At 37.7% G+C, this 288,358-nt stretch overlaps 1 protein-coding gene across 2 annotated transcripts; it reads right to left on the bottom strand.

Moving 5' to 3' along the window:
* Positions 1-55,150: 55,150 nt before the first annotated feature.
* TRHDE (thyrotropin releasing hormone degrading enzyme) lies at positions 55,151-268,293 on the bottom strand. Of its 2 annotated transcripts, XM_021528977.3 has the most exons (19): positions 267,094-268,292; positions 261,377-261,650; positions 229,992-230,118; positions 187,654-187,808; positions 181,622-181,735; positions 170,952-171,089; positions 153,249-153,314; positions 132,448-132,513; positions 129,863-130,050; positions 109,992-110,080; positions 101,056-101,189; positions 100,908-100,963; positions 85,321-85,468; positions 83,117-83,214; positions 82,578-82,685; positions 71,260-71,427; positions 70,594-70,734; positions 64,791-64,872; positions 55,151-62,956 (listed from the first exon to the last, which is right to left on the bottom strand). In XM_021528977.3, exons 1-19 carry the CDS (start codon positions 267,906-267,908, stop codon positions 62,813-62,815), a joined length of 3,111 nt encoding a protein of 1,036 aa, XP_021384652.2. In that variant the 5' UTR covers positions 267,909-268,292; the 3' UTR covers positions 55,151-62,812. The 2 variants fall into 2 exon arrangements, with proteins under 2 accessions (XP_021384652.2, XP_021384654.2); XM_021528979.3 differs by lacking the exon at positions 70,594-70,734 and having other exon boundaries at positions 267,094-268,293.
* Positions 268,294-288,358: the final 20,065 nt, after the last annotated feature.

The raw sequence follows: 288,358 nt of genomic DNA, 5'->3' as shown, positions 1-288,358 counted from the left end.
AATTTTCTATATAATTGTTCAACCAGATCTGTGTGTCCTTGCTCTCAGAGAAAAAATATACATTACAGAAAAGTGTTATAACTTATTCAGTCCATATTCAGTCTTTTCATTGAGAATTTGAGTCACAACTTAGTTGTATTCACTAATTTGAGATTGGTAGGTCCTGTAGTATGTGACAGTAATTTAGGTGTTCTCCCCTTCTGATTTTAAATACATTTAACTGGAAAAAAAATCTTATCTCTTTCATCTCTTATTAAATGTGAGAAATCTGAGATGTTTTTGATCTTCCCAGTAAATATAACTCAGTTTTGGTGAAATGCCAAAGCAGTATTGTTTTAACATTTGCTATGACACCTTAAGTATTCACAGCATTTTACAGAGAGTAAAGAAACAGTACCAAATGATTGAAGCCAAGGAATGTTGTTCCATGGATGTTCTCCCATGTGAATAGCCATTAGAGGGGGGCAAATCAACCTCAAAGATGAACAGAATGATAATCACACAAAGTAAAGTTACCTGAGAAGCCCTAAATTTTTTTGTATTATATTCTGTAAGTTTTCTGGCCTGGGATAGAATTCCCTCATGTGTACAGCAGACAGGGGAGAGGACACCTGGCATCTCCTTTGGTCTGATGAATCAAAGAAAGAAATACATGCTGAAAAATTTTCTCAGGATGTTCAAACTTCCCACATCACATGCAACTGGCAGCAAGTCTGAGACAAGTACCAGGGGATCCCTCTGGCATGTCCAATCCTGAAGGTTGGGCCCATGTGAATAATATACTGCATTTTGCCCTGCTTCTTGTGCCAGGCACAAACTGGCCAGCAAAGTATCATTCACCTCTGGGAGGGTCCTGGCCCTCTTATGGGGCCGTGTACATCCGGAAAACAGACATGCTGCCAGGCACACTGTGGCTGCCTGCAGCCTTGGGACTCAGTGCCTTCTTTTCACCAGGTGATCAAAAACCCCACTGTGAGAGCCCAAACCCCAAGCTTTATTTAGGGGAAAATGTTATGGAGTTTGGGTGAGAACAATCAGAAGTTGCTCCTACTATGCCAATCCCCATGACACTGTTAGAACTTGCTATGACCATAGCTCCCTTCTGTCCTTTATCACTTATTCATATCACTTTGTTCTGTGGCATCAGAGCAAATTTCTGTGCAAGACAGTGTCTCAAGAGACAGAGAAACCAGTCTGCATTAGAGGTCTTCATTTGCAATTTGCAGATGGAAAAACATAGGGCCAAAGTCTTCATGAAGGGAAACTATTACTCCCATGTAAAGAAAAATTTCTGTGAAAGAGACATCCCAGCACCCAAGAGTGCAGCTGGTGTGGGGGTTCTGGCAGTGCAGCTCCACCTGCGGCTGCACCATTGAGTCTGGGCCAGTATCAGCAATGGGCAGCTTGTGGCTACATCTTGTCCAGAGAAAGGCAAATTACATCTGGAAAGTGATGGGAAAGCTTATGTATGAAGCAAGGAGGAAAAAAAAAAAGAAACAGAGAGTGAAGGGAGCTTGAAGGAGGCTGCTGCAGCATGTTCACAAAGATTGGGCAGAGTGTAACATCCCTTTGCACAAAGAACCCAAGTCACTGCTACAGCTAAATTACATTTTAACTCTTACCTTCTTCCCCATTACTTTCCAGCAGACAGCAGTGTACTATAAATACCTAATTGTGTATGTAAGTAATAATAATCTATCTGTAGGGCATTTCCTGAGGATTAATGGCCAGCTGGAATGAAACTGATGGCCTGAGGTGAAACCAGAGGCTATTAAAAACACTTGATCATTTAGCCACTTGAATGCTGTTTAGCATAATGTGGCCAGGGGTAGGACACATTATCAGATGCTTTGCTCTGTGCCAGAGAAAAGAGAGTTGGATATGGTACTATGAAGAAATGCTACTTCCTCTCCCACAGCAGCCCTGAAACTGTGACAGAGTAGAATAAAGATCTACTGAAAATGCCCTGTGCTATACTCATTATTGCTGTAATAAAACTCAAGTGCTGGGTAGGGGAATACCTACAGTGGGGCACAGTTACACTGCAGTAAATAGGGTATAACACTGTTAAGACAACACAGTTTCACCACTCTGAGACGAGATTCACCCATTATTGATTTGCTTGGGGAAGTTCTATTTTCATAATTTGCACTATGTGTGCCTAGATGTCACAGTTATGAGTCCTGCTGTCCCAGGATGTGAACATAGAATAAAAGCCTGGTTCTTGGCCCAGAGGGCTTACAGTACAGTTTTAACAATCATTTGCTGAACATCTCCAAATAATTAATTCACTGTAATCTATATCAGCTGTGTCAGTTTACCTGAATAATATCTTACAGAACTCTGCCTAGCTGATAATCATCATTACCTTTTAGAGTAAAGTGCAACCAGCAGTAACTTTGCTTCATGGAGCTTTGAATAGCTGGAATGTTAAAGAGCTTATTAAAAACAAATTGCCAACAGAAAATTATATTCCACACTATAACTTCTGTTAGAAAAAAACCCACTATGAAATAGAAATGCATAAAAAAAGGAAGATTTACTTTCCAAACGCCTAAGTTTAAGTGGGAAAAAAGGCCATATAATTAAACTTTCAATGCCTCTGGTGGAATATTTAGCTCTGAAGTTAGCACACGAGACAACAAGCTAAATTCTGATCCCAGCTGGTGTCATTTCAAATTCTGAGCATCTCCACTGAACTCAGTGTAATCACTCTGGATTTGCACAGGTGATAATTGGGTCATAATCTGGTCCCTATATACATGGGTTTCCTACAACACATTTCAGAAAACTTAAAAAAGCTTTTTCAGATTAAGATTAAAGTCCCTGGGATATCTCTATTTCATATGTCAAAGCCCAAATTGTTTCTAGGCTCAGAAGTTATCTGGCATAAATTCAGCCTCGGAGCAATGTCTACAGCCACATTATTAAACTTTGTAAATTATGGGGATGCTAAGGGTGGATAGTGGTTTTTCCATTACAAGAAAAGAGAAAGGAAACTGCAAGGTTTGCTACAGAATGATTTTAAACATTTTTCAAAATGACCCTGCTTTAAACTCTTTACTTTTTAAATTCCACTGAATTTAACACCTTCATGCCAAAGGCATTCTTGCACACAAAAAATAATAATCATGTTTGAATCTGCTATATTGGAGCCTTTGTAGAATTATTATCAATTTTAGGATCAGCTCTGCCATAACAACTTAATTCTATGTTTATACAGCCATAAGTAGAGTTCCTGTTGTTCACTGTGGTGTACCTATGGATCTTAGCTCCTTGGATTTCAGCTAATGAAGCTCATAATTGTAAGGATCTCACAGTGCAAGTATGTTTGTAGCCATATACAGCCCAGGCCTAAAGCTGTATGAAAAGGCCAAAATGAAAGACGTTTATGATTCCTCTGTGCTTTTCCTGCGAAGAGTCCTATTGGGTCACTCTATCCACATCCACACCCTGGACCTGTCCCCTGGGACATGACAAAATTGGGATCATCTCACTGCCTTCCCAAAATGAATGGTGCTCTCTCGCCCAGAAATTTTCAAGGTGCTTTAATTCTCCAAACTCCTTCAAAGTTTCTGCTTAGGTCAGAACCCTCTGCGGCCAAGCAGGGTCTCTATGCTTTGTCCTGACTATAAGCAGTGCCTGATCTGTCACCAGAAAACCATCCATTTCCTCAGTGTGGGAACTGTGAACATCCCTGCCACTGTTCTTTGTTTCAGGGATTTTTACCTCTTTGGGGACACATGATAAAGTAAGGGAATTATTCAGTTTATTTTATTTTAAGAAGATCTTTATCATCTCCTCAGAATAGCATTATAATTTGAGGTGAGCAGCTGCAGCTGAGACCTACATTTTGGCTCTCTGATCTGGAATCTACATACTGGAGAAACTGCTACAGGTTTTAGCTCCAGTTTCTCCTAGTGATTTTATCCTACAATATTTCACAGTTATTGTTAAAACTTACAAAATGCATTGAATTGCACTGCAACAGAATTGAAATAATTAGTAGACTAGAAAATGAAAGGTAGCTATGACCCAAAAACAAGATAAATATTGTGTGGCTTCATTTTGCCATTATGTTTTATGTTTGGGGGGGTCTTTTTCTTTCAAATTTCCCTAGTGAACCTGCACCAACTGTCTGCATACTACAGAGATTCAAAGAAAATAGCCATTTCTCTAGTGTATATACTGACTTGATATTGTATTTTAAATCTGGTCAGCAGGGGAAATGGTAATTGAAACCACTATAAATTATTTGTTCTGGTGTTAGGCAGTACAGAGGAAAATTGTTCTTGGATATAACAGAATGCAGAACAACTCCTGAAAAAAAGGTACAGGTATGTGTATTAAGTCATCTCTCTCTCTTTTCAGGAGAGCTATTAATTACCAAAGAAAATTTACATTTTTAATCAGTTCTCAGTTCTATATTGTGCTTCACCAGCCATCATAGATATGCCACAGATACTTTCACATATGCTTACTTACAGAGAAGTCCCAAGTAGCTTTAGTGGGACCATTCCAGGAACAATGGAATGGAATGGTTCCTTTTCTTCTGCAGAGGAACATACAGGAGTGTGTCAGAGCTTGCCAGATTGGACCCACATTTATGGTTAGCGCTTTGGATTCTCTAAAGCAGAGCAGAAAGGTTCAACCTACCTCTCCTTGCCTAGGAAAGTCCTGATCACAAAAGAAAGATTCGGACATGGGGAACTGAAATGGTGTTTCCATTATTGTCTTCAATAAGACAAAACACCATACCCTCCCTCTCCCCAAAATTCTCAAAAAAAAAACTCCTGGAGAATAATTTTTGTTAATGTTCTTACCCACCACACAAGGTTTGGGCTCTGTGGTTGCCATCTGCCCCTCTGCCCCATTCCCACCTGGAAAAAGTTTGCAGCTGTTCACCATCTTCTGCATAGCAGATACTGAAACTCCAGTCTCAGAAAACTGTCCTGTGATTTCCTTCAATAAAACACAGTAAAAATGCAAGATTAATTCATACACAGAAGTAAGCTACCTGTATAAATTACTTTGATTCATCAAAATAAGGCTGGCAGAGAACTGCTAAAATTGACCTCCTCAAACCATCAATTAAAGTTTTATTTTGTGTGCAAACACGCTTATTAAAGTATTATGCAAACTACACACATTTTACTGATTATCGTGATAGATTACATTACAAATTGTTAGGCTAAAATACCCAACATAGACTCAAAGAGTGTATTAGTTAATCATATTGCTTAAATTGTAGAGATTAATCTCCTACCATGGTTTTATTTGGAAGTGTAAGACTGAATTTCCATATCAAAACTTTAGATTTCCTAAGTAAAATAATTATCTGTGAAATGTGGAGGACAATTACATCCCTTCCTTCTCCTCTCCTTTTTGTGTCTGAACAAAAAACAAACAAAATAAGTTAAATATTGCAGTGCTCTGGCAGAAATTGGTAGATTTTCATGAGAAATACATAGCATGAAAAGACAAAGAGCAGGTTAAGACAAAAGCTTTAATCACATGAGATTTGAAATGGTACACTACACATCAATGAGAAATTTTTACATATGTATGGCTAAGGAATTTTAATAATAGAGAAGAGGGAATAATTGAAATAAGTGAAAATAAGGAAATATATTAAATAGTGAGAAAAAAGAAAGAGAAGTATTTTTTAAATAATTATTTTACCCATTTACCTTTTACTTGACTTTATAAAATGATCCTACTGCCTCCTATCCAGGGTGGTGGACCCAGACTAATTTTGGTTTTGGTTTCCTTTTCTGGGATGGTACAGATTGCTCCTCCAGATGAGGAGGACCACAGAGGAGCATGGGGTTATCACTTATTTCCTGTCACTCTCACAAACTATCCCCAAAACTAGGTGTCTGTTGGTGGTGCTACATGGATGTGCATCTCCTCATTGGGCGGGAGATTTTAAGAACATTCTTGTTTTAGGGCATCCTCAGCTGGTTCTCCAGTGTTGCACCATTTGGGATGCACAGGAGGAAACAGGTCCAGGTGAGCAGCTCTTACTCAAGGCAGCCAGAGAGACACAGTCCTCTCTTGGGGCTCTCTTCATGCAGGATGAGACCTCAAATTTGTAAAATCCAAATTAAAATTGACCACATATTCAGTTGTATGATCTTGAAACAAAAGTAGAGAGAATATGCATAGGCTGTGCAAAATTCACACATTTGCATTTGGCTGGGTAACATCCACAGGGGTCTTGGATCTGGCAGAGAACTGTGAATGGTATTTTCTTGGCTTGCGGCAATCTCTCTGCCTAATGTTTTGTGATATTTCCTCTGAAATACTAACAATTAATACCCAGTATCTTTTTATTTTTCCTAGCACTCCTGAATCTGTGAAATAAATGAAACATGAGCCATGAATACTATCAAGAGACACATGTTGTTTGTGGGTTTTGTTAGCACTCTCATCCCTTACTACAATTTAACACAGCTAATGGTCTCAGATTGTGTTTCTTAGGACAGCAACTATTACACTAGAGAGTGCAAGCACAGTCCTGATAACCTTCCTTCTTTCTTTGAAACAGATCCCTCAAAGGCAATGTGGAAGGCTTTTTGTGTCCATTCCTTCAGTCTAAACTGTGTCTCCTTTATCAAATATCCCTTCCTTTTACAACCACTATTTTCAAGAATAGTAGTGGTTTTAAAAGCTGACGGATTCATTTGTTAGTTTTTTAAGCTAAGTTTTTCATTTGTGTTTTTAAGCTATTTCTAATAGATCATATTTGCTTTCTTGCATTGAAATAAAAGGTAAGGAGATTGAGAGATGTAATTCTGAAGCTCAGAAGTATAAATCAGTAATTAAAGCACATTAGTTTTAAAATAGGGTAAAGTAAAAGAAATAATATGCAGAAGACATTTTTTTTTTCTAGAAAGAGTCATCAAACAAAGCAGTAGGCTTGCAGAAAAGAAAACATGCTTGATCCAACTTTCTTCTGAGGACAAAAATATGCTACAGATTTTTAGAGCTGCTTTTAGAGGTTTTTTTGCTAGTCATTGTATTTAATTTCCTGTTAATTAAAAATTGTATCATATATTGAATTTATACTAGTAGCACATGGAGCAATAATAAAATGTAATTCAATTTCATCAAGGAAATAAATGAGAACTTGTAGTCTGGATCATATCATGACTTCCAAAATCTGTTTTATATAGATTAAGGGAGGCATTGTTGTTGACTTGGGTTTTAGAACAGGTGGAGTGTTTTGACTTTTTTCTTTTCAGAAAGGCTGATTTTGCATTTAAATGGAAACCACTTCAAACTACCAAGCATTTCAGTGCAAACTGCATTGTCTTCTGTAAAGCATTTTATGCCTTATATTTTGAAAAACTCTATTTGAAAGGTCTACTCCCAGGTACTGCTCCTAAAGCCAGAAAGAAACTGATGTGATACACAAAGGGATGGATTCCTGAGAGAAATCCCATTCTTAGCTGATTGCTTGTTTAATTTGCTCACCTGCAGCTAAACTTATTCTAAACACACACTAACCAGGGTAAGTTTAAGTTAGGTCTATCCTAAATGCTGAATATCTAGTTTAGCAGAGTTCTCTGCTCAAACTAATGTGCTCTGTCATGGATTTATGGCCTCAGCAGAAAATGACAGCAAGGTCTGTGGGCTTCTTGTGGTAGATGAATGATGTTACTGAAATTCAGTAATCTATTAGAAAAACGATATAGCAATATTCATATTGCTATTAAACCCTCAGCCCTTCGTCAATCTGGTATTTTAGTTTTAAAAATGTCTAATGAAGGAAAAGATTAGGGAAGCAGTGAATCATTACCCCTGCTCAGCTGGATAGGGCCTCAGAAAAGGAAGCATCCTTGGCTGTACTTTACTAAAGCAAGAGCAAAACAACTTTAAATCTTTCTAAAGCTATTTAAAATACATGTGGGTTGGTACTTCTATAATATTTATTATTTAGATTTAGCACTGCAGTAGCACCTAATGATATTAAAGGTCAGAATCTCAAAGTGCTCTGCATTATAACAAATACACCATAGGAGACAGTCCTTTTCTTGAATGGCAGTCTTGGTAGTGACATAAAAAAGAAAAAAAAAGAAAAAAAAAAAAAAAAGTAAACAGATAAAAAGATAAAAATATATAGGAGAGACTTATCCATGCCCACAGAAGTTAGGAAGTCTGTAGCAGAACCAAGAGACTTTGCAGCCCAGCTGTTGATCTTGTACCTTCTTGAAACATTATTTTTATGTTCTTTAGAATGTTCTATATTTCTTGAAGGTTTAAAGAAAAGGTCTTGCCTGTAGGAGTATTAAAGACAACAGTCTCACTGTACACATGGCTTCATCAGCTCCTACTGTTTCCATGGACACACTAGTTAACATTTGACATTTTTTGACAGTGTCTTATTACAAGGTTATTTCAAAGAAAACTGGAAAGGTGACAGGAGAGGAAAGTTGGTACTAGAGAAATACAGGTTCTGTGAAATGCAGTGGAGACTAGTGATTTATATGGGGTATTTACATACACAAGGAAAAGATAAAATTTCTTTTATACATTCTAAATATTTTCAGAATTTACCTTTCATGTTTATTGTATTCTGCCAAAGTATTTGATACAAGTGTTTGAGCTCTCAATTAGCTGTGTAAAATGAGATATTATCTTGTAATCTCATTTTTAATCTCTTTTGATTCTGTAATTTGCAAAGGAAAAGGAATTAGTACCTGAAGTAAGCTCCTGGCAGTGGCTGCAGCCTTTTATGGCCCATGTTCACAGCTATACCCAGCCTCTGATATCTTCACTGTCATCATTTTCAGCATCAAAGGGACAGTTAGCTCAGTTCTGCTCTGTTCAAAGAATCCCAGCAAATTCATTAAATTATATATACATGTACCTGACAGTTTGTTTCAGACGTCTTACTTTAAAACCCAGTGGAAAGTATCTTACTTTGATATAAATAGCACTTAACGTGCTCCAAAAAAACTAAATGCATATATTTTTATAAAGTTGTTTTTTGCATCTCAGAATGAAATGTGCTGTCATTCCCAAAATTGAGAAAAAATTGAAACTTTCACATAACTTTTCAAAATAAATAAAACCTCACTAACAACTTTTTTGTTCCTATAGAGCAAGAGATGATTTATGAGGCCTTCAGACAAGAGCCTTCTAGGGAGGCCTCAGAGCAGCCTTTGAGAACCTACAGGAGAGGTGGACAGGGACTTTTTTACAAGGACACGCAGTGACAGGACAAGAGGGAATGGCTGTCAACTGAAAGATTAGGGTTGGATATAGGAAAAACTCTTTCCTGTGAAGGAAGTGAAACACTGCAACAGGCTGCCCATAGAAGTTGTGGGTGCCCCATCCCTGGCACGGTTCAAGGGCAGGTTGGATGAGACACTGAGCAACCTGGTCTAGTGGAAGGTATCACTGCTCAGGACAGGAGGATTGAAATTAGATGATCTTTATGGTCCCTTCCAACCCAAACCATTCTAAGATTCTGTGGTATGGAACTAAGACACACAGCTCATTGCTCTATTTTGAAGAGCCCCTGGGGGTAAAAGAAAAGTGAAAATAAATAGTCTCCACAGTCACAAATAAATGGAGATCATCTGCTGAAAACAAAACAATACCAGGAGCTGCTCATGAACCATTAATATGAACACACTAAAGTGAAAATCTCAGTCTTACTGAGCCCTGATTACCTCAAGTCTCATATGGCTATAGGCTTTGAAATAAAATCTTCACTTGAGATGCAAACATCAAATATGGAGTTTTTCACAAATTATCACTATGGATCTGGGCATCTCTGCTTAGTTATTCTGATGATGTATCTTTTCATTAAATCACAGATTTTTCTGGCTGCTGTAAGCATCCATATCTGATTTAAACTTTGGGGAAAAAAGGTAGCAATTTTTTATTAAATAGTGTAACAAATATTTCAGATGTTATTGCCTCACTTCTGCAAAGAAATAGTTTATGTCCACTTCTTGTACTGGCATTGTAAAATTCTATATTTTGCTACCTAGATTAAAATAAAAAATGACACATCAGAATGATTAATGTCGTAGATAAAAATAGTTTTCATCAAGAAAAAATTTGTACGTAGGGGTTAGTACCTAAAATAATTGTATTTCTATTATAAGATTGTATTTATATTATAAGATCAAAAATGGAAATTATTGGTATGTTTACAGGGCAATAATATCACAACAAGGACAGATGGACAATTTTACTTGTTTAATTATTTTTGTCAGAGCTTTTTCCTTCCTTCAGCCACCTACACTCCCTGTTGCTATTTCTTGCCTGTGATATTCTCTTTTCATGGCTGTATGAGGAAATCCTGTCATCTATCCAGTCTAACAGAGGCCAGTTTTAGTAGAGGTTAAAAAATCTGGAGTTAGAAAAAAAGGAAACAAAAGAACAATGGTTATGATTTGAATAAATGTCAGAACCAGGACAGTTCAAAAATGTAACAAGACTATGATTTTTTTGCTGGAGTTACACCCCATTCAGGAGCAAAAGTAAAAAGTATGGTAGAAACCCACTGATATATGGAGAAAAGGCCCTGGGAAGAAATGACAGGGGCTTTTTATGTTACAAAGACAGATGGCAGGAGTGCAGTTGGTACTACCTGATTGTTTGACAACTGGTTTTCTAAATACTTGAAAATTCACATTATAGTTTACATTATTTTCAGAAATGCTGTGATTTGAAAGACTCCAGGAGGGTTAGTGGTCTAAGCAAAAGGTCTTAAGTAGTTGACTTCCAAGGCAGAATACAAAAAATTTACCTATTCCCTACCTCCAAATAGTAATGTATATCTCATATTTTATTGTTCTGCTCCTTCATCCTCCTAGTTCTTCTTCACCCATTTTGGCCACATCAAGATCTGTTCTAGCTCAGTTGGCAAGAGCATGGTGCTAATAATGCCAAGGTTGTGGTTTGTTTCCCATATGGGTCATTTGCTTAAGAGCTGATCTTGATGCTCTATGTGGGTCCCTTCCAGCTCAGAATATTCTGTGATGTTTCTGTGCTTCTAGTGAGCAACTGGCCAGGACACAGCCTGTTATTGCCTTGCAATATCATTTTGCTGTTAAAGACCCTTCTTGCCACAGCTTTCACAAGTCTTTCCTGAAAGCAGTGCTTTCCCAGACAAGAGACATTAGTGGCCCCAAACCCCAGTAAGGAGTTTGGATGAGATCCTCCTGTTCTAGGAAAAATGAGTTATCAGCATGTTACTGGTTATGTCACTTGCAGTCAGGGCCCAGGAGAATGTTCTGGACCAATTTTCTTAGTCAGTGTCTGAAAAGCCTGAGAAAAAATAGAAGCTGTTGACATTGAGCAATGAGATAAGAGAGTCCCAAACAGCTTTCACAGGCTCTGCTCTTCCCCCCAGGACATCTTCTCACTGATGACATTTTTTGCAAAAATAAGGAATTGTGACAACATGGAAACTTCATTGCACATGTTAAAATAATCAGTGAATTATACAATTTATGTAAAATAGACATTTAAAAATGTCTATTTATGTAGTGAATATAATTTTTTAATACTCCAACAGCATAGCAATGCACCTCTCTACTTAACAGAAATCAGAAAGTATAGAGCAATGGTGCAACCTTGTACCATATCCAAGAATTGTTTCATGTTACCCTTTTGAATGAAAATATCAAGCAGCATTTGAAAAACTGGGAGATCATGTCCTCATCAAGCAGCACAGAGCAATGGGGGACACCTCACTTGTATGCTGCTGCTGCAGCCACTTTGGCCATATGCAGTATAAGTAGAAATTGTCTCTCTACTCTATGGGTTCCTTTGGAATAGTTCATTTTGACTGCCCTGCTGACCCCCTCAGCTGTTTCTCCACAGGTGAAGTGAGCTGTTTGCTCCTCTCCTTGAACACTTCAGGATGGAAACTTGTTTCTCTGTTGTTTTGTGAGCAGTAGTGAATTCTCACAAGCAATTTGGTCATCAGCCAGGGGAACAGAGAGATGGTAAAGGTATTTCCAAGACTGTTGCCCAACTGTATGTGCTTGTACTCAGAGACTTGCTCTAGGTCTCTGAAGTCCTGAAATAGCACTCTAAGTACTGAGCTGTTTACTTTCTCCTCAACCTTACCTCTGATTCAACACAGTTATAGAGTAATGGACTTCCCAGCCATTTAGGGATATGGGAATGATGATCTGGAGCAAGCAGATTGCCAAGAAGCCAGTGGCAGTGCCAGTGGCAAGGAAACACAGGTCTCAGCTTGGTCAGGAATCTCAGCTATTGAGACAAAGAAGACTTGGTGGTGAAATGAGAGACACTGAGTCAATGAAGGCAAACAAAGTCACACTAGGTCAGTCACAGCTTCAGCCTCCTCCTTCCTCACAAGCACACGTGGTTTGGACATCTATATAGCTCTCTAGTTAACATAACAGTGGTTTATTGGAATAGAGTTTACAGGAAACTGAAATATGCCTTAATGGCTGGTTTTGTGTGCTCTACAAACTTTGGATAATTAGGATTTCCTAAGAAAGCAAGGCAGTAGGATAATTGCATGACTCTTAATGGAACATTTGCCAAGAAGAATTGACCTTGACTTTTTTCTGGAAATGAATTTTCAGTACAGTTTGAAAGTGAAACCAAGTCTATTTCTGTTGACTATGAATATTTCTCAACACTGATTTCAGAATATGAAAAAAAGCTGTATTTCTTCTCCTACAAATCACAAACACAGAAGATTAAAAAATAAAATCTGAAACAAGAAACAGTCTGAACAAAGAAATAGGTTTCCTTTTTAGTAAATAAGATAGTTTATGGATTTATGCTCCTTTTTATTATTGAAATCCATTAGTAGTAAGAATATTATAATTTAACACTGTTGTTTTAGAATAACATTAAAAACTGTTCTTCAAAAAAGACCTTTTCTTTCCTGTTGTACTACTGCCTACAACTGCATTCATTGTTATTGCACATAATTAATATTGACCAGTTAAGCAAAAGATTTATTGCATGATAAATTAACATCCTTACCACAGTAAAAGTATTTTGCCTATGTCCAAGATACCTGAATTAATACCTGTCCTTTGATAAACATTTTTAAAATTTATTGTACCTGTTGCTTACAGATCAATAAACATTTCATGAATTTATATGATTGCTGATTTTGACAGATACAATTTGAACCACTGTGATAAATATGAAAAATAGTCACCATAAAAAAAAATTAAAATGTAATGAAAGGCAGACAGATTTGTAATAAAGGAAGAATAGTAAATGCCAGAAGCATATTCCTATTAGATGCAAAAATAGTGTCATATAAAAGAGACAAAGGTAAATGCTTTACCATTACTGTAATTTCAATTCAGAAAACGAAATGAAATTGCTAACAGTAGCTACTGCTGGAAAGTAGAAGATAGTTAGTTAATTAATTTAAGCTGGGTAACAGTAACCTTAGAAGTTTACCTGGGGTCCAGTCTTGCTCCCGCTGAAGTGACAGCAAGATCAAGCTTTAACACAGTTCTTGATATCAGTATCCTGATATGTTTGCTGAGTTCTAAGAAAGAAAACTATTAAAGTTATTGGAAATTTTAACCTTCTCCAAAGCCTGTGTTCATATCTAACCTGAACATGCAGGTACTATTTGCATTACTGCATTGTTAATTACAACTATGTAAAAAACATTTCCATCAAAACTGTTTATATTTATTATAAACAGTATTTTGGACTAATTGAATTTCATCTAATGGCTTTGTTTCCATGGAAATGCATCATTTAAAAAAAAAAAAATTCTAAAAGCAAAAAAGCTCTCTCAGACATCCCTCTGTGTCCCGTTTCTCCACAAGCCACACAATTCTCATCAGTCTGAATGCAGTTCACCAGCAAAAGACTGTGATGCTCATGGGGAGCAGAAGCCAGAGCCCAGCCTGAGGGGGTTATGGGCTGAGCCATTTCACCAGTAATTCCCAGGAGACAGTGTGGTTAATTTCACAGACAATTTTCCAGATTTTAATTGTTGGTGTTGTTGCCATAAAATATTTTTAAAGATGAGATCTAAAAAAATGAATAGTCCCAGTAAAAGGAAATATTGTTTAAGGGTCATACACCCAACAGATGCTAGGTAGACCACATTCTCTTTTATCTCTGCATCAGCTGCCTCATGCTCACAGAAAAGTGATCCATTTCCAACCCACGAGAAATGTGATGGCCATATTCATAGCAGAAAGGCATTCATTGTTCTGAAGATAGCTCCACAGAAATGTATTAATCAACATTCCTACAGAGCGTCCCATCACCAAAAGCAAGCAACAATATGTATACAAAACAGGAAAAGATTTAGCAATACTTTATTCCTCTTTGCAGAAACATTTCCTCTGTCAAAAGATAGTTGTAGTACTGAATATTAGTACTGCAGTAGATCATTGGGGATATGGAATATCTTAGGCTGGTAATTTTTTGTGGGTTTGGGGCAAAGTATTTTGAATTTCTAGAAGTTCATTAATTCATTACAGAGAGGAAGTTCGGAAGCACAAGTTTAGGTGAGTCTATGGCTAGTCACAGAAATTTTCATAAAGGTAGAAGGAAGCTTCTTTTGAAATCTCTTCCAAAAGCCATAGGTCAGTATTATTTCAAAAATGTTGAGGTTTCATTAATTTGTGATAGCTCAGCTTTGGTCATACTTGAAAAGGGGAGATAAACGTTTAAGGAAAAATGCTTCAGATGCACTTTACAGAGTACTGCTACTTGAGCAAAATTCATTAAAAAATAAAATTATTTTAAAAAATATGTGACACCAACCAAAACTCAAGGAGTCCATCCTCCCTGGCATGTTTGGAGAGAAAGAAGAATTATAATGAATGCTGCAAAGATTTTTGCCTGTGCCAGAATGAAGTACAGGAATACACTTTGTGCACCTGAACTTCCTTCATTTCCCCTTTGAGACTACAAACTGTTACTCTGAATGCCTTTATTGCTCAAGCTATCAAGTCAGAGATCAAGTCCTTGGCTGTTTAGTACTTCACAAGTCAAAAGCACTGTGATCAGGTGAATGTCCAGCTTTAAATACTAAGATTATCACAAAACAGGCTAGGGTCAAAGATGTACTTTCAGTGTTACTGAAAAATTACTAAAGTATATAAACCAAATGGAAATGGAAAGTTTTATGTATATGGACATACAGTCCAATAAGCCAGTGACAACACTGATTTCACAATTTTCACATTATATTCCTCAAAAATTTTTATTAATTCTCTTTAAATCTTGCCTCATCTTTACATGCTACAGAATTTAAAATAAATATCAGATGATTTTGCAATAAATGTTAAAGGATGATGAAAATAATGCACTTGCTAACCAGAAAATAAGTGTGTCACTATGGTAGAAATTATCAACTTTCCACAAGCTGCAGAAGATTTGTTATTTTACTGAAGAATATCTCAAAAAAGAGACACACTTGCAATAGAAATTCTAATCAAGAGTGCCCATTAAACAGAATTGAGCATATCCAAAACACTGAACACTAAAAATAGTGTTATTATAAAATAGTGATTTTATAAATTCACTTATCACAAATTCTGATAAAGCATCTCCCAGGGAAGTAGCTAGTCATTCCAAAAGCTATATAAAACAGCAGTAGTCTGAGAGAAGAAAACAATGAATAAGCTTATGAAATGACAAGCAGCATGTCACTTGCCAGCATTTGCTTGTTCACAGCATGTATATCACAAGAGTACAGCACTTACGTGTAAAAGCACAGTAGGAACTATATTACAAATTAATTTACAAATCTATATTACCAAACCCAAAAATATAGTCTACACAAATGTTGTTCACAAAGTAGTGATACCTGTATATTTTGACAAGGTTTCCCTTTTCATCAAGATTTGAAAGTGGTTAACTTCCCTTCGAAAACTGGAAGTTATTCTCACCTTCCACCAGGAAATAAATCATACTGATTCTTCAAACCAGGATAGAAATACTTCATATAATTGTCCCTCTTGGAGTCTTGGCAGTGGATGCAATAGCACTGCAAGCGCTAATAATGGATTTCCAACCAGAAGTCCTTTACTTATTTTTGGAAACCTCTCACAAATTATTGTGCTAATCCTTGCATTCTCTGAATCAGATTTAAAGTTCACTACTGGATTTCTTAAAAGAAAACAACTGTAGATAAATATAAATAAGAGTCATGCTACCCACTGCAGAGAAACCTGCTTAACACAGGAAATACTTTTTTTGTACATATCGAGATTGTGCATGGACACATTTTACTTCTTGATAAAATATCAAAATTATATTCAGATGAAAAAACTATGTTGTAACTCATATGACATTCACATTTTTGGACAAGACTCTCATGTCATCTGAGCATCTCAAATACACCATTTCCTTCCTTCTTCATGTAGAATAGAGATGCATGAAATGAGACTCTGACTTAAATTTATTCTGTTTCTTTGCTTGTTTATTATGGCCAGACAGAAGTATCTCATTGGGTCACATGAACTCCACAAACTATTCTGCAGTTTGTTTGGGTTTTTTTTTGGCAGCAGAAATGCAGGAAACAGTTCCAAAAATCATGTACAGAAAGGACTAGATAAAGCACTGATTTCTTCTGTTGCTGTTGATGGCAAATCGACTGTTTCAAATATGAAAGAAACTATTATACAAAAATCAAATGAAAAGGAAATGAGAAAATATAAAGAGTGAAGTTTGATGAAAATACAGATACTGTAGTAAAAGGGTTGAAAGAAAGTATGATTTTGCAATTACATACGATTACCTGTGCCTATATACATTAAATTACAAAGTTGCTATTTTCTTACTGTTATAAATCAGAAAGGACTTATTTATTAGGAATTTCAATTATGCCTTTACACACCTTTAGTCACACATAGATTGTATATTTCTGCTGTACAGCTTTTTGTGATAGATTTTCCATATGAAATAGTCTATTGGTTATGAACTTAATGGAAAATAAAATATCAATGCCTCATGAATGTATTCATTCTGCCTTGTAATTGGTATTTACAAGCTAGTGATCATTCTCTTACAGACAGAAGAAATATAATGGCAAACATTAGACGTGACACAATTTCTATGCACCTCCTTTTACCACTATTCTTCTCTAGTTCAGAATTTAACAGTTTGAGCAGGGTAGTAGACGTTTCAAGTTGTTTTGCCTTACATTTTTTTCATGGCCCTTTATTGTTCAGTCACAAATTACTTTTTAAACTTTTTTTCCCATGCTTAAGCAAATATTAACTTGTCAGCTTGTACCTAAATTTCACCAAGATTTTGCTACTGTGCTTGACTTTAAACCACTTTGATGATTAAAATGTGTGTCCCCTGGAAATGAATATTACAAATACAGAGTAATGTATTCAGACAGTGAATAATGAATAGCTAATAAATGCTATTAAACTGGAAGGATATCAAAAAGACAGTTTAGGTGTCATTAAAATATCACACTCTCTATTCTTCCTCTGAGCATCCTATAGCAAACAGCACAATTTGGTAATGTCATCTTTAGATGTAAAGAGATGCTGCTATTAGATTCATCTCTTTGAGAAAATATTGAAATCCTAATGAATGCTAAATGTTTCTTTGAGTGGTACAGTAATAATCAAGTGTATTTGTTATGAAAATTAATTATTCTCTGCACAGATCTCTATGCAGAGAATTCTCTGATTCGTAAATGACCATTTATTTTATATCTACATATTTCTATATTCCAGAAACCTAAACATTTTTAAGACTGAAACTAAGATATGTTCCCTAGAACCTCAGGCCTGAGAGGATGCAATTACACAGCCTTCCCCTGCCTGGGAAGAACACCACTTCTGAAAAAAGTCAGAATCTAGATCCCTTCTATTGGGGTGCTTCATCCCACTTATATTTGCCCACATAACTGCAACATTTGGCACAGTAAAAATTTATGGTTTCTGTGCTTAACAGAGAACCTCAAGAGCACATTTTGTAACACAGGGAAGGACACAACTCAAAAAGCAGTTTTATGCTACACAAAGGGTTTTTCACCTTGTTAGAAACTGCACTGTATTCACCTCATGGTTCTAGCACTAAGTATTCATCTCTACCAATATTTCTTAAAAGGTATCTTTCAAGCTACTAAAAATAAAAATCATTTTTATAAAGAAAACAGCAATTAACAGATGACATATTGATTTATACTGGCACCAAGAAAGAGTATTTCGATCATCTACTGCAATACAGGGGAATCTGGGCTAAAGTCCCTCCATAGCCTGATGGGAGATAAATCTATACCCTCAAAAGATTTCATAATTGGTAGAATATCAGTTATTCTGGGTGAGGTACCACCAGAGATGATCGTTTTGGCATAGTGAACAAAAAGATTTATTCAGTCAGACGCACACAGAAATAGAATTTTAGAGATGTCCCAAAAACTTCATCCATTTTACAACACTGGGCTGGATCACTCTCAAGAAGAGATGGCTGAGAAGGGACCTCATCAATGTCTACCAGTATCTGAAGGCAGGGTGTAAAGAGGAGGGAACCAGATTCTTTTCAGTGCTGCCCAGCAGTAGGAGAGGCAATGGGGCAGAAACTGATGCACAGGAAGTTCCACCTGAATATGAAGAAGACCATCTTTACTGTGTGAGTGACTAAACACCAGTACAATGCCATAGCTCTGGAACTTCTTTGTCAACTGATATTTGAAATTAAACATATCACCAGAAATATTACTAAAACTAACAATTACCACTATCAACTTGTCTTGTATTTTAGCTATGATCTTCAAAAAATCTTATTAATAATTAATACCACAAACAAAATAACTGTAATAATATTTATACATATTTATACTTAATAGCTTTGGATCACATATTATCATAGCAAAGCTGTGGAATGTTATAAAAATCTAGTTAAAATTGAATAAAAGGAGTACTGTATAAAAGTTCAGACTGAGGTTATATTTTTCATCTCATCACTTCACAGATGTCACCAGTAACCAGAATGCATTTCAGTAGATGTACCAAAATGAACTGTTTGGTTTGGACAAAGCATCTGTTTGTGAAGCACTGTAATTAGGAATGCTGCTCAAAACAAGCATCTGAGAGATGGTGTTATCTCCATCTCCAGCTGCAGTGTAAAAGATTGATACAAAACAGTTGTGCAAATTAAAGATCACTAAATAACTGCTACTCTGCATTCTCCAGAGAGCACTGAAGATCCACTTGAGCAAGATTTGGACTAGGATCAGATCCTAGAAATATAGAGGCAATAGTTTGGTAGGTGAGTAGCATCTAAAACCTGTGGAACACACAGTGAAAGTACATTGCCATGGTGTTCCATGATGATCCATGGGAATCTCCATGCTACCAGAGATAGAAAGGACAAGTATTGGTCTGTTTAATCTAACAACAGTGTCTATAGGGTAGAAGACCATGAAATAGTGGTCTGAGCATAGGTCTGAACATAAGTCTATGCGTGAAGTTGAATTGGATCTCAGCTATGGTCATATTTAATTTTCTTTCCCCCAAGGACAGCACTATGCACATCTCCCTTTATATTTGCCATAATCATTGAATTAAACTGGGCCATATGAAGAAGAGGCAAAACCTGGGAAACTTCTCTCTATGAAGCTAGTATATTTTAAAAAATCATCTAGGAATTCTACTTTTGTAGGAGTGGAAACCTTGAAAATTATCTCAGAGACAAAGGCCACCACAGCCTGTTGCATCTCATGTAGTTTCCAACGCTAGAAAAATCCCACCATTGCTAAGTCTCCTGACAGCTGACAGCCTGCCCATTTAGTTTGAGACAGCTTTTCTGTGGTTTCTTACACTCACTTCTGACCCATCTGGATTTCTGAAGGATGAAATAAAAACTCCTGACCAACTCTGCCAGAGTTTTCAAACCTCAAGGAAGCATTTCTCTGTCTGAAGTCTCCTTCAAGTCACTGTGGAGCTTCCTCAGGAACAAAGTCCACCATTCTTTCTCATTTGCCAATTCTCAAAAGACCATAACCCAAGGAAGAAAATAGGAAACTCTTCTAAAATTCATCAGCAATTGCCATTCAAAAATAGAAATTGTCCAGACTAATAAGTTCCAAAAACTTTCCAGTGAACTGGCAAGGTTTGAGCATGTATGAAAATTTTGGTGTTTGCAACTTTAAAGTTTTCAGTGATCTGTCTCAAGAAATATTAGTTGGGTATATGAATAATTTAAGTCTGAACTTCAAAGCTTCTGTATCTGCAGAAACTACTCAGGAGAGAAGTACTTATGAGACATTTAAATTATTCCTACAGTACAAATGGATAAAATGAAAACAAGGGAAAAAGGTAAAGTAGAGGAAAAAGGGAATAGGATGGATAATAGAAGAAATTAATTATAATATGATTATGGAAGGGATATTATTATTTCTGATTATCATATAGCATGTTATAAATAAATAGTGCATTACATAAATATCTGAATTGATACACTAATATACCACTGGGATAACTTCCCCTCCTGAATATATTTATGTAAGAATGTTTTACTCTGACCTTGTTGTCATTACCTAGTTCCCCAAAACACCACTCTAGATGCATGTGGTAACTTGACATCATTCCAGTCTTCACCATGTCTGAAAAAAGGATTGCACTCATTCTCTTAGTGTGTTAGACCTATAAAGAGCATCACTAGTACAAAGTACAACAAAACAAGTACAGGCAACTTCTCTTTGACTAAAGAGTACAGATGTGCTTGATATGGTTCTGTGCAATATGGAGCTGCAAATATTCAGTTCTTTCACATAGAATCTGATCTGCTGCTCAAAGGTGGCTAACAAAGTAAAAAGTGTTGCAGGTTAACCACATGCAAAATAAAGGTTAAAATAGTGGGATTTTCTGCTCTCTGACTATAATTGTAGCGAGCAGAAATGAGAGCTGAGCAAACAGTGTACAAAATAAAACAAGTTTTTTCAACTTTGTTCAAGCTAGCTCACACTAAACATTTTGCATAAGATAAAATCTCTTCTGTCAAAAACATAAAAAGAACAAAAACCAGAGTGGTATGAAAGTCACACAATGAAGGAAAATGGTGTAAAGGGAAATCCATTTTCACTCCTATGACCATTGTAAGATAGACATCTGGTGACCAATAATTACCTGGGAAGAGCTGATGGACTGAATATGTGTCCTGAATATGCAACACAGTGATTCAGTCAGGCAAAGAAAATTATTTTTTTTTTCCAAAGGTGATATAGGCTGCTCAGACTAGTGAATAAAACTGTATTTTCTTTATGTTGCACTTAGAAAAATTTCTTCAGGGAAATGTATGAGCTCTAATATTGTTGCAACTGTTGTTGCAAGAGCTTACACAATAGCAATAATCTTTTGTTTTTTGCACAGCATCACTCCTTCTTTTTTCTTTTCTAGATGGCATTGCAGAGCATTTGACAGAATCACAGAATCACTGAATAAGCTGAGTTGGAAGGATCTCACAAGTCCAACTTCTGGTCCTGCACAGCACCATTCCCAAGAATCACACCATGTGCTCAAGAGCATTGTTCTAACAGTTCTTCAGCTCTGTCGGCTTGATGCTGTGACCACTGCCCTGGGGAGCCTGGTCCAGTGCCCAACTTCCCTGTGGGTGAAGACCTCTTACAATAGCCAACCTAAATCTCCGCTGACACAACTTCAGGCCATTCCCTCAGGTCCTATCACTGTCACCACAGAGAAGAGATCAGTGGCTGCCTCTCCTTTTCCCCTCATGAGGAAGTTGCAGATGGCAATGAGGTCTCCCCTCAGTCTCCTCCAGGCTGAACAGACCAAATGACCTTAGCCACTCCTCATACAGCTTCCCCTAGAGACTCTTCACCATCTTTGTTGCCCTCCTTTGGATGATCTCTAATAACTTGTCTTTTCTTATATTGCAGTGACCAAAACTGCACACAATCAATTCCTTTAGTCCAAAGAGAAAAGATTTCAAGAACCTTTCTTCATCTTCTTCTGCACCATGAGACATAAGCATTCCCAAACCCAGCTGCATGACCATGAGAGATAAAAGAAGGAGATCTCTACCTCACACCTTTAAGATATAGGCTATTGGACATAGTGAAATCCTCCTCTGTTCCTTCTCACACCATTTATAGAGAGAAGTATATAGAAGAAATATCAGTAATCAGTAGAGTTGATTGGAAGGTGTACTTTCAGAGAGCAAAGATTTTTTTTATTATTATTTCAGTAGTTTTTTGCTTTACATCATAATTCACACGTCCATTGCTACAAAACAAAGAGATTTATGAACCTCAGAACATCTGAAACAGCACATTCATTTAGGGTGGGAAAAAATTGAAGCTGATACACTATGTTATACTGTCCAGAATAAGAATATAAACCCTGCTTTCATACATCACAGTGGAAGCTGTGGCCATCAGCCCATTAAAAAAAAAAAAAAAAAAAAAAAAAAGGGTGGGGGTTGCTTAGCATGAAAGTCTCAGCCACAGAAAAGATTTTTTTTTTTAACTTAAGTGTCAGTCCATGCTGCTGGGAGCTTAGGTTTCTATGGGCACTGCATTTGATCCTCAGTCAGCTCTAGTGCACCTATAATCATTCTGTTCTGGTACAATAACTTGCAGAGGATTATTAAAGCACTGAGACAGTGCTTTATACAGTTGTGTTTGAAAGCAAAAAAAAAAAAATGTTATTGCCAGTATAGTTTATTTTATTGGGAAAAAATATATAAATTACAGCACAACACCTCCCTTTCCTGGCACAGGCTGTCTACACAGAAAAAGCATTTGCTACTAGAACTGCATCAGTTTAGGTACATCAACTAACCTGTTGTAATATATAAAATGTCTGAGACAGACATAATCACTCTGAAAGCCATTTCTGGTGCAAAGGTGGCCTTCATGTCCTCAACCTCAAATACATTCCTAATTTAATTGCAATTCAGTAGCTATGAAGTAATATATGGCAACACCACAGCAGGCAAAATATGTTGAAAAAAAAGCAGTAATGGTTACCAAAAAAACCTAGTACAGGTGAACAAAGTGAACAGTCAAGAAGAAATGCATCATTTTTTTACTGTCAATACTTGCAGTTGCATTGCTGGCCTTTGCACATGATTTGGCCTTTGGAGTCTTTCAGTAAGAAAGCAGGTGGAAATAAAAAAAAAAACCCCAAAAACTAAAAAAAGTAATTGTGAATGGAACAACTGTACTGTTTTGTACTATACAGTGGGAGAAAGTGTCTTTCCAAGTTCTGTGTGAGCCATTCAAAGTAAGGAAACTATAAATGCAATAAATGCATAATAATTATGTATGAATAAATAAATTAGATGTTGGAAAAGAAATTTTCTCTTTAAGTAATGTAGTTGCTTGGGGTTTTTTTTTTTTTTTTTAATTACATTAGTTCTAGCCAGGAATCATATTTAAGAATTGTTAATGAAAGTGCTGCATTATATCTGAACCATAAAAAATCAATGTCCGTAGAAATAACTGTGAGGAGACACATGACGCTACACAAAAGACCAGCTCTGGCATCAGGATTTTTACAGTTATTAGAGTGCATAATTTTCCTCCATAAAAAGTCATGATTAACAACTACATAAGCATGGTTTTCAGAGGAAAGGAAGAGTGCTCTCCTCAGTCTGTCAGACTGCCCAGGTATAAATCAAAAGCAACAACAACATTTGCTGCTGCAGCAAGAAGAACACAAATCTATATTGATTGATAATGAAATATTTATTTTGATTTCTAAAGAAAAAATGGAGTAGCAAAATGGTGGTGTTTTCAGTGTTTTAAATTAAAGCTGTAGCTTCTTGTGCAAAAAATTAACAACTTCTTTTTAAAAGTTTTTTTTCTCCCTGCTTTGAAAGAAGGTCAGAGCTTGTCTCCAAGAAGGCTGAGAATGCTGGTCTTCATAATTCTGTCCCTCCACCTTAAGCTGTTCTACTTGAAAGCCTCAACAGAGATGACCACGAGCTTACACTGATATATCTTCATGCACAGCATTTTTTAGAAAAGGGAGATGCCTTGCTTCTTTTACCTCATGAAACTACATCTGATCTTTCTACAGAAGGTCACATAAATACCAAAATGACAACTGAGATTTGAAATCACAAGAAAAGTAACCTTCTTCTACCCCTAGTTTTTCTGCCAAAAATTTTACAAGTGACATAAAAACTTATAATGCATTTTCTAATAGATTGTTTTCCAGGGATTCAGGATTGGTTTTGTTTTCTTCTAAAAATAATTCAAACAGATTTGAATGGACATTGGGAGGTCAGCTAATGCTGACAGTTGCTCAAAGGTCCAGCTTTCATTAGGCTTACATCCTGTAGTAGTCACTCAACAAGAGGAAAAGAAAAAAAATAAGTTTGAAATATGATGTGTTACAATAAAAGAAACCTTACAAGTAGAAGAATTTATGGGGAAAACTACAGAGATAGTCCCCAGATGTAAATAAAGAGATTATAAACAGCTATAAAATACACATATTAACAAGTTATGAACTGTATTTTAATGAGGACATTCTTCTAAAGCATAATGAAAGATATGTCCAAAGATGTGGCACAGTATTTCTAAGACTTAAAAGGGTCTTTGAGCAGAAAAAAAGGAGTATACACAGGCTCATCATTCAGCAGCTGGTAAGCAGGTACTGGCACATTACAGTCACATAATAAGCTTGCAACATGTTGTTGCACCTCTAAAGCTTAGGTTTGTTATCTTATTTAAGATAATAGGAAGGTTGGGTTGTTGTCTTGTAAAGAAGGGAGCAGAGCACTTATTACATTCTTCTAAATACAATTTTTTTTTACTGTCCATTAAGTTATTACATTTTGTTCATTTTAAACAATTCACAACAAACAGTGCTCTATGAGGCATTAGACAATTGAAACCTCCAGTGGCTGCTAAAACCAGCAATTGTAACAAATGTATCAGAGCTATGGCTATGCTAGAAATGTGAGAAATCTTGCAAGATCTACTAAATATTAAGATCCTTTTTTTTTTTTCCTAAGAGATTTTATTCATGATCAAAGCAGAATATAAACTTACAAAGCAAGGGAAGGCTGATATTAGAATAGTGTATATGTGTCTGGTAAGTGCTTTTGTTGAAAGATACTAAAAGATGTGGAAAAAGATGTGAAAAAATGCTTAGGACTAAAGGGTTGATCTCAGGTCTGGAATAAAAATACCTTGCTCTGACATATTTAGACCATACAATTTGTTGAGTCTGTCAATAGAAATGGGAGCTGGAATTTGATTATAGCATGCTTTGACAGGAGGAAAATAAGTACAAACACCTTTATAATCTGCAGAAAATACACCAAGAAACAGAATTTGGGACTGAAGATAAACAAATTAACATCTAGAAATCCAACATGTATTTTTAAATTTGCCTTCCAAAATAAAGGAATTGTACTGTGTCTGTCTTTCTCTCTTTCTACCTGTTTGTGCTTGAGTCTCTTGATAAATTGCCACCACATTTAGAACATAAGAAGATTCATTATATCAGAAATACTGCCTTAAAAATTATTAAGTCTCTTCAAGATGCAGGAAAATAAGCAACTAGAAGAGGAAGACTCTATGGATTCTCTCCAAGATGAGAAAGACATGCACTCAGTTCCCATCAGACTTTATTGAAACTCCACTGGAAGAGCTGCTATCCATGCCCTAAATTTAAGGAAAATTTTCCATTACAGCTAATATGCTACTAAACACCCAAGAATCTGAATTAGAGACATAAATCCACAGGAACACAAGATGCTTCTACTACTTGCAGAGCTAAACCAGCCAAAAATTAGGATGGTTAAACTCTAGAGAAAAATAAGAAGGTAAGAAATGCACCCTCCTTAATTTATTGAAATTTCCTGTAGGGTTTTTATGCACCCATAGTAAGAGCTTTTCTCCTGGACAGTTTCACATCCACACTGAATGGAATATCAAAGGATAGAGGAATGAGAGGGAAAAAAAGGATCACAACTGAAGAGTATATTAGACAAGGCACTACCTGTGGTTCTCTGAAAGGGGTTGGGGAAAAACCTAGGACAATGGATTATTGCCCAAATCAGTGAGATGTTCAGTCATGCACACCCCAAGACTGTGGTTGAGCTATGGCTCAGATACTACCCTCAGTTCTTTAGCATCATCATAGTCCTAGATTTTATAGAGGTCCCTTATGCATTGTTTTTAGGATGAACTGTGAGGTGAATTGATCTTAAATATCTAGAGTAGATAATGGACTTCATAACAAACACTCACTTATACTAATAGCAATGAGGTTTCATTCCTGCTGATCTGGAAAACCAATATTTTCTTTGCAGCCCACTTTATCTTTCAGTGTGGTTCACTGTGTCGTGACAGTTTCAGGGTCACTCACTGTCAAATAATAAGGAAATGTTACTTTTGGAAAACTGCACAATATTAGTAGTAAAAAAGCTGAGCTGTTATGGGGGAAAAAATTGACTTTTTAAAGCCTAAAGTGTTCCCTGGTTTGAAGTATAGACTATCTAGCATTCATGTGTGGTGATTGTCTTTGCCAAAGTCCTATGTTAACAAGCTTCTCTCACAAAACCAGTAGACTACCAAATACTAGTTCTAAGTTTTCCACACACCCTGATATATGTGAAGTAAAGAGAACAAACAGAATATTCATTTGATGCATCGTAGGGCTTGAAAGGGAGCACAGCAGAGAAAAACCAAAGAAACGCGAAGCTACAAATGTGAATTCTTGTATTGTTGGTCCGGGACACTAAAAGTGCCTTCAAACAGAATGGATTCCATCCAACGGCTGGAACACATGATACAGGGTTCTCAGTTAGCTGGTTAAGCTATTTTAACAATAGTGATTGCTGAATGATGAAGATTGCCATTACAACTGTAAATTGTAAAACTATACAGAGAAGAAAAAATTAAAAGTTCTAGTTAGCCACTTCTTTTTTTTTTTTTTTTCCTAAGTGTCACTTTTCCCCAGGTGTTAGCCCAAATTAACCCACTTGGTCCACTGCAATGCATTTTTCAAAATCTCAGCTGATTTCAAAATGTCAGCACAGAGAGGACTCTGTTCCTAAGGACGACCAACAAAAACTACTGCTGGGATTTCCAGTCACTAAAAACAGCCAGAAGACACTTGGCAAAGCTTTAAATTATTGACTGAAAAGAGATCAGAAACAATTGTGCAGGACTCAGCAGGGGTTGGTTAGAAGTATCTGATGAGCATTAGATGGGTTAGATCAGGTCCAGTTTGCTCTTATAGTGTAATCAAAATCCTACATCAAAGTTTTGTCACAGCTCTTACACGAATGACAGCAACAATCTATTTCCACACAGATTTCTGGCAAGGTTGCAGCCAAATTACCAGAGTATTTGAGGCTTGCTTCCTTCTTTGATTGGGAGGCAGCAGTTTTCTTCACAGACTGCTGATTTCTCTGCAACAGTAGCTCCATTAATACCTGTCTCTGGTTAAAAGGTTGCACCCACCCCAGCCAAGAGTAAAATCAAATAGGAAAGGGAATAATGCTGAAGATCCATCCGCATGAATATTCCTCTAAATATATACTTTTTTTTTACATTAACAAGGAAAGAGAACAGCAGAATGAATTGTTTTCTTGCTATCAGTTTGCCCTAATACAAACCAAGTGGTAATGGAAGAAATATCGTATTAGCTACCCAAGTATGCAATCAACCTAGTATGGTCACTCATGTCCTGAAAAAACACAGTGCACAAATGCTAACATAACTGCTTGAGAACTGACAGTATCTCATGTGTACAGATGGGTAGTAATGTGAAGAACAGCATGCTCAGAAATTTATTCAATATTCTTCTTGTCCCCATTCTTTTGAACACTGGGTTCACAGATGTTTATGACCCTCTCAAAGCAACACACACAAATATGCACAGCAGAAGCTTTGGTTGCAAGATTTTCAAAGAAATGAGAGTCCTAATGTATGGCAACGTGCATCAGGCCTTACAGCTTTCTGAGGCTTACAACTTTCTGAGCTTAAATGTAAGACACAATTACAGAAAAAGAGAAGGAGAAAAAAAAAACTCAGGTAGGGAAATTAGGATACTGTGAGTCTTATTTCCTGAATATAAATATATTCTCTAAAATCACTTTCTTATTTTTTTTTTCCTTGTATATTATCTCCAGTGACATAAATGAAGTAAGACTAAATTTATGCCAGAAGGCATATGGCTTTAACATTGAATTGGAAGCTATTGGAGAATTTATTTTATTATGTTTTAATGGGAGCAATTTTCTCAGAAGGCAATTTATGAATTGATATTGGAATCTATTTGTGGATTTGGGAATCACTCAGTGAGGTAACAGAAAGAGCTCCCTATTCTTGGTAATAAGGTAAAACTATTATTGACAAAAGATACTAAATGTCAGCGTTCCCTTCAAAGCATCTTCTCTCTTTCACACAGAAATTGCCAGCTGTCTTTTTGGTTGTTCCTCTCCAGAGTTCTTCAAAATGCAGAGCCAAAATAGGTAGAGAAAGGACACGTCTGAATTCATACAAAACTGCTACCACCTGGTTTCCATAGAACTTTTCCAGTGAAGTTTATTGTACTGTCCATTCCAGATATGACTAAAAGCAAAGACCTTGGGGACTTTGATTCTGCAAGTGGCTTGAAAGTTCTTGGAGACTAGGCTGGTCACGCAAAACAGCTCCAGATTGATCCCCTCTTCTTTTGGGATTATATAAACAGCAATAAAGAATGCTTGGCTGACACTATGTGAAAATCCCGTAATTTCATTATAGAAATTTATACTATGTTTACAGCCAATGGAAAAGTGTCTAAGACAATGAAGAATCAGGGTTATTACATTTGCTAATGTCCGTTAAAGAGTTATGATGATGTCTGGGGCTTGGTTTGTGAAAGATTTCTGGGTTTTTTTACATTGTGCTGACATTCATTATCACCATTGACCTATAATTTTAGTAGAGTTTTGTAAATTTTTCAAAATAACATTTCTATTACTGCTACTTATTTTTGAGGTTTTCACAGAAAGAGATGGGTTTTTGCAAAAATATTTTGCATTATCCCTTTATGTGAAAATATTCTCAGACATTATCCTTTTAGTAATTTTCTATTAATCCATGTAGTCACATTAGAATGCTTTATAGACAAGTCTTGCTTGGTTAGTTATATTGCGGCAAACTGTCTTACCTATGTGATTAAAAAATAAATATTAAGCCACCTTAGTCCCAAGACATTGTTACTACATTATTAATGGTTCTTGTTTGCCTGACCTTATAAAAAGATAGTTGATTTTGTTGTTCCAAATAAGTATAAATAATTCAAGAAGGTGTTTTTATAAGCAGGTTATTACCTATAAGGATGTAGCTTTTAAGATAGCCTTTAGTATAAAATATGTATAACTGCCACATATATTATTAACAGATATCCAAAATTGTTAGCACACTACCTTATTACAAGAAAAATAAATGAGAATTCTGGTATGAAATACTGCATCAGAAGAGATGGGTGAAAGTAGACAGGTTTTTTTCTTAAATGCATCTGCTTTCTATTCATGTGAAATGAAACAAACATCATTGTAAGAGCTTCACGGTGTTTTGTCTCATTTTTATAAGTTTAGAGATAGCAGGAGAAAATAAGAACTTGTCTCACAGAAAAAGGAACATAAAATCATGTCTCACTGGCAGGGAAAATAAGCATATTTGCCATTGAGAGGACAATCTGCTATTTGATTCCTTCAATGCAGTTCATATTATGATGGTCAAAATGTCAGGATTAATTAGACCAGAGAGTAGTGTAAATGCCAAAAGAAGAAGTTGCCGTACATCTGTTCTAATTTATCTCATGGATGTTCCTTCAGTGAGTTAGGGAAAAGTGTGGCTTGGGCCATCTGTGACCCAGTTTGAGAGCAGGATGGCCTGTTGCCTTGCGGGTGCTGGGACAGGAGTTGTGACAGAAAGGTCAAAGACTGGTCTGAAGAGCACTGGGGAATTTCTGCTTGTTCATGAACCTGTGACTGGAGAGAAATGAGAGACTCTCAGATGACCCAAGTGACCTTAAAAGGGAAAATAAAAGCTGGATCTTCTCAGGCAATTGTCTCTAGGTTAATTTTCAGCCTGCTAGCAAAGGAAGAGATATACTGATAAGAGCCCATTTATTGATGCAGAAATAGTGCCAGGAAGAAAGCCAGTCAGGAGCCCTATGGGAAGAGACAGAAGTACCCTCTTGCAACATCTTTAACCAGGACTTAAGACACCAAATAGTAAAGATGGAAAGATGAACAAATTACTTTGTTTAAAGATTCAGTAAAAGCTTTATATTGACCTGTACTTTCAGTATAAATTTTATAAACATGAGATGGAGATGCTTCACAACATGATAAAACAAACAATGAACAAAAGCTCTGTGTGTTTGATTGTCTGTCTGTGAATTTGAAAGAAAAGAACAGACAATGATTTAGACAAGATTCCACATTTGGATTTCTACTGTTGGGTCATGGAGAACTTGGGGAATGATGTAAAAAATGGTAAAATCATAGTCACCCTGAATATATTTATTACACACAGCTGCCTTATAAAACCAGTGCCAAAAATTCAATTAAATTGGGCCAGTATGAATCTTTTCTTTTAATCTTGTGAAGATTAATAAAAATACTGAGAGTCCACACAGAAGAGGACTGGAAACAAAGTATGTGAGAGCTGAGAAATTGCTATGTAAACATACAACTGGAGAAGAGTTTGTAATAAGCAATAAAGGCCATCAAAAATTCAGTGCAACTTTCTGTTGAATAAGCTAATGGGTCATATCCTGGGGCTTTAGTTTTTCTCCAGGGGCTAGGAGAGACTTTAGAGAGGTGTAATTAAAAATCATGCTTCTAAAGGGATTAGCTGAAGAGAAACAGAGGGTACAAGGATGGAAATGAATTAACTAATAGTGCTGTAATTCCAATAGGAGAAAACAAGGAACTCTGTTTTATTAAAAAAAACCAACAACAACAACAAAAGCCAATTCAAAAAAAAAAAAAAAAGGAAAAGAAAAGAGAAGGGGACAGTTTTTAATAAGGTATCTACATGAAAGGGTATAACTACAAAGGAACAAGATTTTAAAAAGTCATGAATGTGAATAAAAATGGGGAAGAGCAGAAGTTATATGAAGCAGCGGGAAATTTAAGGATGAGCATTGTGAGAAAGTGTCCCCCAAGTGGAGCCTGTGAAAGTGAAAAACAGCCTTTTCAGGAACTGCTGAACCATATGTCTGTAAAAGGCTCCAAAGAAAGCATTAAAAAGACAGTTTGATGGAGCTAACAAGCTTTCATTACAGGTAGCTAAGCTAAATAATACATAACCAGAGGTCATTTCCACCACTATACTCTACTAATTTTCTATAGCACTTCACTTAATTGAACTAATGAAAAGTTGGAACTTTCATTCAGAAGCACATTGAAACAGATAGACTTAAAATTGTTCCAGGAAGCTTCTGCTTGACTATTAATTTGCTTTACTGGTTTTACTGAGCAAAAGGATTACCAAAAGATCCTACTCAAGGAGAAAAATGGGAATAATCTCTTGGATCTTGTCACAGACTCTGAGGTAGAAAATAATCCCAACCTTTTTTCATTAAGGTCTGCAATTCCCTTGAACCCCAGCAGCTCTGAATAACTATGTCTGCTATGCATCAATAGCTATAATGAAGAGCAATTGATAGAAAGCAGAGATTTAGTAACAACTCAGCAATTAAATTGCACAGCTAGTCTTTCTTCTACTGTTCCCTGGTGCATACAATTCTGTCCATTAATCTGCATGTTGATTATAGCCCCTCTGTGATATTGATCTGTGTTTCACGGTCCTGTGTTTGCAAGAACATGTAGTTGTGATGGGCAGATACAGTACTGCATACACATTGCATTATTGCTGAAATACTTAAGGCAAGAAAAAGAAATAAAAACTAATCGCCCTTGAACTGATTCAAGCTCCTGTACATTTGCTATGACAATATTTTCTTCCCTCCAGTTGCTATTATAAGAAAGAAAAATTAAACTAATTTATACAAAAGAAAAGAGGACAACACAAATCAATCCTTTAAAAGCCATTTGACTCAAGCAATCTCAAAAACAGTATTCTACAATTTTTCAACCAATTTTATGCCTTTACAACAACTTATTCCCCTAGAAGTGTTTGTGTGGACAAGTACAAGGAGGGTAATATTTGCCATTTTATTTACTAGTGAAGGCATTTTTCTTCTTTTGCATCCCAGTACCATATTCTGAATCTTCTGCATTTTAATTCAGATTTACTCTAATGTAACAACTATTACAAAATAAACTTATTTTTTGTTTATTTAAACAACACACATTCAGAAAAAATAGTTTATTCATTCATGCTTGAACTGGGCAATAATCCTAACAGCTCTCTTCTCTGGACATCTACACCAACAGATACAAGACTAGAGGGAATAGCCCCTAGCAAGAGGAGTCCCTCACATCACACATGGGAGATGATCCAGAGTGATGTAGAGGGAGGAAGTGAAGGATAGACACTTTAAAGTGATTAAGAAGGTAATACAGAAGATAAGCAGGAAAGAGAAAGCTGAATCTTAATATCAAGGCTGCCTGGAAAAAGAAAGCTGTAACGTAACAGCATATAATAGCAAAAGAAAAGCAGAGCTGACATAGTCAATGTGTGCATCTCAGGAGCCCAATTCTGTCCCTTTGAGAGATGGCTCACTGTGTCAGCAAGTCTCCTCTGGTGAAGCAGAGGAAATACACCTTGACCATTTTTCTTCCAGATTTCTCTTGTGATGAAAAGGGAATCACTGCAAAGAAAGAAAAGGTGCTGAAAGGAGAACAGAAGGAAGAAAAATGAGGGAAAATAAGAAAACAACTGATGGAGAAAAGAAGGAATATGTGAAAGAAATAGAAATAAACACAAAAAACAATGGAGGGAAAGTAACAACCAGAAGAAGAAAAGGTTTTCTGCAATATCTGTCTGTAAGAATGAAAAGCAAACCAGGTGCAGTATTGAAACCAGTATGATGGTAGTTTGATAGACTGCCGCGCTCCCGCCCCAGACCCTCGATCTCTCTAGCCCCGGCTAGCTCTCCTTGGGGCGAGAGTGGGCAGTGGAGGCACCCCCCGCTGCTCCTTGATAGGGTTTGGAGGGTGCCTTTGTGGGTTCACGGGAAGGCGCTGGCAAGCCTCGTCAGTTGTAAGGAAAGGCGGATCCAGTTGGGGGCTGAATCTTCTTTATTGAGGGCCAACGGGGCCAACCGCACAGAAGTGGTGCCAGCCAACTGGAACCCTGGGCTGGGCTTAACATGAACCTTTTATGGGTTGTGGGCGGGGTGGATCATGAGGGGAGAACCAATGGGGGACAGGGAAGGGAGTGGCTCTGGGATGGGGTGATCCGGCCTGGTCCAACGGGGAAGGGGCATGGGAGTGGCCCCAGGCCCTCGTCCAATCACCCGGTGCCCTGAGGAGAAGTTTCTGGATAGAGGGGAAGGAACACCGAGTGACGGACAAGGCCCCTGGGAGGGGATAGGGGAGTGACTCAGCACTTTCCAGGTTGATGGATGGGTACTGGAAAGGCGGGAAGGGAGGACCAGGCGGGAAAACAGAACAAAAGGATGCACCAACTGGGTAATAGGGGGAAACAGGGATAAACCATTAGGGAGGTACAAATATATAAAAACCGTACATAAAATATGAAAACACACCACCACATCTCCCCCTTTTTTGTTTAAAAAGAAAGGAACGGGAGGAGAGTAAAAATAAGTCTTTTAACTGGGGGTTTCACAGTTCGTGGTCTCGTCTTCGAACCATACGTTTTCCCTGTTGGAGGGATTTTCCACCACCACAATAGACATCCCTATAGGATGTCTATCTATAGTAGGATACTAGCCTAGTTCTGAAACATTCATGCATTTACATCCAGGGGAATTTTTCTGTCCCTTTAAACATTTTTTCTGCCAGAAATAATAAAGAAATTAAGAAATCTTTTGTTTTATTTTTTTTTCAAATTTCTAATAATACTGGTACAGTCAATAACCACTGTTACAATAGAGATGTGAAAATTTAGCATTTGGCTTCTTGGTTTTAGTGACTTTGTGCAGAGATTCGTACAAGGCTGTCATATGTGAGTGACCTATGAATATAGTTCACTTACTATGAGATACTTACATGAATCTCTTTCAGGATAACTCTTTGCAAAGATTATTCAATATCTTCTTTTGGTGCTATTCCATTTCATATGGATTTAAATTATTTAAAATATGCACTAGGTCAAGAACTATGTGAAAGCTCTGTCTCACTTGCAATGAAACTAATAGCTGAGGTGGCTTAAGACCATCTTAATCACTAGTTAACTCAAAATTTCGCTGGAGATTACAAATCAGGCTTGATTAAACTGAACCCATACCTTGGCAACTGGAGTTCATAGCTTGATATCTTAATACCAGCAGACTTTTGCAGAGAGATAGAACAGGCAACAGTGGACAGCAGCTTCCTAAACTGCCAGAGCTGGATCTACCAGAAATTTTCTGACTATTAATTTTTGACCCAATAGTAATGGTACCCACCCGAGAAGGTCAATCTCAAATTGTATCACCTGCAGAGTTAAGCAGAACAGATATTTACCCCTTGCCTTGCTCAGAGAAGTGTCCTGTGTTTGACAATATCCAGTTCTGGTTTCCACTAGCACTTCCTGGGGATTATTGAAAATTTTCCCTAAAAAAAAGCAGTTTGTTGAAATAAATCAAAATCCATGCTGTATTTACACTTTGGTGAAGCAATGCGTCTTGTTTTCTGTTGTCTGCCCAGCTCCCAAAACACAGAGACACCTCGAGCACAACAACAGACAGCTCTAAATGAGCTGGAGATTCTCTCTGACAATATTTTTGTTATCAAATGTCTGGCAGTTCTTATTTTTCATTCACTGACTGCTTGATTCATTGCCAGTGGTTCTCTGCCAGTGGAAACATCCACTCCAGTGGATTGCTAACAGCACTTTGGCTTTAAACTCCAGCCAGATTCCACGGAGCTTAGCCGGTAGAAGTTGCCTGGAAAATGCACAGGGTCTAAGGCCAGCACATCGCCTGGGTTCAGCAAGGGTCGTGGCTGGTAGCACCATAGAGCAGGACCATGCAGGGGCTCTCTGTTCCCAGGAGCTGCCAGGGTGTCCCCTCATCAATAATGAGCTTTTTTAATTTAAACCTAGTTTTAGCTGCCACCCATTAATTGAATTTTTCTCTTTTTCAAGATATGGTAGGGTATTTCCACGCCCGAGTTTTCTGCTTCTATTCTGCCTTTGGTTTTGCCAGTCCTTTCCTCCTGCTAATTTTCCTGTCTTATTTCACATCTTCAGGACATTTTCATCAGAGATCATTTCTCCCTGATGTTTTATATTCAGGCATTCTCATTTGTTGGCCTAATATTTGTTTTATGAGTCTCCACTTGATTTATGATTTCTTTTCTATTGCCTACATTTTTTGTTCTGTTATTGCCTTTTCCATCAGCCTGACCTTACTCTTTGTGCTGCTGATCTCAGCCTCTAGAACAACATTTCCTCTTGACTTTCATCCTAAATTACCTCTTTCATGTGAAGCTCATTCAAATGTCATTTGGAATTCAGATTTCCTAAGCTTGATATTGCAAGCCCCAGAGTAGTTCTTGGGAAAAGGAAGGCCACCCGAGTTTGATTAAAGCCGAAGGGGTTGGACAAGCATGCTACAAGTTGTCTGTTCCTGCCTGGATCAGCCTGGCTCTCCCAGCTCAGCAGAAGTGCCATGCCATTTTAGTGCTGCTGGCAAGCCTCTGACTCCACGTCCAGTGGCAAACTGCAGGGTAAGGCACCACCAGTGTCAGGATGGTTGGCAGAGCTGGGCATGCTGTACTCGAGAACATGGCATCTTTCACCTTGGCTGTCTCCTCATTCCTGACAGATGCAGCTTCCACTTCCCCACATTTAATCTTAGCTGCGCTCTATTTTCTGTATTTGCTCATACAGCCTCTCCATGAGGATGCTCATCCTTTTATTTATTATTTTAAATCTTTTTCAAAAAGCCCAGCCAGCCTTAGGCCTGGAAAGTTGATTCACCATCTGTTCAGGGTGAAAAACATCAGGGTAAATAAAACTTGGATAAGGAGGCTCACAGTAAACAGACCAAATCTTTCTAAAATGTTGGAGGTAATAATGCATCTTAGTCATCCAGTTTTCTTGTATCGAACATAGCCATTTGCTTGAAGTTCTAGACAGTCCTTAATTTTTGAACCCTTTCTTCCCTTTCAGCTTAGACTACAATAGACATGAGTTAGACTGAGAGACTTGAGGAGGGAGGAAGGAGAGTTAACAAGTTGAAGGCATGAGCTTTACATAAAAGCTAGTGTTATATATTTTTCCACATCAAAACACAAAGAATGGGCACTGAAATAACCTAAATTTTTTTTTTTTTTTTTTTTACAAATAGGTGCCTTAGGGCTTGTGGATTTTAGTCTCGGATGAGTGCTGCATATGGGTTGCCTCGTCTCAGAAAATCTGATGCTTTTAATGCTTGCACATGTGAAGGGCTAATTTTTTATACATTTTTCTGGGGTACAGAACTGCCTGGAGTTTTGAAACAAGACCTTAATTTGCAGACTAAAAAAAAACCAAACCTCAATTTACCCGGAACAGCCTTTCACTTGTTTCCATTTTAAGGGGTTTTAGCCCAGAATTTTGAGGATTAAGTTCATCCCTTAATTATTGCAAGTGACCAGGCATTTATCTTCCAGTCTCTAACATATTGAAAATTATGCAATTTACTTGAGAATTTTAAAAAAGAAATCAATATGTTCCCAAGATAAACATACTGTCCCCTTCCTCACACTGGGGAAGCCAGTCAAGGGAAGTTAATTGCCTAGACCCGTCAGTGCAGAGAACAGCATTAATAAATGGGGTGTACTGGCTTGTATAAAGGACAGATGTGAGTTTTCTGCTCCACTGTACGATGAATTAATTCTCCCTATTTTCTACTTTTTCTCAATTTATACATTGCAGTGACCACTGAAGAGGTATGTTTACAGTCATTCTCCCAAAGTGCTGCCAGACCCAAATCCTTCAGGACACATCCTGCTTGTGCTGCCTGGCCCCGTCCCTATTCTTCAGACCTCATTCCCAGGTCAGATCAGTCTGAACAAATACTCAGGTATGAAATATAAGTGACATCCAATCTGAAGATGGAAATAACTGAGCTGTCTGTAATCTACAGACATATTCTCTGTCTCCCCTTCTCTCCCCTCTGTATTATTATTTATCCCTGGGGGCTACAATTTCCAACTTATGTTGCCACCCCTATCAAAAATCTTGCTGCAGAGGAAAAGGTAGGATGCAGAAAAAAATCCAAATGAGGTTTGGCAAGTCAGTTGGTGCTTCAGGCAAGAGCAGCTTGGCAAAGGGACTGCATCACCGTCAGCTGTGCTCTCATCAAACACAGAGCTGTTCAGGACTCCTGGCTTTCCACTTGGCTAAGGAAGGGCCAAACAGCACTCATGGCTCTCTGGCTCCCTGGCTTCTGCCCACCAGAGCTTGTGCTGCCACTTACATGGTTGAAAGAGTAGGGCAATTGAGCTAGCCCAGGGGGAGGATGCAGGCATGCCTAACAGAGCTGCAAGGTTACTGTGGCTGAAAGAACAAGAGCTGGAATGGCAAGGCCAGGGATAGCCCCAGCTTCCTAAACCCCTTCAGACAGCTCTCATCCTTGTAGATGCACTGCAGGCCAATAAAGCTGCACAGAATTGGGGACAGGAAAGGTGTTTACTCAGAACACACTGGTTATTGGTGAAAATTTCCTACATGGATTTTGTTGTCAAAGGAGAACAAAGAGGAAATGTCATCATATGGACAGGGGAGGTTCTGAGCACCCTGAAGGAGCTGCTGTGCCATGGCTGTACTGTGAAGAACTTCTATCCCCAAAGCCAAAGTGATTATCAAATCCATTACCATTTTAGGGCCCAAATTTCCTCTTTTAGAAGTCTTTCATAATTTTAAGAGGCATGCCTATGAAATATTACTCTCTCCCAGCTTGGGTCACTAATCAGTGCTTCATAGCTTCCATATCAAAGCAGTCAGGCACTATTTCAAAATACATTGTTTCAATAAAATATACTTTTATCAGAAAAAAAGAATTTGTCTAAAATTATATGGACCTTTCAATCTGATATGCAGAGGATTTTTGGAAGCATGGGAGTTTTGTAAGTACAAATTACGTATCATTAAAGTCATACATATGTATATGCACAGAGTCCATAATATTTTTAAAAACTCACTTTTTAAACATGTCCTTTTAAAGTTTCTGCTCACTCAGGACAATGTGTACCGTTCAGCTGATAATTTCACTTTGGTTTATTTGTTATTTTGCTCCAATCTATTGCTCCTCAATGGCCACGGTATGTCTGTGTGATCCTGCTATATATCTGCAGGTTAGATAAGTTGTATAGTATATGTCTTAAGGCATTCATACTACAGCACTCTTCCAAGTTCATACAGAATCTAATCTAAAGTCCAGTAAAATTAGTGGGACTTTTGGCAATTACTTCAGTGAGGTCAGGAACAGGCAGTAAGTACAAAGACTCTTTAAAAGATATATTTGCAAAGAAATTGCTGAAGACATCCATCATACTGTTTCAAGACAAGGCAGTGAAAAGATGCAAAATCTGTATGTCTGATGACACAGTTAAGGAAAAAACAAAAACCAAATAACAGAAAGAAACAGGCTATCTAGATTCCTTTTAATATGAAAACTTTTATTCAAGAGTGCTACTCTATCTAAAGCTATACTGAATCCATAAAATAGAAACTGTAGTATGCATAATATTTTCATTAAAAATTAAAGACTATGTCAAATACATTTGGAAAGCTTTTAAAAATTACATTGGACTTTCCCGTCATGTCTACCTTGTCTAATACAACATGTATCATTTCATTAAAATTAAGCACATAGCCCTCCTCTCCCTGCTTTATCTCCTCCTCTTTGTTCCTACCAGTGTAGCACCACTCATGCTAAGATTTTCTGATCTAAGAGGACTCAAATTCAAACCTCCTTAGGGTAACAAATTAAAGAGCTGCAGTTGTAATTTCTCATTCTACAGGGGAAATAGGATCACATCTCAAAGAGCATCCTTCTTAGCCTCTCATTAACAAGCAAAGAAATACTTACTCAGACTAATACAATTACAGACATTATCTAATCTGTATTATTGTCTTTCCCTTTCAGACCTCCTTTGGGAAAGTCACTGTCTTATTCTATATATTTTTATATCCTGAGGTTTTTTTTTCTATTTAAAATGAGATTGAGATTGAGTTCATCTTCCACATGAATGCTTTATTTACAGTGTTTGCTCTCTTAGGAAATGATATTAAATTTAAGCTCTGTAGCTGATTAGCCCTTATACACTGTAGAGTATTGCTTGATGTACCCACATGCACACTTATACACAAGGAGATTTTGGCTTTGCTACATATTGGTAGAAAAGAAGTAAATATTGACATTCTAGTAATTTCCCAAAGTCTCCAGTGAAAACTGGCAAACCGTTGTGGCTTGCACTGTACAGAAAGGAAAAATTAATTGCATCATACAGAAGAAAAACAACAGTTATCCCCCATGCCTTGGCAATATGTGTGCTATAACTAAGCAAATACATCACTGGGATTTTTCATGTTTAATAGAGCAACTGCATCTCATACTCCTAGAATGCATAAAATTATTATGCTGTATTTAAAAATAAATTTAAAAAAACATAACAAGCAAATGAACAAACAAACTCAACCCCCACAAATAACCAAAAAATTCAAAGACCTAAAAAAATCCCAAACCAAAACCACCCAAAACCTAGAAAGAACCTCTTTCCAAAACCTGCAGTTTTTTTTCTGTATTATGTCAGTCTTTTCCAGTGTAAATGCATGGAGTCTGTATAACATGATTTTGCATAATTATAATGCTGTACAAAAGACCATACCTTCTTGTTGTGCCCTCCTGCATAAAATCAAAGCACAAATTCATCCCATGTATCTTACTTTGATTATATAATTTGTCATTACAGCTGTAATTCTGTTGTCCTTCTAAGCAACCACTACAACTGTTATCATAATTATCAGCTTTTTTGTGCAGTCTTCTCCTTGCCAAAAGTTATAGAACTGGCAGATAGATAATTTACCTCCCCGGCTCCTTCCCAGCCCCCTGATCGTGCACAAACTGTGTCTTGGGTCACTCTTTCTTAGAAGTGAAGTGACTCAGGAACAGGAGCGAGGTGGGGATATAGCCTGCAGTTCATCAGCAGGATCAGCCATCTTTGGCTACCTCAGCCCTCAAAACCATCTCAAAACGCCTTGCATGCCCTCAAACTCCTCCTGCATCTCCCTGCCATGCCCTAGGGCCCATAGTACACTAATGGGAGCATGCCAGAAAAGAAAATGAGAGCGGCCTGACAGGCTGGGACAAAATCCTTGCATTTTTCCATATGCTTTCCTTCAACAGAATTCAATGAACAAAGAAAGCAAGCAGTTATTTCCAGGAGTCATAAGCATGCTACCCAGAGCCCAAAGGAGACATGAAGCCAGTTGATAGAACAATGAGAATGAATATAAAAGTAAGTGTGATTTGGCAGCTAGGCACCATTTCCTGGTGCAGATGCTTTTACCAGTGTGGGCACAGCCTAGAGAGAGAAGGTAGCCATAATCCATCATCTAAGATGTGAAGGTTTCCTGGAAACCAGGTTGAACTGTTGACTGTGTTATCTCCCACAATGGCATTTTAAAACAACCACAGACATGGCACATGTGAAGAACTGTGCAGATTTTCTGCAAGGCCCTCAAACACCAGCAGCTTCAGAAACTGAGTCGTCACCCTCAGAGGTAAAATCTTTGGGAAAATTAAGAGCAGTCATGGAAAAGTCACTTTTGACCTTGATATAATTTATTTCCTCCTGAATTCTTTATGAGAATGCACCAAAAGGGCTCAGGGCCTCTTCTCCTCTATGCCTTAGTCCAGGGAGGATTGTTCCTGGAGGTGAATGAGGACACTTTCTGACCCAGAAATAGTGAAGGAGCACATCCAGAATGAATTGTGGGGGTAATTCCTGAGTGTGTGTGTATATTGCTTGAAGATTCAGAACAATCTGATTCCTAATCATATAAAAATAAAGACAAACACTACTTTTGTTACTACTTGAGAGGACCAGCAGATAAAAAATAGTCATTGACATTTTGCATGTCTCATTTCAAGTGGGCTTAACTGTGGGAAAATGGATCATGGGGTTTAATTTTAAAACCGTGAATAATAAAACAATATTGCAGTAGTTTGAACATAAATGCAATTTTTCTGCCCTCTATAATCTTTCCATACTGGTTTAATATCACCCAATGTCAAAAGATGATGTATAAATAAATGGTGACACAGACATAAAACTCATGGAGTCCATTACATTTACACCAAGTAATGCCTATGTAAGACATATTTATGATTCATCAAGGTAAAATCCAATAATATTATGAACTCTTAGGATACCTTTATTGATATATATGATATATAGGAATTGATATTCATCTCCCCTCATATACCTCATATACACATATTCATCTGTTCTGTGCCTTCGTGATTATCTAGTCTTTTCATACAGGCAAGACATATAAGCACACATGACCACTTGACCTAATTTAGATATCCACATTACAATCAGATGAACAACACTGTATTTTTCTCCTTTAACGATAAAAAGCCTGGATGACTAATTCAAATATATATTTTTTACTGTCCCTCTTTGCATAGTATTAAACTCTAAGTGGGCTAAGCAACTTCACAATGCACAGTTACAACAAAAAATCAAAGTTAGATATTAAACTTCCTCTCTATATAAAATCGAAACAAGTTTTAAGACTACTTTTATTATCATCAGTTTTAGGGGGGTTTATGTGATTACTTATCCTATATAGATTAAGATTCTTATATTTAAAAATAACTTTTAATTTGTGTTATTCTTGTTTTTGTAACTATGAATAAGATCAGTGACAGAATGGTTTTGTGCTCTAATATAATTCTAATATGTTGTGCCTTTTATGGCTTTAATTTTTCAAAGCAGTTGTATATGCAAGCAACCTATGATGGGAGCCCTTTCGAGAGAATTTCCCATCATTTGCCTGAACTTTTTGCTCTTTGATTCATATGAGGGATTCATATGGGAAAACTTTCCCTGGATTCCTTCTGAAGGAAATTGAGCCCAAAGATGCACTTCAGCATCTAACAGGTATTTATTCCATGGGAGCAGACCCGAGTTACTCAGAAACAAATTTCCTGCTGCATAGGTCCAGTCTCGGTATAGAGCTGCTGCTCCTAACACATACCCACACCCACAACTTCTCAGCCTCAGCCAGTGACTCATTGTGTCACATTTTAACACTCTATACCTCATGTGATGTAATTCTGAACCAAATCATTGTTCTCCCTTGTATATGTCCCCATGATGAACAACTCTTTGGCACTTCAGCCTGAAGAGACAGCACTTCAGCTTTGCTTTACTATTTTCTAAAATGTAGAATGGACAAAATTAAAGGATAGCGATCCTTTTATGAACCAAGAGGCCAGAATTCAACCTTCATTTTCCTTTGGTTCAAGTATTTTTTCACACTTGTATGCCAAAAATAACTCATTTTGTTAACATGATGATAAATATTTGTAATGCATTCACACTTCTACCTGAACTTCTGAAACACTTTGCTTCTTCTTGCTCTTTTATCCTACCAGTAGTGGAATATATTGTCACTGCTGCTGACCGCATTTGTATTCTCTCCTGTCAGGACTCAGATCACTCAAAATGTGGCACACTGCAGCACAAATTCTGTCTCTCCTTAAAGAATTTGATCCCTGAAATCTAATTCTGCCAGCTGACACCCTTTTTTTCCTATGTTATGCATTTTTAATGTGATAGAAAAAATGTGCAGTGCTGTATTTTGACAATATGGAGGTACATTTATCCCACAGGTGCCTTCCTTTGGCACTTTAGGTTGTAATTTATCTCATTTAATTTCTTCTGCACCATGTGATGGAGAATGTGAAATTTGATTTTTGAGGTTCAGCATGGTAGCATTTTGTTGCAGACAAGCTTGACAAAGACTGTGCTATTACTTTTAGCTTAATTAGACTATTAAAGTGATTCATATACATTATTTCAATTACTCATTATTTTGCCTCACTGTTTTCTTTGATTGATTAAATGCCTAGTATTCAAAAATGTTACATTTTAGGCCTACCACTTATTTTGACTATAGTTAATTGTTAGGACTGATCATTTCATAAATATTGATTGAGCAAGCTGCTCAGAATTCAGAAGTTAGATGGTAGTAGTTTTGTATAACTTTGCTTCCAGAGAATAAAGATAAAATTGCAATTAATTGCATTGGGAAAGAAACAGGACAAGCCTAACAACTTATTTTGAATATCATTATGGTTTTCCCCAACAAAAGGCAAATAGAGCACTCCCTTGGAAAACTGCTCTGTTAAGTCGCATTATATGGACAAAGAAGGAAGAGAGAATACATTGAGAATCCTGTGGAAAGAACTCTGAAGGTTCTGCTTCTGGAGTCCCTGCAATGTATGATAAAAAATGTGTCCAGAGGTTCTGTGAAATCAAATTGTTTAATTACACTAATAATAGGAAGTAAGAGTATAATACTGAAGTGCTGCAAGGCTCAAGATTTCTTTTCATAAAAGTCCTTCTCTAGGGAAGAAGAATATAATTAAAACCTTAGTTTTTACAGAAAGTATGCAGATCTGAAGAAACATGGGAGTTGGAAGGAAAGTCATTATTCTTGATCAAAGTTATTTGATAGAAAATGACAGTCTTCCTTTGCTAAATGTGCCTGCTTCCGATGTGAGAAAAATGACTATATTACTTTTTACTACGCCATCTTGGCTTAAAAGACAATTGCTTGTCTGTATTGCTTGTGATTAAATATTCTAAAATATTACTCCTGGAGGCGGACAATATTCTTTGGTGAATAGGTTCTGTCTGGTAATGCCAATCACTGGGAACATTTTAATGACTGCAGTCATAATATCATCCTTACCTGAAGAGGCAATAAGTCACCAGCTACGATGACATCTACTGTCCTTTGGGAAGTTTGGACTGCAACACATGGCCTTCACCAGGTGTTTGCTGATGTTGGCTATAAATAGCCAATGGGCTCACTCGGTATTTCAAAAAGAAAATGTGACCTAGGGCTTTTCTGCACTTCACAAAAGGTGAATGAATGTCCTTGAAGACTAGCCCCAAGAACATATCTTTGAATTTACCCTGAAGCAGAAGTGGCATTAATTGAAATGATAATATTTGCATGTGAGTCCTCAAGGAGAGTAATTTTAGCCATGAGTCTTCCCCGGAGGCTCTGGAACAAGAAGGATTCAACTAAGAACTTGAAAACTACTATAATATGAAGCTAGACTAGATTATTCTAGAAATATGAGCTAAAGATTGCAAACATCACTTGAAGAACTGCCTGTGAGCAGTCTGAAGACTCTTGGTTCTGAGGCAGTAGGCAGAAAAGTATCCACTTATTTGTTCTGTTATGAAAGTGACATAGTTAGCTTAAAGCTATCCATAATAACACTTGTGTAGCTACAGTGTAAGCATACACTTTGATAGGAAGCCAGAAAGAGTTTTTAAATGAGGGAATTATCATAATTTTGATAGTGCTTTGAAGTGTTTCTCTGATCAGGCGGCACTGCTCTTCCCATGAGATCAGTAACCACAGAAATTACTGGTGCTTTGTCAAGACACTCTGGCTTGAAAAAGAGAACCACAACTCTGGAAGAGAAGAGGTGCTCGGCCATTGGATTTCTTTGTCTCCATCTTTCCCAAGAGAAAGTATATACAGATTTTATAGGTATGTCCCAAAATTATACTGGTTTCTCTCTCAGATTGCTGTAGAGACCAATTAACTCCTGCGAATCACCAGTGCCAAAAATTGTTTAACAGATGAAAGTGCTATTAGCTAAGGTGAACCAGAAAAAAAAAAGGTTAACTGCTATTTCTACTGCAGAAATATACCTCTGCCACCTTTTTTATTGAATTATTTGGCAAATTGTAGGGGTGTCCAGCCCTAAGGCTGGGAAGCCAGTGTGCAGACAGAGCCAATAGCAAGCCCCACTTCCCACAGCACCGTGTGCCAATGAAAGATATCAGCTCATCTGTCTGCACGTGCAGCCAAAGGCTCACCAGTCACCAGAAGGAACTGATGGCAGGTACTGCTGGTAGGAAGGAGAGAGAAAGAGCCTTGAGAATTACAGCACTAAAGCAGCTGCTTTTTATTTCCATCTTCTCTCACCTGCCTGGTTGGCACCCTGTGCCTGTCTGAGGATACCAGGCATGAGCTCCCCCATATCACAGCCCACCTGCAGCTAAAACTTCTTTTTTCAGGCCTCTGCCAGCAGATGGAAACTGCAGTGGCAGCACTTTTTCCCTGCTTTGACTCTTACCAGAGACATTGCTCAGTGTCCTTCCCATCTTCCTTGTAAGGCACAATGAAAATCCCTCACATTAGAAGGTACCTGGGAAGGTCAACCATTCAAGTCAATTAAACTGTGCCACAGTCAGCACAGCCACACATAGACCTTGTATGTTCCTCTTGTTGCTAGAGTTACATTCTCCAAGGCTAATACCTCTGCTAGTGATCAAGCACGTTAATTATCTTCATTTCCTCCAGTGATTTCTATTACCCATTCTCAAAAAATATGTTACCTTTGGTTCAAACTCTGGATAGAGTGTTTTAGATCACAGACCTTTTACAACAATATTTTGAAACATTAATGCTAAATACTGAATTATTACAAAAAATAAATATAGGGAATATAATTACAAACACAGTCAGGATGTTATTGAGTTCACTCACCACACACCTGTCAGCCCCAACTCCATCATGTGTAAGAAATCTCCAGGGTAGCAGCTATTCATCCAGCCATCAATTTTCACACCTTCTCTTAGCTTTCAAGTTAGAAATAGCAGCATTAGCATCAACTGATAAAGACATTGTGATGGTGATGGATGGAGTTCCAGAAACTTACACTGGGAATTTGATATTTACCTAAATTAAATAAAGATGTTGTATTCAGCCTGGTGGAGCCAATGGCTTGATTTCTCTCACCAATCCCACTGAACTATGCAGCCATTTATCAGAAGATATGGTACTTGAAGTAGTAAGGCATCTTGGTAGTCTTCAATGAGTACAGTTTGTAAATTTTTGTGGAGGTCCTGTTACTGCAGCCAGGAATGTCCACAAAAAAGTCTGTACAAAGCTGGTAGGGAGAAATATAATTTTATTCAACCTACTGATGGATTTGGAAAAAGTATCTAGGATTTCTGGCACAAAATCCTTTCTTTAGCTTTGAAACAGAACAATTAGAGGGAAGTTTAAATTGCTGCTTAACTTAACTGTGCCAGTCAGTGAGACTGGGAAAATAGAGCAGTTTGTACCTGTGGGAGAGAAAGCAGTACCAGCCCTTTGAACACTGCAGTCCTTACACTGACAAACTGATTACAGAGGAGTGATAAAAAAAACAAAACAGGCAGAGTCAGGGTGTGAGCTGGACTGGAGTACCACAGTACTGCACTGTGTCAACAAATGTGCCTCAGAAATCTGGGGATCCAATGAAATGCTTCAAGGACCAGCCATGTACCTGTAGGACTGAGTGCATCCTTTTGGAGAACACTTTCCATGGACATAAAGAGGTTGGGGAGGTGTTAACCTTCTGTTTCAAGGTCAGTATCAGTGACAGCTGGATAGCAACCACATCAGTGACAGCCTTAGCAAGACACAAGGAAATCTCAGCAGATAGGAGTGGGGAATGGCTATTAAGAGTGGCACTTAGCAAATCATCCTGCCCATCAAAGCATGTTAAAACAATAAAATTTTGAATTCAGAAACTAACTTCTACCAAAGACTCTCTGAACTTTTTCCCACCTTTCAACACTCAGATCTCCCAATATCCCTTGTGAGTAAAGTACTGTTATGCAACAGCCAAATGACTTGCATTCTGCTGGGATTAAATTATTTGCCTAAAGACAAAGAGCAAATCAGTGGGTTTGATTTATAGCTCTGCTCTGGCCTGACTGCAAAGGAAGACTTTTCTGGATTTGCATAGAGTCTCACTGAAGATTCCAGCCCCACTAGAGAAAGAATCTGTACAGGATTAGAATCCAGCAAAGTTTCAGTACTCAATTTAGGAGGAAGTGGTCATCATTTTTCTTGCCTACAATTCTGTTTATGGAGTAAAGCCTGCAATGTCTTTGCATTATGCATTTGACAGGAAAATGAAAAGAATATAATAAGAATACTAAAATGTGATAATGTATGTTTATATGCGTTGCCACTCTTCTTAAAATTGTATTTGAGCAATCTAGTTCTAATATTTCTTTTTTCTATAGAACTCTTTGCTAGCTAATTTTGCAAGTGTGTCTGATCAGGCTAATTTAATTAATCATTTTTATTTGACTCATTAATCTCTGTGTCGCCTTTGAAAGATAATCTGCATTTAATGGCCATGTTATGTAACATGCAGCAAATCAGGAATATCTTGCACACTTTCAGAGGGCAATACAGTAGTGTGTCACCAGATTTATCTATGCATCACAATCTCATTTTTAAGATGCTCAAAGTGCTAGCTACAATCCATTTCCAGTGGCAGATGTCAATCTACACACCTTTTAGCTAGCAAGTGAAGGTGGTTGATGTTTTTCAAACATCTTTTAGAGACACAAACTGACAGCAGATGGGGAAATTTAAAGATGTGACTGGGCAGTAAATCTGACCCACTATTGATTTTGATTCACCTCTTGTAATGCTTTTTAGACAGGAGAGGCAATAGCAGGTAGACCACTCATCTGGATCTGGCATTCCTTTTTTTACCTTTGACCCTTTATTCTTCCTGAAATATTCACCCCATCCATTCTACAAAATTTGTGACAGCTAAGCTATGGGCACTTCTCCCTTGCCTTTCTTATTGCCTCTACAGGTCCATGTTATCATAGTGGATGTAAGGATCCAAACAGCAAACACATAAATGATCAACATACTTCAAGGTAACACTGCAAATGCTCTTCCTACAGCTATTAAATTCTTCTCGTCTTCAGATATAATTATAGAAATGTCCTCCACTTTACTGCATTTAGGTTACTTATAGGCTGTTTAAGTGATTGGTCTTTCATTTAAAATTTTCTAAATTTTCTTATACTTATGGATAAATACACATTTTATTTTCATGATCTCTTTGCCAAGGACTGAATTTCATTAACAAGTTGAGACATGTAATTGGAGGAATCAATTACCATCTCTTTAAATCTTGTTTTATTTCTCATCCTCAATTCATTCCCATTTCTTAAATTCTTTCTGAGAAATAAAAACTATATCCAATTGTAGTCAAACTAAAATTGGTAGACAAAGATTCATTGCTCAGTGAAAATATGCTTTATAGTGTGCTCCCATAATGGTACTTGCTCATTTTGCTACTACAACTCATTGCAAACTTGCACTTGCTTTGCTCTGACAGTTCCTCTAGACTATGTTGCTCTGACACTATTTAGGTTTCTCCCTTCTACTGAGTAACTAAGTAACTGAGGTTGTGAATGACTTTTCCCAGGAGAATTAGCCTAAAATTAGAGCTGAATCTTATCTCCTGTACATTATACAGTTCTTTACTTAGGGTGCCATAAATTTTCCCCATTCTCACAGTTGTTAACAAGTCCCCCACACTGTACATTTCAATAAAAGGCTGCTTTTCTCCTTCCTTTCTGAGAAATCATAAACAAGATATTAAAATTTGAGCAAATCAAGATAACCTCTAGATATTTCACCCAAATCTTACAGATTGCCAGTCCTTCTTATTTTTTGTTAACAATTTTTCAGACAACTTCACTCTATGTGAACAAGTTTGTTTCCTTGTCAATTTGAATTAATTTGGACAGCTGCTGTCAAATGCTTTATGAAAATCTAAATAACTGATAGCTAGTGGTCTGAATTCATCCAATAATCTTGCAACTTTATCAAAAAAAGAACAATCATTCGGTTCATCATCTAAGATCTTCACTTGGTAAATTCACACTACTTAATGCTATTGCTTTCATTATCCTCTCCAACTCCAGAAATGTTTTTTTTCCCAAACTGTTTTGATTTAACAACTTATATTAACAATGATCAATATTAGAGTTATTAAAGGGCAACAGTCTGGCTGCTTCAGTATACATAATTGTTGTGTATTGCCACCCCCAATTTTCTGAAGCCCAGTAGTAGGTAATAATCGTTCCATTTCTGTTCTTTATCTTGTCTACCATGTTTCAATGGTTTGAAATATGTGTAGAAACTGCAGCCTGAAGTTACTTTTTTCTTGGTCAAAGGCAAAAATTTATCTTTATACATAATTTCCAGATTATTAACACTGCACTGATCCACTTCCATACTTCTCTTTCAATACTGTTCTTCACTCAGTAGTCAGCTGTCAGGTGCCCTTTTCCTGTATCAGATTAAAGTTGCATGCTAATCCATTTAAGCCAAATGACTTTATTCACAATCATGAGTATTTCTTTTATTTGTTTTATACTCCTACAATCTTTTTTATTTCTTTCTTTTTTCTTTTTTTCCCTACAGTTACCTTTTTCATAACTTACTGCCATGTGGCTGCACTATAAAGAAATCACTGTATTTGCCACTACATAGTGCTTAAATACTACCTATTTCTCTTTTTATGACACAATACATTACAAACTGAAAAGACAACACAATATAAAGGATTTTCTCTATCAAACAACATCTTCCCTACCATGGCATCAAAGACACATGAAAAAATTATATTATTCATGGATGAAGCAAACCAGAGCCTTGATCAGTGACTACATCTGCTCTCTGCCCTTGGAGCACTCCTGGCATTTCACAAATCTGTTCTTGAGTAATATCATCAGTAAACGGGCAAATCCTAAATACATACTAATCAAGTGAGCAAAAGAGAGTATCTCACATAATAAAAAAGGGTTAAAAATATCTAGATTTAAATCATATTAAAACAAAGAATCAATTTTTCTACTCTGCAACAATTATCTACTTCAGAGGATTGTCATCTGTCAGAACAGACAGTGTCTATCTTCAAACATATTTTGATTGGAATTTATTGCTTGCTGTCTAACACAAGTGACAGAGCTCTATGAAAAAAATTCAAAAGTCCTGCTGAGGCTCCCTTAGCTTGATGGTTCACTTTTTTGCATTCAGATCCTGACCAACCCCCTGCGCTGGTTTTCAATTATTTATTTAATTAACAGTAAATGCCATTAAGTTTTTCCCACAAGCTCATCTTTCACTTCAGGTTATGCCTTAACATTTCCTTATGTACATTATCCTACTACCAAGATTTATTATATTCAGCATTTCTATCCATGTTACTGCATTAGTTGCATATTTTATGATGAAATTGGTTGTTTTTTTCACCATGTTGACTTAAGGGATCCTCAACAACAAGTTCGGATGCAGGCTGGTCTATCTAGCAGACAACTAAACTTAGCAAGTCTGACACACACTGTAGGAATCAGGCTCTTTGGAAGTAGTAGATTGCACTGCATTGTCTCAGCTGTTCAAATCTCTCTATCTCTGCCAACATAGGACTGGATAGTACATTAATTGAATCATTACTTCGAGGACACATAGAAGTCCCAACTGTGCTGTGCTTCCAGACCACTGGATATGAGTCTTCTGCCACCAACTCTGATACGAATCAGAAGTTGATAGCACAATGCAGAGGAAGTGAATATACGGACTTATTAGGAAGACAAACTCAATCTTGCCCAATTGAAAATGAGTGAGCTCTGTTTAGTTGAGCTTATCCCCTTGTCTGTACATACCTACACTTAGTTTGCTCAGGTTTGTAGAGCAAATTAACATGATGCATTTCCTTTAATCCCTTTGTTTTAGCAAATTTCATTGCTTACACCAATTTCTGAAATGTAGCTTCTGTAGAATTCTGTCCTTTTATAAGCCTAGACAAATTATTTAAACCGTTAGCAAGTATTTAGCACCATTTTATACCCAATTACAAAGTACAATTGCTGAACATAAGTGAAATGCTTTTAAAGTTGCAACTGCATTTGCACACATAATTTTAAAAATATGAGTTTCATTTTCCCACTTACTATGTGTGTAATTTTGATTACTTAGCCTCCATAGAAATTCCACCCAGCTATATCAACTAAATATTTACCCATGCTAATTTATTGTGCACACAAAAATAGCAAAATGCAAACTCCATCCATGTCTTTGAAGTTTTTATAGAACACAAGGTCACAGAAGAATGAATTATGTACAGATAGATGCAGAGAGCTTTTATGAACCATGATCCCTATATTTTGTCATTAGTTTTTTATTAATCTATTTTTCCCAGGTTGAACTAGGAGTTACTGAAAAATATGTTCTACAATTAGGAGATTGAAAAAAAATTAAAAAAAAAAAACTTCAAAAAAAAATTCCTAAGTCAACCATTTATCTCCCACTGAATTGTGTAAAATAAACCTAGTTCAAGCAACAGCTCTCCCATAGCAGTTAATGTAATAATATGGTACAAGCACTCTGTGACTGTCAACCAGCATTTCTCTTAAGCAGAAATAACATCTTACAGCTGATGGTAACTGCAGGAGGAATATTTTAAAGTGTGTGTTTCATTAAACTTATGCAGCGAAAATATTCAGCTCTCTCCTATCATGGTCATTCCATGATAGATTATCATGGAGATTATCATTAATTGGACCTGTTGATGTGAAATAACCCTCTGTAGGTAACTTTTAGTCTTTTTACTCAGAATTAAGTTTTAAGTGCCTTCTCTGTAAGCTTTTCTCAGAATCACAGTCCCCATTCCTTCTTTTTTGTCTTGGCTTTTTGTTTTTACTCACTTGTTTGTTTTTGTTTTTTTGTTGTTTTTTTTTTTGTTCTCATTTTCAGCTGGGATCTTCCTCTGCTTGTCCTTTATACCTGCACAGATCTTCAGAAAACAATCAAGACAGAACCCCTCCTCAAACTGCCTCTGCTCTCTATGCTAACACGGTCTCCTTTGGAGGAACACATCTGTCTTTGGGGTTACTTACCTGCTAGGTTTAATCTATTTTTGATATTAACCACCTAAAACCTTATAGGCATTTCAAATAGACAGAACTGCTCTGATTTCCACTTATATACATATATGGAAATATATGCTGATTTTTGTCTAAGACTTCTATTATTATATCATTACTATAACCTCCATAGAAATGTATTTGAAACATATCAATTAGCCAAGTAGATGAGTGGGATGAGGAAAAGATACGCTACATCCATGACTGTACAACAGAAACAATCTACATTTTTGGCATTAACTGTAAAGAGTTAATGGATCTAAAAGCGCATCTCTGAAAATGGTAAATTTCTTAAAATCATTATTTCATCTTTTTAAGGGTCAGATTCACATTTGTGCTTGTGCCTATTGCAACCTTTTGACAGTTTTATTGTTGAAAAATTCAAGGTACATCTTATAATTGTACCAGGAACATGCATTTATCATTGGCAACAGCTCTGTGCCACATGAAATGAATTACTGTAATAGACATGTCATGTAATAACATCTTATTATCCTCTCCCTCTTTCTCCTCACCTTCTGCAATGAGCAGGTCAAAAATGATGGTAAGTAGAACAGACAAAATGACTCCTGAAAAAGTTCAGTAAGTAAAATGATGCCTGCTAAAAATAATGCTCTAGCAGTACAATGAGTAATTAACTTCAGGTTCAATACACTACATAATGAAAATGGTCTTGAGCTCTAATGCTGCTGCTTGGCCCTAGCAGCGCAGCAGGGAGTTAAGCACTTAAGTGGACTGGGGAATGAAGGTTAGCACCATGGAAGACCAAGGCCCCTTAGATCCTTCTGCCCTGGTTTCTTCACTGCAGCCCTCTTATTACTGCTAAAAGGCAAGGTGATACAAAGGCAAAATGTTACAAAACTCACCTGGGCCCTCCCTGCTGCTCCTACAGTTGCTGTGGCCTGAGAAGCAGAGCAACAGAACCATGCCAGCCAGGGCAGGAGGTGACACATGGAACGTGTGCCGTGAGGATCCAGTCTCACCATGACCCTGCTGATGCACTTCTCACTGAGCCTTACACCATTAATTCAGATTCTAATGAGTTAGCTTTGGACAAATTGACACACAGAGTATGGGCTAATCTGCTGCTTCAGTAGGGAGGAATTTCTTTAGTTTGGCATCCGCACCATGACACAACCAACCACTGGTAGGGTGCAGCATGTCTTCTTTTAACCTTTCAGGAATTTTTTTTACTTTAATTAGATTTTGGCCACAGTAAAAAATTGTGGCTGCTAACTCAAAGACTAAGCTTCAGCATAACAAAGCTTTAATTTCCCAACACTCTCATTAATTCATATATTTTCAGCCTTACCTTCATTCACTTTCCTCACAAATATCTTTGTACTCATTTTTCCATCCCATCTGTAAGACAGCCTCAGTCATGTCATTCTCAATACTCTTCCCCTAATATGGGGTTTATGTGCTCAATTCTCAGAAAAGATGGGACTGTCATCAGCTCACTGAATTGCTTCTTTCCACTTTCCTAGCAATATGCAGCAGAGTGCCTCTGACAGCACTGCGACTCTGAGTGGTGGCTTCCACACTGAAGGTGTTGCTTAAAGGAACTAGATATATTTTTGATACAAATAGGAGGAAGTAGCAAATTAGTCAGCAAAAGCTGATTTTCTGTTATTAAGATAGCAAATACTGCTAAGTCAATTTACAAGCCAAAGGCTCTAGGCTTCTTTTCCTCCTACACTCTGCAGCTGAGGAGCTTTCAAAGAAAATGGGTCCCTTTAAAGTTCTGCTTTTACTGAAGACACTGAGCTGAGAGCAAATAAACAGCTCTTCATTTGGTCTTGTATGAAAATGTTCAACTTGAAAGCAGCTCAGCCAGACTGAAGTGCTGCTGATTGCAGTGGCCACACTGGGGAAGAAACAAGCATGGTCTCTCTGATGTTTGATTAGGAGATGTGCTGCCAGTGGGATTTCACAGGGAAGTGCCATTTCTCTCTCCTCATATCCTTCCAGGGATGCTTCCAAGGTGGTCATGCCCTTTTTCTCAGCTTATTCAACAGTCATGGAGAGAGACATGTAGCAGAAAAGGAAGGGGCAAGGACCTTTCTTCGGGCAGTACATCCTAGCCTCTCATATTTCATCTTGCATTCCACTATCTCCTCTTAATGTGAAAGCTCCCTGTTGGCCCCCAAGCCAACTCCTTAGGCCCACTAACTCCTGATCCAGACCTTAACACAGGGAAAAAAAGGGGTACGAAAGTTCTATTTACATACTCTGCTGGCATAATGCATATTGGATGTTTGAAATTCTAGCCCCGGTATAATGCAGTGAAGTGTTTAAAGGAGGGATACTATAAACATACTAATTTAGGCCTCAGATCTTGCTTACCTCAGTTCCCAGCATCAATGCTGCCTATTGTGCTTTGCAAAATCAAACCTTAAAGACTCCCTTCATCTTTTCAGCAGACTAAGATGTGCAATACAGAAAAAAACATCTTTATTGCTAAAGAAAAAAAGGCATTTTGGCATTGAAAGCTGAATTTTGAAAAATACAGGGCTGGCTTTTACTCCCAGTAATGTCAATGTCAAAGCTCCAATTGACTTCAGTGGGAACATGATTATATCCAATGGGAAAATAATTGCACATATTTCACATCTCATTGTTACTGAAAACTGTTCTTCAAAAAAGGAAAATAATAGCCTGGATTCAAGGACTCTATTAAAAAGTCATTTGAACTGCATTCTAGTTGAAATCACTTTTACCAATGAAAAGATCTTTCTGTTTATTCAAAATTTACATAATTAGAAAAGCACAAGAGACTTTGCTCTTTTCTCCAGTCTTAGTCCTGTCAGTCTTGAAGTGCTTAAGAGTATCTCCAAGCTCAGATTTTGTATTTTTCTTTGCTTCTCTGCTTTATACTAGTCCCAGAATTTTAATATGTTTTGAGAAATTATTCACGTCAAAAAATACCTTCTCTTGCGTGGTTTTCATTGTACAACATCAGCATCTCTACTTAGTTATTAAACTGTTATCTCAATGAAATGGGAACACAATCAAAAGGTTGGGAATTATTTATCTTAGCTATGTCTCCAGGTCAGAAAATTAAGACAGTGATGAATTACACATTACTATACAAAATTTTATTATCAGACACAAAATTCAAATTTGTTTTGCTTAAAATACAGAAGATCAAGCTTCTCTTAAAAAGAAATTCCATTTAGTCAGTCCTTAGAGTGGAATAAAAATTTTATGTTGAACACACAGCAGTCCCATATTTATGTAATCATTGTTAAAGGCATGTAACAAAAAACACACTGCCCTCAGAAATGAATATATTTTATTTGGCTAATAGTTTCAATTTCTGATTAGTACTATAATCACTAATTAGCATTGTAAGAACATTTCTACTTTCATTCAAAAAGCCTAGAATGCTCCAATAAATGAAAAGCTTTGTTCAGTGTGGCCTTTTAGATATACTGAGAATCAGTAAATATCTCCCTTCTATATGCAAAATATATCCTTTTCTGTGAAAAAAGAAAGAGGAGAGGAGAGAGAGTAGTTGGCTCTATATAAAGCTGTGATTTTAAATTCAGCAAAAACATATCACCATATACTGCACCTGAAACCTGTGCAGAAACAGGTTTCAACCTAAATAATTCCAGAAATACTAGTTTAGTCATATGCAGGAGCTTACAGTGAATATACATTAATTTGAAGTGCTTGATTAATCCCACAGACATCAGTGGGACTGCCTACAGATTTACATATATATATATATATACACACACACACATATATATATATATATATATATATATACATATATATGTATGTATGTATGTATGGTGGAATCTTGGTCAACACAGCCTCACATCCTGCCTTACATCCAACTGTTTTGTTGAGTTGAAACTGTTTGAGGAAGATATATAAATACAAATAACCAACAAATAATTTTTCAAAGCAAAATGTCCAGAACTAAAATCTATACACGTGTGTACACGTGGCACATAGAAAGAAAAATGTGGTATTATGCAATCATCTGTATTTTCTCTGAATGAAAATGGAATTCTGATCTGGCAAAAAGACATTTATGTGAAAACACAAGTGAACTGTATCTAAACATGATAAAAACATGAATTCCAAAGAGTAAAGATTTGAGAACTGATGGAAAAAAATGTTCTTCTAATTACAGTATTCAGAATTAATCTGAGGTTGAGACAAAATTAACAGAGGGACTCATTCATTATAACCAGCATTAACAGCTACAGGATGACTTCTTTCTTCTTAAGGAGTCAAAAGATCTTAGATGTGGAGTCTTTTGGAAAAATAATGAAATTTATCATAAATCCTTTCTTTTCAATAATATGATTAATTTATGTCATTGATGTGTGTGTAGTTAGTTTTCAGAGAACTAGTTTGTATTTATCCTCTGCAAAAAACAGCAACTGAACACCTTTCAGTAAAACATCAGACAGGGAGATACAATCTCTGTTTCTATAAGGCTGTATGTTTCACCCACACCAAAGCCTATTGTCTCTCAAATGTAACAACATAGCAAAATTACATTTACATATATAATAAAGATGTATTTATACAGGGTAATTATACAGTAATTACAATGATTTTTCCATTAGAAATGGTCCGTTTGTTTTTTCTTCACTAAGTCCACCTCTGCTGAAATCTTCTGCTTGCAGGAAAAAGAAAGGGTGATAACCACACTCTTCACAGTACAGTATTCTACAGATCTCCAAAAATATTATAAAGCTTTATCATATTGGAACCAATCACAAAATATTATTCTAATGAAAAGCCAAAGGAAAATGAAAAACATTTGTCATCCAATATGTGCTACTGAAATCTAGATACAAATACATGAAACATCCTGCACAGCAGCCGAGCTACCACCTCCAGGGCTGTTTTGGGAGCAGTGGGGAAGATCCTCAGCTGGAATTCACATCCATCACTTTCAACGGATCTACCTCACTGGGCACCAACAGCGGCTCTGCAGCCACACACGCTCCACCAGTTTGGCTGCAGATTATTTTGAAATCACAGAAACCAACATATTAAGTGGAGTGAAACGTATCACAAAGAACTGAGACTGCATCTTGGCTGCTGGCCTGGTCCATCGTACCACAGCTATCCTGACCAAGTAAATCCAAGTGATGCTGTCCAGAAAACACTGGGACACTCTGGCAAGAGCCTCCTGGCTCATGACTGCCTGCTGCAGTCTGCTCTTACAAAGCTGCTCTCCTGTGATCTCTACCTGCACTGCTTTGATGTTCTTAGGCAATGGTACACATGAAATAAGCAAAGCATTCTGAAATTCTAAAATTCTGTTTGGCAAGATCATACTTATTTCACTAGTTACAGATCAGTCAAATATAAATACCTTTTCTTCTGAAAAATTACATCTGGTCTGACTCACAGCGCTTTTCATTTGCATGATTCTCCTTAAACACATCTCAATGAAACTGGCTCCACATGTCTTTTAAATTCCAGCCTCAACTGTGTTACCATATTCTGCAATCAAGCCCAGAATCCCCCTCCACTGTCAGCATGGACACAAGACAGAGCTAAGTTTAACCAGATTCTTCAAAATATACTTGATTTTAAAATTCTGCCCAATGAGGGCATGTGGCCTTACTTTGGTGAAAAATCCTTTCTTCTCTTCCTGTCCACTGAAAACAAAATTACTCATGTCAGTATGGACTACTTTCTCGAGTCAGAATGGTTTCACTGAGTTTCAGAACTGCAATTAAGACTGGCAGAACCCTGCAGAATCGTATGAGAAAAAAATGGCCAATTTTTTTACATTTTTGTATGTAAAAAGGGTGCTGTACAGTCACTGGTGCCATACATGTTTACACAGGCATCTGATTAGTGGTTTTTTTTGTTTTGTTTTTGTTTGGTTTTTGGGTTTTTTTTTTTTAATGGTATGAGTACAGTTACTACTATTGCTAGAATTATTACCACAAATAATTAGTAGCACATCCTTCCAACCCACCTGTTAGAAAAAAGCCCAAGAAATTCCTGTTACACTTTCAAATATTAACAGAAACACCATAAAGAAAAAGAGTTCCTATTCATACTAGATAATAAAATATTTGACTGGTCAAAAATACTCCTGAAGAAGGGACACTATAATATTCTAGACCTTTACAAACATTTTGGTCAGTGAGTTTCAGCTGGGATGGCCAGAGCTCAGTGCTTATGTTTTTTCTGAGCAGCTCATGTTCATTAGCTGGACCTTTGCTTTCTGCTAGCACAAGGCAAAGACATTCATCTCTGAAGATCACCCACAACCCATACTCAGCCAAGAGACCTTCTGTCTGTTCCATACAGCTGAAAGAAAGCTGGATGGAGCCTTTCTGCATTTCTGTGGTTCCCAGCTGCTTCCTAAACCAGGTGGTCTGGCAGGAGTGGCAGGTGATATAGCCAGCAGTTTTCTGACTGTTCCATCCATAGTTGGGCAAACACACTCTCTTCAGGCTGCTTCACAGCTGGATGGTCCTTTTACTCCTTCATGCCCACACTCACACTGTGGCTATATATCCTGCTTAGGGCAGGCAGCCTGATAAGGTGAGTACTCACAGCAAGAGTGAGTATAAGCTGATTATATACATTAGCAATTTTCAAACCCACATCCATTTTTCTCAAAGAGAAAGTTGCACATTTTCCTCAAAGTCTATTTTTGGTATCATTTATGATCATGTGGAAAACCAAAACCTTATTATGCAAGTATCTAAATAAAGGCATCCTCCCCTGCAAATATTAGCTTTGCTTTATTCTATCCAAATTAGATTTTTATGGGAAAAGTATCCCTGTGGAGGATTTTACACACACACACACACACACACACACTTTTCATTTTTTATTACTTACTACTAAAGACTTAATTGCACGGTTTGGGATTTTTGCTGTGAAAGCACCCTTCTGCATCAGGGTGTATTTCCTTTGGCACTCTAAAGATCAGTGCAACATCTACAACAGACCAAAAACAACACAAATTCACCTTCAGTTTCCAATGTAATATCAGAAATTTTGCTATATTTACTGAAAAGATAATCAAAGGTCACAAATTTAGAAGCACTTGAGAACACATTAGGTTTTTTTTTTATCATAATTAATGTCCAAGTACTCCCAGTAATAGCAGAAATGACATGTCATTTCAGAAGAATGTTTTCACAGAGTTCTGCCCTTGTCACAATTAGTAGCTACTACCATTTTAACAGCTATTAGCAGTGGATACATGAATAATTCTACCAGCCACAAAGTAATAGGCCAAATATTTGTAGTGGACAATTTTATAAAAATGCAATAGGTATTTCGTTATGCTGGTATAGAATCACGTCTATTCATATGTCTTCCTATATGATTTGGGAAACCATATCAATTAATAACTATAAAGGATCCTGAGTCATACAAAGGCTGATTAGAGATTCTACCCTCATCAAGTCTCTATAAAATGACACACATGTCCACGTCCACATAGCACTCACATTTTGCACAATCTCATCTCACTGGAAAGGACAAAGTCAAACACTGGATTAGAAAATGCTGAAAAGTATGGAGTATTTGGCTTCCTAATCACAATCCAAATCATAAAAATAAGGACCACCTTTAGACATGGACAAGGGAAGAAAAGGACTGATAAAAGAGAATCAATGTGATGAATAGATTTTTCTAAGCAAATTGTATTAGAACTTTCCATGAGGAATCTAGAACTTTCCATGAGGAACCAACTATTCTTTAACACCCAGCTGTCTGAAATTTCTTTTAAAAAGGTTTCTAAAGACATGTAATAAAATGCAGGATGTTTGAATGCAGAAAACAGTTATGGGTTTTTTTTAGATTTAATCTATTTAAATATAATCCTGATTCAGTGTGAAACAGCAAAATACAAAGCATAAAAATAAAATAATAGAAAATTATAATGGAAAGGCCAGTTCAACCTTAGAGCAATAATACTAACATCATTAGAATACAACAATTATAAGCAACACATCAAGAGGTATGTATAATGTATATACTTAGGACTTGATATCTGTGGTGGACCAGTTGCTCAAGGCCACTAAAATATCGATTTACATCCAACACCAGCTAAATGTTTAAGAACTTCAATCAAAATGAGCAAGAGTGGGAATTTCTGTGCAGAACACACAGGCTGTAATGAACTTTTGACTTTGGAATATCCTGTTATCAGTGGGAAGACCAGAAACTTTTATGTGCAACTTGGTTCAATCTGTGGTTCTGGAAAAGAAAAGTCATCAAAGACAATACTGACTAAAATTGCAAAGGTACAGACCATTTCACACTCTGCTGTGCTCTCTGAAATCCTCCAAGCAATTCGTATTTGAGGGCTGTACACTCTTTGGATATCACAATTTTGGCCTTCATTAAAGGGTAGAGGTTATATTAAATAGTATTTGGCTTGCATTTTTATTATAAAAAAAAAGTCTGCATGTGATTTTTCTCAGTAAAAATTAAAAATGTAATGCTACATACTCACATTAAGGTTGAGTTTGGTCAACCGCATAAAATAATACTTTTCACTTTTAAATGCCTTTCAGAAGAAGATATTCCAGTGCTTTGCTAACATTAGTCAAGCCTCACAACACCCCTGTGAGGTAGGTAAAATACAAAGGAGGAGGAGGATTTCACTCAGCTTTGACATGATAATATCTCTGGGCAGCAGGTTCACTAGCACTGCAACATAGCACAAAGGTTCAGGGCTTACTATAAGGCAAAGAGTTAACAGTACAAGAGCACAAAATTCCCTCTTCTTCTGGTTACTTGTTAGTCAAGCTAATGTGCTACACAGCATGGAACAGCTGAACAAATGCCCTCACAAGGATTTCATGCACCCAATCCACAAACAAGAGCCTCCGAAAGTAAAGGGCACACAATGACAGGTGCAAGATCAGTACAACAGCTTAGTTATAGGAGGGGTCTGCTAGTTTTTGAGAAGCAGAATACCTTGGGAATGAGAGCCCAAAAAACAATACTGTCTCCACATAACTCTGCAAGTATCTGAAAATGGTTGGGTTTGGTTCTTTTCACACTAATATTTCAATTTACAATTATACTGGGGATAAGCACTGCAAGTGTAAAGCATTTTGATTATTTTCCATGCCTTGTGAGGTAACAACCAGACAGAATGGCTGCTCCGTGCATTGGTGGGCCATGTGTTCCCAATGTACACACCCATGATGTGGTCAGATGGCTGGGATAGGTTGGGACAGGACAAAGAAACACTGCCCCATATCTACATTCTACCTCTGAAGCCGCTGCAATCTGACTCCTGAAAACTGTATTCTTGTAGTTTTTTCCTTCACAGTGTAGACATGAGAGAGTATTTGCCCCCCACCAGTTATATCCTCAGCATTTAGCTCCAGAGTGCAGATAGTTACTATACAATTCCACTGTGTCACTGATCTTTCAGATTAAGGATTGAGAAGAAACAAGCATGATTAAGAAAAATGTCATTCATGAACAACAGTCTATGTGATGTACAAGGGAACAGAAAGAAAATCATGTTCTTAGTATTAGTCAAATAAACACAAATAAATACATGTACAACCCCTCACTTTCTCCATATTTCACTTTTCAGTGATGGCATAAATAGTACATTTCATATTTGCAAAAATATTGCCCATATAGAGACTCTGACCTGCCTATCATAATAAATCACTACAGAGACTGGTCTACCACATGCAAGACAACCCTCTTGGGTAATTTTAAGTCTTTGCATGAAAGATATTCTCCCTTTTTCCTAATTTTCATTTGAAAATTTTCATTTCCTAATTTTAATTTGAAATTTTCATTTTCATACATTTATTTATAATAATTGTGCACTATGGGCTAAAAAACTTACTACTGCACAGGCTGGATGACCTGGGTGATCCATTGTGAGTTTCAGTGCCTTGTAAAGTAGCTGAGAAGAGCTGGTTCATGGATTCTGTGTTATCAATGCAAAAGTCCTGCCCCAGCACATGTTCACAGTTGAAACTACACTGTTTCACTGATCAGCAGTGAACAAATGTATAGGATTATAATGTAAAGATGATATTCTTCTCATTTTCTCTCTCTATCCCTGCTCCTGGCCCTTTTGTCTTTCTCCTCTCTCACTATTCTGCTTATTTAAATAAAGGAATATGGAGACTGCAGATACAACTGGTAACTCAAAAAATGAACTGGCATCTTTGTAATCATTAAAAGACAATCTGAATGGTAGACAAACTGGCAGCAAGTGGGAAAATTGATTTTACATCTCATACCACCCCAAGCTGGAAGCCTTCTGCATTTCTTTTTCCTTGCTTTCCTTTAGTTCATTGAAACAGTGATTGTCGTAGAGTCTTTGTGCTTTGTATAATGCCCAACTTTGATGTAACTGGAACTCACATACAAAATGTGGCTGTTATACATAAGCATGCTAAAATACAGGCAGAGACAGTACAAGCATGCACAAAATAGTCTTTGAAGGATTTTTTGTTTGGTTTTTTCCCGACATTTACATGCACCACTTAATATCATGTTTGGTTGTGTACATTGAGGACTGGGTTTCACAAGCATTCATGATCTTCTCTTCTGAAAATCTTCTTGACAATTTCAGAAGATTTCAGTGTAAAAAAAAAATCCACAATGAAAAAAACAATAAACCAAAAACCTTATTCCTGCAAGCTGATATTGTCTTCATGATTTTCATGTTGAACACTTTTAAAATGTTCCTCTTCCTCTTGCAGTGAGTCATGTTAAATGATTAACTAAAAAGACAGGATTACTGTGTCAAGGATTTTCTTAGCCACTGGAACAGTTCTTCCTTATAAAGCCTTTGCCACCGCACATTGGCTTCCACTGTTTCCACAGCACGAGAGAAAGAGACAGCAGCTCCCCCTTCGTAACTCTTTATGAAGTTCTTTAGCTGGAAATACAAGTTAACAGGTTAAATTTGCAGTAACTAAAAAAGCAAGTGTTTCCAGTGCACACAAATAAGTCAGCTGTTTAGGACAAGCTTCCACCATCAATGTAGAAGTAAATGCAGTATGAGGTAGAGAGATTTAATAGGAAATATATTAAGACAGCAAACTGTCAATTAGATGTGATGCAATTGCTTCACATTGCACTAGAAGATATTGATATGTCAGTGCTGGATCAGGTTAATATAATTACCTCCTTCCCTCCTGCAGCTCAACTGCTGCACTGTGTGGACGGCTGCTTTAAACTTTTATTTGTACCTAAGAAACCAAACCAGGAGCAGTGGAATGGCTTCTAATTAAAGTTTATATGCAAATACCAGCAGAAGGCAGTCCTGATGCCCTTTGGTTTTATCAAGCTTGAAAACACATTAATTTTATTTTGATATGCATATCCCTTTTGGTTATATAATACAGGTCAGTTGCTGAAAAAAGGAAGGGATGGTTACAGTCAGAAGAGAATGGCAAAATAGCAAGTGGGCATACATTTGACAATCTTTGAATGCCTGAAACATACTCCTTCCCTTATGAGAAAACTTTGCTCATTTTTTCTGCAGACTGAAAAGGCTTTTGCCCTGTTCTTGTGTACACTCAAAAGCACCTGGATTGTTGTAATCAATGGCACTGGCAGGTTTTCAATTATTGTTGTTATTTTCAAGTGAAAATTGTAAGGCTTATCTGCATCATAGTTTGCAGACTTGTACAAAATTAAGATGGTTTTAGTAACACTTATCAATAACTAGTTATTTTTTTTCCCCGGTGACACCAAATTCACCTCAGTTTGTAAATTCTGACTTCCAGCAATATCTCTCTTCCTGGGCTCAAAACTGAAAAGGTGGATTCTGCAACTGTCTCATTCCCATCACAGTTAAAAGCATGAAAGGGACCTGGAAACTATCAAAATCAGATTTTACCTGAACTCTGTACTTTTTATACCAAAATGTTAACAATACCAGTTTCTTTCATGGAAGTATAACCAGGCAGCTTACCAATCCTATCATGAAAGTGGAAACTAGAAGTACAGAAGGCTTCCTTGTGCAGGGCAGATACTCAAATCAAATCAACAGTGTCATTCCCACCTGAGGGAAGGAAACTACCTGTGTCTCCTCCCTAAGCTACTGAGGTCACTAGATTGAATGCAGACAAATGGCTGGATGCAAAACATCAGAGCACAGTCAGAGTTCAAGTAACGGTGGTTGTGCAGCATAAGAATGACTGTATCCATTTGGAGCAGCATTGAGTAGGTGTAGCACAGGGTGTAGCACAACTGCACAACTACCTCAGTCAGAACAGAGATGTTACGTTAAAATGAGAAAATTTGGCCATCTGAATAAGAAGTACAAATTACTGTGGCGTCATTTGGCCAGCAGATTTTCTCACATGGAAAATACTGTGAGAAAAACACAGAACACATTGGCAGCTTCTACTTTCAACATTGAGGTTTTCAAGGACTGCCCTCTGCAGCATAAGCTAATGAAGATAGAAACATCTCATCTTCACTTTCTCAACCAAGTCAAGAGAAAAAGACAAACCTTCATAGCCAGCCCAGCACAAAGAACTGCCTGCACAGTCCCCCTCCTGACACCACCTTTACACACTTATGTGATTTTGTGATCTGCTCCTCATCCTTGTGCAACCCAACACACTTGGTTCTGCACAGGCAGCTGGGCCTTCAAATGCAGCAGAGAGAACAGTTTCTGGACAACCATATCATTGTTTCTGCCCCGATCCCTGCTTGCAATGAACACAGCCTCACATGACAGAAGTAATTTATAAAATTACCTCTCTTAGTTCTCCTTCAGTATTGAGGAATTCTGTTACTCCACTAACAAGCTTTGAATTCATAAATAATGCTTCTCCATACCTGCAAGGGCAAAAAAGAAGATGCACAGAGAGTTACTACAAGAGCCAGATCAATTGAAAATTAGAAAGTAATCTTCTGTAATCAAGGGAGAAGGCATAGGACTGATTTTGGGGAATCAAAGGGACTCGGTACTGGTATTTTAGACTAAAATCCTAGACTGAGACCTTCTTCTAGGCTGAAATGTTTGTAATTGTCAGATGCTATTTAGCAGAATGGGTATAACTACAGGCACAGATGAGTGCCCAAGAGGAGGAGAGGACCAAACCACCTCCCACTTAATGGAATAGAGGAGTCTGAGGCAGGAGTGCATGGCAGTCTACAACTTCCTCATGAGGCATGAGGGGAAGAGACACTGATCTCATCTCTGTGGCGCCCAGTGACAGGACCTGAGGGAATGGCCTGAAGCTGTGTCAGGGGAGGTTTAGGCTGGATATCAGGAAAAGGTTCTTCACCCAGAAGAACCTTTCTGGTTCTGGTTGGTTCTTTCTGTTCTGGTTGGGCACTAGAACAGGCTCCCCAGGGAAGTGCTCACAGTACCAAACCTGTCTGAGTTGAAGTAGTGTTTGGGCAATGCTCTTGGGCACAGTGTTACTCATGGGAATGGTCCTGTGCAGGGCCAGGAGCTGGATTCAATGATCCTTGTGGATCCCTTCCAACTCAGTTTGTTCTGTGATTCTGTGAAATAAAGCTCAAAATATAGGTCCAATGAAAGAGCAGAGCAGCAACTATGGAAAATTATTCTGAGGAACACTTCAAGCTGCACCATTAAATCAGACTTTTTGATGTGCTGCAGCCTTCTCTGTATTTAGTATTCATCCATCTCATCTACATTACAAATAGCCTCTCAAAAACGGAACAGAATAAATTTTTTTTGTTCCAGTACCTGATAATTAAAATAAATAATGCTGATAGGAATAATACTACTAAAATAATCTCCTGGGCCACAACGCAGCATTTCAAAGAACCAACCTGGAACGAAAATTTGAAAGCCTGGGCAAGGAATATTTAAAGGATATGCAGAAGCAATCAGGAATGACATTTGGCAGGCAGTTGCTTTGAAATGGTTGTTCAAATCCTCCTGTTCACTTGTTTTTCCACAAGTTTTTTTCAATCCTCAAATGAAGCATTGTATCACTACTGACCACATCCTCAAGTTTTACATTTCATGTTGGAATAGTTTGTGGGGTTTGTTGTTTTGGGGCTTGGGGTTTTTTCAGTCTCCAGCATGAAGAGTATAATTCCATTGGAAATCAGAAGTCAAGTTAGATGTCATTCAGCATACTGAAAGGCACTTGACAAACAGTTACCCTTAACTATAGCTGCACATATGTCCAAAGAAGTATCTAGCTTATCTAAACACTGGTTTTAAGGTAGGAAATCCAGATTTCCTGTCAGACAAATCTTCTATCATGTGTAAGTAGTAGCAATAGACTTTACTGAAATTATGTGCATCTGGGGGAACAATTGAATTCATCGTCCACTTTTACAGACTGATTTATAGAAAGAGTTCAAAATTCAAAGTGAAATGAACCTGCACAGTCAGAGCTTTCTGTTCTGCTTCCATTAATCCCAAACTGATTACCCTTAAATGCTCAGGTACTCTAAGCCACAGTTCTTTCAAAGGGGAGAAAGAAAGAGGAGAGCCAAAGCAATAGGTATAGAAAGATGGGGAGGGAAGAGAACTAAGATCTCTTTGACAAAATTGTCTTTTTGGGAATGTTTATACTATATTGCTTTTTATCTTAAGCTCTTGTTAGGAGAAACACTCTTAGAGGTGTCAAAAATCCTATTCCCTGACCAGTAATAAATGAATTATTAATGGATATTTCAGCAAGTACATCTCTTTTCCCAAAATTTCAGTCACACTGGCATATACAGACATCCAGAGGCAAACTATGGGAAGCAGGAATTTCATGGTACTCTAAGTACATTTAGGCTTTCTAACAAAGCCCTTTATTATTACAGTCTCAGACATAATTGACTGTTTGGAAAACTGGAAACTCCTCTTGATGGGGTATTTTGACAAGGTTACCAATCTACTTTAGACAAGCAACTTCATAAAAACAGCTGCAGGAATTTTATTTTTCTTACAGTCCACTGTAGCCACCACAGTGCAAACAAGAAGTAACAGAATTCCTTCCACTAAAAATGCTACCTTCTGGCACACCTGTGCTGATTATTGCCCATTATTTATACTTGGTAAGAAGTCAGCCATTTACAGCAATTTCTACAGAAGCCATGCTGATAAAAAAGCTAGAAAAGTCACCTTCCAAAGCAGTATTTTGCAGGTGAGAAACATAAGAATAAATAGGAAAAGTGTTTGGTCTTACAAGTGTCAGAACTTCAGAGAAACATTCTGGAGACACAGACTCTCCACTGCACCTTTCTTTCTGTGGATGTAAACCCTCAGGTGCCCCACGTTTATACAGGCTTTGCACTTGTGCAATCTCTAAAGGCAGCATAGTCCATTTACTCTGGACAGATATAAATGCCTTCCCAAATACTGTCAAGTTCCCGAATGCTGACAAATGATTCAGCACTTGAGAATGAAGAAATTCCTATAGGCATCTGATATATTAAATTTTCACACACTGACACGTGCTCACAGGATGAAAATGCTTTAGGAGACAAGGTAGTGCATGCTCAGGTAACATGAAGTCAAGCGCAGTATTTTCAGTTCTCTTTCTCAGAGTTGTAGGAGTCTTAGTCCCACAGATTTCTTCCTAAGACTTGTTAGGAACCTCAATTTTTAAGTCAGCTGTGTAAATTATATGAGTGACTTTGAAGACGTTTTACATCATTAATATGTTCTGGACAATGTGAATACAAGCATACTGTAAAAATATGAAGGATTGAAAATATTTTGTGGCAATTCTAACTCCGTGACGTGCTATGTTTAAAAGGGGAAATAGAGTTGTAATTTAATCCCTCTCAGCTATTTCACTTTACTATCTGAAATATCAACACTTTTTATACTAAATTAAATGGAAAATACCACTGAGATGTCACCTTATTAAATTAATGTTTCATACAAAGTATTTTAATTTGGAATCGACTTAAATAATAAATTAGAATTGTAGGAAAATTATGCCTTGGGACAAAGTCTACTTGTATCATAGAATCCTAGAATGGTTGGGGTTGGAAATACCATGCAGTTCCAATCCTCCTGCTATGGGCAGAGACACTTTTCACTAGACCAGGTTGCCTGAAGTTCTATCCAACAATACCTCACCACCCTCACAGTAAAGGAATTCTTCCTGCTATTTAATCTAAACCTGCCCTCCTTCCGTTTGTAGCTTTTACCCCCCTGCCTTATCACCACATGCCTCTGTAAAAAGTCCCTCTTCAGCTTTCCTGTAAGGACCCTTTAGGTACTGGAAGATACTTCATAAATCAGACACTCCAGGCATTATAACATCTTTGTGACTGTCCTTGATACTTGCTACAAGAAGTGCATGTTCTTCTTGAACCATAATTCTACAACAAAGCTTATATTTTTAAAATGCAGTAATGTGGTGAACTCAAGTCAGAAACCTAATCATAGAATCACAGAATATTACTAGATTAGAATGAACCTTAAAGATCATCCAGTCCCAACCCCCACTCCTCCATGTGCAGGGACACCTCCTGCTAGACCAGGCTGCTCAAGGCCTTATCCAACCTGGCTTTGAACCCTGCCAAGGGATGGGCCTCCCTGGACAATCAGTTCCGCTGTCTCACCACCCTCACAGTAAAAATTTTTTTACTAATATTTAACTTATTTCTTCTGTTTGTACCCATTCCTTCCTGTCCTATCACTACAGTTCTGATGAAGACTCTCCCCCGGCTTAGCGGTAGGTGTCCTTCAGATACTGGAATTTTGATATCCATGCAACCTTCTCTTCTCTGGACTGAACAGCCCCAAGTTCTTCAGCCTGTCTTTGTAGGAGAGGTGCTCTTTTTGGTGGCTCTGACTTGTGTTTGGAGATCAAACTGAATGAAGGTAACACAAAGGGAGTGTCAAGCAAAAAGACAAATTCTCTGATGTTTTCATTTAAAAAAGGACAATAATAGGTCTTTGATAAGGACTTGATGATTGTTATGAATTCAGATTACATAGTGATGCATCCCAAGCAAGTGAAATAAGTACAATTCAAATTCTAGGTGAAGTTAAGCTATTTTAAATTATAACACCCAAAAGATTTGGCATGTGGCATAGTTTGTTAAATATTTTCTATTTTTCTACACTGCTTAACATTGTTCAAATCTAAAATCACAGGTGTTAGCCAGGTTGTCAGATAAATATACTTACTAAGGCAGGACACAACTACAGCATATGTGTTTGTAGCAATACATATTGTGATGGCTTTATGCCTAAACTCTGGATAAATCCCTGGAGGAACCTGAAAAATTATTTGCTACCTGAACTGGGTCATGTAATAGTAATACATCTGCCATCCAGTTTCTGTCTACAAGTCCAGTTCCTGGAATAATCACACCAAAAGCAGAGAATTCTTAATTTTTAAACTCTTAAGCACTCTTAGAGCTTTTCTGGAAATAGCTTTCAAGAACTGTGCTCCTGCAATATAAATTTCCACAACCAATTCCAGCTCAAACCTATTTTCCCATATGAACTTCTTCTAAAATCCCACTATACTACTAAGTATTATCCAAAACAGCATGAACAATTTTCTGAATTTTTAGGAAAACTAAACTCAGTGTCTGAGTTTCTTTAACTCTTACTCAGATGCTGTGAAACCTTTAGAAGTTTGCACCTGTATTCATTGGGCACTGGGATTTAGTTGCTTAAATACTGCACCTTAAATATACAATTTCAAATATTCTGTGGTACGATAGTTATCTCCTCACAAGTCCAGAATTGAACAGATCTGCAATGCCTTTCCTGCCAACACCAAAAGTTGGACCTGGCATGGGATGCCTTAAAATCTTGGACACCTGCCTTAGAGAATCCAAATCTCATCCAAGTTGTGGTCCTTTTTAATTTGTCAGTATCAGATGAGCTGCTGTGAAATCTTTCAGGCCCTCAGGCTGTCCTTAAAGAACTACATACATTTGTCATTCATTGAATTAATATCAAAATCTTAATCAAAAAGGATTTTAAAATGTTGACTGGGCTTCAGAGTAGGAGCATTTAGCACTTGTTCAAAGAGAAAGAGAAGTAGGTGTAAGGAGCAACTTTGTCTCCTTTCTGTTCATCTATTTTTAATTCAAAATGTTGCTCCTCTATTACTTAAAACTCACCCGAAACATGGAGTGGAAAGAAAGGGGATGAAACTTTATTAACATCCTTTTGAAAATGGAAATGTTTCAAAATGTGCATTTTTTTCACAGCTGAAATAATATTTTTGAAAAGTGTGTTTTTTCTATCTGACTTTAAATAAAAAAAAATTCCTTTGGGAACTGCTGTTTTTTCTCTGTGTAAAAATAGGACTGCAGCACTTGACATAAGGATAAAATTCATTATCATAAGCACAGACAAAATACACCAATATATATACAGATGATTGCTAAGAGACAAATGTCTCTATGCATTTGTGTGATAATCCATGAATAAATGCATTTATGACTCATATGTAGATGTTTCATATTTAGAGACATCTCTATGGATTAAGAGAGAATGGATTAGATTCAAGAACTTATACAGATACACACCTATACAATACTTACACCAATTATATCAATATTAGAAAATGCAAATAAATTAAGAATTTTTATCTTTACCTAGCATTCAGTATTTTCCATTTTTCTCTGAAAAACTTCCAAGCAAGATCCCTTCCATGTGGATTTCGAGCTACATGGATTATCACATCAATTGCATCCTGGTCCAGGACAACTTCGGAGTTGAGAGACAAATTCAAAAGTCTAGTGGGAGAAACAAGAACATTTAGTTTCACAAACACATTGTCTAATGTCAGTCCATCGGGAAACTCTTGGGAAAAAAAGATCATTGCTGAATTGTTTAAGTTTCCACCTGAGTTCATTGGTTTATTTCTATGATTCTAAAGATTGGGCACATTTATGAATCAAAAAAATCTCAATGTAAAAAGATTTCAATAAAAGCTGAGTGCAACTTTACATGTGCACTTTTGCGAAATCTGTAAGATCAGATTGGTCAAGAAATTGTATATAAAGGGCATGATAACAAAAAATACCAATAATTATTATAGGATTTTAAACATTTCCAATGAACAAAGGAAAATTTGGAACTGAAAAGATAATATGTGTCAATTTTCAGATGCATTAATGCAGAAGTGTAAGATGGTTTAAACAGACAGTAAACCTGTATTGGAAAAGCAAATTTCTTTCCTTTAGATTAATGCTCAAATGATGATCCATAACTATTGAAGCAATTATTAGTAACAGATTCAAATATAGAGTATTTTTTACCTGTTGAGCAAGTTTCTGTCATCACTGCAAGTTAAGGCTTCTAATAGGATTTTCTTCTCAGACACTGCTGTGGTAGAATGAAATTTCATCCAAATGAACTCCCATACATCTTCATCCATCAGTGAAACTCCTGTACAGTAGACAATGTCTCTCACATTGAGAGGGATTCTACAAGAGAAATCAGTATTAGCATTTGGTAAAGAAGCAGCCTCCTACTGGATACAAAGGAGGACCATTTCTATGATTTCAAAATTATTGCCCAACAGTAATGTTTTGGGTTTTTTTTCTCTAATTACATTTGCTTCTCTTTACAGTCACCATTTTCCAGGATATCCTAATGGGCTTTCTAAAGGGTAGCACACGCTTGCCATTTTCTTCGTAACACCATCACTTTGTCTGAAGACCATAAAATATGGTCATGTAGCTCATCAACTCACAATGTGCCACGCAACCTACAGGTAGCATAAGCTCTCCAAATTAGTACAGGATCTTATCACTTTTGCTGGGCTCTGTGCCAAATCTGCTCTTCTTGTCCTTTGCACTGTTTTACAACAGGACCTGAGCAGCCAGAAACTCCTTGCTTGTGCTGGAAAGTGCTTCACCTTCATATAGTAACATACAGGTAAGAAAGGATGTGCTGTGAAAATGATACTTAAACATAATATAGTCAGAAGTGAAGAAAACAGAAAGATCTGGGGGGTTTTTTCAGCATATAATACCAGTACAAAAACAGCTGTGCCATAAAGAACTGTAATTACTGCTAAATTAATATCAACTCAAACTACAGTTAAACTACCGAATTCAGACCTAGTGTATATATAGTATGTGCATATGTACAGTGCTCTTCTAAAAAGGTCCCAGCTGGGCTTTCAATTTTCTGCCTTGCTTATCTTTCCTATACAAGCATAGAAGCTGAAACATTTGTACCATTGTCCCATTAATTCAGGTAGGAAGTGTGGGCTGCAAGGACTGTCACCCTGTGTTTGGCTAGCACAGACACAGCAGCAGATGTACCTAGAAGTGGATGTCTAACTCCAGAACAGACAGCACTCCTCACTTTCAAAACTTACAGCAAAACATATCAATTCAATGAGCTTTCCCAGCTAGCCATTTTTTACATTCCAGGGGCCAACACCAGCAATTTTAGCAGCAATGGAGTCAGTAAGCACAGGATCATTTGCATCTCTGGGAAGGAAGGAGACCTTAAGACCAATGATGGAGCTGATCCCATGACCATAGCCTAGATGTCACCATTTTCCTTGCTAAGAAAACTCTACTGCCACCAAATCAGTAGTAGTATACTTGCAATGCTGCAGAAGATCTAATCAAAATCATCTAATAAACTGCTCCAGGGAAAGTTTTAGGTTTGTACCTATAAACTAAGTAATTAGGACAATGTGAAAAAAATCAGCCTCTACAAACCATGACATCAAGCACAAATACTGCTTTTAAAAGGCCTACCTTCAGAAACTACAAAATGTACAGCTATGAAACACAAACTGCTCCTGTGAGAGGCTTGTAATCAGCACTGTAGACAAGGAGGTTCCTCTTGTGGAAATGAAAATTACTTATGAAAATATCCCCAAAGAAATTTCTCCTTAACTACTGCCCCTACAGAAAGTCTTCTGATTTTTTTCCATTTGTGGGGATTTTTGTTTTTTCACTCATCCAGTCATTTTAGGCATGTATTCTATCATCTAAATATCTGAAATCTCTCCAGTCTACAGTTTTTTTAATATTATAGGTTCCTGGAAAATTGCAGTTCCAAGGCACTAGATCAGCATGTGGATGTTTACCCCTTGTATTAACTGAATCAAGTGGATAAAATTACCATTATTTTGGTACTGCTTGGGTTGTAACACTGCAGAACACGTCCTGTAGTTAGTGAAACCTCATCTGTGTATTCAAGGCTGCTCTCATTTTTAAAGAGCTAGTATGATTGATGGATACTTCAGAAGAATAAAAATAAACGTTTAAGAGCATCACTTTAAATGGCTTTAATTTGAATACTGATCCAATTTATTAAACTTTATTTTTCTTGCATTAGAGATATGATGGTGAGAATGGAATATGTAGCTAGTTGAGCTTGTTTAAAAGTTAAACACTTTGGGAGAAAAAGTTAAAAATTAAACAGTTAGGAAAAAAATTAATTAAAATCGTGCTGTGCCTTTACAGGGATTTCTTTTTTTTCAAGAATGAATTATAAAGCTCTACAATGAGCTAAGAATAATGTTCTAAGTCATAATTAATTGGTACATATTTGCTCCTATTTAAAGTATGTTCTAACAATTGAAGATACACTTGTAAAATTGGACCATAATTATTTATCTTCTGGGGAAATTGTGTTCTAATTTTTTAAAATGTAAATGCACACACTTTAGACAGTTCTTTGATTAAGTAACAAGTTTCAACACCATCTAGGGTTCTATTTGACTAAGAAAATTAATCAGGAACATTATTCTTATTTTTGCAACAATTTAACATTTAACTTAAGCCTATTTTTCTTGATGACTATATTTATAATCTTGTTTAATAGGTTACGAGGCTCAGATAAGACACAAGAATGAAGTATTAGTACTTTGTTGGCAGATCTGTAATACAGATTCTATTATATAGAAGAGCACCATACAGTTTATTTTTTAAAGCCTCAATCCCAAATCTCATACTCGCATTCTTTATTACAAACTCCAGGAGTCATGCTGCTGGCATTGTGCAGAAGGAGGAGGGGATGATCCTCTGCCATAGCACATACCCTGTCTAAAGAGAGAGGGCAGAACTTCCCCTCGAAAACTGAGGTACAGAGCTGTGATGGGCTCAACATTCAGGCACCTGTCCCACCTCGAATTCAGGGGACATTATCTGAGGATGTGGCTACTCAAGGTGTCTGGGACAAAGCTGTGCACAGTCCCTGTCCTGTGCTCCCAAGTTTCAGGTATCACATGGGTCTGACAGAGGCAGGCAGGGTGCCTGTCCCTCAAGTGATGGTTACTGCTATTGCTCCTTCTCATTCCTACTGGAGATCGCTCACAAGTGAACATGCAACCAGCATAGTCAAGTTCTTCAATACTGATTTTAATAACTGAGTGATGAGTTAAGTACTTCCTCGTGGCACCAATCCCTGAGTAGATATTCCTCTGTCCATTCTGGACAGTTTTTGCAACAAAAATACGGGCATTTCTGATCAATTGTTTTGCAAAGTTGTGGAGAGATCATCCCTGAATGAGGATTTCAAATTAATTACTGCTAATCCATAATCACTACATATAGGATCATTTTAATGTGGTGACACAAATTCAGAACACAAAACCACTGCCTGAACCAGCTGCCCCATAGTGCCCAGTTTTACCTTTTACAAGATAAAGTCCTCTCTCTATTTAGACCCAGATGGTCTTTCAGAGTGCTAAGTCCTTGATTAACTCATGCACTCAACAGTGTTTACTTCCTCCTTAAGCTTTATTGACTTGAGTGAAAGATTCTACTCAAATGTTGTAACAACCTATTAATTAGTTAATCACTTCAGCAACATTGGCTCACATTAGCTGGCAAAGCTCCAGAAACTTTTCAAAATGCATGAATAGCTATGCCTGATTTTTTTCAGTAATTAAAGCTTCTAGGGGTTTCGAACACAGAAGGATTTCACTTTATTTTTTTACATTTATCAGACACTCGTGTGTGAAAAAAATTAAAATAACTCTCATTTTTTCATGTTTGCTGCTAACAATTTCCAAAAATAGCTGCTAGGCATCAATCCCTTCAAAGAATCCAGTGCCTCTTCCAAGAAACTAACAAAAGTAATTAACCTGTTGGCCATGTTCTCACAAATACTTATGTAGGCGGTTAAACTTAAGTACATTTCTAAGTTGTTGCAAGACAATAGCACCACTGTGTCCATGTGAAACACAGAAATAAAATTATCTACCACAAGTAATTAGATAGAGAAATAATGGAGGGAAAAAAGGAAAGAAAAAAGGCTTGTTTGGGAAAACTTTTGATTTTCTATCACCTAAGCCAGACTTTATTGAAATAACTTCAATTAATGACTGGTAATTTACTACTCCCTCAGATCTATGGAGAGTTTTGTTTATAGACATGCAACAGACTGCTGCAATTGTTTTTTTGGTGGTATTTCGACTGAGTTGTTAAAGCTACAGCCAAGTAAGCACACTGCCCATTCAGGCAAGTGGATGGACATGAATCTGTTATTCCTTGTAGAGGAAACAAAAAATCTGCATGAACAAGTGTGGAGGTTCAAGACTCATAAATTTGGCTTGTTGGTTATCACTGTCCTTCAAATTATGTGATGGAAGACATTTACTTCATTATTTACACATTTCTTAAGAATTAACCAATGTTTCTAACCATCACAGCAGTGGGACAAAAGTGAAATGGCAAACAGAAGCCACTGAAAAAGCCCATATCTACATTATTATACTTTAAAGATTAGATGAGATTCTTTAGTATTAATGTGCTGAGAGGTTAAGATCCTGATTTCATTACTTAGTAACCAAAATTGATTTATTTATAATGCAAACAACACACAGATATGTTCTCACTTGAAACCCACAGACAGAACAGTAAAGTTAATCTTCTATTCTCTTTTGAGAGATCTCTGATATGTAGCAGGCACCTTGCACCCCACAAGAGCTTATCTGTTGCTGGTTAACCAGTCAGACAACTGAAACAGGAACAGCTGTCTTGTAGTGATTTCCTCTGGCACCACAGGGTTAACATAGGTCTGGCATCTCCCAACTGCCAATAAACATCTTAATGTTGAGGTAAGACCTCTAAGTTGGATTTCTCACTGACAGACACCTCACTTTACAAACTATAAAAACTACACCAAACTCTCACGAAGCAGAAATCCTCTACACATTCCATGGAAATGTGTGGAGATTTCCCATGAGTAGAGATGCTTGCTTCCTGGTTACTCCCACTGAGATTGAGTGAAGGAATCTGTGTACATTGTCATCATTTCAATGGTAAGTTACATTTGACTCCTAATCAATACTGTATCTTTTGCTACCTTTAATATAGGTACCTTGATGTCATGCACTGGCTTATGTCATGCTGTAACCTACTAGTAATTCCTTTTAGTTTTATACTACATAGTAAGTAACTCTGATTAAGATATTTTGTCTTTTAGTTCCTGTCTGTTTAATACATAATTCATTTTATTAAAATATATATGATCTGCCATCCTTAGTACTTGCTGGCCAGAATAATTTCTTAAATTGAAACTGTTCCCAAAATCTGAGGCTAAGACAGGACTTGTCTGAAACTCCCACTGGTCCTGTGATATGGCCCCACCTCAGCACTCCAAGATTTCTCAGAACAATCTAGATTATTAGACCAGAACAGTTTTAAAATGTCTGTATTTGCATTCAGAATTGTCCATCAGTCTTTTCACCTCATTCACAAGCACAGACAAATGCAAACTTCATTAACCCATGGTTACAGAATGGATGCTGGCTTAGCCTAATTCAGTGCAACAGCCTGCACTCCTCACTGCAAACATCATCAAAACTGATCAGAGTGATTGTGACAGAAGCTTAATAGAACAAATAGTAAAAAATGCACTGAAGCTAAAATCACCCCAAAGTGATGACATCAGAATCAGTGAAATGTATTTACCCTGTTTTCTAGGGGTGTTAAGGCAATTAATTAAGGTACTTTTTTTTTCTATGGAAGTGATAGCAATAAATAACAATGGTTACATTTCTAAAGAAGTTAAAAATCAGAGCAAAGGGAAGTGGCTATGACTAGCTGGGGCCTTCCAACAGGTCCAGTAAGATCTCACAGAACATGAGCACATAACTGTGTCTGATGCAATACTATCATTTCTCACTGTTCAGTGTTGCATGTCATTAGAAGAACAGTGTCACCACAGCTCTACTAACAGAATCAGAACTCCTTTTTCTGCTGAAGGCAAAATCAGCTATCTCAAATCAAAGCAGCTTTCTCACATGTTTACATCATCCTGTTTAACTTTGCCCCAAGCAAGCATACACCCACAGTCAACTTTGCCAGCAGAAATGTGTATGTGGCAACCTGTAGCTGATACATGGTAAGAGTGGCTGAAGATAACTGTGCCTGCCTCCACAGAGATGTTTGCACAAACATGCTCATGTCTGTGGATAAGTTATACTTCAAGCCACCATGGTGTGTATTTGAATATTACCCCCTCTTATTGCCTGTCAGGAGTTTACATATTGCAGCTCTCCATGCATTCTTTCCTGAACTTCAGAAATACATGTTTACTCAACCTATCCAAGGCAAGAAGTCTGAAAATGCTAATCCTCTTAGAAACATGTTTTTCTTTCAGAATAGGTGCAGTGAAGGTTAAAGGGGTTAACAAGGCTGATTATTAAGCTCAGGCAGGCATTGAATGGTAATTTTGTTAATTTTTTAGGCTGAACCACAATGCTGCTATATCTAAAGAGTGTGAATAATGTATTTCTTCACACATGAAAGCTCCATGGGGATGAGCTCAGTTAAATGAAGGTAGAAGCAAACATCTCTATTTTCAGCCAAGAGTAGCTTCTTTTGTACAACATTCTGCTGTTGACTGAATCCCAGTAACTTTACATTCCCAAACTACAAGGGAAATTTCAACATGGTTGTACATTTTCTACTCTGTATTCTTCTGAACATCAACACTAAAGTTTCAAGTTTCCATTGTTCCAGTACAGGAGCAGCATATATCCCAATTCAAGAGAGTGAAAATTATTATTTTAATATCACCATCAAGTCAGAAGTAAGTACAGCCCTTCCAAGCAATCAGCCATTAAAAAAAAAAAAATTACATTACTTAAATTCATTGATTACAACACTGCAAGGTGTACTTTGACAAGGTCTAACCTCAGATCTTCAGTAGAAAGAAATAATGACTGTTTTTAACAACTGCAAGGATTAAAATAAAGGATTAAAATATACCAATTCCTAAACCAGCAAAACAAGATGTCTCCTTACTATCTCATCTGCTTCTGATGCTATGTGTTTGGTTTGCTCCTTCTACAAATACATTTCTTTCTCAGTTGTTTCTTTTTTTTTTCCATTCCATTTTGCCCTGAAAAAGTGGTCATGAGCAATACCACCTAAAACCCCTTGCACACTAAATATTTCTGGTATTTCAGGTACTGAAGCCCTTTTTTCCTCAGATGAATGTTCTCTCATATTTAGACTGGAGAACTGTATAATTTCTCTTGCTAATGAAATACATTTCAGAGGCTGAGCTGAAGCTAGAGGAGAACAGTGTGTTGCAGCATCTTAATAATGTTCCGAACACCTCACAGACAGGTCATCAGGCTTGCTTTCTGCATTGGCAGATACAGGGTTGAGGTACTAAACCGAAGCACAGCAAACTGCTGGAATCTCAGCACTACTGTTTGGAATGGTTTTGAAACTGTGCTGGAATAGAAAAGGAGCAGTCACTTTCCTGCTTTAGTGACAATATTGAAAGGCGTCTTTTGCAAGGACCCCATACTCTACGATTGCCATTTATGTATTCATTTGATATAGGCATCCTTCTTACTACTTGGGTAGAACTGGATCCTAAGAGGACTCACTCACACTTTAGAATCTCATGTTAAGAGGCTCTGAGGCTCTTCACAGCACAGTGGCTGCCACCAGCTGCATTTTTAGAGGCCCCTAAATCCCCCTTAGGAAGCATAACTCTGAGCGTCTGATTGTGCCCTATGAGCCAGGCATCCAAAAATGAAGAAATACCTAAGGCACTTTAGAAATTCGAGTCTTCACAGCCTCTCAACTGACTTCCACTTTCATGCATAGAGGCTAGAGCTGTAGATCACATATAAATGGGGTTTTATCACTAATTCCAGAAGAAAATCTGCAGTACTATAGGTGGAAGTCTAAGGGCTTTTTCAAACAGTACTGAAAATACAAGAGGACCTCTGGTCTTGTGCCAAGAATGACCATTATTTTACTTGGTGAACAGTGGCAAATTATTTGCACAGTAAAGAGTATGTAATTACAAAATGCAAACAGTATCTGATATCACAATCACTTTCTTATTGTAAAGAGTAGATGGTAATTAATTTCTGGACCTACCAGATTAAATATAATTACTAAAAACCACAGCAATTGTAAGCATATGCCAGTAAAGCAGAGATAGATGTTACTGTACTACCTGACACTTAATCCAAAACTAAGTATTACAAGTAAAACAGAAAAAACATCTCAAAGGAACATCTAAAAAGTCATAGATTAATAATGTAGCTAAAAAAGTTACGGATGTTAGCATTTCTTCATTATTATTAAAAGCATATTCTCTGTTACAGTTATTTAAACTTTAACGGCAGTAACTGCCAGGGAATCAAAAACCTCCCTTATATGATTTACTGACTGCGCATTTATGTGGTATTTAATATCACATTTTAATTTAGTATTGACTTAATTTTCACTTGATTAAAATCTTGAGACACAAACCTAATTCCATTGTCTCTACCGCTTTGAAAAATTTGTGTCATCTTCCAGAATAAACTTTCTGGGGGGTGATGGGCAGTAATGTTGCAAATTTACCTTTGTTTTTACTGTCACAGTGACACTCAAATTACATCTATATATAAAATATCTCTGAGTTCTCTCGAACTTTGTTTTTGTGCTCTGGCTATGCAAACCCACCAAAACCAGACTTTTTGCAATCATTAGTCAATTACATGGTTCTGTTGCAGAAGAGGGAGTGGCAAACCCAAGAACATTTACAGTATTTGCTGATAAGGAATGAAATAGGCAAGGATACATAAGAGTTTATGAATCTGTCACCAACTGTTCTCACCAGTTGTCAGAGAAGTCTGGAGAAAGAGGAGCAGCATGAGTTCCTCTTCTTTGTGAGGAAACAAGCTCTGAGGGAATCTTACAGGTTCTGAGGGGGCTGTTTGCAGCAAATTCACAAACAGCTGTAAAGGCCATCAAACTGAGCAAAACACTTGATTGATGACAAAGAATACAAACTGGTACCTCTTAGATGTGCTCTCTGCATGTATCTCGTACTTATCTGCTTGCCCTTTGCACTTGAGCTAGTTATTGCCTTGGAAGTGCTAAAAGAGGCAGAAGCATGACTCAAACACCATGCTAATTAAATTCTGCTCGTGGGATCATCAGTTTCTCAGTAAAAAAGCAGGGAAAAGAGCCCTTGTTATACTTTCAGGTTTCAGTCTGAGTTAGCTTAAACTGAGTAAAGGTGCTCTGATTCAACAGGATCTGAACATTCCTGAGAGAACACTGACATAGCCTACGAATGCTGTTATTGTAAAACACAAGCTGATTTTATGTTTACTGAGCTGCTATTAATAGTAGTCTTTGTAATGTTGTTTCAATGTAAGTAGATAGGAAACGAGTTTTGCTCATATATTAGTTGCATTCTGTTCTGAGAAAACTGGGAAATTCTGAAGTGCAGGACAGAACAAATCCTACAACCTTAAAAAACAAATAAGTGTGTCTCTATCTTCTTTGCCAGTTGTGCCCCTATTTATCAGCTGACTGTCAATCTCTATTGTGTAATTACATTATTTGCTGCAGCCATTTTTCAAAACTGTGCAGCTTCTTTGAGAAACACATTGCTTTAACTTAGTAGCTATTCTCCTCTGCCCTGCTGTGGCGCTTTTATCATAATACTCATCATATGCTGGCGACCACAATCTTCTGCTACCAAAAATGGTCCCATTGAAATGCTAAGATGAATCTTCAGACAGCTCCTTAAATATATTCCTTTTCTCTCTTCCTACTGTTAGTAAAGCAATAAGCTTGTGTTTTGTTATGTTTTTCTCTTCTTTCTTAATCTTATTGGAAAGACACAGGCAGGTAGCTTTGCAGGGTGACAGCTTTTTTAACAGTGAATAATCTACTGCTGTGCATGCTAATAGATAATGCTAGGTTTGATTAACTAATTTTGCAAATGGATATCTAAGCAAATTACTTTTTCAGACTATTTCCAATGATTCTTTCTCTTTAATTGCCTCTTTAAATAGCTTCATACTGATTGTTGCTGCTTATGATAAGAATTCATATAAAACCCTGGGGTATATAATTCATGGCAAATATGTCTGGTGTCACCCTATACAAGAAAACCCTCCAGCTCACACACATCTTACTTAAAGGTACATAGTGATAGTTTCAAGCTTTTTTTTTTTTTTTTTTTTTTTCCCCAGAAGTTTTGAAGTCATATAGGAATGTAATTTCCCTTCATGGCTGGTTTTAAAAGACACTTGGATACTTACGTAACTGGGTATGCCTGTAAAGGATTTTTAAAGATTACAAAGACTAAACACAGATAAACTAAATGCAAACAAACACTGATAAGTCCAAAAGATCTCTGAAAAATTCTGCTTACTTGTATGGCTAGAAAGATCTGATCCTTTTGCTAAGCTAACACAAGACTGTGACTAAAAATGTTAGACTTTTTCTCTTATCTTTTTCTTTTGTATTTGAAAGTAAAATATTCTCTTTTAAACCAAAATATCGTGCCATGCACAAATGTATACAGTGCAAATATTTCACATAATCAGAAAATCCACTATTCTTTCTAAAGAAGTTGTGGTCTTAACCTATACTCTGCACTGATCTCATAGAACACTACATACTTATGTATTTGAAATTTCAGTTATTCCATATTTCTTAGAAAGATATGTTGCTTTAAAATATAAAATTCATACACAATCCATTGCCCATGTTCCTTTGCCTCACCTGAAGAAACCTGTGTCTTGACAGCCTAACTTACATACTTGCTGTCAAACCACTACGGCGCTGCTTATGCTCAAGGCATCAGCTCTAATATTATCTGCTCTCTGAAACTTTACACAAGCTTTTCCATGTATTCCTGAATCACATTAATTTTCAAGTCTTCACCCTTAAGTACCTTGTAATATTTCCGTCCAACACATCTCCTTCCTTACTTCTCAGTCTTTCTGTCTCTAACCCCTATCACTTCTTTAAATGTTTAGCACCTTCTGCTCTCTTACCTCAACACAGGTTTCATGTTTGTCTGACAACATGGTGTTCACTCATCTTTCTTCCTTTAAATCCATCCTTAAAACCCGCCTTTTCATCGTCTAGCATAGAATTATCCAACAGCAATTTACCAGGAATGGAAAGAATCTCCTCCTCCCACTCATATATGCAAAGTGAAATAATTCATTCTGAAACTCCACAGACATTTTTAAATGACAGCCAGCAAACTTCTGCTTTCTTCTGTAAAAAAATCTTTGCAATAGAGGGCACAGCAGACACGGCAGGCAGGAAAGGAAGAGCTGTACTGCCTTTCAGTAGGAAAAATGTGAAATACACATTTCAGCTCCACTTACCGGTTCCTATTGCTAGAAATCCAGTCAGAGATTAACGTTGCAGCCTGTTGGTGACAGTGTTTGTTCCCGAAGCTGCAGGCCAACATGATGACTTCCCGACGCAACTCTCTGTCCAAATTAAAGAAAGCAATAAGGTGCTTTAACAAATGTGTTTGAATGTTTACAAAAAAATACTTCTTACAACAGTTACAGCAACCACTAGTTGGGCAACATATCAAAGACAATCTGGCTTTACAAATCTCAGTGTCAGTTTAATGCTTGCAACAACTAAAGAAAGGATATGGATCAAAACCAGCCCCCATTTACACTTAGGCTCTCTTCCTGACCTCTGTGGTTACATGAGTACAAGTTCTTAGAAATCCACTGTAATCTCACAGCATGTTTCAGCTTTCCCTGAAACTGAGAATGGAAAAAAACAGTAGGGTGACAGAGCTAAGGAATTATGACTGATTTAAGCTAAGCATGACTAAATTTTTGGAGGGTGCATTTCTATAATTATATTTCACAAATAATCAATAAAAAAGTAAATATAACAGTACTCATGTTGGTATGATGCTTGAACAAGTGATTTGTTTAAATTGTTTGTTGGCCATCCAAGCTTCAGATACATTGATGCCACTTGTCTTAAAATATACTCCTGAGGAGAAAAAGAAAAGTATATTTAATGTTAAAAATAATTTGACTTGAAATTGAAATACTGCTGGCTAGTGAGGTTTTGTCTCTCTTTGTACCCTCAAATAATGTCCAATTCCAAAGATACAGCAAAGCTACTTGTCCACTTATAATCTTCCTTCACTGCTATAGTAAGAAGCAATCTCTAGACAAGCTACTTGATTAGATGCCTAGTATAAGACAATTGATTGTTATAAAATATATTAAGTTCAAAAGTCTATTACATGCTACTTTGGACTCACAATGCACAGCTGAAAAAATTACAAGACTGCCAATACCTTAATTTCTACTTTGTGGCCAATCTTAACTACTCTCTGCATACTCACTTTTAAAAGAACACTGTTTTAATATCCATAGCCATGGCCAAAACATTATTTGGGTACAGTCAATTGACTTCAGAATACATAAGAATGTGGCTGCAAATAAGCTTTGTACACTTAATGACACTATGCTTTAAGTTGAGGCTCCCGGTGTGCTCAAGGAAAAAAACAAGCACAAGATATATTTTAGCAACTTCTACTTTTTACGGGGACGACATATTTATATATTCTGACCAGTTTTGAAGAAAACCACTGTCTTTGCATTCAGTGTAATCTTTTTGCAGTGGAATTTACCAATTTGAAAAAGAGAACTGAGATATACAGAACTGCGTAAGAGAGCATCTATTTTATTATTACAGATGCACAGGCATGTATATATGTCAACACAAAAGAAGATTCATACTGCAGCTTTCTCTAGCAGATATGTATTTTGTGACTAAAAAGACTTTTTATTTTCTCTGCTATCACCTCGGCTTTCAAAACTCCCATTAGTAGTGATAAAACATAAGCCAGCTGTGAATTTTACTGGTTTTATTTATTAAAATTGTGTTTTCTTTATACAACCATGTTTAAAAGTGAAATAGCAATGGCAGTCACCTAAGAATTTTTCTTTACAATTAACAACAGACTAAATATGCAAATTATTTCAACGGCATTTTACATTATGGCTCTGGTTTACATGTAGGCCTTAGTATATGTTCTACAAAAATAATTTTCCGTGTCATCAGGTAACTCTGTGTATGTATGGGATGTGTATGTGTGTGTGTGTGTGTCTGTGTGTGTGTGTGTTTATCTACATATCTACATATGTATTAATTTCTACATATATACATATAATCACCTTTACTTTCTCCTCTCTGAGCATGGTGTCTATGGTCACATACACACAAACAGATACACATTTAAGAAGAAAAAAGCATTCTTAGGCATTTCAGGCTTTAAAAATCTCCTTCATTTGAAGACTTTACAACATTACATAAAGTTACCATATGCTGGCTGTTGAAAATATGTAGACTACATAAAATTCATAGTGAATAAAAACCCCAAGAGTTCGTAATTGTCACTGGCTGCAGTCAAATCCCGTATACTTCATAAACCATGCTTCAGTGTAGCTACAGATAAATGTTAAAATATTTGCCATGTCTATCTTAATTATCTACTGTGAGCTATTACTGCTGTCCCTTTGGACACAATTATGAATGGGCTTTTGACTCAACAGTGATCTAATTCTTGTTAATTAAGGTAACTGCATTGAATTCACCACGGATTTTGGGATGAAATAATGACTACAAATCTTTGCTTCAGTTGCATGTATTCTGTTCAGCTGTGCCTATATTTGCTGTTCTTGCTGATCTTGGGCATCCACCTAAATATCACCATGGGGCTCCTCAAAAGAGAAAATATGGCAATAGAATACTTTTAAGTGAAATAATTTATTTGTCATAACATTTTACATGAGGGATACTTACCTTTCCTTCTTCTAGTCAGATATGCCTCAAACAACAGTTATCACTGTTCAATTGCAAATGAACCAAAGCTTGATAATTGCTATGTTTAAATAAAGAGTAATTAGAGAGAAAGTTAATATCCCTAGGTCATTAACAGGATCTGCCTGGGGAACAGTTCAAATCTTGGCAATAATATGAGAGAGTAAGAGGCGAAAGGAAGAAAGGCAGGAAGGACAGACAGAGTAAGTGGAAGAAAGACAGGAAGAACTAGAGGAAGAAAGAGAGGAAGACTGTATCTCTTACATTGAAGATATTGTAGTTTTCTGTACGGTCCAGCAATTTATCTAGAGGATAAAGAGCTCGGCTGGCAGCATGCCAAGGCAGAAAATCTTTTTCCTCTGAAAGGTACCTCATAATCTCCAAAGGAATATTTTGAGGCAAATAACCAGCTCTGCAGAATAAAAAAAGTTAGTATTAAATTGGTTTTCAGAAGATATTCACAATGGGACAAAAACAACTTCTTTTTTCCCAAATGAAATTAAAATGCAGAAAAAACATAATAAACTCGTCACACTTTAATGACATAAAAATCAACCTTATTAAAAAACCAGCAACTTGCAGTCTCTCCCAACACACAGAAGCATACTGACTTGATCAAGTAAGGCATGAACACACATGAAAGAAAATCAGACAAGCTATCCCTACTTTGAATGGATTCCTGTGGCTATGAAAGACATGAATGAATAAGTAACTGCCTTTAAGGAAAAAAAAATTCAAAAATATCCAAAACAAAAGGAAGGTGCTGCTTTGTTGATTTGTAAGATAGAAACCTGCCTGCATAAAATCAGCAACGAAAGGCATTTTGCTTGAGAAAACATTTCTACTGACCATCAACAATTGAAAATAACTAGTGCTGAAGAAAAAAGCTTTAGTTCTGCAGTTATTCTCCTTGCTCCTTTAGAACTTCCTTGTCTTCTATCCACCTTAAGTCACTTTGGAAGGACTTATCCAGTGACATCACTTTGGTTCAGGATGTTCCATCACTTTGCACATAAATTACATATTTTTTTTCAGGTGTTTATTATTTAACCAGCTAAAATTTTGTCCCATATTTTGCAATCATAAAAGACATCCCCCTGCATGAGAAAGAGTGTAGGGAGGGGTACAGGAAAGGTTCTGAAATAACAGCATTACATGTAAAACGCAATACAGATACAAGCATTTGAAAGTTACTTTAAAATCCAAATACAGAAAATGCCTAGCTTTAGCTTTTGCTCTCACTTTCTTTTTCAGAACAGCACTTTTTTCTTAACTATCCAGAGTACAGAAACAAAATGCAACCCTGTGGGTGTGAGCTTTCCAGAAACAAATTGTCTACTCTTCCCCTGATGCAGGTGTTTAAATCCAAAAGGACTTAACTATCTGCCTAGAGAGGAGATACTGATTCTCTTTTCATTAAATAATTAAAATCAGCAAGATACATTCTACAAAGTTCTATTTAATAGGTTACAGAATGATATAGCTTCATAGACTAGTTTTTCTCCTTCATTGTACATGTTCCTCTAATTTCCATCAATGTGGAAGAAATGCAAACGTATAGCAAACAAAATTACGCATATTAGTACAGAAATTAACCATTGCATACATGTTAATACAAATTTTTATCTCTGCTGTAATAACATGTAAAAGCTGCCTCTCTGCTTGAAATAGTTTGTATCCTTGCAACATGCACCACATCTTGCAGGCCTTCATTTTTTGCACTCTCTGTTTCAAGAATTACACTCTGTTCCCTTCATGTTCTCAGGAAAGAAGTGAGTTCATGTAACAGATTTCAAAAGTATCTATCCCACCCTCCAGTCTGCTTCATGTCATTTTTGTCTGCATTTTATCAGCTCTGTTTTCAACTCTGCCTCCAGCACATACTCAAGCACGAAAAACAAAATCACTTGGGAAGCCCACTGTGCCAACTGAGGAACTGAGCAGACATGAAATGAAAGTGGTAAAGCATTTAGAGTAGGCTGTGGACAAAGTCCAGTGCATCTGAAGACAGAAGACTACTCCATTTTATAGGTGTTGTAGCAGCAGAGTATCATTAAGATGAGTTCTATGTCTTAATACTTTGTAAAGATTTCTAAACATAATTACTGGAGCCAGAAGCATGCTGGACTGACTGCAGCTAAAAATATTGGCGATATTGTTAGCAAAGAGGTACACTAAGGTTGCATATACATCATTATTTTCTAACAGAATTTGTAATTATTTTTACTTATAATTTGATTGACATGAAAAAGTGTGGAGTGAAAACAAGAGGAATAGCTCTAGGAAACTGCTGCTTAAGGAATAAACATATTAATGTTTATTATAACTGCACTAATGAACATTTAAATTTATTTTGAAATTAAATCTACTTATACTGAGTGCAGAAAGGAAATCAACAGTGTGAAACAAACAGATTATTTCTTTTTAAGCTTAATTTCTCCATAAAGACATATAAGTGAACACAGAGATTGAAGTCTTATTCCTGAGTTCAGAGCTTCCTGATGAGTTTCAAAATCATGATTCTTGGATGATGATACTCACTAATCCTCTTCACAACAGCTGTTACTCTCATCACTCACTTCTTCTAACTTCCAAATTTATGAGACTATTAAATTATGCCTGTCTGACCCCCTGACTCTCCCTTTTTCTACTGTTTCCCTAAGAGTATTATGCAATTTACATGAACAGACTGTGGCAAAGTTAGATTTTTTCCTGTTTACTCCTGACCCTCCTTTCCTTTCTGGGTATGGCCCTAGAAGAACTTATGCCCAGTGTCATCAGAATCACCCCCTCAACCACACATCAACCAATTGATTCCAAGAGAAGGGATGGGGATGAAGGGAGATTCTTGGGAGGGATGAAGGGAGATGAAGGATTCTTGGGCATGAAGGAAGATTCTTGTCATTACTATATAAATGACTACAAATTAATCACTTCAGATAATGGTTTAGAGGAAAAGTGGTTATGGCTGCTAAAACTGATGTTAAACTCTTCTGTCAGCACATGCTGAGCAGTCCAGATGCTAAGATGAACCGCTGAGAGAACTTAAGCAGAGACATATCTCCAATCTTCTTACAGTGGCATTTAAGACAGCAACTTTCCTGAAGAAAATGTAAGTGCTTCAGGAACATTATCTTGGCAGAATGTTCTTCATATTTTACATTATTCTACTTCATGGATGCCCACAGAAAACTATGATAGCCCTGCTCTTTTACCCTAATCACTAAGCCATGTTTATGAACTTTTTACTCCAAATACACTGCACTCCTAGATTATTTGGCATTAAATAGCTTCCTTTTGTCAAGACGTAGTAAGTACATTTATTGTTTGCATAAAAAGTGGCATATAATGCATATGTTATAAATTATTAACTATATACTACAGTTTTAATACCTTGAGGAGTATTTTCATTCAGAAAAAAAAAAAAAAAAAGAAAAAACAGAGAGGAAATATTTAGTAAGAGTAAAGCCAAACACTAAGTCTGCTAATCTTTATATTCGTGATTCAGAAAATAGGATCTAAGGAGAAACTCTCACCCTAAGCCATAAAAGAGATAAACCATAAACCATAAAATGTAGAAGAAGTCCTAAAATCCAGATCACAAATCTAGGACCTGTGTGAAGTGTCCTAGGAGGTAGCATGACTACCATGACAACCAGGTCAGCAGAAGAAAGAACCTTGATAAAGCAGTGTGACAGTGTGATGAACTATTCTCTAATATTCTGCATCTTCACAAAGCACAACAACTGGTTTCTTAACTTTTGTATTTTAGTACAGTCACACTCTTAGTTTACACTAAAATCTTGTCCAGTGCTAAGAGTGACTTCAAGACACTTCTTTCCCAGGGAATACTGCATTCAGCAAGTTGCACTGGGCTCACTTGAACAGTGGCAAACCAGACAAAGGGTGCTGGCATGATTCTAGGATTCTCCTACACTAGCCTGGAACAACTAGGTTCAAAGATGGTTATATAGGACCTAGTCAACAAAAGCATTTAGGGAGTAGGACAATAACCCAAATGAGGAAAAAAAGCAGAACAGAGAATGAGTCTGTTCTGAGTATCTCTGTGAACTCTGTTGGAAAAACACAGATCTGTGGAAATGTTGAACAGAAGTGTTTCACAATCATTATAACAGTAACAAGAAAACTAAAACTAGCAACCTTCCCATCAAAAGCAAAATAGTAAAATGATTTCCTTGTCATATAATTGACTAGAAATATTCACTCAATGGTACTACAGAGTGTAAGTTCAGTAGATACTCTACACATTGACTTATTACTCTCTATTGTAAGCTTGACTTATTCCTCTCTATTTCTAGAAAGTCACTGGAAGGTCAGTGACAGAAATCCTTATTTTTCTTGTGTCTTTTTACCATCAATCATATTGCTATTCTTAAGTCCAGCAAAATTACTATCAGATATTGCCTGTCAAAGTCAAAATGCATAAGAGACAGGGCTAAGAGACAAAGTTCTTTTCTAGCCTAGCCATCTTGGAAGAAAATTGAAATATTGTGTGTCATTAGGGGAAGAACTGATTATGAGCTATACTGAAACTAGGTAACAAGCATAAACACCACAGAAATACTGTGATGTGTGATCTTATGTCTAGTCTGAAACAGGTAGTTTTTTCTAGGTATATCTCCAGTAGCCACCTGGGAATCTTAGCAAGCATATATCTCTTCCTTAAAAAATTACATAGAGGAACCTAGGATAGTTCTGCAAGTATTGCAAGAGAAAAATTAGTGAAATTAAACAGTGATGATACATAAACAGTGGCTGAAAGCATACTGATGTTCAGGTAAAACATTTCTCAAGGGCGAGGTTAAAAAGTTTACAAAACTTCATCTATAGAATCTGGAATTAAAAGAGTCTTAAGAACTCATCTCCCTACCCAAAGCAGATTCATACCAGTGTCATTCCTGACAAAAGTTTCTTTTGTTTATATAGGCCTCTACCAATGGATATCCTAGGAATACTACTATTTCAGCACTGCTCTGCCAAGAGGAGATAAGAATATCATAGCTCTGATCTTTTGCCCTGCAAATATTCATAGAAGAGTACCAAAAGATCCATTTCATGTTATATATAAAATGTTCTGTTGTTTACATATCTTCAGTATAAACTATGAAAAGCAGACATCCCCCTTTATAGTGCTTCAGATTAAAGAGTTTTGATCTGACATCACGGGTAATACAGAAAGCAGCCTAGACATAAAACAGCCTCTACAAGCCCTCTCTTAGCCAACTTTCCCCACACTGAGTAATTTGAAACACATGACTACAAAAGCAAAATCTGATCAAAAAGATCACATTTGAGATGCTTCATTGCTTTATCAATTTTTACATAACTGTCCTAACCCATCAGTTTACCACGTCAATCATTTTGTAGCCACCACTATACATGAGACCATGTGTTAGAAACACAGCACCACTTGAGTTTTGTCTTACTGTCTATGTTCCCGATTTCACAGTTGCCTGCCAAACTGAAGGGGAGAACAGGATAACAGGAATATGGACTAGCAAAAAGATTTGGTTTAGTTATTAGACAAATTACCTCTAGACAAACATCCTGGTTCAGCAGGTTTTTCATGTCAAAGGAGACTGCTGACAAACTGTATTGAAAATGTGATCTATCATTTTTATGAAAGGACAGAGGTGGAAAAAGATTTTCCAGAAGTGATATATAAGTATTATGTGGTTTATGATATCCTATCACATAATATCATAAGCACCAATGCTTAGCAAGGTACTGTCCTGCTTACACTGGAGAAGTTGTATAGTAGCCATTGCTACAGAGGAAAGAGGCAATGAACAGAAAAAAAAAGTACTGAACAAAGTAATGAAATTTCTCTCAAAAAGAATTCCCAATAAATATCTCATGGCAATAGAAAATAATCTTTAAATTACATGAGGTTTTAATGAGTCAGATAAAAGCAGAAGATCTAGATTATATTTTGAAACATCAGTGTGTTTCAACTGCATTCTGACCTTGATTTGTTCTTTACAATGAGCCACTGAACTTATGGACAGATCCCAGCACATTCATTTTCCCCTTAGGGACAAAGTACCAAATGGTAGTGTAATTGCCAAGGGAAAATTATTACTCTGTTCTGAATTATTTCTATCATAAATCCAGCAGCAGTCAAACAGACTCAGTCACAAAAACGACAGGGTTGCCACACAGTGATGAGAGTCCCACATACAAGGGCACCATAAATCCTTTAGTCCCACCACCCAACAAAGACATTATAAGTCATGTGTTTAAATCAAAATTAGAAAATCCAAGCTGGCAGCAAACTGGTCTACATTATGAAACAATGGAAATGAGGTGATTTACTTGCTGCTGGTTTAAAACTCACCCTGCCTTGTCTGTTTCTTAGAAATGTGTAAAACATGAATAGCTTTTTGTCTGGGTAATTTTGAAGAGGTAAAACACAGCTCTTCAGAACACAGATGTGCAACTCAGTTCTGTTTCTGTGCATGTGCAATATATGAATAATTAGACTATACTCATTAACTCCTAGAGATGGTTTAAAGTAAGTTCGGATTCTTAACAGTTGATTCATTCTTTTACCTTAACAGTCAAGTGTGTGGGTTAGAATAACTCACAGAGAAACCTGGCACCAATGAACATCCATGTATAACTGCATCTGCCTTTTTCATTTTTCCAGGACCTATCAAGGACTGATGTCTCTACCAATGTATTCAGGATATTCTTTCCCACAATTCTTTAACAGCAATTCCTTGATAGCTGAGTAAAGACATGTATGTTGAACCTTGACATGTCAAAAAAGCTTTGGGCAAGGCAACCCATGGAACTGGGAAATTAACTCTTGTAGTCACAGATTTCCCCTTCAGCTCCTGCAGGGCTAGAAATCAACGATTAAATACTTAGGATGACTGGCACCCATGTTTAACCACAGAAGCTGCAGAAAGAATGTTTTATTATAGAAAACTAATGGATAATCTGTAAAAAGGCCCTGTGATCTCCAGTATCATACTTCCCTCCCAGGATTGAGCTGACTTTATATAAGGACCATGTAAAGACTTTATTTTTCTAAGATGCTGAAGTGACTTGATGGAGCCATTATGATCTGTACCAGCTATGTACCACCACATAAACAGGAGAGGAATGCGTATCTGCTCTTTGATGAATACAACAAGTTTTGGCTTATATGATCATTTTTAAAACTACATTTAATTAGAATTCAATCTCTCCAACATTAAAAGATTCAGAGAGGAAGACAGTTTGAAGTGAAGCCTGCTTCTTATTATGTTTTCTCACATGCAAAATATTTAAGGACTCTTCAAGTGACATTCAACTCCACACAAGTGCATTTGAAGCATCCTACAAAGAATAGCTCAAATTCAATGCAATTATCGGGGTATTATGTGGCTTAAATTATCTTCCACAGTTTTAGAGTTGCCACATAAGCAAAGACTAATATAAATTTGAATTACTCACCTCTGTTGAAAACAGAAGAAAATCTCAAATCTAAACCCCTCTATGCTTGAAAAAAATACTCCTTCAAACTGTATGTTCACAATCTTTCCTTTCCTCTTCTTCCCCATATGAAAGAAAAATGAATTAAAAAGGAGTAATACAAGAAGAAAAGGAATAATCTTACTGCTAAAAATTAAGGCTATGCAGTAAGGTATGTCATGTTTTCCATCATCATGAAGCTATGATTTTTGAGAAGTATGTAATTCACAGAGTTAAATTAAATAAAGAAATTTGAATGTATTTCAGGGGCTAATAGACATCAATTTCAGATGACTCAATTATTGTGTTATTTTTTTTCTTGGTGATTTTTGTTGGGAAGGGTAGAATGAAACAGCTCTTCTATTCATTAAGTTGTCAACAGGTGATGGTATCTATGAAAGCATGTTTGAGCAGAATCAAAATTGAGTTATTTTATTATTATGCACAATACTTTTTCATCACTCCCTGTTTGCCTGGTCTAATGTTTATAATTTGCATATCAGTCACTCAAGTGAAATATGTGTTTAAAGCTAGAAACTTCATATGGATAGCAAATTTTGATCTTCAGAACACACATATACAATCCAAATTCTGTTTGCCAGAATATCTACAGAATTGGATATTCCTTTTCTAAAGGCAATTCCCAATAAACATATTTATAATAAAAGATTCTCTGACATTCTCTTAAACCCTCACTTATCCTCTTATCTCCACTTTGCAGAGAGGAAGAAGACACAAACAATTTAAGTTATTTTACTAAGATCACCTAGGAAGACTATAGCAGAAACAGCATCCCAGGTTTCTTCAGTCCCTGTGCCTTAGTCATAACACATTCCTTCCTGTCATTTATTCCTTGATTTCTGGGTAGAGGAAAACACACTTCTATCCAGACAGGAAGGAGCTAATCTATTACAACATTTCAGCAGACAGAGCATACATGGACAAAGACCAGACCTCCTCTAGACAACAATCCTGGTCAACAGCAATCAGATAAGCTCAAAAGATAGGATCATTTCTGTGAAGCAATGGTGCAGTCAGGTCAAAACAGCAGACAAAGCAGTGACTAGCCTGTGACAGCAGACTTCCTTCTTTATGCTAGTGAGGCATCAGTCTTGTCTTTTATAACTAGAAAAGTTGGTTTATGCCTTCATTCTTGTACCCTTTGCTGATGCTAGGAAAGTCCAGGTGATAAGATCAGCACCTCCAGCTTTTCAAAATGCCTTGTTTTTGCTACCTTAACCAATATAGCAGAAGGATCTTTTGCTCTCCACATTAGTTCTGTCAGACCCACAGAAAGGAAGGTACTCGATTTCAAAAAAGCTGCTTGTTTCAAGAGGATAGTTGAGGGAGGTAGAGACTAGGGCTGATCAGGCAGTAGTGGGGGACACAAAGGGCTATGTAAATTATATGAAGTCCCAGAGAATGAATGTATGCTTGAATACTTCCCCCCACCCCCCCAACATATATTCCTCAAGCCAAGCCATATTTGTAGCTCTGTTTCCAGTACTTGAAGTTGCAAAGAAGCCTTCAGCAAGCTCCACTCATTAACTCCTCCTCTTGTTTAACCTCAGACTCCAATGCTTTTTGAAGCATAATTCAGATTTGGTTCAATTCATACTCCCCAAACAAATTTCAGAGACTCCTCCCTTCCCCTCTCATTACACAGCAACCCCTGGCAGCTGCACTGCAACAAGGATACATCCATACCAAGCTGACTCCAGAAACCAGCTTGAACTCTGAGACTAAGACTATGTGGTAAAAAGAGAATAAGTTAACAACCATTAGCTAAAAATAAGTCTGTCACTCCCTTGAAACAAGAGTCAAGTCTTCCTTACAGTTTATTCTGGGTTTGGCTAAGAGTTAATAGAGTTAATGTAGTTTACTGGATAAAAGAATTACTGCTATAATTAGTCGGAAGTACCAGAAATAATTTAGGAAAATTTTGCTGGGATATGACTAGACCAAAAACTTCCCTCTGCACTAAACACTTTGCAGGGATCTACAGGGTTGGTTTATAGTACATGCTGAAGAATCTTCAACTTCTTCTCTGACTCTCGGCAAGTATTTCTATCTTTCAAGACACTTTCACAGCACCAACACTTTCCTGGAATGTGCTGTACAATTTGCTTTACTGACTTTAGCTACATAACAGGATCAGATGCACAAATGACACACACTACAAAAGCAGAATTGGCTTTTAGTGTGCTCAGCTGCAGGAATTGCTTTGATTCCTCTTGTTATGAACACAGGCAAATGTTAGCTGAAATATGTATCTCCACATAAAGCAGATATCAGTGCTGTGATATGTCACAGAACATTAGGACTGACATGCAGCATATGGAATGAATTATGGCTACCTTAAAATAATTGAAACTTTCTATTTTCTCTAAAAAAGGCACATTTACTTTGGCCCACTGAGAGAGTATTTATGTCAAAAGAAACCAAACAACTTCTGTTGGAAACCATATCTAAATCAATTGCTAGTGAACCATCACCAAAATTTGCCTGACAGTGAATGGGAGTTACTGTGGCATCTGCTGAAATAATTCAGATGAGGCCTCATTTATTAAAACAGTAAATCTATATCACTATTAATCAAGTGTGATACAAAGTATTGATCTAATACTCCCTTAGCTGGTACTCAGAGGCACTAATTAAGGGAGCTGTAGAACACATCTCATTTTCCTCTGAGATGAATTATTAGAAAATGCAATCAGGAGTAAAGACGAAGGCTAGAGAAGAACTGCAGTTTACTGATTTAAATGGATCCTATATGACTGTTTCTGAATAGCCCAACAAAACAAAGCTAACAACCCTGAATGTGGCTGTTGAAATTTTGAAGCATTTTGAAGTACATTAATTTTGTCACCCACTTATTATCCAGACTGAGAATTTCACAAGGAACCCTCAAATGCCTTGACTTCTCCCAACATTACACTGAACAGGACTTGAAGTAGCACAAACAAATGTAATATGGAACCAATTAGCCCATATATGCTGGAAGACTTCAAATGCTACAAGGAATGAAATCTTAATTTCTCTGAAGGAAAACAGTAGTGAAGATCATTTCAATTCCATAGTTTAGTTTTGCAATGCATGCATTTCCACCAGACATTTCAAGAAAATATTTTTCCAATAATTCTGGATTTTATATGGAAATATAAATATATAGTCTATAAATATATAGTCTTAGTTACAGGTTAACTCTCTGTTTCCAGAAATAAGAACAACTAATGATTATGTGGGTTGGTGCTTTCTCAGGTAGCTGAACGGGTAATTTTTTTTTCTCCTCAGTGTCAAGACTCCACAGTCAGGAATTAATTTTTCAAGAAACAATACAATAGGGGGTTCTAAAGACATGATTTTCAAGATCCAAAAGTCTATTCTTGATTAAGCACGACTTACTTTTTAAATTATTTTCTCTATAAAAATTTGGTAAGAAACTGATCTGGAGTCTTCATTAGCTTACTTCAGTATTTTACTTCTGGAATCAATCTTGGAGTCAAATGCATCAGCTGTTAAAGATAAATTTGTGTCAAGGGAAATTTGGATTTATATATTTAAAAGCAGGTTGGTACTGCCTTTTCCCTTGCCCTCAGACTTGGGTTTTATAGAGCCATCAGAACTCACAGCTTGGAAAGAAACAAGCCACAAAGAATTGTTTAATAGCAGGAAAACAATCCTCATAATTCATCATTTATCCCTCTGCACCAGGACCCTGGTTTTGGTCTGCTGTAGGAAATTCTGACAGAAAGGAACACATATGAAGGTCATCTACAGCATGGAAGTCACTTAGTTCACAGAAAATTTTGAAGGTCCATTTTTTTCTTGTTGCTCATTTCTGATACAGCTCTCCATATTTGTGAAGCCTACAGGGGCAAGCTTTGAAGAGACTATAGCTCACTCTGTCCCTAATTTGTGCATGGGAATGGACAGCACTCCAACACAGTCATCCATCCTTGGAGCCTAAGAACAATTACCAACGACACCGCTTCATGCTTTCTCATTCAGTGCTTACAGAACTGGAAACAACAACAGCTATTTTAGATGACAGTAAAAGAGATATTCACAGTCACATCTGATTCAACACTGATTAACATTAAACATAAACCAGACCTATTTCTTTAACATAATACTAGATCAAGTCAACCAGTTTATAGAGGGAAATCTTTTATGAAGATTTAGAGCCCATCAAGGAAGAACCAAGGGTGACACAACACTCCTAACATTAAGTGAGTAATTTATCTTATGTGGTTAAGTGGTTTTGAGAGGTCAGGTGCATGTTTCTCTCCATTAATTGTCAGTGCACTACAAGGTGAGAATGTCAGATTACAGGTCTACCTTTGGGATGCCTAAAGTAAATTGGAAGGCATCCAACTTCACATACTCACTAACTGACCTCTTATCCTAAGGAAAGAGAAAGATGTGAGAAGCTGACAACGTTATTCACACTCTTATTAAACTGTGCAACCTTTGTTAATTATTGTGACACTTGCTTATTGCAGCTACCTGATCTGCCCCCTGCACTGTTTAAGCTTAGATGAGAACCACAGTTCTGTTTGCCTTCTCGTAGCTTCTGGGCTCTCTCAGTCAATGTTTATTGGTACCATTTACTAGAATCAGTATATTTTTAAATTCTACTGAAACCTCATACAAAGAATCTTCAAGAAGAAAGGAAGAGGGAGTGTCAAGGTGCTATTCTTGCTGAAGAACATGGGACAAGAATTGCCATGAGCTATGTTCGGGTATGTGGATACACTACAGCCAAGAATCACGCTTAAAATCTGAAAAACAAACAGGTTGTAACTTTCTTTTGTTGTTATTATTCCTCTCAACTCTCCTTGAAGAATCCTATATAAACCAAAATACAGCAAGAATGAAGATGGAATGTATTTCCATATAAAATGGACAAAAAATGCAATTAAATGCTATAGTGTTTAAAATATTCCTTGGTAGTATAAATTCATTTATGTTGTTTATTTTCAAGAAATCTCTATGCTGGACAGTAGAAGGATACTCACTTCAGAGGAATGAAATCAACCTTTAAAAAAATGAAATGTGCCATTCCAGAAGAATTTATATGAGCACTGTCTTTCATTTTTCTCCAGCTCTAAATATTATTAAATTTTACTAAAGAGAAGAGCTGCACTTGCTCCACAAACAAAATCAATTAGCAGTATAATGACACAGAAGTAATCATATTAGGACAGACAATATTATAATAGCGGAAAAATTGAGTCAAAACCTTTTGGTATTATCTGTATCAAGTTCAAGAGCACACTAGGAAGTCCTTCAGAAGCTTTTAAGAAGGACAGGGTATTTTGAAGAAATACAGTCTCCACAGTATGGTAAAATAACCTGTTTACATTAGAAGTCATTTATGAAAGGACCAGCATGAATTTAAGAAATTATGTTTTATTTTGCATTATTTTGGCATTAAGAATAATATCTAGAGATTAAAGTATGTATTCTACAGTTCTTTTCCCTCTCTCAAAACATGCATGTTTATAGCTGTAGAGAAGAAGATAACACACCATTGCAACTAGGAACCAAAACTGAGACTGAATTACTTTTAAAAACAGCCAGTCTTCTCAGAAATCAGATCTGAACTACCAAGTACTACTTCTATCTGGTCAATAAGGTTACTGACCTTCTCTCATGTCACAGAGACAAGTGTACGTGTTTAATCTCCCCATCATGTAATGTCATACAGACAGGGAGAAATGCTCACTGTGCATCGGACACAACACTGAAGCAGCACAGCACCCATGAGGCACATGACTTCCAACTATGGTACTGCTCCAAAATAAAGTGGGGCAACTTTCTGCTCTGCACCCTGCAGCCAAGGGAGGAAAAGTCTTTTAGGCTGATGGTGGCATTTTGAACAGTGACTTTTTCAGGAAATTGAAAGACTCTGTGTTATTCTGATAACCCTCAGAGCTTGTTTTAGGAACACTGCCGTGTCACATCAAAGCAGCAGACACGGCAGGAGAAAAGCTGCACCACATTTCAGCATAAGGGTTCAATTCCCACTGCCTGTTCCCAGCAAGAGCTTTTCCAACTGTGTTCTTATTTCAAGAAGTTCTGAAGCCAGCCCTCAACACACTGCTAAGGATCTCTAAATGCCTCCCTAGTCCTATTCATCATAAAGGAACGTAGCAAGTATTAGGCCAAATCCTGACTTTTTTTTTTTGTCTGGGAGAAGGAGAATGAAAATAAAAAAATACCAAGCTTTTCCTAAAACTTACCATATTGTCAGCCAGCCAATCATAATAACTTCAGCATCACCATAATTGTTTGTTTGGTTTTTTTTAATAGGAAGATGATAGATTAATAACATAATAAAGAACAACAAGAAATATACTCTACATGGCAAGTTTAGCCAGGTCCACATATCTTAATGCTACTCTTGAACTACAGACCATAAATCTACTGTTTGCAAAGAGATCCTTCCTCCAATGAGACTGGCTTGTAAGGCACACAGTCAAGGTAACACTATTGACAGGACTCTGGAAACAGGAGTCTAGCTACATATACCTATTGGAAGAATATTGCCTCTTAAGTGATATCCATGTATGCACATGTGTCTAGACACACATTTAGAGGTCCACCACTTTTTTCCACAATGCATGAAGACCAAATGCAGCAGCAGTCTGCTGCAGACCTGCATTAGCAAGACAAAGGCACGTTTTTATAATGTGAAATCTTGTGAAAGACTTTACAAGGCTGTAGTGTAGCTACCTCTGAAAAAGATGCCAGCTCTAGTATTCCCACATATCCCAAAAAAAGTACTTCAGAAAATTAGTGGGGAATGCATTGCTCATCTAATCTTTTGAGTGGTTTTTAGGTAGACAAAACTTGGCCAGACAATTCTTTTCTCTATGAACAAGACATCCTAGAGCACTGGCTCAGTATTCACCCAGGAGAAAAACACTAACCTACAAAAACTGGCTTAAGAAACAGCTTTTTTCAGCATCTAGACTTTCAGGGAAGTCTAGACACATCTGACTGCATTCAGTGTATGGAAAAAGAAGGTGATATACTGGCTCTGTGTAACTGCACGCTACTTCTCTGAGGTGTCAAAATCAAATAAAATTAGAACACATTATGACTTTACCATCTGGTAGCTCTTCTAAAAGTCTAGATATTACAGAAAAATCTGCAGTATTCTTCTAGTCATAGAGTAGACAAATCATGATCTACTGAACTCTGATGTAATGACCTATTTCTAACTTTTATTGTTACCAATGGGAAGATGCCACAAAGCAAGAATGAAGGGCAGCACCAAAAGTAAATGGATACATCTATCCCCATGATACCTCCTTCCCTACTACATCTCTGGACTTAAGTAAGGGCTAATCACTACTTTATGTCAGCAGCAGGAACAGAGTGGTAGAGCACACAACTGTGTTTTACTGCAGCAATGCTAGAACATCACTGAGCTGTGACACTGTGACTGAAGCCCAAACACCTCCAGTGACCATTTGTAGTAAAATATTAAGACAGTAGTTTTGGAAATTCTTTTCATGCTATCTTTGACATGACAGTGCAAGTAAAATCACATTATTTGCAATTTTTGTAATTAAATCTGTAATTATGCAATCAAAACGCTATTCTAATGCTGTGTTCCCAGGTACCTCAAAATCAAAAAGCTACAAATGTTCCACTATTTTCCTCTCATTTTACGCTTTCACTATCAACATATTGGATTTCAAAATGGGGACCAATCCATTGCCTCCATTTTTAAAGAAGGCACTACCTAACCAGCACTGTATGTGTTAATTATTAACTCTCATCATAATAAAACACAAAATGTTGCATAAATTCCAGAAATGCTCAATGGAACTGCTTTTCCATTATATTTGAAAAGCATCTCAGAGGGAAAGAAGAGTCTCTTCTAGCAGATTATAAGAAAAGAAAGATACTAGAAAATGATATAACAGTACAAGCTAGAGCAAAAAAATTACTGAAGCTTGAAGGTGCCTTCCATCTCGAATTAAATACAGTACAAGGATCAGTGGTAAAAGAAAGGAGAGGTGGGACAACTGGGAGAAATGGAAGAAAAAACCCTCAGTCATTAGAGAAAGAGGAAAGAGATTATTTATCTGCAAAGTGTTAAATTGAACTTGCTGCAAAATTGATCAAATCTCTTCAGACTCAGAAATACCCTACAGCAATTATTGATCAAGAGTAGTGAACGTGCTACAGACCATTTTTATGTGCTATACAAAAAAAAAAGAGCAGGGGAGGGAAACTAAAGTGTGTCTAAAACACACTTAACTTTGAAACACACTCAGCTGCTGAGTTAATGGTTGCATGAGTTATTGCAGCAATGTGTATGAGGACAGATGATCTTCAGGAAAACATACCTGGCTAGATTGAATGCATCATCAATCAAGCCTGCTCGATTACTGACAGAGATAACCTGTGAGGGGCAAGCACAAAAATTGAACCATTTAAGGTGATGAAATAGTGAATCTATGAAGGCAGATTTTAGGGATGAGAAGAGGATCTTACCTCATGGTTCCTTGTTAGCTGATTAATTAGCAGCCTCCAATTCCTAATATCATAATTAACTCTGAAGTAGCCAGTCTGGTTGATGTTCCCCAGCAACCAATTTGCCTCTTCCAAAGCAGGAATTCTGTGGTGTTCTGGAAACAAAAAAGAAGGGAAGGGTCCTGGCTTTAAACTTAAATATTCTAAAAGTGCATCTGTTACATTTTCTCCTTCTTTAAATATACGTGAAAGCAGTAAAATTAATTCAACGTCTAACAAAAATACTGTGTTTGATTAATAATTTCCTTCATCTGTTCTGATGTAGAGATGTCAACTGACATTCCCATGGGGACCTTTTACCCACAAAGAACTTCAAGTGTGCTTTTTCTTTCCTGGAAAGTATTATTTGTATGAGAGGTACCCACTTTAAGACTGGTGCCCTTACTCTGGCCATGCCTAAGCAGTTTTCTACAATTGTAACTCAAAAAATTCAATGAATGTGCTATAGAGAGAAGAGTAAACCTGTGATTAAAAAAATTGATTCTTAAGTGTTTCTGCATGTATTTAAGTTTTTACATTGGATTTTAAATTAAAGTACTTCCAGTTGAGCAGCTTCTACCTACTAAGCACTGAGAGCTTCCTCTTTAGAGCTAGACCAATTAACCTTTTATCACCTAACCTGTTCTTCATCTTTCCCCTTGTTTTAAGTAATCACTTTAGGCCTGAAAGCCTAAATTTATTACAGTTTTTGTGCAGTCAGGCACTCCACAACTATTTGCAGGAATAAGGATTTCAAAATTTCAACTACAGAAATTCCCTGAACTCACAACATACACTTCTTTTTTATCACAGCACAAAGCATCAGGCTTCAACACCCTGAAGAAGTCTTCAATCTAGTAAACTATTTTGATAAAACTAACCATGAATGAGAACTCACTAAAAATTCAGAAACATTTTTTTCAGCTAATAAAATTAACTTGAACTAATGAAATTAACTTGAACACTGTTGAAGGAATAGTCTTGTCATTATTTTAAAAAATACATAGAATTTGTTATAAATGAAATTTCATTACAGAATTTTTTGATGTGCTTAAACTCCCTGAAAGTAACAAATGGGACAAAAGTTAGCAGTATAGTCTTTCCAATTCACTCATGCTATCTAGTACATAGACTTACTAAAGAAGTTTATTTGTTTTAATCCTTCTTATAAAAAAGTAATTTCTGAGGAAATTATAATTAACTAGGGCTACAGATAAAAGTTGTGCTTGTCCCTTGCCTAACAGCAAGCCCACAAATAACTACTACTTTAAAGTGCAATAAGTACAAAGATCAGCAAGACCCGAATGTTAAAAACACATAATTATATGTTTAAATTCATGGTTCTGCATTATGAACATTGATTCAGCTAAAAAACTGCAGGATTAAAACAGATAGTCCTCTTTTCTCTTAGGTAATTCTGAAACCATTAAAATCTCTGAAGAAAAACAATTATTAAAAATATTAAGCCCAGAATAATTCAGCTATTGCCACTTCAATTCGATTGTTATTGAACACTTCCCAGGTGTTCGTACTTCAAAGCAGCTAAGATGCTTTTGCCACACACTCTGATTTGGAACAAGGCTGTAAGACTTCTATGTCCTTTCTTCTACAAGAGGCTGTACAGATCAGTCCTAAGCAAACTCTCTTAGACTTGCTTCTCTGTTTAAATCCTTTTTTCAATGAATCCAAGTCAGATCCAGCCTGTTGCTCCATTCTATTTAGAGAAGACTTGAATCCTGTTGCTTTGTAACCTTATACCACCTTAATACAGTACAGCTTTCTGTCCATGCTCTTTGGTTGCAAACTAGCCTTTAAATGCCACCAGTCCTGAAAACAGCTACTTGTAGCTGGTTAATCTTTGCACCTCTACAATGCTCCCTAAAAGCATACCAAATAAGCACACATTAAAGAATATCTGAGTAAATAAATACATTAAACAGAAATTTTCAAAATCATATATAATTAGAAAATACCTACACCTTTTCTCCTTTGGGCATTTATATTATATTTTCACCTCCAAAGTAAGGAAATTACTTATGCTTCAACAGAGCATTAAATGATACTTCCCAGTCAAATATGACAAGTACAGAATAAGCTATTTCACATCTAACAGCTGTGCAACACCCCCAATATGTATCGCTAAAAAGGAGAGTGTCTTTCCAAATCACGATGGCATTATTGCTGTTTTGATCAGTTTAAATGCAACCATAATCTCCTGCTATTATTTTTCAATAAGACCACTCCTGGTCTTATATTGACCTTCTCCTGAAATAAAGGACAGAAATCTTTCACACCTTCCCAACTTATATAAAGAGATGGCTGTTTTACAGGACTGTCTGATACATGTGCTTCATATAGTTCTATATGATTTAGTAGAATTTAGTATTTGTGTCTGTCAGTTCTCATGCTTTCCTTTAAAAGAAATTCTTTCTTTTGGCAATTACAGGCACTAAACATTTCTATACCTGGGTAATGTTTCCACTTATCACAAACACATTTATACTTTTCCTGCTAAAAGTATTATAGTTAGAAAAAAAGTAGTAACTCAGCGTTAAGCCCTACAGTAAACCATTCATGACTTTCTAAACAACAACAAAGATTTAATTTGGAATGAAATCCATCTTTGAAAGTTTTAGTTCATCTTTAAAAAGTCAATATAAAATATATATATCCTGTTGTATTTGAGATTAAAGGGAATTTTCATCAGAGTGTTTTTCCATGGTCATGATTTGTCTGGATGCCTCAGAAAATAACACTGCTCTAAAACTTCTAGTTTTGCCGCACACATGTAGGAAATATTTAGGAGGAAACATTTAAATTTTATGACATTTATTTTGAAGTAAAAAAATCAACTATGGTCTCATTTTCCTCCCCAGTTTGTCTGCTCTCAAAGTGTGAGATAGTTCCTACAGCTGGTGCACATGGCATGAAGTTCTGAGCTCTCCCAACAAATTCAATTCTATCAAAACCAGCATGTGAGGTGGGTGTGGGAGAAGGGCACCCTTCTGCAAGAGAGTACTGCCAAAAGTATTGACTAAACACAGTCTCAGTATCATTTCAAGTCTTTAGACTCCCAGTTGTTATTTTAACTCTTTACTTTATACAACCTCTAAATTATTGGTTTAAGGTAGTAGAATCCCTGCTGGGGGAACTGACTCCATTTTACTGTAAAAACAACTGCACAAGTGTAGCACAATTTCTTGACAACAACAGCAAGCAAAATTTTTCTGACAAAAAAGTGTTCCATAAGGAATTTCACAATAATTTATACTGGCTTTACTAAATCCTGCAAATCTTCTTGCATGAAGTTTTCACACAGGGAGAAGGCTAACCAGAAGAAAAAGTTCTGTCTATCTCATCTGCTATGTTGACATAGCTCCATGATGAAAGAAAATATTTTGGTATAGAGATTAGCACCTTAAACGGAGCACATCAAGGAATCTGATCATGTTCCATCTCACAAAACGCTTTCTTCAAATTACCCTTCCATCCATTAATGTTCCTTTATGATGGAACTCCTAATGACTAAGGTTATACACAATGTAAGCAGCAGTCTTCTGCTAGGATCTTCAGCTCTTAGAATAAGGGGAATGATTCTGACTCATTTTTTCAAAATTACACAGGATTCCAAGTCCTGTATCCCTGGCCCTCACTGCAGCTGGCTGAGGCTCAAAGCAGGACCTGTATATTGATCTTTTTCCACAGTGCTTCCCTTCTTCCTTCTTTTGAAAGATAAAAGAGTGAAGTCTGGAAGCAACACAGGTAAAGCTCAGCAGCTGAGTTTCAGAAAAGAAAATAAAGGGTATTTTTCTAAAGCTGCAACTAATGCTCTGCTCCCCAGCAGGCAGCCAGCAAACCCCAGCTCAGAAGCATCCGTCTTCTACAAAACACTTCCTGGAGGAGAATCTGACTGTTGAGTGGCTTAAAGTAGAGATTATCTAGGAGGAGGCGGCAAAGTAAATTGAGACTTGCTGTTGGAAGGGAATTGCCCTGTTGAACTTTCTTTCCCCCATCTCACGGCAATCCTAAGGAGATATTAGGAGCAATATGAACAGCAGTCACTTTAACTGAGGAAGGAAGCTCTGTCAAAGGATTATGTCCTTGGAACATAAGCAGTCAATGAACAGGAGGTGGAGATGGAACAGGCAGGGACTAAAGCTGTGTCAGCCAATTCAGCAGCACTCACTGAGTTGCACGGAGATATTTCCTACTTGGAGACTGAGCACCAGAAAAATTATTCCCAGGGCAAGTATGCCTTTTTCCAAAGCCCTGCTCAACTACTGGAAATGGATGGTAGATAAACCTCCTCACTTGAGGTTAAGGTCAGTTCTAGATTTGCAGAAACATGCAGAGGTAAGCCAGTGCTTCCACATCTAGTACACCTTCATCAGAAATCACCAACACATTCCCACAAACAGCACTGTTTAGCAGTCATAGGGATAGAATGGGTTCAAAGCTGATCCCTGGCTTCCTACTCACTACTGATTTTGGGCTGATCCCAAAACACTATGGATATATGTTCACAGATAACTACAGCAACCACAAAAAAGGTAACTTATCTAGGAGAAACAGAAACAAGCCCTGGAATATGACAGAGCAGAAGCTTATAACATCAATGATTTCCACAGTGGCAGCAAAATTTATCATTCACAGACCTGCAAGACTGAGGCACAGAGAGCAGTGCAGCCATCTTAGCATGATGTTTGTGACCTCAGCATGGATAGGAAGGTCTAGCACAAGATGTTTCCTTTGTGACTGGTTTACAGTCATTTGAAGCAGAACAGCCTCATCCATGGCCATGGGGACTGAACAGGGAAAAGGGTGGTGACCTTTGTGCAGCACTCTGAGAGCAAATGAGACAGCTCCAATTTCACACACCAGACAACCTGAACCCAGTAAAAGGACCATCATCTGATGGCTGGTATATGAACAGATGAGTAGAAATATGGTTACATAAATGCTATGGTTCATTGAGCAAGGAGAAGAAAGACTGGCAGAAGCATTTGCAAAATGAAAAGCTTTCAAAACTATGCCTACATACCTTCCAAAAATAGGTGGGAAGAGCTATAATAAATTTGAAATTTTAAATATTTTAAATATCTTGGATATTATGCACCTTGTCAAACAAGTTTCCAAGGCCTGGCACGGTCCTCCCTACAGGATTTCCTGCAAAGGACAAGGAACTACAACTCAAAAAGACACTGCATAGCTGTAATTTCCAGTGTGTTCCTTCACTTCAGTGCTGTGAAGAATGGACAGATCTAGCGCTGTTGACAGCAACTGTGGTGAGATGCAGTTTTCTGAACTGGTCCTGCTCAGCATATTGAACAATCAGTGATCTGCATGCTCACTACCTCTGGCATGTAGCCAGAGACAGACAAGATAAGGACAGAGCAGCAACTCAATCATCCTAAATGTCGCTCTCACAGAGCTGGAGAGGAGCCTCATATACTTTGTTCATGAAAATACCAACTGGTATCCTACAACACCTTGATGAGGTCACAGACATGGTAGCAGAGAGGATGCAAAACCATTCTTGCTGAGCTAGGACAAGGCACAGGGTTAACTCCTGATGGATATTGTTATTTGAAATACTACCAGGAAAAGAAGGAACATGTTTTGATGTATTTCTATATGTAGCTCTTTCAAAACCGCTGTGGTTTCATTTCTATCTCTATTTCAGATAACCCACAGACAAGGTTAATTTTATTGGAAGATTTAAGTGATATGCCAAGATATAACAGTGGGAGTCATCAACTTGAACCCTTTTCCCTATTGGCAGCTGAAATTGGGGGTGTGATCAGTAATAATGACTATGTTGGGTTTGCATTGCCAGGTTTGGTAGCAGAAGGGAGGCCAGAGAAATGGCTTCTATGAGAAGCTGCCAGAAGCTTTTCCCACATCCAGCACAGCCAATACCAGCTGGGTCCAAGACAGATATGCCGCTGGCCAAGGCTGGGCCAACTGGAATTGGTAGTAATGTCTCTATGATATAACATATTTAATAAGAAGAAGGACAAAAGAAGTTACTACTCATATGTAATTGTGCCCAGAGAAGAGCACGGTGAGAACATGTGAGAGAAACAACCCTGCAGACACTAAGGTCAGTGGAGAAGGAGGGACAAGAGATGATCCAGACACCAGAGCTGGGATTCCTCTGCAGCCCATGGTGCAGACCATGGTGAGGCAGTTGTACCCCTGCAGCCCATGGGGATGCACAGGGATGCAGAGATCCACCTGCAATCTTTGGAGGAGACCCACACCAGAACAGGTGGATGCCTGAGAGGAGGCTGTGACTTTGAGGGAGAGACCCCATGTTAGAGCTGGGGAAAGACTCCTCTGCCTGAGCAGTCGGAGAAAAAATGTGTGATGAACTGGCCACAAGCCCCATTCCCTTCTCCATGCACAGCTGTGGGAGAGGAGGCAGAGCTAGCAAACAGGGAGGGGTGGGGAGAGGGGGAGGCATTTTAAGGTCTGTTTTTACTTCTCATTATACTGCTCCCATTTCGAGTCTGTTTTGCTGAGACAGTACTTGTTGAGGGATCTCTAACTAAGACCTTATCTGAGATCCGTGAACACTTTGTTATATTCTCTCTCCCCTGTCCAGTTTCAGAGAGTGAGTTTGAAGGGTGCCTGGTGTCCATGCATATCTGCATTTAACTACACACACTTAAAGAACAATGCGACCACTTCTAATCTTCCAAATATTCTCTGCAGCAGTTTGTTTTACCTCCAGCTTGCAGACTTTCTCCCAGACTACCTAGTGGGACAATACTGAAACTGTCCTCTGTACAACAGAAAGTCTTCAAGATTCTTCCAGTCCACAAGAATCAAACCTGGAAATTGTCCTTTGGAATCTCAGAATTCCTCCCTCATCTCCATGAAACAAACATACCAACTGCAGAAAAATTCCCAGGAATATCACAAAATCATGTATACCAGCCTTAATACGTAGCAGCATGTACAATCAATCATACATTGAGTATACATTCAGGCATGTTCTTACTGACATTTCTAAGTTGAGGAATTCTACATCTGAGCTAGACCACAATAAGCAGAAGCAAGAGGACATTGTAGTCATAAGTTTACAGTCTCATTTTCAATGAGGCACAGCACGTGAATGAATGGGTGAAAGTAATGAGGAAGAGCAAGGATAATGACAACAGAGCACAGTGTCATTGATTTGCTACACAGGAGACTGATGACTCGGAAAGGTTTCTCTTTAATTTCTATATAGTAGCCAGCCCAAAATAATTGCTCACACTGGCCATCATTAATTTGTTGATTTCTTGAAGGCATTCCAACAGAAGCAGTAGATCTTAAAAGAGTGGGTAGCAGTTTTATGGACTTGTTCCTCCACAGCACTCTGTCAGTAAAAGGCAATGAGGAAGCATCTATGTAGGTAATAGTAATACACTGAATTTTGAAGGAGGGAGTGAAGGGAGGGAGGCATGCATGTGCAACCTAATGAGATGGGATGACCAACTTGCTCTGAAGTTAGTGAGAACCTTTCTAATAACTTCAGTGAGAGTTCAATTAAGCCCTAAAGGACAAAAGTAGAACAGGTCGTTAAGGCAGATTCTGAAAGTGCAAACTGGACTTGAAGTATTATGGCAGTGTTACTGTTAAAAAGAATGGCCAAAATATTAAGTTTCTGAAAAGTGAGGCAGACCCTGTATGCTTTGATGAGAGTATGTTTCCCAGGTATGAAAATTGCTCTGTTTGCAAGCACAACAAGATAGATTATTCTATCATAGGAGCAGCATAAAACATGTTACTTTCTCATAGGTTGAAAATGATCTGGGTAAAGAAACACATACCTTTTATCACTAGAAAGCGGGGGTACTCAGATTTCTACTGACCATACACCATTCATTTCCAGTCCTTCTGGCTGCTAAGCTCTATGCAACTAATATATTTTAATAACTTAGAAAAGAGAAAAAACATCTCACACAGGTTTGACTCTCCTCTCTCCTGTTAATTTTCTATTAGAGGGAAATCTCTATACCTTTCTAATTATACAAGAATATACTAATTATACAAGAATAGTACATGTGTACTTTCTAATTATACAAGAAGAATATATGTGGACTCCCTCTACAGTCCACATGTCAAGGGGATGCATGCAACCTTCTTTTCCCTTCTATATAAAAAATCCCATTCAAGTCCCCACATGTCTTCCTTCACTCTCTTTAATTCTAGTCCAAAACTTTCAGACATGAGATGTAGCATGAAGTGCTAAGGAAATAGATAAATATTTCATAAATTTCTTTGGTGGGCTTCCTTTCTTAGTTGATAAAAAACCACTAGCATCTAGCACTCACTCTCCTCCAGACAGTAACTAATACTGTTATGATCATGAAGGTACTGAGGAGGAAGAAAATACACAGTAAGCAGAACAGTGCACTTTTGAGGTCCAGCATATGCTTATCTAATAGAGAGAACAAATACTTTTTATAGATCAGTAAGAACAATTTTAATGACAGCAACAATTTCTTAGGACTGTTGAGACTATGGATTGAGTTAAAAATGCTAGAATTCTAAATGTACTAAATCATACTCATCATATCCGCTTCATTATACAACATTACAGTTAACTTTCACCCATCAATAAATTGAATTGCATTCATCAGTGACTTGATATGTTGCCAAATATAAAATATTTAGCACTTTACATTTCTTTGTAACAGCTTTACATTTTACTATCTAAATTCTGCAATATTATAAATCTAGACTGTTGCTCATCCTTCATTCCTCCTCCCTCCCTTCCCAGCTCTGCTGTTTCTGCAATTCATTTTAAGCAGTTAAAACTGGGTGCAGAGCAACTAAACAATTATCAATGATCAATTCCAAAGATACATTTGAAGAAAACACAAGTATGCTTTATGAGATTCCGCTGGGAGGAAAGTTTATTTTACCTGATTTGTTAGACACCCATATAATTGCCTCTGATGAGATGTGGCTCGTATTTCCTACTGCAATTGTTAATGGAATCTGCCACAAGTAGCTGCAAGACAAAGGAGGGGGAATCTAAGAACAAAAATACTGAACTGATTCTTCTCACAGCAATCAGGGATCATGTCAAAGAAATCAAAACATAATCTCAGTAGCAGTATAAAGATCTCTGGATTCTAACCAGTGACTTTGCTTTTGAAATGTATTTGCATTAGCAATAAAACAAAGAAAAATAATTTATAAAAAAAACCCAACCTAAATTATATTTCCCATTTTTTCACACACTGTCATCATATGAGGACTTTTTAACAAAGCTTTTCCTAGTATAAGAAAATGCTTTACAAAAGAGGAAATAATGATTACTCATAAAAAGAAGAACACTTTTTTACATTTACTTAGAAAAAACCTCCACATAAGACATGCTTTGATTTATAGGGACTTCAAAGTTTAAAAATACCATACTCTTCTAGCAACTTTTATAAAGCTACAATGGGCTTTCACTGCTGCTGGTTTATAAAACCAAAATGAATGGGACAGATCTCCACTTCTTGGCACCATTTATGGCCACCTATGCATATGCAAACTGGACAAAACATACTATATGTGGGTTTGGTGATACACTGGTATAATCAGACCCCATTTTCCCTACAGGGTATTAAAAATTGTTTCTCATTTGAAGTAAATGTTACAAATAACATCTTTATCTGAATAAACAGAAATTGACTGTATGAAGAAAATATTTTTAGGAATAGATGGAAAGGATTATTTCCTTCATGTCTTCAGCATCATCTCTACTTCTTAACTCTCAAAAGTATCATTTCACCAGTCACTGAAAAAGTAGACATTTCCCTCACAGGCCTGCCAAATCATTTCATAAATCAGTAAAGGAGAAGAACTCAGTAATGGTACAGGTGGTCCCTTTGCCTTAGGTGCCTTACAGATGGCGCTTGGTAGGTGGTCAATGGGAGTATGTTAAGCAAGGCATCATGGCAAGAGACTGGCCCCAACTCAGATATCACCGTATAGCACCACTTTGATACCAAGAATATAATTCTAGACTGATTGCATTAATATGGTGCAAAGAGAGTGCGAGCCAGTTGTCTCCTGCTAGTACACAGCATTGCAAAACTAGTCCACTGTACTGAAATAAAAATGAGGTTTGTTTCTTTCCATTTACCCAGAAGCCTGCTACATTTAACCACAAATACCACCCAAATGTTCCACGGCCACAGTCAACATGGGCTGGCTTCCAAGGGTTGCCTTGCTGGAATGACTTAGAGGCTGGGGGAGGGACAGAGCCCTGCCCTGCCACCACACATGGCTCACAGCTCCCCACTCATTTGCAAAGAGCGCCCAGGACACACAGGAATATGCACTGCTTGGAACAGAATAGTGTGCAGGGAAACACTTGTCCATACAGCAGTGATTCAGCTAAGATGGGGAGATACTTGGATAACCATACAGCTGAAAGAGCTATGAGTGATATTAGAAATGAAACATGGCATTTACTGCCATATTAAAGAAGAAAAAAGGTTCCATGAGATTTGAGATTCTCTGAATGTTAGTACCATGACACACTAGGAAAATAATTAGCTCTACTCCTGCACTGAAGATAAGCTCCACATAAGCACATACTCTGGCAGACACTTTTTGGATAATTAAGCTGTGTCATTTGAAGATTCTCTTGGCTTTATCAATCTGCCCACTTCTTGTGCTGGACATTATCACACTACACAGCACAGCCAGTAGAAAAAGATGTCCATTGGTGCATTAGCTTCACCAGTTCCCACTCTGGTGTCTTCACACAATGTTACCTTCATTTTTGGCTTAATTAATATTCTGGACTGTGAACTGGAGTAATGAGATGCCGAATGTACTGTGTCCTGCTGCTTTAGCTACAGCAGCAATAACTCCTGGGTTCAACAGGTGAGGGCAGTCAGGAAATGTTGTAAAGTGATGCACTGAACTATATTCACTACTGTCCTAAATAGCTTATACCTTACTAGACATACACCAGTGTTTTAGGGTCTGTCCATAAAAACCTCCTAGTAAATCCATCACCTTTAGAAACATACTCAGTTCTAAATACTCGTCTCTCCAGAATGAAAAATATCCTAGCAAACTATGATTGAGAAAAATAAAGCAAAATTTAGCATGGAGTTTCTACACTATTCAAAAGAACAGGAACATTGGTATGTGAAAAATAATTAAAACTGCATTTGCATGGAATTTTTATGGCACCTCAACTCCTACTGAAAAAGCTAAACTGCAAAATAAAAGATACTGTGAGCTGCCTATATAACTGATCTAAGCACATATATACACACCCACAAATATTCATGGATGAACATATTCATAGACACCTGTTATTTCCAGAAGGGACTTCACAGAACGGTATTCTGTACATTGTAATATCTACACAGAGAAGAATTTTATACTTTCTTATAATATTTTATATTGCCTTCAATTGAGGTAAATACTGTTGAAGTAAAGACAGATCCTTCTCTGAAAGGTGATTTGCAGAACAGGTGTCACAAAATCTACCCACCAGAAAACATGTGGGATTTAGTTGGGGATATTAGTACTGGTAAATTAATCTTCTATCTACCCAATATAAGAGACCTCCTGACATTCTTGGTGCTTTCCAGAACCTCCAAATCTCAGCCTCTTGGTTAGTGGTTTCCCAGAGGAAACACAGGTGTCCTTGTAGCAGACATCTAGAAAAAGCACTTTTCCTACTTAACCGCTGCTGATGAACTCTGATTATTTGTTTTCTCCTTCCATTCCTCTTTATTCTCAGAGAAACTTCTGCTGCTGTTGCAGAAGAAGCTGTAGCTAACTTCTGTGTATGTGAGGGAGATGCATCTGGCTCACCTTCCAAAAAGACATCTTCCATTCATTGTCTCTGAATGATCTGTATGGACTGTGTTCTCCAGGTGTGACTAGAAAGAAGCAAACTTTTCTTGTATTTTTCTTCAGGAGTCTTCTACTTTATAGAGCAAAGAGGGAAAAGGGGACTCTCCTGCTTGCTTCCTGCTTTGTCTGAGAGTAGTGCAGACCCTTTACTTATTCTTTATATGTTGAGAGCACCACCAGCACGCGCTCAGTATGTATTGAATTAGGGAAAAATTCCACCTGGCAACCTGCTGCCTGCTGTGACAAACCAGTTCCAGTGACAATAAGAATCTAGCCTTGAGGGCCCAGTTATCAGGGCAGCAAGACTTGAAACAACCCATTTAGTCCTCTTACTGTCACAGTTAGGTCTGCAGGACTCAGATGCCTGTACAGATAGCCCACTCAGTCCCTGGGTGAAATGGTGTTAATGAACTGTGTGTTCAGTCTGCCTGAGATGCTGCTCAACTGCAGAGGTGATCCACATAATGTCCCTCCACAATAAAACCTCATCACTTTGACAGGGAGTTAAAGCTAATCTCTTATTGTGGAAAAACTAAGGGCTATTTCAGGAATTTTAAAAAACCCATCTCTGAAGCTGAGGAGGAGAGACACCAAAAACTAGAACAGACATGTTAACATGAACTGTGCTGAACATAACATTGCTCAATCTTCAAGAAATGTAAGGAAAGGGGAACCTTGTTGAAAGGTAGTAAAAATAAACCTTTTTTTGCTGATCTACAAGTGAGAAACTGCTCACGTGAAATAGTTAAACTCAGGTTGACAGGATAATACACAAGGGAATGCATTGGTGCATTTTTTTGTAGCACTGTATCAATGCATAATACTGAAGCATATTCATTCAGCTTGAAGATTAATCAGAAAGACTTGCTTCACAATGTATCAGAATTTTGCATCAGCCAAGGTACATACAATACTAGAAGGTAGCTAATGTAATACTAGAAGCAAACTAATTATGCTCTGTGTGGATTATATAGATTTTTTTTTTCGAGCATTACATAATGACTAGGTAGGCAGTATTAGTATACTTTATCTCACTTGAAAAATTATCATATTTGTGATAATTACTTGGCTACGACTTGATTTTCAGCAAAAAAGAGCTGGGATCCCTTTGTGGGCAAATCCTGAGACCATAAAACATTAAACAAACATGATGTCTCACACTATTACCCCTGATGAATAGTAATATTGTAGTAACATTGGGTTTTCAGTGTCTTCTTTGCAAAGAGCTATGCAAAGCCAGAAAAAGGACAGCACTTATTTCCTCTGCTTACAAAATAAAGATCTCAGGTATTTAAAATAAAATATATTAAAAAAAATGGTAATGTTCCTGGCATTTCAGATTTTGCACACCTTTTCAACTATATTTTTTCATATTAATGAAATGTGAAATGTTTTTGCTGGGATGTAAATCCATATATTTTAAAGATTCATCTTCCCAATAACCATAATGTACCAAGCTTCCACACACTGCTGGCAGTGAATACCACATTCTTCCAGTAGCATTCCTCCATTCTCCCCTGGATTCAAAACTAAGCAAAGAAATTGATCTATTCCTAGTCATTACTCACAGAACAATGAAGGTATCTGCTCAATATTCAGAGGCTTATTATCCTGCATTATAAGGAGTATACAAGCAATGTGACTGCTTCACATAAAGTGACAGAACATCTGTAACTAAAGTACCACTGTAGAATTCAGCTTACATACATTTGAATGGCCAGGAAAGCAAACAACCACACTCCTCTTTTATTCTGCTTTTACAGACCTCTGGGTTAAAGATTTCTAATCTATCCTGCTGTTCTTTACGCAGAAACTGTACTTAATCCTTCTTATTGTCCACCTCTGTATTTTTTCTACCTACTATTTCAAGATAGAAAACCAAACCTTGCTTCAGTGCTTTGAAGACATATCTACCAGGGATTAAAAGTGTCATAATTATTTTCTCTTCTACACTCTTTATACTTTTTTAAATGCTTCTTTTCTACTAATCTCTACTGTCCTATTTACTTGCTTGACTGTGTCTGGACAGTGAGCTGATGTTTACAGAACATTACCTACCACAGGTCCAAGATCTCTTTCCTGAGAGAAAATAGTTTCTTCAGAACCCACCACTGAGTATCTGAGTTAGAACTGCTTTCCCCACATGTTTCACATCATTATCAACATTAAGATCCATCTGACTTTTTATTACCATGTCAACTAGCACTAAGGAATACTTCTGTCATTTTGGTAAGTAACACTTGTTTTTATTATACTCACAAAACTTCTATTACCAGAAAACTTGAGAAACCTAACTCTTCCACACCCTTTAACACATGGCTGAATAAGAAAAAATTCAGTGCAGGTTTCTCAATAATTTCATGGGTTAGACCATCATTCAATCATCTAATTTTTCACTTTTTCCTTGTATTTCTAAACAGTTCTACTCTCTCATCCTGCTACAGATTAATTTCTTTATGAATATTTTAAGAAGTAAGCCGGACCTCAAAAACCACATAAAAGCCCAGTTAAATTACAAGAAGCTACATACATCTAGATTCAGAAGACATCTATTAATAGTCTTTGATTATACGCTTAGCCAGGAAATCAAAGGAGGAGAACTATGGCAAGGCAGAAGAATAGAACAATGTACAGATTTAAGGAAAAAAATTACTTATTTTTAGTACATCTAACAACAGAAGAATGAGGGACAAAATTAAAAAGCTTTGCACAAAAGCAAATTAAGTGATTTGGCTTTTAGCAGGATATAATAAGGATAATTAATTTAAAGTGTAGTGACAATCATAAACTTGAATCACAGAATGATTTAGGTGGGAAGAGACTTTAGGAGATAAAGCCTTCTGCTCTAATGTGGTCAGAGCTCAGGAAAACAGGTTTCACTGTAGGTAGAACATGGTATCAGAGGAGGATATACAGGCTGTACATTTAGTGGCATCACACAAAATCAATCAAGTCAATTGAGGCAAATGATTTGCCATCTGCTTTTTTTCCTAATCTTTCCCACTGCAAAGCTGCTACAGAATTACTTTCAGGAAAGCTTAACACCAAAAGCTGTATGTATTTTCAAATACCTCAATAGGCTGAGAAATGAAATTATGAGTTATCTTGAGCTAGAAGAACAGCAGTCATGTTCCCATCAGCTGGCACTGGTGAAATCCCAACCATCACTCTTCCATGAATCAATTTCTCGGGGATAAATTCAGTTATTCAAGGTGATGGCAAATGATAGGGTAGGGTATTTGACACCTCTGCTATGGTCTGTAAGACAACAAGGATGCTCTCACCGGTGTAGTGGCAGCACAAGGCAAAGTAAGATACCTAATGGCACCTTGAATGGCACCAGTCACAAGCAACTAAATGGGCCTTTCCATCCACTCAGTGTTGACAAAGAGACATTCCATAATTAAATGTGAGTTTCCCTATGAAACTTTTTCATTTCTAAGTGAAAAAGACAAATTCTCAAAACCAAGCTGCTTGTAAGAAAAGGAAGGCTTCAGCACAGATTTTCAAACACAGTATTTTAAAAAAGCACTGTTGCAACATTTTATAGCTACTGTTTTAAGTAGGAACTTTCAGTTTGCTGATTCAAAAAATTGCAGGGAGAAGCTGAAATTACTGAAACCAAAATGTAAGGTAGTGAAATTAAAGAATTGAAATTAATGTTCTAAACCAATTTTTCCCCAATTTTTGCTTTGATTTTTGTCCTGATTCAGTGCAGGTAAATGTTTTGAAATGTTGAAAATTTCTGTGGGATGGGAATCCATTTCTTGTTCATTGGTAACACTTACTAGTCTTCGTTAAGTATTTTGAGAACATAACAATCTAAGACCTCATATCACTGACGGATATGATTAAAGCTATTTAACAGAGATAAAGTGAAGCATAAAAATAGTTTAGGAGTAAAAACTATAAAAAAAGAAAATCCAAGAGAAAACTGACTGGGTTAAGATACCTAGCTCCTTAATTTAACCACCAGAACTTAATACCCAAAATGCCAACTCTGTCTCTTCAGTTAAAGATAACAACCCGGTACATCCAGAGTGGCTGAAGATGAGAAACAGGAAGCAAGGGAAACAGGGAGCAAGGACTCCTTGGCATTAGTTTCCTGTTCTCCACTCTCTCCAGATGGAAATCCAGAAGTCTCGTACATAAACACATATGCTCAGCTGAGCAGCACTGAGTCTGAGAAGGGAACACTTTCCCAGTGTGGCCCTTGCAAACACTGGTGATTCCCTGAACAGGTTAGGATGCTGATGTTAGTATTTCTTATGAAGGGATTATATTGCTATGAGACATCTGTATGAATTCATGTGCTTGGATTTCAGACACAAAAAAACCCCCACAAAAGCAAAGTAATGAGAAAATCTGACCTTTTGAAAGCAAGTAAATCTTACAGAACAAAAACTATGATTTAAAGGTTTGTATTTTTACTTCAGTTAAATACCTGGTTGATCTCCAGAGATGCATACAAATAGTGGTGAGTAAAAGAAGCATTTAGATGGATGGCTGCATATGTTTCTGGCTAATGACCTTAATGCTTATTACAAGTTAAAAGGCACAGAAAGTTGATAACGAACTAAATAAAGGATTGTGTGATATTTGGATATTAAATCAGTACAGAAGGCAGACAGCAGAGATCTCTCACATTTCTTGCCAAGACAAGTACTGCTTCTATTAGCAAGATTAGCAAGGTTTGGGCTACTACTTCATAATAGCTGGTATGGGGCTATTTTTTTGATTGTTGCTGAAAACAGTTTTGATAACAAAGGCATGTTTTAGCTATTTCTGAGCAGTAATTACACAGCACCAAGGTCTTTCCTGTCTCTCACCTCACCCTACCAGCAAGAAGGCTTGGAGTGCATAAGAAGCTGGTAAGAGGCACAGCCAAGACAACAGACCCCAAGTGACCCAAGGAATGGTCCATATTGTGTAACTTCATGCTCAGTATATAAAACTGGGGGAAGAAGGAGGAAGAGGGGATGTCACAGTATTTGTCTTCCCAAGTAACTGTCACGCATGGTGCAGCCTGGCTTTCCTGGGAATTAATTGCTGAAAACCACCCTGCCCATGGAAAGCGGTAACTAAAATCCTTGTTTTGCTTTGTGCACACAGCTTTTGCTTTCCCTTTTAAGCTGATTTTGTCTCAAACAATGAGTTTTCTCACTTCTCCAATTCTCTCCCCCATCCCAACATGGGGAGTGAGCAAGTGGTTGCGTAGGGCTTAGACACTGAGGTTGAACCACAACACAAGCCAAATGAAAGCCTTTGTTTTCACTGAATTTTGAATGTTAAAATAGTGAAAGTTCAAAGATGAATTGTTAACAGAAAACCTTAAAGGGTATTCAACTAATCTATAAAATCAGAAGTCTTGTCACAGTGGTACCTGGAATTGTTTAATCATAGGCTGAAAGCACAAGCACACGTGCACAGTAAGGTGGTCAGCGGAAAATGTGTGAAAGCTGTTGAACAGAAAAGCTTCAGAGCTTCCTACTACAGAAAAAGATTATACAAGAAGCAGAACTCAGCCGGATACAATTTTGTAAGCCACACTTTCCTGAAAGATTGTGTTGGGAAAGATAATTTAAAAGTATCATAGACATTTTCCCAGGTTATTAGATAGTATAGTATCTCATTCAGTAAGGAGTAATTCAGGTTCCAGGGGAAGCTCATGTGAGTATCACAGGAAATCACACATTTTTATTAAGTCAATTCTACAAGAGTGTTAGTTCTGTTTAATGGATAAGGAGTTGACAATATATTCATGTTGTGAGTATCATTCTCAAAAGACCAAAGAACAGAGAGATTTCATTTGATTTAAAACATGCCAGGAAAGTGATTGTAGGCTGTGCCCAGAGGCATAACACAACAGAAGAAGATGTAATTCCCTCTTTCACAATTATTACACTTCCTACACTGAGACGGGGTGTCAAGGGATTCCTTATACCTTGTGAGCATGGAAGATGGCAGATAGGAAGATTTCACTCATTTTATAGCAAAGACAAACAGAAATAATAAGTGGATAAGAAAGAACAATTTGAAATAACTGAGATCACCCGAACACAGTTTGAGATATCCACTGGTCATCTGCATATGCCTAGTGTGACCTTAATTCCTGAGTTCTAAGCGAGAACAAGGAGTTTAATACAAGGAACAGTGAGAAATACATGAAAAACATTGGTAAAGGCAACTGACTAAGCTGACTACAAGGGGGACGAAAAAGCAGACAACACCAGACTTTTTCATCAAGGAACAAGTTGCAGTCAGCTAACTTGAAACCAGAAAGGACATTACTTTAGTTATATAAACAGGAGAAGGCCTCCTGATGTCTGAAACGAACAGGACTTTCACAAATCCTGTACATAGACAATTTCTGACTGCAACACTGTATGCAGTATAGAGATGAAATAGCAGGGCACAGTAAGTGTAACACACACCACATTAATTGTAGGATCCACAGTTTGCTGGGTTTAAGAAAAATGAGGAAAGGAAATGGAGCTGATATCAGGATTCTGGGGTTACAGAGGTTCTGCCTTCACCCAAGACTAACAGACTGGTCAACAATAAAAAGGTCAGCTAAGGCAAAAAAAAAAAAAAAAAAATTAGTAACAATGACTACATGAGTAACCGGAAAAAGACTGGAAGAAAAAGAAAAAGGTTAATGCTTATTCTAAGATTATTCTACACTATACTGGGCAGGAGTTTCATGCTCCTTTACAAAGTTTTGGTGGACTTTGATGGACTCTGAATTAAAGACACTGTTCCAGCATCGTCTTCAAGGAGCTCAAAAATTATTGGTCTTCTTGTTACCATCTAAGCCAAACACTGTCAAAACCTAACTGTGCTTTTTGTATCAGTTCTTCTCTTCTTTCTCCCTAATGCCCCAACTTTGGAGGTGATTAAATTTTTCAGTCAGACCAACCTACCATCCAGAACAACCCAACAGGATCAGGTCGTGATAGGTGCTGGCAGGCAGATAATGGCTTCACCACCTGGTGGCTCTGAATGGGCTTCACAAATAAGATTTTGAAGAGTATTTCAAGTTTTTAATATAAGTGAACTTAGAAGATGTCTCATGGATGAACAGAAATCAATTTGTAGAGCAGTCTTGCCTCTTAACTACTAAGATTTGTCTACTTTGTGGCTCTGATTGGATGGGCACTTGAATACAGCTAATATATATTTTAGAGGGAAGCAAAACTGGGATTTGGAAGGTATTTGGAATTGTGAACCCATTATAATTTTGAACACAAATTATACTTAGATGCACACATGAAGGAGACTATGAATAATATTTGTAGTTTAGAGAAATAGTTAAAATTGCATGAGAGTGATTAGAAAGATTATATTCTAGTCTCGAAAGAGGCTAGCATATCTAGGATGACTGCCTTCTGATTTTACGCTTCTTTATTTGCAGGTCTGCCTCATTACAGTTGCTAATTTTATATATTTGTCTATTATATATTCTTTCATATAGAAACATATCAAAAAAGACAATCATATTAGTATACTCTAAAGGAAAGGTTGACAGCTGCTTCTAAGAGCAACTAATTAGACAAAGGATCATGGATTGTTTGGGTTTTTTTCTGTAGAAGGACCTAAATACAAATATATATAGCGAGAGAAAATATGTTCAATGCCACTACAGGATTGCTGGATTGTATTTTAGAGAAATGAATTTTAGAAGCATGTATTTGAAAACAATAATTGACACTATAATTCATCTGTAGTCATAACAGTTATTAACATGTTTAATAGCAATGTATTAAAGATGCAAATTTTGTGGCTTTCCTTTGCCATAGTCCTAACTCCTTCTGGATTTTGCAAGAGTCTTTAGAATAATTTTTGGCAGTAAGTAAATTACAGAGCAGGAAAAGGGCAAAAATTTACATTTTCCAGGAGTCTTAATCAAAATATAATGCCCTTACCGATGCAATGACAACACAAAGTTCCAGACATAAAAAAAAGATTCATTGCTGTAGCAGCAGCCCTAGCATGAAAGAGCCCCTGTGTGGCTCTGCACTGTGGGTCTGCCTTAAGATGACAGCCTGCATATTCTGTTAGAAAACAGGTGTATGTCTTTGGCCATCCTGTCTAAACTTCATTACCCTTTTCTTTTTAAGGGTAGACACAAGGTAATTTAAATGAGTGAATTTGAATTAAATTACCAAATTTGAGGAAAAGAAAAAAAAGAATTGTCTGATAACAACATAACATAACTAATATAATTATCTGATTACTAAACCTTCTATAAAATTTTGTGTAATATTAGCTAAATATTTAATCCAAAAATAAATTATAAATGAGGCGGTTATGAATGTTATGAAACTATCTAAAACTGACTCATTTCAGTGCCAGTACTAGCAGCATGCCTTACTGAATTTAGAAAAATGATGTGAGCAAAGAACCAATACTACAAATTCTTTGTCAGTACATGCTGGCTCCTCCCTGCCCAACAGTACCTTTTACACTAAAAGGCTTCATTTTCAACTTTGGGTGCTGAATCAAAGGTTCTTAATCTCTCCAACATCCTCTTGTTCTGCCTTGAATCAGTGCAAAACACCCTTGCACAATTGCACACAAGGTGCTGATCATGCAAACCCCATGTCTGTGTAGTCTTTCACCCATAAGCATAACCCCTTGACTAGAGATTTCTCTGAGCAGAGCACAAGGATGTGTTATGGACTGAGAAGGATTCACAGGAATAAGAGAGTAGCACTTCAGCTATGTTTACAATCCTCCAGAATGTTCTGAAAGACTTAGTACCAAGTATTTTTCAGCATATTCCAGTGCTCAGTTCTGATTATCCCTTTGAATAATGTGAATTTAAGCAAGATTAAAATATAATTCCTATGATGGCTTCTCTTTCCTCAGTAAAATTCCTAAGAGTCCCCCACCAAAGTATCTCCTCCGTAATTGAGTGTAAAGGGATAAGAAAAGGAAGCCATGATCAGCAACTTTAAAAAGCAGGAGGAAGAAGACAAAAAATGGAGCATGTTAGACATTTTATCCTCTGACCTACAAAGGGGAACTCACACCTTGTATTCTTCCAAAGTCAACAAAATATGACATTTATCCACCCTCATCTCTCGTATAAAACTTGTCTCCGCAAATGTTTGAGCCTTCACCAGTCTGGTCTTTCCCTCACTAAAGCCCTCACTTTAAACCCCTTTTCCATTTCCCTGGTACTCCATACTTGCCTATTCCAGCTACAAAACTTTAATGCTCCAACTGTGGCTCACTCTTGCACCCTGCCATGCCACGTTGCCTCTTCTATCCCCTGCATATTAAGCAGTTCACTACAAGTACTGTTGTCCTTATTCTCCTCTTCATCTCCCAAAGCCTTCACTCTATACTAAAACACAGCACTGCTCTCAAGTACATGCTCCTTTCCTCAGCATGAAATTCATTTAATTAATGTGAGTCAATTAACTAGATTGGGCATCTAGCAATTCCTGAGAGTTAATGTTAGCAAATAAGATGAGGAAAGGGGTACATTCTGCAGTGACAATAAAATACAAAAGCAGCTTTTCTCTGTCAGCCTAACTTCTGTCAGGATACAAGTGCTGCCACCACACAGGAAGCAATGACACAATACACTAATTTTGTCTCCTTTAGCATTCTGCAAATTCTAACACTGGAAGTTGACTATATACTGCACACCAGAGTGTCTTGGAAGTTTCCCAGTGAGAAGAGCTTCTTGCAAATAGAAGCTGTGAAATGGTTTTGGAAATGAGGTGTTAAATTATAATTGGCATTTCTGCTGTCTTTGATAGCAGCATAATTTTGTTGGCGACACTACCACAGGTATGTACTGGAAGAGATTTTAAGAGTATTTCATATTCAGATTTTTTTTTAAATGCAACAGTCAGAAAAGTCTCTAAAAATGAAAAAGTAGAACAAAACACCAGGATGTCCTAGTGGCTTTTACAGAAAAGAAAAAACCCTATTGCAACAGGGAGCGCACAGCACCAGGACTGGACTAGTAAACACAGCACAGGCACTGTTCCATCATGTGCAAGCTTGCTCCAGGTCACTCACAAAGGCAGCCCCTCTGCCTGTTCCTGTGGAGAAGCAGCACTCAGCACAACACTGTCCTCTCTCAGGCTGCTGGGGTTAAGGACTGTCCTTACGCATGTCAAAGGACAAGATCTATTGGTGTCACAGAGCTGGCCTCTACTCCAGTGTGCATTTCAAGAGAGGGAACACCCCACACTTTCCCACTCTTCTGCAAGAACAAGTATTCTCAAGTACCTGCTTGACCACCTAAAAAAAAATGGATAAATCGATATCTGCCAGGGTTCACACACAGTTTTGTGATCCACTGAGGACTCTTGATTTTTTCATCCCATTCCTGTTAATTCCATTTCCACTGTGACTAATACACTGGAACCTTTCTTTCCTGGAGCCTGTTCCCTTTATCATTATTACAGCAGATATAGAGACATTTAGGTCACTCCAGATGAACTAGGGGTACCACATTCACTCCCTAAGTAACAACACAACAGCTGTTTCTCACAGAAACACTGATACAGGCACGTTTCAGGTATAGTAAAGATGAAAGACATAACAAGAAAACACTCAAAGGACCTGAGAAAATGGAAGGTGAGAGGATATTTCTCAGAGACAGGGAGGTAAATGAGCACTTTGCTTTCTATTTATATTTTGTTAGCCCTCTTTTCTCAGTTTATGGAACAATATTTGTCCATATTATGATCCTTTTTTTATTACACAATTAATACTACATATGCTACATTAATCTGCAATTGCTCTAAGAACACAGCAAAGATACTAATCAGCACTGTGCTCTCTTGTGCTCCTAACATTCTGGTTTGTCTTTATAAACAGCTCCTTGGCTGGTAAGTGGACATCATTGCTCAAGTCATAATGCTATACAACTATGTAAGAAGACACATGGCAATATCCAAAAACAGCAATGCTTTTACTATGCAAATCATTACCAGTAAAGGGACAAGCACAGCCCTTTTTCTGCAAAACCTGAATAAATAAAGGAGCTTTGTCTATGAAATTCAGAAAAGACTTGAAGGGAAATAAATTCTGCAGCTCATTCATCTTGGATTGTCTCCTGAGCAGCTCTGCAGCCCACTCTAAAGCTTTTCAGCTGTGGTAATTACTACAGGGTGTTAGACCCATGAGTCTGTACAGCTCTGGTTTTGCTGGCCATGTCCATGGCTTGCACTGTTCAACTGAATTTCCCCCAGTTCAGCTAACACAGAGAAAAACACCCAGGATTACACTACAGCAAGTATGCATATCCTGTCCATATCCCAATCTGTTCATCTTCCTGTTTTTCTCTTTCCTCACACCTAGCTGTGTTCAGTGCCTAGCAGTACTGACGTTTTCCCCCCTCGCACAGCCCCCTTAATTATCAGGCTAGCTCAGAGGTCCAAGGCTGTGAGGGGAGGAATATCAGGAGATGGCAAAGATTTCCAGAAGAGGCTCTTACCCCGATATATGTTGGTTCAGCTTTCTTTATTCTGTGGTGTCCATGTGGAGAGCAGGCCAAAAGAGAGTGAACAGGAAATGTCAGGGGTCTATATAGACTTTGGACAGGGAGGGCTTCCCTGGTCTCCGCCAACCCCGTTGGGGCAGGAAGGAGGGGTCCAGGGTTATCTTGATCAGAGACACAGGATCCCGGGGAAGGGGGCACAGAGTGCCCATGAGCTCACTGTAACACAGGACATTCCCCTTTAGGACAGTGTCATGAACAATCAAAGATTAGCTATGGAAACTGCATGCATGATAAGAACACATGTAAATTAATATAATTCCAGCAACATTATCTTACTTATTTTGATAACATTGGAAAGGCTACTTCTCCACTTTTACAGAGACAAGCTCTGTTTATTTTTAGAGGGCAAAACACACCCACAACCAGAAAGCTTTGGTCTGCTCTTCAATATGGTATATAAAAGGTTTATGGATTTCATCAAAACTGGTTAGTTTGTTGTCTAGACCACAGATTATTTTTCATAAGTTTTTTGTCATATCTGTGAGCTGTTTTGCAATGATGGATGAGACTATTGCCTCAAAATCATGATTTTCTGTAAGCAGGGACGCCCACTGAACCCTGTCAGATGGAATATCACCTTCTCCCCTGGAGCCTTATAAACTAAGGGCATAATCTATTCTCACAGGGGTATACAGGAGTCCAGGACCAAACTACACTTAACTGAAGGGCTGTTATACAGGAATAAAATATGAATTATACAGTTATAATAGGAATTTTAAATTTTTGCTTGCATAAGCTGAAATTGCTACTGAAACATTACACCAACGAGAGGTTTTGGCACTCAAATCAAAGTCGGTGATTTTGGCCCTTCTAAAGAATGATGTTCCTAGAAACAGTGTCTGTTAGGTTTAATTTCTCATAATATAAGAACTATGGATCATGTGTAGGCATAAGTGTCAAGTAAAATCTATGTTCAGTTTACAAAGAAGTGAAATTGTGTCCCTTCCACAATTTCAGTCCAAGAGCTTAGAGCTTAGCAGCCATACAGTCAATTGTATGCACAGAAATAAATCACAGTTTGCATATGTACAGCTCTTGAAACACATTTTTCTTTGGGTATAATGACAAGGAGCCCAAATATGCAGGAGATTGGAATACGTGTAATAATTCTCTTCTGTAGAAGGATTAAAAACACTTATAGTAATGGACTAGGCATCAACTACTGCCAAAGGTATCAACAATTTTCCTGTTTATCATTCATCACTTAGAAAAATCTGCTTGCTGCTTCTGTCTTCCTCTACATGATTTCAGAGTTAAAAATTAAATATGAAGCTTCACATTTCATTTTTAACAGTTAATTGCTGCATAAATACACAGCATAAAGCAAAGCACAGACATTTTATAAAACCAGAATGGTTCCCAAATATTCAGTTGCCTCTTTATTTACATTTCTTTTGCAGTAGATATATTTGAAAGATCTACTTTGAAGTGACTCTTTCTACAGTAAGGCAAAGTTAAATTTGCCTAGACAGCATCTGAACTAAAAATTTAAACTCATCATTTTGAAAGCAATAGAATTGACATTTATTGCTGTGCCATACCAAACTACAGCCCCACCTCAGGATAACAAAAGACTACACAGTAGATGGATGCTTTAAGAGCCTTCCCTGGAGCCCTCCAGTGCGTACTGTGATGTCTGTTTAGATGATAAACTCCAAGAAATGCCTGGACCTGAACATTTTTCTGTATTTTGTGCAGATCTACTTCTTATGGTGTTTAGAATGATCATCACGATTAATCCATAGATAAACTGTCCTAAGGAAGCCAATGTTACCTTCCCTGCAAGAGCACGGCCTCAGATGTGGCATAAATACCATTTGCTCTCAGTTATTTACAGTGCCTATTATGGCTCCCCAGGGAGACATGAGTCCAATGCCTAAATTCATGGGTCATGCAGGGGAGGTAAGCACCAACTTTATTAGACTCTGAATTAGGCCACTGATTCGTAACACCCACAAAGCCTTCATGCTGATTATATACATATATATACACACACATATATATATATTTATAATCAGCAGACATCAGTAAACCCTTGCCAACCTCCTGACCAAAGCCACACACAGAAAAAGCCAGAACACTGCACTGCACAACAGTGCTACCACTCCCCTTGGTCAATCTGTAGAAAAACTGTGTCATGTCATACACTTCAGCTCTTTCAATATAAAAAACCAAGGTAGAGTAATGCACCTCAAATTATCAAATGACCATACACTAATGTGATTTTCCCTGTCTACTGCCTTCACAATAACTGAAGTAATAGTCACTTCAGCAGTGGAAAAAAAAAACAAGAAATAAAAAAGCCAAATAACTGAAAAATATCTAAGTCACTACCAACTAAAAGATTAAATTTATTCTCAGTATCTCAACCTTGTTTTTTAGTTAATTTGATGGAATGAAAGGACATTATTGACACATGGCCATTGTGCATACCCAGTCACATGTGCCTGTGGGCAGTGCATGAATGAACAGTGTTATAACAATCAGACACCAATTTATAAGTAAGCCATGGGGCTTTAATGAAAGTTGATGGATGATTTTTGAAAGGTGAATGGCATAGGTGAGTTTCCCCTTTTGCTAAATGTATATGGTTTCCATTCTTTGGTATTTATACTTATGTAACATGACTTTCAAATAACTTCAACTGGGAAGTGGCAGTTAGCTCTGTCTGCTAACTGGTTGAAGAAAACAACCCATCTGTAAAGCCTTCCTTGAGCAAGGTGTTTCTTTTCTGTTTTGTGCTTAAAAGGAAATGGAAGCATAGAAAAAAAAAATAATCCAAAAGGGGGAAGAGACCTGCCAAAGGAGATACCTATGTGTATTGTATTGCCTGTTAGGATACTAAATTCCTGGCAGGGCTCACATGAATATCTTTCCCTGTGCTCTCTCTAGTACTAAATCTTATTTCCAATGTTTAGAAGCAAGAATCGTAATAAAATCTGTGGACAAAATTTCCTAAGAAACCCAGCAGAATCTGCCCTGGTGGTATTGCCCTACATTCCACATATGGCAACATACACTTTGAATTACAAATTAATGTCATGTATGCAAATAAAACTAAGTCTAATTCTCACCTGTACTGGGTTTGCATGGCAAGGTTTTGGTGTGTTACAGAGGTGACTTCTGTGAGAAGCTAACAGCAGCTTCCCCCATGTACAGCAAAGCCAATGCCAGCCCCAGGAAGACCCACTGCTAACCAAGGCCAAGCCCCATCAGTCATTGTGGTAGCACTTCTGAGGTAACGTGGGGGAAAAACTGCTGGGAAAGAGCGGTTGGAAAAAGGAGAACATGTGAGAGAAACAGCCCTGCAGACACCAAGGTCAGGGCAGAAAAGAGCAGGAGGAAGTGCTCCAGGCCCTGGAGCAGAGATTCCCCTGCAGCCCGTGGTAAGGCAGGATGTGACCCTGCAGTCCATGGAGGCCCATGGAGGAACAGAGATCCACCTGCAGCCTGTGGAGGACCCCACATGGAAGCAACCTATTCCTGAAGGACTAAACCCTGAGGAAGAGACCCACACTGGAGTAGTTTGTGAAGAACTGCAGCCAGTGGGAAAGACTCATGATGCAGCAGTTTGTGGAGGACTGTCTCCTGTTGGAGGGACCCCACGCTGTAGCAAAAGCCCTCCACCTGAGGAGGAAAGAATGGCAGAGACATGATGAACTGACCACAGACTCCAATTTTGTTCCCCTGCACTGCTGGGGGGAACAAGGTAGAGAAAATCAGGAAGTCTGGAAAGAAGGAGAGGTACAGGGAAAGTGTTTTAAGATTTTTATTTATGTAGTACCTTTCTTTGATTTGATTGGTAGTAATTTCCCTCCCCCTACCCCCTCCAAGCTGAATCTGTTTTTCCTACAATGGTACCTGGTGAGTGATCTCTCCCTGTCCTTATCTCAACTCAAGAGTCTTTCATCATATTTTCTCTCCCCAGCTCAGCTGAGGCAGACACTGACAGAGCAGCTTTGGTGGGCACCTGGCATCCAGCCAGGGTCAACCCACCAGATCACCCTGGTACCAGTTACACACACTTCTTTACTCATACATTACAGTAACAGTTACTTCAATCAATATTGAATACCTAGTAAATCTATTTTTTAAGTCTCTACAATACATAGAAGGCTTAACATATCTGTTTTAGTAAATAAAAAAAAAATAATTGCTGTTCTGAGTAGTAAAATCTACTCACATTACATTACACATATATAAACTTGCACAAAAGAAATTTTCAAGATAAGAAGAGAGAATTTCTCTCCTGCTGCACTGAGCTGTAAGTCATGAACACTTCCAATAGTCCACATTCAGTTGTTTAATCTCTTTTTCACAACGGAACTAATTTCAGCCCAGAATTTAGACAGATGCTTAATACCCTGTTAGGTTGTTCCAGTATGGCCACAAAAACAACTATTTACTCTATGTCATCTTTGAGTTCCATAGTATTAATGTTCTTAAAAAAGATAATGAACTTCTAAACACTTTCCAGTAAATGTTACTACCATGTTAGGCCTTCATCAACAGGAATATTCTACAAGCTTCAATATGTCAATCAAAGTTTTGTATTAAATTTTACTTTTAAACAATCTAAATCTACTGGACAAACACAGAATATTCCAGGTTAATAGTGTGCCCTCTTTCCCACCGAGCATGAACAAGTCAACACAGAAACTTCAAAGGACATCTTGAAATTCTCTAGCATCAGGTACCAACAGCTATTCTTGCCCTTAAAATACGAGGCCAAAACTGCCTGAAACAATAAGGATTCCCCAGGATCAGACAGGAATGTCAGCTTTTCTTTGGGATGAAAGAAGCATGTAGAGTCATCTGGGAAGAGGGACAAAACAATCTAATAAATGGAAAAGCAGTAGAGACAGAGATATTGATTTCAGCTAGTGTAACAGTTCCTATAGACCAGTTCAGCTGCCTCCAAAAATGAAAGAGGTGGAACCTCCTGCCTTCTACAGAGGTCCAATTCAGCTCCTGACTCCTTCCCAAGAAAAGCAAGGTCTGTAGTTGACATATATTTACATCTGCCTACTCAGTGTATGAGTGTCGAGAGGTCCACTCCAAAGAATTTCTTAAGAACTATCAGACCTTCTAATCACATTCCCAATTACTTATGGAGTGTGACAAAATCAAAAGAAAAGGGGAGGAAACAAATGAGTGATGCAAGACACTGCTACAGAGAATTGTCAGGATGCAATTGGGCATTTTTTCCCCAGTTCTTTTAATTAGTTTCAACTTTACTACAGTTCAAATTGAAGTATCACCACACACTATTGATCCCAAGTAAAGCTCAGATTTCTAAAAAAAACATTTCCACAAAGATACATATATAAAGCACTTACTTAAACAACTACAACATCTTGAAAGATAGTAATTGAGAAATACAAGTACCTGTTGTCCCCATGGGCAGGATCCTTGGATTTAGTATCACTATCATAAACAAAACGCTCCTGGGAGATTACTATGATGTTGTCTGTAGTTTCATTTCCCGAGATAGTGATAACAGGGTAACCCATCTGTAGTGTCCACTGATCCATTACCTCTTGGATATTTACAGATTTTCCAACCCTTTTTAAAGCCTTGGGGGAAAAAAAAGAAAAGTTTCAATACCCTGAAGCAGTATCAACATGTACAACCTCTTTTTTTTTGTCCCTAGTATCGTAACTATTTTTGGAGGATAAAATAACCACAAATGTATGTAGATACACACACACACACACACACACACCAAACACACACACACTACATAATTGAACTTAAGGCTCTGTATCTTAAAAATAAATGTTGAGTAATCTTTAAAGAGAGGAAAGTGACAGTCAGAAAGCCACATCATTCAAGTACTTCTGCTGAAACAGAACAAATAACCTGCTTTACAGGATTTTAACAAGAGCCACAGAAATACTGGGTATCTATTTTTAACCAGCTAAGGTTAAAAAAGACAGTGTCAGTTTATCTAGCAACCTGCAATAAGGCATATTTGAAAGGCCTTAATTTCCAAAAATACAGGGCTTATCTGTTCTGAAAATCAAAATGACTAATTATTTGAAAATATTGTCCCTTACGTCCAAAGTGAGGCTATGTATACCTAGATATCCCCCTGCTGCTTCATAAACCGCACCTGTTAGAACACATGGAGGATTAATGTGTTCACATTTGATTCTATATGTCAATAAAAATGCTGTTTTACAAGTGGATTTTCATCTGAAACACAAAGAGATACCATAGCACTGTGGGAGATGAGACTGCATATGAGGGGAAAGAGGCATCATTTGTTCTTCAGCGACAGACATGCCCCTAGCTGTTGAACAGTCCAAGATCACAGAGTGAGCAACCTCTGATGAATACAAGTAGAAGATGTCTTCAGAACTGAAGCTGCAGTTGCACTGCCTTAGGAACAAAGGGGCTGGCAACAAATGCATTTACAACTGAAGCAAACAGAATTATTAGCTGCAACAGTAGATATGAGCATACAGTATAGCTATAGTGGTTATGAACCAGAATACAGTCTCATTTTTGTTCCACTTTATTAGCTGCAGATTCTGCTGTTCTTTCAGGACAACATTCATTCCTCCAACCTCCCATCACCCAGAACTGTCCCAGAGCCTTTAACAGAGGAAGGAAAGAAAGAGTCTTGCAGTGACATTCAGCTACAGATTAAGACACAGATTTAAAAGCCTGACTGTATGTTACTTGTCTCAACTCTCATTAGCAGTCAGTACAGACATACGACTTGGTTCAATTGCCCACATGGAGGTGAATAATGTCATTTGACCTTTACCTGCCACTCCAGAAGAGCAGAGATTTCCCAATATATCTTATGCTAAATTGGTTAGACACACCTGAATGTCTTAAACATCCTACTGCACCTAATGTGGCATTAGTTGCCTATATCTGAACAACCATCTCCAGTCTCTAGTCAAGTCCGTGGTTCAGGCTTATTATAAAATAATCATGTAGTGGCTAGCCAATTGCATTACTCTCTATGCTCTGCTGACTATATCAACTATATTTCTGGGACTCCAGTTGTTCCTATTCACTAGTATCTAATGACATATCCTAAAATATTCAACATAGTTTTTCAGAACCAGTGTATCTACAACAGATGTGCTTCTCATGTGGCAGCTGAAAACTAGGTAGGATAAATTAAGGTAAAAGCTGTTAGAAGTCTGTGAATCATCAACTGAAGACTCAGTGAGAAGAAGAGAATATTGGACACCTAGTTTACCTGTATATACCTGCTTGTTTAATGTCCTGACTTCCAATAAATCCTGGTTTTGATGTCAATAGTTATAACTAGAGTGTCATGTTTTCTATGGCTTGAATAGGTACCTGTGCCAAAACTCTCTGCCTGTACTCCACATTGCCCTCCACTCAGTCTATTTCTGGGGAAGACTCAGATAGCTCAGACTAGTTCCACAGGGGAGAAATTATGGGACACTTTGCTCATTTTACAAAAATTATAGCCATTGTGGAGCCCCAGACCAGGTTCTAGAACTCAAGCCAAGCCTGGATATGTAAGTCTCTACAGCATGCCAAATATTACAGTAAATAGTTCTCTGTTTACATGATACTTTGAAGCTTTAGTATTTTTGCCCTTCACAAAAATCTTAACTCCATACAAAATCACAAACTCACATGATGGAAATGCCAAAGCTTGGCACTATTCTAGCTTATGGTCTCAGTGTGCTGCCACTGAAGTCACTGACAAATTCCAAGGAGTATCTTTTACTGCACACCAGTGACATAGCACATGCAGGGAAATATATTCTAACATAACGAAGTATGGAAATGCTGTAGAACTCATATTTTTAATGCTGCCACTAGGTTAACTCAAATGGAATTTCTTTGCATGAATTTTTATCTTTGCTCTGTGGCTTGAAGATCTCAGTATGCACTATTCACTTCTTATCTCACCAAGAAAAACACCATAGCAAATTCCTAGTTCTTCCTCAGTGCAATAAATTAAAGCATTTTACCTTTGACAACGTGTTCCAGAGATCATTTCTGGCGGCATTGCCATACTTGTGAATGGTTAAATAGTCCTACAGAAATAAAATAAAAATAAAAATCAGTATTACAATACATAGGCCAAACAACTAGAGCTGTGCATCACTGCTATTAGGAGTTAAATTACAGCAATGTTTGCATTTGTTAGAAATCTAGAAATATACAGTATGTTAATCCTAAGGGAATAAATAAACAGTTTAAGCTACTTTGCAATGCAAAAATTGTTGCTAAAAATTTAATTTACAACATTAAATGCTCTTCCTTTTCTGTGTAAGTCATTCTATAAGCTAAATGCCTTTTACATATATATATATATATATATATATATATATATATATATATATATTTAGAATACTAATCTTGGGAAAGGTTCCTAGGTACTTCTCAGCAATGAAAGGAGAAGCTGCTGAAACACAGTTCCAGTTGCTATTTTTCCAGGTCATTCTGCTTTGTCTAGTGTCAAAAATCTGTGCACTTGGATGACAGTTGGATTCATTACATTAGATTTAACTGAGCAATAGTCCATCTGAACTCCAAACTCTTATCTAGGGAAATCCCGGCCCTTCAGTGTCAAAATACATCATCCTGGCAATGAGGGTTGCAACAGGTTATCACAAAGGCTTTCCACAACAGGGAGCAGTGGAGGACACATGATGCTTGTGCACAGGAACCTACACGTTTTCAAGCCACCTGTGACACTTAACCAGTCTGAGGAGGTTGTAAACCGAGTGCTTTCACTTATTCTGCCACAGTTTCAATAACTGACCATCCATTCTTCTCCCATAACAACCACAAAGATAATTCCCAATAAGCTTCCATCATATTACAATAACTTCCAAAATTAATAGTTTAAGCATATTACCAGCTTGGGTCTAGGTCTTTCAAGCATAAAATACTTCCTTTTTAAAATGACTTCTGGAGAGGCAATACTGTTGTCTCCTGCTATCCCATGTCCCTTGACAACAGCTCACTCAGTTACAGAAGTGAAATTCAGCAGTGATTACTTGAATAACATACATTTCAAGAATTTGATTGGGAGAATTAAGAGAAAAACACAGATCAGAGGTTGTACATCAACTGTTTCTCCTACAACTGAATTTCTACCATCTTTACACAATGGTAGAAGACAAACCCTAATTTACTGCACAATGATAAAACTAGGACAAATTTGCTGACTGTGCTGTGTTTTGTGTGAAGTAAGATACTTTGGGAATAATTAGTATTTGGAAAGCAGATTTTCTGATACACAAATTGTAGCACCTGTGACAGATACAGCATTTGTCAGCCAGCTTATAGTGAAACAAACAACAACTCCCATTTAATCACAGACTAGGAAGGCTAAATGAGAACACTGACTCTTTAAATGCAGTGCTGAGTCTTAGCAATGTCATGAGACTAACTCAGAAAAAAGACAATGTTATACAGGCTGCCCCTATAGTACTCTGTGCTTCCCTTTTGTCTAAAAATACAGAATCATTTAAGGCACAGTGAAACATTCAATAGTTTCCAAAGCTAAAGAAGCTGAATTGCAAATTAGAAAGCTAAAATGGGAATAAACAAAAGTGGAACAAGGTAAATAAATAACAAAATATATATGATCCACATTTTAAGCAATACTAGAAAATGCTACATATATTGGTCTGTCTGAGAGATGCTGTTAGAAACATTACAGAGCAAAAAAAAAAAAAATGGGTGGGACACTTGAGGACTTCATCCAGGCAATAACCCTGTTTACCAATCTACCATTAGACATTATATTTGACTTTTACATTTTGTTCAGAAAGACTGAAAAGAAATTAAATGCTTCTGCCTTTTTCTTTTGGGTTTGGTTTTGATTTTTTTTTCCTCCCAATACATGGATTGGGAAGTTTAAATGTGGTTTGTCACTCAGTTAAAAATGTATTACCCTCCAATCTAACATGTTTATCTCACAAAGAAAAACAAAAGGAATCCTAACCTCTACTATGAAATAAGAATATACAATAAGAAACACAACGTCTTGGTATGATCCTTGTACCATACAGCCTAATCATCAATTTTGTCATTATTTCCTGAAAGTTGCATCAAGAGCATAAACGCAACATAAAACTAGGAGTGTTATCAAATGCATGCACAAAAAGCAGTCCTGAGTGACAGCTTGTATCAACACAGCCTTTCAGTGGGAAACCGACATTGGAATCTCAAATCTGAGTGTGCTTTCCAGAAGCAGAAAAGCAAAAGGCTTCTGAACTATATCAAATATCCTCTTATTCCTATTCTCATATATTTTTTTTTCAACAATAATCAGTATAGACACCTGGAAATTACAAAACTAGAAAAACATATAGTGGTACCTCCCACAACTGCTCTTCCATCATCCAGCACTTCAAGGCACCAGGAATACTAAGCAGATTAGTATCCTTGCATTTAATAGTTATCTTCTGTGAATTTGGCTGGTTACTTTCTGAACACATCAGCATTTGCAACACCTTATGAAAAGCATTTCTCACTTCAGTGATTTGTTGTGTGATACCTGTTCCAAATGCCTGCGGGTCTGCTGGTTTCATCTGCTGCTTCCCACTTCTAGCATTAGAAGACACAGTGCATTACTGTTCCCCACTTCACTCTCCCCAAGCCACTCATGTTTTTACAGATCTTTATGGGAATGTGTACAGCTTTTATATTGAGAACTCCAACAAATCCAACCACTCCCAGCTCTGCTGAAAAGTTATACTGCCACACCAGCTTCTGACTCCAAAGGTAGTTTGGATAGTTTCTGACCCTGCCTGAATTTTCATTCACCAGATGAGCCTCACTTCCTCTTCCATTGACAGGCATTCAGCTTAAAAAGGAAAAGACATATCAACATCAAATACATATAAGGAAATAGTAAAATAGGATCCAAAGACCTATACATACCATACTTGTCTATTCTAAAGATGGAACAAGCAGGAATATAATCCATTTTTCCTCCTGTGATTCATATCTAAGTCCTAAGCAGCTTGCAGAGGGCCAGAATACATGCCCGCATTCACTGTAATTCTCCAGGGCTGGAGTACTAGCTGCCCCATTGCCTGTACATTCAGTAGCAAAACCATAGCAAACAGAACAGAGATGCAAGCCACAGAACAGAAAAGGAGGATGACACTGAAAAAACAGCTGTCTGAATCTAAGCTGTGCTCAGCACAGCTCCAAAGGAGGAAAAATGACTTAAAGCCACTTATTCATAAACACATATGTCCAAAACCATCTGGCTGCAAGGCTGCTTCCCATCATAAACTTGCAAGTCTATCACTGACAAAAGCTGTTCCATTGACAGGAGTATGCTGGAGCATGAAGTTATGCATTAGCCACGTTCTTGTCAGCTATAGCCCTACAGTGTATGTGAGCACAGAAGATGGCATGAAAATCTCTTTAACAACTCAAGACCCAAGAGTGCTCTTCTACAAATCTTCCATTCTCCTTCACTGTAATGCAGCCTCTAAAGTTTTTCACTGTCATGGAGAAAGTAGGAAGAGTTTGCGGACCCTAAGGCACTGTCACAGAACATGAAAATTAATCAAAAATACACAACCAAAAGTAATCATTTGGGTTTACATTTTCAGCACGCATCCTCTTGTAATATAATTCCTAATGTTTTCACATTAAACCATGAAGCCACTATTTGCCAAAAAGAATAATGGAATGTGATCCATTCACCTCTATCAATAAAAAAATTAATCAGACAATGCAGTTTTCTAACATGTTTTACAAAGTCTTAACATTAAGTAAATAAATAAATTAACAACTAAATATCCTGACTCTGTGATACCATGAAAACTACGTCCATTTATTGCACTACCAAAACATAAGAGCCTTCCAAAAATCTCAACAGATTTAGACTATAGTATAATGTGTTACCAGACAGTAATCTTAATCCCCCCCCAAAAAATAATTAAAAGGCTCAGTGCTTTTGAAATTATTTCTTGCAAACTGGAGAAGATAGCTTGAACAGTAGTAGGAACAGTGAAAAATGTTAAAAGATTTTGAAAGATGTCTTCAGTAATGCTGTACTGATTAAGCTTTCAGACTTTTTATTGTAATAGATATTTGTAAGAAAATGAGATTATTTAAAAGGGAAAAGCATTTCATTTCTTTGCAATATTGCCTATTTACTAGGCCTCTTGGTTACAAAATAAATGAGTGACCCCACTATCCAAACATGATAATGCTCACAATTAACAAAAGGTAGAGACTGATAAATACCAAAAAGTTAATACTAAAAAGTTAAGCAAGTGTAAACGAGAAGTAAGTCTCCAAACATGTGCCTTACTTTCAGGGGAGATTGTACATCTATAAACAGAAACCGAAATATCAAATCTAGGACTAAACTCCTTTCTCAGTTAATCTGTATGAAGTTGATTGCTCAGCTGAAGGAACAGCTCCAGACTTACATGAGTGATGATGAGATCTGAAACATATTGAGATTGAGTAACTTCATTTTTTTCCTAAAGATAACTGGAAAATTCCACTATACGAGGGAGGAAAAAGTAGAAAACTATTTTAATCTCCAATTCTTGTGGCTATGTTTCTCCTTTCTCAAGGCTCAGGTAAAGCAGACCTGCCTCTACCTCCCTTTTTTCTATTTCATTCCTACTCCATAGTGCACATCCTCCTCCCTTTGCCCTACAATATGTTCTTCTTCAATGGTTTTATACCTGAGTGCTGTTTATCACTGAAGATTTAATGCTACAAATAAATGCATTTAGTTCAGGTAGAAATCAGGCTCTAAGGCTCCAGGTATCAAATAGAGTGTGTTTGCTTTCCTAAAAATTTATATATCTAATCTTAAGCCAACAGACACCATCTGACAGATGCTGACTCTGACTATAACATGCCCCTTTTTCCTCCCTTCCTTCATACTGCTAACATCAAATCTGCTGTCACATATTATCTTAACATTGTCTAACATTCAAATAAAAAAGCTTGGGCAAGGGTCAGAGGATAGTGCACATGTTCACAAAGGTGACCAACAAAAAAAAGGGAGTAAGAAACAGCAGTAAAGGACTACCAAAAAGCTACAAAATTCTAAATATTCTCATAAGAAAGGAAGACTACTGGATAGAAAAGCTAAAATAGCCAACAGATTTGCAGTATTTTTCAGCTTTACAACAGACTAATCCTGAAGAAACAGCCATAAGGAAGGGAAGTGACCACCCTCCCAGCTGGGCAATCAGCCAAGCAACAAAGGATTAGGTAAATTCACATTACTGGTCATGGTCAACACTGTGTAAGGCAAATTAGTTGGGGGTTAACTCTGTTTGTATCAAGAATTAATTTGTACCAGTGAGTCAAGACGCAGAACCACCTCCAAACTGAAAGAACAGCTGTTACCAGACCAGTTGTCAAAGCACTACTGCAATGCCAGCTAAGAAAAAAACTGGAAAACAAGTTTTTCCTGGACAAGTAAGCCAAACAACTGCTTTACTTTCTACATAATTTTACTAGAAGAGCCCAAAACTGCTTTTAGGCAGTCTAGTAAGAAACTGCCAACATACAGAATATACTAGAGTCATAGAATATATTTTTATCACAGTTTCTACCAGAGGATCAAAAATTTTGATATTCTTCCTAGACTTTAATCTATTACTACATTAAAATGTTCTTCCTACAAAAAATAAAGTTACTCAAAAGTCAAGAATTTAACTAACTAAAAAATCATTTAAACTTAAAATACCAAAAAGCCAGCATCAAAAATATATTGAAATAGCAAACACATAAGGAGTACAAGGTAAAGCCTGCAGATAGCAAGCCTGACTATGTAGATAGTCCTTACCTAGTATTAAAATTATCACATCTGTTACAGTCACAGCATCAAATGCTTTCCTGTATCTGCCTTGAGCTACAGTTTGATGACATCTTGGTGGTACAACCAGACCAAGCAGGTCCCACAATCTTTGCTGGTTCTTGATGACTCTGTTTGTGATGCTACTTTGCAGACTAGACCTCTGAAATGGCCTGTATAGGAGAGAATCTAATATTCCCCACTAAGGACACCCTTCCTTCCTTGATCAAGTTTACCAAGGAGGCTCCAAACTCTTCCACTGCTATAAACAAAGTGGTGCTGGGTGGTCATGAGTGGAGGAGAACAAGCAGCCGGAAATAGCATTGAGGAAAACAGTACAGTGGTTTCCTAAGCCACTGTCCTGTCCAAGTATGTGCCAAGTATTATGAAGGAGACTGAACAGAAACATACACAGTGGTGATTTCAGAACACAGTTAAGAGAAAAATTATCAGTGCATCACATTTAAGGGGAAAAAAATTTCATTTTGAAGTGCATTTCTCTAAAAGCAATGTTCAAATGTTCTTTTCAAATGTTTAAATAACAGTTGGTAGTGTCATTTCTCATCAAGCTAATTTTTACAGTGAATTAGTTAAGCTTCATTAGAAATTATGTGCGGACACTGCAATCAAAACTGAAGTCAACTAAATTCAGAACCTTCAAATAATAATAAAAACACTACACTACCATAAATCAAAGAAAGGAAATAACATTTAACTTCAGTTTTTAAAGTGTCCACATGGTGCTACTATGAGGTTTAACTAATCCAATTATAATTCCCACCTTCTGCAGCTTTGAATGAACTTTTGTGTTACCTTGTTTAAAACATCTACTTACCAAGAGCTTCTTAGCTAGCTTCTAGTTCAAACTCACAAATAGGTAAAAAAAGCCCAAAGGTTTGCAACATACTTCAAAACTATCATACAAAAATTCACTTCAGCTGCGTTTTGTCTTCTCTTTGGGTTACTATTTCAGTGAACACATAAAATCCAAGGGAAGAAACTTGGTGGAATCCTATCACTGTACACCAGCTGAAATTCCAGCCCTTAATTTCTGAAAGGTGCATTTAGACTTTTTTCATGTACAAAAGTGATATAACGCTGACAAACCAGCAGCAACTGGAAAATATCCAGTCAACATGTAATATCTACAATTAAATCATTACATCTAAACAGCAAGCTATAGCTAGTAATCAGAAAGAGTGAAACTGGAACCACACATGGAAATAAATCTTAATTTTCTCTGGAGCCAATGATGCTGAATAGGCCACATAATTATAGTATTTTACTTTGTCCTTTTTCCTTTGTAATTCATGATACTCCCATTGATGCTAATAATAATCAGATCAGCAGAACTGACATTTCTGGCATTTTAAAGGCCAATGGGAGTTTTAGCATTGATTTTGTGGGAGAAAAATTAGGGCAATGTTGAGAGTATCTCATCAATGGTATTAGAAGTATAACATTCATTTAGAGGATCCAGACAGGACCTGTGCCTTGTCATATGCAAGATGACATATAGGGGAAACCAGTAAAAGAAAGCAGGCAAGAGCCATCACTAAGTCAATGGGATTGCTTTCTTTGCTCTACCCACTACTTGTTGATAAGAAACCAGTACTGTAAATTAGAAATAAGCCAACTAAAATCAACATGGCCCTTTGTTTTCATTCCAACACAAAGAAAAAGAAGAAAAACTTCAAGGGACTGTAATTCAATTTTTCAATTAATAATCTTCTGTAGTACAACTCTGTGAACTCAGTGTAAATGAAGCATCTAAAACCAATTACAAATCTGTATTCTGACAAATTTCCAGCTACTTTAAAATATATCCTCCTTTGCTGAGAATCCTTGTTAAAATATCAGAAATACTAAATTGAGAGGTTTATTTTCCTTGTAAAATTCAACTTCACCTTTTAGCTATTAATATGAAGAGGAGGGCAGTTCCATTTTGAAAGACAGCAGCAGGAGTTGCAGTGTGGTGGCAAAGCAGTTTGTAAGTGATATCTAAAGGGAACAGTAAGAAGAATTGCAAAGTTACTGCATGGCAGAGTCTGATGGTATCTGCTGTGCAGTGAGAAACTAGCTAGTATATGAAGCTTGGCTTTAAAGAAAAATGCATTTGATGTATTATTTGGTTGAGGTACTAAAATACTGAGCTAAGGACAAATCCTAAAGAAATAAAGCACTCTCTGAAATTGAACTGCATATATTTGACTGAATTTGTACATTTATTTAATGCTGTCTTGTCTGGTTGTATAACACACTTTAACCTAAAACCACACATTGCTCCAAAAATATATTTTTAGTGCACACAAAAAAAAAATGCAAAGTTTTCCAGAGATATTTAGATGGCACCTGCTCATTCCTTTGCATTAACTTGAATTATGCCCAAGAATTGCTAACCAGGCAAAAAATCTCAGCTGTACTTTTCTTTAACAATTTTCTCTCTATAAACACCAGACTGTGAAAGAAATTATTGCTACTTATTATGAAACAGTGTCCACAAACCAATCAAGAAAACTTACTTCAAGCATGTCACCATGTCTAGATCATAAGGACCTGCAACACTTGTACATTAACAGTGAATAACAGATAGAGAAGCAATGAGCAAATGTTTCTCATTGTGCAAAACACTTTTATACAATTTGGTCCCCAGAGCTGCAACTTTTTTTTTCCAAAATGAAGACACCTTAAAAATCATTAGCCCTTACATCTGATGATATGTGTGTCAACATAGCTACAGTAACTTAGCTTTAAATGCATCTGGGGAAAGGAAAAGGAAGAAGGGGAAGAGGAAAAGGGAGGAGGAAGAGAAGAAAGAGATGATAAAGGAGAGGAGAAAGTTTTTACAACAGCATGTTTTGTCCAGCATGGATTCAGGATATCTTTTTTTCTGAATGTCCTCCACTAGACTGAAGTAGATTGATCTATTTATTCCATTTCCAATATATACAATGTGTTAACTAGGAGTTCAGTCCTGCAGTATTTGTTCTGAAAATATCTCCACTGACTTCTAAAGAGCTAATGGAAATTCTGATTGCATAAGAGCATCAAAATCACGCACAAAATGTTTCCCTTCCAGTGCCCTGTAAAATCCACTGAGCTGCCTCGTGGCAACAGAGGTAAAGTTGGCACCGAGCTGCTATCAGGAAAACAGTGTAATTCTATTCCAAAAGAAAACATTTTTGCAAATAGCTGCTGAGCCTGGTGACATTATCTGGAAATTCATACCTATCACTCTTTCTCTTAATAATTCCTATAATAAAAATGGAGGAGAAAACAGTCATAACTGAGTTTCATAGGCAACAAAAAGAAGCTCACTGAAGGCATGCCAAGTGAATGCAGTGAAGGCATGCAGTATCTGTAACATGACTGACTCTAACATTGCCAAAAAGGGCAATTCTGTTCTGAGAAAACAAACTTTGTTTATACACAGTGTGTATACTAATTGTTTTTGTAAAAAGCTTTAGCAGCAGAGAAAAGTAACATTTTATCCTAGCTGAAGAACACTGTGACTTCCTCCTAATGATGGCAATACCATCCATAACCTTACTCTGAACCCAGGCACTGGGTACAATGCTGGCTTTTGAGGTTCAGCAGCAGCTACCCTCACCACATTTTATGTTCCTTGCTGCCACCTCCGATGTGGGCAAAGTGTAACTGAACTGAAATCCTGCCTTAAAAGAGTTCATCCACTGAATTATTGTCCAAAATTTTAGTCAACACCAGAAAGCACTGAAAAATATCACATTTTACTTTTTTTTTTACTAGTGTGTCCTTTCCTCTGCTGTCCCCATGCACTGGAGCACAGCTCTAAAGGTCAGAGGAAAACTATCTTGTTTCAGGAAAATGCTTTTTCGTAGCACTGATCACTTTTAGATAACCCAGCAGCAACAGAGACCCTCTCTGTCCCTGCAGGGACAGCTCAGGGCTGCTCAAGCTCAGAAGGAGACTCAGGCCCTGAAGCAGAAAGCAAAGAGCCCCTGTCTCCCTTCTCCTGGCAACCCCCAACAACTGGGGAAGAGAACTGTCTGATCCAAATGCTCCAGGAACACAAAGCAGAGAAGGAAGATGGAAAGGAGTTTATATAACCAAACAGGAATGTTCTGCTAATGCACCATTTCAGGAAGAAGCTCCCTTTGCAGAACACCAATGTTATATGGGGCAAAACCACCAGCATACATGACGTGCGGCTGCTAAAATTATGGGTGCACTATGTTCAGGCTTGACAATGTTCTGCTTTCAAAAAGGTAATAGTTAAACTGCAGAATTGTAGCTAAACCAAATACCCTCACTCTGTGGATCAGTTGTTGCACACCAGGAGACAGCACTGTGGTCTCATTTGTAGCAGAGGTGGACTCTGCGACTGAACCTGATGTGACATCTGTTCTGAATACCTGAAGTGGTTCAAAATGGTAAACATTTTAACAGAGTATCTTCTTGGGTTTCAAAACAGATATCCAAATTTCATGGCTCTTTTTAATTTTACTCACATTGGTCCAATTTCCCTTCAGATGTACAGGCACTCCATTCTCATTAATTTCTTCAAAGAAATATTAGTTGAATGATCATCATTTTCTGGAGGCCCACCTTGGTGTCTTCACAGGCTGAGCAGCACACAGCTGATGATACCAGTGGAAGCTGTGCTTTGAACACAAAAACTCTTCTGATCCATAAGTGCCAAGACACATGAGAGTTTTGCATACTTCACACCTACATAAATTTTAATTTCAATTTCTCTGTGCCTAGATCTCCACCCAAGCACCATGCCATTCTTTCGTATGAGGATTCTGTCCTCTGCATTAACTGTTGGTGATGCACTCTGATACCACACTGGATGACATTTAAGAAAATTGACTGTAGCAATTAGGAACTAGGCTACAAAGCAAATGGAAAGTATATGATATTGAACAGAAGAACAATTCAGTTAGCATGGTACACCTTGTGAACTGAATCAGACATTGTCCTATGCAGAAAACATTGGGTACTTGCATAATTAAAAAATCTGGTAAAGGTGAACACACAGAAAATAAAAAAGAATGGAAAAATAAAACTAACTTTAGCATTTCTCAAAAATTTTATATTTAAATTATGCAAATTCAAACACAATTTTCCTTTAAGCATTAGCATTTTGCTACACACAGTATACTCGATATTCTTGGAGTTAGAAGAATTTCCATTTTTGCAGTGATACCCAAGTCTGGCCCTTACTATCCTATAAGTCTTTAACATTTTCAAAGGAAAAAAATTGTGACATGACAACTTATACAAGTTATGCAAGAAACTGACCTACTCTCTTTTACTGACATGTGTAAGTCAAGGCAGAAAAAGCTGTAGGAATTCAGTCCATAATGCTGAATTCCTTTAACAAATGTAAACTAAAGTCTAGAGTGATGTAAATTAGAAGCAAAAGAAATGCTGAGGGTGGAAAAAAGGTTAAAGATGCTAACAATCTTGTATGATATGCACTGTAGAAAGCAGTGATGTCAGCTCCTATGAGATTTCCTATGATTTCTGAAGTCCTCCCTCAAGTTCCCCGGTTGACAATTCTCAGATAAAGGGATTGGTAGCAACTACCTCAGACAGTTAATTGCCAGAACATTCATGATGACATTTTGATGTTCACCAAGGTCATACACTCTTCTAAAGCAGAAGAGGTGGGTGCAAAATCAGCTGAAAAGTACTTTACTCAACACCTAGTAAATGCACCAGCTGCAAAACCAGAGGTACTGTAGATATAAAGATGCTTCTCCTGAGTGGCAAAAGTTACATCCTTTGACTGAACAAAAGAAGACTCCAGGTAGTTCCATGTTCATTGCTGATGTGAAGGCAGTATCACAGTTTACTGCTTCACTGACCTTGATCCTAAGATGCCTGATTTTTTTTTTTGTCTTTGCAGATTTTTTATGTTTTTACAGAAAATTCTTGAAAAGAAGTCTCTAATGATGTCTCATTAAAGATGGCAAACAACTAACTGTTATGAACTTGTAATAAAGAGATAATAAATAGGTATTAAATGGGTACGCTATTTAATACACTGTGTAAAAAATAGATAATCATATATTACCACGGAAATAGATGAAAATATTTCATGCATTACTATTTCATGCACATTTTAGGTGTCTAAAAAGCAGGAAAAAGCAGTGCGGATGAAAGTAAATTTAAATAGCCAGCAATATGACACTAGGAAGTGACTGAAATCTGAACCTTGCTGTATTTAATAGCCTGAACACTACACTTCCCCAGACAGCTCCAGTGAAAGGCAAATTTGTTTCAATACAGTGGCCATTCTACAGCACCAAAAGAGACAGTATCTATCCAAAGCACTGTATGAAAATTCTTCCAAATGTATAGTGTAAAGCCTAAAAAGTAGTTAATTTATCACAGAAGCAGAGATTCCTATGGTAACTAATTCAAACTGCTGATGATGCACTAAATCAGAGTGAGTGATGAACACATACACAGCAGCAAGTGAAGTTCAAAAGGATACAGATCTATGTGATCAATGAGCTGTCACACAGCAAATGAAATGCAGTGTTGACAAACGTACAGTAATAGAGATGAGGCTCCAAAATAATCAAACCAAATATAAGAAAATAAACCAGTGCAGAAATATCTCATTACAACACTGGAGGTGCTTTTTAAAACACATCTACCAGACATTCAAATCACTGGTACTTCCCTCTCTATTTAATTTGAAAAAAATAGAAACCAAGCACTGATTACTTGAAGAGATGCATTGTCATAATGCAGTAAAATCTTCCCAAAAATGCAATACAGTGACACCAGACATGTAAGAAGCCATCTATTTCAAGCACAGAGTTGGAACAACAGCCTACAGAAGAAAATTTCACACAGACCTAGTATCTTATTGCACATTACCACCCTGAGTGATGACTGAATGATAAGGCCAACCTCTATCAACCTGTGCAGTTCAAAAACATAATTAGAGGAAGTGGTGCTGACCAAGCCTCTTCATATTCTAACAACCTTCTTACCTGATTAATAGCTTTTTGACTGCAGAGCAACACCATTTTGTAAGAAGAGTACTGGCATTCAGTGATGTGCACTTCTTGAATTTTCCTGGAGTATAAGAAACTGCACATCATGAAAGGTGCCAGAATTTTTGAAAGACAGAAATCACCTGCTGTGAGAAGGAAGGGTTTATTAGACATTTTATACAAAAATAATAGCTGTAACCTTCTCATATGCAAGTGTTAACAGCTGTGGCTACTACTGTCATTATTCAATTATTCATTACAGCCAATAGAACTACATTCTCTTTTGCTTTTGTCTATGGAGTGCTACAGTGAGAATGTTCTGTCTGTAACTAAATCTCCTGTTTTAAATGCCATATAATTCAAGACATCATATCTTTGAAGGGCTTTTCAAAAATCCTACCTTCACTAGTCTCTTGGATGCAGCTTTATTGTGAAACTGCCACACTACAATCAAATGCTCTTTCAAGTATATTTACCATCATAGGAACAGGTGAGTTATTCTTGACAGATATGAATCTCTACAAAGACATCTGCGCTGTAAAAATGAGCACTTCTACCAGAATTTTACTTCCTTGCAGATTCCTTAACAGAACAGTTTGCTGAACTGTTACAGATCACATGAACATTTGTATATTTCCTTCAGATCATATTTATTGGTAAAAAATATCCACCAAAGAGCCTCATTCTCCTCCACCAACTTTTTTCTTCTTTTTAATACAACTGCTTGTTTTATTTGACAAGTAAGGGATTTTTCACTCCCAACCTGTTTCCACCTGCTCTTAAAAAAGTCCACATGCCAAGTGAGTAAAAAAAACAAGCAACTAACAAATAAGGTAGCAATCCTATATTCTTGTTATTCTAAACCTTATTTTTTTCTCTCCTTAACCCAAATTTAAGTTACACCTTACCTGTTGTAGTGTCTCCTATATTAAAGCTCTAATTCTTTAACCTTTTCATAAGATAATCATGCCTTGATTTGGATGAAACCACAAACAATACAAATACAAATAAAGAACTACTCATTTTTGTTTATGCTATTTTAACAAGAATTCAGAATTACTCTTTTATCCTCTGTTAAACGCAGAATCACAGAACTACAGAATCACAGAATAATGAGATTGGAAGAGACCTCTAAGATCATCAAGTCCAACCTATGCCCTAACACCTCAACTAGACTGTAGCACCAAGTGCCATGTCTAGTCTTTTTTTAAACACAGAAGATGGTGATTCTACCACCTCTCTGGGAAGACAATTCCAGTACTTTATTATTCTTTTGGTGAAATTTTTTTTCCTAATATCCAACCTATGCCTTCCCTGACATATCTTGAGACTGTGTCCTCTTGTTCTGCCAGTTGCTGCCCGGTGGAAGAGATCGACCCCCACCTGTCTACAACCTCCCTTCAGGAAGTTGTAGAGAGCAATAAGATTTCCTCTAAGCCTCCTCTCCTCCAGGCTAAACAACCCCAGCTCCTTCAAATGTTCCTCACAGGGCTTGTGTTCCAAGCCCCTCACCAGCCTCGTTGCCCTCCTCTGGATGCGTTCAAGCATCTCAATGTCCTTCCTGAACTGAGGGGCCCAGAACTGGACACAGTACTCAAGGTGAGGTCTCACCAGCGCCGAGTATAGGGGAAGAATGACCTCCCTGCTCCTGCTGGTCACACAATTCCTAATGCAGGCCAGGGTGCCATTTGCCTTCTTGGCCACAAGGCACACTGCTGGCTCATATCCAACTGGCTGTCAACCAGCACCCCCAGGTCCCTTTCTGTCTGGACACTGTCCAGCCATACTGTCCCCAACCTGTAACACTGTAGGGGATTTTTTTGTCCAAAATGCAGAACTCGGCACTTAGACTTATTAAACTTCATGCTGTTGGACTCTGCCCATCCGCCCAACCAATCTAAGTCTCTCTGCAGAGCCGTCCTACCTTCCAACAGATCAACACAAGCTCCCAGCTTAGTATCGTCTGCAAATTTACTAATGAAGGACTTGATGCACCAATCCATGTCATCTATAAAAATATTAAATAGAACTGGTCCCAGCACAGACCCCTGAGGGACACCACTGGTGGCTGGCCCCAGCTGGATGCAGCACCATTCACCAGCACTCTCTGGGCCCGGCCATCCAGCCAGTTCCTAACCCAGCAAGGAGTGCTCCTGTCCAGCCATGGGCTGCCAGCTTCTCCAGGAGTGTGCTGTGGGAGACAGTGTCAAAACCCTGCTGAAGTCTAAATAGACAACATCCACAGCCTTTCCTGCATCTACCAGATGAGTCACCTGGTCCTACAAGGAGACCAGATTGGTCAGATATAACCTACCCTTCATAAACCCATGCTGGCTGGGTCTGATACTCTGGCCATTCTGTAAGTGCTGTGTGATAGCACTCAGTATGAGCTGTTCTATTATCTTACCTGATACTGAAGTCAGGCTAACTGGCCTGTAATTACCAGGATCCTCCTTCCCACCTCTTTTACAAATGGGTGTCACATTGGCCAGTTTCCAATCGTCTGGAACCTCACCAGTGAGCCAGGGCTCTTGATAAATGATGGAGAGCAGCTTCACAAGCTCATCTGGCATCTCCCTCATCACCCTAGGGTGGATCCCATCTGGTCCCATTGATTTATAAATATCCAAGTGCCCCAGGAGTTCTCTGACTGCCTCTTCTTGGATAACAAGAGGACCATTCTGTTCCCTGGCACCACCTATCAACCCCTGAGGACAGTTGTCTTGAAGGCAAAAGAATGAGGCAAAGAAGGCATTAAGCATTTCTGCCTTCTCCTCATCTTTAGTTATTAGGTTGCCTGCCTCATTCAATAAGGAACAGAGGTCGGTTATACCCTTCCTTTTACAATGAATATATTTGTAAAAACTTTTTTTTTATTATTTTTAACAGAAGATGCCAGGTTAAGTTCAAACTGAGCTTTGGCATCCGTAATTTTTTTTCTACATGCCTTAGCAGCTCCCTTAAATGCTTCCTGAGATATCAGTACCTCCTTCAAAAGCTGATATATCTTTTTTTTATTTCTAAGTTCCTTCAAAACCTCATTTCTCATCCAGACTGGACATTTGGCTCATTGACTCACCTTTTGGCACACAGGGACAGCCTGCTCTTGCTCCCTCAAGATCTCTGCTTTGAAGCACACCCATCTCTCCTGGACTCCTTTGTTTTCAAGGGCTGTTACCCAAGGGACTCTCTGAATAAGTCTCTTAAATAGGCCAAAGTCTGTCGTCTGGAAGTCCAATGTAGAGTTCTTATTTATATTCCTCCTTATTTCACCAATTATCCAGAATTCTATAATTTCATGATCACTGTGCCCCAAGCAGCCTCCATTCTCCACATCACCCACCAGTCCATCTCTATTTGTGAACAACAAGCCTAACATAGTCCCTCCCCTGGTGGGCTTGCCCACCAGTTGTGACAAAAAGTTATCCTCCAAACACTCTAAAAACTTTCTAGATTGCTGTTTTTCTGTTGTATTAAGTTCCCAGCAGATGTCTGGTAGGTTGAATTCGCCTACAAGAACAAGGGCTGATGATCCTGAAACACTGTTCAGTTGCTTATAGAATAAGTTGTCCACCTCTTCATCCTGCTTGGGTGGTTGATGGCAGACTACCAGTGGGCTGTCAGCCTTGTTGGCCTTCCCCTTAATTCTTACCCATAGGGACTCAACTTCATCATTAGTTTCAATACCTATGACATCCAAAACCCCCCTAATAGAAAGGGCCACCTGTCCTGGGTTGTAAGATAAGCCTGTATTCTATTTGCCATCTGTTGGAGGTTGGGGCAGGTTTGTTATCTCTCCCAAAGACAATGGTTTGCCCCGTAGAGGTAATGGTTTGTTTATGCACCATTGACTGACTCACTGCAGGGCTGGTAAATGTAACACCATCCCATTGTGAGATGTTCCACCCAGAGGGGGAAGCCAAGCACTCTTTTATGGTATAAAGTGGTACCTTTTTGGGAACAGAGCAGCTCTCTCTTTGGGGGATTGCCAGAGAAGCAGCTCCTTCGGCGGGACTCGCAGAGAAGCGGCCGGAGCGCGCTGAGGCGACGGCGGCGGAGCTCGGAGGCAACCCCGGCGCAGAGGAAGACCGGCCCCACTGCCACCAGATCTTCAGAGAAAACTATACCTTCTAAAGATCACCACTGCAGCTGCAATTCATCAGCCACTGCAAGAGGAGCAGCTGTGATTCCAACTGGACTGCTACCAACACCCCGACTCCTCAGGGTGTCAAGTTGTGGACTTTATCACTAGTTTTTGTTTGTACCAATTGCATTTGCCTTTTTAAATTGTTATCTAGTTTTCTCCTAGTAAAGAATTGTTACTCCCATTCCCATATCTTTGCCTGAGAGCCTTTTAATTTAAAAATCCTGGTAATTCAGAGGGAGGGGGGTTTACCTTCTCCATTGCACAGGAGGCTTTGCCCTCTTTCACAGACTCCTGTCTTGTCAAACCAAGACACCACCCCTCCACCTCTTCTCCCCTTTTTTGTCTCTTATGAAGAGCTTGTAGCCATCCAGTGTACATAAGGGCATAGCTAATAGACTAAAAAAATTGAAATAATATTGAAAGTATAATAGAGTGGAGAGGTAATAATACACAAGGTTCCTGGAGTGTGTAGAAGTTAACTTCTAGACACAGCTAGTGACAAGACAAGAAAAAAGATGCCCTGCAGAAGCTCTTGTTTGTGAACAAAGATTGGTGGGTGATATGATGATTGGAAGGTATCAGCTCAGCAATTATGAAATTATATTATTGGAGAAGTCGGGAGAGGGGTCAGCAGAACTGCTACCACGGCCTGTTTATGACACTCACTGAGAGAACCCCTTGGGCTTTTGCCTGAAGAGCAAAGAAGTCCAGGATGGCTGAAAAGATTTAAGAAATCCTAAAGGTGCTGGAGCTGACTATCCCCACTTGCTGAAAGACAAGCCAGTAGGGAAGACCACCAGCCTGGCTGCACAGAGAGATTTGTCTGGAGCTCAGATAATAAAAAAAAATAAGTTTATGAACTCTGGAAGAAAGGGCAAGCAACTCAGGAGGACTAGGCATTGTGAGGTTATGCAGGCAGAAAACTTTAGTCAAAGCCAAAACAGAACTTTATCTAGACACTGCTGTAAAACACATTAAAAATGTTTCTATAAATATATTAGCAACAAAAGGAGGGCTGAGAATCTCCATTCTTGGCTGAATATGGTGACATATTCATGGTGACAAAGAATGAGGAAAAGGCTGAGGTACTTAATGCCTTCTTAGTCTTTCGTAGTAAGATCAGTTGTTCTTTGGGTACCCAGCCCCCTCAGCAGGACCACAGAGACAGAGAGCAGAACTGAAGCACCAAACATCTGAGGGAAAATGGTCAGCAGTTTTCTACCCCACTTAGATACACAGAAGTCTATCAGAAGGGACAGGATCCATCCAAGGGTTCTGAGGCAGCTGGCAGCAGTGCTCACCAAGTCACTTTCCATCACTTACCAGTAGTTGTGGCTCACTGGGTAAGTCCTAGACAACGAGAGGTTAGCAGTGTGACACCCATTTACAAAAAGGGCTGGAAGGATGATCTGAGGAATGGCAGGCCTATCAGCCTGACCTCAGTGCTAGGGAAGATCATGGAGCAGATTGTCTTGGGTGCCATCACACAGCAGATGCAAGACAACCAGGGCATCAGGCCCAGCAAGCATCCTGTAAGAAAGGTCCTGTTTGACCAACCTGACCCCTTTCTGTGACCTGCTTTGTGGATGAGGGAAAGGCTGCGGATTTTGACCACCTAAACTTACTAAAGCCTTTGACACCATTTCCCACAGCATTCTCCTGGAAAAATTGGCTGTTACTCAGCAAGCCATTAGAATAACACAGGAGGAATGAACCATCAAGTGCATTTTCAGAATATTTGTTATTTGAAGAGATTTATAAATACTAGTAATATTCAATTTTGCTATTCTACAGAGAATATTAGAATTCAACGTTAAAACAGGATTCAAGGCAACATAATTCAAAAAACCAAGTGATGGTACCAAGCTAAAGAGCTAAAATGCCTAAAGGAGTGCATGACAGAAAGGGTAAATTAGTCCTCCATTTTCCATCATTAGCAAAGCTATAGCCCCTCAAATGTACAGTGCAGGAAGAGTATTTTGTTAGACTGGCAAAATACAAAAAATTAAATGATATTTCCAACTGTATAATTTGTAGTTTATGAAAAACTATGATCTCTATGTTTTATTTTGTTCAGCTTGAAAACATACACATGGAGAATCTCTATCTGGATTTCAAACTGGTTTTAGTTAGAATCATCATCTGCCTATTGAACTGATGCCAAGACTTGTACTAGTCAGATTTTCACAGCTAGACTTTTCATAGACTTTCATTAGCAAACAGAATGGTTTCTATTTAGAGCCAAACCAGTGAAAAGCAGAAATAATAGGAAACCATTCAAATCAAAAACTGAAGCTCCATTACAACTTTATGGTAATTATGATTAATCCCTGCATAGCTATTCTTTGATCTGAGCTTTTTTCTGTCTATTTCAAGACAACTTGCACACAGTTATTTCTCAGGCAAATGTACAAGAAAACAGAAAAACAGGGTTTAAGATGTACACACTAAAACTTTTCCTTTCTAAAACCCTGAGTGACATACTCCACTGGGAAAAAGTGCTCCTGAATTCCTCTATGAATGGATCTGTCCAAACAGAAGTTTCTGGCTAGAATATGAAGTTTGCTGGACTAAGGACAGAAGTCTTACAGTCTTAAATGAAATGATGGTTTTACCTTTAACATACACAAGATTTTATGAAGGAAACTTCTGATTTAAAGAGTTCTCATCTGGATGAGAAATTTGTCAAATTGATCTGACCTGGTGTTACAACTAAGCAAATGATTAATCTGGTCCCATGAGTAAATTATGCTACAAACCCTGATTGTACTGTAAATTCTCCAAAAACATGCATTTCCTCAGCAAGTTTCCTTTCATTGCCTCTGCATGGAAAATACCTCTCTGACATGACCAATGCATTCATTTAATTTTTGGTTTATATTTTATCTTCCAATTTATTCTGGTTAGAGGTAGAATTATTCTGTTAAAAAATGACCTGATCCTAGACATAGTTTATTTAAATTTGAAAATGAAAAGCTTACTAAGAACAGATAAGATTGATTACTCCTTCCAACTTAGCATAATTGTATTTCAGGTGAACATCAATTTACTTTAAAGGACACTTCTAAGTAGCAGGCTGTATCATACATAATTCATCAATCACAGCTGCCTGTAACATGATTTACTAAAGCAGATTTCAATGAAATAGAGGGAATTGCATTGTTTTTTATGCTTTGGCTTGTTTGTTTTTAAATAGTTTACAAAACACTCATTTGTGTTGAATTATTGCTGAAAGAAGTTCATCCTTGGTAATCAGCATGTTGAATTTCTTTCTCTTTTTATAGAAATGTTACCTCTTTAAATTTCTTTTAAAAGACAGAGTGAGTTTTCAAAACATTGTTAAGGCAGAGAGCACTCCATGCTTATTAAAGGTAAAAATAAAGCTCAAGGATTTTGCTACAGAGGAAGGGATGGCAAAAGTATTTATCTGAAAGGCATTATTCATTTTAGAGCTGTTTATTTTCCAGCTGGCTTATATTGTTATTGTTTGTTAGACTAGCAGTCAAACGCAGGTGAAGAGAAGTAGCAACTTCCTCAGCTAGTCCTTCACATAGTTGTCACATGGATAAAGTGACTTTTATGTGGCACACTACACAAAACTGTATGCCAGTTGAAGCACAATCACTTCATACATCAAGAAATATAAGTGAAACTGCATCTTCAATCAAATTGAACTTCAGGGACATGGTGGTGCCTCAGAAAGTCCTAAAGTAAAGAAACATTTCCAGAAACTGATGGAAATACAGCTTCAAAAGAAAAAAGAGAGCAAGAGAAACTACTAGAAATACACATCTACACAAAGATGGAAGTGCCTTTACTTACTTGTAAGCCCATTTGAAACACAGAGTGACCCATAAAGCTAGCCAACATTCGAATCAGAGCTGCACCCTATGGGAAATAATAGAGAAACAAAGTTACTAGTTTTGAATGCCAATATAACAAAATGCATACACTCAGAAGAAGACATTTCCATCCAACACTAATATGCCAGAAACTTGCAACTTATACAATCTTTTTTTGTGCTAGAATGAAAGTGAGAGAGAAGATAATACAAATGCTTACCAGGAAAAGTGAGAAGGCAAAGTGATAGTGTTAGTAAGTGATATTAGATACTAATATCCTGCCCCATATAGTGAATAAGGCGCAGGTCAAACAACACACTCTCTCCACATCTGGAGCACATGTGTCAATTCCACAGGTGACTGACCCCAACCCTTCTATGCACTCAACAGAAATGCCCAGTTTTAAATGAGAGCAAAGAAATAGTGTAAACTGCAAATTCTACCTCAGTGATTATTCATAATACTTTTATGTCCATTACACTACAGGATTCAGTGATACTACTTCCTTTTGGAACAGCCTTCGAGATCTGGTGACTAAAAGTGAATAATTTCCATTAGAATTTTGTAAGATGTGTATATATTATAGTTGACTTATTAATAGTCAGGTTATTTCCCAGACTATCATGCAAAGAGGTATGTACTTATATAGCACTTTTTCTCTACTTATAGAAGTTCTTAGCCTCTTCCCCTTCAGGTAAAGCATAGAGATCCAAAAGACAAGGGATTCTAAATACCAGTACTTACTGCTAGAAACAGACAGATACTTGCAAGAGCAGCTTTTTTTGAAGCATCCTTTTTGTGTTTTCTCACACAGTCTCAGAAACACTGTTGTTGTGTATTTTCCCTTTGCACAAGTGCTCTATTTCAAGCAGAAATAATTTTGCAGATCTGATGTTATAATTTTGCAGACCATTTAGCTATAATATCCCACTTTACAATATAATTTCAAGACAACCAGTCTTCCGATCCCAATATTTAAATGTTATACTTAGTACTGATCACCATACAAGAGGAAGGACACTTGTGATTGCAAATCCATGAATTAAAGACTTTAAGAAAACATGATCCTAGAACTCAACCACCTCATCTAGAGATGGAGGTCCAGGAATCAGGTTAACACTCAATCAGACAATAATAAAAAAAAAGCAACATTATAGGTTCAAAAATTTTCAGATTCTAAAGCAAAAAGGACTTTTGAAACATTTATTCTGCATTAATTTAGCAATTTAGGCAAAAATCCCTATGGTTTATCTTTCTATTTTTTTTTAAAATTCAAGATCAGAATAATGTTTCAGAGTACTACATAATGTGTCACAACTAATATTCACTCTCACAGTGAAACTATGCACCTTTTTACTAATTGGAAGATACCTAGTTTCACTTGAATTTACCTAGTTTGAGCTTTCAAAACAAGACTTTATGTCTTTTTCTGCTAAATTAAAATTCAATCTAGTTTAAATTAAAAATCAGGCTAGTTTAACTGTTGTCCATTTTTAGATCATTTTACCCATGTTCCACTGATTTTTTTTATACAGTGACTATTTTTAAGTACTGAATGGATCTGTAATAAACAACACTTGAAATAATGACATAAATCAAAAGTATTTGTAAATTAGTAAATTGTAAGGAAACACAAGTCCTCACTATAGGCAGCAAAACCAAATATTATATAGGTTGCAGAGTAACTAAGCTCCTTTTAAGAACTCAATAGTGAATAAACAAAAACATTATTTTTGCATTATTAATACTAAGATATATTGTTATGGTGGTATATAATCTTACTGGAAGACAAATCATGTCTGGAACACATAGCAGAATAGGAAGTAACACCTTTCAAAACAGATTATTACCTGAGCAGACTATACCATAGGTCAGGAAACATTATTGCCCTTGTACAACTAGAGAAACAGATTGAGTAAAGTTCTCAGAGACATTTAGGCAGACAAACAACACATAAATCTGTTTAAGTAGATACACAGAAGATTTTTTTTTTTAAATCTCATAAATAAGTAAATCCTACTTATTCTGTAAGCAACTTGGTCAAGGCAATCCAAAACATCTGTAGCAGAAACAAAAAATGCATAAAATATATCAGTCAAAATCCTCAACAAGAAGACATTTTTATATTCCTCACACATCCCTTTTCCTACTCACTATTAAGTATTCCAGAATGCTCTGGTTTCTTTCTCACAGTTTACACTTCACATAATAACAAAAGACATATATATATAAGCACCTTGTCTCTACTGACTTCTGTAAAAAGTAAACAAGCTAATAGTTCCATATAATCTTGCCCATAGAGTCTTTTTTTCTATCCAGAGACTAAGAACTATCATATACATGTAAAGAATTATAGAATTCCCCTCATAGGTAACATTTAGACATGTTGGATGGACTATGGCTGGCCATTGTACAGCAAACAAAATAAAACAGCAAGGAAAGACTGAAGGGCGAGTCAAGGTACAAAGGCAGGACTATTCTCTCAGATCTCTTTTCACAGCTACTTTAGAAGTACTTTCTACCAATTAATTACCTTCAGGAAACTCAGAAACCCTACTTACAGCTTGCAGAACAATAGGTTTGTCACAGCTCCACCATCTTCCCTGCTCAGGGAAAGCAAATGCTTTCTTTACGTGTTTCTGGAAGGGAATGGATTCAAACAAGCAAGAGAACCTTAAGAGGGGGAAAAGTGTCTTTGAGAGATGGGAGAAGAAATAGGAGCAAATGAAGCCCTTGGTGTGGAGGGAAAAGAAATGGGAGGAAACCATTCGTTTCACTTTTCCTGAACTTTTGAGAGTAGGCAGAACAGAGAACAATGATACATTCATAAGAAGCCCAGAAGCTCTTAACACGTTCAGAGTTCTGGAAAGCAGAGCAGGATAAGGCAGCAAACACTGGCACTCTGACTAGAGAGGAAGCAAAACAGGTTTGCAGGCAGAAGGATAAAAAGCAAGAGGTATAGAGAGTAACTGGCATTAAGAAGAGCAGCTTTCTGAAAGAAGCTTGGAAGGTGACCCTAAACAGAGGGTTGTGGGAGGTGCAGAAAGTATGTGCAGTAAGTTCAGTTATAGGAAAAACAGAATACATAGCTTTTGGGATCATCTGAATGGGCCAGTGTGCTGCCATTCCCACTGCCTATCTGCTTAGCCAGCAGCAAACCAGATGGAATCCAAAGGACTTACGATGCCATACCTTTCAAAAGCTTCTTGATCTAGACCTAAACCTACAGAAAAATCCCAACAAATCTTTCCTGGTGCAGGAGATGCCCTTTAGAACCTATCAGCATCATTCCCTGAACATGCTGACATGCAAGGAGCCTGCTCAGCACTTCACTCTCAGAGCCACTTCTGTTCCGGCAACCTTTGTCCAACAGAGGAACAACACAGGATGTCTTGAAAAGTGAATTTGCCTCTCCTGCTGGGCAGAATGACTGTTTATTGATGATTAAAGTGCTTTCCTCCAGGCAGTGGATGACTCAGTACCTTGTCAAAAGGTAAAGCACATTGGTTTAAGAGGTCAGGTGGAAAGCAATTCTTTCCTATTCAAAAAACATACCTAGTTCCTGTCAAAATCTGACTCGCCTTAAACCACTGTACCCTATCTTAATTTTTCTAACCAGATAAATACTCTAGGTATTCATTCAATGATTAACGACCCTACCTGCATCTGGTGAAGCACTGTTCATTAGCAGATCTCACAAGTCCTCACTAAGATTAATGCCAATATTCTGCAAATTAAAAGGCAACTGTGGCACACCCTAATGAAATCACTTGCCAAAGATCACCCAGATCCTCGTATAACCTGTATGCTTCTTGTATAACCTATATGCTCCTCATATAATCTATGATACTGTTGAAGTTTTCTCAGCCTCAGCATTGATATTCCACTGCTATTGGAAAGGAAAGTAGAATATGTTGGCTACTTCATGGAAATTAGGTGCATACAGCTCTTTTTTGCAAAGTGGTCTTGGGAAAAGGCTCACTCATGGACAGTTAGCCAACACTGCCTGAAGGGATGGAACTTTATGCACTTTCTTCCCCTGAAGAAACCTGCATACTCACAACATGGTAAAGACAATCCATAACCAAACGTGGGAGTAGAATTCCTTTGCAAACTGAGCATGTCTTTGAAATCTACAAAATGCAGAGTGAAGCTGTCATGGTTTGACACAGAACAAGAATTTTTTTGGAAGGAAGAGGTCAATCCAGTCAGCAGTCAGGTTTGGATACTGACACTTGGGGTGACCAATTGAAGATGGACACATCTCTGAGAACACAGAGGGGTTAAATACAGAATTCCCAGGAGAACTCGCTCTCTTTGGTTCCAGTCATCGGAGGGTGCAGACCTCCCCTACCCAGCCATGAGCTGGGTGGGGAGGGGAAAAGCCATGTAGCCTGGGAAGGTAGGCCAGGGGGTGAAGGGTCTGGAACTGAGCTGGGCCAGCTCCTGTGGACGGAAGGGTGGAGAACGTCTGAGATGTCTTTGTTTCACCCCCACCCCGAACCTAGAGGGAAAAGAGATAGAGAGCCTGCAGACACCTGGAAGTTTGATGGCAGAGGAGAAGGAGGAGGCGGGGGGGGGGGGAGATGCCCAGCGTGGGAGACAGCACAACATTCTGGGCTGAGATTTCAGCCATCCAAGGAGACCAGGACTTTTAACCCTTTCCTGTGAAATGAAGGCTTTGTGAAATATTACTCCTCCTCAGTTTGAAGGAAAGAGACACAGTCTGGGACCTCAGATGTTAGGGAAAGAAGGTTGGGGGAGATGATGGAGTGGCTTTTGGCTGGACTCTTCTTGTTAGCCATAGACTGAACCAATCCTTCCTCCAAGAGAGACTGCATTTTAGGGGGATGCAATGGTGAGCCAAGAGACTCCTTCAGCAACTACCAGTTCAGGAATGAACAGAGAAAAGCTGAGAAGGGTGTGATGATGCCCTCCGTCTTCAGAGAAGAAGAGAAGGTGATCTCTGTTCTTGGACCCTCGGCCCCAGGGAAATGGGGGGGACTGTAGTCCCAAAATGAGACACTGGACTGTTGTTCCTGTTGGTCCTTGGCAAAGCATCCTTAAAGGAGCCCTATAAGCAGTCTCTGTCCATGCACGGTGGTGAGAGCACTGTGACATGGAGAGGAGAGTGTCACACTGGCTTGGTGTGTTTGGGCGGTGCCATGTGTGACATGGAAACACAAGAGGTGGCAGCTGTGCTTCCTGGGGATCTGTGGTGCAAGGGAGACTCCTCTCTCCCCTGATAGACTCAGTATTGATTATGTGGAAGGGTGAAGACTTGATTAAGGGTCCAAATGTGTCTTGCTGTGATTTATTTGAGTTGGGTCATGGGAGGAGGAATGTTTTGAAAGGTTTTAATTTTGAATTTAGTGTGTGTTTTTTTCCTCTTCCTTTTTTCTTTTATAGTAGCAGTAGTAGTAGTAGTGTAAAAAAGTTTTTCCCTTGTTATTAAGTTTGGCCACTTTGCTCTGTTCTCAATCGCGTTTCACAGCATTCAACTGATAGGTTGCATTTTCATGGGGGCGCTGGCATGGTGCTAAGGTATTCGATCTAATTCTCTCCATGAAGTCTCTCCATGCCAATATAAAATAATGTGATTGCATCCTTGATCCCAGATTAGTTTTAAGTAATTTTTCAGAGCACACTCCTACATCTTGATCCTCTTACATCATTACAGATCAAAATTACTGTAAGTCAATTTAATTTTATGTCTTACTGAATATCTCAATTTTATTATACTTGAAATTCCTTAATTAATTGTTTCACTTGCAACTTGCATCTTGTAAATTTTTTTTAATACAAAAGATAGTACCAAATGGAACTTTATTTAACAGGAAACAAACTGAGTCTTATGTGTGAGCCCACAAAAACATGGTGACTACTACTACACAGTACTGCAACAGAGCCACACAGGAAGTGATACACTTGATTCAATGCAGGTATCTACATATCTATGCATGTAGCACCTATGATTGTAATCACTTCAGTTGTTTAGACTTCCCTTAAACACATTTGGCTTTACAAATCACCTCTGGATGCACTTTATCTAATCTTAAACCTTAGATCAGGGGAGTTGTACTCTAAAAGTACCCATCTCTTGTAATTCACTCCAAAGGCAGGCTTGAGTGACTGGCTCATATGTATACATCTGTGCTGCAGACATCTAAAGTGCAGTGAGATTAATTCAACTGCACTGTCCAAAAAGGCCATACAGAAATTGATTCCCCATTCTGGGGAAACTCCTGAATTGTGGAGGTACAAAACTGGTGTGATCCTTTTGTATATATAGTCAAATAACAAAAATCATATCTCACTTTATTCTACACACCATACTTTTATATAAGATTAGCAAGGGTAGGTATTCAACAGAAGGTCGTGGAGAGAGGGCAGATTGCTAGCTGAAGGTAGATGCTCTATACTGAACAGAAAGCCAAGAAGAGTACTTGAAATAAAGAACTGGTGAAGCAGTTCCAGGGAAGGGAACAATATAAAAATCAGCGAACCAGCACATAAGGTTATGCAGAAGCCAAGAGGCAGGAACAGGAGGCCATATGTGAAGAGATACAAATAAACTAGAAACTCTTTCAGCATTATTCTTTGAAGAACCAAAAATTATGTCATTATTCTAAAAGGTTCCCTTGAGAGAAAAATGTCAGCAGCACAAAACAGAAACCGTGAACTACAACTGATTTACTTTGTAAGGGCAAAATAATAGATTGTTCTGTAAATGCATTAGAGTGGGGGAAGGAAAAGAGCTCATAATAGACTGACCTGGAAAACACACAACTCTTCCATCCTATTTCCTACAAAATTTTTCATTTTTTCCTGCAATATCAGCTTCTTTTTCTTTTTAGTTGTGCTTTTGTGTGCTTCACTGTTTTTGTTTTAACCATAGGATCGAGATTCATCTGACTACAAATACCTACATTGTAGCTAAGTGATGCTTACACAGTTGTACACAGCTGAGGCAGCTGCCTAGACCTCCTTTAAAGGCAAAGGAGAGAGAAGCAAGTACTTCAGCTCATCCTGATTAATCCAAAGACATGCATCTAAAATAGGACAGATGAATTTCACCCTTAAGATGCCTGTTTATCTTCACTGATGATACAGGGAGATGGAGGGCTACTCAGTTGCAGGTATCTACATGGTGACCATCTCAAGTGAGACGGCATCAATCTCTCTGAAGATATTTTACCCTGTAAATTACTAAACAACATTAAAAACTATGAAAAGTTAACAGAGGGAAAACACCTCATGGAGTTTGCAAAGGCAAATACAGCATCTTGCAGGCTTACCTATCAATTGATCTCAAGTAACATCAATCATAGTAATTACACAGACCTCAATTTATCTCTTCTTCACTGAATGTACACCTTGCCACCTTTCTTTAGGAATTAAAGCTGTTCGATTTAGTTCATAAAAATACTTTTGTGACATGAAAGCTAAAATCAGGAAGGATCCTGGAAAGAAAAACATCTCCATAGTATACAAGGTGTAAGCAGGGAGTGAGATGCTGAAGAGACGAACAGTGGACTACCAGAAAAAATTACATAACTGAGGTTCTAAAACAGAAATTTAATATATCCATTTTCTACAAAATCTCCACATATCCATTTTGCTTCTTCTGCTCATTAAATAAACAAAACCAAAACAAACACTATATACAAGTGATTTATTAACTTTGTTCTATTATGCAGTAATCAGTTCAAAATCAGTCTTGATTAATATGTAATAACACATAAACTGAATTTTTCAAATTCAGTGGGACACAAACAGAAGGCCTACAGTTATTTTTCTATGTGCTGATAAACCTGCAACTCAGGATCAAGGTTACCTTCTCTCTAGCTATGAGAAATGTGAATTACTCTATCTTCTGCCTCAATTATACTAAATTTTATTCATCTTGTTAGAGCTATTGTTATCAATAGTAAGTTCTTATAATCAGCTTCCTTTTCAATGATTAAAACAAGACTCAGACCACACACAGGCACACACAAAGGCATCAATCTTTCATAAAGACCTCCTGAGTTAAGATGAGAATCAATATACAAAATTTCATGGCTACTAGTATATACCTGATGTATACTCGTTTTGGTGGTTCTTAATTAATCAGCTACAGTACACACATACTAAATATTTTTCTCCTTAAATTATTTAGTCTGAGCTATAGGTGGCATGCCTTGTCAAAAACTTTTTTAAAATCCATTGTCTTCTTATTCTCCCCTCAAGAACTCCAGCTGGGCAGTAAGAACGAATTCCCCTTTGCAGCAGTGATGACCAATCAAGATCAATATATTAATCCATATGCTTACTTATCTTAGTCTTTATACCCCATAGAGTCCCCATCTCACTGGAGAAGGAAGACAAACTCACCAGCCTAGATCTCTCAAGCAATTCTCTGGCACAGCTACTATTTGTTAGGATGGTCTACATCCCACTGCCAGAAGTTCTGCAGCTCCATATCTGGTTACCCTTATAAGGAGCAAGTGGATGCCACTCAGATCTGCAGACTTTCCAACAAGTAACAGTTCTTTTAGCTAGTGTTTCCCACACACCTCTGCAAATTGATGGTTTCTGCAACCTGTTACAAAGAATAAACTGAGCATGGAAATTAACCCATTCTTCAGCAGGAATGTCCAATACAAAACAATTCATTGCACTCCCCTGGTAGATCCTTAAAAATCTCAGTCCCAATTTTATACTTTGATCATGATTTGGTCCCTCACTACGTAAGTCAGAGCCATATCTGTTGCATACAGTCAAGTCAGGCCTATACTATTAGCTCACCAGAATCATCTCAGAACATAGAAGAACTTCCAATTTTTGACTAATATGTTTTAAGTACTGGTTGAAACGTATCATTTCTTCATGAAACATACAAAAAAGATATTCTTTTAGAACTGCAAATGTAATAAAAACAGCATACAGGTTGTGTTTTTTCTTTGAAATATTGAACATATTTTTAGAGTTCTCTGCCAAATAGAAGCCTAAGGATATCCACAATCAAATGGGCTTTTAAGTGAGTGAGTATCATTTCATTTCAGCTTAAATTTCTTGAATTCATATATTATTCTTTAGTTCTCAAAAACTTGGGTAATTTTGAGTCTAAGTTAATTTCAAATATTAGAAGAGCATGTTGCCAAGCATTTATATGAAGAATACACATTTGCACTTTAATTTTGTAATGTGAACACTAGCCAACAAGTAATATCCAAGTCACGTTTTTCAAAACAATCATTCTTTGTTGGTACTAAGCAACCACAGCTGGATACCCCATGAAATTTAGCTTATTGGGAAAAAACACAGCATGAATTAAAGCAAAAGAATAATGTACATCAAACACGTAGCAAAAATGTGACATTTAAAAAATAATTACATAAAATTTTTTAAAACCCCCAAAATTAAATATGCTGCATCTTAGAGATATTTAACAGAAAAGAAGTATGTTTTGACTAAGTCACATCTGCAGAATTTGCTCAAATGTAGACAGATGTATGTAAATGTATGTATTCATCTACGTATGCAAATGAATTATTTAAAAACTTGGTTAACTGATGAAAGTAGTGTAACGTGTTACACTACATGCAGCGCACTGAATTTACTGAATTCTCCTGTATGAACAACTGAACACTGGGTAACCACTTTCAAACACAGGTATTGCACTTCAGCTGCGTTTCCTTAAGCAAACATATTCACTATATGCTCTCCTTTTTTTTTCATTTTACCACAAAGGGAGAAGTTCAGCCATTCCTCAGCTCTCTCTCAGATGGTTATGCTGAAATGTATTTTACTTTCCTACCTTTATCATCTGAACAGTCTTTTATCTTATGTGGCTTTATCCTGACAATTATGGAACAAGGGTGTCCTATTCATGACATCAGTTACAACATGATCCTGTTGCAGGCTCCAGAGAGACCTCTGCTAAAGCTCTTCTATCAAGCTGTAACAGCAGAGATAATTGCAAAGGCTTCTCTGGAATTCTTCAGCTGTCTGTATCAAAACTATCTCATCTCTGAGAACTGCATAAGTACCCACTGAGAAATTCTTTTCACGGAATTAATTAGATTGTATCATGAGTCACCAACACTAAATTCCTCTTTCATTTTCAGAAACTGAGCACTGTAATACAACAGCATAGCTATTTTCTGTATTCTCCAATGGCACCTCCAAATATTACAAGAAAAAAAATGAAGCTTAATGCAAGTGAATTTGATATGTGCAAATGCTTCCTTATTTGATTAGGGTAACAGAACATACTTGTTTAAATGAGTAAACATGTGCCTATGATTTCCTCCCTGTGACAGAAATGTACAATGTTTAAATTAATTCCTAGAGGTTTTGTCTCTGGATAACCTACATAAAAGCCAAGGGAAGAACTACAGAAGGAGATAGGTACATGCAGATCATGCAGCATACTAGTACCCAATGTCACAATATGAAACTATCCTGAGGGTCTTTGCCCAGGCAATCATTCAGTGATGCACTGAAGTACCTTAAGCACACAAGCAACACAAATAAATTCCACATTTGTACACACATAAGGTTTAACATCTATGTACTTGGCTGATTGTGGCTCTCACTGGTTTCCCCGCACTTGGTAACAATTGTTAAAAATTAAGGGACTATATTTGTTAAAAGAAGCCCAAACAAAACCAACCCTGCTTGATTTTAATGATACGGATTAGAAAAAAAAAACCAAAACAGTCCTTTAATCAATCTTCTTTACTTTTCAAAGCAACAGAATTTCCAACTGATATTTGCTAATCAGGCAGTGCACACTCACAAATTAATATGCTATTAATACTCAGCAGTTAAACCAGGATATGTGTTAATTTAAAAAATTAACTTACATGGTTTGTAAAACCATGTAAACCTCATGGTTTAAAACTTCATTAACAGCATGGGTAAACCAGTCTTTTCCAAATCAGCTAATATACCTACAAACTTGTAATGTATTTATTAAATCCACAAAGATGCATAAAGGCACCTTACATTGTTTTTACAGAATGAAAGGCCATTTATCTGATACCAAAACATCACTGAAAAAGCAACATTATATTCAAGGAGAGCTTTTCACTTGGAAATCATAATAATTTTCTATTCTGACAAACACAGATGTTCTAAGGCTGGATAATACCAAGATGGTCAGATAGCAAGATGGCTTTGGCAAAATACTTGTCTTAGTCATAAATTCCATTGCAAATTTTAGGAACATGACACAAAGAAGAAAATTCAGGGGTATATGACCATAACTAATCATACTCTTCAGCTGGATATTGTCACATCATTTTCCCTGAATAATAGAATATTATACATTGCCCAGATAAAATGCTATGACTCAACTTACAACAGGAGTTTTACTTGGCCTCACCACCAAAACCCCTCTTATATGCTCTGACACCAGTGACAAGGACAAAGGAACATTACACTTTTTTATTAACTGCCTTTATATGATATGAAATCTTCAAGAAAAATTAATATTCTTTTTTAGGTCACTAAATACCACATAAAAATCTCAATCCATTAGCCTAAGACTGATTGGCAACTATCTATAACTAAACCTGTCATTATAATTCCTCTTTTTTAATACCTCCTTTAAGCATCCTAAGTTTCCAGTACTTAAACATACCTTTAAAAATAACACCAACAACAACAAAACAGTGTGCCAGAGTTTTTTCCAGAGAGTCACCTTTTGAATAGAAATCTTACAGGATCATACTCTGATCAAAACATTGATTATATTCTTATGTCAAGTTTTTTGTTCCTTTTACTCTATTTCACTAAATCAAATTTATTTTTTATTTCTAATTCTTACAACTTCTTCCAAGTTACTTTAACACTTGTAACTGTCACTCTTCTGGTTATTGATCTAAACCAGGATGTGTATCAGCAAAATCAGCCCTTGCCTGTACAATGGCATTCTTTTTTTTTTTTTTTTTTGGACTCCTTCAGGGAAAAATAAAGAAAATACCTGTAACTTTCTGCTTTGCCCTTTGCTGAAAATGATCATTCCAAAACAAAAACAGAGGCAGAAAAGACAAATGCATGTCAAGCGCAAGTACCTCCATGTACACCTGTTGTTATGAACACTCTGTTTTAAGCCATGAAAATATCAGAGACACAGATGCACTACTTTGTTCCTTCTAATGGCTTCCTTTTGGGGAAGGAAGGATGGTAGGACATGGTGTCTAGACCCACTGGTGCCATTTCTGTTTCGATCATCTCCTCTAGCACTTGGGAGCTGCCATTTGCCACTGCTTTTCCATGGGAAACAGGCAGAAGGCTTGCACCACAACAGGCTGTGTCCTCCCGATAACTCTACTTCGATGGAGCGGTATAGTCTAATGAACTCTTATTTACAATAAAATGCTTTTATTAATATTTGAGCTCCATCATTATTATTTCCAATCAAATCCATATGCAATTGTCCCTGGCATGTGGAACACATAACACTCCTGAAGCACTGTCCATGTGTAGCTGCTTATATACCACACACTGTAGTTTCCACGTTTCTGCTTCAGAAAATAATAACTAGCATACACTCACCAGTGTAAAAGGGTTAAAGACTATTTGCTCCTGCTTGAGTCAGGATGGTAGGAAGATGATTTCAGTATTTTAAGTATCTTGAAGCACCTGTCTAGCTTTAGGCATTGGCACCCACCGGCTGAACTGGGACAGCCAGTTAGGAGTCTTTTTTTACTTTAGGAGCCTTTTTGCCTACATACTCTGAGGCACTCTTGGAGCTGCTCTGAACTTAAACCACTTGGTATCACTGACTGCGTTTCAATGACTTTCATACGGGAAGCAGTAACAACCTACAGCCTTTTTATCTCAACAGAAAGACATTATTTTCATTACAAGATACCTCCTCTGTTACAATGCATTAGGAACAAATGGCTCCTGAAAGCACCTCCTGCAATCTGGGCACTGACCTGTTGCATTCACAAGTCATGGAAGAAAAATCAGCATCACACAAATGTGCACCCTTTGGACTTAATGGCATCCACAGACAACAGCACAGCTAAATTAGGGAAAACAAAAAGCTCTCCCTTTATACCATGGCAAGTGAATGGATTCCAAAGCCATCTCTATTCTATTGTAAGACTTTCAACTAGTCTGATACCACCTTATGTTATCAATTCAACTAAAAGAAAAATCAAAAATAAAACCTATTGTACAATTTTAAAGTATTTATCTAGCATTTCTTTCATTGTTAATGAGTTACTCTCACTCTTTTGTCACTTCATAGATGCACATCATCACAATTTCATTGCACTCATGAACTGGCTTTTTTATAAACTACTATTCCTGAATAGAATATGGAGTGGTGCTTTGGGGTTTTTGTTTTGTTTTGGTTTTGTTATTTCAGTGTGAATGTGCTTCCTAGTGCCTGAGGAACAGAAGTAAAAACAATGAAATTTTTAGAGAGGCTTTCCAGTGACTGCATTAGCCCTCCTGTTCTCCACATACTTGCAGAACATGCTACATCGTAAATTTTCAAAGAGAATTACACTCCAAAAGGGTGAGTGAACCACTGCTTTCAATTTCTTAAATTCTCCTTTGCCAGAATGCAGGGAAGCTGTGCGTTTTTCTTTGTGTAAAGCTTTAGTTGAACAGAGCTCCTAATGCAGAATGTTGCTTTTGAGGGGAAGCAGGAAGCATGGTTTCCCTTTATTACTACCAGAAATAAATCTTCCTTCCATCACTTGACACTGAAAGAAGAAAAAGGAAATTTTAAAGATATGGCATAGAGTTAAAAAGGAAAAGGAAGTTATACATACAAGGGTTTAGGAAATAATTGTTTGCACTACAAAGTCAGGGTCAGTAACTGATCTCACTGCTGAGGTTAATTTAGCTTACACGGAAGGAATAAAAAGAATATTCTTCCCTATTCCAGTCATCCTCTTCCTTGTTTTGATTTGTTTGTCACTTACCAAGGCATATTCTTCTGGGAGTACTTTTATAGCTACACTCCATCATAATGGTCTTGCCTGCACTGATTGCTGCCAGAATCTCCAGCCAGCACACTTCAAAGCACGAAGCAGGCTGACTGAACTGACTTCAGATATCTGGCTCTCTAGATGTCCTTTCATCCCTTCTCTTATCTGGCTGTGGCTGCCCATCTAGGGCTATGACTCCTTTAGTTCTGTCTGAGATGGCTCTCCCTCAGGCTGCTCTGGGTCTGGCTGTTGCCTTTGAGATGCAGCTGCCTTGTTTCTCCATTTTATTAGAGTCCGTTGTTCCATGCTGATTGCTGCTCCTCATGTTATTCTTGCTGCACTCTCTCCTCCTCTGATGCTGAAGCTCTCCAGGGCTATGATTCCTGCTGTCAGTTATTTCTGGTGTGGAAAGGCTGTCACGCTTTTTGCTTTGATTTAACAATTCTCAGTTCTACTCTTGTGTTCAACAGGCTATATTTTCTACTGCACTTGGGATATAACCACTTTTCCCGTCATCGTGGGAGGACACTATCTCACTTCCAGCTGCACCAGGAAGACATATGCACTCTCTGATGCAACTTGAGAGCCTTGAATCATCTATCAGTACTGTTTATTAATGAACTATCACGACTTCTCATTTTTCTCTACTTATTTGTGGCCCTAGTAGTGGATGACATGCTTCTATCTGAAGAAGGACTAGCATGACGCTTCTCAAAGAGGCAAACTTTACCCTCAACCGTTTAAGTGGAAAAACATTGTGTGCTGCCAGGCTATAGTGTCTGTTTCACTCTGCTAGTGAGATTACCTGAATGCCATGAGGTTTATGTCATGGATTTCTTCACATATGCAATCCCCAAGGATGAGAAAGTGGAAACGAAAAAATATATTCAACTCTGAGGCAACTAAATAGCACATTTTCAATGGTAATTTCTGAAGTGTGTAGAAAAAGGCACATCTTTAGAATGACAGCTGAGTGTCTAGCAGAGATGGGTACTTTAATGGTCTGATTTATACCATACTGATGACAGTAAAGACAATGAAAAAACAAGGACATTCCATGACTGTCATTTCACTGAACAAAACTTATATCAGAGAAAGTTGCATCATTTCAATATAATGTAGAAAATTGTGAAGAGAGAACAGAGATCACATAGGCAATCCAAGCACTCAGGAAGCACAAGATGGAAAGTTTAAAAAAAGTTAAAAGACAATGAAAAAAAAAATCAAACATGTAGGGGACAGATACTGCACATAATGGTAAACTGTTTAAAAAATATTGTATTTAAGACAGTAAAAAAGTCCTCACTGATGATACTGACCCAAAGTTTAGTAGGTTCAGGAGAAAAAAAATTCTCACAGCTTAATGTTTTACAGCAATTTAAAGAGTCACTCAACCAAAGACAACCAAAAAGTCATCCCAGAAACACCAGTAATAACTTCCTTCCACCAAGGCTCATTGTGTGTCAAGGGCTTTGTAGCACCTGAAAATATTTGAGCCCACACCTGACCAGGTGAAATCCTTCAGTGTAATTTTACAGCTTGTATTTTACTATTCACCACAGTATTTATACTAGGAGACACTGGAGAGCTAGAGGAATAGGCTCTATTCTGGATATCTAATAAATAAACTTATTTCCATAGCTGATTTTCAATGTAAGCAATGCATGCATATATGCAACATTTTCTAGGAAAGAAACTATGTAAGAGATGTTAAATTTGCTCTGATTTATCCTCAGAAGGAACAGGGTCAGGTGTTTCAACGAAGGTACTGAAAAGAACAGCTACAAAGTAAGTAAGGAAAGTGTATTCCTATTAAACAATAGGCTTGTATGCTGTTAATTAAACTTTTATGATTCCTATTATATAATTAAGCTTGTATCTTGAACCAAAAGGACAAACAGCTACAGAGAATAGCAAACAGACAAATTACCAGACTGGAAAAAAAAGACTTCATAGGTGAAAGAGCGGTTATTTTAATTTCCCCACCTATGAAGGTGTGTAAGGAAATTCTGGCATTGCCATTCCCTAAGGCAGTTTGCTTGACCTGGTAACTGGGCTCAAAATTTACTAGATCATGCCCTGATATGAACACATCCAATGTCACCTAAGACTCAGAAGTATTGGCCACCAGAGCAGCTAAGTGGAGAGATGCTGCTGTATCCACTGGGCATGGCCACTGTTATACTGAAAAAGGAATATTTACAGAGACAGATACAAGTCAAAGTTTGTACTGTAATCTCCACAAAAAACCAGACTGATTCCTATTAGCCTGCGTAAAATAACTATCACTATACAGATGTGTCCTATGATCCTATTTGTCATTTCAATGTAAATGAAAATTACTTGATGGTTGCAGTGTTCATAAAATTGTCATGTACTACAGATACAGATAGTACTATTACTGTATAAATTTAAAACAAAATAATTAGATTAAAATATGAAGATACTCATGTGAGATAAGCCTCTGAACCTACCACGGTCTAGATATCACCAGAAAGCATATGATTGAAAGATTTAAACAATGGGAATATTCTGTATGCTAAAAGCTGCTGGCTGTTATAGCTTAATTGATCTAGAGCAGTATTTTCCAAGATAGCTAAGGGATTTGAAAATGTTACTTGGGCTCTTGAACAACTCAGCATTTTAAAATCTTGTCCTAAGCATTTTTTTTTTTATATTCCATCATAGGTACCTATTACATGGTCACATACACACACACTCTCATTTGCGCATCCTTACAGGCATAGGATCCTTTCATGAAAGACGACCAAGGTGAAGTTATTGCAGTCTAGAAATAGCTTATGACTACGAGAGAGGATAACACCTCTTTTCCATCCCAGAATGATCACTGGATAAACAAGAGGTTCAGTCACCAAGTCAGTTCTATGCTGCCTTGGTAGTCTGATGTTAGGCAGAAAATGATGCAGAAGAAAAGATCATTAGACACAAAGGCCACAGTCAAAAGATTCTTGTGACTGAATCATCATCAGAAACCTCCTGTACAGGAAGGCTGCAGGCAGCAGCCACTGTGTCACACACCAAACACATTTGGCCGTGATACACAGTTTTATATATCATAGCCTGTAGCAGAGAATAGGCAATGTGGTATGATGGGAAACACCAGCTTTCAAGGCCATGTGCTAACAGCAAGCCCAGTCATGTTACAGAGCAGGGGAAACCCTCTCATTCCTGCACAGAAGCTGTTGAATTGAGAAACTGGCCAAAAGACTTTTGAATAATGAAATGCAATTTAAAATTGACTGAATTTAATACATATTCCTTCACCACACCAGAAGGCAGTTTCTCCACTCCTAGTGTTCAGCAATGTCTTCAGAGTTTTCACTAGCTGACAGTAAACTCTCAGGCATACAAAAACTTTACATTTAAATTTAGCCCTTGGTAAGTTTTCTAGAGAATTTCAGTAACAACAAAAACTACATATCCTTTTGCTTTTTAAAGCATCTAACACAACGCAGACCCTGTCACAAACTAAATAGTAATAAAAAGCCCTAAATCTTCTTAGTGGATTCTGACAGCCTCCCAAGTTTATTTATAACATTTACTAACACTTGATATGTTGAATGTAATTGGGTTTAATCACTGTAGAATATTCCATATGCATTCCACACAGATTAATTTCCCATACATAGTTTAACAATGGTATTTCTTTTACAGATGGAACATGACCTTCTTATAGCTAGTCACATCTGTATCATATAGGTAAGCTTAGTTAGTCTCACCTTTTTATAGGCAATCCAGTCAAACACCCTGTCGATGTCTGAGGCTTGCTGCACTTCCTGGGATACTGGATGTGAACTGGCCAACCCATCTAGCAACATCACTTCATGTAGGACATCTGTCAGAAATCTCTGCTTCTCCTGAAATGCAGTATATGCAGTAGTATCACAGACAAATACATATTTGCAGAAATACAGAAGTTATGTACAATCACCAGAGACAGTTGGCTACTATTACAGTTGACTAAAATCAGACCTTCTGCTTTGAATGTAAACCACTGTGACCTCCTACAATCCCAAACAGGTTATTAGGAATAGACTCAGACTTGAGATCCTTTGCTGCAATGAAACTTGACTGAAATTAAAGAACATTAAATTAATCAAAATGCATCCATATGTCCAGACTGGAATTCTGATTATGACTATTCATACACACTTACAATAGGAGAGGCAAACTGGCAAAATCTTTGATCAAAAAAATAGATGTCCTCAAGATCATGACATATGCAGGTACAAAAATTTTTGACAAAGATGGGTAAATACAATTACGACTTTTTATTTAGTGATGTTTAAGTTACTTGGCTCTTAGTGACAAGTTCACTTAGCAGATCAGTGTGGGACAGGACAATGAAGAGAGCTCACAGCAGTGTCACAGCAGATGCTTGCACGGTCTCCTGTAACTCTAGCATAGAAATCCCTCCTCAAGAGCTTGAGCCATTTACAGACTTTGTAACATCCATCTGAAGAAAACCATTACCATCTCTCTTCCCAAGTGGGAAAAAAGCTGCATGTAGTTAAATTACATAGTCAAAGTCACAGCTATGTCAGAGGAAGGTACAAATCCAAACAATATGCAACACAAGCATGTGTTTGAATACCTTCTATAAATATGGATAGCAGAGGTATTTCAGAACTGATGCCTATTTACTCTGGCAGCAACACTAATAAAATGTTAATATATGCTCTATGCATTATACTGCACTCATTTGTACAGTACAACTAGATGGGGGTTTTTCAGCTGAGAAATGACATGCCCTTAAAACTCCTCATATTGCATTCATGTATATGTCTTTTATCCAAAACATTTTGTCAGGAAAGAAGAGCTTTATTTACTTGCTTTTTCAAGTCACAAATAAATGCAAAGAGTAAATTAAAAATTACATAAGAATTAAACAAGCTTTTTCACCTGAAATGACATCTCTCAAACTTTATCTAAATTATAACAATTCCTGAATCAATGTCAACCTAGTGCCACAGCATAAAGAAACTCTGGGGAATGCTACAATTTTTTCAAAAATCAACTTGATGTTGTTAGGTAAAACACACAATTATGTAACAAATTCTATGTTTAATTTCTTGGGTGGCAAGGTTTAGGTACCAATGTGTTACTTTAAATTATTTTTATAAGACAGCCAAAAAGCTCTTACAATGCTGATCTACCTAGAAATAAACCTTTATGTTAAAATTCATTAGAGCACAAGAAATGTACCTTGAGCTGACTGCATATCTAGGCAATTAAAAACACAGGGTGCAGGAAAGCCAATTACCTACACACTCTTAGTGTTCTCATCTGGCTGCATGAAGTAAGGTTTGTAAAACAAAAAGTAATGTCTTTTTCATATCATTATTAATTTTCTCAGGCATAAGCAGTTAGTAACTGCCCTTTTTTAATGGGAAAAAGGTGTAGAGAAACAATTATAATGACAGTCCTACTCAGGGGGAAACTGCTGAGGTGTAAAAATTGTAATATTGTGGTTACACTTCAGTCACATTTTTTATCTGTCAGTAACAAAGCCCCACTTTCATCAAATGTATGATATGTAACACATACAGGTGTGAACACACAGACCTGTCTCCAAATTCAGGTTTGGATCCCAAAGGACAAACAGTTGTGTGAGTGGATTGTTATTGTTTGGAATTAACTCATTAACTCATGATAAACACAAATCACTACCTTAAATACAGAACCAGAGTCAAGAAAATCAGGACATGGCAAACATTAAGTGAAGCTGCAAGAAGAAAACTAAGATACATAAAAAAACAGGCTACATTTAGGTTTTCTGTTGGTTTATTTGGTTATGTCCTGAAGGACTGAAGTCTTCCTTTACCATAGCTGAAATTTAGGGTGGACTGTCACACTTGGACACAAAAGGAATAGCTAGTATGCCTCCAAAAATGTAAACTTACAGTTTAGTCAGAATTAAGAAGGCTTTTGACCTATAAAGCTAAATTTCTTTAACTAAAAGGATTTCCATAACATTCCCAGCCTTTCCCTTTAGTATAAAGCCCCTGAGAGCAGACTGGAGAAGCAGACTCAAATATAACCCCATGGGAGGCACAGATAGACTGCTGGTTGACAAGAAGCCAACTTCTTGAAGAGGCAACAAGAAGTGGAAGTGCAGAAAGAAACTAAAACTGCCTTAATTATGTTGACGGAACACTACCTCAGTTCTTGAAGTCCTAGAATCACATTAAGGGGAAAAGGTCAATAGGTGTGGCCTAACTGCTTATACTGACAGAAGAAGGGCTTTCTATTCCCTAGTTATTTTACCCTGTGCATACAGTGGAATTGATCTGTTTTAACTGACACTACAGAAGTAAAGAAACACTCATGACAGAAATTGTAAAGGAAATCAATTTTAATGAGACCAGCAAGCCAGCAACATGATAGGTGTCAGGTTTGCAGCTACACATTGAAACAATGACAAAATGCTGTTAAAGATGACCTGTTCCTGAGGGAGTTCAACTGCAAGAAAAAAGGCAAAGACTGTGATCCACCTGTGAGGAAAAGAGGGCTTCAGGTGAGTCCTGCAGCCTTGCTTGGAAAGTGTCAGTAGCCACATGCAAGTGCAACGCTAACACAGGGCCAGGGCTCTGAGCAGGAAGGGTATCACAGCAGCAGAAGGCGAGTCTGAAATAAGGATAGAGCTGTTTCCACACAAATTTGTGCCTCACTTTAAAGACAAAGAGGAAGCTCCTCTACTCCCTGTCTTCCTACTGTGCACTTGGAATCCCAACTCTCCATCTCTTTTCCTCAGAGCTTTCCTTGAACTGTGTATAGTCAAATTCTGAGACACCAGATCTGTGTTAAAAATAAAACACACAACAATTTTATCTGGTTGCTCTCATTCTTTAGAATGTTTCCAGGTGCAGGGACTGAAGCGCTGTTGTCAGATGAAAACATCTTTAAAATATCTACATTTTCTGATTACTCCAAAACATCTGTGGTCTCTAGATTCAAGTTATTTGTCTCTTCATGGGAATTATTTCTTTCAGTCTTCATCAGTAAGGCCTTCTCTGCTTTGCACAAGATTTTCCTGAAAGACTTGTCCTTTTTCTGTGCTGTCTCCTCCTTAGCCAACACTCAAATTCATCTCATTCTTGGGATAAAGAGAAATAGTGGCCACTCTTCATGTATAAATCTCCTGTATCTTCAAGAAGCATTTACCTTCAAGAAAAATGTATTGTGTATAACAGGATAACAATGTAATGGAGAGAGGTTGCTGATGGTGATTTTAAAATATCACATGGACGTATAATGTAAGAGTAAAAGCATGACAATAATGTAATACTTAAAGACAGTCACATAAAAATAATTTCTAAAAATTAATATGAAATGCCAGGGAAAAGATCTAAAATATAAAAAAAAAAGGAATTAAACAAGCACCACATTGAAAGCTCAAACTGATAATTAGTACGCAAAAGAGATCAAAGGCCTCAGTATTAAAGACATTGCCTTTGTTCTGGGACAGCCATTTGAACACTTTATGGACTGCGAAATCTACATGAATAAAGCTTAACATTGGTGTGCAAATCTGCAAATGACTTTCCTGACAAATTTTCTGAAAATATCATCTCTACAAGCGCTTTAGTAGCCATCAAGAATACAAAGAAGATAAGTAATCTTTCATGCCTAAGAGAACAAGAATTTGCAAGACAAAATATTTGGGTCTAAAGGGAAAGTGCACCCTTGGGAAAAAGAAATAGGAGCAAATTTTTAAAGCAACCAAAGAACACCAGCATATAAACTACCAGCAGTTGAGTTCTAACAAAATATATTACAGGATGAAGCTTAAACAAACCAGAGGAATATAATCTATGAGGAAATCTAGAGTTTGGTAAACCAGGTAAGATCCACTGAGAGCCAAAATCAAGTTCTTTTTGTCTACATGCTTACAACTCCTAAACTGTCATAGCACAGGAAGTCTTCTGAATACTTGCAAACGACAGCAATGTTTCTTTCTTGCTTTCCAATAGTAATATTTTATAAATATCTTGAGCAATTTAGAAACTGCTTTTCTTTTTTTAGGTTATATCTCTCATGTGTGCTTCAATTATGTGTATAATTTGCTCAAGGAGGCTTGCAACACATTCTACATTGATCAGCTGTGAACATGTCACAGTTCCATATCTACCTTCATAACCCTCTTTTCTGCATTTTCTGTCAAAGATCTTGCAAAATTCATTGAGAAATTTTCACACTGACTGACAACAAGGCAAATTTCATTCTCCAAGATCATGTTTTGCCACCACCTTTGAGACAAAAGTTTTTGCAAAGTTTCTATCTCATCTTTACTGAAGATGCAGCATCTACTGATTCAAAATTACATGAAATTCAGACAGCTGAGTGAAGTTTTTTTTCTGAAACTAAAGCTTCATCTAAACCCTGAACTCAGAAAGTTTGAACTCACATTATTCCAAAGCTCTCATCATAATGTCATTTAAACTGCTGTCTCAAGATGAGCAGAAAATGACACAAAGCTAGAAGAGACTGACATTGTCCAAACCCATACTTAATCTCTTGAATAAATGTTTCATCTAAATGCTGATCTTCACTTATGTCTGATCTCTAACTGTTAAGAGTTAACTACTTAAAGAATTATATTAATCTACTTGGTCAGAGTATTTAAAAACTGCAAACCTGTCTTTAGGAAGAAAACATGGAAATGGAAATTCTTTTCTTAGTTATAAGCAAAATTTAGTGTAAGGATTTCTTACCTGGCATACTTAAAAAGGGCTAGTAATTAGGAACAGAAGATCTTGCACCTTTCCTTCACAATATCTTTTTTCCTACTAAAGTCAATTATACATGAGATTCTAGTTAATTTTACACTGAAAGCTTCCTCCATAGTCAAGTTAAAACAAAAAAAAATCATACAAGGATTGACTTCACTGAGCAGTTACTGGAGGAAAAACACTCCATGTGGTATTAATTAAAGGCTTACTTTACACCATCATGGGGAGTGTTTAACCAAAGAAAGAAAAGATGAAAGTAGTTTTAAAAAATGAGAGGCTGAATCTCTCTCACTTAATGCTGAGCCAGCCTGATATTTATGCTGGGTTAGAAGGATCAAGCAGGCTATAGCTCAGGTCTGAAATGCCAAAATAATAATGAAATAAATCAAAAAGGTCCATATCTTAAGTCTATTTCAAAACTTATAATGATTTTCTAGGTTTTCTGTGAGTCAAACAATGCCTTAGAAATCTTTACTGACAGAGGCAAACATTAGGAGGCATGTGAGACAAAGGACATTAAAGATATGTGTGTGTCTAGTACCTGAATTCACTCATAATTCCAACCAAGTCAATGAGAAAGATGGGCAACTATGATCATTTACCTATTTCTTATTTATTATGATATACACGATCCGCAACCTCATTATTATTTTCAACTGTCTGTAGTAATAGCGGGATTGTCCAGACTGTGCAACCTAATAGTGTAAAGAAAGCACAACTCACTTTAGGAGCTCCTGTACCTTCCTTACAGGTACAAAGTTTTTAATTTAGTAAGAAAAAATAATTTAAGAATTCATTTTTAAGAAAAATTCTGACTGATATGACCATCCTTAATTATAAAAGTAGTAAGCAAATAATAAAGTAGGAAATCCTACCCCAAGGCATTAATGGATCAGGAGGACACAGGATTCAAAGCTACTGCAGATGTGCTACACCTTGACTTAGCCAGTAAAGTTGTCAGCAAAGCTAACTTTTAAATAATAAAGAAAAGGGAGAAGGCAGCTGGGGTCTGTGAAATGCTTTCTCAGCACCAAGCCAGGTACTGACTGCTAAAGTATTTGATGGTCATTTGATGGATTTAAGGGCAAATTACATGCCAGTAATTCCTCCTGTCGTAGTCCTCAAAATCTACCCCAATGCGAGAGACATTCAAGGACAAACATGATGGCTTCTTCTACCAGAAAATAAGGAGGGAAAAGATCAGCCAATAAATTCCTGGATCTGCAAGCCTCAGCTGAATTCTTTCCTTTACAAAGCCACATGAAAAGGACTTCAGGATATGAGAGAAACAAGCCAAGAGGAAGATGAAAAATACAGCTGGAAACAGGCCACTGAAAGGAAGAAGGTGAGCATGGTAGAGGAGAAAAGACAGAGCTCTGAAGCAGAAATTACCAGCATGGGGCTTTTCACTGTAATTTTCTCTGATTCTAAAACCAGCAAAGGCCCTTTCCACAGAGGTGAGATTACCTTGTATTGGTCATAATATCTTACAGCTCACATCCAGCTGCAGTTGCTTTTTGATGGCATGGAGAGACAACCATATGGGAAGACTCTAATACAGAAATCTCACCTTCTTCTAAGTTATGAAATAGCAACAGCCAAGGAATTCACATGGAGATGACTATTCTGAGCACACATGATCAAGCAAAATTCTCTGATCTCAGTGGAACACTTTGCAAAGACAGCTTTCCTTTTAAAATCATCCTGACAGCACAGAAACAACTGTTCAAACTTCCCAGACCCTTAATAATGAGATCTAGCAGTAAGAATTTGAGGCATTTCAGAATAAGAATTTGAAAAAACTCTTAATTTGTGGGACAGGCAAGGCAAGAGGCTAAAATGGGAAAAACGGTGAATTCCTTCCCATGGCAGATGTCTAATTCCTGTATAGCAGAGAGAGGTTTCTTGCAAAATTAAACCTTCACAAGGTAAAAAGTTCATTTGTTTAGCTAAAGGAAGGAAATGAGAAATTCTAGTTTTAATATGAAGCAATTTAGCTTTGAAAAATGATATTAAGACAGTGGGGTAACCATTAAGGATCTCAGCACAGAAAATTCATCTTCCTGTTTTAAAACCATCAAAATTTCATTCCCTTCCTTGGGAAAGTTCTGATGTATTTTACATTAATTGCAATGGATAATGGACACCTCCATCAGAATGCCTGTTCATTCTCTTATTCATCCAAAATTTTAATCACAGAATAATCTGAGGTGGAAGGGACCCACAAGGATCAATGAGCCCAAGTACTGGCTCTGGACAGGACCATCACTAAGAATCACACCGTGTGCCCAAGAGCACTGTCCAAACACTTCTTCAACTCAGACGGGGTAGGTGCTGTGACCACTTCCCTGGACAGCCTGTTCCAGTGCCCAACCACCCTCTGGGTGAAGAACCTTTTCCTAATACCTAGCCTCAACCTCCCCTGGCACAACTTCAGTGCCTGCCCCTCCTCTCCCACTCATGAGGAAGTTGTAGATCGCCATAAGGTCCCCCCTTAGTCTGCTCTCTTCCAGGCTGAACAGACCAAATGACCTTGGGTAGAGGATCCAGGACATAAGGATAGCACGGCTTTAATAAGGACTGGATTTCCTTTCTCATTAAGATTATGCAAGTATGATGAAGCATGGCAGTAAACACCATCTAGACAACACATTCCAAACATGTTGGAATACTCAGTGAAGTGTAGCAGCTCCATGGTAGTTGGCATTGTTATCCATTCATCTTTCCTGCTGTAAAAGTGTCTATGAGACAATTAAAGAAAAACTGATAAAATTAAAAATGGCAGGGGGAAGAAATATTTAAGAAAGCTAAAGAATCTAGAGAAGAAGGAAACGCCAAGAAATCGGTTTTGGACAAAAATCACGGATCCCTGTTTTGTGCAGAACTTGGTGCTTTTGGTTTAAGTAATATTGCTGTGAACATGCCTAACAGACAGCTCTTCTCAAGAGTCTCAGATTCAGCCATACCAAGACTGTGAATGCCAGATAAGATGGACACGAAAAATGCTCAGCTCTGCTAAAAGAGAAGCAGCTTCAGAGAGTCGTATTAAAACTCTAGTGGTTTATAAGCCTAAATGGTGAAAGCTTATGTGCCTGTAACCTATAAATATCCAACAACTTAGAGAGGAACCTGTGGATAAATCCCATTTTTTCAGATGTACCCATTGCCCAAGTTGCATTTCCAGACAAAGGTCCTTTTTCTGGAATGGACTACTAGTCTTCTGTTTCTACATTTATCCAAAAAAGAATGTGACAAAAAGTCTTTAGTAAGCTAAAAATAAGCTGATTTTGACATTTTAATCCATGGGCATCTTGAGCAAACCTTCAAGGCTAACATTTCATAACTACGAGAGAAAGAAATTAGCTATCTAACTTTCCCAATTCTTTGGAAATAAAGAAGATTTTAGTTTATCGCTATTTTCCTGATACAAAAAGCTGTGGTAACATACACCATACTTTTATTTATCATTCATAGGTATGAATTACTACTGACAAAACACCAACCAGAATGCTGGAATATTGCACTGTTTGGCCATCATGACAGAAAATAAGGTTTGTAGTTCTTGTTTTTGCAACTTGTAGTTCATCCTTCTCTTCTGAAAAACATTAAGTTTCTTGGAACAGTTTCTCTTTTTATACATGAACACCTTAAATTTTTAAAGTTCACAAATGTCAGTCAGTATGTTTAAACAACAAATGCATTTTATAACAATAACAAAATTTTCAGCAAGCCAAATTTCAGTAACTGTAACTTTTGCTTCCTCTTCCTACAATCTATGCAATCAACATGCTGAAATATGACAGTATTGATTCCTACTCTAGTAGTTTGCAAAAGAATGAATTGTGTTTAACTCATTATGAGTTTCCTCTCATTTTGTCATCATTTTAATATGTCAATATGATAATTTTTATATCAAAGGCCAAAAATAGCCAAACCCTTACGAACCATTTATGCCTCTCTCTTTTTTTTTAATTTAAGGAAAAACTTGACAGATTAATAATTTTTCAGGCACAGCAATATTACTGTAGTTAATTCTAATTTATTCAGCACATTTCTGATTTCCCAGTTTAACTGCCATCCCTTATTCAATCCACTCTTCTTGCTTGTATTCTGCTAAGATGCCAAGATTTCACATGATGGGCATGCTATTTGCATAACAGTGAGCATTATATTAATTCCACAGAAATTTCAAGCAAATATACTACATTCCAAATGACTTCTTAAGCATAGTTATTCTGAATTTGTTAGAACGATTATGTGAAGAACAAATGACTGATTTGAAGATAAAATTCAGTGTATAAATGTTGTCATCTGTGACACTTCACTATGCTAAAATCACAAAGGCTTGCCAGATTTCATTGCATTCATAATTAGAATCATTACATTGTAATTCAGGTTGTGTTCTTTATAAAGATTAATAGAATGAGTTTTAATATAGCCAAACCCAGGGAAACCCAACAAGCCTACCTATGCAAGACAGTTGTCAGTTCAAATAAAGGTTTGTTTTCCTTTTCATAATGCAATTATAAACCAAAATTGACACCTGAAAGAAAAAATTAAAATACTACAAAGAATTCAAATTTCACAATAGGCATAACTATCTCAAGAGTAACCTGTACACAACTATTTTTTTTTAGATTCGTTTTAACTCATAATTATAGCATCTTCATTTTGTGGCACCAAAAGTTAATGGGGTAAGGATACTCAAGAAAGCACACAGAAATGGAAAAAAAAAATCAGACATTAGTTTTTAAGAGTTTAAGTAAAACATCCACACCTCAATGAATCTCTGTCAGACAATCATGATCTATAATAAATATCTGCCACATAATTAAACATATATAAGCACAAAAGGTTAGCAAACATAAGCATGCCTCCAAAGGACAATAAAATCTCTACAGGAACCTTCAATATGGTCTCCATATATGATTTCCTTGTACTGAGGTCTCATTGCTCTTATTTTTCTTATAATACAGCTAGACTACAGCAATTCATATAAATTGGGATCTCTCTAGGTACAATATTATATAACAGAAGGACTCCAAAATAATGTCCCGGCATGGAATTCACCGTTCCCTCAGAGAGCTCCAGTATTTGCACACTGGTTGAAAAAGCATGTCCCACTGTGTATGGCTAGAAACCATACCAAAACATAAAATCTCAAATTATGTAACCCGTTAATTTAGCATTTACTCTGGATATCCAAACAATACTAGGAAGATAAAAAGAGTATATTTAGGGAGAGAAGAATAGAATACTGTAAGAAAAAATAAGTTCGCTTTCATATAATGTTTCAGCCAAACATTTCTTTCCAATTTATCTTATGGATAAAATTCAATGTTCTCAATGCTTTAAAAAATACTCCATGTTAGCTCATAACTTCAATCCAAAATATTTCTAAGCAGAGAGACAGTAGCTATTTTAATGCCGGGTTACGATAGACATGACATTATTTCTTTTGCAATAAATTGAAGATTACACTTTTGCAATGCTGTCAAATTATTTCACACCTAGCGATTTTGCTTCATTCAACATCTGATACTTGCATGCATCATTTGGTATTTTTCAGCAGTTCTTGTTTATAACAGAAGCAGGAGTCTAACAGCAGAGCAACTTTTCTGTGCAGTCTCCACATTAACAAAATATAACTGACTTACCATGTTCCACCCTGGGTAGAGGTAGTCTGTCCCAACAAACTCAAAATAGTGAGCAAAACCTTCTTTCAACCACACATCCTCCCACCAAACTGGAGTCACAAGGTCACCAAACCACTAGAAAAACAAAAAGTTCACACGTAACAACTTTAACAACCATTAGGAAACCATGTTTGTTCACCTAGACAAACACATTCTCCACACATATTAATAAAACAGTAGTATTTACCATGCACTGAAATTCACTAACTTTCACTATTTTTCACTATTCTTCCTGTGCTAATTAATTCAATATTAAAGAATGTACAAGTCAATGAAGAAAAACTTTAGAAAAGAACAAGCAGGGCAAAAGAAGCATTGAGGACAGTATTCACAGTGTCAACTTTAGTTTTCTAAAGTAGATGCTCACCTAACAGACAGTTTAACAGACTAACATACACACGGGACAGAAAAACACTTCTAACTCAAGAAATCTGATCCATTACATGGAAATTTCATGATGTATAGTGTGAATATTGAAAAATGTATATGAGAATAGAACACACCCTCCACCCCAGATCTAAATTTTAGCGTTTTTTTCTCCCCACTCTCTGCCCACTAACACCTACAATACTCCTTGGCAGGTTTCTTAAAGAAAGCAGCTTTACACAACAATGCCAGTTCTCTGTGGGTAGGACTCAGAAGCCTAAAAGCAGATAGTTGATGCCATTTAGAGAAGATATTAGGGTATGTGAGATACCCACAAAGGCCTAGGAAATTTCATACATGACTTAAAGGACATGTGCAGCTTTTGCAAACAGCAACAAGAAGCAGAGGTATCTGAAACAGCACAGCCCACCTGTGTATATTGAAAGGAACCCTACTTGAGCTGCCTGCCTTTCCCATTTCCTCCAGATGATTCTTCAACATCCCCACTGACTTCAGTCTAATTTAGCAAGGACAGAAATCTCAAGGATAACTACAGTCCATAAACTCCACAAGTAAATAAAGATCCTCAGCTGAAAAGAGGAGAATGGTTTGAGCTGAGGGCAAAGCAAGAACACAACCATTGCATACTGTGTTCACAGACCTCAACAAACACAAATCTCTCAGTACAGGACATTGAGGTGTCAGAGAAATTTTACACAGTTCCATATCTACCTTCATAACCCTCTTTTCTGCATTTTCTGTCAAAGATCTTGCAAAATTTATTGAGAAATTTTCACACTGACTGACTGATCACTGGAAGACTGATGAGGACTAGAATTCATAGGAAACCAGATATCATATATTCATCTGCTGATGGATGACCTCATTTAAATGATTATTTAAATTATTTAAGTGTTTGTAATGTGTAACCTGAATAATGTTACATCAGTGGTAAGAATAGAAACATTGACAGTACTTTGAAAACCTATTTCATACTCTCTGTAGCCTCTCAAACAAATACCAAAATTTTAAACAAAACTTTAAATACTGCCATTTTTCTCTTAATATTTATAAAAATTAGTTACAGCCAACAAAGATTATTTTTCACTTTCATGTGTAAGCAAGCTCTAAAAATACAGAGAGGGAGCAGCAATTAAGTATTCTGAGACAAAGACTCAGGTTAGAGCAGAGGAACTGATGCTGAACTGTAATGAGAGTAAGGAATGAATGAAAGCAGCTTGGCCCATCAGCAGTTTCATTTCATGACAGCTGGCTGGTTTGAAGGCTTTGTCTGGGACCTGAATGAAAGATGTCACTTGTGTGCATGTCTTTGCGGAGTGAGAATGGTACCACAGAAGGATCAACGCTGCAGTGAGGATCCACAGTGATGTGAACACTAGAGCTTTAAAGAACAGACTAGCAAGCAAAGACCAGACTAGCTGGAAGATTACCAGAAAGCCACATAAGTTTCAGCAAACAGAATTCAAATTTAAAAAATTAAGAAAAACAACATCACTGTCAATCACCTTAAGAATTTAAAAAAAAAAGATGAGGTTGCTAGAAGTCATATTCATATACTATGTGAAGCTAAACTTAATGCACACTCAGGATGCATAATACAGCTGAAGGATATCAATAAATTAATTCTCTACAAGGCCACTAAACATAGATCCTGATCTTAAGAACATTTAACTGAAAAGACAAAGAAATATAGTCATATAGCTTATGCATTTTCAGAATTTAAAACAATAAAATTAATGTAACTTTCATACACCAAGAAGTATGGAAGTTAAATTCATACTAGAGTAGTTGCTTTAATGATTTCTAATGACTAAACATAAGAGCAGAGTTTTTTTCTGAATTTCAGGAGTACTACTGAACAAATATGAAATCGGTGGGAAAATTGTCCTTTTGAACTATGACTAGCCAGAGAGATTTTAAAAAATAAAGGTTGTAAAGTTCATAATACCTTGTCCCGTAATTTGAATTAATAACATTAACTTATGGTGCTACAAAAGAGAATTTCTTCAACTCCTTTGTGAGTTTTCTGGGTTCATTCATTAATGATACAATTAAAACAATTTGTTTAATTATCCACCTAAAGGAAGAAATGTTTTAAAGGCATTAAAACAGTATGTGATATCAATATGACAATGTAGGGAATTTGCTTAACTACTTTTAAACAGTTCCAGAGAGAGTTATGGATGTCAGAGACAGAGAAGTACCCAGAGGCTGTAAGCAAGAAAGCCAAATTTTTCAGCAGAAAGGTGCTATTATCTTCCTAGGTGTTACATGTCTCGAAGGAAAACTGTAATTAAAGCATTTAATTTCTTTAAGTAATTATTTATTTATTTGTGTATTTGACTATAGGCTCTGTCTGCCTGGAGTGAAGATCATGACTTCATTTTGAAATGTATTGATCACATAAATTTCTCCCTCAGGTATAATGTTCAACTTGATATGCAAAAAGTACTTAATTTACAGATACGCTGAAAGGACACTCTTTTCTACTTTTTTTTTTTTTTACAGATTATTAAAAAATTATTTAGAAGTTTTTAATTTTCTTTCTGTTTTCATGCTTCTGTAACTCAATCTGTCACACCAAGTTTTGTGCTCAGCTGGGAAAACTATCACAAAAAATCATGATGCATAAATCAAATTATTCTTTCTTCAAAGGCTATAGGTGGAACTGATATATGATATGCAAATAAAACTGCTTACTACCTTAAAATAATTATTTTAATAAATTATGGTAATTATTTCAAGCTATCAAATTAAGGTGGTAGAAATACATATATTTTGACAAACTCATGTTTTCGAGCTCGGAGGACAAGCTTTTATGTATATGACCAATTTTTTTTTAAATTAAATAAACAAAATATTCTGAAAGAACACTGAAGCTGAAATATCAAAAAACAGCACCCTACAAAATTACTGAACCAGAACTATTAAAGTAACTTTCAGGCATTTCTCCCAAAAAGTGTACCTAAAATACCTGGTCAAACATGAAAAGTCAGCTGTGAAGAAATGGGACATGAAATCCTTTCTTACATGCTTTTTACTTGTATTTTAGCAACCACTGAATTTGTCCTTTTGCAGTGCTGTGTCTCATTTTCTATCTGTCCTGAGCACTGTGCTTCAAGCATTAATACAGAGCAGGTTTGATAATTACAATTTTAAAAAAATCAAATCTAAAGGCAACAATCTACATTTTTAATATTAATTGGATTTCTCTAATCTTGGAAACATTAGCAAAGAAAATGCTGTGTTACTCTAAGTAACAGGGTTCTCATAAGGATCAACTGATCTACATGGCCAGATATGTTCCATAAAATTTTAAATCATGGGTTTCAAGTCAGGGAAACTGGACAATGACACAATTCTTAAAAAAAAAAAAATCCATACATATTTTAGAAGAGTTTCATTTCCCCTTCCCTGAAATCTAAAAAAAAAAAAAAATCAATAAATAAAAAATAAAACTGGCAATGTGGATTCCAGTTTTGCTCGCACCAGAGAGAATTTGGTTAATTATTGGTTATCCTATGTGTAAAAATAAGTGAAGGGGAAGAATATTCATGTGTCACCACAGGCTAACAAGTGATATGATGCACAGCAAAAGACAATAAAAAATGCAGTGAATAACAATCAAACAGCAGCAGCAGGAGATCCTGGACCCAACTTGGTCTCAATTCAGTACATTTTCAGCTAAGACAGTATTGTTTTGAGTTCCTTGAGGGGCTTCTGAGTAAGGTAAAATAAAGATAGGAAAAAGGGCTAAATAAAGACAATGCGATGGAGGTGTTAGACAGTGGTTTTTATGCTATATTTTTTGAGTGTTTTTCCCTTTAAGCTTTACTTGCATGTGAATAATCCATATTCTGTGTGACTCAATTCTGCATCCAAAAACTAGAAAAAATACTTCTTTGACTTCAATTTTTTCAATCTTCTCAGCTATCCAGTGAGTAGCTGAGCAAATACCTAATCTGCATGGCACTGAAACAGAAACAGCAGCAACAGGAATAGAAGAAACTATTTTAATTAAGCAAACAGCACTGTAAATAATATCAACATGGACATCAAGTAAACCTCCTCCTCTGCCATTTTAAGGTAATAAATGCATATCATATGATCATATTATGACCATATTTCTACCTTAAAATAAATTCTGCTAAAGCTTTTGCCCACTTCATGATCCTCTAAAATTCCCAGAACAACATAAAAAGGCTTCAGTATCTATAAGAATCAAATAAACAAACTTGGCCAGTTACTGATGTGATAATTGCCCATATCTGAAGTACAAATTGCTCTGGAAGAAGAGGAAATTATCAAAGCAGTGAAAAGAATAACTGGAAGTAATGAAACTTCTTTAGAAAAACCAAGACTTAGGCTGAACTTAGGGAAAATTTACTTACTATCAGATTTAATCAAAAGCTTTTAAGGGAAGCTATATATCCCTGTAATCAGGAGCACAGAACCTGGCACTACAAACACATCACGTGGAAAAATCTAATACTCACAGGAACTGGGACTTGATGACCTAATGAATGATGATTCCTAAGGCACTGTAAGTTTTCTAGCTGAACTGTGTATTACTCTATCGTACTGCACAGTAAGAGCTTATAGCAAAATCAGATGATAGCATCAAGATCAAACCAGCAGTAACTTTCAATAAAAATTTCATGTTTTAGTTGAGGACTTCATATTCATTGACCAATTTAATGTGAAATACAAACATGAACCAAACATTATTTTCAGGTTCATCTCCCGAAACACCATTTCAATGGCTTCCTTTTACATGGTACTTTTTATTTGCAGAAAGTGTTAAGAATTTGCATTGCCTTTAAAGAATACTGTATAAATTCACAGATGTAAGCCATGGTGATTACACAGTAGGATTTCATTCATTTTAACCTGAAGGCTATGATTATGCCTCTTATGAGTGTAAGAAAGCGTTTCCTGCCCCTGCAGCAAATTTCTTCAATAACATTTGCATTCAATTCAGTATTACTAACACTTGTAATGTGTTTAGCTTGAGATAAGAAGATGGGAAAAATGTAAAATAAATTGTAATATCGGTTTATTATTTTAAGTTTTCTTATTGACACAATGGTTTCTGTACACATAAAGACTCACTTATCCACTGTTAGTGAATAGAGAGGTATTCACTGTTAGTGAATACCAAACTGGAAAAAAAACTGGGAAGAAAATGGAGATTATATTATATATATATATATATATATATACACAACAGAAGACAAAGACTACTACCAAATTGACTTCAGCCAAAAAATTTTTAGACATGACCATAAAACTTAGCATGAATCTGCTATCAACATGTATATTCTACATACCACTAACAAATACACTGACACACGAACACACAGAATATACTGCTACAGAAGACAGGGAAGCTGCTCATTGCTACCAATTTTCTCTTCTATCCCCATTTTGAGTCTTCACAATTTCTGCATTGGGGGGGATGTGTCTTACAGACCTCCATGTTATATGGATTTCAGTTACAATAGAAATCACAACCATCTACATGTAAAATACAAATTCATTTTCAGTTCTGAAAAGGAGCGCATGGTTTCTGACATTAAGATCAAATACATGAACACCTTTAATACCTGATGACATAGCTCATGTACAATGACCATGGTGACATCCAGTAGGTATAAAATAGAAGAAATGCTTGGATCTAGCAATATCCTTTGCTCCACGAAAACACTCAGTCCCCAGTTTTCCATAGCAGCATATGGATGCTTAGGCACAGCCAACAGATCTAGAAATAGAAAAAATATATGTTAACTCCTTGTGGGAGTTACCATGCTGAAGAGCTATTTTAAGAAGGACCATAAATCATCACTGAAAGTATTTTCAATACATGGGGAAAAAAAAGCTCTCTAGTAATATTTCACAGGAAATATTAATAAAATATTCATTTTTATCTTATACTCACAATTTCTTTTATCTGGTCACAAATTATTGCCATTTTATTGATGCAATACAGTACTTAGTAATTCTAATGAAGCTTTTTATACAGAATCCAGCTTATTTACAACACCTTGTTGATTTACTTCTGGGTTTGATTCTGCTTCACATGTTTATTATAGCATATCAGCACAGCAACACAGACTCTCACTGTAAGTATTTTTTATCTTTTTATTAAAGCAACTCCTTTATGAACATCTTACACATCTAACTGTATGTAATGACTGACATTTAGGGGTGCACTGAAGAAATGTTTCATAACATCAAGAAAAATGGCAAACTGTTCAGAATCCCCAGCTCTTACTAAACAAGGCATCTTCCAGAGTGCAGTGTTGCTAGCCCACATCCTTAGGGAGCAAGACTGCTGACAGCCACCTCTCAGCCCTGCCAGCTGGAACAATGGAACCATATGCAACTTAAGGAACTTTATTTCAGTTTTGTATTTATTAAGTGAGAAAATATTAGGAACAAGATGGGACAGTCCTTCGTCACGTGAAAAAAAAGTACCGGGGAATCTCTCCCTGTGCCATGAGGTTGAACTACAATACTACAATACATGTCTTAGAAAAATATTACTGCAGAAGATGGAAAAGGAACTAAGTTGACTACAAGTCTGGAAAGAAATCTAAATTTACAGTAAATTTCCATAGGTTCAATATAGGTTCGTAAATTAACCAATACACAATTCTGCTTCATGGCAAAAATATCTGAACAAGCCCAGAAATAACTTGGTTTGTCTATCTGAAGCTCAGTATAACCCATGTACAAATCAGACAGATTTTGGAAGCTACAATGTGACATCAGCATGGTGCTCCCTCCAGCCAAACTAATTAGCCTGACTTCTCAATTAATTAACCTGGCTGCCACACTCCTCTCTCATTTGCCTCTACTACTTCTGCTTCCAAAGCTAGTTCATGGGCAGTTATCACAAGTCTGTCTAGGTGGTCCTTCACTGGGTGACTTCCTAACATGAAGAGAAATTCTGACCTAATTATTCTAAATAATACTATAAATTGTATTACAGCACAGACACCTCCCCTAGGTTTGTCTGGTTTGGCTTGCCAATATGTGCACTGGAATTGGCTTGGAGAACATACAGACTGCACGAGCCCTACTCCAAGATTCAAAGGAAGTTGCCACTGAAATACTAGAAAATGAGAATTTGGGTATATTCTAGCATTCCTAAAAAGGGCCTGCTTCAAGAAGCATAAAAATACCAGCCTCCTAGTGAATTCAAGGCAAGTCTAGCAGCTACTTTCCAACACATGCAGAAAATATCCAAATCACAGCAACACACTTCAGATGCTAAAGAATAAATATTTTATAGAAAAGCAAACATTGAAATACGAGCCTAATTAATGAAAATAAAGAAAAATCCAAAACATGGTGTTTAAAATTAGGCATATGAGTAAATTTAAAACTACACGCTTTCCTTTTCTTCTTTGGTTGAGGCTTGAACTGTACAATTTTTTTAGAATGACTGCAATTTTTTTATAAATGACATGCAAAATGAAAAGCCCCTGTCTCCTATACAAAGAAGGAATAGGGGTGGAAAAAAAGACACAAACATTACCAGGTGGCATCACTGAAGTTAATGGCAAGTTTTCATTAACATTAAACAGGGGGTCTCTCCCATTCTCAACTCTGTAAAGAAAGCCATAACTTCTCTTACACAAATTAAACTTTCCTCCAAAAGGTGTTATCAGAAGATGAGTACTGTTCTTATTTACCCCAATTAAGTTTCCAGCACTTCCCTTCAAACACAGAACAGAACAAGCACAAAAGTGCTTGGTCCTATTTTTCTTTTTCTTTTTTTATTTTTTATTTTTCAAGCCAGGTTCCATTTTTCATTTAATGTCTTTATTCTCCTTTGGGTTAATTTGTAACTACTGTAAATATTTGTTCATTTGGTCTTTCTTTCCAGTCAAAATGGCTAGATTTTGTCAGTGTCATCCAGTAATAAACTGGAATAACTCTTGTGGAACTGGGAAACAAGGGTGAGGTCTCACACTAAACACATTTATAGGCTAATTACAGACTGTCTTTCACTCTTTGTGTCGTTGTTATTGCTTTTCTGGTTTGGAGTGATACTTTACAGCACTGACATCCCAACAAAACCTTCCAATCTGATGGACAGATAACTGCCTTGCAGGAAGGCAGCCACAGAGGGCTATTTTAAATCACTTTCATCCAACACAGCCCCATTTCTCTGCAAGCCTGAAAAGTCCTTTCACGCACCGGCTACTGCTGAAAGGGCTTTTCTGAAGAGAGAAAACAAAACATATCAGATAACCCTGTCAGTTTCCAGAATGGTAATCCCTGCAGGTGACATGAGCATACCAATAATGTTGAGTGAATATGAGCACACTACCATTTCCTAGTACAGAGACTGATACGCTACACTTTAACGCCAAAGAGACTTTCTTAATCTCCACTGACTGACAGAATGGTCTCTGAAAATACTCACCAACACAATTGGGTTTTTTGGGGGTTTTTTTGCTTCTTATTGTCCACATCTAAATTCTGAATATCCAAGTCTCAATCTTAATTTTTCACTGGCTGGTCTTTGATAGTTCCAAAAATTTCTACTACCTTTAAATAAAATTCCAAACACGTCTAGTTTTGTGGTAAAAGACACAATAATCTATATCTTTCTCTGGGGAGTAATAAACGCTTGATTTCAGAGGAACAATGTGTGATGTTCAAGTCTCAACATGAGAATTTGTATTTCCCTGTTTATCGCACCATTAGAGCCCTGACCAAGGTATCCTGTGATCTTGGAAGTGACATCTGTTAAGGTTTTAGTGTCATTTTTAAGGAGTAAGGTACAAAGGGAGGAGTGATAATGCACATTTTGATGGAAATATCATTCACACGTATTACTGCATGAAAGTGTTCTGCACTAACTGCAAAATGGGAACTACTGCATATCTAACAGCTTGTGTACACGCTGCATCCAGTCACTCTGCACACTATTTAATTAAATTCTTTGTAAAGCACTTGTGAATGTTTGATTATGTAGATATTGCTGGGGAAATAGAAATGTGTGTTATTGAGAGAATAATATCCTCATGCGTCATAAAACTGTTTCTTGAGATTTCCTGATACAGCAGTGCAGAGTCCCATATAGTGCTGGAATAATAAAGGGTTTCTACCTCCTGGCCTTCACAGAGACTAAATTCATGACCAACAAGTAAAAATCATACATCTAAAATAAAATTACAAGGCAAAAATGTGTGGAGCTTCACACTAACATGCTATACTGGTACAATTATTTGAATACAGGGACAGCATTTGGATTAGATGAATAGATTCAATAGATTTTTTAAAAATCTATTTCTGTGTGACTTTCATGAAAAAGAAATTAAGTTACAAAAATTGTACATAGCTCAACAGCTTGTTTTATTTTCAAACATTTAATTAAGGCATCATAACTATGTGAGCTTACATCAAAATATAATCCTCTGACATTATCAGCAAGTTATCATCATACTGCAAAATAGAAATTAGCAATTTCATAGCTAAGTTGGCATTTTTTTCCACAAAGAAAATACACATATGATTTTTTTTTTAATCTATGAACTTAGTATCTGTGCTATTTGCATAAATGATACTGTTTTTCAATCTTTGCCACTTAGTCATGGTATCTTCTAGGTTCTGATAAAAACCATTATATTCCCCAAAGCACAAACTGGGAACATCACTTTTACTTTAAACGACAGTAAGGTTAGAACAGAAAAGGATTAAATGCAAAAAGATCCAGCTCTCTCATGCAGAATACCATGAATCTGTGGGGTCTTTTCCCCCATTTACCATCCTACTCTCTTGAAAACATCAAAGTATCTTCTTCATCACAGTGATTCTACTACATTTAACCACCTCCATTTGAAGCTGGACAAGGATATTGCACACATGCACACATCCTCACTATAAATATGAGTGTGTGAATAAACACCAACATCCACATTTACTAACAATATGCACTGCAATCTTATTTGTTTTACCTGTTGGTGGCAATGAAACCAAGAGCTAGATACTCCAGAACATATTACAGTATTACATTTCTAATACTCGTGGTGGAAGTTAAAAAGCACTGAGAGGGGGGGAAAAAATATAGATGTATGAATTATTTCTGCACATTTTCTGTTAGCATACAGGAGAAGTCTCCCAAATAAATATCTGAGACCCCTGAAACACTGCAAGTTGTAAATGAAAACAGAGTAAGAGACAAGAATTTTCTGTCAAGCATCTTTACACATACATTTTCCTTAATAAATCCAGGAGGCGTGGAGGGATCAACTGTTCATTCCATGAACTCCATGCTTTTTCCTTATAATCCCTATTTTTATTACAAAATATGACACTACAAAAATAATTTGAATTTATCTATGTGCCTCTCACAATGTTATTTTTATTCATTTCTTCAGAAACTTTCTTAAGGATATTAGTGCACGTATCTTGCTTCCAGGGTTTCCACTTTTTTGACAACAAATTCAACACGAGGAAGCACGGACTAATATCAGTTTATTTAAGTCATGCCATAAGTATGTTTTTTGTCCTTTCCTAGTACTGCATAATGCAATCAATAGCTTTATTAAATCTCTCTAAAGGTCTTGTGCAATTTCCTAAATGAATGCTACTGTACCAATAGGACAAAAAAAAAAAAATGTTTACCAGAAGGGTGTATATTTCTGCCACTCAGATTCTTTAATCAAAGTAATTTGTTTTACTAAGTAGGAGATGCTTTTCTGTAGCACAATACCATTTCATGATTTATACAGATTTTAAGGAACAAGCCAAATACAAAAAATGGCAGATCTCATTAAAAAACATGAAGTCAAACAGTAGTTATTGTAAGAAATATTCAAATTTTCTACTGATAAAGAACTACTGATAATGGTAATAATAAGAAATACCTGAATTAGCTGCTGATTTTTTTTTTTTTTTTTTGCACTATTTGATTAGTATATGTCAAAGAAGTTTGTTCTGGAAAGCCAAGTGACTTTATATACTTTCATCCCCTTAAAATGATAAGGGAGTGAGGGAGGAGGCAAGCAGGGGACCGACACAATGGGATGACACACCAAAAAACCCAAATATCCCAGGGCTGGTAAAAGCTTTCTCAAGCCAATGTTTACCTTGAGACACTTTGAAACACCCTATCTTCAGAAAATACTAAGTGCATGTTTCCTGAAAACAAAATCAATTCAGTATTTCACTTTTTGGCAGTTGTCTAAATACCCTAAATTAGCTGTCTTTAAACTGAATAGTATTGTTATATCTTGTCTCAGTACATGTGAAGTATTCAAACGCACAGAAGCACAAATAATGTCGATGACACCCCCACACCTCCCCACCCCCCCCACCCCCCCCCCAGGAAATCTTCAATGAATGTTTCTGTTCAGCCAAATGCTTATTCTGGCACCCATCCGTCTTCAGCTCCAGGACTACACCACCACTACCCTGCTGTAAGCTTGACACTTAACAACCCACACGGACACTGGCCTGCAGAGTTAATGCAAAGGTCTAAAACTGCTTGCTGTTATTCTGGTCAAATCAAATGGCTTGTTGCAGACCCTGAGGAGAAATCACTACCACACAGCAGTTTATTGCTGGTTTTTTTATTGCTTCTTATTGCTGTACAAAGCATTACCTAACATTAACTGACAAACAATAGATGGATTCTCAGAGTATTTGATACGTATAGCAGATTTTTAATGCAATGTGAATATTAAAGGATCCAAGAGGGAAAAAAATGTGGGAGAGAAAGCTAGGGAGGGTAAGGAGAGAGAACACGCAGAAACATAGAAAGAAAAACTGATATGTTTTCAAGCAACTGAGCCTTGACACCAGGTGATAGCTAGTTTACAGTTTAAGAAAATAAAATAGAAATCTGTTGATTTTATTTGACATGCATATTATTAAATTTCTTTCCATTTTGATACCCCCAGTCCATAGATCATTGCTTTGTTATTTCAAAGTATATCAAATGATTCAATGTTAAAATGAAAAATGAATGCAATCGCCCATTGAGGATGAACTGTGCATCATCTAGGTTGTATCGATCTGCACAGGAGCAATGCCTTTGTTTTAAAATAATACCTGGACAGATCATTATGAACTTCTGCTCAGTATTAAACAAGGAAAAAAAAAATCTTTCACAAAATTTATTTATAAATATAAACTTCTTTCCTAGTTTCAGCCTTATGTGGGAATTCAAACAGGGAGCTGTATGGCTCAAACCAGGACACAGACTGAAATGAGTTAAGGTTTCTGTTACTCCAGGTAACAGGGATAGTACTGCATATGCATCCTCTACAGGATACAAACAATAGACAGACAGAGAAAATACATTCCAACTCTCAACACCAAAATATCCAGAGAGAGGAAAAAACAAGAAATACTTTTGTTGCATTCATAAATACTGCTTCTAACATAAATACTAAGAGCACTGACATGATGGAAAATTGCCAACAGCCATTTTCCTACCACCAAAGTTAATAGAGCATGAGGATTCTATGGTTGAAAACAACACGACACTGATTACTGAGCACTATCAGTATGAATGCTGCTGCAAAGAAAATGATCAAGTGCCACTGCCATATTCCTTCTCTTTGCTGCAAGATCAAGGTGCAGGTACACAGAAAACTCCAGAACTCAATTCTACTTAAGAGTAGTAATGAGATTTTTTTTTTTCATCTGGCACACATTAAACTGATTTGCACCACAGTAATAAAGAGATGAATGTCTGCATAAGTACAACACTCTAATACAAAGATTTACCTCTTTTATGTTTGCTTTAAAGTGAGATCACATTCACAGGTGATGGGCACAGTTTAACAGGGAAAGTAGAAATAGGAATTTTGCAGACAGGCAGTCATTTAGCATTAGCAGTATCTTATATTTCACCTGGAAATAAAATTACAATGTACCTAATCATATTCACTACATCAAGGCAATGTTTTTGTGAGGACTGTATCTATTTATCTTCTGTTGCAGAGTAAAATGAAGAAATGCAAATGGACTGTACTGGATAGCGCCTGAGATACCGCTTTTAGATCTTTCTGTGTATCCTAAGTCCTAGAATAGAGTTTATCTTACATTCTAATGGAAATCCTTTCAATATAGTAGATCAGGATAAAACTTTACTATCTTAACAGTAAAAATAGTAATCTGTTCATCACTTTGTTTATTAAATTATTTTAATAAAAGAATTAGTATCTTTCTATGACATATCACAAAAAAAACCCATCATCTTGAATTTTAAATAAACACAAGTAACAGAGGACTCAGTTTGTCCTCATGCAAGTCCAAATTCTCTCCCTTTCCACTCATACCTAAGGATATAACCAAATAAACTAAGCTTTGTCACAGAATCCGTATTCACAAAAGGTTCAAATTATACCCCAATGCATCGGAATAGGGAAGTCCAAGGTGAACTTCTTGATGCATTTAGATTTCCTAGAGAGATTTAACTAAGTGAAGATACTACTTCACTCTGTTATCGATCAGCATGGGCACAGCCTGCCAACCATGTGCTGTGCAGCTACTCATGACAGGTGAAAAATTCACAGTTAAAAAGCAGGTATGCAAGACTGTGACAGAAAAAAATAATGCCTCTGCACAGTTACCCTGTATTTCCCACAGTAAAATGCAGCACCAAGATCTGAACCACCAAGAAGCTTCACTTTCCTGCTGCATAAGAGCTGAGTGTTTGGCTTCACCCCGTACAAACACTGTTATGCAGAGGCAGGCAGTAACATGTCTCCATATAAAGCATCCAGGCCCAGACTTAACCTCACATGGTTATCTGAGGTGGGGGAGGGAGTAACTAAAAGAAGTCAAAGAAATTAGCAAGATGGAAAAGCAGAATAGCTGAAACCTTTACCACATCTGAAAATCTCTCTGAGCATGAAAAACAATGAGAAGAGATGAAAATGGTGCTTCGTTCTGCACCTGGAAGCAACTGATACTAGTGACAAGAAAGAGAGCAATTAGAAAGTAGCCTTATTTCTTACAGTTGTGGTTCCAGACATACTGCAAGTGTTTAATAGTTTCAATTAACTCAGAGAGTAGAACGCAAACATGAAAATCTGTCACAAAAACAGAATACTGCAAACTGGAAAAATAAAATACCCTAGAAAGACATATTTGTTATCTGAAGTTACAAAACAATAGCGACACACTAAAGAGAGGCTGGTGACCAATACCAGATGAAATGTACTATTTAAGTTTGGCAAGGAGCTAACCAGAGCTGACAGCAAAAAAGACTGGGACAGACCTGGGACAAGTATTTCAGGAACAGACTTCTGACTTCCTCAGAAAAAAAAAGGAAAAGCAGAGCCTGGCAAACAACAGGAGCCATCTAGTCCAGAACAAAGTTTACAGAGATCAGTCAGATCCAATAATCCAATATCCCACCAGAAAATAAATGCAAGACAGAAAATCATCCAGAGCTCAGAGAACATGTGGAGCCGCACACACAGAGACAGTCTGGACAAGCAACAGTCCTCATCAGAGTGGGATATTCTGAAAAAGTGATGATGGATTACAGCTCTCTATTCCAGCAACAGAGTGACTATACTGACAAGGTGGATGATGACAGCAACACTTACTGCTATTAGTATTTCCTTTGTACTTTTATGATACACAAATGCCCTAGAGTATGGTATTGATATACTTTTACATTAACTATGCCTTGTTTGTTCCCTTAAATCACATTTAAGCCAAATTCAGGTAAAAAATCAGTCATACATTTTATCAGTAACTTTCAAAACTGACAACACTGCTGAATGCTTACAAAAGTCACCACCAAACAGACAAAATCTATGTTTAATGTAGTTACACTGATCTGTACCTACATCGATATTGAGTTGGCACTAACAAGGAGGTAATCACAGCTCAGGTCTGTGTGCACACCTTATGTTTCACATTTTCCCTATCATCAAAAATTTTTTCACAAGTTCTGGTCTGAGAATTCATCTGCAAGAGATGAACATCTCACTGAATACTTTCAGGTGCACTCCTCCATTCCCTCTGAGATCTTCATATTCCTTCGTCAGTTAAATCACAACAGGCTTTGAAATGTTCCTGGGATCTAAATTGATTTACATCTTTCATCCTGACTCCTTCTGTTTCCTCTATTTTTGAGACACAGTCTGTCCATTTTTTAATAGTGCTTGTTCACTTCCTTAGATATGCAAATATATGTTTATTAGACTGAAAAACATCTTCCCTGCTAAACTGGCTGGTAAGCAGCTTCTTACTTCAGTGGGGGATAACAACATTTTCCTCTCACTTTAGTAATTCATTTGCATTTTTTCAGTGTCTAATGTGACCTCCACCAGAGTTTACATTCTCTACCAGTCTTTACTTGCATTATTCAAAGATCTAAATAAATACAATGTGTACAGCACATTGCTGACTGAGACCAATAATCCCAACACACTAGCGACAAACCACAATGGGATAACAGTAGGCTTGCAGCAACTGAATCCCACTGCAGCCTCGCTGTTCTCAAAGTTACAGCAGAGTAAGACAACTGCAGAATATAACAAAGAAAATATAAAGTAGCTACATCTTCCCTTGCTTTTGCACAAGGAAGAATCTTTAGAATTTGAACTTTTTTTATTGCCTACAAAAGGAAGTAATTTGAGAGGCCATTGATATCAAATATTCCTGTGTTAGATGAATGTGTAAAATTCAGGCAGGTGCCATTTGAAAAGGTTATGCATTCATCTTATGATGGCAGAGATAGGGTATCAAGTTTTACAGAGTAACATTTCCTATGGGAAAAGGTAGGAAGAGAGGACAACAAGAGGTGTTCAAAAACTTTGGAAAGCCAGGAAAAGGCCAAGCTAAAACCAAATACACACACACAATGAAAGCATAACAGACATACACTGGAAGTATTGTAGTGGAAGTACAGAAAGCTGTTAGCGCATTGAGATGTGCAGGCAGAGTACAACAACAGCATTATCATCATGTCTAGTCAATAGAAGAGATACTGCGCTTCCTTGAAATAATGGATTATGTGACCAAATTTGTGACAGATGCAGGGGGTTTCTAATCAGCAATTACTGTAATCATTACTGAGAAATCCTGTTTACAGACATCACAGAAGTCTGAAAAAGCAACAAGAACTGAGATAAAGAGATCTCCCTGTAATCCCACAGCCAATTCAGAAAGAGGATGACAGAAACCAAAAAGCTAAATTCTTGAAGTACCTTTAACATGACATCAGGGCAGTCCTCTAATAGATTCACACAATAGTTGGGACTGGAAGGAACCTCCAGAGGCTATCTTGTCCAACTCCCCTGTTCAAGGAGGGCCATCAAGAGCCAGGTGCTTAAGTTTATATCTAGATGGTTTTTGAGTATTTCTAAGGATTGAGACACCACAATCTCTGTGCTCCCTGGGGTTTTGCAGATTATCTTTCCAAGTTTAGTAGTCTGTTATTCTTTAAGACTTCATCAAACAGTTTGAATATTACCTTAAATTTAAATTAGCAAAATAGAACAAAAATCAATCAGGCCTCCACAAATCTAGTACAATTTACCATCTTCATTCAAAAGAGAGTATTTTATGCTAAACTCTGATTAAAAATGTTTTAAGTACTACATTTTGTACACTTTTACTAATTTAACTCCCATAAAATATTTTTCTGTTAGTGTCATTGTTTTACTTAGAATACTATTCTGGTGTAAACAGAGAACTCTTGTCATGGCCAAAGGAAATAACTGTTTTCAGTACTCAACAGACAGAAAAATTGCAGACAAAGACGTATATCTACTTTTTCTCCACATATTTTGCATTTCACAAATTGCAAGGTGATGACCGAAGCTAAGACGGTAGCTTGGAAAAACAGAATACTATATTAAGCTATGAAAGATGGGATTACTTCTGAAAAAAATGAAGATACAATGCCAAAGGAACTGAAAGATCCTGTCTCAGAGTACCAGGAAACACAGGGGGAAAAGCTGAAAAATATCACCAGAAGTCTTGAGAGATAAAGTTGAAATTGATGAAAAACACAAACTGAGAAACAAGACAAAGAAATGAAAAGTTTGCCTGAGACAGACAGTAAGTAAGGACTGAGAAGGTAAGGAAATGTTCTCACAGGGACTATGAATAAAAACAGGAGAAACATTCTGAGGGGATAAAGAGGGACCAAGTGAACACACATTGCTAGGACACATTTGCAATTCCTCAGGCTTGGTCCAGTAAGGTTTTGTGTATCTTCAATGCATAGAACAAGAAGAAACAGAAAAGATGTGGAAAAGCCCATCCACTGCTCAGGTAACAACTGAATAAGCTAAAGGCTGATGAGGTGTTAAAATAACTCAATTCAGCAATTATTCAGTTGTTAGAGATGTTAACGCTCTAGATGTTCATGTACTCTGCCTTTTATAAATTTAAGTAGCCAGAATGGCTGCAGAGAAATCCTCAAGAATTCTGGAAATTAATAACACCTTGGGACAACTATAGCTTGAAAATCACTGAAGGGCAGGACTAACCTGATCTCCTTTGACAAGATGACCTACATAGTGGATGCAGGAAAGATGTCCGTATTTTCTACATGGACATCAGTAAAGCCTTTGACTACACTCCCCACAGCATTCAGCTGGACCAGTTGACTGCTCATGGCTTGGATGGATGTGCTGTTCACTGGGTTAAAAAGTGGCTGGATGGGCAAGCTCAGAGAGTGGTGGTGAATGGAGATACACTCAGCCAATGGTCAGTCACCAGTGGTGCTTCACAGCACTCAGTACTTGGGCCAGTTCTGTTTAGTATCTTCACTGACAACCTAGACAAGGGGATCTTGTGCACCCTCAGTAAGTTCGCAGACAACACCAAATTGGGTGGGAGTGTTGATCTGCAGGAGGGCGGGAAGGTTCTGCAGAGGGATCTGGACAGGCTGGATCAATGGGCTATGGCCATCTATCTGAGATTCAACAAGGACAAATGCCATGCCAGACACCTGGGTCACAATAACCTCATGCAATGCTACAGGCTGGGAGCAGAGTGGCTGGAAACAGGATCTGGGGGTGCTGATTGACAGCAGCTGAACATGAGCCAGTGTGTGCCTGGGTGACCAAGAAGGCCAATGGGATCCTGGCCTGTACCAGCAATAGTGAGGAGGTCAGCAGGACCATAGCAGCGACTGTGCCCTTGTACTTGGGACTGGTGGGGCTGCACCTCAAGTTGTGTGTTCCAGTTTCGGGTTCATCACGACAAAAAGGACACTGAGGTGCTGAAGTGTGTCTAGAGAAGGGCAACAGAGCTGAAGAAGGGTCTGAAGCACAAGTCTGATGAGAGGCAGCTGAGGGAGCTGAGATTGTTTACTCTGAAGAAAAGGAGGCTCAGAAGAAACCTCACTCCTCTCTCCAACTACCTGGAAGGAGTTTGTAACCAGATGGGGATTGGTCTCTTCTCCAATATAACATGCAACAGAACAAAAGGAAATTGTCTTGAGTTGCAATAGGGCAAGTTTAGATTGGGTATTAGGAAAAAATTCTTCTCTGAAAGTGCAATCAGGCATTGAAACAGGTTGCCCAGGGAAATGATGGTATTATCAACCACAGAAGTGCTCAAAGAACTATGGATGTGACGCCTGGGGACACAGTTTAGTGGTGAACATAGCAGTGACAGTTTAAGAGTTGGATTTGATGATCTTAAAGGTCTCCTCCAACCTCAACAATTCTATGATTCTATGAAACAGCTTTACATGGTGCATTTGTAGTTGAGAGCAAACTATAAACACAAAATGCAGTGACAGGGACAATTGAATGACCACATGAGTATCAAAGATGTTGAAGGAAAAGCAGCAGTTAAACTGAACAAGTAAAAGAAGCCATAAAAAGAAGTTTGAATAAAGTGAACACAAAGCAGACAGAAATTCAGTTCAATCAATTGTATCTGTCAGGTACAGAAGCCAAGAACCTTCCTGATCAGCCCCTGGCAACAAGACAGATACCAAAACAGATGTAGCACGTTCTTCTCCTGAAATAGCACTATTTGTCTAAGTACAATCTTGTTTATGCCCCATGTTATACCATGACATTACAAAGTCATGGAGATAGATGTCTGCTCTCAGCACTACTAGCCCACTGAATACATAAACTTTTCCAATTATAAAGAAATCAGAATTGTTTCCCTGAGTAGAATTCCATTCTCTGCATCACAGATTTAAACATTAAAGTTATATTAAAGTTATATTAAAGAACCATAACAAAGTTAGGTTCACAAACCTCATCGAAACTTGATAACCGATGAATAATTTACATTAAGATAATACAGGTCTCATTTTAAAATGTTTCTATTATGACTTTTCTCTGTTAGAATCATAATTTTCCCAAACCATCTTATTTCATTATTATTTACAGAAAAAACAACTTCTGATCATTCCTCTTAAAAGTAAAAATCCAATTAAAGATTTTGCTGCATCAGTAATGTTTGATATAGACCATGACTGAGTATGCAGGCTTTTCTCTTCAGAAAATGTAAGAATAACTTGCACAAAACAAGTACCGTAATGTCTACTAGAAGAAAGAGAATAAATTGCTAGATCTTCAGTATAATGAAAGTCACAAAAAAATGCGTAGTATGGAATGAGAATTTAATAGTCCCTGAATTTAGGAAGTCTTTTTGTTCTGACTCCTATCCACACAGAGTACACGGCTAATTCAATGTGGACCATAGAAGCATTCTTAAAGATGTTAGTAATAGTATGCAGAGGACCACTGCAGTTCTGTAGTGAACCTAGTAAGCCAGGACACCAAGTCATCAAATCATCTGCACTGGAAGTATGTGAAATTTACACAGAAAACTTTGAACCAAGTTCTCCTTCAAACTGAAGACATGATCTTTTCCACCTAAAAGGCTATAAAACAGCCTGAATGAAACAGTGTTTACAAGTGGCTCCTGGTCCCTTTTCAACACTGGAACAATATAAATCAGATGCTAGTTCAAATATAAAACAGATTCTAAAGAACTAAGGACTTGCTTAGAGCAAATATTAAGTATGTGAAAGATCAAAGTCCAGCACTCTACTGGCATCTGAGAATGCAAATAAGAAATGCAGATGAGGCTGAAGAAAAACAAAGGAGAACTGAGGCATTCTTTCTTGATGCAAGCATTAAAAATCTGCCAGCTTAAATTAAACAGTAACAATTATATCAGTGGAGGAATCCTCTCCTTATCTCATGATGGAAGGCACATTACAGGTATTTCTATAAAAGGCTAATTTGGTTTGCTTTTTTGTGCCAGTATTTTGATACTTCTCAAGTATCTTTTGCTCCTTAAGCAAGTTTTGTTCTCTCTCTTTTAGTAAACATTGATTTTTTTTCTCCCCGGTCAGCATTTCAAATAGAGCTAAAACAAGCAAAGGTGGTTTTGTTTAACACCTTCAAAGGTGCTGAACCTCCTCTGGCTAGGTGGAATAAAAATCCACAGCTGTAACTAGTTCTTTATGGATATTCCAATCTAAATTTCTTCTTTACAGCTTCAAAAACTGTTTAAAGTAAGTACAGTACACTGTTCTTCAAAGACAACAGGAATGGTACTATATTTTGCATTACCATACATAATTTCAGTACATTCCTTGCTGTCTGTGCTGACTGTCAGCTTGATGTCAGCTTGAAGATATGGCAGTGATGACCAAAGACCATCATCTACAGAGACAAATTAAAGGAGCTTCAAGAATACCAGCTATCCTGCCAGAAAAAAAAAAAAAAAAAAAAAAAAAAAAAAAAAAAAAAAAGAAACACATATTTATTTAAAAGCACTTTTGTCTCTTGCCACAGCTATATGCTACACAAGGAACTGCTATTTCAGAGTAAAAGATTACAAGTAAAGATTCAGTGTTGCTGTGACAATGCAAATTTCAGTGAATGGGGGGTACTATGCTTGACAAAGTGATGAGGTACAAGATTATTACCTTTCAAACTTCAGTACTTGAAGTAACCAGTGGTAAAATTTAGAAGTACCAGACAAAAGATGAAAAATCCCAACCATCACTTTAGGATGTAGAAGAGCACATCCTTCCATTTGGTATTTATCATTCTAGATACTCAGCTTTTTCCACAGACATTCTCTCATCATTTTATATTAAGTATTTTTTATAAAATACTAAACTATTTTATTTATTTTCATAATAAAAAATAAACTATTTTTGTAATAAAATAGCTTCAATTGAAAACAAATGTCCAAACACAATGAATTAATTATATGCAATACCGAGAAATGCATAATTATTGAACTATAATCTAGCAACTAACAAAGACAAGGAACACTGATAACAAAAGTTATCACAGAATTCTACTACTTAGTCTATAGGGTATCAGTCCTTCTGCCATTAGCAAAGTGTCATTCCTAGAGATTTCAGCTCTTGAAGCGTTTTTCTATAGTCAGAGAATTGACTTGCATCAGCATGCAATCTGATTCACAAAAGTACTGCTGAAATCACAGCTAAGAGAGCATGTCTCCAGGCACATGAATTCCAGTAATGACTTGGCCTGGTGAAAATCCAGGCATTCTGACCTCCACATAACTCTCACTGTCAATTCAGCATACCTCTTCTGGGTCATTATATTTGTTAATTTATCTCCTCTTCTAGTACTGTAATGATGTCTCCCTCCCTCTTGATCAAAACTCCTTATCTTCTTTCTGACTATATTAGATTACTGCCTTTCACATCCTTAGGTTCATTTGCAATTTTCTGTGTTTGGATGCTGGAAAGGAGTAAAGAAAAACTGAAGAGAGAACTGAATCTCGGGTGACCCCCAAGAAAGAAAAGAATTCTTTGGGTGCATGTAATCGAAGACCAGAAAGAATCTCTTCATCAGCCTTTCTTATGCAGAATCAGAAATTCTATCTTTTTGACACCCTGTTAGTGCTTCACGTTGACATGCCAGAAACTTCCCCCTGCGTCACAGTGGTACAAGTCCATACTTGCACTGGTCTAGTTTGTGCAGTGATACATGATCAGATTACCAAGCTCATATAGGAAATTCTGTTTAACATATTCCCAAGTACAATGAAAATTTAGATCTCTAGGTCTCCCCTGTTTTATTTCCAACTTTTGAGACTTTTAAGTTTTGTACTAAAGGTTTTAAGGATGCTGCAAGCAGTTGGGAAGTATTTTGTGGCTTCTTCTGAACTACTACTACTACTACTAATGCCACTATTAAGTAGGCATCATCAATTGAAGATTATCAGATTTTTTTTTTTAATTGTTTTCTTGCAGGTCTGGTAACTTTCTATCCCTCCTTCCCACCACCACAGTATATCAGAAAACTGTACCTATATATATACATATATACCTCTGTGATCAGATCTGAGGTTGAGTGTAACACACTGATGTGGACATAAACTTGTAATAACCTGGTACTTCCTAGACTTCATACTCATGTCCACATTGTTTCCAGCATGCTACTGACTGAATCTGCAGAAGTCTGTTACTTTGGCTGAAGCAGGATCACTGATCCTCTTGCTTGCAACAGAGAATGTCTAGAAGAGCGGATCTGCTGCAATGTGTTTTTTCTTGACTATGTCAAGGTTCTGTATAGGTATATGAACAAAGATAGTGCTGGTAAAGCAGTAAAATGCTCAGGAAAAACACCATCTTAGAGCATACCTGAAGAAGCATTCTTCTGCACAGTTCCAGACCACATCTATCTTCCCTTGCCACTTGATGCAAAGCTGTGTCTGCCAGCCCAAATAGGAAATATGTTAGAGGTGATTGAACAGCTCACCCAAATATGCTGAACTGGCACACACTGTCAGTTCATTGCAATTTTGCACCAATAAATCAAGAGTTAAAAGGCATATAATACAAGGTGACTTGAAGTGGTTGTCATTAATTATGCTCTATCGTTTGCTTAGTAACCACCACAACAGTCTTCAATAAAACTAATCCTAATTACAGTCTGACAAGTTTCCCAAATTATGCTTATGATTTATTTTAGCATGACAGTTTTGGAAACTGCAAGAGCAGTTCATTTCCTTTTTATTTCACAAGTAAATCCAGCAACCACAGTCAGAGATAAACAAATATGCAAAAAGTGACATTTCAACATCCAGGAAGCAGCAAAGTCAGTGACAGAAGCAGCTAGTGTACCCTGAAAATACTAAAAATTGAACTTTAAGTAATCACTAAGTTTCAGAAACTGATAAAAAGATGGTAACTTCCATCCAAACCCTTATTGGAGCAAAGTAATCGAAAATTCTCTCCTGCACTTCACTAAAGAGTCTTAAAAAGTATTTTCTTCTATCTATTTCAAACCAATGTCCTACCACTTTCAAGGAGGCATCAGAGGTAGTAGTGTCCCTTGCAGGACTTGATGAACTACAGTTCTGCATGAATTCATTTACAGTTTTATCCTTCTCTTTAATAAACTCTCTGTGAAAAAACCCTTAATAATGCCTTTTGTACTCTCAAAGTCAAACTGTTTTGGATAAAAATAGAGGAGACTAGAAGGAAGGGAGAAAGAGAGAATTATTTTTATTTTAAATTCCACTTCTCAGAGTAATTCTCACCCAAATAATTTCAATGTTGTGAAATAAACTTTTCTTTGTTGTTAGCCTCCTTTTCTTCTGAAAACAAGGAAATAAAAAAGCATGTTACTGTTTTTGCCCACTTTACAAAGAAAGTTCAGGATGAAATGTTACAAATGGGGAAAAAAATCAGCCTTCACTACTGAAACATACAGCCAAATTTGGAGAGCTGTGTTTACGTAACATAGCTTTATAAACTTTTAAAGGTAGCCTACCAGCTAGTTTTCAATGCTCCTATAATCAGAACAGGAACTTTCACTTTGGCAACAATGGCAGTTAGAATGAAATAAAACCTTTAAATTCACGTGTTACAGGAAGAATTTCATAATCACACTTCAAAATCATGAGTATTCAGCTGACAAAGGAAGTGTCATATCTCCCATACTCTCAAGTCACTCATACCTGGCACTGTTCCCAGGAAAGGCAGAATCTTTGAACTGGCCATACCTGTTCCACCTCAGCTTTGGTGGAAAATGGGTTAGTTAACAAAAAATGAAAGATCAAATATTTTCTCTGCCTTCAGTATGAAGTGTACATGTACCAGCCTTTTCTATACATTTTTGCCTTTAGCTGACATTAGTCCTAGAGTGGTATATACTGGAAAAAAATACATAGCAGTGGTTGTATAACTTTAACCCTAAAACTGATTTCAGAGAGCTACCAGCCTCAAAGAACACTAATGCTCTTTTTGCCTTGCTTGCAAGACCAGGCTTTTTTTCTCAGAAACTCACTCATACCAATGCAAAGACTCCAAGTGCTGCATGCTCTGTCTGCATTGATCCTTGGCTATACCTGGGACACTGCAGATAATGCCAATTACAGGGGTCTCGGACGCTGACAGCATTTATAGAGGAGTCTCTGCTTGATCTCGCTCCCAGCACAAGGAGGCTGGCACACCTCACGATCCAGAGTGAAGCAACAGATGGGAAGGAGGGGAGAAGAAAGAGAATCAAAGCTGTTTCATGCTTTTTGCTCAGAGGTTGCCAAAACAGGCACTAACAGCAAGTAGCCATAGGGAACCCAGGCAATCTTAAATTCTAATTTCTCAGCAGGTGCAAAGCAAGGAGATAACATTTTAAAACAACCCCCTAGTAAACCCTATATTTTTCCCTCTATCCTTTCCTTTTTTATTTCTTTTCTCTTAAACAGTCTCATCCTCTAACAAATAAAATTGCCAGTGGCTTTCAACTTACAGAAACAACCTGGAGGCAACTCATAAGTACTTTGCCAACAATTCTAATCCATAAGCCAAAGAAAATATACTTCCATTTACAGTTAAAAAATAGAAAATAGTTCTTTTTTCTGCAAAACAGGCCTAAGAAATGTAATCTGATACAACTGGGTCCCCAATTGTGGCATTCCACAGAGTTCTCCCTCTGTTCCAGCACTGCAGATCTGTCTTTCTCTGTCTTGCTCTGCTACACATTCACACTTCTATTATATTACACTCATTCTTGTATGTATCTCACAGAAATCACATAGAATGACTCTCTATGCTCTTGTGTGCAGACATTCACTTAACACACATTACCAACCACATGGCAAAGACCTTCCCTCATTATCAATGGAGGACACTTCTCCAAATCAATGAATCAAAAACTATTAAATGCCATTGAAGTGGAGAAGTAGCTTCTTTTTGTGCTCTTGAATTTGGAAGCAGGATATTTAGTTAATACTCCAGTACTCTATTTTTAAGGAGCATTACAAGCAATAGGAAGCATATTAAAGTGAACTAGTTATTTTTAAATCAGCCCTAAATTGAGTTCAAGTGAAGCAAACATACTCATGTCCTAAACACAAACAGCAGCCTGCAGTTTAAAAATAAAGTATGATAATTTGAAGAGAAGAAAGAACTTTGAACTTCAACCAGCTTTAGATGTTTCTACCACACTGTATTATTTAATTAGTATACCAGTAGTTCTGCCAACTAAGAACTGTTATTTTCGCCCTATCTCCTTCTCCTACCCCTGACCAAAAATTATTCCAAATAACAAGATATTTTTTCTCCTATGACCCAGATCTGTAATTGCAATGCTTCACTTTTCAGTCTCTTTCACTTCCACATCTTCTGCCAGAAAAACTCTTATTTGTATGCATCAATCCAGGCAGGAAGAAATTTAGTATCTTCACCTATCTTACTGGCATAGCCTGCTTTGGTAGTGCTAATGTGAGAGGTGACAACCAAACAGTGCCTGGACAGACAACAAGTGAACTTTTCAACAAGTTATCTTCTACAAGGCATGAGACTCATTCCACTGAAGACTAAATTATTCCATATTCATAGCCTGACACTGCTTGAAGCACATTAGTCTCTTCTTTTATAGAGAGGTACACAGAGGGTATGTGCGACCCACACAAAAGGCAACATCGTCTTTTTACTGAGAGCTACTATGGTGGTAACAAGTCTCTTTCGGATGATAATAATTTTGAGATTAACTGATCTTAATCCTGTCTGGAAGGGTACATTGATAGCCTAAAAAATATCTTAAGCTGACTTTGCACCCAGAATTAGAAAATACAATCTCTTATACCCTTCAGAAACCATGTAGCTTTTGCATCTTACTTAACCCAAATGCTTTAGGAAGTAGCACTACTGAGAATGAAGAGCTATAAAAAGCCTACAGCACAACCTGATCCTTTTTCTCATTTGTTAGCCTCTCTCTCCTTTCTGCCCTTCCATCCCTGTCAATCAGCAGGTATATTATGTGTTAGAGCAAGAGGGTTTACATATCTCAAAAAGTCTCAGATAATCTACTGTAAATGAATGGTTTTATTCATCTGACTCTTCCTTTCCACAAGACCTGCAAGGTTCTGTCCTTGACGAGAAATGGAAACACCGGCTTTTACAAATTAATCTGCCTCCCCAGAAACAGTGTAGTTTTTCTAAGATCCAGCTCTAGGAAAGAACTGTCTGTAGTAAAGCTAGCCACGGCCCCTTATCAATACATGAAACAGAAGGAAACTGAATGGATTTAGGAAAGATGTAGAAGTGACAGCTTGAAAAAGAGAACTAATAGCCATAGGATAGTATGGCCACAAAATAGAAACAACAAAAATGATCCAGTTACTGTTACTTCTGGATCTCAGTAGTGGCAGCTAACATAAGGGCCAAACCCAAAGCATCCAGACTTTCCATTCTTCATGTTTTGTGAGGTAGCTAGAGGTCCTAAGAGGAAACAAGGTACCATGCCATGCCTAAATTTTCAGACTTTCCCTTGATTACAATGAGCCCTTTTTCTCTGACTTGCTTCTCCTTTCTGCTCCAGGCCTGACAAAAGGTATAAATGTTTTCTTTCAAAGCAATGAACTACACATAAAATCTAGATTCAGTCTTTCTTACTTGCACACTTTCCTTACTGCATATTCTTTATAGACCAATGAAATCCATCAAGAAGGACACAGCTATTTGTTAAACGACAGCTCACTCCTTCCTTTACCAAGTCAGGATACATTTCCTGTGGAAGAAACAAGAAACTGTATATTTAATGCTCTGTATGGAAGGCTTTAAAATCAATGTTTTCATTTACTTCAAAAAAGTAGTGTAAAATGAAGCATTTGGCCACAACATTCAGACTTCACAGACTTCACAGACTTCACTTCTTTCAAGAAATTCTGAATCCAGAACATTTTCTGGTAGGAATATTGGAATCAAAAGACTCTAGACATATTTAAACTAGAGTTTGATGAGTTGCTGATATAGCTGGTTGTCAAACACAGAAGTAGGACTGGGTGCAACAACTCAGGAAGTCCCTTTCCAGACTGTGTCCCCAACTACATGATGCATTCTCTTAACTTGGCTCTAACAAACCCCACATTTTCTCCTGCGTCCCACCACAAGACATTTTTACTACTGTGAAAATATTTATAGTAAGTGTGCAAGTTATCTTTCTGGGGCTGTTGTCCAACAGCATTTTAGAAGAAATCTCAGACTGGGGAAAGAAAAACGCAATTAGTGGCACTCAGAGATATGTAACTATTTTTGTTTGCCTGTGTTTCTTTCTTGGTCACTTATTTGCAGGATGCCATTACTACTTGTGTGCCAAGCAAGAGTTAACTGAAGACATTTTTAGCCCTTTCAGAAACCTGCCACCAAAAGAACAGTTCTGTATGTTTCTTTTAATGTACAGTACAAAAAGTAACAGCTTTGATTCTGAAGAGTTTGATCCACAAAACAACCAGCATACATATACCACATGTACGCTATGGAAGAACACATGAAAAGCAGAGAGAAACATGACTAAAACATGTTTCTATCACTTGACATATCCCACAATGAAGATGGAGAAAAAGTAAGTCCCCTCATCCCTGAGAGAGAGCTTGGGATGCTTATGCAAGCACCTCAGAAGTGAAATATCAATAGCCAAAGTAAACTCTACTTTTGTCTTTTTTTCAATTCTTGTCTTTGCTGTCTTCCAAAAGAACACTACACTGAAGGAAACATACTCTTTGGTGTTCAGAGTGAAGTGTTAGCTAGGAGGAAGAACTCACTCACTCAGCACTTCCTCAGATAACACAGCATTTGACCAAGAATCTCCTTCTAGAAATGCTGATTCACTAATAAGTGGGATAACTGAGCAATAACAGCAGTGATGTACACATGTAATTGGCTTTGTCTTCCACAGTTCAAGAAACAAAAAAGGCTACCAAATAATCATGCTGCTGTAGTGTCATTTTTGTCCTCATTTCCTCAGATCAGCCTGTAGCCAGAACATGCAGATGATGCCATGGAAGAAAAAGTAGTGATGCCACGAAAGAAAATGAAGTGATGCCTATCTATCTAAATGAAACCAAGGGAAGGAAGCTTTGCTGACAGTCTCCTGCAGTAACCCAGGTGTAAAGTTCAGCCCCTTGCCTTGAAGCAGTGAGTAGAGTCTTGTCCATTAGCAACACAGCAACTTGACTGGGGCACACGATCAGCAAAAGATTTATTTGTATTTACTTTAGGCCATGCAGAAATCTGCAAACTTCTTCTCCAGTCCAGAAGGGAATACAAATTCACAGCTACCAATCTACAAGCTTATATCTGGAGTAGATTTTTAGTGAACAGGGATTCAGTGAAATTTGAAAAAGCTTTCTGACATGTGCCATATGGTCTCCTCACATTTCAAATTCTGTCTTTAATAACATTTGAAGCAAAATACTAGTCACTCTCTCAGTAGCCCATCAGGCAACACATTTTTGCAATGCTGCAAGCCTGTCTAAAACACAAAGGTGAAATAAACCTCCTTCAAATGAACAACATCACTGGTTTAGGAAGCCCATCCACCAGACCATCCCATCAGAGTGGGGATCTACTTTCAGAAAAAGACATATATTCATTCTGCTGTTGCACAGAGACTCTGCTGTCTTGAGAATCTTATCCCATGTTTTTGACAGAGGAGGAAACAATCTGCATAAAGAGACAGCTTCTTTCTAGGGATTTACGCCATGTTTTCTTGCAATGAAGATTGTTTCTAGCCATAAAAGAAAGCAACAAAGGTCAGGGAACATTCTTTGGTCCAAAGCCTAGAATTAAGACATGGATTAGAGCTTGTGAAGAAATTGTGAGTTTATAATATCACTTGATAAAAGCACAATATAGCTCTTTACATAGGGATGAGGGGCAAGAAATTGGCTTGCTGTTTCTTTCAGCTCAAAGCTTTGAATTGATATCTGTGGAAGCCATTCCAGGTTTCTCCCTTTGGCTCCTCTGGGCATGGAATTATGCTTCAAATAACCTGTATAGCTAAAGCTCCAATTATTTTGCTGTATCTGAAGATTATCCCTTGGGCTTTTCTCTGTGATTATTTCCTCCAGATGCTTTTATTCTATTTTAGAAATCGTTTAACAAATAATGTAAATTGTCCACAACATGATAGAAAAGACAATTTGCTTTGTCAGCCAGTAAAAAATCAATGCAAATGATTCTGTCTCTTTTTACATCATTTATTTGGCTTACAATATCTTAAGATGTCAGTGTACAGGGTCCCCTATACTAGTTCTTCAAGGGACTACAGCCCTTTTCTTCTCAACAATCTTTTTCACTGCTATCTTGTCAACATCAGCTTGACAAAAGATCTCAGAGAAAGAGAGGAAACAGAAACAGAAGTAGAGCAATCCTTACCTGATTTACACAATAACAATCTGCCCCAAAACCTCTCCAGCTACTTTAACATGATCCCAGCGACACTGAAAACCAGTGACTCTATTCAGCCTCATTTGCAAAGGCAAAAATAAATTTTTAGCTACTCAAATAACTTATGAAAACTAAAGAAAAACATTTGAAAGTTAATAAAATATCAGCTTGTTGGCAGAAAGCAAAAGAAAACAAACCAATCACAGGAAAAATCTGACTCTTAGAATAAGGTCTGAAAAAGAACCACACAATGATTATAAGACTGGTTTAGAGAAATGCTGACTTCTGTCCACTGCTTTTGCATTTTGAAAAAGTGATTCTGGGCACTCCTTCATGAGATATTCCCTCATATTAATATACAAGATACTGGGAGGGGTAGGTATTAACTATTAGATGTAAAGTGTCTTCTCCTTTCACGTACCTTTTAAAAACTGAATGTTTATCTTTTTAAAAGATCCCAGTGTCCAGATAAAATCTTCCTAGCAGCTTATTTTTACCTGAGTCATTCCAACAAGCTGACTGACAGCAATATTTCACAACCATTTTAATGGCCCTTGTGTGGAGAAAGTGCGAACAAGCCAGATCAGGCAGAGCTGCTTCATAATCCAGACTTTTCTGGCAGTTGTCAATGTATGTTATAATTACACCCCAAAATAAAGTCTGAGAGGACCCAACAAGGAAGACTTTCCAGTTTCGCGGACATAAGAGACATGGATTCAAAAGCACAAGTGAAGAATTCTTCTGGAAAGCAAACTGATTTTTTCTTTAATTTGAATTTACATTTGAGTAACCTCAGATTTGGTCCCTAAGGCAGTAATTTCAAGGAAACGCAAATAACAATGAAAAGGCTTACTGCTCTGTTACTCTTGCTACTGATATTGTTATTTCCAGGATGGGAAAATCCTGTTGCAGAGTGTTGTACAGAGCCATACTACACTGAAGTGCTGTCCAAACGAGACAGAGATTCTTCAAGCAGATGATGGGTAAGAAGGTGACCCCAAGCAGTTGTACCATGTGCCAGCACGAACGTTAGTACTCCTGAAAATCTAGCAGTATCATATATAAATTAGAAGAACACCTTTTTATGAACTGTACACACACTTTAATATAATTTGCAGTTTACTTGTCATGCAGACAATGCAGGAAATCAGCTACAAATTCAAGAGGAAAGGATTACTCACAACTGAAAATGTAGGACTGAAAATCTGTAGAAAAAATTCCATCAAACCCAAATGAAAGCAAACGTTGTCTGAAGCACCTTCCATTAACTGAAATATTCCACAAAATTCATATTTCCTAGTGAAGGAATTTGAAAAATGGTTTCTTCTGCAACCAGTACCAGGAAAAAGGTGTCTGACAATTTGTTCTAAGTTCTGGTCATATTTTTGCAATGAAAGCTTATTGTAGCCAATTTAAAAAAAAAATTACTTACCACCTGAGGTTTTCCCCATTCTTATGAATTATAAACCTCAGCACAGTCAATGCTGAAAAGGTCAGTTTACATGTTGGTTCAAAAGTAAAGTCTCTTGCAAGTAAAAATATGTATTGCATCTAGTTCAACTTTTTCTTCATTTTTATTTTATTATATGAATCTTCAAAATTTCTTCTGTAAGCACATTAATATTGACATCTGTTAACTACCAAACATTCCATACATTTACTACCACTACAGATACTACTGTTAGCATCCCCCCCATTACTGAAAAGTTCAAGGCAATGAGGTCCTTAAAAATGTTAGGTTTGAGTCAGCAAAAAATAATCATGTACTTAAATTCAAAAACAACTTGTTAAAATAGGTCCTGGATTGAAATCTCCATTGACAAATTATTCATTTGAATCTATAGGGCTGCAAAACTCTTCTTCTTCTATTATGTCCTTACCAAAAAATAGCTATTTTCTATGTCCAGTTAACAGGCCTAAAACACTGGATACATTTTAAAAACACCTTTTTACCAAAAATGTCTACTGCTATTTGAAAAACAAAAATCATTAGCATTATTTTTAACCACAAAATATAATAATCTTTTTTCTAATTATTGTTCAATGGGAACATCTTTAGCATGTTTGGATATCACGCTACTCTCTAATGTTGCCTATTCCAGAAAATCCCTTTAGCAACACTGTTAAATCTTTTTATAAATCTAATTTTCAAGCCCTTATAAAACCTGCAACCTCGTAGCCATTGCACTTCATAATGTCAAATATTTCTGGTCAGAAAGATATTCTTCCAGCCTTATCCATCACCAAATGAAAATATATATAGCATGTAATTTATTCTGACATTTATAGTACAACATAAGACTTTCATTTCATACTCTATGCTATATATATTCAAGACAACATACAGAAATTCTGGGCATCTGACAGTAATATTTCATTGAAGAAAAAGTAAGACTACAAATTAGATCTTATCTGAACTACAGAATTTAGGTTGGATAATGAGTGATGACAGATTTTACAGCACTTCAATGTTGACTTAATTACCTCACTCATTATTCCAAAGTGGTTTTGGCTTAATGGGGTTTTAGTTGGGGTAGAATCACTGACACACAAACACAATTTACACTGGAGAAATTTCACCAAATGTAACTATCCATATTTACACTACACCAAATGGGCAACTATTTTAATGCATCGACACAGTGAAGGATTTCTTTGGGTTTATTTCATCCTATTTCAAAAGAAGACTTGACTTGGTCAGAAGCAGAACATCAACTGAATTAAAAGACTGTGTTCCCAATGAGAGAGCCTCCATACAAACTCTGGTAATGCCTAGCCATGTTTGATTGATGATAGCTGATGGGATTACAGCCTAGCTGAGGCAGCCCACAATACACAAATGTGCTATTAGTAGCATCGTACATTAATCAATAGTGATGAGTATAAAAATAAAGTACTCTGATCTCAATATGTTTTACTTAGTCTTTATATGCAGTAATGGGAAACTTAAGAACAAACCTATGTGTACTGATCATACACTATACCTAAATTGTATATCCAAATCTCCTGTTTTAAAAAGCTTTTTGTCTACATAAATTCAGCCTATAAAAGCTCCCCAATCTCATCTTCTAAAACAGTACTATATTTTTGCTTTGGACAGTAAACAAGAAAGGAAAAGAAATTAACATTTGTTAATTACATCAACATCTAAAAGAAACATAAAGGAAAACAATAAAATCTGATCCAATTGAATAAAATGTCTTGACTAAAATCATTCTAAATCAGATTGATGATAAACTCAAGGCCTAAATGAGGCATCACCTTTTAAGATCAAGCATACAGAACATTATCTTTATAACCGAAATCATCTTCTTATATTTATTTTGGTGCCATCCCGTTTAGAACATAAATTAAGTATGCAGACTGAGTAGCAAGGACAAGCAGTTGAAAGCCCACATGTAAAGTCAGGCAGTTCAGATTGATTCTTAAATCTGCAACTCATCCAAGCTTCTGGCAGCTCTCCAACCATATACTGAATTTCTAGTCTAACAACACCTGGGATTCCCCATCTCAGTGCTCATCACAATGTATAAAAACATGAAAGGAAGATGTCAAGCAAAGATTGCTGTAATAGAGTTTAAAGATGGAAAGATGGGTTCAGTGTTAGAACAGCTCCAGTGGACATAAAAATAACGTCAAGAGCAGAGAAGGTAAACAAAAGGTTATTTATATGCTGTTAAATACTACAACTATACTGCCTTCACAATCATGTTGGCAGGGATGTAGAAGTTAACACAGTAATGTAGAGAAGCTAGTATGCACATATTCAACTGTCCAGTCCACCTAACAAACCAAACTTTCTAGATAAAGTCCAGGTAAATCCATAATCCCAAATATCATAATGTGTGACTTCAGGTGAGATAAATAAAAGAAGGAAAAAATCCTTTTTTCATCTCTATTTTAACTGCTATATAAAAAATTATTTTTAAAGAATACAAATATTGCTATGCTGCTAAAGCCCATTACAATTTCATTACATTTTGAGCACATGTAATTTTTAAACCTGAAGTAAATCTCAGATGGTAGTTTTAAATAATCAGTACAGGATCAGCTTCAACTTCATGCTAACTGAGTCTGGAAAACACAGTACACTACAGAGAAGTGTAACGTACATATGAGAAAACAGTTTGACTCAGATGCCATTGCCATCCTAAAATGGCACACACAGGAAGACCAGAAAAGAATAACTAAAGCAATTAGCACTATAATAATGATACTCAGCACTCAGTCTATACAGTCAATCCTCCACAAGACAGCAAAAATGAGAAAATATTATTGTTAGACTTTGAAGTAAAACTCTGTGATCAGCATGAAGAAAAGTGTAAGCCAAGGGTCTAATATTTGTTATAAAATCCAATGTGTGCATCTGCTGTTCCATTTTTCACTAAATCTGCTAAAACAAGAAAGAAAGAATCTTACAGGTGCAATTTTGTAATCTGGATTATACCAAAAATGCAACCTATTCATGCTGAAATGAATGCAACACAGTCTATGCTTTTAAGAATGTGCCTCTATAGAACTGTATATGAGATGAATGCACTCATGCAATTTCTCCATAAGTGCATGAGACACAGAGCTACTGACAAAAAAGTCATAAACATGTATTGAGGGAACAACACCAACACATGAAAATTTACTACCTTTCTACAACACATCTTTCACTAGCAAGCTTAGTTTAAGGAAGAACAATGTGCTAGAGTATTAGGATAAAGGAAATATGTCTTACTGAAGAAACCCCATCCACATGTGGGCATTTATCTAAATCCAGTTCTATATAGATCTGCATCCCAAATGAGGTTTTAGCAACTTGAAGAAAGGCATTATCCCTTGTAGGTGATGACAGATAGATAGAGACATTCAAAAAAGCTTTTAAAGACACCCGAGTGGTTCCACATTTTAATACCATGAACCAATAGCAACATTATCAGGAATTTTCCATCTTCACACAAAGATGGAATAACACTGTGCCACCTGGACTTGTTCATAATCCCTAGGTCAAAATGCCTTGACCCTGGATGTGCAGTGAAGGCAAATTCCCAGCTGGGAGTCTTAAAATGAGTTTCAGTGAATCTCAGCAGTCTATCAGATCAACGAATATGCTGTCAAAAGACTGGTTCTGCATGGAATTACCTTCCAAAATATAAAACAGCTTGCTTGTCAAGTCAAAAGTCTTGATCAGAAGAGAGATATTCATATTATCTCTAGTCTTATTACCTCTCTAATATGAATATTATAAATATTTCTATTTATAATACTCCTCCTAAATATGAATATTGAAGGAAAACAATTTTACAGCTTCTCTGTCAACTTTTACTTATAGACCACTTGAATAACGGAAATAAGCTGCTAGTGGTAGAGTATAAGACAGTTCTTTCTCTCTAGGTGACACCTTTATTGTGCTGACAGCAATTAGGGGCTTTCTGATGCTGAGGTCTCTGATTTTGATAACACACACAACATACACTAGAATGTTACAAGCTACTTTGGAATTACACTTATCTTTACACTGCTGTACCACTTGTGACTATAGTCTTCCAGGGTTATAGTTTCATGCATACTGGCAGCAGACCTGACTTAAGAAGTTCTGGATAGCTCAGCCAGCAGTAGTTTCTCAGCACTGCAGCTGAACTGTGGGACCAGCCTGAAAACCAGTTCTCTGGAAAGAGCTGGTTAAAAAAAAACCTCCAAAAAAATAAAAGGGAAGAAAACTACTTTACACCACTGAACTTAATGTCTTATAAAACTGCATGTAGGACAGTCTGCTTGCCTAACACTTCTTGAGCCTGATGAAAAAGAACTGCAGTGATGATTTCTAAGTGGAGAAGGCAACTGGAAAAAGGTCAGGAGACTTCTGAAATGAAGGACAACTAGTCCATAACCAGTGAGCAGGACCCATCTTCTCCATTGAACCCACAAGATAAAAGCCTGAAAACTGCCACAATGTCAAGCCCAAGCAGCAGCCAAGCACCACAGAGTAGCTTACTCCCCCACCAGTGGTATCAGGGAGAAAATCAGAAAAATAAAAGTTGGAAAACTTATGTGTTGAGATAAAGACACTTTAATAGGGAAAGCAGAAGCTGTGCGCACAAGCAAAGCACAACCAGGAATGAACTCATCACTTCTCATGGGCAGGCAGGTGTTCAGTCATCTCCAGGAGAGCCCCATCAGGACTTGGAATGACCAACACCATCACTCCAAACATCACCCCCTTCTTCCTTCTTTCCCCCACTTCATGTACTGAGCATGATGTCAGATGGTCTGGAACACCCCTTTGGCCAGTTTGGGTGATGTGTCTGGGTCTGTCTCCTCCAAACCCCCCAGGCACTCCCAGTTCCCTCACCAGTATGGCAGCATGAAAAGCAGCAAAGGCCTTGGGTCTGTGCAAGCTCTGCTCAGCAACAACACAAACATCTCTGTGTTCTCAACACTGTGTTCAGCACAAATACAAAACACAGCCCCACACCAGCCACCAAAATAAAATTAACTCTACACCAGCAAAAACCAGCACATCGATTTTCTTATTTATCCACATTTCCAAAGTTATCACACGCTTGTAAGACTGTTCCCAGATTCCTTATCCCATCTGTATGCCTCTTGGTTCCATGATCAGACTTATATCTGTTACATATGACAGCAGAAAAGTGGGAACTATAGTTTGGGAGAGCCTTCATAAAGTCTGGCATCTGCTGACTGAAATTTTATCTACAGATATGTGTTCTTACAGTCTTTATAGGCCTACCATCATAAAGTCCAGCCAGGATATATGGTTGGACAGACAGATTAATATTAAAGGAACATTTACAGACAAGTATATGTAAAATATCAAGAGGTTACAACTACTTGTAGGAAGATTTGTTTTTAATGTTTAAAATTACATTTTACTCACTTGTAATGTTATTTTTCTGCACTTCACTATTGAAACATTAAATTATCCTTCAGCTGTGTACTTAGATTTGACCATTTTATACTTCACATCAAAGTTATCACAGCAATTGTATTTTGATTGCAAAGAGCAAGTTTTTTTTTCCAAGAAATAGACTGACAAAGATAAAACTGAATTTTTCTGGGCTGGACTTCTATCCAGCTGTCCCCAAATACAATATAAGCATTACAGAAAGCTGTCTGTTCACTATTACTCTGAATGACTTAGAGCAATTTCAAATATCCTTCAGTATCACTTGTCAACATTCTTTCTTTGGCAAGTTTTATTAAGAGCTACATAAAATCATTGTGTTATCAGTCGTAACTTGTACAACTCAGGGACCCTTTAAATCACTTGGAAACTGTTGTATGGTTTCTACAGAAAATCCTGGAGATACAGCATGAAGCATAAAGCTGCATTTCTAATGCATCTGTTTGTTACTGAGTAACAGCCTGCTTCTTCTTAAAATTCAATTCTCTGTGATTACCTTAAGAGAGGAAGCAAAGCTTAAAACAATTCAAGAATATGGAGAAAAGATGCCTAGGAATTAATTTTTACATTACCAGTGAAAAGATATATAATGCATCTATGTATCTAAGTTAGGGCTGACAGTTTTGTGAAGCTTTATGTATTCCCACACCTAAGAATTAGCACCCTAGGAAGAACATCTCTCAGACCAACTTTAAAGCAGGAAATACTGCAGTCACTTTTATGTCCCTCACATGAATCAATACTTAACCACGAAAGGATGCAAGTTCCAGCTGCCTGTCTCAATGCATACTCAAATTTTATCTTGTAACTGAACATTTTATACACATCTGACCACCAAAACATCTGCCTACCCTCACCTCTTAGCATCCTTTGACTTTCAGGTGAGCATCTAAATAGAACAACAGAACTGCGGCACTTCTCCATTTGGGAATACATTACATGTGAACAGTGATTACAAAGTGCTTAGAGACTGTAACAAGCATGGAAACATCTCACATAATTTCTTATGAGGAATTCAACTACTGACCTCTGTTTGGAAGTCACATTATAAAGAGCCACATGTAATTAAAGTTCTGTCAAATTACCTGTACTTTTACAGCACGACTTCAAAAGGAAACCTAGTGTCATAGTGGTGGTGACAAACCAAAGTCCCTGCTGAATAAAATACGTATCAGGACCTATTTTGGCATGATCCATTCCACCGGTAAACTTCCTCTAGCTGCAGAGCTCAGGATCAATTACAAAGGCACAAACTCAGGCAGTATTTGGAAACGGTTTCTAAAGATTCCTCTAAGCCCCTCAGAGAGAAGCAATAGCTGCAGAAACTTCCAACAAGGGTCTCCAGAGTACATTTCTAAGTTCTTTTGTGCATTTGTCCCTTCCCTCCCGCTCCCACCCACTTCAGGATTGAACTGCCCAGTACTTACAAAAGCAGAACAACATGCAGCAGTGCCAAACACTCCAAGAAGAAACAACAACTGGATTTTTCTAGACTAAAATGTTGCCCAAGTTTAATTTCAGTTAGCAGTAGCATATGACAAGGAACATATTTTTTAGTTGAACAGTGGGAGTTGTTTTAGCTTAATACACTTCCTGAAGTGTGCTATCACTATGATAAATATGCATCTTCACAAGGACAGCTTTGTTAGAAGTGTTACTGATAAGAATCAGAGAAAGCAACAGAAATCACAGTCTTCACAGAACTGATCCTGAATCTGGAAATGTTATGGTTTAAATACACAAGCAGATGGCAATTAAATAAATTAGGAAAAAAGGAGAATTCACATACAAGAGATAACAAAGAAAGCAAGTTTAGCAGTACCTACCAAAGATCTCCACCAAAATTTAATTGATTCCTTCAATGTCCACATACCATTTTAAGAAGCCTGCCAGCACCCAGGAAGTAAGGTGGGGCAAGGAGGAAATGCAAAATGGTAATTCACTTGTTTAAATTAAAGTTGTTCAGCCATCTTAATATTTTCATCATTATACTGAAAATCATTGGTTTCCATATTGTAAAAATGAAGTTGCTTCAGGCATGGAACTGCATACGTAGCATAATTCATTGTGTTCGGATATTTTTCAGTTACAATATCCTTAGCAAAAGCAATAAAAGGTGAGCACATACATCCCTTTGAATTTCAGTAGCTTAAAGAAACTAGCTAGTACAGGTGGAAGGTTTATAACTAAGCCAGCAGAATCTAGCCAGCAGCAATAGGTTTATTCAGCTCAGTAGCTATACACTTTCTCACATCTTTTGTATGAATAGAAATCTCTGGCCTACTTAAGCCCCACTTTAATGTGTTACAATCTTTTCAAGACACTGTAATAATCTCTTGAAAGAAATTTTGTGTGCTCTGTGCTGATACATGAAAATGTATCTTCTTTACATCTGTATCTATAGGGTTTTTTTACAGTTCAGTAGTAAGATGTGAAAGTTCATTTTTAAACACCGACAGAAAGATTTTTAGCTGTTTCTAATACTCAGGATACGTTCAGTAAGTGGTAACTTTTTTCTAACTCTCACTGCACCAGTAATGCATACCTTTTAGATTTACTAGGAATAAAATTAATTAGATTATTTTGAGTGTGTGTGTGTGTGTGTGTGTGTGCTTCCCTCATCTATTTTCTTTATGGCACAAGGTTCATAGTGAAGAAGAATGTTCTTAGTAGGGACAATTAGGGAGTTTTCATGACCTTGGCATTACATTATGTATGAATAGGTAACATTTTAAAATACGTACACTCTTATTTCAAAGCAAGCATAAGAAAATAACAAAACCCAATACAAATCAGTTTAAGTGAGACAGTGGGCAAAGTGTTTTATCATCAGTTTTGCCTAGAGAAACTTCTGTTTCTCTATGTAATATATTTGCTGCCCCCAAATCAGCACCTAATGGAAAACAAACTTAGTCACAATACCATCTGGAGAGCATAACAAACTATCCCAAAGGAGCACAATCCTTCTAAAACTGAAAACATGGAGAGCTAACAGGAACACTTCTTCAGTGCTGCTAGGGGGGGAAAAAGAAAACAAAAAGCCAAAACTCGATTGTTCTTCATCTCACTCACTTTTAGCAATGATACTAATAATAAAAAATTCACGCACTCCTAACGGTCCTAATAATCAGCATGAAATTGATGGCAGGATTTTTGAAATTGCTGTGAAAACAATTGCTACCTATTCAAAAGAAACAACATAATGCAAGTATTGTTAAAATCTCCTTTTAGTCTTTCTACATGGAAGTTTTCATCCCAGCCATTCAGAGACTTTGAATAAGTGGCACATGTATAGATTAGCTCTGAAACTAGTTAATCATCCTAAATCAGTCTGCTAACTCTTCAAACAGCAGGCTTGCCCTAGGAGAAGGAAGGCAAGAAGCTTGCGAACCCTAACAGCTCTAAGTGCCTCCAGTGAAGGAGAAAAGTAGGAGAAATGTCTTTTGAGGCCTTCTTGCTTGTCTTCACCAAGGAAATAGGCTATAGTACAACTTTCAGGCTAAATAAATTTGTGCTTCTGAAACATGACTCTGAACAGACTTCTGAAATAAGACTCTGAACATTTTTATAACATTACCACTCCCAGGGCTGGAGATCCAACACAGCAACTATAGGGTTCAGCAAGCAAAACACTAGGCAGGGCTAAAACTGGTACAGAACACATTTTCAGACAGGAATGGAAAAACAGATTCCATTGTATTGATTTTTAGTTCCTCTTAGACTCATTTGAACTTGTTTCTAAGTCTGGCCAGAAACAGAGCTGTCTTCACTTTTCAAATCAAATATGGGAGGCCAAAAACCACAATCCTGAATGAGAAGAAAATACTAGTGGAAGTTACTGCTGCTGCTGCTACTGAAGTATGTAAAACTACCTGTCTCAATCAATTCACACTAAAAACTCTTTAAAAATAATAGAATTGACCTGTAGTCTAACTGCACATATTAAACAAAAAGTCTAAGTGAACTGTGTCAGTGTTTGATGTGGACAGTCCTATAATCTGCCTTTTTTTTTTTTTCCTCACCAGCACAACACTTCGATTTTGCTGAGTTTCACTCTTCAGGACATCCTCTACTCCACATATTAAGACAGAAAAAATAGGAGTCGCCGTATCCTTGTTCACCCTCCTTCCATTTTAAACTGCAAGGTTAAACAAAAACTTCATGATTTGAACTTGAAATTATTTCAAGTTTGTCATACAACTATGAATCAAAATTACACATAAGCAAGTCAGCAGTAAACTTTCATATTTACTCAAATACTGTCATTATGAACAGATTACTCAATTATATATTATTCCATTAGCTTTGTTTGTAAATATTCAGTTTTCTTGAAGGTACTGTTTAAATAATGCCTAGTGTATAAGACTGCATAGGGGGACTACACATTTCATTAAGTCAACAACAGCCATTTCCTTTTCTACCATAGGACAACATACTTGAGTAGATTGTGTAACATTTCTGTCCTATTTTAGACATAGACGGTATCAGATTTCTACCCCAACTCTGAGAGAAATGACCATTACTTTCTCCTTGGTACTCTAATTGATGTAGATCAACGGCATTACCTACATCATTCAAACTAAACACTGTAGGTACAATTCTCAAAAGAAAAAATTTCATTGTTTAGCAGATTCTACTTCAATCCAATTTTCCTGAACACTGCCCAAGGATTCACACATCCCTTTTTTTGAGCACCATATAAATCTACCACAGTATCCTCACTGATATAATTTATCTTTATCCAAACTCTTTTGTATTTGTTTTCTTGCCATGTAGCTCTGAGCTTTGCATGGTAACTTTCATGGTGTCACACCATGCACAGAAAGTAACTCTCACATATCCTAATGACATATAGACCTGTCCTATAATAAAAACTTCCATTCATAATGCCTATACAAATATGAAGTTCATTGTGGACCAAAGACCCAAGCTTTTCCTAGACATGCTCCTTTAAAGTAAGGTATAAAAGATCTCAGCTGCTGGTCAAAGTCTCTGGTGAACCCTCTTGACTCTCTAATCTAGCAGGCTATTAAAATTTTTCTGTAGACTCTCTTAAAAATAAAATTAGTTCAAAAGTTAGACATGGTCAATCAGGTATGAGAGCTCTGCTCAAGCAAGTAAAAGGAACTATAATGAAAACTACTTCAGTCACAGCTATGTAAAAATATTTTGGATTCATGTGCTTTTAGTCATTTAACCATCTCATACCAGGGAAAAGTTCACAAAGTTTTCTAGAGATTCCCATAATTTCTATGGAGTTTCTGGGTGTCAAATATCTTACCCCATTTTATAAATCCTACAGAAGTATTAATTTCATCTTTTATCAATCAAAAAATCAGAGATGAAATTTGTCCAGATTAGTTTCCTCTCTGTGTAGTCAAATGAGATACCTTTACCAGTACCTTCTCAGCCAAGATTTCTCCTAACTCACGATAAAATGCATCATTTTCTGAAGGCATCTGTGTTTCTCACAAAGTAGATAACTAAGAATAGACACTGCTGAAATTCAGTGCAACCACTTCTACACTGGTACTAACTGTTCAAATTACATACTGAAGAGCAGCTTGGGAAAAATCTATTTACATTCAGATGAAGGATTCTCCTGGCTCAAAAACATCCCTGACATTTCCAAGGAATCTCCCACAATCCCACATCCTAGTACCTCTCATAACAGCATCACTCTTGGGTGGGTGTTTTTTTTTTTTTGTGTTGTTTTTTTTTGGTTGGTTGGTTTTGTTTTTTTGTTTTTTCCTTTTTTTTTTAATTACTCATTTAAAAACAAAGCTGATTTAGCCTAGTAGCCAGTGGAAAAACTTGGTCACCTTCTTTTTACTATGGACTGACTGAATTGCTACTGCAATAATACTCCTCTCTGGACACTTTCCTTATCTGAGAGGTATGGATTCTATTCGTGTCACAGTTAAGAGGGAAAGGAAATCACAACATAATGGAAACATCCCATTCAGAACAAGATTATTTCCACCAGGGCCCATTAATCTTTATTCTATATAAGGCTACTTTATTCCTATACATAACTTCTCCCATCTTCTGCAAACAATATCAGACTTGCCATGCTAATGCAACAGAGAGAGATCAGGTACCCTTTAACAAACTTCCAAAACATGCTAGAATGCCCATTGTGAGCTTTGTATTAAACTCACTAATGGAAATAATTGGTTTATCATTTGAAATAGAGTAGTATAGTAAGTCCTATGTGATGACTATTTTTTCCCCTCTTTGTTAACATCATACTATGGATTCATTTCCTATGTGGTTTGTTTCAGTTTAGTAATTCACAGTTCCTTTTCTAAATCAAAACATTGTTCTTAGAAAATACATTGCTTTTCCCAATGGCTGGAGCTGGAATTTTTATCCCTGGGGTCCTGACCAGTTTCTGTTTTCAAGTACTCACAGCTTAGAAATTTCAAAAAGGAAAAAAAGCCAAAACCACACCCCAAAGGGAAGAAGTGTCACAGTTTACCTGTGTAGGAATGATCTGTAGTGATCTGTATCAACAAACAGTTCTCCATGTGCAGAAGCATTATGCTTTCTTCAAGTGGTTGAAAAAAAATAGCAGGCTTCAACTCCATTGCCTAAATATGGGTGATAGCCCCAAGTGAGATGTTCAAAGGTATTAAAAAGCAATAAATCCATGTGACTTGACATGTGATCCATGTCAAGTATGGGCCAGCCATGGCCCAGCAGAATCTCATCTGAAAGCCAGCAGGACATTAGCTAAGAGTTCTCACAATACCCCATGGCATTTAACAGTACCAGTTAATTATGTTTAGGCAGATGACTCAAGTTTTTAGTGCCTGCTCTCCTACCCTTCCCCATTCCATAAGTACTAATTAATGCTTTAATTTTATAGACAGATAAGAAAAAACAAGCTATCATGCGTGGTGTTGAACAGTAATTTCAGCTCAGAGCTAGACAGGTGGCAGGAAGCCTGACCTTGCTAGAGAGAAAGCATGAGGGTAGAATTATGAAACTTTAGCATAACTTTAAAGCACAACTTTAGCAGAGAATGCAGGCAACAATATGGAGGTTCACCCTACAAGGAGCAGCAGACACAGGAGGAAGGACAAATGAAGAGGAAGAAAGCAGTAGCGCAAGAAGTGCTGATGGAGATGATGGAAGATCAAGCAGGGCAGAAGGCAATATTGCACTGAATAGGTTAGGAGTATGTCCAAGAGTCAAGCTAATAGTAAAGCACTTAAATCAAAAGCAACAGTTAATCACTAGCGCTCACAGCAAGTCAGCTGGCTAACATAACCACAGCATCTCAATACTTTTTCTCTGACCTGCAATGACTCACACTGCATGAGGCAGAAGCAGTTCTCTCTCACCAAAATGTTCACTGTCAACCATCAGGGGATGGAACAGAGATACATTAGTTTCTTTTAAAATCAGAACAGTAACATTCACCTGCTCAACTTCTTCATTCTAATGCCTGAGCTATTTTCTACATCATAAGAAAGAGTCTAAATTCTTCAGTGACATACTTTAAAAACTGAATCTTCCAAAAATACTGTGTGAGCAAATGTTAATGGTCCAGTCTTGTATTCCATTGTTCAGCATGTTCACTATATCCCTTGGAAAGTCATCTTCTGAGACCTTGCATTCACAATTTCAAAGTGTTTTATGCAGCATAATGAAAACAAAAGCATAAAATTTTTGCATGAAGCAGGTAATTAGTACCCCAACCACAATTGTAAAGGAAAAATTTCCACCGAACAATAACCATATAAACTGTATCAGATGGAAGTCCAAAGTTTACTATACAGCATATCTACAGAAAAGAACTTTCAGAAGCTGGAAAATATATTTCACTTAGGGTGCTAGTGGAGGAGAGGCTGGACATGAGCCAATGTGGGCTGTATCAAAAGCAGTGTGACCAGCAGGGTGAGGGAGGGGATTCTGTCATTCTACTCCATCCTCAGGTGACCCACATGAAGTGGAGTCTTGGTTGGAAGAGCCAGTCAGCCCCTCCACCTCAAACTGTTTACAACTAAAGAATCACAGCTGTCCACATGGGAAGAGGGCTTGATTATCTTTTCATTCCCCATAGTGTGACTCTGACCTTTGAAGCCTCTCTTTTAAGGTGGTTTTTCTGTTTGGCTTTTTTTTCTTCTTTTTAATTTTTTAAGCTCTGTGCACATCAAAACAGCAGCTGGTCAAGGTTTCAGGGGGAAAAATTCAAGACCTTTCCAGTCTCAAAGACCTTCGTAAGAAAAAGCTCTATGCATACAAAGCAGTTTATTTGTGCAGTCCAAACAGGATTAAAAATAACTATGTTATATAAATACAGAAATATTTTGTATTCACTAGCCATAAGAATATAATTTAAAACCCTTCTGCATATCCTTTTAAATTAAATAAAATGCCATGGTTTATCTACCCACCACTTTAACCAATGTTTACAATGATAGTATGATAGTCTTGGGAAAATCTAGGTTTTGTTTAAAAGACATTATTTATTTTTCATAAATGAAATTAATTGGCTTGAAACCTTACACAAGCACCTTCCAGTTCAGAGTATGAACTGGAGAGTAGGAAAAGAAAGCTACATGCTAAGTAGAACTTTTAACTGTGGAAATTGTTAATTCCAGTTAGAGAAATTCCCAATTCACATTCATTACCAGAATTCACATCAACTGGAAAACAAATCTACTTCTCCAGTGCATTCAGACAGCAGTACAGACCATATAAGATGTAAAAAGTCTTGGCCACAGCCATCTGATTGCATGTAAGCCCAGCAAGAAAGCCTGGTCACCACCAGTCAGGTAGTCAAGAGCAACAGGAAGAATTAGTTCCTGTAGAGAACACTGGCTGATGTATTATAAACTCAAGTAAGGAGCACTAGTTTCAAATGCCTTGGAAATAGACCTCTGACTCAGAAGTGAACAAATGAACACAGATCTTTCTGATACAGCCTAAATGTCCTCAGATACTCCTACGATATAGAAAGCTCAAATGGATGACCACATAGATGACCAAGTGCTTTGCCAAGGGTAGCAGGTCCCTTGTCTTGGGAGAATCACCTGCAGTTCCAACTCTAACACACACAGACAGCCCCACAGACACCACTGACACTTAAAATGTCCCAACTCAGTAGCCAGTACAGCACCTCCATAGTCAATTGGTGAGTTTTCAACACAATTATTTTGTAAACATAAACTGTGCTTTCAACAAAAATAATTACATTTGGTTAAGTTTCCTCTTGTTAGAACTGCAAAATACATGAAACAATTTTTTTAAAAAAATCTTTTTGAAACAGAACATTTTCTATAAAACTGTTGACATTAAAAAGCTTTCCAAAGTACATTCTTCATTTTTCACTCCCACTTTCACATTTAGAAGTGAAATTAAAGACTTCTGAAATGCCCCGCTGAAGAAAACATGCTCATTTTTCTTAAAACCATAATAAAGTACTCAATCCTTTGCAGTGTTGACAGCAGTAAAGCAGATGAGTCCTAAGTTTTTGGACAGCCCAGGTGCATTTTCAGTATCAAGACATCTACCTGATGCACATACTTTTTTCCATTGCTGTTATAAATGCTAGGTTTGTTGTTTTTTGGTTTTTTTTATTTGGGAAACTCTTCAATACTACTGCAAAATCCCTGTCATAGACAGATTACATTATTACCATTTTTAGTCCTTCTATTCACCCATCAGACTATTGTCCCTAACCTTCTAACCTTTGAATTTTTTTTCAAGTTTAAAGCAAAAATAAAAATGCAGCATTCCTTCAGGTTAAAGACACCAACACATGCTAAAACATAGAAATTAGTGTTTGGATGAGCTGGAACAAATATACCTGTATTAATATGCAAATAAAATTCTTAAAAGTATTTACATCATTGAGTTTAGAAATTTTTCTTCCTATATTTACATTAAATAAATTCAACCTTACCACATTATAAAAAATTATTTTCTTGTACCACTACTGAATAAGTAAAGTGTTCACGTATAATTTTTTATAAAAAAATTTACTGCAAATATTTGATGAAATAATACAACTTTACTTGTGACTGCTCTTCCCATTCTGTTCCAAAAAGATCCAAAGTGGAATATATTCACTTACAGTTAGATATTTTTAAAATATATGCCACAGCACAATGACAATGGATATAGCATGTTGGGTTTAAAGACCATATGTTACAATTTTGAAAGCTACTCTGAAGCAGACATAGTTACTGGCACTGCTGCCAGCTGGCATGCTCAATAAACTACCTGAAGTAATGATGTTTACATGTTTAGAAGATCTTTAAGATCCCTTTCAACAAAAACCATTCTATGTTCATTTTTTCAACAAGTTCTTGATTATATTTCCCCCCTCTAAACCTTTGGCCCCTGTAAGCCTACAACTTTCTTTACAAAACATTATTAACACACTTGAAGACATACAATGAAAGTATACACAGAAAGTTTGTGTACACTTAAATATGCCATATGCTTGTTTAACCCATCTGCATATTTCTCTAGAAGAACACTGCCTGTAACCTGTTATTAAAAGATACCAAGAAATGAATGCCACAACATACTTATAAAAATATTATGCAATATACTAATCTAGAAACATCAATTACATTATCTATCTCCTACACCATTAGCTCTAAGTCCAACACTTCTGATCAAATACTTGCTCTCTCCTTGGTGCTGAGCAACAGGTTTTTCTGAATCTTTATCAAATATGCTCCAAAGGAGGGAGGGTGTAATAATACTGTGGAAAGTATTTAAATGAGTAGGAGACCAACTGATTGTGGTGAAAGGGAAGATGAGAAGAAACTCTTTTTAAAAAAATAATATAAATTTATGGGGTTTACATTTAGGTCACAGTAAAACTAATTTAGAGCAATTTTTTCAATAAACAACAGGACAATAAGCTTGTCTACTAATCATCATTAATAAGCCACATGAGCCGTAAAATCAAAAAATAAAGAAATAAGCCCACAGTCTTGCACTGCTACAGGTTGTCAGCTTCCACAACTATTTTTACTTCTGTTCCCCATTTAAGGCTGAGGCACCAAGGTACAAGTATTACAGAACAAACACCTCCCAGTGGCTATCTCATAGGAGTAAGGACCAAAAACTGACAACATTGAAAAAACAAAGAAAAACTCAGCCCACTTATCAGTGAAAGGTCTCAGGTTCTCTACCCAATGTCTAACAAATGTAAATACTGACTGCTTCCTGCTCCTTTCAGTTCCAGATTGGAGAAAGCATAGTTTGGCTTCCCTTCCTCTACAAGGAAAAATTTCTTACTTACTTATCCTCCTAAATTAACCCAAACATTTAACTTGAAATCCAATACATTACATTCCTTTAGAATAGCTGACTTAATTCCTCATGTCTGGATTACTTTCACATTCTTTGGGAAATCTTACCCAATTTTGGCAGGGAATAGGGCACTTTAAAATAATCTTCATAAAACTCAATGAGTCTCCTTGTAATATTTAGAGCATAGTCCCCTGATCCTCTTCGGATTGCATCAGGCCTTGCATATAACCGTACCTGTTAAAAAAAAAAAAAGCAAAAGTCCAGTTTCAGCATCTGCCTTTAAACCTATTCTAACACAAGAGGTGAATGAATTACTCTAACGTTGCTATGAGGTGGCAGGATTATTCCCTTAAAGCCAAATATGATTGTCATACATTTGTCAAGTCATATCATAGTTGAAAACCAGAACTACCAAAATTAAAGTTACAAAGTTCAGATGCTACAATCTCCTGCTTATTTGTGTTGCCAAATAAAAAACTTGCACTCCTTGCATCAAAATAAATATTCGAAGAAAATACATGTGTTTGTTAGAGATATGATGGAAGAGTGGATTAGTATAATGGTTCTCTGCCTACACTGAATGTAGGCAGGATGCAGTGACTCAGTGGGAGAGAAGTTCATGGTTTGTTAAAGGCACATTATATCAAGCCCTGAAAATATTAGTAGACTGTGAAGAAAAAAAATAATCTTTCTCTTTTCTCTTCTCTGGCAGTGAGACCGTTACCCTTGATGAGCTATGGGAACACTGCAAAAACAACCATTTCTAAACTCATTCATGTACACAAACAATTAACATTCCTGAAACCTCCATGACTGCTTCAGGCCTCTGTTTTCAGAAAACAATAAATTAAAGCTGTTTGTATAAGCCACAGACTGCTCTGTTCGGTGTAACACAGCTCACACATTTCAATACCTGAGTGAACTGAGTGAACAGAACTCATCTTCATAATTCAGCATCCAAGTGTGACCCTGTTTAGGGAGATAGCAGAAAGCACTACCAGGTTATTACCTCTTCCCTGTCCTTACAGTCTGTAGCACTTCCCTCATGCAAAGACGACATAGAGCCTACAACTGCTAACCAAGAAGGGCACAGAAAGGAGAACCACTTTTTGTTCTCTTTCCTCATACCCTGCCTGATGGAAGTAGCAGGTACTTTGTCTCTGGTGACTGTGGCAGAAGGTCGCTCCCCACAGTTCATAATGACCTGATGTAAATGAGACTCCACTAAATGTCAATCCTTATAATAATATCTGACTCGCCAGTACTTTCTGTGGTAGGATTAAATCCCAGCCAGGGTTCTGAGGAAAGCAGTAGTGCAGAAATCAGAAAGTATCACTGCATACATGAAGGAGAAATATCAGCTTTGGAATGTTTCTAAATGCTCTATTCTGGATTAAGAAAAGGCACTGGGATTTTTGGCTTCAGTGAAAGTATTACCAAGTATTGCTTTACTGCTCTTTTCCTGAAACAGTTCAGTTATCCAAGTGGAAACCAAATATAAAGCCTAAGTACAGTGTACCTGTCAATTCTCTTTTAACCCACTGTCTCTTGAGTTTCAGTATGGAAACACATTATTTGCTTCATTACAATGTCCATCTTCATATTTAATCTTTGTGCTGTATTAGACTTGGTGCACAATCAATCATACATAGCTATCATTCATAACGTAAAACAGGTAATGGTGTAACCTGATGAGATATGTAATAAAGCAGACTTCTGATAATCACTACCTGAAAGCACATAGATCATTAGCTAAACTCCTCCAAATCGCTATTTTTATGTATTGCTTCCTTTCAAAGTTAACAGTAACATGTACGTTAAAAAGTTCCCTTATCTACTAAACTTAAATACTATTTACTTAAATAAATAGGTTTTAACAAAATATGTATTAACCACAGAGTTTATAGAAGGACATTAAGAATCACAATTAGATTTGTGATGAACACTGTTTTGTATCATTAAACCTTTATACACAATTTTGTATAATTGCTTTACTAGCACAGTTGACTGTATCAGCAAATTAGTGAAAAAAAGGAGTCAACCAAGTACACAAAAAAATCATTCAATTTGACAGTGGCCAAATCTGTCCATAATAAGAAAGAGGACAACAGAATGGAAGAAAATAATAAGCAAATAGAAGAAAAACCAAGGTTCAACTTATGGCATTACAATGAATGTCTCCTGGCAAATACAGAAAAGGCATTTAATGGTGTCTGAGACGGAGCCAAGGTACAAAAGCTGCAATGCTGCAAACCTCTCATTTGTCTCCTGCCTAATGCTGAATGTAGTTTTATTCTGCCCATAAAGTTTTCCTGTGTGCCACTCTGCCTGCCCAGAACAGCTCTGGACTGCCAGGCCTCCACGGCTCACCTGTAAGCTGGAACACAGGTTCAGAAACTACCCATACCATTGCCCAAGTCTCTCAGGGGCTTTGAGGCAATAGATATTGTCAAATCAGTCAATCATCTTCAAACACTGGGTCTTGCTTCTGCTTTTCACCCAACAACCACTGAGCATGAAATATATGGAGAACCTTGGACACACCACTACAGACCTACCTCGGCCTCAGAAATTCCCTCTTGGTTAGCAGAGGGCTGCCACAGGGGACAGTCTAGGACACCGCCTACCTTACCTGGCTAGCTGCTTTGGATGACACATTCTGATCACATTAGGTGCCATTCATAACATGAGGAGCTTGGTCCAGAGCTCAGTCTGAAGGCTGGCACCTCTAAGTTTGAAACTGAAGTCCCAAATTTTCACACACTGATGTTTTTTTTAATGTGTTTGGGTTTATTTTGACCATATCTTACTTCCAAATCCATCAAATGGGGACTATATTATTTTCTTAGTTTATAAGAAGATTCTCAGTCAAAAGTAATAAAATTTTTATATTCTGCTCCAAAGAGGAACTTAAGTAAAACAGAATGAAGATTAAGAGATGAGATTTGTTTAGAGTAATTTGTTTGTTTACTACTTTCGTTTCAAAAGGCAGGTAGGTAGTGTTACTTTAAAACTGCACTGGACTAAACAATAATGCTCTATTATATACTTTCCCACAGGCTATTTGACCACTGTACTAAGAATTTAATTTTACAGTAACTTAAATAAGAGAAAAATAAAAGTTTTCTGCAGGATCAGCCTAAATATGTAACTAAAAGCAGTACATGTCCTCCAACAAAAGACAAACAGGTTTCTAACGTAAGTGCGCAATTTGTCACTCATTGCAACAACGGCACCTACTGCCCTGCAAATATAATTAATACTTTTTCATAATCTTTGCAAGATTAGGTTAGATTATATTTTTCATGTAAGAAAGTGGAGTCCAAAGAGAGACTAAGAGTAATTCTGAGTGCCTATCTTGACACATCTCAGTGTCAAGTCTATTTAACAGTTTTATTGCACATACTTAAAGCACTGTTCCCATTATATCTTACTGCAGTGGTGAACAGTTAATAAAAGTTTTGGCCACAGGTGCCTTAGTTTGGGCATTCACGAAATCAGTAATACATGATTAATGACTAAATGAGACTTTGTCAGTTTCTGTGATTTACTTGGCATCCCACAACAACTCTGGTGGCAGTGGCAAGGAGGGAATTCAAAGCAGGCATTCATCCTTGTGATCACTTAACAACCTGCACCAAGCATCTTCCGCATCTGGTAATTAATAAGGGAGGTTCTGTTTGGACAACAGGTATATGAACATCACACTGCTGGTGTTCTGATGCAGTATAGTTCATTGAAAAATATCAGAAAAATGTTATGAGGAATCATATTCATAATGACACTGCAATAATACCTACAACTATAACTAAGTTTACACAGTTAACCTAAATTCTGAGGGTTTTTCTTAGCTCCTTTACATCTACGTTTGCAACCACTACCAATTTTTCAACACGAGTTTTAACTACAAAGAAGAAAAATCCAGCCCTCTCATGTCTCCCTCAAATGGAACCAAACCAACTGTCTCCTTCCTATCAATAGCATTTTGATCACAGCAATAAAAAAGAAAAATCCATTATTTACATGTGTCTAATTGCAAAAAGACTATGTTCCAACCTTCTCCCCTACATGAATTCACTAAAGGAACTGCACAATGTTCTTTCTCTGGCACTAGAAGATAATAAAAACATTTGCCACAAGCCTGCTAACCTGCTTTCCCAGGGAATTAGGGAATTTGACAACCAGGCAGAAATCAGGATGTTACAGGAAGAAGTTTTCATGTCTGAAGCATGCCTCTGGGCTAGGGACACTTCTACCAAGGCAACCTTCACCAACAGCATCTGCCATATATACAGGCCATGTTTTTAGATCACCACTCGAGCAGTCCTTGTCCTTGTCAGTTGCACAGCAAGAAAAAAAAAAAGAAAAAAAAGTTCTTTAAATAAAGGGCTGTGCTTTGGTCATGGCCACTGATAGTTCAAATCATGAGAAGCAGGACTCATATTTCTATCTCATGTGCTGTAAAGAAAATAGTTCTCTGAATCTTGAAAACAGCCTGATGCACGATTTACACAGGGGTAGCTACTGCTACTCTGTCACAGAATCAAGTACAAGGTCAGCTTTGAGACTGAGGGGAGAAGAGGCATGTATAATCCTAACTCCTGGATGACACCATCTGATATGACAGATATTGCCAACCATCTCACCATACAAAACAACTCCCAAAGGTACCCACATGGAGAGTCTTTTCCCATCCCTGAATGCTGTCACATCACATAGGCATGTGGAAGCAAAAGAGACTTGAGCCTTGCTCTCATTTAGCTTCCTGCTATTACAGTATCTCTCCAAGCAAACATGGCTAATGTTCCAAGGCTGGCATATACCTGTTTTGCTAATATATAGGTGTCCCATTCTCCTTTCTCTTGTCTTTAAATAATTTGGCTACATGTACTTAAGTCTGAACAGACAGAGCAAACGAGGGTATGGAAATTGAGCGTAGGTCTGGTGATAAACACAAATCTTGTTTTCTCAGGCAAGCATGCATTGCATAACCTTGTATCAACACAGGAATCCAATTCACAATTAAGGATAGCTATCCCTCCCCCCTACTTCAAACAGAATTAAAAGTAACTTTGTCAGGTGTTTTAAAGGAGCTATAAGTGCTTTCCCATTATGAAACAGATGTTTCTGATCATCAACTGGTGTCAGCAAAGCCATCCTGGGAATAATGTCTGTTCTTTAATCCCTTCCTCAAAGCCAGCAGACTCCACATAAAGCACTGCTCTTGGGAGGCCCCTCCAGACAAGCTCCTGTTCTCTGTGTGACTATAACCAAAGGCTCATTCCAGCACTGATACATTTAGGATCTTAAAATTATTTTAAAATCTCAGTTCAGGAAGGGCTTACGTCTTAGTTTAATTTAAACACGTGTTTAACCTCAAACATACCTTTACATGTTATAGAAGGTCCTAACATTGCAACAGAGCAGCACTTAACGAATTTTATAAAAATAGACTAATAGTGTTTTGCTCTTTATTTCATCTGCAGCAACTTCAGCAGTGACACTCTCAGCTAAAAAACACATGCACTGCCTCTGTACTTAAATGTTTCAATTTACTTGATAATCTGAAATCTTTTATAATTATTTTGCTCACTGACAATTTTAGGCCTAGGTATTGTTCTTACTATTGTTACAGAGATAAAGATATGGTGACATCATACATTTAATACAGCAGACATATGTCTGGAACCAACAGCCATGGCTGTGAACTCCCTGGATCACTTCTGCAACCAATATTGTATCTCAAAAAGGTTTTTAAATGTGATAAATTCAAAATAAATACCAGTTCACTACGCACACAAACAAGCTACAGGCCAGGTTCCACTAAAAATGTGCATGAATTATTTCATATGTGCATGCACATACCTCTGCAAGTTTTGCGTGGTGCAAATGCAATAAATTTTACAACACTGATAAATAAAGGAGGGAGAGAGAGGTAGCTGTATTAAAGTATCAATTCTGCTGTAGTGAACATAGTTAGATGTGATAATGGGAAGACATTATAGAAGAATGCCTTGTTTCAATCTCCTATTCATTACTCATCATGGGCAACACTCAAAAAAGATTCCATGATAATGAAATGTGTTTACTGAATACCAAGGAACAGCTCACCTTCACAAGATTTTACTTCAAACTGAGCAGTCACACACAGCACTGCACTGAGTTTTTTTTTAATATAATAAAACAAAACATGTTTAAGAATTTGAAGAAGTGTCTTAGAGTTAGCTGAAATCAATGAGGATTCACTGACCTGATACTTTCTTAGGAAACATCTATGCTAGAGAATGGATAGAACTCTATAGTAGACAAATATCATTTTGGAATCCTCATTCGAGACTCTGTTAACAGACCAGTTAAAATAAGAGAAGCCATCACTAAAAATAAAGTGTAAATTAAATAAATAGTCACTGAAGGAATTACAGTGGTAGAGAGATGTCTCAGGGAACATGTCTAATGCAAGCATTAGGGGGACCTAATTGTTGCAGGGCAAGGGAAAGAGGCTTTGAACAGAAATAATTTATATTCCTGGACAAAAACTTGTAGCATGACTGTGATAGGAGAAAGAAGTGAGAGAAACTTTTGGAGTTCCAGGCAACAGTGGGCAAATGAGAAATATTAAGCAAGAAGATTGCCAAGTATTTTCAGAGTTGTGAAAGAGGGGGAATAGTTTTGCACAGCCTATTTCTAAGTAAACATGACTACATGGGACAAGCATCTTGTTGCCTCATCAGTTCCTCATCTGAACTAAAACAAATGCAACTGCTCCAGCCAAAGGTGCAACGATATATTCTACCAGGAGGCAAAACTGACATGCAGACATGCTGCAATTTCTAACTTGAGATCATAAAATACTTTGGAAAGTTAATGAGCTGCAGTCACATATAAATCCAACCAGTGCTCAGCTGGCATACAATAAAACACTGGCTATGTCACTGACCACAGTGCCATTAAGATTAATTTAGAGCACTTAGAATCTCTATCATCTTGTTGAAATGGCTCAGGGACAGAAAGTGAACATGTTAACAACTAATGTAGAACAATGTAATTACAGACACCATTTCATAGCCATTTCAGCCAACTGAAGACTGCCACAATCTCACTACCACATACTCAGTCATTTGGGCTCAACTCTTCTATTACATCAACACTGGACTTCATCTCCTCTCCTCACAGGAACATGCCAGCCAGATGAGTCAGCTAACTATGCCATGTGGTAGTGTCCAGGTAGCCCAGCTTTCTCACCTGGCCACCACAAGTTCAAAACAGCATGAGAAAGCATTTCTGGAGAGAAGAGAGGACCATGACAGACTGGTTACAGATAAATTTAAATTATTACAGAACTTCAACCTACGAACAAGGTTCAAGTTCTTCCAAAGTGCTATTGTAGGCAATTCAGTGTTTAAATTGTTGAGATTCAAAGTGGTTAAAGCTCCTTCCAGTCCTTTGTAGCTGGTGAAAAAACAACATAGCTTCAAGTAACAAAGCACGAAGATTTACAATTTTTACCTATTACACACGGAAGTTCTGTACCACAACCCCAGTGGTAAGATGATGTGAAAATGGCTTTTTCCTTCAGAGAAAAAGTATCTGTGGTAGATATATCCCAATGATTAACACCAATTTTGATTTCCTTTGGTTGGCCTGGGATTGGACTGAATTCTCTTATTTCAAGAACTATTTACTCCCTATTTTATAGTCAAAGTACTCATATCACACATCATTCATCAATAATATTTAACCTACTCTTGGTTAAAAAAGAAGCATTTAAGAAGTACACAAGTTTAAAGAAAGTGCTAACGAGGGGTCTACAATGCTCAGCAGCCCTAAAGCATGCCAAATTTCACCTGGCTAGAGACTGCTTTGTCACAAGCACACAGATGTTACCTTAGAGTAATTCCACTTGAAATGATAATATGAAAATCGTAACTGTTTATTTATACTTTGGCATTGCCTAGAGACTGTCAATATGACAGCACAATCCCCCTGTGCTTAGTCAACAACATAAATAGAATTAAGATATGTTTGTTATTGTCAGTCTTTCTGCCCAAAGAGTAACAAGCAAAACATGGGGAAAATGAACTGTTATCATCTTCATTTTATAAATGAAAATTACAGAAAGATGAGCTTAATATCAGGAAGAAAGTCTAAAAAAGGGCCAGAAATAGAACCTGAATAACACTTCTCCAAACTGATGAATCATCTTTTCATCATAAATCAACAAATTACTAATCCCAAAATACATTTTCTGAAAAACACCACCTTTTCCATGACAAATTTAAAAAATATTAAATCCTGGTTTTAGGTTCCTCAGTTACAACATGTTTTTCAAAAACCAAACCTAAACTTCACTACAAGCTGTAGACCTCTATCCCTGAAATTTCTTAACTTAGAAGCATTCTGAACACTGAAGTTCCCCACCTTAACTTGTGTCTAATAGTAACTATCCCACTCCCATAACACCTTTTGTCAAATGGCTACCATGCTGAGACTTATTGAAGTTTGTTCAAAGGCAAAGGTTACTTTATTGTCCACTTGAAAGTAATTACTTTAAGAGATGTCAACATAGTGGTCCCACACAAAATAGTACTGAGCTACTGATGTACTTGTCCAGAGCATAACAAAAAAACATGGGAGGAGATAGAGACAGACTGTACATGACAAGCCAAAGATGAATGCAAGGGTATGTCAGTACTCTCCTGTTCCACATAAATTCTGCACAACCATAGTGGAAACCCAGGTCTGGTATACATACATTTCACCGTACTCATCATATGTTTGCAGTAATCCTGATCAGTATTAGGGAAAAAAAAAAAAAATCTGTGATAAATAAAGGGAACCACTGACAAAATACAATCATGAGAAAAGCAAAGCAGAAGCACAGCTCACCTGTGACCTCCAGAGCATTTACTCAATGCATCGCTTTATAACAGCAGCAATAAGCAAGAGGAACACAGCAAAGTATCTTGTGACCTACATGTAAACTTAATAAAAAAACTGTTTGCAAGGTAAACAGATCAGAGCTATAAGGTGCTACATTTTAGAGTATCCTTTAGAACTTGCTGGCATTGAGGAAACACAGTACTTTGTAGACAAAGCTGCACTGTGATGGCTCAAGCTGGAGATTTTGTGAAAAATCCTACCTAGCCCTTAGGAGGGAGAAAAATATGCACATGGAAACTTTGTGCTCTGACTGGTACAAAAGCCATAACACAATAAAAAACAGGTTACACAATTAAGAGTAATAACCATATTAACAGTGAGAGCTCTGTCAGGCTAAAGGGAGCAAAAAGACAAGCAATTAGGCCAGTGAAAACAAAAACCATAAACCATGAAATAGAGAATCAAGAAATCAAACTTTTTGTATGTGTGTCTTTGTATGAAGACACACTAAAATCCATTAAAAAGCTTCCCTAAGAGCTCTGATTCTCACTCCCAACTAATGTTTCAAATCTTTTTTTAAATCTCAAAATTGACAGAACAATATAAAAATAAAACAAAAAAAAAAGCTAAATGCACTAATAATATTCAAACACTTTTGCTCAACGAACCTCTGACAAAACTATGGGGAAATTAGGAGAGAGGTAGTTATCTATCATTAACATCTCAAGCTGGAAGGATTTAAACCCCCTTCTGAGAACACCAATCTCAGTGTAAAACACGAAAACCAACAGAGGAAAAACACTTTAAAGGCAAATTACAATTGTAAATAGAAAAAAAAATAAAATAGAGGGCTGAATTAATTAGAACATTATTCCTGTGTCAGGACTCCCAGCTGAGAAAGATGAAGGCCACAGCCAAGAAAGAAAGTGTTTCACAGTCTGACCCACGAGCCAAGAGACACAAGTAAGTACCAAACTGAAGTTTTTGCACCTTAGGACAGAAGAAGCTGAAAAATTTAAGTACTCTGACACATACTTAAGCAAGTAAACATAATGACTCTGTAGTGTGCTGGTTTTAGTCTACAAAATACACATTAATGTAATGTAAACTGTTTAAATTAAAGTACTATAAAATGTTTAACCACACGGTTCCAGTATATGAAATGCTCAGATTATTACAAAAAATATTTTTGCACATTTTATCATTCAAATTATTTTCCTTACCTTAAAACTTGCACTACTTAAGACATACTTTCTATCAGGAAGATGTGAGTTAATGTCCTCTGCATTCCTATGGAAAAGGTCAATTTGCTAATGCTTTCTCATCAGTCACAGCTCAAACACCTCATCTGGTTTACATCCAAACAGCCACCCAGTCAGCTAAACAGCTGAGGTTAAGCTAGGTCTGAGTGACTATCACAGGAGTTTCCTAAAAGAAAACAATTTGCTGAGATCTGACCTCTTCATTCATATCAATGTGCTGGTTAGCACTATATTAAAATTGAGTATTTAAGACAAGATCAATTACAAGAAGAAACCCTTATTTACAAAAAAGTCAAGGCAACTCCTTTCCCAGGAAGGTAACTAGCACAAAGCAACAACATGGTCCAATGGATTATGGGAGGATGGAAAGAAGAGAAAATTTTCTGACACCTGGTATCAAGCACAGTGATCATATCTTAGGCAAAACTGAACTTACACTAAAGGTTTAAATCTTAAATAGCATGTCAATTAGGGAAATAGAAATACAAAAACATTTTTGCCACCAACACTATTTCAGTTCCTTCAGTAGCATAATGAAATGGACTGCATAAATATGTTTCTTTGCTGACAGTGGAGCAGATCATCATTGTTTGAACAGTCCTTCTTTCTTTTTTCTAGCTGATGAAGAATTCCCTTGCTTTGCTTCCAGCTGACATTCACATCAATATAACAGCTTCATTTGTCTCTCTATTTTTAACACTTTCTTAGAGTCTAAGATAGCATCTCCTCTCATGAGACATACCCTGACTGCACAGTGCACCGTAAACCTTTAAAATGGCAGCCTTTATTTGCTCCTGTCATATCTCTACCCACAGCATAAACTGTGTCTACAACTGGAGGATCTGCAGATCAACAGTCATTATGAACAATTACTGCAGCAGTATCAACAGTGTATGGGCAACAACAGCATTTGTGCACTTAAGCAAGTAGACACCAAAAAATGCAGACTTTTTTGGAAGCTTCCATAGGATAAAAGCACTAGAAAGGATAAAATGGGACACTGCAAGGAAGGCTTCTCTAAATTTAACATATCAGAATAGCACATTAAATAGCCCTTTCCCCCAAAGTTTCTGGTGTTTGAGTGCTGTTGGCAGGACAGTGAAAGAAAGACAAGATCTGTCCCACAGTTCATGTACTCTTAATACATGCAACAAAGTATCAGTGAGAACTGGAATCTCTGAGCTTGAGAATTTGATTTCCATAAGAATCAATAAGGCCACACAGAAAAGACTATTAAGAACAAAAGCAGACCAAAGGATCTAGGCTGAGAAAATTAAACTAATAAAAATTTGAGAGTCTTCAGATCAGTCTATGAAGTGAAGGAAAGTGATACCAGAGCCTTCTATGAAAAACATTTCTAGAAATATCACTGACTAATATTCTGCTGCCAGTTTTGCCTAAAGCTCTCAGGTAGAGGCTACTGCCTCTAAAATATCTACTATACTTTTTTCTATGAGAGTGTTCAAAGCTGCCATTTTCTATAACACAGAGCAAGGGGAGAAAAAGATGAGGGAATAAGAAAGAAATCCCATGGAGAAGTACTGCTACTGGATTGCATGTTCACAGTGCTGACTTATTTGTTCTTAAATGGAAGGCCAAAGCTTAAAATGTTCCTTGGTTCAAGGACCAGTCAATCTCATTAACCCAACCCAAGGGATTAAGGCTATGAGACAGCCAAATTCAGCTGCTGTACTTCAGGGCCTCCCAGATACGACCCAGCCCATGCATTATGCTTATAAATCCATACAGGTCTCCTGATTTTTACTGCATTTTACCATTGCCCAGCTTCCTCATGAGAAAAATAAGAAAGGTCACAGACTACTAAATAGTTATTAGAAAATTTCACCTCTGTTTTTTCCCTAACAAAATGAAAGGGTCTCACTCACTCACAACAAAAAGCCTAAACTAACCACAAGATCACTGCAGGCCTCTAGGTGGTGAGCTCATAAAATGGTAAGCTTTAGAAGGAGAAGACACAGAGATGAGAGCAACTTCAGCAACTTGAACTGACCTTGCTTGTGAGGCGAGCTCCTCTCAACAGCAAAGCACAGCACAGAGGAGCTGGCAGGCACACCAGCATCGCTGTGCATTACAATCCAGCACCACTCAGAGACACGTGTATGGCAAAGGCAGAGTTGTGTCTGAGCTAATAAATCTTGACTTGCAACACAGCAAATGACCTGGGACACGATGCTCTGCTGACAATGCTATCCCACTTTCCATTCTAGATCCCATTAAGCGATTCTCATGCTTGTACTTGCACTGTACTCCGCTGGGAATTACTCATCTCTCCCTAAAAAGAGCAGATGAGCTTCATTCATTTTAGGCCAACACAGGAATGGGGTCAAGTATGGGCTGTGAAAAAGCTGTAAGTCAACTGAACAGCCATCATTCCTCACATTCTTATCCATTATTTTCTGTATCTGGACACTGTAACGCAGACCCTTAAGCAGCAGCCAAGGCCACTCCAATGATCTTCTCTGACCCAAGTTTCACTGATGCACATTCTGCAAAGCACACTCAAGACTCTGAGAAATTACTCTTGTTAGAATGTTGATTTTTACTGCCATTTGTGCTGAGATGGCTAAAGGCCTTTCAGACTCTCGAGCAGTAGGCATCCTGAAAACTCAATGAATGTTAAAAAAAAAAAAAAGTTTAAATAGGTGGTGGCCTCTGAGGTCATAAAAACAAAAGTAACTTCATCACATTCAGGAAAGTGGAGAACAAACTCCAAATCCTAGGTCACTGAAGGCTTAGGAATTATGGAAATAGATCAACTTACAAGGTTGCTCACAGAAGAAAGCCAGTAAGCACAGCGAGAAAAATTGTGATAGCACTTCCTGCCATTTTGGTCCTGCAGCTTCAGAAGAAAACTGAGATAAGAGAGCAAATACAAATTTAAGGGTTTGTCTACATTGAACACTGCAATGTTTTAAGAGCTGATCTGCAGTGCATTTAGTCCCACATTACACAGCACCATCGCAATTACACAGTCTCTCCAATTAAATGAGTGGTATTTCTAGACTGACCTCAGTGAGTATGTTACCTAGCCCTGCTAGTTTATATAACAGCAGCTTTCCTAGCTGTACATTGCTCTGCATTAATATGAACATACTCAAGGATTTAAAACTAAAACAACCAATATCAACACAAATATTTAGAAAGTTAAGGAATGCATGAAACAATAACACCCTTTGAACATTTCTGACTCATTTAACTCTTGCAGTAAGTTAGCAACAAATCAAGCTCATTCTGTGGATACAAAACCAGAGCTCCAACAGGTTTGTAGATTGTAATCTAACCTGAAAAGAGAGAGCCCTGGTTCAGAAGTTTCCTGTACACTTGTGGATTCCGAGATACTGAAATGAAGAAGCCGGAGAAGATCAACCCAGAAAACAATTGTATTTTCAGCTGTACAAAGTGTTTGGAGGGCAACTGCAGTAATTTTGAGTCATCATAAACAGCCAATAGCACATTATACTACTGTATTAAATGCTATGCAGAATGCTGAACTTTAACTGGGAGGAAAGGGATTTCACTGTTGCTATTATTACGATTATTATATTGCCATACTGCAAATAGGTACTGTGGAGACACAGCATCCATGATTACAGAGCCTGTGATTCCACAGTCAGCTGTGGAATTCAAGAAGAAAATTCCAGCTTGTAAACAGTTTGCAGATGTTCAAGACTTCATTAAAAATACATTGTCAGACCGATCGGGAACAAAATGCAAGTTTGCAGAAGTCTTTCAAAGTTGTTGTGGATTCCTTTTTGTGTTTTGATTCCAGTGTAGGCATATTCCCAAATGAATTCTGCTTCCTTTGTGAGTTTACCGCAAACAGTACAGCACTGTGCTAATGCATAATAACTTGAAACATTTTATCTGGAAATAAAACAGAAAATGCACTTTTATTATTTATTTTGATAAAATGAAATCGGTAATTTTGCACATTTTTTTTTTCTGGTACTACTACTTTTGATTGCAATGTAACTTGGTCATGCAGATGCCACCACTACAGTCTATAACCCTAAGTGGTAACTCTGCTTTTACCACCCAGAGGTTCAGCTGCCTGCACACCAAGGTCCATTTCTGGTATTGCCTAGCTGAATAACTACTGAAAGAGAGTTGAAAGGAAGCCTGGAAGGAGATAACAGTTACAGACTGTTGTCAGTACAGAAACTTACAGACTAAAAGATTATTGAGACATCATCATTAGGTCAAGGACTCAAGAAGAAAGTACCAATACAAAGGTATAAAATCATAGAGCATGGTTAGCTGGTCCCACTGGGAATCATCAACTCCAGTCATTACCACCAACAGTGCTGACAGAGCTGGTGGAAGATGGCAGCTCAGCAATATTGAGTCTACAGAAAGGAGCCACACTAGACAATCCTATCCAGCCAGTGCCTGCCAGGCCAGCAAGGATTGTGAGCAGTGGTGAGCACAGTAAAACAGTAGTTAAAGCAGCTCATTTTAAATCCTAGATACCTTCTGTATGCATTATCAAACAAATAATTCCTTTACACTTTTAAGAGGAATGTATCCTATATGCAGAATCCTTTTTATACCCTGCCAAAACAATGTAAGACTGGTTGAAACAGGCTTTGCCAGTAATGGAATTTTGTTGTTGCCAATGTAAAGCCAATAATTAAAGAGGCGCTAAACATGTAAGTCATACTCATTCTTAGAATTTTACAGAACCAGGACATCTATTTCCCTGAAATCAACTAATAACAAAGTAATTTTTCTTTATATAAATACAAAAATAAAATACAAAAGGCATGTACCTTATTTAAAATACTGTCTGGGGTTAGTCATACTGGGCAATTGTGCGTTGCCAAGCATTGATTTGATTTTCATTATACTGCACTGACGGCAAAGTCATTTATCTTTTCTGCTCCCAGTCTCCTTTTATCTTTTCCGTATGCTTCTGTACTTTTCCTCTATCCTGCAGGGTTGCTGAATGCTGATGAGCAGAAAATGGTACAAAGCCACAGACAACCTCTTTCAGATTAAAAGTTCAGGTACAGAAGGTCCAACTTTTTCCATTTTGAGATTTCCAAAGAAGCTATATATTTGGCATTGTCCAGGTATATAAAGATCAGTTAAATACTTCACTGGCGATCGTTCTCTAGAACAGACCGACTTTCAAACAATGAATTATGTTTCACTCATAGTTCTAATATCTTTCCCATTAAAACCAGAAATTATACTCCTGTCACTGCAGCCTTGGATATTTAAACAAATAATGAAACAAATAAAAAAAAAATAAAAAAAGCAATTTTCCACATACCAGAGCCATGATTTTTTTAACTTTTTTTTTTTTTTGCATTCAACTTGTTATATTTTTAGATTACTAGAATTCCATAAAAATCGGGGAAAAAGGCAATATAAAGAAAAGTATCTTCCTAGCCTTATGGTACTTATCCTTAATGTGTTAGCATCTCACCAGTGATGTGCATACAAGTGACAAGTATCAACTCACCAGCTGAACTTGTCATTATTGCTTTGTTAGAACTGAATCAGGATTGCTGTAATCCTGTTTCTCACCAAACCAAAAAGTATTTAATGTCATGAGAGACAATACATCCCTCTTGAAATAGAGTGGAATGAAAATTTGTTCAAACAGAATTACAGTCAAAACTCTACAGCTGATGCTTGACAAAGCAGACACTTCAGTTGCACTTCAGATCCCAAAGGTCTCTACGCTGTTCACGTCTGTACACAAGATGGTATCTGTATCTCTGCTGTCAGGCAATGGCAGTCTGTTCAACAGAGTTAATGGAACCTAAAGAAGGATTCAGAATACTCCTGAACAGATACACTGGCTAAAATGCACTGAGAAGAGTTGAAGATGTTGGTCAATCTCAGCACAACTGCCACTGCTAATGTTATCAGACTTCTCACATAGCAGTGATTTGAACCATAACTACCCATGACTTCTAACAAAAACCACCTTCTCTATTCACCTGATCAGGCATATATAATACCACACTATCAGCATCTTTTTCAGCAAGACATTTTAGTCAATTTCCATACAAGTTCCCTGCCACAAAACAGAACACGCAACTGGCATCTTCTTGTCTCAGTCATGAACCCTACCACACCAGCAGAGATAAGCAATATGGAATGTGTCCAGAACCAGTGTGGACAAATAAGAAGAAAAGCATTCAGTCTATACAGAAGTATTCAGAACAGGCATATGTACAAAATGCTGCAGGTGAATCTCAGGACAGTAAGTGGCTGGTTGGTAAAACAGTGGAAGAAATTTAACATCAGTAAGTGCAAAGAAATGTAAACAGAAAAACATAACCCTAACTATGCATGCACATTAGTAGTCTATATTAGCTATAGCTCAGGGTAGAATTCTTGGGTATCACTGTGCCCAGCTCTCTGAAAATGTCAGCTCTGTGCTCAACAGACATTCAATGGGCAAACACAAAGTTACAACTGATTAGGGAAAGAAAAAAAAACAAAAAAATTATTATGTCACAGAACAAACGCAAGCATATAAACTTTGAGCATTGTAGGCAGTTGTGACACCACCCCTCTCTTGTTCAATGTTTCAAATAGACACTGTAGAACTTAAAATGCACAGAGAACGGTGATAAGAATAGAAGGAGATGGGAAGTGAATCCCATGCAAAGAGAGATTAAATATTTTTGAGTTCTGAAAAGGACAGCAAAACTGTCTATAGACTTAGGACTGGTACACAGCAAATGGAGTATAATCAGTCGCTGATCATTACAGAGAAAAGAGATAAAAGACAATGAAAATGTGGAATAAATGCATTTAAGTAAGTGAAACATGTAATAAAATACATATCTTGTTGCCACTGATTGTCACAGTGTGAAGTGCAAGAGGTTCCACATCAGATAATGCACATTCACAGAGAGCAGGTCCTTTGGCAGCTATTAAGCCAGTGGCCCATGTACAACTCCAGGTCAGGGTCACAGACAAACTAGAGTTTAGGAGTAATAATCCACTAATTGTCTTCTCTAAACTGGTCACCGTATAGGACATAGGAAATTATTTTCCTCTGTATCTGCTTTTACATCAAGTGTGTTGTGGTTTTTTAATAAATACTGGGGGAAAAATATCTCAGTGTAAATTAACATGACTCAAAGACCAGCTCTGGCTGTGGGTCCTTTAAACAGTGTCTCTTCCTTGTGGATAACAGGACTTTTTCCTTCAACATAGTGACCCACACAGCTAGACTCCAGAAAATAAATTATAATGGGTTCTTAATAATCAGGAAGGTGAGGTATACATAGAGGAATGGTAACATCTCACTCTTCTGAATGATCTTGCTTGTAATTCACACATACCAAACACTAGCATTAATTTCTCCATTTGAGCGATAATGACAGAGGCCTGGATGGGAAATACTCCTGGTTAGAGGGATGTTTGACAAAGTTAGAGAGTTATGGTTAGTCATATTTCTCAATGACATCTCCACAAATCATCAAGAGTGGCAAAATATCTTCATACAGTTTTATATTGTTCTTTCTCCAAATCTATGGCAGCATATCACTAAAAAGAACAGTTCTGCATTTCCTTCTCCCTTCCAATTAGATCCATAGACTAGCCACATATTGGGTGAGATGGTTCTGTCAAAAGGTCATTAAATTTTTTTTAGTTTCCCACTGGACAATTGCAGGCTCACTGTCCAACCACAGATCACTAGATTTGACAGAAATTATACAGCAAAGTGTGCAGGCAAGGGAGCGGCAGGAACAATACAAGTCTGTTCAGCAGCAGTTTTCAGCTACGCTGCTTTACTCACAATGATAAAATGCATGATATGGTGTTGGAGTCCGGGATGTTGAGAATTTTAGAGTTTCTGTGCTGACAGACTGACTTCCCAGGAGAGCACTGCATTTGACCTGAGGCCATTGTCATGGTTTGACACGGAAAAATAACTTTCTTAGAAGGAAGAGGTCAATTTGGATATTGACCAATTGAAGGTGGACACACCTCTGAGTGGTTAAAAGCAGAATTCCCAGGAGAACTCGCTCTCTTTGGTTCCGGTCAGCGTGCAGTGCAGCTTCTCCCCTGCCCGGCCGTGGCTGGGTGGGGAGGGGAAGGCCCATGGCCTGACTGAGGTAGTGCCCAGCTGCCTGTGAGAGCTGGAGAATCCGGGCAGAGAGCCAGACAGGGAGTCCGGACTTTTAACCTTTCCTGAGAAATGAAAGCTTTGTGAATTTTTTCCCCTCCTTGGTTTGAAAGAGAGGAAGAGGGACACCTTGGACCCTGGGATGTTGGAAGGAAGAATTCTAGATGGGAGGGGGACAAGGAGTGGCTTTTGGCTGGACTTTTCCATGTTGGCCACAAACTGAACCAATCTTCTCCTTCAAGAGAGACTGTATTTTAGGAGGATGCCAGTGAGTCAAGAGACCTGCTTCAGCTGGGAAAAGACAGAAGTGGAGTGAACAGAGAAAAAGTTAGGGGGTTTGTGGTGGTGCCGCCTGTCCTCAAAAGAAGGAGAAGAGAAGAAGATCTCTGTTCTTGGACCCTCGGCCCCAGGGGAAAATGGGGGAGGACTTTGGTCCCAAAAAATGAAAAAACTGAACTGTTGGGGTTTTTTTTTTTTCCCCTCTTGGCAGGGCATCCTTGAAAGGAAAAATCCTAAAAGCAGTCTGTCCATCCATGCATTGGTGGTGAGAGCACTGTGCATGGAAAGGAAAAGGGTCACCATGGCAAACTTCTTCTCCGGGCGGTGCCATGTGTGACATAGAAACACAGGATGTGGAGCTGTGTTTCTTAGGGGGTCTGTGGCACAGGAGAGACTCTGTCTCCCTCGATGGACTGAGTATTGATTGTCTGGAGGGCAGAAACCTGACTGGGGTCCAGATTGTATCACACTGTGGTTTGTTGGAGTTGGGTGGTGGGAGAAGGAATGCTTTGCAAGGTTTTAATTTTGATCTTTGTGTGTTTTTTTCCCTTTCTTTTCTTTTTTTTTATAGTAGTAGCTTAATAAAGTTTTTTTCTGTTATTAAGCTTGGGCCAGCTTTGCTCTGTTCTCGATTGCATTTCACAGCATTCAATTGAGAGATTACATTTTCATGGGGGCACTGGCATTGTGCCAGTGTCAAACCATGACAGCCATGGAGAGGGCTTCCAAAATTGATTGATAGCACTGGGATTATGGGAGTGTAGTTTGATTAGAAGTACATAATATCACAGGGTGGAAAACTAAGAGTTTAAGGTTTTAGAATACAGTAATATATATGGAGCAAGATGGAGGTTTTAGGAAGGAGGCTGGTTCTTCTTCTTGACCTTCTTCTTCCTTCTTCTTCATGGGTTTGGGTGGTATTTTGTAATTGGACAGAACAGTCCGCATTGTGGACTTTGAGTGATTAGCTATTGAGTTAAAAGTGAAAATAATTTAGGTGTCATTTCTTAGTTGGCTAGTTTAGCCTTAAAAGACCTTGTAACAAAAGATAGCCATTTTGTACCTTGTTAGCAAATTACTGCAGAACTCACTGCCTGTGAGACTGTAACATAGATAAGAAAAAATAAACATCTAACGCTGAATGCGAAATACCATCTCAAGAGCTTCAATCCCAACCTCGACAGAGGTAGAGAAAATAAGCCAAAAACCAGTACTGTAGTTCAGCAGCACTATTTGAACTTAGTCTTCTGAATGGAAAACACACAATTCCTTGGACCTGAAAGATGGTGAGCCTGAAGTGACTAGAAACCACAAAGCAGTCACCAAAAAAGCAAGAAAAGTACATTAAAGTCTGTGGTTAGAGGATGTTAGATAAAGCAGAGCTTGTCCAAGTTCAGGTGACAGAACTCTAAAAATATGGAAAAGCACTTCAACTTGTAATTGTAATTATAACAACAGCTCAACTTAGTGAAAACATCCTAGCATCAGTAAATCATGCCTGCATTTGAGAGGAAGCATCTTTCAGAGCAAATAGATTCTGCTGGGAAATCAGTTTTGTTCTTCTCCGGACTTCCTCATGTAGGTACTGCAAGGTGTCATTGTACTGGTGAGATCAGTTACGGAACAGAATGTATAATTAAATGTATTTAAATCCTTCAAATGCTGCTAAAGCACAAATGTACATACAAAACAGCATTCAGGATATTTCTCCTTAGCCATCAACCCTGAATAACAGAACTGTGAAGCCAGGCAACTCTACACTACCAGCTGCACTATGATTCAGAGATCCTTTTTATCCTCACAATACTTCGTGGTAGTATAATCATTCCTAGTCATGTGTGATTCATCAAAGTATTTTGTAGTAAAGACAAATGTTATAATACGCCCTATTGTAACCATGCAAATTACTGATGTTCATTTCCATACCTAAATTATGCTTTTGCTGAACTTTTTCTGCTGCTCAAGCAGCTCTCATGTTCCAAGCTAGTTCAGCATTTCAAAGTTGCTTCATAGCAAGGAGTCCCAAGTTTTCTGAGAGGTGGCCTTTTTCATCCCCTTCCACTTTCTCAAGCCTCTTTGTGCTTTACACAATAATGTTTTGAAGAAGTTTGCACTAGGTTCTTAACGCTAAGCTACCACCCAATTGCCTCTGTATGCCTCCTGTGGGCAGAAGTAATATAAGCTCACTTGGCAGACAAACCATACAGTACTTGCCTCAGCAACTGTGAATGACAGGTCTTCTGAGAATCATCACAAGCCAAGAAATACAGAGACATATGGAAAAGTTTCAGCCTTCCTTTTTCTACATAAAGATACATATTCCCAAGGGATTGATCTTTCTGCTATCTTGGGGCCTATTAACTTTAATATACTTGTTGCTATGCTGTCCACAAGACATGTAACATTTTAAAGCAGGAAAGTTAATACAGTCTATTTCCTAATTCTCCACCTATTAAAGCTTTTTTTTAAAGTGACCATCAGGGTCAGCAGGTGACTGCAATGCTATTTCAGAATGGCTTATATTAACTGTCTAAATTTCCACTTCAGATCTAATGGTCTTGGCTCAAGAATAAACATTTAACAACCCTAGAGCAAGTTAAATAGAGCACAAGTACAAATCACCACTCCACATTCTACAGTTATAAAAAGAGATCACAATAAATATCTAATACAACCTGAACATGGCATGATAGGAGACTTCCAAAGAAGGGCAGAATGCTACTACTGCCTCTGCTGGTGCTTGTTGAAGAAAGGTTGTATAGTAAAAGTACTGTGGACTGAAATAAATCAGATATTCCTAGTGATCACTCTTTTCTTTTACTTGAGAGCTGCATATTTAACATTTTAAACATACAGAATTGCTAAGGAATAAAAAGCAAAGGCTCATCATGAGAATAAAAGCAAGTTTGGGCATCATTCCCTTTTCATCCCCCAAATCCTGTTAGTATAATTTCAGTAAGAAATTGAGAGAAGAATGAGAAGAATTATTCAATTAGTCTCGTGAAAGGAAAAAAAAAATGTAAGTCATCTCTGATGCAGCAGTAGCCAAAAATCTATTTATGAATGCATATGCATTCATATATATGACTTTGAATGAAGCAGAACATCTTATCACTCACTGACATTCCCACATGCAAATTTGGGCTTCTACCTGAAAAACAGACATTCAACTATCGGACAAAAAAACTAAAACTATCAAACTTTCTCATTAGATATAAATCACCTTTCCTTTTCCCTGTGGTATTTAAAGTGCAACAATGAACTTACAACATTATCAAATTTCAAACATATAGGAACACTTTTCAGTAAAACAAAACACAGCATGATGTTATTTATTGTTCAACAATGGCCTGTGATTTATTTAGTCAGGGGATTGAAGAGCTACAAGAAACGCATGTGGTATGCAAATGATTCAGTAGGTAAAGTTTCTTTGAAATTATTCTATAGGAATCAATTTCCCTTCTTCCTCCTACACCTTTTATTTCCTACATCTTTTATTCCCTTTTACCCTTATTAACCGAGGTGCTACTTGCCATCCTGAAGATAAGAACTCTTAATTGAGGTTTCAAGCTGCTGTGACTACCAAACTATCACCACGCTTGGGAAAAGGAGGCGAGAGGGAAAAAAGTGTGGGTACCCCAGAGGTAAATGCTAATAACCACCTTTTGCTTCTTATCCTCTCCCCCACCCAGTCGTTTCATATAAATAAAATATTAGTCTTCTTGTTCTGTCCCACATTGCCACACAGTGCCACTGCATGCTGTGAAACAAAATGCATTGCTAAACATTCTTCATGATAATCCACTGTGGGATTACTTTTTTTAATAAACTTTAGGTCATTTAGCCTTCAAAGAGAAACATAATCTGCTTTCGAATTATGCTGTTCCAAATACAAAGATAACACGCTCGGCTCTCATTTCTAACTGCTCTTGCTAGGTCTCAACATCGTGCAGCAGCCAGAAAGCTGCCAGGCAGGAGCAGCAGAGGATCTCCTTGGGGTACCACTCAGTGGAACCAGGCCAGCAGAGCTGTTCTCTGGCACCTGTCCCCACCCAAGTGCATGAGAGGTGTGCCAGGGGATGGGCCCACGTGATGAGCTCGAGCAGCTGGACAACCACAGCAACCACTTTGAGCTGGAATAAATTGAGAATGAGAGCACTGCCTACAAGGCAATTGATCAGCCTCACTATTTTCCATGCAGGAGTTTGCCCTGTGCAAACACTCCTGGAGAATAGCAGGAAAGGACATGTGAAGCCATAGAAGCTAGACCCTGGAAAAGCACATTTACAGATTCACAGAATATTCTGAGTTGGAAAGGATCCACAAGGATCATCAAGTCCAATTCCTGGTCCTGCACACCACCATCTCCAAGAATCATTCCATGTGCCTGAAAGCATTGTCCAAAGACTTCTTGAACTCTGACAGGTGTGGTGCTGTGACCACTTCCTGGGGAGCCTGTTCCAGTGTTCAAGCACACCCTGGAGGAAAAACCTTTTCCTGATATTGAGCTTAAATCTCCCTGACTAAGCTTCATGCCATTTCCTCGAGTCCTGTCACTGGTCACAAGAGTGAAGAGACCAGTACCTGCCCCTCTGCTTCCCATCATAAGAATGTCGAAGACACAATGAGGCATCTCCTCAGTTTCCTCCAGGCTGAACAGATCAAGTGACCTCAGCCACTCCTCACTAGGCTTCCCCTCAAGGCTCTTCACCATCTTCATGGCTCTTCTTTGGACACTCTCTAATAGTTTAATATATTTTTTTATATTGTGGCACCCAACCTACACCCAACACCTGAGGTGAGGCTGCCCGAGTGCAGAGCAGAGTGGAACAATCCCCTCCCTTGCCTGGCTGGAGATTCTGTGCCTGATGCACCCCAGTACAGGGCTGGCCCTCCTGGCTGCCAGGGCACTGTTGACTTGTGTTCAACTTGCCATAGACCAGGATCTCAAAGTCACTTTGTGAACCACTACTCTCCAGCATCTCATTTCATCCCAGCATCCGATTAAAAAAAGCTTCCAAAAAAGGTACCCAAAATGTGAAAGCACCACACCAGAAGAGCAAAACAGTTCTGTCAACCCTACAATACCTTAGAAGAAAATCCAATTGACTAGGTATTCTACTAGTAAAAATGGGGGTAAATACCATAAACCTTCAGGCTGCAAAAAATACTGGGACAAAGGCAAAAATTAAGGTGGCATTTGTGCAAGGTTTTCAACACAAAAGCAACAGGTCAAGGCAAGCCTGAAAGGTGAACATTACAAACACCTGTCTGTCCTCAAAAAGGAGGCTTGAACCAGCAACAGGCATGAATCTCCAAAATAAGAGGTTATTTTCTCACCGCTGGTTATAAAAACTGGAAACAAACAGGCTAAGTTTCTCATTCCTGTAAGAAAACTCCAAATAAAATTTACCTAAACCCTGGAGAAGACACTGGTCTATAAATAAATAAAAGCACACATCACTCTCCTCCGTCAACAAATACTGTATCTGTCACTCAACTAGATGTCAACTAAGTCTGTAATCCATCTTCACTGCATAAAGCACAGTTACTATGGTAGGTACACAGGAAAGCACTGGCCTGACTGACAAATGTTCACCTGGCTGGTGTGTTCACCTTTACGTTGTTCTGGAGCGAGATACCTCCTACAGATTATCTGGCACATCACTTTTGCTTTTATAGCAAGAGCATGACTCTTACAGAAAGATGTTAATAGACTCGTGCTACTTCCTTGGATGTCAGAGAGCAGTATTCATGTTGATGCCAAGGACAGACGAATAAGTTAATGAAATAAAATATGACAGCACAACATAAGAAGCATAAGGAGACATGAAACAACACAGTACAGAAAGCAGAGTGCAGCTCGAGTTTTCAGTCTTGACTATGAGTTGCATTGTCACATCACATACTACTAAGCATATGTTCATTAGCACATGAAAGGGAAGTCTTCTCTTACATCTCCCTCCTTTCCTTGCTTGTAATGTGGGAAGTAGGACGAAGTGCAGGCACTTCACTGTACTCTCCTCTGGACAAATGGCAGGGAAGGAGTCAAAATACTAAGTCTCAGACCTTTCTTTTCTTTCATTAGCCAGCAGAGACCCCAGATGAAGTCACTACAGGCTGAAGTGCTCTTGAATGTACAGAATTACAATTAGGAAGCTGTTCTGACAACCATCAGGCCAGGAATCGTGTGCTGCCTCTCCCTCCTCACTGTAACTGCAAGCAAGCCATAAACCTACAAAATAGCCACAAATTAAGAAACTGATTTGTGCCTTTTTACAGTCTTATTGCTACTATATACAAAGTATAGCACTGCCCCCAGATACTGACAGGTGATCTTCCTAGCCTAAAACAAAACAAAACAAAACAAAACAATGCTTCCAAACTCGAGTCTTTCAATTCAATAGCATTATTTGCAGAGTCCACCTGGGCATTAACATTACTAAAACAAATATCACATTTAAATACAGCATGTACTACAAGTGCTGACAGGCAGCAATTTTTAAAGGAGTAAACACAATAAATGTACAGTGTTTTCTTAGTGCATTCAACTTGCAAATTCAACTAGAAATCAATAACAATGGATTGCAAGTTTGCAATTTATGTTTTTAACAAATTCCCTGGCATATTCAGTTTAGCATGGATGCTGATCACATAGGTTTTTGTTTGTAGCATGTTTTGTAGCTACAGTATTTAAAAATTAATAAACTAGAAGTTATTTTCAATATACAAATCTGAAACAGAATGGGTAAACAAATATTGATGCAGTGAATCTGAAAAAGCTAAGATTTCTTTGGATTCCTATTGTATTATAATACAGGTTCCCATTTAAAGTAATTCACACTAGTAAGCACTGAACTGAGTAAAAGATACTTGCAGACCAGCCTATTGTAACTACAGAGAAAATTTCACACTCACAAAAGAAAGCACAAACATACCTATCTATAGCCTTATGTGCTTTTCTAGATCAACATAACTGCATACTTCCCAATACACTCTAACATGTTTTAACTGTTTTATGAAAGCTGCTCTGAAGACAGCAAGTGTGGGACATTAGTAATAAAAAGCAAAAATGAATGTGCATCATTGTAAGATTCATGGACATATAAAGATTAAATACTACAAATGTGCATCATACCAAGATTCAGAAATATGCCTGGTGCTTCCTCTGTTAGCTGTTACCTGTTTATCAGATAAACGTGTGGCCTCCCAGTGGTAAGTGATGGGCTAACAAAAGTTACTTTGCAGGGCTTCAAAAGCAGAGCACAGCTCTGGAGCTGCATTTAAATGCAGGCTGCAGAGGAAGAAAATTTTAATTGAAGACAAGTTCTGCTTTTGGTAATGTAACCATTCTGCTGTAGCCAATATGCTCACCCACAAAGAATTATCTCACATATAAGTGCTTCAATACTGATTAATAAATAATAACTGATGAAGAGACTTTGCTGGCAGTTACTACCATCAGCTGAAGAGAGGGCCTAAGGAAGAGCCTCAAACCTTTAACCCAGGTAGTGATTAGCTGACAGAAATTTCATGGTCTTGAGGTCATTCTTCCTATTAGATAAAAATATTAATACATTTTTCAAATACAAAATAATTTTATAAAAGCTACTGGCTGAACTGCATAGTAAGTGCATAGCTACTTTAAACAAGACTGATATTTTCAGTTTTTTCTAGCAACTAACAAATGAAAAAACTCACCGAGAAAAAAGTTATTCTGCTGATTGACATGTTTTTTTTTTCTTTTTCTTAGACTATTAATGAAAGTCAGCTCTTTAGTCTCCTCAGACTGATCACCACACTTCAGGTAAGACAATGCCCAACACAGCTGTCCAGCTGGAAGCACTGTACTATATCCAGTCGTCTTAAGGACATAAATAAATAAAACCATGGTCCCATGCTAGAATAAAACCACAGTCCCATGCTGGAACTAAACAAACATGAGCTGCTGGACATGTACCACTTATGATCTAGATCTGCTTATGTGGCTCTGCTCACTAGCTCTTCCTGGACAAAAATAATTTTTCACTTGTGCAAAATCAAGCAATTATTACTACACAGATCCCATTCTTGAGACCATTATATCTTTTTTAGTTATATTAAGCCAAACTGAGTGAGCCCCCCAGGCACATGCCTGAGAGAATTCAATACCAGGACGTCTATACAGGCTCTCTGCAAGCCAGAAAGCACGACAGAAACACTAATTATCTTACTTTCCTTTAGCCATATTATTAGAGCTCCTCCTCATTGGCCAGGGTAGGACTTAAATGTACTGTACAGCTTGTGAACATTAATTACATCTTAGATAAAGCAATATCAAAACAAAAAGAGTGCAATAAAGGTTGACTTTATTTGGGTATAATTCTTATCATAAGATCTTTCTTAGCCTTAAGGTCCTTGTATCATGACAAAGTAGCACTACAATAACATTTAATACAGCTGAAACCAAGACACACCTGGCTGTAAAGGTCTCTCCAAAATGGAACATGGATGGGTTCAGTTAGTGGAGGTTCTACCCTGAGCAGCTGACCCGGGTGTGGTCAGGCACACACTGCCCATCCTGCAAAATGTGCTGCCACCACTTTGGAATAGAAGCAGGGGTAAGAAAAGTAAAGCCACACAAAATTCTTCTTTGGGTACTGTCTTCAGCATTTCTCCTCCCACTCACCACTACCCAGCTAGATAGCCACTTTCTTTCACAGCTGCTCACTCCCATCTGCTCTGGTACTGTCTGCACTTGTCTCTTTAACCCCTGCACCCACAATTCCTCCTGACTTCACTTCTTTCCATACACTTTCTGTTTTTAGCAGATACTCTCCCTGACAAGAGAAACACATTCGTGTTGCCAGTTGGCATTTTATTTCCATACCTATCTCCACATCCTATCCACAGCAAAAAGGAAGAATAGGAGAAGGTGAATCTCCCAGAAACATTTTTTTCAGCCATACATTCATCTCCACTGATATATTATGTACTCCCTCCTTCCACTAGTTCAAAAAGAGAAAGAATTTACAGGGGAAAAAATTAATTAACTTATGAGACACTGAAAAGCCATGCAGGAAATAGCCAATTTCCATGTTCATCTGACAAAGGAATGAGAAACAGAGGGTTTGGAGAATAGAAGCACTTATCCAAGCAGGGGGAAAAAATAAAGCAACAATAGTTGGAAAAGGCCTGGTGGATTGAAAGCACAATGAAGGAAAGAGACACAGTGATGATGTGACAGACAATACACTCCAACCAGCAATATTTTGCTTTTAAGAATTACTGACAAAGAACGTATGATGCATGATTAGGAAATGCAAAATAAGAGCATGTGGAGGTAAGTGAAGTTTTCTGGATTATTGTACTGCACAATGATGACAGTATACAGATCCCATGATTTTCCCCAGCTGCAGCTGGTACAACTGCTAGAGCCATACACTGATCAGCTAAGCCTGCTTGCAAGGGCACCCCTCCTCCCTCAAAACAACATTACCTCAGGCACCACCCTGGTAGAACTACACTGCTCTCTACTCCATAGCAGATGACTTTACATAAGGAATAAAGTCCCTGCCTAAAGACAAAGGCAGTTGCAGTGATTTTCTGTAACCCCAGCTGAATCTGAACAACATATTATATACCTGTAATACATATAAAAAGTCAGGTCTGCTTTTAAATTACCTAATCTGGAAGGGATTTGGACCAGACCCACATGGACTAAAGTCATGTATGTGATAATGATTCACATCTACTATAGGATGCTCTTAAAAAATAACTGTCTTAATTCCCTTTTCCAATTAATTTTAGTGTATGAAATGTAGAACATCTTCATGCAAGAGTTATATATGCTATAGCCGTGTAAGTATTTTGATTGGCTACCTAAGCTTTCCAAAAGGCAGTTTCTATTTAAAACTTGACTTGTATTGAATGTCATGCTTAAGTTTAAACTAATTTTGAGGTCAGTGGCATTCTTGAGAAAAAAAATGAAAAATTAACATTTTAGCCATTTTGAGGAAAAAAATCTGCTTTTCATCTCACAACTAGTTCTATTTCTCAGAGTTTACCTAACCTTGACCACACTACTTCATTAATACTGGTCAGCTGGAAGAGAAGTGAGATTATAATCATTTAGCATGCTGTCAAAATTTGAAAGGACAGCCCACTCCCTCAAAAATGTTTTGTGACCCAAAACAAGGTTCATAGAACTGCCAAAATAAAAGCAAAAGCAAGCTGGAGTCTTTAGGTGTCTACTAACAAATATATTTCTTATATTTGTTATTAATTACAATGAAGATTCACTGCATTAATTAAAATGAAGATTCACCAATATAAGAAATAGCCTATCAAGATGCTTCAGCCGAAGGTCTGGGTAATTTTCATTTTTAGAAGGAAACTTACTTTTATTATACATTTAATTTAACTGCCATGAGTATGGGGGTAAGTGTATTTTAGTAAAAAGTGGCTTTGAAGGAAACTAAGAAATTTGAAATTCTGTGTGCAAGGATTCCAATGATTTCAAATTCACTCAGTAGCATCCAGGAACTCCTGGCATTGCAATATAAGAGACTCAAAAAGATGGATTACCTCAGCAATTCATCTGAAAGAATGCAGCTCTGAACTGAAGTACTTGCCATGAGTTTATACCTTAAAACATACTCTTTCAACAAAACTGAACCATGATAAAAGATGATCAGATCCCAAATGGAACTGAAAAATAGCAAGATGTATTTAACCAATAATCCACTGCAAACTATTTCAGTATTCCTGGATGTTAATATACCTCAGTGATAAGGGCTTTATAAAAAAACAAGAGCTAAAATCTAGACTTAACAAACAATTTTATAGGATAACAGACTATCTCAATCTATGCAGGATTTTGGTTTCCAAGTTTTCACAAAGATTAACCAACTAATTTTCATAACTGTTGAAAAAGCTCTGCACAGCGGTACTGTCAAGTTGGTGCAGAATACATATGTATCTCCTACATGCCCTCAACCAATAGATGCAAGCATAACTATAAGGCTCTAGAAACCAAAAATACCTAACAGAAGAATACTTGGATTTTCTGTTCAGATTCCAGTAAATCAAAAGTCTTGAGAATAGTTTTGAAAAAAAACCCACAAGAACAGCAGAAAGTTATCAACTGTTGTCTACAAGACATAAGTGTGCCTCTGTTTTCAAGGCATCAAATATATTCAAGCAGCAAAAGTATATAGGATATGAGCTCTAAAGAATACTACAATGAGTTAAGGAGGAAGTAAGTCACATGTTTCAAACTGATGGTCCTGAGTTCCATCCCCAATGATTTAAATATTTGCTTACGCCAATAGCAGTGATAGCACAAGGAGTAACATGTTTCAAAACAAAAGGAGGCAGGTTAGATTAGGTGTTATGAAGAAATTCTATACTGTGAGGGTGGTGAGATTGCTCAGAAAAGCTGTGGAAGATCCATGGAAGTGCTCAAGGCCAGGCTGGATATGGTTTTTGAGTAACCTGGTCTAGTGGAAGGTGTGTTTGGCTGTGGCAGGGGGGTTCAGAACTACATGGTCTTTATGGCCCCTTCCAACCCAAACTGTTCTATGGTCCTATGACTATTACATAAGTTTCAGCAGTTCCCATTTAAAAGCACCTCACTAGGAGAACCACTTCCTAGTCATACTTCTTCCTTGTGTGGTGCCAGAAAGTAGTGTAACAGTCATGGTAGAAAAGGTCTGAAGAAAGCCTCCCAGTGTCCTACCCAGCTGTTCCAGTAACAAATAGAAGACTTATTTGTTGATCCCTTCAGGCCTAAATGAGATATGCCAGTGCTTTCTGGGTCTACCTTCCATCAGCACAGCCTTGAATCCATGCTAGGACTCTGGAAGCAACACAAAAAGCTGGGTCAGTGAACTGCTTTGGCTGAAAACTTAGCACATTTTCAGTTATTTTTGAGGTAAGTTTTCAGCCAGATCATATGGCTGTACAGAGCTCATGGCTGCGACAAGGAAGGCCAAGAATACCTTTGGCTCAGAGTAGGTGGATCAGCTCCCTCCACTGCAGCACAATGATCAGGCTGGCTCAAAGTGCTTAAGGAGCTATTTCCTGATATGAACAGTCTGCAGCCTTCCTCAAGTTCCCAGGCTATAGCACAAAATCATACAGCATTTGCCAAAGTATAAGGTGAACCCTCCTTTGCTCAGGCTCACAGCTCAAACTGTTGTCAAGTCCTCTACTTCCAGAATTAGCTCTGTTTTGTTAGTCACAGAAACTAAGTAGGAATGGTTTCTCTGAATGTTCACCTGAAAAAATCAAGATGACAGCACTGTAAAATATTCTATTAAACTGACAGCATTTCTCATTTATGTGTTGGCTTGTTATACAGTTCTGAGCTTGATATTTGTACAAAAACCCAAAACTGACGTAAATAAAGATTTTAGCTTTTGGTTTTTTTCCAAGGCATAACTCCTGGAATCATGCCCTATTTGCAAAAAAAACAACTTAAGAAACTTAGTACTTCCATTAACTTCAGGAAGTAGATAGGTTGCTAAGTCCTGCTCCCGAGCAAAAGATAGAAATCACTCTATCAGCGTCCTGAGCTAGCATGCAGCACAACAAAGGACACATCACTATCAAAGGAAGCCTTACCAGTTTAATAATCTCATGAACACTGGTAATGAAAAGGCTACAGGAAAAACAAGAAAAAATTTCCCGAGAAAAACTAAGTGTAGTTTAACAGTGTATTTAAAAGTTTAAAATTTAATCAGATAACCACACCTACTAAGCTATTTACAACAGGCACAAGACAAACTAAAAATGTTAGACAAACCTCCAGAAGAGGTCCCAAACAATACACACAATCATTAAATAGACCAGCAAATTTTAAAAATATTAATCAAGAAAATATTTTAAGTATTTGCTGGTACAATCCCCTTACAAAAAACTGAGGGTTTTCACAGTAATGAAATATTTTTGGTACATCAGAAATACTTACAACTACTCCACTCTTGGTGACAGTTTCCCGGTATGTAAAATTGCACACTGCCCAAGCCAGGTAATAGGTGGACATGAGAGGGGTCTGTGAAAAGTGATCTGTAACCCATCCATCTTCTTCAAAAACAGAAGTTTCAACTGGCATGTTGGACAAAGATAAGTAAGTTGCTTGATGTCTGATGCTGATTTTGAATGTAGCCTTGTAGATGGGCTCATCAAAGCAAGGAAAGGCTTTTCTGGCATGAGTAGGAGAAAACTGCGTAACACCAAGAAACCTACAAAAGCACAAACAAAAATAAAAATTGATTACTAACTGTGCCTAGCACCTGATTCACAGACATACCAAATCAGACACTGCCTGACCACTGTGGTTTAAAGGCGGAAAAAATTAAAACTGTAATATACAAAATATATAGTATTTGAACACTGCTTGATCAGTTTCTTACCACCTCTACTGCAATGCAATAGATACAAATTTGTAAGAAATTTGTAGACACCACACTAAAACATGATCAACCCTTGCCTTGCATCAAACTTCAGGTTCCTGCAGTATTGTTCACCAATATGTGGGTAAAAAAGCAATCCACTGTTGGTTATAAAATGTAAAACAAGCACATTCAGTTCCAACCAGGATTTCAGAGCCTTCAGGGAATTCACTCTGCCCTGAGACACTGACAGGGCACTTTACCTTTCTTTGGGCATGAGAACTTACGGTCACACAGTGCACTCAGGAGGGTCATTGTTTTCCACAGCTGATTACTTCTCTGCCGGCTGCATGTAGGTCTGGGACACAGTACTGTATAGCGTTGCTGTGTCTGTGCACCTCCAAAAAAAACCATTCTCTGAGCTTTGCAGAATCACAAATGCAAGCAAATGATTAAACCAGCACAAAGTATTTCACCATTCTTCTACACGTGCTTTTCTTCTCTAGTGTATTTTATAGAAAGCAAAACCATGTTCTTAGTTTTGGAAAGATCTCTGAAGGAGGTAATGGCATTTATTAAGCACGTATGGGAAGAATGAGAAGCCTTTAGCTTGACAATAAAACCTGTAACGGTTTTCTTTGAAACAAAATAAATTTTGATCCAGATACACAATAGGAAGCTTTCTGGATGGAGACATGTATTTACACATTTGGAGAAAACTCATGATCTTTTTGCAGAAACAAGAAGTTAAACTTAAAAGGCTGAATTATGGAGTTTGGTAAGAGTATTTTTTGGAGGCATATAGAATGAGAAAATTACCATGGGCCAACCATGTAAATGTGAAGGTAGCATGTCTGTAGGCTTTTTGAGTGGTATTGATTCATGTCTCACCTTCCAGGGTTTCAAACTGTGCAATTTTAGATACCAGGCAAACATTTATCAAAATTTTAGAGGCTGACTAATCATCTGTTATTCCTCTGAGAGAAAAGGATGGGTGGATAGCTTTGATGTAATGAAAATTGTGGCACCTATTATTAATCAGTATATAACCATTAATCTGCAATATGATACTCTAACACTGACAGAGAAAAACATAGGTACCCCATAGGGAGAAAAAAGTATCCCATTAACTTTTTCTGCAACATTTTGGATTTTACACATATTTTGGAGGCAATGAAGAAATCATTTTATTGAAACGTTACACCTTTTTCTTGCTATAGTACCTGATAGAACTAGATATATATTTTCAGTAAGATTGACTTTTTAAAAACTTGAAAACATTTTCCACCACTGAAGCAGTTACCATTGGTCTTCTTTCTAAAATAAAAAGCCTTTTTTGAATAATAATTATTGAAGGAATTATTCACATTTTTCTTGCCTCATTACAAAACACAGATTATTAAAACCAGCATTTTGAATAAGATTGCTACATCTAACATAAAAGGTTGGTGCCAGATATCCCAGTGTTAATCCAAAAAACTCCCATATCAGTGGATTTGCACTACTGCAACAAAGCCAAATCAGCCAATTAAATGAAGCAAAGCAACTTAATTTATATGCAAAGTATTTCAAGTGGACCTGATTCTGCATGCTAGGCACACTCTAAACAGCTACACACATCAACAGAAGCTTCAAGTGAGCATGGAAAACTGTACTGGCCTGTTATTAACAAAGTAAGAATAATGAACTTTCCTCTGCAATTAACAATTTTAATGAGCTCCGACACACACATAAGCACACACAGGAAATACTGTTCATACTGTGATACCCTCTAAATAAGGAAGCTTTCCCTCGTCCCCTCTCCACATCTTCACCCCACTTCTCAGAGATCTTATCAATCATCTTTTAATACCTAGTAGGCCACTGAAACAATCCCTTCACCAGGCTAATAAACCCTGGTAAAGTCTTCATCTTCTGTGTTTTCACAGCTAGACAACAGATATATCCACATAGACATAACTGGGCAAACACAGGGCAGTCAATATTTCACACTATTATTGGTAGTTGGTGTATAAAAATACACCAACTACCAATAATAGTGATATTTATAACATGCATTACTATCAAACATTGATTTGTTTGTTGTGCCATAAAGCAAAACAAACAAAATCTTAAAACTGCTTAAAGAAACCCTAAGCACTTAAAGAAAACAAACAAGCTAAACCAAAACATTGTTTATCTATTCTGCTCTGTGTTCAAGTAAAACAAGCAGACTTCTACAGCATGCCAGAAGTGAAGGGCAGTTTGATTATCTCATCCTTCCCTTTACATACCTCTCTGGGTACCAACACTTTTACCTCTCGTTCCCAAAAATATCACCACAAAAGATTGTACTCGAGGGAGTGACAGGCTCACACAGTCTGTCTTCTCAGAATACCCATGGCAGGAACTTGCAGGCGGTTTAATTCCATCTTGTTTATTAAAGGAAGATGTGTTTCCTCAATAGGTTATCTTTTTTGGCATCTTAGTTGTTACAAGATTAAAGAATATGTCTCTGTTTTCTCTGTGTGATACAAGATTTTTTTTCCTTTTCACTTATTCAAAACTTTGATGTTCATTTAGATTATGCCTGCATACTCCTACAGTAGCTCTGTATTATATTTCTGTTGAATACTGTCAGTAAATTCTAGCACATAATGCAAAGTAAATTTGTGGCATATCACTTGCATTTTATATTTCAAGTGCAGTAGGAAAGATTTCAGAAAATAAATACTTTAACACAGCTTTTGCATTTTAGGCTGATTTACAACGTTCACCTGTGAAGGCCAAAGAAACTAACTTTAGGGGGAAAAAAATCATAAAGTGAAGGCATTAGTATGTTTGTGATGCCTCACAGCAGAGTTATTTGCACCTCCTATACAACAAAAGTGAAAAATTATGGTTTGGACCCTTTTACAGCAAGTACTACTCCAATGAGGATGATGTACTTTAATTGAATATAAAGATGTCCAAAAAATCAAAACCCTGCTGGAACAGCAAGGTGTCCCAGAGCATGCAAGTCTGTCTCTCGTAACAGAAGCTCTCTGCGTTTGAGGACTAAAAAGGGTTATATGTATCATATTGAAAAATGGGCTATTAATAAGAATGCAAATTGTTACTGTATGAGTGCTCTCTGATCAAAAAAGTTCCCTGGTTTAGAAAGGGTATTATTCATGTTATACTATAGCAAGATACTAATCCTGTGACAGTTGAAAAGGAAAAACACTTTTTCTATTTAACACCTGAAACTACAACCATGCAATAACCACAGTTATATGTATGTTTTACTGAAAGAAATATAAGTGAGCTGGTAAAAGGAAAAACATGCCACTGATTTCAATACAGCAATGCTACCTTATGGAAGGTAAGTATTTTACCCACTATATTTAAGGGTATTAAAAACAAAGTAATTTATATCTGAAAAGTTACACAACGAGCACTGTGAAAAACATTTTTCCATCGCCTTCCACCCTGTGTCTTAAACTATCCTGATGACTGACACAGTGAATAGACCTTTTTGCTGGTGGTGATGGTTTCTAAAGCTTAACTAGGGGATCGGTATTGAAGTCTAGTACAGTAGCTCTGAAGAAATGTCACTGCCACACCTATTTGACACTTCAATTATTCCTACACAAAGTCAAAGTACACGAGAATAATAACTGCTTAAATAACTTCTCAGATTTGTAAAGTGAATTATACCCCCTACTGTTAACAGTATTTTGTTTTCTGATTTGCCCATTTCAATACAGGTCTGTAAGAACTCCCAATTACCCCAACCATTCAGTCTACCGTGACAAAAGGCATTTTATTCGCATCTTTTCTTACAACTGTGCTTTTTCAAATTCCCTTTTTATTTCACTCTGATGACAAATTCCAAAAACTTAATTTCAATCCTGCTTGCAATTCTAACATCAAGCTTTTTAAAATTGTCAGTAATCATAGTAATGAAAATATGTTTTAATAAAAGGGATTTTGACTTAATTGAGTTGGTGAAGAGGTTTTTCATGTCTTCATATTTTTGCCCAGTTCTTCCAACTATAAAATCTTTGCTTCACTTATATTGTTTCCACAATCTAAAACAGTAAGATTCAGGAAAAGAAAACCTGTCACTGCATAGATATTTCAAGAAAGGACAGCTTAAAAATAATCCAATTCTAAAACTATAAACCATTCCGGAACTATCAAGAAGTCCACCCTGCCTTTCTTTTCCATTACAAAGCCTTTATGTGGTTAGAAAACACCTTCTTTAAAAAGAAAGCCTCTGTAACTGGCTAAACGGGGCCCTCCACAGTAACCCTGCCTACCGCAAGAAGGGCCTAGCCAGGGACCCAAGGGTCTTTAACTACATGAGTAAATACAGATCAAGAGTGAATCTTGCTCTGCCCGCAAATGAATCGGATGTGTCGGGTCACAGGGTGTAAATCTGCAGCGACCCAGCTGTACTGTAAATGTATTCATCTTATGTGAAAATGCATCCCACAATGTTTTTTGCTTTACCAAACGGAATAAAAGCAAAACAATAGTCCCGCTGCCCTACATGCTGCCATTTGTAACCTCACAAGGCTCTGTCATACGAGGGCACAGGGCAGCCGAACGCAGAGTCTTTGTGTGAAACAGACCCGGAGCCTCTGCCCTGACAAGGACCTAGCGGACGGTCTGCTTCACTGGTGGCACCCTTGCAAGTTTGCTCCTTGCCACCGTCCGTCCGCAAGCTGCGCTGGGGCATCTCCTGCCCCGCCTGCACGCCCCGCAGCCCTCCCCGCGCAGGCGGGGCGCGCAGGCGGAGCGCTCCGCTCACCTGCCGGCGGCCCCGGCTAACCCCGGCCCCGGCTAACCCCGGCCCCGGCTAACCCCGGCCCGGCCTCCGCACGGCCCCAGCCCGCACCAGCTCCGCCCGCCCCCGCTCGCTCCCGCCCGCTCCCGCAGCCCCGGCCGCCCTCCAGGCGCTCTCACGGCTGTCTCACGACACCGGCCGGTAGCTTGGAGCGGGCAAGGACTCGCGGTCCCCGAGAACCTCCGCATCTCTGCTCTGACAGCCGGGCTCTACGGAGATGACCACAGAGAGGTGGCGGGGGGAGGCAAGGCCTGGCCTGCGGTCACTTGGCGGCCGTTTCCCCCGCCGTAGCCCCCTCCCCGGGCAGCCGGCCGAGCCCCGCACGCTTCGGCGGGACCGCCGGGGCCGGGCAGCGCAGAGCCCGCAGCATCACCGGCCCGGCGGCGCCGCCGGGTCCTAGCGCCGCCCTAACCGAAGTTGGCGCGGGGGCCGCCAACTTCGGACCGAGTTGGGTTTGAGACGACGCGGCCCATCCGCTACCTTCGCTCGCCGTGGAGGACGTAGGAGCTGCGGAAGAAGCCCAGCAGCTCGTTCTCGATGAGGGCGTTGTAGATGATCTTAAGGTTGTAACTTCTCTGCACCTCCAGGCTGCGGTTGAGGACCACGACGAACACCTGGGTCTGGGGGTAGAAGAAGGTGCGGGCCACCCGCACACCGCCGGCCAGCTTGTCCTCGGCCACGCGGACCGCCTCGATGTGCATGCGGTGGGCGTGCAGCACGATGTAGCGGCTGGCGTTACGCACCTCCAGCTGCACGTTCACCTCCCCGCTGAAGGTGAAGTTCTCCATGAAGGCGCTCAGCATCAGGTTGTAGTGCAGGGGCCGCAGGTGTCGCGGCAGCCGCGGCCGGGCCCAGGGCGGTAGCTCCCGCCGCCGCTGCCACTCCTCCTCCTCCTCCTCCTCCTCTTCCTCCGCCGCTTCCCCGCCCCGCACCTCCTCCTCCGGCCGGCCGGGCGGTTGCCCCGCACCCGGCGGCTGCCGGGCTGCCCCCGAGAGGCTCCCGTTGCCGCCGGCCCGCGGCGGACCGTCGGCGGCGGCGCCGCACTCCTCGAAGCGGACGCTGAGCAGCACGGCGATCATGGTCACCGCCAGCAGCGCTAGGATGGAGACAGCGAAGCCCAGCACCAGGCGCTTGTGCACGGCGATGTGCCGCTCCGTGGTGCGGGGTCTTGGCCCCGCCGCCTCGGCCCAGGGTCCCGGCGGCAGCCCCCGGCTGCCGTTCCGCAAGGCGGCCTCCTCCTCGATCATCATGGGGGTGACGGGCGGGCGCTTCTCCCGCTTCTCCTCCAGGGCCATCACGGCAGCGCCGCCCCCGCCTCCCGCGGGGCCGCCGCCACCCGAGGGGGCCCCGAAATCATGGGAGACTCCGAGGCAAGGGGCCCTCGGCCCGCGTGGGACGTACGGTCTCTCACTTCCCAACGAGCCGCATCACCCTGGCCGCCGGGAGCCCCGCGGGGGAGCAGCCCTCGGGGACGGGAACGGGACGAGGTCGGGTCGGGTCGGGCAAGAGGCGGCGGGCTCTCCCCGCCGTCCGGCCGCTGGGCCACGGCGCGCAGGCAACTTGTGCGGCTTCTTTGGAGCACTTCAGCACATGCCGCCGAGCGCACCTCGGCGCCAGGGGGAAGGGCTCCGTGGCCCCCCCGCTAGCGCCGCCGTCCGCAGGGAGCTCTCTTTTCCCCGCGTCCCGAGCCGCCGGGGCCGGGGTCGGGCTCCTCGCCCGGCCCCGGCAGCGCCCGAGCCATGCGCGCCCCCGGGGCGCCGCCGCGCAGGTCGGTCCGTCCCCGTGGGGCTCGCCTGGCACCGGGGGCGGTGGCACCGGACAGCAGCGCGGGCCAGGCCCGTCCTCCTCTTCCTGATAGCGAGTCAGGCTTCGGAGAGTCGCTCCTCTTATTTTCCCTTTCCTGTCTCCTGCAGGTACAGAGCAATCTCCCGGCTGGCTCGAGCAGAGGCGGCTATATATAGGCACCGGGGAGAGGCGAGGAAGGGAAGGGATGGGAAGGGGGGAGAGGCGGGCAAGCCCCGCCGCCCCTCGGCTTCAGCGGCTGCTCCGGCTGCCGGCGGTGACGGCGGCGCCCCGGGGGAGCGGGCGGGGGCGGGAGGCGGGGGCGACGCGGGGACGAGGGAGGCTTTTCTCCGGTGTGTCACACGCGCGGCTCCGGGGGAGGTCGCTGAGGCGGCGGCGGGAGCCCCGGCCGGGGCGGGCGGAGGGCGAGGGCCGGGCCGGGCTGCTCCGGGAGTGGGGAGGCTGCAAAGCCTCCGAGCCGCAGGACTGCCCGGGATTACACACAAATGCTTGTGCTCTCCACATAAATATTGAATGCCCTTACTGTGTCATATTTGTAGAGACTTAATAAAGAGCCGCCGACTACGTGTTTGAGCGACAATAGTGCTGTCATACTAACGTGAAGATGGAGCTCAGAAAAGGATAAATACTCCTACTTAAATCGATAGGATTAATATGCCCAGAAAAAAATACGCGCCGTAAGCGTTGGCTGGTACTTTCAAAAATCCCCCTGCCGACTCCGCGGCCCCAGGACTTTCTCTCTTACTCTCCCTCCTGACAGTGCTGAACCCCCACACCTCAGCTGGAGGGATTTAAAAATGTGTTAGATGCTGCCTGCGATAGTACAGCAACACTTGGCTTGAGTACCTCTAGGAGGGAACCCCTGTCTCGGAAACCGAATCAGCCTACTTTTTCCACCTGAGCCCAAACTTTTGTACGTAGGCTCCGCAAACACACAGAATTAATATATACAGCAAGGATCTAGATCAATGTCTGAAAGCATCTCTGTTCCCCTTATTTTGCTTGCATACTTCAAAAAACCATCTCTGTTCATTTTCTTTTTTGAAGCTCTTCAGCTCCAATCTTGTAAGCAGTCACAGATGTGTCTATCTTTGGCATTCAGTCCTGTGGAATCTATGGGAATAGATACTGTACATAAGTTAAATGCATACATAACAATTCACAAGATAAAGGCCTTACTTTCCACAGTGAAGAAAAAAGAACAAAAAATCAAGTCCTGCACTTCTTTCGTAAGCAAAGCAAATCTGAAGAGTTTCATTAAATGTTATATATTGGCCATTTTACTAAAAGAGAAAATGCCTAATCTTTCTTTGTCCTGAATCTTAGACATCTTCAAGAAGTGTTACATCACTTTGCATGCTGTTGCAGAATACAAATCATTTCTTGACACTCAAACCAGTTTAACTAGTTTCAGTATAAAGAGTTTGCTAGCTTTCTTACCTATAGAAGGATTGCATTCAGGTCTACTGTCTTGGGAACGAAATTAGCCTTTATTTTTATCTTGCAGCACAGTCTAAAAAGGTTTTTAATCTTAACAATTTTTAATTAGAGGTATGTTGATACACATACTAATTGTGTTTGTATGTCCTAGGAAGACTAAAATTTTGCTCAGTAATTAGCATTGCCACATATTTCCTGTGGTGATACTTGGCTGCCCACCTGTTAGAACAGGTCATAGAACAGAAGCATTTTATTATCTGAAAACAGCCTTCATTATTTGTTGACTGAAGTTTGATGCAGAAAGGTAGAAAACTATTGCTATGTGATTTGGAAGAAAAAAAAAGAAACTGACATGGCAAAATAACATCCAAAGCTACAGGTTTAGAATGTCAGTTTCTATATGTTTCATTAAACCCTTTAAAACTGGGCACAAAAGGAAGTGCCTGAGTGCTTTTAAGATTTTTTGTGCAGGCTGTCAGTATCAGGCATTAGTAAAATAGGCAGTGTTTTCCTCTGTCGCTCTCTGAACTGCATTTTCAGTTATGTTTGTTCCTGTCAGCAGTGCAGGGAGACGTTCAGCCAATGATGTAATTCAAGAGTAGAAGTAACCTGGAATAAAGTGGTACATTATGTCCAATTTATAAACATTTCTAACTTTTAATAATTATAAATGAAACACAGATGGATAGTTACAAGTTTCATGGGTTAAGGTTTTTGTGAAGCCTTCTCAGAAAAACAATGAGTAGCAAGCAAGCAGTTGGGCTAACCAGCTCCACCACTTTTAAAGAGGGAGACACACTTTTAAACTGTGTGTGACAGCACAGGAGCATCATTCTGGCCATCTTGATGTACAGATAACAAATACATAACTCTCCAGGCTGAGATCTTCCAAGCCCTGCCAAGGGTGTCAGTCACACAATTTAGCTACAACAATATTAGTCTATAAATTGAAGGGTCAGTATGAGAGGGGATATGTAAAAGGTTTAAGGTGCATGCTGATAAGGAGCCATGAGGCTGATTCCTTTTAAGTCAAGTTGGGATAGTACTCCAAAAACGGGCACAAAGCATGAGTGATGGGAATTAAGGCTGTCTAGATTCACCTCCAAATTTCATCATTGCTGAAACAAAGTATTGAGAGGTTTGCAACCCCTCCTCTTTGGGCTTGTCAGTCTGGAGACTTACAATAGGAAGGTGCAGCTAGGTATTGTGTTAAATAGCTCATGTGCCTTGACTCATCCATCATTCTGAAACTTCACATTACCAGATTAACCTCTTCTTCATATTAGTAATGACAGGTTTCTAAAATATAGCTTGACCAGATACAGGTCAAAGAAGGTATTAACTTAGTAATTTGTTCTCAAATGCTACTCTGGAAGTAGTTTAGCATACAGACTGTTATATATAGCCATTTTGCTGAAGAAAATACAAAGGAATGCAGCTCCCGAAAAAACCTGTGTGTACATCTGGGAAAAATTCTTGTTTTTTCAGTTGTCCACAGTTATAAACATAGACATGGATTTCATGGGTTTTGCCTCTGAAGCTTGCAATTCCTTTGGTCTTTCTGCAAAGACTGTTTGAAAATATATCAGATCATGGATCATTTTTTCAGCAAAATCCTGATAATGACTTCTTGTTGTTCAGAACTTCCCCTAGGCCATCAACATCTTGTATGCAATCTCATTTTATGAGCTTATAGCCTAGGGTTTCAGGTACTCATACAAAATAAAAGTGTGTCTCACCTTAACTTAATTTCTATGGAGATGGCCCTACCTAGACAAGTATCAGAAGAAACATGGATAAACTTCAGATAGCACAGTTTCCAATTCTATACCAGCTTATAGCATGGCTCCCAAAGAGCTGAAGAGGGACCCACATAAAGCTGTAGTTTATGTTATGTTAAGATTGCACACAACACCTCTCAGTATTCACACTGGTGCTTTACAGCCTTGGAAGAAAAGCACTATAAATGAGTAACTTCATTGTATATCATGCAGCTGGGTACAGTTCATCCAACCCAGAGATTGGCACATTACATTTTTCTGAGTCTGCCTAACTATGGCTGCGTTTTAATCCAAGTAATCCATCTTTCATTCATCTGTATATAGCAGAGGTTTACAGACAGACTTTATCATACTGACACTATTCACAAAAAAAAAAAAAAAAAAAAAAAAAAAAAAAAAAAAAAAAAGGATGCTCAGAAAATGTCCTTCTATGCAAAGCCAAAACTCAGCCGGAATTTATACTGGGGAAAAAAGACTGCATCAGCCCCCATCAGTCAGTGCTCCACTGACCCTTTCAGCCTCAGTCAGGCATTTCTCTGGTCATAGCTGGATTCTCCTTGCATACCTTAAAGTCAAGGATACACATAGGTCTTAATCCCTCCTGTTTAAGGCCTAAAATGGACTGTACTTCATAGCCTACTAATATATTGGTCAAAAAACATCAACAAGGTGACCTCTCAAGAGTATTATGAACTACTCACTCCCCACAGGCACAGCTTCCATCTAGCTGATACTTACAAGACCAAGTGAGGGATGACTGTTTCCAGCCACGCAGGTTGCCAGTGAAGCAAAAGACCAAATCATCAGTCTATCATCCATTGGCTTTTCAGTTATGACTAATTCCTCAAAGAATTGATACTGCCTAACAGGACAGCTGTGGGCTCTTGAGGCTTACAAGTAGGCCAAAGAGAACGGACTAGGACAGTGGTCCTATCTTCAGTGGTTTTTTAGTTGGTTTTCTTTTGTTTTGTTTTTTCCAAAGGACATTCTCAGTAACATGTCAGGTTTAACATATGGCGCTGGGGAATACACCTTCTGTTTAGTTTAAAAATTGCTGCTAAGAAAAATGCTAAGGGAAAGAGTTTCTAATTAAAAGTGAAAACACTGGATTGTAAAACAAGCTGACACATGGTGATTTGTGCTGGCTTAAACATCCCAAGAAAAGGAACATTCTTTCCATTGTTTTCTGCTCCTTCACCCTCATATCATCTGTATGAATGACCTTCTTACTTGAGTTCATTGGCAGTAAGCACTGTTTATGTTTAGTTTATAGCTAGAGATGTCCAGATGTCTAGGTACAGCTTTATCTTGGACAAGTTTTGTGTTTCCTTTTTTAAAGGAACAGATACATGAGGAAGGGCTTGGTGCTGTGGGTAAAGTCCTATGGAATGAGAAGTCAGAAGTTTGCCACAGGACAGTGGCTCCATAATAGCCTTGATCCTTCTCTTCCCCTCCTTTTTTCTCTTATCATCACCTCTTGCTTTCTTGTCACCTCTGGAGTTAGAAGGAACATCAGAGGAGACATCAATAGAGCATTATCTGTGCACCACCAGGCCCCAGTGACCACCTTGTGCCTTGAAATCATACCATTGCCACCCTTTGTTGGGGAATTTACTTCCTTTATATTCCAGTCCTTTTAAACTACTCAATACTACCCTACAAAGTCATAATACTTTTTCATTTTTCAAAAGTCAGTATTTTATTTTTCAAGTTTTAGGAGTAGAGTATCTACTTTCATATAAGACCCAAATATTTTAAATTTTCAGTTTGGGTGTCTGAGATGTATTCTTTTCCCCAGACATTCTGTTTTCTCATTTATCCACATCTAATCAGCAACTGATTTTTCTTTTTTTCCTTACATTTCTTTTTCTTCATTACAGCAGTAATTTAAGAAGGAAAACAAGTGTCCTGATTCTCCACTAGCAAGTTTTAGTTAAAGCATATTCCAACTTATTTACAAGGGTTTTTTTCTCAGTGTTTTTAAACACAGCATCTTGAAAATACCTTTTTTTCTAAGCATGAACCATTTCAATTCCACAAGTTCAATAATGCTATGTTTTTAGTAGTGGAATGTAGAGCAAAGATATAATAGTGTTTGTTTCTTTCACGGAATAATTACACTTAAAACTGGCTAATTGGAATCAATTAGTAGTAAGAAGTTAGTCTCAGGGGGACAGGAAGAATTATTTGTGGAGACTCCAGATTGTGTTAAGAACCAACATTTACATGTCTAGATTTTGTCTTATCTACTGAACCTTTTTCAGTAAAAATACAAGGAACATTGTAGTGGGCAAGGCAAGGGTTTACTTCCATTAAAATTTAGATTAAACCCCATTTTTAAAAACATCTGTGGATAATCTCTTAATCCTTTAAACTCTACAATAAATATTCATACTTCTGGAATTGGATTTCAATACAGAGTTTTGTGTGTTTTGCAACATTATAGTAATTATAAACATAATATGCTCTTTTGTTTCTTTCCATGTCCCATTTCCATTTTATAAGGCAAAAATACAGATATTTCCTTGTGGGTCTCCTGATTCAGCTTATCCAGAAAGTCCCACCTTTTGCAAGAATAATTGTGCTTTACCATCACCTGCCTCAGATCCCATATCTGTAGTACACATTATATGAGAATATGAATGTATTTTGTCAGCTCCACTGTAATCTTTTGTATCCTGCTATGGACTCCCTAAGAAAGGACGTGTGCACTGATACTCACCTCAGCCTTCAATGATCACCTCCCCTGATCTTCACAATCAAAGTACCTTAGAGATCTTTGATTTGCCAAATGTCCAGCATAAGCACAAAAAGGACAGTATTTTCAGAAATGTGGCCAAAATTTTATAGCTGAAGGAAGATCAGCACCCAACAGTCCTTCAAGAAGAATGACCTGTTAAAACAATCACAAGCATCTGCAAGCAGAATCACTGTGAGATCCCTCAGTCTAAATGCTGATTGATCTCAAACTCTCTGTGAATAAGGACTGCAAGGAAAAAAGTCAGTGTGTTTATGGTTGCTGTAATTTTATAATTAATTCCAATAAAGCACTTTGGTACCTGCCAGAATGTGACTTTGGGTTGGCCTTTAAAATGGAGCAAGTGCTGAAGGGGAGTCATAAACGGGGGGCACAAATTGTGAAAGGGAAGAGGAGTTCAGCTGACTGGGCAAGATTGTGTCAGTGCTCTTTTTAGCCAAAATTTGTCTGGGTTTGATTTTACTGTAATCCTGAGGATTAGATTATTCAATTTTCTCCCAAAATGAATCATGTGAGTGAATCAAACAAGGTTTTGAATGTAGAATACCAGTTACTGATTTTTAAAAAATGAAACCAAAAATAAAACAAGTAACTACTTGTAGTGATAAAACTATTCTAAATGTAGCAGCACAACTGATAATTTAACCAACATTTAAAATACATTGAAATATCCTACTTAGTAATAATTCTAGATCCAAGTCTTTGAAACTACCCATGGGTGAGTCTTGATTTCCAGGGTGGTTGTAAAGTTTCAATTTCATTAAGGATCAAAATATATTACCAATATATCTGATCATATGATGGGCCCCAGAGCCCACTACCAGGTATTCTGTAACACTGCTCAATTCAGAGAAAAACATTTCATAATAGTTTTAAGGATTTTCTTCTTAATGCATTAGTACTATTTTGAGTTTGTTTCTGCAAGTAAACTCCTGCCCCCTATCGCCCGTAATAGTGCGGACACCATAGTCACGCATCTCAGGAAAATTAAAAATATTATAACTAGTCTGGTTTTAAGTCTAAAATTGACTCAGATATAATTTTTTCATTATGTTGTAAGCTTCACGTCAGCATTCTACGGTAGAACTCATGGCTGCTACTTTCTTGTTAGAAAAGTGTTAATCTAAATACGTAAAGCTTGGATCTCAAAAAGAGTTTTACTAATAAGATGTTTTTGGTAAGGATTCATTTTCATCATGAAAGTGTGAAGATTTAACCCCTGTTAAATTAAAGATTTTACCCCTGTTGGTATAAAATTCACGATCACAGAACCCAATGTCTCAAATAATTTGCTTATGAAATAAGACCAGAGTACTTAATAAGAAAGCCACAAAAATTAAATAATCAAAACATTCTGGAAGAAAATACATTTACATTGCAGGCAATACAAAATTCCTGGTGTCATATATCTTGCCAATATGACTAATGACTGAAAAGAAGTTTTCAGGTTTTAGTTCATTTTAATTCCTTATTCCTTAGAGAAGAAAATTAATTAAACTACATTTTGATCACAATCACCTTCCTTATTATTCTGGAGCTGTGACAAGTAGACAACCTATGTCTTGCTCATTCTTTCAAAAACTTAACTTTTGATGTGGGATGGGGCCAATGAACCATCCTCGCTGCTGTATAGCTTTAAGGCTTTTCACAAAATAAAATTTAACTGACAATAAAGGATCTACGCTCCTAATTAAAATAATATTGATTCAGCATATGGTATTTTGCCTTTGGTTTTCACTTTTTATTAGCCAAATTGTCACTTTTCTCTTTAGTGCCACCTTGTGGGTCAGTAAGTTATAAAAGCACAGAAATATCTCCTGTACTAAGAATAGTCTGGATCTGGCATTCAGAACATCATAGGGAAGGGGGGAGGCTTGGGTTAAGGGTTTAGGCCATCTCTTTTTTTTAAGAAAAAAAGCAATAATGTATGGTGAAAATGTTTGCTATTCATTTATAATAGGTATGCAAGAAGACAGAACAATCTCTCTAGATTGAAAATAATGGGATCTACAGAAAAAAAATCAATGTTCATTTAAAGGATAATCATCAAACTTACCCTGGAAAATGTAAGTGGCAAGCTCTGACTTGTGTGATTTTTGCCATAAGAAAAATGGTTTTGTATCTTAGTGACATTAATTTTGCAACACCTTTTCAAGAGAAGTAAGCTAGATAATTGTAAATCCCACTTTTGGAGAAGATGAATTATCAGATACAGCATCATAGCCTACTTGCTTAAATTTAGGATGGATTTGCACACATTAGCTTTTCATTCTGCTGATAAAATACAGAAATTAAAAAGCATATATAAAATTAAAAGTGTCAGGGGACATGTACTGCAGAGGACATTCAGATCAAAACTTGGCTGGAGTGTGGTCTCAATAGGCATTTTTTAATACAACACTAATGACTTAGCTGTCCCCTCACCTTTCAGAACAGCTCAAACACTGCTCATTCATTACTTGGACAACTGTGGACAGTGGAATTATGGTCAGTTTGTCTTCTTGAAAGGAGCAGGGAGAATGTTTCTAATTCTTAAAGAGCCCTTTTTGTTACTTTCATTAATTCTTTTTGTTACTTTTCTTAATGCTGATAGTTTTGGAAGCTACAAGAAAAATAATTTTTTGTACATTATAGGCCCCCATTTTGTTCTGCATTAAAAACAATTTAAGCTTACAGATTCTGGTTTTTATCTAGCCAGCTCCTTTGCATTCTCTCTTACTAAATACAGGCTTATAAACAAAATAAGTTATCCCTGAAAATCTCTTACATTTCATCAAGCAGTCACATATCAGGTAATCTTGCTGGTAAGGAGCGGGTTTATTTTAAATGGTAGCCTTGGGTTTTACTGAAATTAGGTATCATCCTTAAAAAACATGATCAGAACAAGGGACAAAAAAAATATAAGACAGAAGAACATGCAGTTTCCCATTATCAATTATAGCTATTTCTTAGATAAAAAGAGACTAAGCATCTTCACAGAAGTATATGCCACAGCAGGCATTGAAGTTCAAGGAAACTTCCCAAGCATGGAAAGCCCAGTAAACTCCCCTACCAACAAGTAGGTAGGTGTCCAGCAGTTTCTCTGAGGCTTACATAAGTCCAAACACAGTAAATTCAGGTCAAGCAATAGAAAGGATGGTCCAACAGCTGGCTCACTAGTCCAGACTGGAGAAAACTCAGCAGCTGACTTCTGAGTACAGCCACAGCCTTTTTCCATAGCCGCTTTGCTATCTTCACCCCTCCAAACACTGGGAAAGCCTTTGAGGAAAAGAGCTATTGATGACTGTATGGTGCCTAGATGCTGCACCCCATGGAAGCACTGAAATAGCAATGTCTGGAATAGATGATCATGTTCCAAAATTCACTGTGAGTTTAACAGACACCCACTGCAAAACACCAATGGGCAAATGCTTCTCTGCTGAGAAGACAGGAGGAAGGAAAGGAGTTACAATGAGGTTGAGTAAAGAATGACAAACAGCAAGGGAGAGAGCTTTCACCCCGTGCTCACATTTTCCGCAGTTGCAGAGGATACAGCTACAGAGACAGCCATCTCTGCATGACTCCACTATGCATCATTTATTCTTATCACTCTTTCCCCACTTCTCCTTCCCAAACCTTCACAAACACCAGCCTTTGATCAGTTACCAGGTGCTTCTACATAATTACCAGCACCAGAAGACACAGACTGGCAACCTGCCGGTTGGAACACTGCACTTACTGTACTGAGAAATGGCTGCATGCTTAAAAATGAGATATGAATCTATGTTTGGGGGGTTTTTACATGCTTGAAATCCTGGCATTCTGAAATTGTGAAAAATTATCAATAGTGTTTAAATGGTGGGAGTGAGTGTAATGGCACAAAACAAATACCCTAAAGAAAAAGTAATGGGATACCCAGGACTGCAACATCATAAGTCCTTGTGTTATTTTTGGGAAGTACTTAATAGAACTGAGTTCCATTTCTTATGAGGAATTTTTAGCTTCTACTTTTCAGAAACAACAGGCATACACAATGAGCTATGCTTCTTCCAGGTCAGTCTCCTACCAAACACACCTAGCATGATGCCCTTCAGCCTCAGCTGGGGGCAGTCTGACCTTCTCACTGGCAGCTGTGGTCACGTATAACCAGGTTCAAGTCAGACAATGACAGAATACAGACCCCAGTTTTGCAGGGATGTGGGTTTCTTGCCTGCTCCAATCCTGAGACAATTTTCATGTAGCTCCCTTCCTAAAAAACTGCTCAATTTGCTTTTGAAAAGTTACATACATCAGTAACTTCCCATGGTTTTATTTGAAGTGCAAGTTCTTCAGACCCCAGGAAGTTCCAATTCTAAGACTATATGAATATGCAGACAGCAAACTTCATTTTTCAAGTCTGCAGGATAGAGAAGACTAGTAGTATCACCCTATTTCAGCAAAGCCCAGGGCCTTGCTTTTGCAGTATTTTTAGTCAATCTATATAGGTGGAAGAGCTGTGATCCAGCTGGGGTGAAGAGGTTTAGCTGCTTTAAACACTATGCTGTTCAGACTGCTGCAACATGTTTTTCAACAAGATCACCTGTGCAAGAGCAAGCACAACAAAGTTGTCACACAATGCTGCCATCAGAGGTAGCCTCAGGGTCCCTGCACAGCACTGAACTGTATTGCTGAATCTCCACCAAGACAGCAGAAACCTGCTGTACATGCTTGCAGTGAAGACAAGCATCCCCATTCCATGCCACCCTACACAATCATAAGAGCACCATGTGACCCTGTATAAAGGCTTGCAAACTCAGCTGTGAGCTCTAACTTTGAACACCCTAGTCCATTCAGGTGGGATGTCCAGAGCTGTTCTTTCCTGACAGCTTTAGAGCAAGCAATAGCAAATCACTCTTCCCTGCCTCTCCTTCTGTTGCAACTTCCTGTCTCCCTACTTGGCAGTTTTTCTCTCCACATAGCTTTTTCTACCACTCCTGTCAGCCTGTATCTCTGAAGCCTCCAGGGCAGCCTGCAGCTTCACCATTTGCTGCTCCATAATGCCCAGGCAGCTGTCTCTTACAGCAGCTGGTTTAGATCCACCGCTTGATCTCAGCTAGGGGAGGTAATTAAGCTATTAACCCTACCTTGGGCTTTGGGCAGGCACAGTGTACCTACTCCATCTCAGTAACTGTGGGGTGCAGTAGCATCTCTGGGTTATCGTCCTGCATATAAGCCAGCACTAAGGAGCCCAGGTGCCAGTCAGCTTTACAGAAACACCATTAGCAACAGCAAAAAGGTTAAATCTGTGCAAGAGTTTGGAAATAATGTGTTCTTCTTATGAATATCCCTTCTGTCCTCCCCTCCTCCCCTAAGCTGATGCTTTTTGCTTCAACCACTTCATTCTACTTTAACTCCCTTGTCAATCCCCAGACATCTTGCCTCGGTTTTAGTCACCATTCCTCAGGCTCCTCATCACAGCATCAATCTCTTGGAACACCTCAGTGCTGAAAATCATGACATTTACAAATACAGTTTTTATGTGAGATTTCCAATACGGTCCAACAGGGGCCAAACAGTCTTTGTACAGCTGAAATTTAGTAAAGCAAAATTTTGCTCTCTAGTTTTGATTCTGAAATGCATAATAGCAAAGAACAGATTAAATATAAACAGGAAACAGTGCTCAGTTGTAAAGTCTTTCCAAATTAACTTTCTCAAGAAATATTTTTAAGTCTGACAAATCATATGCAAGGCCTTTTCCCACAAGAGAATTTTTCTTGGATTCATTTAGTAGTTGAAGGTTGTGTCATATGTCACTGGGAAGGTAATTTTTCCTAGTTTATGAAAAATGCCTTGAATTTGACTTTGCTGTCACAGGGGAATAATGATATCTCTACAGGTAATAAACTGGCACACAGAGATTGCTATTGGTAGCTTTACAAGACGTGTACTATCTTATGGAGGATGATGGAAGTAACAGGGTGAATTAATATCAAATATGCAATTTATTTCTATAATGTCTATATGACTCAGGTTACCAGAATTTTTATTATTCTTTTAAATATTAATAGGTAAAGCATAACAAACACAAGATCATTTTAGAGGAGCTAATGCACAACTCTGTAAATTCAGTAAGCGATGGCTATTAATGTTCTCTTTTGTCTTCCAGACAGAAAATCAAAGCAATTTAAATTAAAGGATGTGTATAAAATCAATGTATGTTGATAAGGTGTGCACATTAACTATAATGTTTGGAAACATTCTTTGTAACTTGTATATATAATCTTTTTCTGGATAGGTAGGCACATTATCTAGCATAATCAGGAGCTCTTTAAATTAATTTCTTCCTTTATTTTTTTTACATTATCAATTTTAAGCCTGTATGGTAGCAGCCTAAGGGAGGTAATAGTAGTGCAGATGTTATGGTGACACAACTGCGTGTGCTCTTGGATGAGTGAGATGTTCCCATACAGCTTTTTAGCCCTGGCTGAGGCTAAAAGCCAAGGAAGCTGGTTCGTGGTGCTGAGCTCAGATTTGGACCCGGGCAAGCCCTGCAGCTGAGGTCAGCCAACCTTGGCCCCACTGCCAGGCTGTGACCACTGCCAGCTCCTGCTTCCCAGCTGAGATCCCCACCAGCCCAGGGGATGATTCCCAACACAGCACCCCTCAGCAGCTGTGACCCATTGGTCAGGCCCTCACGGCTTTGCTGGAGGCAGCTGGTCACTGTTCATATGGCATGCAATTCCAATGGCAAAAGCACAGGACTTCTTGTTTCCTAAGCTGCATTGAGTCCAGGGTGAGGGGAGCAAAGTGTAGGCACTGACTGGGTGGGAAAAACAGGCAATTAAGAGCATAAATATAGGCTGAGACTAAGATCAAATGGGCAAAATAGGCTTAGCTTTAGCTTAAGAAGTGATTTTTGAAATCCTGAATACACAGCTTTGGCACATGACAGCTACAGTAGAGATTTAACAAACTAAAACCAACAATAATAAAATGGTGATTCTTTTTCAAATTATTATCTGTGCATTCATCATATCCACATTTGCATCCACATTCTGCAATTAAAACTAGTTAGAGAAGGTTCCGTGTATTCACTATTTATTCCCTATGGCATGGTCCAGCTAAATGTTGCAGCTGGTTGCATAAACCTTAGCCTTAACATTCATCATTTAACTGTGATCTATATAGGTGTAAAATTTGCCCCACACCAACTTGCAACCAGGTTAGAGGCCAAGCTTCCAATGCAGAACATTTGTGCCTAGGCCTTCTGCTAGCAAAAATATCTTGGAAGGGATGAAAATAGAGTGAGATGGCCTTTTGCTCATCAGTAAGTCATTGAATCAGAAGGGATCTTAAATGACTTGGCAAGGCAGCTTGACAGAATCAAAACAAAGGCCTTACAAGGCATCATTCTGCAAGGAAGGAGCTCTGTTGACTGTGGGCAATGGAACTGCAGCATGTCAATACTGGTGTGTGCACAGAAAGGCACTGGCACTAAGATAGCTCCCCAGAGCAAGGAACATCCTAACAGGTTTTGAGAAGAGCTGCAGCCCAAATATGTAGAAGATAAACACACCAGATATAACCATATTAAGATGACGAGTTTATTTTTTTCAGCTTCTGCATGGGCTGAAGCCCTTTTACTCCAAAGCAAATGTTCCCCAAACAAAAACCATCAGAATTGATCTGCTGAAAAGCTTTTTTCATATGAATAATTACACCTTAAGAAAATCATGACAGGTCTATTTATCTGTGGTCAAATTTACTGGAAATATTTAAAACAAAATATATTTTTCAGTGAGAGATGCAGAAACAAACTCCCATGTTCCAATGTCAGCCTTAAAGCTTAAGAATTTTATTGCTGGAATAACCAGGAATGCTCTGTTGCCATCCAAACTTGAGCCCAGACACGTGAGCAAAATATCAGATCTCACTTTCAAAGGTGCCACTTTAAAAAGGGACGATTTGACAGGAAAGTTGAATCAGCCTTTCTCTCCTTGGCAAAGTGCCTAATGAGGTACAGAAAAAAAGGGTTACACCCGTTTAGAAGCCAAAAGTCTTTTTACAGAAATAGAAAGGGATGCTTAATAAGAATGAAAACCTGAATCATTACTGTCAGGAGCTTGACTGGGTGGCAGGAGCAGGCCTACAATGGAAAAGCCACAGCCGCATGATCAATGCTGCATCTAAGGTATACCACAGACTGTGGTTTATTTTATTGCCACCTTCCCAAACTGAAGATAAATGTAATCATCATCATCAAAAGAGTATATTATCCAGTGGCAAATTTCAAAAATAGTATCTTACAAATGGCTTTTTGCTCAATAAAAATTCATTAAGCAAATTATGTAAAAAATATATCCTTGGGTACAATATGCTCAATACAATAAAAGCAAACCATCCTTTGGAGCAGAATCTGTTGGCAGTAATCCTCAACACCACTATTCTGAGCAGATGCAAGACCTGTCACTTACACAGTAGCCACTATATGAAGTTGCAGATTTGTCCATCATCTGTTAATATGCATTCCTATGGCAGATGTAAAGTTCAAAATCAATTTGAGCTTTGCCAGGGGCTCCAAAATGAACAGTCATGCACAGAACTTCATATAATGACATTTAATGTGTGCACAGATACATACATCTCACATCCACTTTAAATCTTGTATTTAAAAAGATTTGAGGAAAAGTATGAAATAGTTCATACTTTTCCTTCATATTTTTCCAAGACTGCTGCAAAAAATAGCAGACAGTTTAAAGTGAAAACAAAATTATTGTATTATTTTATTCACAAACCAGGAAATTATTCACGTTATGTGAATAAGTCTACGGACAAAGCAATATTATTGTGATGATTCTTGTATTTAGCATGCAGTTAAAATTTGTGTGCATTTTACTCTGAGTACAATGTATAAATTGATATTTTTGGGAATGAGGGAGAAGAAGGGAGAATCAGACTGTGTCATATTTAGTATATAAAGGATTTGACCAAAAATGTTTCCAGTTTTGGTCAATACTTATTTGAGCTACTGTATGCATGTATATAAGTTAATAATGCTAAGGAATAAGAAAGCAAATGTATAGTACCATTCACTTTTCTCTTCATGCATTCAAGTATTTCCTCTCCTGTGCCTTTGAATTTGGTTCTTCATACACCTGTTCTGAATATCTGAGTGGATTATCTGTGTCCATTAATTTTCTAATTTTATCTAATTGTCAAATATGCTCTCCAATTTCCTTTACTTTTTAATAAGACTGTGCACAAAAATATGGCTTACTGGAAATTGCTTCTGGAGAATGCTATAATAGATGTTTGTCAGGTATATTATATGGAAAAGGCTTTGTTTATTTCTCCATGTAATCTGACACAATTAGGATATAACCAATTAGAATATAATTCATGTCCTGCGTCTCATGAGGTCCTTTGAAGGAGCTGAATACTATGTAATTCTTTACTTTCCCCTAAACATAGAATCTGCCCTTTTTTTCTGAAGGAAGTCATTACATCTTGATTATTGAAAAATATTTTACTGGACAAGTATTTTCTCCTCAACAAGGTAAACCTTATTAGCCTTTGGTAACGGTCTTTTCTAAAGGGTAATTAATGTGTGACCAGCAGCTGCTCCAGTGAAAACTGGACAGTGGTTTTTTTATGAATAATTGCAAAAAAACCTTTATCTTTTTGAGCAGGTTTCTCATCAGTGTGCATTTCACTAGCTCTCAACACCTCAGACATGTCAGCTGGCCATCAATCATCCTCTGGCACAGGCCATCTGAGGCCCTTAAGATGGAAAACCTCAACAGACCTGTTTTAGAAATACAAAACTGTAATTATTAAAATCTTAAGATTTCAGTAATAATGATTCACAAAGTGACAGGATCTGGGATGAACCACCCTTGAGTGGTAGAAGTAACAAAAATTAAGAAGGCTTTCTTCATAGCTGCTTGGTCCAGACCTTCCTGTGTCAGAGGAGACTTATTGTAAACTGATCATTGTTTCTTTGCTCTGGGAATTAGCTTTGTTGGCGTGACCAGATGTAGGAGGGCAAGCATGAGTCATTCAGTTGAACTCACCAAATTATGGGGCTCAGTGTTTAGTCTGGCTAATGAGGAGTGAAGATCAAAACTGTGCTCAGCATGACTGACTCCCAGGTCAGGTGCCTGGGAAAAGGATGATTTCTTATGGAGGGCAGCCTGCTCATCCATCTGGGCTACCAAAGCTTCATATGCCCCTGAACACACTGCCAAAGAGTCACAGGTGCTTACTCTTTGCTTTACTTTTGTGACTTCAATCCACCAAGCTGGACAAAAATTTATAGTAGGTTTCTTTTACTTTCCAGATGAAAAGTCTATGTAATTATGTTGGCATCCTTGAAAAGTAATGCTTCAGTGTTATACACTATTTCAGAAATCTGAGGGTTTGAGTCAGTTGGACCTTTACAACACCCACACTCACCTACCCTGTTATCTGCTTGACAGAGTAGCTGCAAAGCAGTGTAGGAAGACAGAAACAATTACTATTTATTTTGATCACTCTTAATTTATTTTTTATTCTTTATTATCTGTGTCTTACAAATGAATCTTTTATGTTTCTGGGATATGATAATCTAGGTTTACAACTTTATGTCACCTCACACCTTCATTCTGTTTTTCCTCCCTTTGTAATATATGTGTTACACAAATAATGTGCATTGCATAATATTAGAAAAGTCTCTCTTTCCTTGCTAGGTTAAAGAATTATATACTTTTTTCAATTTATTTTCGATGAAAGTTAGGAAATGAAAGCTGTATTTGGTTTTTACTATGTAAAGTGAATGATAGTGGCTCACCAACTGTTTTATTTATTACTGTTCTTTCCAGACTGCTACAATAGTAAAATACTAGTCTGGTTTAGCTTGGAAGAACAATACTTGACTATAATGAGTCCTTTGCTTTTAAAATTTAAAAATATATAAATAAATAATAATATTTATGGGCAGAATAAACTCTTGCAAGGGGTTTAAATCTACACAGAATTATCCTAATTATTCCTTACAGATGCCTAAGAGTAAGAATGCTGTGAAAGGGATGTTTTACAGGGGTTACAAGACTACAGAGAGGTTGCTCACCTTTCTTCAAATACATAGGCATTATTAAAAGGAGCTAAACTATTTCTTTATGTTTAAGAAATGGTTTAGAATTTTATCTGTAATTGCCTTAATGTCAATCAAAATTATGTAAAAGTCTTGAAAGGAAAAATATATAAGATCTATTAAAACAACTCTATTTGTAATGTATGGGTTGACAGAAGAGGATGTGAAGAGGCTGAGGAGAGACATTACAATTTCTCATCAAAAACTATTCCTGCACACAGTTATCTTTTTCTTGTCATATACCGAAAGTTCCTTCCCTTCAACAGCTCTCCCAGAAGAGGTGTCAAAGGAGATAAGACAAGTATACTACAATCAAAACCATAGATTGGCTGCAGTACTGCTATATCAGCTTAGCAACATTGCCATCTCTGTATTTATGGGACTCTAGCCTGGGTACCCACAAGGTAATTAAAGTGCAGCCTCCATGCTCAAAATTTCGATGCTAAATGCTGCTCTGAAGCAGGTGTTTTCCCAAAAAAATGTTTAGATCTGTATCTCCCAAAAGAAATCATAACAATATTCTCTCCTTGCTTATGAAGATGTGGCTTTTTTCAGTGCCTCCAAAAGGAGGACTCTTGGCACTCTCTTTCATACCTTGCCTGGAGACTCTATCCACTGAATTTTAAAATACATGAGTCTGCCTTTCTTTCCTCTTTTTTTTTTTTTTAACTCCATATTCTGACCTGTTTTTCATGAGGTCTTCTCTAGTTTCTGAGAGTTATCCTTTTTATATTAGCCTGAGCACCTATCCAAAGCATTTGTATAAACAGATATTGCAAAGAGGGAATACTTCTCTGTATTTGTTTCATGGCAATTTCAAGATATGGTACACAGATCACAAAATATTCCAAATTGCTGGACCCAAGCCCAGCCCTTAGGTGAATGGCCTGTACAGGGATCAAACCCACTGCCTCAGTGCTATTAGCACCAAGCTCTAAACAGCTGAGCTAATTTCAGGGTCACTTTTGTCCTAAACTCTTCTCTACTTATCACTGAGTGGTTGCACATACATTATTGTCAATTCCTTAGTGCTTATGTGAATGAGAAGTTGGTGAAAAGTGCTGATCCCTGTTTACCAGCAAAGTTTTCATTAGTCTTCCCCTCACTCAGGTGACAATGTGCTTCAGTTTAAAAATGTAAAAAGGCCTCCATGATCAATATTGAATGTAAAGAATAGTTAGAAAAACAAACTCATGCTCAGGTGTCTCAAACATATTTTTTTAGGTACTTGGAAATTATAGCTAAACACAATTATTCTCAGATCTGTAAATAAAGCACAGAGTTTACTCTTTTAGTGGTGATATAAACATTGTTCATGTGATGTGATAACATACAAAAATTACCTTGCTAGAAGCAAAGTATGATCTGAAAAACATACCTTTCACTGAAGCATCATGTGTTACTGCCTAAAGTATGGTTTTGAGCCTAAAAATAAACTTTTTATAGCTTTGACCATAAAAGCTCCATATTTACATCTGACATGTTGACAACTGTCAGCTCAAATCTGATGAAGTTCCAAAGAAAAGTTACATTCTGCTACTGGGCAATTTTACTACAAAGTAGGTTTTGGAGCAGAAAACTGGTTCCATGCATCTGATATCATGCATCATCATCAAGCATGCTGCAGCCTGAACTCAGGCAGCTTCCCTGCTGACCAAGTACAAACCAGAGATTACCTGGCTTATGCTTCCATGATAATGGTGGCTCTTCAGTGGTAACAGAAAGAAAAAGCAGCAAGCAGATATTGTCATCAGGAGTCACTGTTTATGCATCAAATATGAAAGGGGAGGTCAATTTCCCCTTTGTTCAAAGTGGCCTTTCACAGTTGAGGCAAAGCATTTCAAGATTCATTGGAGTGTTCAAATTCCTCTAAGATTGCGTATTCAGGTAAGGGTTTCTGCTAGAAAACCTAAAGCTATGCCATGGGAGGCAGGAATGGGGAAAACATGGATGGGGGAAAAGGGCAGGTAAAGGGCTACATGCCAGCTACATGCCGTGGCTGGATGCCTCCACATCCTTTCTCCCCAGTGGTGATTTACTGAGGCTTTCCATAATGGAGATGATTGCTCCTCTCCTGAACTCCCAGCAAGGTCTTAGAGAGGCTGAGGCTTTGGATTTAGAGCTGACTGAGGATCTGGGCTGGTCTGGGCTTGGCAGAACTGAGTGGTGCTGCTAGTGCCCTGAAAGACACATACTGGAAGTTGCTGAAAAAAATTTAGGATGACATAATCTCATTTATTGCCAGGCAAAAAGACCTGCCTGTGACAGGAGAGCAAACTCTGTAAGTTTTGGTTTCTTCTGCTATCATTTTTTTCAGTCAACAAACAGATTTAAATGAAGCATGGATCTGAGCTAAACAAAAGCCCCAACAGTCTGATTCTCATAAATGTTTAAGGGCACTTTGTACCATTCTGTCGGCTTAAATGGGCCTTGTAGACTTAGTAAACTATTTTAGCATTCCCTGTAATGTTTCTGATATATGTATAAGGAATAAAGCAGCATTCATATGAGTAAGGGTCAAGACCTAAAATGCAATCTTTCAAGATTTCTAGACAGAGAAAACAAAAGCACTGAAAAAGTATGTCATCCCATATGATAATCCCATAGCCATGCAATCAGTCTTACCTCTTACTCTAAAAAATGCTACCACAGTTGTGGCAGTAATTAGTATGTCAAAGATAAAGTAAAATATATTAGAATGAAAAGTCAATACTATATTTTTCTGGTGCAAAGATTGGCTTGAGTTTGGCTCAATGGTTAGTTAATCTAAATATTAGCAGATTTTTGCCAAGATTTTTCTTCAAGTAAGAAGCAATAAACAATGGTAAAAGCTGTAAAGTTACCCAATCTTCTTGAATAAAGTTACTCTACATG

The sequence above is a fragment of the Lonchura striata genome, chromosome 5, assembly GCF_046129695.1.
Source record: "Lonchura striata isolate bLonStr1 chromosome 5, bLonStr1.mat, whole genome shotgun sequence".
In the NCBI taxonomy this organism is placed as follows: domain Eukaryota; kingdom Metazoa; phylum Chordata; class Aves; order Passeriformes; family Estrildidae; genus Lonchura; species Lonchura striata.
This window is presented reverse-complemented; position numbering and strand designations above follow the sequence as displayed.

What these genes read in the sequence shown, in the direction of transcription:
- TRHDE (XM_021528977.3), bottom strand. Translation starts at nt 267,908, where the DNA reads ATGGCCCTGGAGGAGAAGCGGGAGAAGCGCCCGCCCGTCACCCCCATG. An exon ending in TCTACCCAGGGTGGAACATG is followed by an intron (nt 171,090 to 181,621) that starts GTAAGTCAGTTA and finishes ACTGCATTTCAG; the next exon opens with GAGAAGCAGAGATTTCTGAC. An exon ending in GATGCATTCAATCTAGCCAG is followed by an intron (nt 85,469 to 100,907) that starts GTATGTTTTCCT and finishes TTTATTCTGCAG; the next exon opens with AGCTGGTTATTTGCCTCAAA.